This window comes from Oryctolagus cuniculus, chromosome 14 (genome assembly GCF_964237555.1).
Source record: "Oryctolagus cuniculus chromosome 14, mOryCun1.1, whole genome shotgun sequence".
Lineage (NCBI taxonomy): Eukaryota > Metazoa > Chordata > Mammalia > Lagomorpha > Leporidae > Oryctolagus > Oryctolagus cuniculus.
In genome coordinates, this window is record NC_091445.1 from 71,519,319 (window position 1) to 71,807,676 (window position 288,358).

The window sequence follows — 288,358 nt, forward strand, 5'->3', positions numbered from 1 at the left end:
ATGAATGTGGAGTATTTTACCCACTATAAAATTAACAAGTAAATATTGCCCTAAACACTCTATAAATACAAGTATAGGTCAGTTATGCCCTCACATAGTGGTACTAATGTATTAGGATAATTTGGTTGCAGGTAACAGAAACCCTAACTCAAACCAGCTCTTATGAAATAAAGCTTTTGAATAACAGTAAAGACTCAAGAGTAGTTTAATGTAGGAATTTAGCAATGACAGAAAACCGATGCTCCTTCCCTCTTTGTTCTTCCACTCTGTTAGATATTACAGAGTGAATCTTTGTGGTTCCCCAAAATTTGCACATTGAAACCTAATGTGATTGGATTTGGCAATAGGGCTAATGGGAGGTGCATAGGTAATGGATAGAGTCCCCTTAAAATGGATGGGATGGAGTGACCTTGTTAAAAAAAAAAAGCCCCAGAGAAATCCCTTGCCCTTTCTACCAGGTGAGGACGTAGCAAAAAGACAGCTATGTAAGAACAAGGAGGGGCCAGCTCCAAGGCGCAGTAGGTTAATCCTCTGCCTGTGGCACCAGCATCCCATATGGGCGCCAGTTCTAGTCCCGGCTGCTCCTCTTCCAATCCAACTCTCTGCTGTGGCCCAGGAGGGCAGTGGAGGATGGCGCAAGTCCTTGGGCCCCTGTACCCACATGGAAGACCAGGAAGAAGCACCTGGCTTCTGGCTTCAGATCAGTGCAGCTCCAACCATTGTGGCCATTTGGGGAGTGAACCAACAGAAGGAAGACCTTTCTCTCTGTCTCTCTCTCTCTCACTGTATGTAACTCTACCTCTCAAATAAATAAAAAAAATCTTAAAAAAAAAAAAAAAAAACACAGGAAGCAGGCCCCTACCAGACATCAAGCCTATTGTCTCCTTGATCTTGGGCTTCCTAGCTTCCCAAACTGTAAGAAATAAATTTCTATTTTGTGTAAAGAACCCAGGGGGTGGTATTCCAGTCCAGACTAATGCATCAGATCTGTTTTATTCTATGGGTTGAAATCCATGTCATTACAAGAAACTGCCAATTCCTTATATCTCTTGCTTCATCTGCTGCTTTCAGAGGAGGGCATTTTCCACTTGACCATCGAATGAAAAAGCCAAACTTCCTTCTGACTTGACTAGGATAAACTTCTGCCACTGCACCAATTACCGTGTCCAATCACTGGCATGGGGATAATCCATGGGGAGCATCCTACTCAAAAGCTGTGAGACTGAGAAACTCATGGCTTGGTCAAGAGTATGTGTTGAGAGGGGACCACTCAATCCTTAGGAGGCCACCAGAGTGTCTATTGCAAGTACTTTCATCTCAGTAGACTTTCCCATTAAGATACTACTAGAGGGCCAGGCATTTGTTCTTGAGGGGAAGACATTGGATAAGATGCCCACATCCTGTATCAGAGTGCCTAGGTTCAAGCCCAACCTCTGATTCCTACTGATGCAGAACCTAGGAGGCAGTGGTAACGGCTCAAGTAATTGAGTTCCACCTATGTGGGAAACTTGGATTGTATTCCCAGCTTTTGGTGGCCTAGTCCTGCCCACTGTGGACATCTTTCTCAGTCTGCCTTTCTGGCTCTCAAATCAATTAATGCAACAAAAGGGAAAAAATATTCCTAGAATGAAATCAGAAGAGCAGCTTTTGTTGACCTGACAAAACAAGTTTTTTTTTTTTTTTTTTTTACAGATTTATATATTAGAAAGTCAGAGTTACACACAGAGAGGAGAGGCAGAGAGAGAGAGAGAGAGAGAGAAAGAGAGAGAGAAAGGGAGGTCTTCCATCTGCTGGTTCACTCCCCAAATGGCCACGTCTGGAGCTGTGCCGATCCGAAGCCAGGAGCCAGGAGCCAGGAGCTTCTTCCAGGTTTTCCAAGTGGGTGCAGGGGCCCAAGGATTTGGGCCGTCTTCCACTGCTTTCCCAGGCCAGAGCAGAGAGCTGGATCAGAAATGGAGCAGCCAGGACTTGAACCGGTGCCTGTATGGGATGCTGGCACTGCAGGTGGCAGCTTTATCCACTTTGCCTCATCACCAGCGCCAAAACAAGAATTCTTGTAACTGAACAGTTTTGAATTTCACATATGCCTACATGCCCCAGTTCAATTTATTTTAAGTAATCTTTAGATTCCTTTAGTTTGGTATCCTGTTTGCTTATACATGTGTGTACTATGTTTAAGATATGTAGTATATGGGTATGTATGTATACATACACCCCTACTTATACACTCTCATACAAAATTGTTTAAAGAGTAAAGAGAATAGATGGGTACAGTAGCTGAAAATAAGCATTTATGTACATTTATAACATTTACATCAAAATAATAACTTACAGATATATTAGTATTTTAAGTGGGTGCTTAACCCACTGTGCCACAAAGCCCACCCCACCCCCCAAATACTACTCTAAAACAAGTACATAATTTTCCTTAAATAATTTAGGCTCTCAAGATACCAAGGTATATCCTGCATGTAATTCGCATAACAGGGTCTTCCATTGAAATTTAAAAGGCTCCTAAAGTTTCAGAATGGGCCTAACAGATGTACTTGCCCTCATGCCCTGTGGTCTACAACTGCAAACCAAATCTGAGAGCGTTACAGGATGTTACAGAGAGCAGGCACCTCCTGTGTTTGTGTTAGTTTCTGCTAGTTTCTGCATCTTTCTTGTGTGTCTGACTGCCGGAGACCAGCTCCAGCCAGTCCAGGGGCCCCAAGGTGTGACAGGTTTCAGTGCTCGAAGAAATGAGAGACACTCACAGCAAGGCTGATGGCAGGGCTCTGACTTTCGAGCACCAGACTTTATTTTTATATCATAAGCCACACAATGATTTTTTCTTCTTACAATGAAAAGCCTGTTGTCCATTTTTTCTAATTACAATTTTTTTTTATTTTCAAGGACATATTTAGAGCATGGGTAACAATCACAGACAAGTGCAAGATAACAGGCTGCCCACACAAGCCAAGGCCTCGAGTGCTGCTGAACTATGCAGAAATTGGCTACATAGGCTAGAATAGTACATTCCTAATCTAATCTTTACTAGAAGCCCCAAGTTCAAAGTAGACCCTTTTAAAAATGTATCCCCTTTGCAGTTCTTTCTGTAATTTTTTAATTTCTTTATTGCACTTATTTAAAGGTTCACTTAGCTCTATTCTACAGTTTTGACATCCTAACCATTGTAGTATTTGTAGCATATAGTGAATAAAAGCTTTATTTATATCTATCTTTATTCTAGTGGGAAGTATATACCAGAGAGCCTGTTGCATTTTAATTCTTTTCTACAAACAGCTCAACCTTGCATAAGGCATTAACCCTTTCTTCTACGCTAACATTCTGCTTGATTAAAATTCTACAAGGCAATGGACATTTTGGAGGTTATGAGACTAAGTGCTCTTCCGTAAAATTCGGAATACAGCAATCATTAGCAGGACCACCAGGAAGCTCCAGCTTGTAGTTCCCATCAAACCTAAAACCACCAAGAGGACCGCAGCTGTCCTTCTCATGCCTTGCTGAGACAGACCTTCTGCTGTGACCTTGTCAGCCAGCTGAAGTTGCCTTGGCCTCGTCATCTGACACATTTCCTGTTACTGTTTTTAAATGCTCCCTTAGCTACAGAGCTGATGTGCTTGTATCTGTAAGGGGTTTCATGTGAACCTGTAAATAATTAAAGATGCATTAGCTCCCTGGAGGGCCACCATGATTCCCTGAATGAGCCGATATGCATAGAGACCTAATAATACAATTTTCCTAAGAAGTAGCCTCACTTTGAGGTGGAAGTCACATCACTCAGCAATGAGTATTGTAATTACTCACAGCAGTTTGCCTGGTGCTATATAACATCCAATTTACAGAATTAACGGTAATGTAATTCAAAGAAAAATGGCTAGTTTTAAGGAATGAATGGTCACATCAACTGTTTGCCATGTCTTTGGGTTAGAGAGTCTGTATTAGAATTTTACAAGGTTTACATTCTTTAATTAATATTCTATTCAACTTGCTGTAACTTCCATTGAGCTTTTCTAAGGCAAAGTAAATCACAATTTCATGTTTGACTATAAGCCAAAAGCAAGCTGAAAGAAAACTGACACAAATTTTGAAGACCAATGTCTATCAAGGATCACTGTTCTAAGAGGGTAGAGACTAATGAGACAATAAAGACCTGATACAGACAAAAATGGAAGGAAATAACCAAGAAAACAACTTTTTTAAGAAAGAAGGGTTTAGCCCATTAGAAGAGTCAGACATTTGGTGACCTGGTACTGCTAATTTCAGGGCAGGAAAAAATCAAATAAGAATTGCTTAAACTATAAATGAGGCTTTAAATGTTTTCATAAAGAATTTGGAAGCTGAAGTACACTGTTTTTAGCATTGCATTAATATTTAATTTATATTCCAACCACTTAAAATTATACTTTATTGTTATATTAAATTATTTTATTATAAAAACAATAAATGTAATAACAGTAGATTTAAACAACTGATTGGGTTTTAAGTGAGAACTAAATATCTTCTTCTCCACTACCTGTAATTGCATTACTTGGAGGTAACTGCTAATTAAAATTTCTTATTCATCCTTATGTTTTGCATTTTTTAAAAGAACTATACTACACTAGCACACATACCCTTGAGCCTTGCTTTTATCACTTAATAATACGCCCAAGTACTCGTTTCTTTAAACCCTGGATCTTTGTCCCGTGCTGTCAGTGATTGCTTCATGCTTTGTTCACTTGATACTACTTGCCCTCTCTTATTGATGATTACTTTAGATTATTTCCAGTTTGCTCTTGAAGGTACTGCAATGGATATCCTTATACATGTATTATTTCAAATACCGCATAATGGTTATTCTAAGAATGGTACCCTGCTGATTTTGTTAAATACCACTAAATTGTGTCACCAAAAAAATTTCATCGTTGTACATACTTTCCAAAGGTATATAACTCTTCTGTGAACAACACTAAATTTTATCAAAAGATAAATTTTGACAATTTATTAATTTAAAATGACAGCTCAGTGTTATCAGATTTGAACTGCCAGTGGCATTGGGCATCTTTTCACATAATCTCTGGCATTCTGTTTCTCCTTCTTTGTTTATCTTCTCCTGTGTAATACTTGCTCTTATCTACTTTTCGGAAAATTGGATTCTTCATTGTCTTTTAAAATAATTTTTAAGTAAATAATCTTTTTATTTGCTTCAGAAGATTTTAATTTTCCTCAAATTGTGTGTCTTTTAACAATGATGATTAAATGTCTTGTTATTTTGGAATATTTTAAAAATATTTTGTACAAACCAATGTTTTTTCTTTGCCACTAACACTTGAAGGTTTGGAATCTTCTAGCCTCTCCACAGACCACCTACAGGAAAATATCCTCAGAAACACTTCACTTTTCCAGGACTTTGTCTTCGATCTTTACCTTTCTTTCTGTCTGGCTTCAGCACAAGTTCTCTCCTTTGCATTTTACCTTAGGGAAGCTAGTCTTTTCGACTAGAGACCCGCCCTCTGGGATTTCTGATACTTACACTGCATTATAAACAAAATCTCCATGTCTCAAAGAACCTTTCCTTAATCTATTCGCTTTAACTAATGAAAACTCAATTCTTCTCCCTGGAATTCTGCTCCCTGATATGGTGTCAAATGGAAACTCTTTATTTGAGAGCTTGAATTTCACTGTTAGTTTGAGTTTTACATTATAGTTTCCCTGTCAACATATGCAACGTGCATATGCAGGCTGGCCTTGTGGCATAGCAGGTAAATCAGTCCCCTGCGATGCCAGCATTCCATATAGGCACCTGTTCAACTTCCTGCTGCTCCACTTCCAAAACAGCTTCCTGCATGGCCTGGGAAAGCAGTGGAAGATGGCCTAAGTGCTTGGCATTTGCGTCCACATGGGAACCTGGGATGAAGCTTGCCCAGCCTTAGCCATTGCAGTCATTTGTAGGGTGAACCATCAGATGGAAGATCTCTCTATCTTTTCCTCCTTGTAACTCTGACTTTCAGAATAAATAAATTAAATCTTAAAAAAAAAAAAAAAACTAGTTGGATTTAAGTAGTTGGACTAAATTCTCTACTAAACCCTCTACAGCTCTTAAGTAGACATGATAGAATTTTCTAAAGGGACAGTTTTGGGAGTTTTTTTTTTTTTTTTTTTTTTTAAGAATGTCCTACAATTTCCTCACTCTTCTCCTCCCACAGATGTCTTGCTCTATTGCAGCAATCTGGCTTCTACTCTCCTTATTCTATTGAAACTGTTCTAGCAGAGGTTCCTAGTCATTTAATTAACAAAAGCAATAGACATTTAAACCACTGACAACATATTTCTTTAAAAAAGTGTCCTTTTCAGCATATGACTTTTCTCCTGAATTTCACCTTACTTCCTCATTATTCCACTTTTCTTTCTCTTCTTACCTTGCCAAAACTTAAATATGGTGCTTCCCAGTATCCCACCCTTGGCTCTCTTTAGTAATCTTTCGCTGAACATTATTCTATTTTGCAACCTCACCAATTCTCTTGGCTGTAGGTACAACCAGATGACTCCAGAAAGCTACCCTGTATTCCATCCTCCATGGAAAATCTGCACCCAGATATGCACACAGGCATCTCAATCTCAATTGTCTCTTACACTTACTCCCTAACTCCCTTCTAACTCTCTGAAACCACTCATTCTGGTTTTTCCTCTGCCTGCACTGCACAGCCAACTCAGTCACTCAAGTCAGATGCGGAACACATTCAGAACCTCTTCCTTTCTCTCCAATTGTATTTCCACTTGGTTAAAGAATTATTAGGTTCTTCATTTTTAACTTTTCTCTGACCCTTCATCTTTAGATATAGTAGCCAGAAATCACACACTACCTCATGGCAGAGATGGGAAATATTCCTCCTTTCTCCTGCTATCAATTAGCATATTGTTTGCCTCTTCATGTTGTGTGAGGCACTAGGGAAATCTTATCACTACATAATTTCTTTATATTCTCCCAACAATCCCATGAGATATGTGTACCGTTTGTTTTTCCTATGTTAAGGATGAGGAACAGGTTTAAAGAGCTTAATTTTTCTAAATCATAAAACAAAGCACAGGGCTGGCACCGTGGGCATAGCAGGTAAAGCTGCTGCCTGCAGTGCCAGCATCCCATATGGGTGAGGATTTGAGTCCTGGATTACTACACTTCTGATCCAGCTCTCTTGCTCTGGCCTGGGAAAGCAGTGGAAGATGGCCCAAGTTCTTGGGCCCCTGCACCCATGTGAGAGACCTGGAAGAAGCTCCTGGCTCTGGCTGCGGATCAGCCATAGTTCTGGCCATTGTGGCCATCTGGGGAGTAAACCAGCGGATGGACTCTCTCTCTGTCTCTGCCTCCACCTCTCTTTAACTCTGCCTTTCAAATAAATAAGATAAATTAAAAAAAAAAAAAAGTGGTGAGGACAGAATTCAAATCTAGTCAACCTGAATCTGAACTTGAGCATTTTTCTCACAGGTATGTCCTGTTGTGAGTTAACAGCATCTACAACCTTTTGCAACCTGTATTTGTTAAGGTCTCTCTCTCAAAAAATCTACTATAAGATAGGGAATGTGTTAAAACTTCTCTGCATTCCCCAGATAGCATAGGACCTGGAGCAAAGAAAATCATAGAAAACAATTACTAAAGAAATTGTTTTTTCTGTGATAGTTGGTATAACCATTTAAGTAAATGTGACTGATTAACAATTACAATAAGAAAGTCCAGAGAGATGGAAATTATAGGTTTTCCCTCAGGAAATTTATAACTTACTTGGAAAGGTAAATTATATATGCTTAGAAAGACGTAGGGGTATTTACAGGAGGGTGTATTAATAATGAGCCAAATCAAGTTTGCCCATGGACAATCAAATTAGTGATTTTATTTTGTCTGGCCAGCCAGTTAGATTTTTCCAAGATTTTGATTTATGCTTTAATTTTTAAAAAATATTAGATTGAGTTTCTAACTAGTTAAACCTCAGTTTGAACCCCATATTTAGAAACAAGTTATTACAGAGTGAACAATTAGGATTAATTTTATTCTATGCTACCGTGAAGCAGAAAAGACAGATTTTAAACTGTGCGCCTGAATTAATTTTAAATGATGGGGAATAGGCGGTGTGGCAGTATACTTGGCTTTGAAATAAGATTGTGATTCGATCTCAATATAGATAAACTATATATTCTAATATTTGGCCCTAGAAAAAAATCATGTATCACATTGTAATCGTGCCTTAGAACACAACTTTTTAGTCTTGTTCCCTGAATTGATATCTTTCTACTTCATTCCTTTGATGAAAGCAGACTCAAAAATGAATAGGAGTAAGCATACAGCCTAGCAGTTAAGATGCCTAGGACACTTGTCTCCCACATTATAGTGCCTGGCTTCAATTTCTACCTCTGCTCCTGTTTTCAGTTTTCTGCTAATGCATACCATGGGAGGCAGTGATGATGGTTCAAGTAATTGACTTCCTGCCATCGATGTGGGAGACCTGGATTGAATTATCAGCTTCTGCCCAGGCCCAGACAGTCCAGGCATTTGAGAAGTGAACAAGATCTTTCTGTCTATAACTCTTAAATAAATTTTAAAACAATTTTCAAGGGAAGGATAGTCAGCTGAAACTTTTCTTCAAATATCACTTTCCCTGGAGTGAGAAATTTAATCAAGGGATCTAACCATCCATGTTGAGGTCCTAATACTCAGTATCTCAGAATGTGACTGGGGGCCGGTGCTGTGGCGGAGTGGGTAAAGCTGCCACCTATAATGCCAGCATCCCATATGAGCACCAGTTTGAGTCCTGGCTGCTCCTCTTCCCATCCATGGCCTGGGAAAGCAGCGGAAGATAGCCCAAGTTCTTGGGCCCTTGCACCCACGTGGAAGACAGGGAAGAAGCTCCTGGCTTCAGATCAGGGCAGCTCTGATCATTGCAGCCAATTGGAGAGTGAACCAGTAGATGGAAGGTCTTTCTCTTTCTCTTTCTCTCTCCCTCTCTCTCTCCTCTCTGTGTGTAACTCTGCCTTTCAAATAAATAAATAAATTTTTTAAAAAAAGAATGTGACTGTATTTGGGACAGATTTTATAATACATCTTTATTGAAGAAGACAAGAGGCAGAGACAGAAACAGACATGACTCTCATCCACAGGTTCACTCTTCAAATACCTGCAACTGCCAGACCCTGGCTGGCACCAAAACTAGTAGTTGAAAACTCAATCCAGATCTCCCTTATAAGTAGTAGGAACCCAGTTAGTTCAGCCTTCAAGCTGCCTCCCAGGGCCTGCATTGCCAGGAAACTATAGTCAGAAGCTGTGCCCAGGTAATCCAACGTGAGATGATGGCATCTTAACTACCAGGCTAAACACATGCTTGTAGGGATAGAGATTTTAAAGAGTAATTCAGGTAAAATGAAGTCAATCTGGCTGGCGTCCTTACTAGGAGAGGAAATTTGTACACAGTCAAGCATGTGCACAAAGAAAAGACCACAAAAAGCTGAAAGGAGTAAGTAGATATTTATAAGTCAAGGAGAGAGCTCTCAGAATTAACTGACCTTATTGAAGCCTTGGTCTGACACTTGTCACCTACAGGAGAAAATTTCTGCTGTTTAAATCACCCAGTGTGTGGTAATTGTTATAGCAGCCCTAGCAATTGAATACAGGAAATATGTATACTTATTTAGATATATAGACATAAAGATACATAGATAAACTATCCTTTCCTGGTATTAGAGAAGAAGAAAAAAAAATGTCAGATTTAACTCCTTTCAGCTCTTTTTGAATTGTAGAAACCCTTCTTTCATAAATAGAAAAAGCAATAAAATTAACAAAGTAAATAGAATGCAAAATAATACTGTTACTTTTACTCTTTGTAATGTTTGCAAATAAAATTATTGAAGTATTGCTTTTTATTTACATTGAGATGTTGATGCTTGGAGCTTTTAATAACATGGAAAATCCATTCGTACTTCAGCCATTCAGAAACTATAGGTGAAATATCATAAAGAATCATTTTAAGATACGTTAACTGGGGAACAACATTTGATCTAGTGGTTAAGAAGCCAGTCATTTGGTAATGGCCTCACCTGGATTCAATACTCGCCTCTGACTCCTACCTCTGTCTTCCTGCTGTATCAGATCCTGGGAGATAGCAGATGTCTTAACCAACTGAGTTCCTGCCTCCATGTGGGAGACCTGCATTGAGTTCCCAGCTGCTGTTGAAGCATTTGGGGAACAAGTGGGGGAGAGGAACTCTGTTTCTGTCTCTAAAATATATATTTTTAAATACATAACTTGGTTAGAATAAGAGAAAACTATGTACTGCCCCCTCTGGGTGCAAAGTCAAGTATTGTACTAGGGCCAAGGCAGTGCAGGTTGCCAGAGGATCTGGTTCTAAGGACTGACATTTGGATTGGGATATAAAATGAGAGAGAGAACAAAGGATAACCCAAATTAGATAAAATAATGTAGGCAAACTAAGTAAGTGGCACATGGTTATTACTGGTGCTATCTTAGTTTTTTCATTTCAAAACTTTTCCGACTTCTTTGTAAACTTGAAATGATTTTCCAAAAACATTGTTTTAATTTAAAAAAAAAAAGGATACTCTGTGGTAATATTTTTTTTAAATGTTCAATTTCAACTGCTTGGAAAGCAGAGCCAGAGAGAGAAGGGATGGGGGAGGGAGAGAGAGACACGACCCGGCTGAATCCAGGAGCCTGGAACTCCCTGATGTGAGTGTCAGGGGCCCAACACTTGCACCGTCCTCTGGTACCTCCCAGGATGCATTAATTATCAGGAGGTTGGATTGGAAGCAAAGGTGCTAGAACTGTAGTGGGCACTCCAGGATCGGATGCAGCGATTTAACCCACTGCACCAGAGTGCCTGCCCCTCTGTGGTTAACATTTTCACACCCTTTTAGATTGCTCTTCAAAGCTCACTGAACACATGTGACTTTGTCCTTAATGGAGAAAGGCATTTGCTTCCTCTCCAAAGAAATCATTGCAACCTCACTACTCCAAGTGTGAGAACCTCTTTCAGTTCAATTATTGGTTTCTTTCCCCTACTTATGTGTATGCGTATAAGTATGACACCAGGCATCTCTTTTACTTATTTGAGTCCAGACATCATCTCTTCTGGAAATCATTGCATTCTCAATAACCATGAGGAGTTGGGCTAAGTCAACCTGGCTAACTATTGACTTCATGGCAGTTATTTGGTTGGCACATTTATTTGTAAAATATTTTATGCTTAGTTGGAGAACCTGCATACACAGCTAGGAGAATGTTCTTGGCAGTGTCTGGAAACTCAGATCTTTCTTCCTTCAGTGAACAAACAAATAAAAATATTCAGAAATGCAACTGTTTTGCTCATGTTTGTAGATGGCTTGTGAAGTAACCCACGAAAAGCAAATGATAAGGGGAAAAAGGGTTATTTCTTTTTTTTTTTCTATTTTATTTCTATTTGAGAGGTAGAGTTACAGACAGTGAAAAGGAAAGACAGAGAGAAAGGTCTTCCATCTTCTGGTTCACTCCCATTTGGCCCCAATGGCCGGAGCTGCACCAATCTGAAGCCAGGAGCCAGGCACTTCTTCCTGGTCTCCCATGTGGGTTCAGGGGCCCAAGGACTTGGGCCATCTTTTACGTCTTTCCCAGGCCATAGCAGAGAGATGGACTGGAAGTAGAGCAGCTGGGACTAGAACTGGCGCCCATATGGGATGCCAGCACCGCAGGCAGGGGATTAACCTACTGCACCACGGCGCCGGCCGCAAAAAGGGTTATTTCTTAAAAATCAATGCTGAGAGAGAGAGATGTAAGGAAAGGGTAAGAAAAGAATCATTATGTCTTATCTGTGTTAAAATCTATTTGTAAAGAATTCCTGACTTAGTAACGGTTAGGATGTAGTAAAATATTCTTTTCTTCAGATCATCTGACATCATCATAATAATTTACTACCTAAGAATAAAAATTACATTTCATGAAAAGACAGAATGACTCCAAGGACCTGAGCTCTCAAGATGTCTGTTAACGAATGTGGATCTGAAAAAAACAAGGAATAGAAAAAGATTTGGGCTTGGTGTTTGTAGAAATTTTAGGTCCTGCAGAAGCACTGTAGCCTATTTGTAAGAAAACCGGAATTGGAGTAACGTCAGGAAGAAGAGATAACTTCCAGTGGAGAGTGATAGCACATAAGACAGAAGATGGTTTGATCACTTGTGACTGCAGTGAAAGGCAGGCATGTGAGGTTTGATGGAACTTGTTTTTAAAGATTTATTTATTTTATTTGAAAGGCAGAGCTACAGAGAGAGGATGAGACAAAGAGTGGAGAGAGAGAGATTTTCTGATGGTACTTTTTGAATACACATTTTCCAAAAATAGTTAATTCCAGCAACCCTTGCTCCTTTCCAGCTGAGGAAATGGCAGATTTGTGGACAGATGTTTAGGCCTTTCTAGAGAAGAAAAGCTAGATACTGTCTTTTATTTATTTTTTTAAAACATTTATTTATTTTATTTGAAAGTCAGAGTTACACAGATAGAAGAGAAGCAGAGAGAGAGAGAGAGAGAGAGGTCTTCCATCGCTGGTTCACTCCCCAAGTAGCTGCAACGGCCAGAGGTGCAATGATCCAAAGCCAGGAGCCTGGAACTTCCTCCAAGTCTCCCACGTGGGTGCAGGGGCCCAAGGACTTGGGCCATCTTCTACTGCTTTCCCAGGCCATAGGAGAGAGCTGGATTGGAAATGGAGCATCTGGGATTTGAACTGGCGCCCATAGGGGATGCCAGCCACAGCACCAGACCCTTGATAGTGTCTTTTAAATCAAGTACAGGAAAATAATCTTGAGGGGATAAGGACCCCTCTAATTTATTTTTTATGACTGTCTATCTACATCTCTGTAATGTCAGTAGTTTATTTTTCTATTTTTCTCTCCTTCCCACCAAAGCCTTTCAAATATTTTCTAAACCACTTTGTACTCATTGCCTTTGTGGACAAATGTGAAAAGAGAAATAGAAGAAAAATGGTTTTTTGGTTTTGGTTTCTGAAGTTCTAAGCTTATAAGAATACAGAGAGGATTCAACTTAAGGTATTTAGAAGATTTTCCTCCCCATCTTATTCCAAGAACAAATTTTTAAAATCCAAAATCCTCTGTACTTAAAGTGGAAAAGAAGAGGAAGAAGAGGAAGATAACAAATGCAGAGAAATTTATCAGGGTGAGAAAGAGGGAGCCACGCCTAAAGAGCCACTCTGATAAGAAAGAGGAAATACCAGAAGCCAGAAGTCTTGCTGGGGACCCAGGAGAGCCGAGACTGCATCAGCACTCACAGCCTTCCCTTGCAAAAGTGAGTATATTGCCCAACCACAGGGGCGAGGCTCACTGAACTTCCCCTCTGTGACCTGTGCACACTTCCCTGAGCAGCAGGTAGCACTGTGCCTGACAGTCATTGATGACCCCTGTCATTGCCCAGAGGGGTAGAAAATGACATCCCCAAAAATGCTGCAGGAGAAAAAGGGTGTTGGAGAGGTTTACACAAAGAGAAATTCCCTGCTCTTGAACCTTAGCACAACATATCTCTATGTTTTATAGCTCCTTCCACTAACATCAGATAAACAATATCTAATGTCTCCCTAGAAATGAGTTTTTGCAGAAGTTCATTTTTAAAAAAAGTCCTTTTTTTAAAGTTGACAAAAGTAGTGTCAAAATAAAATGAGAATTTTACTTATTGTAGTGTAGCAATATTAATTTTCCAATGTTTGTTTTTGCTGTTCTGAAATTTCCAGCATGGGAAAATATGTAATCACTTTTTAAACCTACAATTTGAAAATCAAACTAACTTTTTATTTTAATGTAAACCAAAATGTTTTAAAATTCTGTCAGTAATCTATATCATTATTGAAAAATGTAAATACAGAAAAAAAGAAATAAAAACATCAATAACATGACCATCCAGAAATAATCACCTTTAAACTCTTGGTCTGATTTCCAGGTACATAATGGAACATAGTCATTCAGAATTCAAGAATCTGACTTTCTAAAAATTTGATTTTGGGCTCTTGCTTCATTTTACAAGACTTGGCTTAAATAAGCCAAAAATTGGGGATGACCATGAAAACATGAAGGCATCTTTGCATGTATAAATTTGGTGATTGTCATGGTAGGTTTTCTCTGCAAGAAAAACAGTTTTCTAGTTCATACCAACAATAATCTGGTGGACTGTATTATTTTTCTGAATTTATTTTACATTTGCTCTTTGTTTCATTCAGCAGTTGCCACCATGATGCTAATTAACAAACCATACTCAGTGGTTTAAAACAACAACCTTTCTCTGAAGGGAGGAGAGAACTTCCACTTTGACCATGGCCTTGTCTAAAAATTATCAGAGTCAGTGAACTCAGGGGGCTTCCATAGCCTTGGCAGCTCATGACAAGAGCCTAGGGTGATTACTGATGCCATAAACAAGAGTGTCAATTTGTTAAGTCAACAACAGGAGTCACTGTGCACTTACTCCTCATGTAGGATCTTTGTCCTTAGTGTGCTGTACATTGAGATTTAATGCTATAATTAGTACTCAAACAGTATTTTTCACTTTATGTTTCTGTGTGGGAGCAAACTGTTGAAATCTTTACTTAATGTATGCTAAACTGATCTTCTGTATATAAAGAGAAACGAAAAGTAATCTTGAGGTGAATGGAAGGGGAGAGGGAGTGGGAAAGGGGAGGGTTGCGGGTGGGAGGGACGTTATGGGGGGAAGCCATTGTAATCCATAAGCTGTACTTTGGAAATTTATATTAATTAAATAAAAGTTTAAAAAAAAAGAAAAAAAACCCAACAACCATAATTTATTCTGATTCATATGTCATTGCCTGATCTAGGTTGGGTAGGTTGATGTTGGTTCCAAGTTGCAAGCTGAATCCTGGTTTGCCCTATACGACTTTTATTCTTCCAGAAAGCAGCAGATTACCTACAACATATTTTTCTCATGGTAATGGCAGAAATGCCAGAGAGAAAGTCCAACCACACAAGCACATTGTAAGTCCCTGCTTGTTTGATACCTGCCAACAACCTATTGGTTAAAACAAGCCAATGGGTAAGGCCAAAGTTAAGGGATTGCAATCCTACAATGCATGAAGCCAAAGAGAGTGTTATATCCAACAACAGTTTAAAATGCACATTTCCCTCATGCAGATTCGTGAGAAAATTTTGAGTGATAATGTAGTCTACTCAAATAAGCTTCAATACGAATATTATATATCATTTTGTGTAGATTCTTGAATTATATATATTATATATAATTATATGTAGAATTACATATATACCTATATAAATACTACTAATGCAGTTGGGTTCTGATTTACAAAACCTTGGCCTGTGACAGTTTTTTTCACAGTTGATGCATATTCATAACACAGAAAAATAAAATTAGTCTTCAATGGGTTTATCCTTACCACGTTGCTCTGTAACTGCTTTTCTATGAGAGCAACTGGTGACAGCAATACTGATTCTAATTCCTGGTTCTACTACACATTTTCTTTGCAACCTATAAGCAGTTTAAACATAAAGCAATCAGTTTAAATACAAAGCATTCCCAAAGTATTTTGTCCAAAGACCAAAAGAGAAGAGAGTCAAAAGAACAGCAACTTGGACTCTGTGGGCTGCTTTTAGGGATCAGAAACTAAGGAAAGGGGAAGAAGACACTTTGACTACTATAATGTCAAGTAAGAAGTTTGAAAAAGCCTGTCCTTAGGCTTTTGTAGAAGTAAAACCATAAAGAAAACCACATGATTTTAAAAGAGTGAGCCAATGCAATTCTTCAACAAATATGTAAGAATACTGCTCCCATTTCAAGCTGGTAGAATACCTCCTGTTAAGAAGCATTATACTCTTTCATTCCACCCATCCTTTCTTTCTTTCCTAAACTTTAATATTTATATATTCATGGGTTTGAAAGCAATGTGAAAACACATTTAAGTCATACCTCTGGCATTAGGCAAGACCACACCTAAACTAACTACACTGAAGAGAAAAAATATGTCTAGGGTTGACAACCTTTTTGTTGGAAGCTTGCTAATGTCAACATATTAGGAGACTGGTATGCTAAGTGGCATGAAGAAATAGACTTGTACTGTATGAAATATATGAGCTATTGGTTTTGATTTAAAGTAGTGTTGCTATTGTTGCTACACCTGCTCCTGATGTGGTCAAACTCAGATTGGGACTGGCATCGTTCTAGGCTAAGCTTTAGGCTAAGAATGATTTGCTAAAACAGGCAATAACTTTCTTAGAACTATAAGCATTTACTGTAGGGTAACTGTTTATGCAACTTTCTGCCAAGTTTGCCATACAAAACCATTGTTGAAGGATGCTGGCCAGCAGATATTGAGCAACTCATGTCATGTGTTTTCCCTTTCTAAATCTTACAGTTGGATAAGAAATTCAGATATTTGTGCTTAACATACAAGTTCTTTCATGATTTGACTTACAAGTATCTTTACTTAATGATATTTAATATATATATATTTGAGAGAAAAAGTGTCATTATCTGCTGGTTCCCTTCACAAATGTCCACAATGGCCAAGGCTATGCTGGGGCTGAGGCTGCGAACCAGAATGCAGTCTCCCAGGTGGGTGGCTGAAACCCAACTAATGGAACCATCACTTCAGCTTCCCAGAATGTGTCAGCAGGAATCTGGAATCAGGAGTTGAAACCAGGCACCGCAATGTGGGAAGCATGTATCCATTAGGTTACAAGGCCACTGGCTCTGCATCCCTCTGCAGCCTCATCTGCAGTAACATCCCTGTCCCATTCATGCTTACATGTAGTGGCATTATAAATGTTCCAACAGTCGGCTCCTGGTAAAAAACAGAAATGTCTCCTTGTAGTGATTCCTGTTTCTGTGGTGTAAATATTCCCACCATGGCTGACTTCAAGCTACCACTGTGAAATCACTTAACATAGAGTTGGGAGAAAAGTGCTCAGTTGTTGCCACAAGCTTATGTGAGCCAATTCTGACACACAAGCCTTCCCACGGCACCAGTGTCCTTCGCTCTCTTCACTCCTACTCTTCCTTGCATACTCAGCATCACTGACACCTCCAATCCTCCCTCCCCAGCTCAGGCTCAGTTACATGCCTTTCATCTGTGTTTCTATTTTGCACCATGGCACAGAGAAAGGTTGCCAATAAAGAGCATAGGCTGCAACTATAATTACTGCACTGTGAGAAGGAAACCAGAAGAAATCCAAAGTATAAGGAACAAAATCATCCTTTTCTTGACAAGATTCACCACCCAAAGACATGAGTGACTACCCTGGATCCAGTCTAGAGAAATGCAGTGAAGTGAATTAGCAAATGGTTTTGTTAATCAGACTAGTAAGAGACTGCCTTCACCCTGTCCCACATGCTGACTCTGAACAGCTAAGTGGGTACTTGACCCAGTTCTAACTTCACAGCACTTCATCCGCTTAGCAACAATGTTTGCCTGAAAGGTAGATCTTTGATCCTTATTGGGCAACGAATTACATTATTTTTATTCTGGAATTAATATATAGAATCTGGGGGAAAAGAAGTTAGCCTTCCCCGACTGGGTTTACTACACTGGAATGTTACAGGTTTGAGGTTACTAGAGCACAAATTTTCCCATTATTTGAAAGCAAAAGAGAAATGTGAAACAGGAAAGAAAATGGGAAGAGAAAATTCTGATTGAGCTGAGTGCTCTAGTGCAAATCCCCAAGCCCCTTTTTCCTCTAGTTCTTGCTTCAGTCTGCTAGGCCACCCAAGTAGGATTTCCATTTACAGACGCCAGCAAAATGTGTCCAGTCTTTGCTGGTTTGAATGAAAGTTTTGTCATGCATCTGAATATTTCCCAAAAAATATAGTGACCCTGGATGAGACCTCAAGGAGACAGGACTGGACTGTGACTGCCAATAAAAAAATTTACTCCTTGGGGGAGGCACAATTATGTCATCTTTTCTCTCCTCCTCAAATCTGCCTGGATTCCCAGATAGCACCAAGCACATGAAGATTGCAAATCTCAATAAGATGCCCGTAGGCTGAGACTTACAACTTGCAAACACATTCAGGAAATATGACAAAGAACTACTGAATAAACTGTGGGGAAGTGAGGAAGTGAGAGACTGAATAAAAATGGCTCAATAATTACATCTTATTAAGTAATTTTGATATTTCTCTTTGCATGTGTTTATCTCACTTAATTCTCTTTTACATATAGCAAGAGATAGAGCCTTTGTTCTTCCCATTTTTCAAATGAGAAAATTGAGATTTTTGTCACAAGAAATTGTGCATCTTGCCAAAGTTCATGTCTAGTAGGTTGTGGATTCAGAAGTTGAGTCTAACTGTTTTACTCCAATAATCAGTCACCATAAGTCTTTCTTAAGATAAGTGTTAAAGTGTTTTACAATTGTATTGGCCGGTGCCGCTGCGGCGCCGGCACACAGGGTTCTAGTCCCGGTTGGGGCACCGGATTCTGTCCCGGTTGCTCCTCTTCCAGGCCAGCTCTCTGCTGTGGCCAGGGAGTGCAGTGGAGGATGGCCTGAGTACTTGGGCCCTGCACCCCATGGGAGACCAGGAGAAGCACCTGGCTCCTGCCTTCGGAGCAGCGCCATGCGCCAGCCGCAGTGCACCAGCCGGGGCGACCACTGGAGGGTGAACCAATGGCAAAGGAAGACCTTTCTCTCTGTCTCTCTCTCACTGTCTAACTCTGTCAAATTAAAAAAAAAATTAAAAAAATCGTATCATAAAGAAGAAAAATAAGCACTTTTACGTGAATTTAATATTACTGAAATTATAGAAACATAATTCTTGAGTAAAGCATTGCTCAAATCAAACTCACTCAAACACCGAGTCATCTAAAATGTTTTGAAAAAAAAAAACACATCAGGCATATCAAAAAGTCAAAAGTATTCAGAGAAATCTAACTTTATTCAGTCCATTTTCTCCCAAATTTACTTGGATCCAGGACCATTTTTTAGGGGAAATCTCATTATATAATATGAAACTAATATCTCATAGAACACTCTGGAAAGATTGCTTGTCTTTTGTAAAGAAACATGCAGTGTTTCAGGTTAGGATAAAATGAAATCAATCAATCAATAAATCATTTATTATATACTGTGTACTCCCAATGTACTCAGCATTGTTTCTAGGACCACTTAGGGGTAGTGGACACAAAGAATAGGTTACCAGTTCAATTTAAATCTCAAAGAATTTAAGATAACAGCAATAAAAATAATAGTTAAGACTTCACATCAACTCAATAAGTATCCATTGAACTATCATGTAGTATATTAAAATAGTCTCTCTGGTAAGCTCTGCAGCGCTTACTAACATGAATGTAAACAGTTTCTGCCTTCAAGGAACTTGTAGGCTAGAAATAGGAAGTTCAGGGAAGAGAGATTAGTGAGTTGGAAAAATCAGCAAAGATCTTTTGGATAAGGTAGTACTTGATCTGGAGTTAGCTTTAATTTTTTTAATAAATACTGATTTAAGAGTTTTATATGACTAAGGAATATCTATAATATAAAAGGGATTGCTATCTGGAATATATAAAGACCTCCTGCAAATAGATATGCATTTTTAAGATTTATTTTGAAAGCAGAGTTACAGAGAAAGAAGGAGACATGGAGAGAGATCTTTCATTTGCTGGTTCACTTCCCAGTAGCCACATGGCTGGGGCTGGACCAGGCCAAAGCCTGGAACTCCATCCAGTGCTCTCACATGGGTGGCAGAGGCCCAAATACCTGGATCATTTTCTGCTGCTTTTCCCAGGCCATTGGCAAGGAGCTAGATGGGAAACAGAGCAGGTAGAACTTGAATGGGCATTCACAGGGGATGCCCGCCTTGCAGGTGGAGGCTTAACTCACTTTGCCACAACACCAGCCCCACAGATATTTTTAAACAGAGCCACAGTATCCAGTATGGAAGGACACAGAATAGAAAAGAATGTGACGGGTAATCCCAAAGAGATTAGGCAAATTACCAATAAACACTTTAAAATGCTCCACCTCATTAATATCAAGGAAATAAAAATAAAAATGAGATGAAAACATTTCATCCTGCTGATTTAGACAAATGTAAAGATGGATGGTAGTTGAGAATTCCTTAGAGAATTAGGTATTCTCACAAACAATTGGTGCAGTATAAAATGACAAAACAATTTTGACAGCCATTTGTTTATATTTATCAAAGTTACTTTTAATTTAAGTTTTTATTTGAAAGGAAGCAGGGTGGGGGAAGGGAGGAAGGGAGGGAGAGAGAGAAATGACAGAGATCTTTTATCTGTTCGTCCACTCCTCAAATGCCTGTAACAGCCACGGCTAGACCATGTCAAATCCAAGAGTCCAGAATTCAATCCAGGTCTGCCACATGGGTGGCAGGGACCCAAGTACTTGAGCAATTACCTGATGCCCCTTGGAGTGCACTTTTGCAGGAAGCTAGGTATGCAATGGAGGAGCTAGGACAGGATGTCAGCCACTCTGATATGGGATGTAGGTGTTTCAAGCTGTTTCTTATCTGTTACACCAAATGACCATCAAATTTTTAAATTGCCAATTTCCTGTAATCCAATCAGACCATTTCTAAATATCTATCCCAAAGTAATGGCTGAAACTGTGCATAAAGATGTGCATTTATTGCACCACTTTTCAGGAATCAGAGAGCATTTTGAAAAAGTCACTGTGACAGCAGAGGGATGGTTAAAATATATTATGGCATATCCATAATTCTTTGCAATGACTAAAACAAAGGAGCTCGATCTCTTTGCACTGACGTAGAAAGTGCTCCAAAATGAGTTAAAAAATCAAATTACAGAACAACAGGTAATATGCAGTTTTATTTAAATTGGAAATTCTTGTGTGTGTGTGTATAGATACATGAATGGAAGAATGGATGAATTTCCAAATTACTTCTAATATTAGTGCTGGGGTGAAGAATGAAATTAGGAGTTAGGATGAGTGGGGATTTTCATGTTTTCAAGTTTATTTATTTTCATCTATTTGAAAGGCAGAGTGAGAGAGAGAGAGAGAGAGAGAGACAGACAGACAGACAGAGAATCTTCTATCCACTGATTCACTTACCAAATGCCAACAACAGCCAGAGCCAAGGCCAGACAGAAACCAGGAAGTCAGGCACCTGGAATTCCATACAGGTCTCCCATGTGGTGGTGTGGCTCTAAGAACTTGACCATCGCCTGTTGCCTTCCAGAATGGTAGTAGGAAGCTAGATTTGAAGCAGAGTAGCTGGGACTTGAAACAGCTCTCTGATACCACATGTGAACATCCCAAGCACTGGTTTAATCCTCTGTGCCACCATAACACCTGTTTCAAATCACTTACATATATTCATGCAGTACTTACCACCATTAAGCATAAAGAAAAGGAGAGATATTTCAAAATAAGGAATTAATATGAATGAGTACAAACTAAAAATGAGTTTGTTTTCATGGGATGAAGTATCTAATCTAAGTAGGGTGTAGGATGCTTCAAGGGTAGAAAGGAGACTTGAAGTTTGCTGAGAAAATACATGGGACTACATTAAAGCAAAAAATAGAAGAGTTCACACTGTTGGATTTTTTTGATTCAGAGGATTCACACTGTTGCTTTTTTTGATTCAGTGAGGTGCTAGACAGGGCCATAATCCTTCACCACCACTGTGCTGCCCTGTTTGACCTTAGCTTAGAGGATATGGTAGGGACCAAATTGGGACAAATGTCACATCCAGCTACCTAAAACTCACCTCTTTACTGTCAAGTTTCTTCAAGGTTGACTTTAGTTTGCTCACACTCATACTTCAATTGCTAGGCCTACCAGATGAGGTCAAAGAGAGAATTGCCCAATTCTACCCTACTAAGCAGCAGCCGGCGGGGCTTAGCAGGCATTTTAAAGTTCACAGATTTCTTTCTAGTACATAATGACAGCAAGAAGGGGTTATATAAATCTAATAATCAAAACAGAATTTCGATATAATCTTCCTTTCAATGGCTCCCCATTTCTCTCACCCCACTGTGCCCTTCTTCAATGATTCTGCCACGTGAGCAAGCTATTATAGGGCCTTCACTATGGCCCCATGAGTCTGCTGGGAAATCCCATAAGTGTTTGCTACTGAAAATCCCATGATGCATTTGGCAGGGGCACTCTTGTCTCTTTTGCTGACCTTGCTTCCCTTCATCTTTTCTTAATCCCCCTGGAATAGGAGAAGCCAGGCTTTTACTATGCTTAAGGCTTCACCAACAAACAGGCCATTGGGGTAAGGGAGTTGAGCGCAGGAAAAAAAATATGACTGCCACCAGCCGAGGCTATTTTGAGAGCCAGTAGGCCCCCAGCTTCCCTACAAATCCAATATAAGGTTTCTTGTTGGCTTCACTCCTGGCATGCAGCCCTTGGTGGGGCCAGGTTCCTTCCCATGGAGGCTTCTGCACATTTATCTTCCTTAAAGTTCAGTTCAGCAGCTGAAAGGTTTGGGGAGAGGAAAAAAGTTCATTGTAATCCATGTCCTGGGGTAGAGCAGTTAATGATCCCCTTTGCTCCTAAGTTATTTCTTTTGAAAAAGGTGATTAATAGTAACAGCTATGCTCATACATGGAGTATCTGTAAATATTAAATGAGTGGGTATAAGTAAAGCTTTCAGAGCAGGATCTGACAGTAAGTTCTGGATGGATGGGAGTTAATTAATATTCACATCACACTGTTGCACTTAAGGCTGCACGTCCATTACCTTATACTTCTGCAGTCAGAGCTTTCAGCATAGGCAAGTCATTTACAGTTTTCCTCTAATAAATTCTATCTGTTGGCGTGTGATCATTTTTCTAAACTATTTGACTAGACTCTGTCATCCAAGATATAGATGATTATCTTCAATTTACTATGCAATGCAACCTGAGTGCTTCCTTATTGTAAATGTTGAATTTCATTTATCTAACAAAGTTATGATAGGTCTATTACATTCTATGTACCTGAATGTGTATGTGTATTTTGTGTACATATGCTAACACCCTTTTATCTCAAAGCTGGGTATAGTTTTTAATCAACATATCCTTAAATAATAAGGAGCACACATCATGCAAATAAATAGGTGTCAAAGAGGTGGCGAGGTTAAGAGAGGTACTAGCTGTGGGTACAGTTTGAAAGAATCATTCCATAAACATCTAGCCTGGCACACTGATGTCTTGGTATACTTTTTACTGGAGAAACTTATCTTGCAGAAATGCAAACTAGATAAAGAAGTTAGTTTCTCATTTTTTATCTTACTCCTTAAAATGTAAAAATATTCAAATGTATCACACCTTAAGGGCATGAGGGGAGTGAGGTTAGCTTTGTTTAATAAAAACAGGTCAGCCTGTGAAACTTGAAAAAAAAAATCAAATACAGGGCAAATCACAGGAAGACCTATTGTGTGGCTCCAGTAGTAACGTAAGAGTCAATCCATACAAAAAACATGTTGGTAGCTTTTAAGCTATTTCAAATTATTGGTAGTAAGGGGTCTACTTTAAGAATGTAAGCCCTGTGGATAGACAACTATAAAACAAATTTTTGAGGGTTAATAGATTTTATGCCTTTTAGAGACCTTAGAGTATATGTTGGAAGAAGAACACACTTGTGATACTGAGTGGTGATATGGAAGAGAACAAAGTTTTTTTGGTAGCCAAGGAGGCTATCCAATACAGCATAGCCAGGAAGGACTTGAACCTGACAGAGGCTGGTCAGCACCCATTCCAGGAGAGGACTGGGCAGGAGGTGTTAGCCTATGTGACTCTAATGCGTCAGAAACAAGACCAGATCTTGATCATGCAGAGGGAGGTGTGTTTCCTTTATAACTCACAATGACTATAGCTGTACAAATCATTTCATAATATTTTCTTTTCTGCAAGAGGCAGGATCAAGAATCCATGATATATCATTGCCTTTGACTGGTGGAATCTTAAGAATCAGTCAGGGATGACAGCTATTCCTCCTCTCCTACACATCATGGTACCACTGTTAGAAGGAACTGAACAAGGGTTTGAGGCAGTTTGAAGGAAGCTCCTTGCAACTCCTTGAAACTGGCTGCGAGGAATGAGCATTCCTGCACGCAGTCAATACCCAGGGCCCCCTGGTGTATTCCAGGCACTGCACAAGGCACTGGACATGCAAGGCAAAGTGAGACACGGTCAACCAGAGGGAGCATTCTCAGTGGAAAGAAACGTGCCCCGTTGGAGGCCTCTCCATACTGCAGACGGTAACAGAGGTGGGGCCCCACATTAGGCTGGGGTGTCCTTAGGCAGAACAGCAAGTGACCATCAGAGCAATACCACGTTTCTGATTAAGATTGTAGGTGCATTCCCTTGACCAAACGGCAAGGGGGGGTGACTTTAAAAAAAAAAGCCAAACAGATGTCCATCTTTTGGTGAGCCGCTCCAGTTCCCTCTGCCAATTTGTTTTAAATGAATAGAAATACCTAGGAGCAAATAAGTGGGGAGTCTTTGGGAGTGTGCCCCAAAGGGGCTGAGCCACTTCTATCTGGAGAATAGAAAACCTCAGGCATTAACGAGAACTGGGAGGGTGCAAGTCTGGAGTAATTTCAAGGCTTTTTCCATCTTGCCTGCTGGGGCAACAAGGAGAGATTTGTTCGCCTTATTTATTTATTTTTTTAATTTCTAAAGATTTTTTTTTCCCTCTCAGCCACTCCGGTTTGGGTTTTCCATATGACTCATAATTCCTTCCGAAAGTGGAGTCGAATTCATAAAAGTGGTGGTGTGTGTGTGGGGGGGGGGGTGCGGAGGGAAGGCTGGGAGCCCCAGGGAGTCTTCACTACCTACACTGCCACTCAGCTCCCAGCGCTGAGGAGCGGAGGGCGGGGGTGTGGAAACGCAGCCTGCGCGGGATGGCGGATACTATTAAAGCCCCGGCTGCCCGCGGCCGGGCCGGCTGACGGGCGGCGGGCGCGGGAGGGTCTGCGGCGGGCGGGCGGGCGGGCGGCGCTGCAGCAGCCTGGGCACGGCCGCCGCCGCTGCCGCCGCCGCCCGCGGGCGCGAGTGTGCGCGGGTGTGGAAGGCCGGCGCGCGGGCCGCGAGGGGTGTGCGCGCGTGAGTCGGAGCGGGGCTCGCCCCTCGCCGGCGCCCGCCGCCCCGCCGGCGATCGCTCCCCGGCCGTTCCCGGCACCCTCGGCCCCCCAGGATCGTTGGTCCGGGCGCGGGGGAGGGAGAAAGTGAGACTCGGTGTCATCACCATCCATTGTCAGAAGGGGAGGAAATTGGAATCCAGCAGCGGCGAGCAGCAGCAGCTGGGCGGTCACATCTGGGAATGCAAAGCCGACCTCCCCCCCCACCTCCTCCTCCACCACCTCCTCCTCTCACACCCAGGAGCACTTCCGAAACCACTTCGCCTTCGGCCCCTGCCTCGGCCAGAGGTTTCATTTTTTTTTTTTTAAACTGAATATTTACGAAAGCTGGAAGCGTGCGAGGGGGGTGGGGTGGGGTGGAAATAGCGGCTGCTTCTTTTCCAGGGATTTCTTTAATGGGGATGTGTTCAAGGCAAGAGCGAATTCAGAAGGATATCGACGTCGTGATCCAGAAGTCCAGAGCCGAGAAGGACTGCCTGTTTGCAGGTGAGTTCTCGCCTTCCCACAGCCTCGGACCCGGCGCCGGCTTCCTCAGCCCGGCCGCCCGCCTGCCCGCGCGGCGCCCTTCGGTCAGCGACGCGTGTGAATGGGGTTGGGGGTGGCGGGTGGGTTGCACGTCCCCATTCCCCCGGTTCCTTCGGTTCGTTCGGCAGCAGGAAAGCGGGAGCCCGAAGGGGGAGGGGGCGCTGGCCTCTCCCCGTCCCCTCCCCCAGGTCTGGGGCAGCCACCGGCTTTGGAGGCGGATCCCCGGTGGCCCGAGCCTCCGAGGTTTAGGTGGCCCGGCTGTGTATGGTATTTCTGGCCCCTCGCCCCCGCCTCCCCACCACCCCGTAGGTGTCCGGAGCGTCCAAGCCAGCCTCCGGGCTCCAGCGGCAGCGGCCGAGCGGGCGGTCGGACTCGCCTGGTTTGCGCAATGGGCTGAGCGGCGGCTTCGGGAATGGAGCCTGCTGCGCCGTGCCGCGCTCCGCTGCTGCGCCGGCCGGCGAGGACCCCGGAGGGGCGGCGCTGGGCGGATCTTCGGTCTCTCCCTGTCGTCTCCCCGTCCGACTGGCGGCGCACTACCCCGGAAAGAGAAGAGACATTTCCAGGGTTACCTGAGGCACCCGGCGCCCCTTGCCTGGGGGTCGCCTTTCGTCCATCTTGCTCCCCTGGGCCGGGGCTCGGATTTTGCTTTCGCAGCCCGAGCCGCGCGGCGGGGGCCGCTTCCGACCGCCCCAGTCGGGAAATTCCCGCCGTTGCCATGGCACCCGGCACTTGTTGCAGGGGGCGGCCTCGCGCAGCACCCGGCCGGCCCGGGGGTGCAGCGCACCCCTAGGGCGCGCGGGGTAAGAGGGCGCATCACCGCTCTCCAGCCCGCGGCTCCCGCCGGGCCAGGCCTCCCCTGGAACTCACTGAACTGGGGCCCCCAAATCTCGGTCGGGATTGAAAAAAATCCACTCCACGGGTAGTTGTTAACAGGACTTTTCCGTTTCAGATTTCAGATACTCAGACTCCACCTTTACTTTCACCTACGTTGGCGGCCCCAAAAGGTATTTATTTATGTGTCTAGAGTTGCTTCATTTCCTGTCCTCACGCCTCTGTTTCCTTTGTTCTTCGCGTGTTCCCTGTGGGATATTGTATTTGCTTGCTCTTTTGGTTTAATTCTTGCTGCTGATGGAAGTGTTTCAGGGACCAGGCTACAGGCACTGAGCTGAACTCTTCGTGTTCCCATTCCCACTGTTCTGCCGCATGGATTGTTCTCCAGGCGTTTTGGGGTTGTTAGAGAGTCAAGAGGGTGTAAACACAATGCATAAAAGAAAAATGTCACAAAATAGTTGCCTCACGAGTGGGATTTTCCTGGTGAGTTGGTGCCGCTCGTTCCCGTGTTTTGTGAAGGTTGACATAAACATGCAGCCTGCCAATTCTCCAAACTGTTTTTTTATTTTTTATTTTCAACGAATGGTATTTTGGTTTTCACATTTATTTGTACGAAAGAACTTGGAGAGTTGTATGAAGCTGGAGTGGGTGACTTCTTCCCTTTGGAGGAGGCATGAGAGAGACACATCTTAATACCTAGTGGTAAACAGTGTGGAAACAAGCCCAAATCCGATTTTGTATTGAGAAAGTAGAATTAAGATGAAAGGTAGCAAGGTAGCCACTGATAGATGACTTGCTGTCTTCACTTGTTAGGATTTTCTGCTCTGTGTTCCTTAGGAACACAGTGTTAGGAAAGAGCGGTGGCCACAGTCAGGGATAACCTCGGTGGAATCCTCAGAACATACGATTTGGTATTTAATATTAATTAAATTTGGTATTTAATATTATTTGACCACATTACAAAACATCTCTTAGCTGATTCACACTTAGAAACATACATTTTGCAAAAGACACTTTCTTCTGTAAGTACTTTCAGAAAGCTTAGTGTTACTGTGAACCTTTAAAACAGTGTCTGTATTGCGTTGTACATCTTAAAACAGCTTTAGTTAAGACAGTTGTCAGATTTTGCTTATATACAGTATGCCTGAGCCCCAGCGTTAGTTTATCTATATATACCAATGGAAAATAGAACCAGAAGGTGCCAGACTAAAATATGTACTTTTTGGGAGGGAATTAAATTACAGTGTGCTCTGGTTTTGATGTTGAATGGCCCCATGAAGGCCCGCGTATAGAGGCTTAGGTACCCAAGGTACCTTGGGGGAGTAGGGCCTAGTGGAAGTTCTTTAGTTATTCGGAATGTGTCCTCAGAAGGTATTTCCTGGTTGTTAACGAAAGCCTGTGTTTGGGCTCACCTACCTTCTGCTTCCTGGTAGCTTACATGATCCTTTTCCCCATGTGTTCTGCCATCCATCTTGGGGCCCTCACCAGAGCCTGCATTACCACTTGAACTTTTAGCCTTCAAGGTGTAAGCTAACTAAAATTCTTTCCTTCACGAGTAGCTTGTCCTGGTTATTTTGTTTTAGTAGTGAAAAGTCAATATATAATATTTCTTAGTTTATGATCATGTTATCATCTTTGTAATTATGAGTAACAGTAAGTTAGAGTAAGTTAGAGGAGATTTGATTGAATTATTGCTGGAGATCCAGAGGGTGATAGTGTATGGCTGATATCTTTTGGAGTGATTTCAGTAGTTAAAATATGCTCGGTAGCCCGTTTAAACACCCCGTGCAGTTAGGTGAAGATTCACTGGTGTCCAGTTGTTGCTGTTCTTTCAGGGAGGTGTGTGGTCAGGAATGCACTGAGTGAGACTATTCAACAATCCAACTTGCTGAGTTTCCACAAAATGATGCTCTTTTTTAGGCCGTAGTTTGCTCGCTTACCTGTACTGCCGGGGGAGGAGGGGAGGCGGCGGTAAAACCATACACTTCTTGTCTGAGATCTATTAGATGCTGGAATTGATTCCTTGTTAGTAAGTTCTTTTTTTTTTAATATTTTTTAATATTTATTTATTTGTTATTTGAAAGGCATAGTTACAGAGAAGCAGATGCAGAGGCAGAGAGAAAGGTCTTCCATCTACTGGTTCACTCCCCAAATGGTTACAACGGCCATAGCTGGGCCAATCTGAAGCCAGGAGCTTCTTTCAGGTCTCCCATGGATGCAGGGGCCCAAGTACTTGGGCCATCTTCCACTGCTTTCCCAGGCTGTATCCGAGAGCTGGATCGGAAGTAGGGAAGCTGGGACTCGAACCAGCGCCCATATAGGATGCCGGCACTGCAGGTGGCGCCTTTACCTGCTACACCACAGCACTGGCCCCATGTTAGCATGCTCTTGATCAAGCATTAACAGTTAGAGGTGGAGAAGATATGAATGTCTCCAAGGAGCAAGGCTGTGGTGTTGGGGTGAATAGTTAATCACAGTAACATTGGTTTTCCCTGAAGGAACGAGTACCACGGTTGCTCTTAAGGTAAGAGGTGTTTCCTTTTCTGTGTAATCCTATTAAGAGGTGATATTTTCTTTAGTCCCTTGTTAGGATTTGTGTGTCTAATGTGGAACCGTCTGGCCAAAGACAAAGACAACTGGTAAAGCTTCTAGGATGATTGTTTCTCTTCTTTAAAGCTTATGCGACAGTACAAGAAACAAAAGGCTGTTTTAGTGTGGTAACCATAAATCATCTCTTTATGGTTTGTACTTAATGGCAGATAAGACATTTTTCTTTCCTAAAAATATAGAATACTTGTTTTTATTACTTACATTAGAAACCAATATTTATTATCTTTCTCATCATGACATTTCAGACATTTAAAATTAAAATGAATCCACCCTATTTGTTTAAGGATTCATTTTTTTATTTGAAAGGCAAAGTTACAGAGAGAGAGGGAGATAAGGAAGGCTTCCATTTGCTGGTTCACTCCCCAGATGGCTACGATGGCTGCAGCTGGGCCTATCCGAAGCTAGCAGCTTCTTCTTTGTCTCCCACTGAGTATCCCATGCGGGTGCAGGGATCCAAGGACTTGGGCCATCTCCTGCGGCTTTCCCAGGCCATAGCAGAGAGCTAGATCGGAAGTGGAGCAGCCAATACTCGAACCGGCACCCAGATGGGATGTCGGCACTGTAGGCGGCAAATGTATCTACTACGCCACAGCGCCAACCTCACCCACCCTATTTTGATTGCCAGTTTGTAATATTCAATTAGTTGTGTTCTTTTGAGTAAACGAGACCTTCACCACTGAAGGAAGTGAGAGTTGTGGAGAGAAAGTACATCATTATCTTGAATTGTGTTTGACTACCATTTTCATCTAAACCATTGAGAGTATATTTCAATAATAATTTTCAATTCAATTTGTAGATAAAACTTAACATTCCATTTCCTCTCTTGGCACTTTGCAAAAATGAGCTATGCATTGTTTTATGGACAAAAGTTGTTCTTACATTTGAATATTAAGAATGTTTTTACATGTACTGTTTTTAATGTTTATTTGGAGAAAAGGAAATGCCAAGAGGTGATTGTGTCAGGACTGGCCACTGGCCTAATAAATTGGTCTTTATTTGGTCATCAGAGGGACAGAGTGCCTGTTAGCATCTGCTAGGCTGTGTTGGTGGATTTTCCGTGAGGAATGATGGGGAGGAAATGGTCAGCTCCAAGACTGAGTTAATCTGATTTTGCCTGCTGGGACAGCTTCTGCAGTAAGACCCTCACCTTTGGATGTGCAGACTGAAGCTCACAGAGTTGAAGATATGCGGTCAGATTCACTGTGATAAATGATGGAGCTGTCGTGTAAATGCTGTTCTGTCGTGCTTCTGAGACCTGCACTCCTGCTTTCCCATTAGGGCTCCTGAGATTTTTGAGCATGCAGACACTTTGACAACCAAAAACTGCATGCATATTTACTTGAACGTTATAATTTTGATGTCTGTCGATCGGAAATCATGAAAAAGAAGGTTCTAATTATTAGGAATTTGATTATGAACAGCATCTACAAATGCTTAAAAACTTGTAGTATGTTTTTAGTAAGATCAGTTTGGTCTAGCAGTGATCCTTATACCACCGCTGTGTTCCAGACTCCTGAACAACTCCACAGCCATCAGTAGTTGAGAGCTCGTCATAGACTGCTACCCAGTGCTGCTTCCCAATTTCAGAAGTGTGACAAGAACTATAAACCAAAGGCCTCAAACTTATATTTTCTTCTCTACCTTTTGTCATGTGTATGACTTCCTGTCTCTTTCTTCTTTAGTGATTAGTAGTCAGCTGTCTTGTAACCCAAAAGATTTCAGGTTCTGATTCCTCGTCTGGCTTGCCCTTGGACTTGGTAGAAGAAACAGAAGGGAGGAGGTGGGTGGTGACAGCTACTGAGGCTGAGTCCCTGGGGCCAACAGATACCAAAGACAAGGTGGGGAGTGGAGGAGGCTCATGGGCTTGACGACTGGGAGTCCCTGAGTGTGAATTTCAGGCAAGAAAGTATTGTAAAAATAGAACTGAACTTTTAAAAGTGCATGAAGAATGGTTTGTCATGAAAAGAAATTAGAAAAGAGATATGCCAAAAAGAAGAAATAACAGCCACATGATTCCCAGTTTGCTGTTAATACATTAGAGTTTACTCTTAGAATTTTTATGTGTCCATATGCATACAGCATATTTGCATCCAAAGATTGTGTTATATGGTTTTGAAACCTCATTGTTTTATTGCCCAGGAATATAACATTAATGCCTTTTTAATAAAGGATATGAGAATAAATAAATGGTTTTAAAATTGGGAGTTTCCCAGTGAAGGAGTATGAGTGTGCATGGCAAGAATTCTAATATTTATATTAGAAATAATTATAAGATTAGAAATTTGGTATTTGGCAGAGTGTTTGGAGTTGACTGCCAGTGTGCACCCTGTATTGTATGAACACTGATGTGGTCATGGGTAGAGGAGTACTTATTGATGTGTATCTTCCTTATTTTAGGAGTTCCTGGCCAAATGATTGTTTTGGAGCAGCTGATGTAACACTAATAATAATAATACCCCAATGAGGGGTCATGAGGACATACTGTTTGCTCTTTCTACTTGGCCTTTCATTGTGCATGTTTTCTGGAACTCCTGTCTCCATCTTCTCCCCCATCTCATCCCTAGCCAGCCCTGACTGTTGAGATCTTTGCTCAGCTAAATTCTCCTTTGAGAAGGCATCCGCCCTTGTTTGTTTCTGCTAGGTGTTTCTGTAACTATGTTGTAGCATTATACAGATATTCCTTGACTTATGTTCTGGCAAGCCCATGGTAAGTTGAAAACATCAATTGAAAATGCACTTACTACACCTCTCCTTCCAAACAAAGCTTAGTAATGTAGTGTACTATAGAAGATGGGTTGTTTATCCTCCTGAGAGTGTGGCTGATTGGGAGCTGTGGCTCATGGCCACTGCCTCATCTGGTAAGTGTCCTACCTGTATCGCCAGCCTGGAAAAAGAGACATTCAAAATTCTAAGTATTGTTTCTGCTGAATGTGATTTGCTTTTGAACTGTTGTAAAGTCAAGAAATCATATATGGAACCATCCTAAGTTGGGAGCCATCTGTACTGTAAATGACTACTTACCTCTGGTTGTCTGTGAGCCTCTTGGAGAACTGTCTCTGACATATTCATTGCTGCTGTCCTGTCCCTTGCATCAATATGTAGATGTTTAATGAAGCTGAGAAAAAGAATGCTAAGCCATCCTCTGGCTTTTTATAGCCTCAGTGACCAGTTGTGGAGATATTCAAACACACACAGTGTATTGATATCACTTTCAGTGAAACTTTATAGGAAGCCAGAGTGATAGACAATGACAGGCAAGGTTGTAAGTCCTGTTCTCTGGGTCATGAGTTCAATGCTTTAGAAGGATGGACAGACAATGCAGTTGTTGAGGATATTAGGGAGTTATGAGGACTGTGGCGTACTGGGAGTGTTTGGGCTCTAGACGTAATTAACTCATTCGGAAAAAATAAGAAGCACTTTGATAAGTAGGCAAACTTCCTAGGAGCTCTAATCACTTTGGGTCCCCAAAGTGTAATTCCATAACTCAGGGGATGCCAGGGAGGGAGACAAATGGCTTGCTTGCAAAAAACCATTTGTTTTCTTTGGACTTCCTTAAAAAGAAGTGTCAGTGTGGGCAGGGGCAAAGAGTGGGGAAGGTGTAAAAGCAGTAGTATCATCTTAAACAGAGTTATCAGTTTTCACTGTGAAAGAAGCAGGAAGGTGCTCACTCTAGAAATCCTGTAATATGTGGTTGTTTTGAAACCATCAAGTATTCTTCATGGTGTCAGAATGAAAAGAGTGATCGTTTTTTAAGTAGAAAATTAACATGATCCTCTTGGCAGTGAGGGTTCACCATAATTTTACATCAGTTTTTACCCAAAATATTGATTTTTTTTTTAAAAAAGCGTGTTCCTTGGAGCCCTGGGAAGCCACTTCTGATGCTGGGGGAGCTGGGGAAGGGGTGAAGGAAGCTGAGTCAATGAGTGGGAACAGCTGCTCTTTTTCTCTTCTGTATGAAAATTGTTTTGATAATGGTTTCATTGTTAAATGAGTTTTAAAACCACTGACCTAAAGTAACCACTGGTTTAACCAGATACAACTTTATTGAAGCTTATGTATTAAAAAAAGTTTACATTCCATTTATTTCATGGACTAAGGCAATACTACTAATGAGGTTTCTTGAGCATAGTCCCTGGAATACTTTTGTTTGCCTTCTGTCATTTCTGTATTTGCAACAAACAGGCATTTTATCAGCTATTTTACATTTTATCACTAAAGGAACTGAGGCGTGGATAATTTAGACACCTTACAGTTGGTTAGAAAGAGGCAGCGGAAGGATCCATTTCAATGTAAGGCAGTGTTTGTGTAGGGTTTAAGGGGTGTTGGCTGACCTGATATGACTTGAATAACAGGGATTGTTTGAGGATGGAGAAGGATTGCTAATGGATGTGTGCCAGGGACAGTGCTGAAAATCTACTGCTTGGCAAAGGAACTGCCTGAGCCCCATGTTAAGTATAATAGTTGGAAAATTGTGTACATTGGCTGTGGAATCCTCGTGCAAATATTTGGCCAATCCGTTTAAATTCCCCATTATTTCTCTTTAGCAAGTGAAATTTCATCAGTCCTAAAAAAATATTTTGTAATTCTCTGCCAGATTTGCTTTTGCCTTAGTAGATAAAGCTTGTTTATGAGATTTGCCCCTGATTTAGTCAATTCATTTTAGTCAGTTTTAGTCAAGTTATTGATCTTCTTTTTGTCCATACTCTGAATCTTGGGTTTCTTTTAAAGTTGCATTTATTTTCATTCTGTAAATTTCTTTTTTTTTTTTAAAGATTTTATTTATTTATTTGAGAGGCAGAGTTACAGACAGTGAAAGGGAGAGACAGAGAGAAAGGTCTTTGCTCCATTGGTTCACTCCCCAAATGGCCGCAACGGCCAGAACTGTGCCTATCCGAAGCCAGGAGCTAGGAGCCTCTTCCTGGCCCCCCCTTGTGGGTGCAGGACTTGGACCATCTTCTACTGCTTTTCCAGGCCACAGCAGAGAACCGGGTTGGAAGAGGAGCAGCCAGGACTAGAACTGGCGCCCATGTGGGATGCCGGCGTCGCAGGCAAAGGATTAACCCACTGTGCCATGGTGCTGGCCCCATCATTCTGTAAATTTCTGAAATCTCACTTTCCATGTTCCCAAGGAAAGAATAGTAAGACATGTGTTTTTATTTTTTTTAATTAAAAAAAATTTTTTTTTGATAGGCAGAGTGGACAGTGAGAGAGACAGAGAGAAAGGTCTTCCTTTGCCGTTGGTTCACCCTCCAATGGCCGCCGTGGCTGGCACACAGTGGCCGGCACACCACGCTGATCCAAAGCCAGGAACCAGGTACTTCTGCTGGTCTCCCATGGGGTGCAGGGCCCAAGGACTTGGGCCATCCTCCACTGAACTCCCTGGCCACAGCAGAGAGCTGGCCTGGAAGAGGGGCAACTGAGACAGAATCCAGCACCCTGACCGGGACTAGAACCCGGTGTGCCGGCACCGCAAGGCGGAGGATTAGCCTGTTGAGCCACGGCGCCGGCCTGACATGTGTTTTTATTAATAAGTTACTTGTTATCTCAGTTTCATTGTGACATGATACAGTTTTCCCGTTCAGTTGTCTCACTTGAACGCTGCATATTTTCCCTCTTCACTTCAACCCAGCAATCCCTCATTTCCCTCTTGAAGAGAAACTTCTCTCCAATCTGCCTGGTCAGTAGTCTATTGCTGGAGCCAGATGTGGGGATCACATCTCAGGCTTCACATATCCCATCCTCCTTTTCTCCATCTCAGGTTCTCCACCCACCTCTACTTCGTAATCATTGCCAGCATCTGCATTCCTCCCCATGTCAACATTTAGTCCATGCCCTGTTGGCTTCGTTGTAGATTAATCACTTTAACCCAGTGTTTCTAAACAATTCATTATTGGCCTCTGGCTCATCTGGCTCATTTATGCTAATACTCTTTAGTTATGAATTTAATCATATTTATCTGTTCAGAAGCATCCAAATGAGACTTTTTCTCAATATCAACCTCAAATTGCAGTTCTTGGCTTTGAAGAGCCACCTTCCCTGCCCATTCATGTATGTTTCTCATTCTGTTTGCTTGCTGACCCCCCTCTCTCCATTTGCAACAGTTTGTATTAATTTGGCACACAGCTGTTCAAGGTTATTGATTGATAATATCTGCGTTGCATGGTACAGTTGGTTTGCATATCAAAATTATAGTTTTTATTATCATAAAGACCAGTGCATTTAATCTTATCTGTGCCCACAAATGACTGTTCTGTTCACTAGAATGTGTGATATATTTATGCACAAGAGCATGGAATGAGAACATGAGTAGAACAAAGTGAGGAATGAAATTTGAAGAGGATAGGATGGGAATGTAAATAGATTATCCCATCCATTACTGATTAACACCAATCATACTCCCCTTGAATGTCATTTATTTCCATATGAGTGATCCCCAGTTTGTGGCTGACACCTTCTTGGAATTAAATGGAGGGTGACATATCATTCAATATTAAATTTAAAAGGGAAACACCTGCTAAAACCTTCGTGCAGTCAGGTCATTTTTCCCTGTAGTGGAATTAGCAGAAAGCAAGCTGCTAGTTGACTTTCCTCAAAATAGGATTGTTTCTGAGCATTCTGAGTGTATATTGAACATGTTAAATGCGGTTGTTGTTATCTTCATCATTATTTTAATATATAAAAAAACTATATATTCTTATTATCCAAGAATCGCTTATTGAATATTTATTGTATATGAAATATATAACTCAAACAGACTAATATAACTACATTTGTGGTCTTCGCCCATCTGTGTAGAAACAAAAATATCATTAAGTACAAAGCTGCAAAAGAGTCAAATTTAAAAAATGGTCACACAGAAATAAATACAATGTTTTGATTAGAGACTAGAATATGGTAAATATTTTTTAATATTTCTTAAATGATTGGACAATAATGTTCCTATGTTATGTGGTAGTATTTCCCAGACTGTTAATGTGATGTTAGGTTTGTAGCCAAGTATGTCTGGGAAATGCTTAAACAGTTTTAATGGTTAGTGTTTTTTTAGGACCTTTATATAATAGTGTGCATTATGCATCTCCAAGAGGTGAATGAAGTAGTCAGGGTTTTTCAGACTGACTTGATTACAGATCTGGAACATCTCAAGAGACTTGTTTTGTGGAAAACACTTTGGCAAACTCTGAGTCTTACTCATGAAAAATAGTTTTTGGGTAAACAGCAGTGTAATAGAAATGGAAATAACTGATTCATATGCAGTGCTGAGAAATTTATTTTCAGCAATTTTTACAGAAGTTGCTTTATGACCATGAAGGCTTTGGTTAAAATGCACTTGGCATTCATGGCACTAACTTTCCTACGTTAGGATTTATTTCTCTGGTCCACTCACTCTCTCTTCAGTTGTGCTGGATCCATTTATGATAAGGGCTCTCAACTATTATTATTCATCAAAGTCCTGAAGTTCGAAGAGCCCTCTTCGGTTCATGATTGGAAGTCAGTCTCCTAAGGAAGTGTTAGCGATAGATAATGATTCTGTGTAGCAGAAGGACTCATTATGTCCTCTTAAATTCTGTCATTCTGCGGTAGAGCTTCTTAGTGAGCAGTCTGTGATGGAGTATGCTCTTGGAGAAGTTCACGATGAGGTGAAATCTGCAATTTATCTAATTTCATTTCTTTGATAAACTACATTTAAAAAAATCAATGAGGGTATCTGTTTGGAAAACCGTTGTCCCCCAAGTGATCAAATGAGAAATGTGGTGAATTCAGGCCTTAAAAACACTTCTCAGAATTTTTTAGTGTTAGGAAGTGCATTCCCTTTTTGTGCCAGTGGCATCACGTCAAGTCAGGCCAGTTTTGGGGACAGGTGATTAGAGAGTGAAACCCGAGTTTTGAAGCCCACGCCTGTGGACACAGGAAGAGACATGCATTTCACGTGATTTGTGTTAGTGGTAGGCATTTTCTTGTATGCATGCCTCACAGTCTTTGAGATTCAGGGGTCTACGGGACCCTCGCAGGTAGGAAGAACCCAGTAACTCTCGTTTTTTATTTGGCAGATCTTGTGTGCAATCTTGACGGAGTGAATTCTTTATTGTATGCACACATTGTCAGTCTTTATGTGTCCATGTCATTGATCTTCTTGAGAACAGAGTCTTAGATATTGACTGGGAGACCTAAGCTGAATGCTAAAATCTGTTCATGGATAAAAGCTGATGCAGTCATCATTTCTCATTAAAATGCACCACAGTTAGGGGAAAAAAGGCCCTCCAGCTGAAAAGCAGTCATTACTTTATTATCACCACAGAATTTGAAACGATTTCTGTAGTGAACGGTCAAATTTATTTTTAGTCAGCTAAGGAAAAAGTTTGAATAGGCCCCTGTAAGCCAAATTATTTCTTCTTTTTGGAGCAGTACATCCTTCTGGGAAAACCAGCCTCAGATGGTGATTTTCGTGAGTACCAATTAGGTGACTTCAATGAGATCGCATATTCTTACTTGAATTTGGCTTCAAAATGATGAGACGTGGGCCAAGAAAAAATTTAAATTTAATTTTTTGAAATCATACTAGTTTGATTTAATATGAGCTTCTTGTGTTGACTTTCTATGCCATTAATTTAAAATTTCCAGTACCCTCAAATCTGGGTGCCTGTTATGCACAGACTGCTTTCCAGCTGCAGGTAATTGGCAGGGAAAAATCTACTTATGACAGTAGTTTCACAGAGGATTTTTTTTAAACTGAGTAATGTTGTCATTTTCAGACTCTCGGGTGCATTTTGGGAAATGTTAATTGCAAATATACCTTTTAAATCTAACAGCAAGAGTTTTCTGACTTCTAGATAAGGATCCTGTTTTACAGAAAATTTAAATTTTTTCTGTTACACTAGCATATACATTTGAAGAAGACAAATATAAAACTGGATAGTTCCTGGTACCTTGGCACAAAACCATATGTAGCTAATTACATGAAAGTAAATCAGATTTGATACTGAAAATCTTTCATTTTCATTCTTACATTGATTATAAAACTTACTAAGCAATAAGTAATTATTTAGTATCACAAGACATGTTAATAACTTAAAAAATTCTATGTCTACTAATTTTCTAATCACCATAGAAATATAATACTTAATAATACTAGTGCACTGTTCACGCCAATTAAAAAATGATGCTATAAAAGATTTCTGTGTTTGAATACTGAGCCAAACATAAACCATGTTTGGAGTGTGTGTTTGCCTTCCTCTACACCTTCGTTCACATGCCTACAACACATCATGCAGTTGTGTACGCTTTCCATGCCAAATACTCAAAGGTAGCCTTATGAACTACATTTTTAGACATTAAAAATGTATTTCTCTCTGTACTTTCTCCTCTCTTTCTCTCTCTCTGCGTGCATTTATATATATATACACACACACACATGCACACATAAATGTCATATTTACTGTCTATAGGTAAATATAGGTATCTGCATGTAGATAGGTATATAGATACAGATAGGTAGATGCAGAAATTCAGATGGATATATGAAAGAGATGGTGAGACTGGAGATCTCAAAAATGGGAAATGTTAATTGCAAATATTAATGCAAATGTTAATAATTGGGTTATTCTGAAATAAAAGTTTTTTGTTTTACTTTGTTTTTGTTTGAGGAGGTCAGGGATAGGTAAATAAAAGATTTAAAAGATTTCCTCAGCAATTTTAAGATCATTTTACTGCTTTTGGAACCACCACAGACATATATAAATACATAATAAATATAAATTGGACTGACTTTGTGGATTTATTATAACTAAAACATTTTCAGGGTTCATGAAATTGTATTTTCCAAAAAAATGTAGTGAATGTTAGCTCAGTTTTAAGGCTTTTTCTTAAACATTCTTTATAACTCATAACATTACAGTATTGTGTAGCAGAATGAGTATACTGATTTTGATTTCTTCTACTCAACCAAATTACCTAATCTCTCTGAGTCTTGATTTTATCATCTGAAATAACAGTACTTTTGCAGGAATTTCAATATTGACATATATAGTATGCTAGGTGAGGGGGTTCCCAGGGCCACTCTCAGGCTCAGTGGTTCACATAGAAAGACTCATAGGACTCAGAACAAGCTATTACATTCAAAGCAAAGGATATGATCAAAGCCATCAGAGGACAAAGGTTCTTGGGGCAGAATTTGGGAGAAAGCAGGTACAGGCTTTCCAAGTGTCCTGTCAGTAGTTACATAGGTGCTCTCAGTGTTCCCAGGGACTTTGTGTGACAGCACATAAAGACATGGCTGGCCAGAGAAGCTCTCCTGAACTTTGGTTTCCAGGCTGTTTATTGACAGACAGGTGCATACAGCACCTTTGTGACTGGCCATACTTACTCAGACACCAGCCTTGCAGAGTGAAAAATATTCACTTTAGTAAATCACGCTTGTTAACATAAAATATCTAATCAAACTGGTGTCGGGTGGCCCAGGCGTACCAAACTACTCTTAGCAGCTGGAATATTCCAAGAGCACAGAGCTCATTTTCTAGTTGCTGGCAAGAGCCAGACCTAAAGGCAGTTCCTGGGAATGCACAGGGTTTGGACAACCAGGACCTGAGGAGTTAACCCTTTCCTGCACATTTGCTTGCAGTGTCCAGCCCAGGGCCAGAGACAGGAGGCAGTTCTGTTAACTTGATTTATAGCACCTACTGAATTCTAGTTCCTGGTGACTGTGGACAACATGAATAAGGGAAAAACATTGCTCTTTTGTAGGGCAACTGGTCTGATTGAAAAATACAATTTTCTCAATTTAAAATGATGATTTGTAAAAAGAGTATTGTCATCAAATAATAACTTCTACTAGAAATTTACACTAAATGCATGCAGAAGTGAAAAACAAAGTAGCAGTGCCGGATGTCCTTTCCTGTAATTGCATGCTACTTATTTTCAGGGCCATAAAGTCCAAGGCCAAACGTTAGAATCTCAGGATTCTCCAAACTAACTTTTGGCCTTTGGGATCACCACAGCATTCCATTGATAGTGCTCTCCCTCCCCATTTTCTGGGTTCCTGGTCTTCACCTGTAGCTATAGCTAGCTGTGCAATAGACTTTTTTTTTTTTTTTAATTTGAAAAATTCTGGATTTTGGCCCACATTTCTTATTTATTTAACCTTGTATGTTTTCAGTTTCTTTAACACAATTACATGTCACTGAAAATTAAAATTTCTCTTGGACGTCAGCTTAAACCTATTTTAGGGTTGCCACAGAGCCCTTTTCTTGGCAGGTGCCTCAGATTGTACCAGCCTCCCCTGTCTTTACAAAGCCTATTTGTTCTGCTACATTTGACAGTTTGTCCTGGCTCTTCTTGTATTGTCTGGCATGTATCAGTCTTCCCTATAGAGGGATGAAATTGTATTTCCGAGCTGCATCACAGCTTTCCTGAACAGACAAGTGGTGACTCCAGTGCAGAGAACACAGAGACAGCAGTTGCACAAGGCAAAGCATTCCATTGAGGGCTGAGTTCTCATTTCTGTTGACAATGGCAGGTAGCACCATAACTTCCTCCTGTCTACAGTGATTAGGAAGTTGATTTTACAGACTTAACATAGACAACATGAATTTTGTAATAAAAAACTCAATGCAGTTACTGAATGAATGAAACTGATACGGAATAGGCAAAGGATCTGTAAATACTTCCTAGTTCTTGCCTCTAAGTAATGATCAAGTGATTCCCAGTTAATTTCTCCTGGAATCTTATGCAGAAAAGGCATTAGAAGGAAAGGATGGTTGGAACCACTTCATCGGTATTGACAGCCTGAACTGCTGCAACATTTACATTTTAATTTTCTGTTTCACAGATTAATTTTAAGCAGTTTCATAACGAGAAAGCTGTTCAGAGTCTGTGGCAAAGGGAGCTGGGGACTGGAAAGCCGCTGTCAGGTTGGCCACTTCCGCCTCCTTCATGACTCCTTTCTGCTTAAGACCTTGCATGCTCGTTCCCTCCAAGCTCGCAGGTTTGTTTCTTTTCTCTTGGAGGCTCTTGGAAGGTGGGAAACAGGAAGGGCAGATGAGCATAGACATCATTTGTACATTTAGTGCTGCCTCATTCACTCTGTGCCTATGCCTGTGTTTTTAAAATATACAATACATGCACAGAAGCCTACAATGTTTGTAGAGCAATTATCACAGTTAAAGCCTGGAGGAAAGCAGTATTTTTAAAAGCAAGTACCAATAAGCAAATAAATAAGTTGATTCATCCTCCTCCCCCAGCTTGCTTTAGTGCACTCATTCTGTTTACCTAGTAAACAAAAACATTACAAGCTCATTAAGTATGTTTTACTTTACATAGTCTTCTACATGTCAATAACTTAGTGCCCCCTACTCGCCTTTAAAACAGATTTGTTTATTTGAAAATCTGAGTTATAAGAGAGAGAAAGATCTTCCATTCACTGGTTGGCTCCCCAGATGGCAGCAATACCCAGGGCTGAGCTAGGCTGAAGCCAGGATCCAGGGACTTTATCCAAGTCTCCCAAATGGGTGAGCCATCTTCTGCTGATTTTCCCAGGCCATTAGCAGGGAGTTGGATCGGAAGTGGTACAGCCAGGACTGAAACTGGCACCCATGTGGGGTGCTGATATCACAGGTAGTAGTTTTACCCACTATATCATAGTGCTAGCCCCTAGGCTCCTCCCTGTTTTTAAAACATTATTTAATGTATACAAACTTAACATATTTCATATATACAGATTTTGAAACATAGTGATACTTCTTACCCTACCCTCCCTCCTGCCCAGGCTTCCATCCTTCTTCCTCCTCCCTCTCTTATTCCCACTCTTAATTTTTACAAAGATCTATTTTCAGTTTACCTTATACTCGTAAGATTAATCCTGCACTCAGTAAAGAGTTCAACAAAGACATTGTATAAAGGCAAAGACATTGTTTCTCAGTAGTCGAGACTAGGACTGTAAACAAACATGGAATCTCAAAATGTCAATTTTACTTCTATATATTACATTTTAGGTACTCTATTAGTTACCACAGATCAGGGAAAACACAGTATTTGTCTTTCTGGGACAAAAAGCTTATTTTACTAAGTATGATGGTTTCCAGTTACATCAATTTTGTTGCAAAAGACAGGATTCAATTTTTTTTTTTTTTACTGCTGTGTAGTATTCTATAGTGGAAATATACCATAATTTCTTTATCCAGTCAATAGTTGTTGGACATCTTACTTGATTCCATCTTAGCCATTGAGAATTGAGCTGCAGTGAACATGGGGGTACAGATAACTCAGATGCTGTTTTCATTTTGTTTGGAGTGGCATTGCTGGGTTATATGGTAGATTTATTTTTAGATTTCTGAGTATCTCCATACTGTCTTCCACAGGGGCTGCACCAGTTTGCATTCCCACCAACAGTAGATTAGGGTATCTTTTTCCCCACATCCTTGACAGCAATTGTTTTTTGATTTCTGTGTGACAGCCATTCTAACTGGGGTGAGGTGAAGCCTCCTTGTGGTTTTGATTTGCATTTCCCTGTTGGCTAGATATCCTGAGTATTTTTTCATTTGTCTGTTGGCCATTTGAATTTCGTCTTTTGAAAAATGCCTATTCAAGGCCGGCGCCGTGGCTCAATAGGCTAATCCTCCGCCTGTGGCGCCGGCACACCGGGTTCTAGTTCCAGTTGGGGTGCCGGATTCTGTCCCGGTTGCCCCTCTTCCAGGCCAGCTCTCTGCTGTGGCCCGGGAGTGCAGTGGAGGATGGCCCAAGTGCTTGGGCCCTGCACCTGCATGGGAGACCAGGTGAAGCACCTGGCTTCTGGCTTCTGATCAGCACAGTGTGCCGGCCACAGCGGCCATTGGAGGGTGAACCAATGGTAAAGGAAGACTTTTCTGTCTGTCTCTCTCTCTCACTATCCACTCTGCCTGTCCAAAAAAAAAAAAAAAAAAAAAAGAAAAATGCCTATTTAAGCCCTTTGCCCATTTCTTAGCTGTACTGTTTGTTTTGTTGTTGAGTTTATTGAGCACTTTACAGATTCCGGATATTAATCCTTTATCAGTTACATAGTTTGGAAATATTTTCTCCCATTTTTTCAGTTGCCTCTTCACTTTGTTGATTGTTTCTTTTGCAGTGCAGAAGCTTTTCAACTTAATTTAATCCCATGTGTCAATTTTGGCTTGATTGCCTGTGCTTTTGGGTCTTTTCCAGGTAGGCTCCCAATTTTAAAGGATGGTGTATAAGTGATACTGGGAGCCATGTGGTATGAAGGGGAGGACAAGATTAGGAAATCAGATTTCTGTAAATAAGTAAAATCCAGTGTGTTTGGTGCAGACCCAGGTAGCCCTTATACTTTGTTAAGACCCAAAGGTATGCTTGATTTTCATATAGTCAGTGCCTTGCCATTAAAACAAGCAAAAATTCTATCTGATACTCTACCTGAGAGGGCCTCAGAATACCTTAAGCAAAATTTTTTTGAATACTTGTGAATTCAAAAGACAGATTTTTGTATCTTGCCAACTGTTTTGCATAGATCATGTACCATATACTAGACCGTAAGTGGATTTTAGTTTCATTTAAAAAGAATACATATCACCATGGATGGAAGAATTGTAAATATTTTGACCCAATTAGAAAATAATGCAGGGGCCGGTGCTGTGGCTTAATAGGTTAATCCTCCGCCTGTGGCACCGGCATCCCATATGGGTGCCGGTTCTAGTCCTGGCTGTTCCTCTTCCGTTCCAGCTCTCTTCTGTGGCCTGGGAAAGCAGTGGAGGATGGTCCAAGTGCTTGGGCCCCTGCACCTGCATGGGAGACTGGGAGGAAGCATCTGGCTCCTGGCTTTGGATCAGCACAGTTCCGGCTGTAACAGCCATTGTGTGTGTGTGGGGTGGTGGGTGAACCAACAGAAGGAAGACCTTTCTCTCTGTCTCTCTCACTGTCTATAACTCTATTTGTCAAATAAAAAAATAATGCATTTTCTCAAAAATTTTACAGGAGCTTAATGATCTTGAATTTCTTTTTCATTTTTAAAAACTCTAATCAGCTACAGTTGAGCAGTTGATCTTTGTTTCCTCAATATCTGTAAGCTTTTTATTTTGACTTGAAATTGAGGACATTTGGCTTTAGATCCATTTCATGAGTTCTGGAAGGTCTGGTGGTTCACTGATCTGTGAGGCAAATGTCATTTAATCATCCTTCATGTGGTTAGTGACTTAAAGTGAAAGAGCTTTTTGGGAGGCTGACAAGAAGGGGTGGTAAACCATCCTCTTAAATATCCACAGCAGCAGGTTTGTATGTGGTTCATTATGCTTTCAGCTGTGAACTGTTGAAGAGTTTCACATAAAATTCAATTGCAATTTCAACTAGTTAAGCATTTGATCCAAAATAAAATGCGTCTTCTCTTTGAAGTTAAAGAGGAGACTGAAGAGTCAGAGCAGGCTTGCTTTCAACCTGGAGCTCTTTAAGCTTCTATGAGTTGAAAAATTAAATGAAGAAGCAAGCCATTTAGTGTGATTAAGGGGAAACTATCTGGTGTCTTGGTGTAAGCTGGTTAAAGGACATTCCAGCTCCTAATGCTCCCCATTTCTCTTCTTTTGTCTCCTCACGCTCCCACCCCTACCTCATGTTCTTCTTTGCCAATTCGTTGCTTTTGTAATATGACGTGAACAGAAACCAGTTAACCAAGCATGTTAGAATCGTGCCAAACATATGGCTGGCGTTGAGGTGTGGTGGGTTAAGTTGACCTGAATGCCTGCTACACAGGCATGCCATCCACTTGGTTTCCAATCCAGCTCCCTGCTAATTCATCTGGGAAAGCAGCAGAGGATGGCCCAAGTAATTGGGCTCCTGCAACCCATGTAGGATACCTACATGGAGTTCCAGGTTCTTCCTGGCTTCCGTCTAGCCCAGCCCCCGCTGTTGTGGCCATTTGAGGAATGAACCAACTGATTGAATCTCTCTCTCTCTTTCACTGTATCTATATGTCTATGTCTCTCCCTGTCACTCTGCCTTTCAATTAAATAATAAATACATAGTCTTTAATAATAAAAATAATTGTGTTCAAAATGATACAGACTTTGTTAGAAGACCTGATGGAGTTTAAGGATATGGCTTCGTGACACGTTTTGTGATGATCTGAAACTTTTTTGTTTGTTTTGCTTTTTCTACGTTTAATTTGTAGGTATTATTTCATATTCTCTGACTTGGAGGTTTGATTACAAAACTGTAAATGTTGTACATGGCTACCATTTGTCAATGGCAGATGACAATGTGTAGATGGTTTGATTTTGCTCTTTGATCAAGACTATATCAGGGGCCGGCGCTGTGGCGCAACAAGTTAACGCCCTGACCTGAAGTGCCGGCATCCCATATGGGTGCTAGTTCTAGTCCCGGCTGCTCCTTTTCCAATCCAGCTCTCTGCCATGGCCTGGGTAAGCAGTCTGAGAAGGCCCAAGTCCTTGGGCCCCTGCACCCACGTGGGAGGCCTGGAAGAAGCTCCTAGCTCTTGGCTTCGGATCAGCGCAGCTCTGGCCGCTGAGGCCATCTTCTGTGGAGTGAACCAATGGATGGAAGACCTCTCTCTCTGTCTACCTCCCTCTGTAACTCTGTCTTTCAAATAAATCAAATAAATCTTAAAAAAAAAAAAAAAAGACTATGACATTGGAATTTGTCTTCCCAAGTATGGAATTACGTTTCCCTTTTCTTGAGTGGACAAACCCAGATCTCATCAGAGTGTAACTGACATGCACAATGGCAGGGTCGTGGTGGTGGGTGTCCAACCTTTAACACCACATTCTTTGCTTGTAAATTGTTCATTTCGTTTGAATGTTAATAAAAAGATTTTCTGCCGAGTATATGAAACTAACATTTTGTTAAGCTGAATTTTAATGAAATAATTTGGACCTTTTTATAGGCACTTAACATTTTCATTTCATGTGTTAATACTGATTGTACTTGCTGAGAGAATGAAATGGTATTCAGTCAGAAAACTGCCTTGTTACTACAGAAGGGTGGAAGTTTTGCATTTTAAATATCTGCTGTTTTAAGTTAAAAAAAAAAGTTGCCTATGTCCTACAGCACTGAGATCACTATATGTTGGCCTGTGTCCCTTTTTCATCTTTCCCGTATAAACTGAAGCCTAGAGGCCTTATACAGTTTTAAATTTTCAGAATTAGGTCACATCAATGTTGTGTCAGACTTCCGATTCACAAGTAGTGTCTTTATGAATAGTGAAGATAGTATATAGATTTATATCCTAATTGTTTATAGATTTATATTTAATTGTCCCAGGGTCCCAGGGGTGAACACATGGCAATAGCAGCATTTTCAATGGTTAATGAGCAGTTTTTCTGTGATCTCTTGTTAAAAGTGTGATGACCCTTTTTTTTTTTCCTTCCTGAACTAATATTGGAACATATGGTCTAATAAGTGTGAGTACATTTGGGGAGGGCGGGAGAGAAGGCTTCAAATCAGGACTGACCTGGAAAAGCTTTGGTGCCTGCGTTTGTGGATCAGGAAGGGGAAAGCCTGGCAAGGAACTTTAAAAGCAGTGGAATGGCAGAGGGTGTAGATCGGAAGCCAGAAGCAAAACTCCATCATGAAAAGATTGAGGAGCCTTCGTGCCATTAATGCAGCAGGGCTCAGATTGAAAGCCGTCCTCCTAGGATGTGATTTAAATTCCCTGATCCTGCTGGATTTTGAATGCTGTATTTATTTTGAGGAAGTTGTTTAACCCTTCTCACAGATTCCATCAATTTCAGAGTAATGTAAATACATTTCCCCTTTGGCTATTTTACAAGGACGTTGAGGATTAATTAAATTTAAAAGAAAATAGTGCAGTGAACTCCCAGGAGAGAGAGGGAGCTATTTATCATTTTTCTCATCATTCATTTCTTATTCATTCACTTTACAAATATTTGTTGAATACCGATTATAATGAAAACACTTTACCAGGTGCCCTAATTGGGAATACAAAGATGAATGATTAAAGTGACTTCTGCCCTCATTATATGTTCATATTTTATTTTTAAAATTCCCAGTATAATTTGAGTAATTGTATAGGGATATAATATTGTCAGCCTCAGCAATAGTTGAGTTGATCTTTGACTAAATCACTGACACATATTTTTCACTTTGTATATTCATTTTTCTTTTCTAAATTTATGGCTAGTTCCTTTTCCTCTGTAAGAACTACACAGCATAATTTCTTTTTTTAAAATCGTAATCAGTGCTAAATGAACTATTTTTTTAACCAAAATAATAGTAGAAAACTGAAATAATCTCCTTATGGATTACATGTCCCACTATAAATATCTGGTCTTATTTTAATTTTATTTATTTATCTCAAAGGCAGAGAAAGAGAGTTCTGTCATCTGCTAGTTCACTCCCCAAATGCCTGCTGTGCTTGGGACTGGTCTAAGGTAGAAGCTGGGAGCCATGAACTCAATCCAGGTCTTCCACCTGGGTGTCAGGAACCCAACTGTTTGAGCCATACCTGCTGCATCACTGGGTGTACATTAACAGGAAGTTAGAATACTTAGGAAAGCCAGCACCTGAACCCAGGTACTGTGTATGGGATTCAGGCATCCCATCTGGCCAAATACTTATGCTGGTCTTGTGAAGATCGTCATGTCATTTAACATCCCTGTTAGCCATCCCACTTGCTCCAGACTACCTAGCCACAAGCCCCATTTTCAGAAATGCAGATTTTGTGATACTCCTTCCTAATCATTCTCTTTGCATGCCATTTAACAGTATTCTTTGTAATTCATTAGAGAATGGGAATAAGTAAGCTAGGATTTCTGGTATGCCAGATCAGTGCCCCTGCACATGGAGAACTCCCCAGAGCTGTGTCTTGACTTTTGGTGTGTGTCAGGATCTTTTCATTAGCTAATGACAGAATACAACTCAGACTGGCTTAACTAAAAGGGAATTTTGTTGTCTTTCTTACTCTGGGTTCAGTGGAGAGTTGGCTCTCTGGGTTGAGTGGTTGAAGGCTTTGTGATACCTTCAAGGATTTGGTTTTCTTTTCAAAAGGTCCACTTGTGGTGGTCCTTTGGGGCAGCAGTTTAGATGCTACTTGGGATGCTCACATTGCCATATCAGAATGCCTGGATTTGAGTTCTGGTTCCACTTCTGATTCTAGCTTCCTGCGAATATGCACCCTGGGACGCAAGATGGCTCATCTGAAGGAGTTGGGTCCCTTCCACCCACATGGAAGACCTGGATGGGTAGAGTTCCTGCCTCCTGGCTTTAGCCTGGCATGATCCTAGATATTACAGGCATTGGGGGAGTGAAACCAGCTGTTGGGAGAGTTCTCTTTCCCCCTTTCTCTCCCCCCCCCCCACCTCCACTCCTCTCTCTCTCTTTCAAACAAATAAAATTTTCAAGACCAAAATTAGCTCTTGCCTTCTGTGTTAAAAAAAATTTAAAAAAAAAAAAAAAACAACCTTGTTTCCCATGGGATTGCAAGACAGCTGCATTCAACTCCAGTGGTTCTTCCTTTCCCATATCTGGTGGGAGCAGAGGGCGGTCTTTTTAGAAGCTGATTATTTTAGGCCTAAATTCTATGTCTCATCCCTGGAGTCAGGAGTCAGAGGGAAAATGACCTTTCCTCAAATTAGCTATTCCAAGGAAACTATGACATAGTAATGAATGGCAGGAACATTTCTACAAAAACATTTCTGAAGGGTAGATATTGGTGTCATAACCAAAGTCCATGGAGGGGGTGGGTGGGTTTCTGTTCTTATTTCGTAATTTGCTTTTCTTCTTAGCCTCAGAAAATCTAGGGAAAACTCAGACTTATTTTATGCAAATAAATATAGTGACTTTGTGAGAATAGTTCACTCTGGCACAGCATCAGTGACACACATAAAACATACTCTTTGATTTGAGTGTGCCCAGGGTATATACTTCTGTGACTCTTATCAGTATTTCTGCCATGAACCTTAAGGGTCTCCAGTGAGCAGGCACTGCATAGAAGATGCTTCAAAATAGACTGACTTTCATGTAATAATGTATCAGAGCATATCATGATGAATATCTTCATTCCACTGCATGTGATGGAGATAGTGATGTGCAAATATTTTTTGGATATTGAATTCATTTGGAACTTAAATGTGATTTTGGTGTAGGTTTCAAACACACATGAATGATATAAATTGTATATTGAAATAAGAATTGTCTTATCTATATAAAATTATGAAAATTCACAATTATTTATGTAATAACCTGAAAGTAATTGTAGGTTGACTCTTAAACTAGCATTTAAATTTTTTTTGTGAAAGAAAACCACTTAACTACATTGTATGATTGTATACATTTTATTGTTTTAATTATATAGCTTTGTCTATTAATAAAATTAAGAATGTTGTGATATTACTGGTTGAGCTGTGGCCTAAAGCACTCAGACAAGAAATTGATAGCTTAGGTGTACTTGATCTTGGACAAATACTGCCACCTAAAACTGCTTCCTTATTTGTTCTAGGGGATGATATGAGGTTTTAGAAGATGCTTAAATATGAATAATTTTTCTTGGTGAGTTCTCCTGGGTGTCTTAAACTGCTGTTTTGACCTTCTGGCTTTGTGAGGGAAGCAATTTCTTTAATTCATTGATTGCTTGAAGCATGATTTTCTAAGAACAGACTCTTTGAAGCTATAAGCTGGCTATTTACTTTTTTTCCCAGTCTGTCCACTCTTGTCAGTTGTCACAGCTTTTGATTTTCTTGGACATCACTGAAGTTTTCTACATTTTCCATGTATAGCTTAGGCTATGTTGCAATCACTAAGTAACTGAACTTTGAACTACTTAATTCCACCAAGGTTTATTTCCCTCTTACTGTCTGACTGGTGGGAGCCTCTGCTCTACATAATCACATGGGGATTCACATTGAGGAGCTTTTATCTTGTATGTGTGTTATCTGGAAACACTCTCTTTTCGGTCTGCATTTCTTTTTTTTTTTTGACAGGCAGAGTGGACAGTGAGAGAGAGACAGAGAGAAAGGTCTTCCTTTGCCGTTGGTTCACCCTCCAATGGCTGCCGCGGCTGGCGCGCTGCGGCCAGCGCACCGCGCTGATCCAATGGCAGGAGCCAGGTGCTTCTCCTGGTCTCCCATGGGGTGCAGGGCCCAAGCACCTCCCATAGGGTGCAGGATGCCCAAGCATCCTCCACTGCACTCCCTGGCCACAGCAGAGAGCTGGCCTGGAAGAGGGGCAACCGGGACAGAATCCGGCGCCCCAACCGGGACTAGAACCCAGTGTGCCGGCGCCACAAGGCGGAGGATTAGCCTAGTGAGCTGCGGCGCTGGCCTCGGTCTGCATTTCATGGAAAGGGAGAAACTCAAGAATTCTAAGTGGATCTTTCACTACTTGAGCCCATAAGAGACACAAATCACTTCCTCTCACATTTCATGGGCCCACATTAGTCCTTTGGACCTGCTCAGCTCTAAGGGTGGCAGTGAAGAGGAGCAAAAGGAAAATCCATTGAGCCCTACTACATCTGCTCTATTTTTTATATGACCCCTAAGATTTTGCAATTTCTGAATACCTGGTGAGGTGTTCACATCTTCACTCACTACCACACTTGTTGGAAAAGTCTCTTGGAATTCACTGTTGCAGATGCCTCTTAAATGAGGCATAGCTCCTACCATGTACCTGGGTTGCATGAGGTTTCTATTGAGGCTTCTTTGGGAACACTTTTCTTCCATCTTGAACCCACTTGTACTGGTATTTCTGGCAAAGGTCCCACTATTGATTCTTGGTTCATTCTATATTTAAAGCTCTCTGCTCATCCGTCTCTGTTCTCTCATTGCCTTTCTCTTCTACTTCTCTATGAACCCAAGGGGACAATGGAGGCTATTCTATCCTCTGTAATGTGGGAGAGAAACCCTTAGACACACTCTAGCTTACTGCTTGCAGCCTTTAGAGAATGAGCTGTCCTGAGGCCATCCTTCTTGCAATCTCTCAAGAGGACTACTCACATGTTCATACTCATTTGCACTGTGGATAGGAGGTAGGATCTATGAGTTATTAATGTATAAATAGCAATAAGATAAAGGACTCCCTACCTGATGGCTTCTGTTTCTTTCTGAAAGAAGGTAGAGGGATAAATTAAGAAGAAAAATGTGGAAGAGCCACTGTGAAGAAGTGTAGAGAGGGGAAGAGAGATCCCTAGTCCTGCTTTGTTTTCCATCCGGTGCAAAATCCTCTGTTTTACTTTTTCAAAGGTTTTATTTATATATTTCAAAAGCAGAGAGACAGGGATGGAGGGATGGATGGAAGGAGGGAGGGAGAGAGAGAGAGAGAGAAGGAGAAAGAGAGAGAGAGAATGAATCTTCCATCCACTGGTTTACTCCCCAAATGCCCACAGCTGTCAAGTCTGGGCCAGACTGAGGCCAGGCCATATGGCTGACCCATAAAGGTGGCAGAGACCTGAATACTTGGGCCATTGTCTGCTGCCTTTTTGATGTATTAGTAGGAAGCTGGATTGGAAGGCAGAATCAGGACGTGACCACAGGTACTTCAGGTACTTGATCAGAAATGGGTTGTGGGCATCCCAAGCTGTAACTAACTCTGCTGTACCACAATGTTTGCCCCCTCTGCCCTTTTATAGCTCCAGCTGGTTTGGTATGCCACTCTTTTCTTTTCTTTTGCTGGTCTTTATAGCACATCGAGTTATTCTCTCTTGATATTTGAGGACTTTGGCTGTGGTTGCAGTCTTTCAATTATGATCTAAATCTAGCAGCACATGGTCAACTTGAGGCTGCACATCAGTGACCTACATGATGTCCAAAGCCTCCTTCACTCATTGACTGTTGCAATGCTTGTATTTTCACATGCTCAAGAACTTGCCATCCTTCAACTGGCACATTTAACACGTATCTCTCACTCTCCGACAACAGTGTCCTTTCTTTCCAACTCACATTACTACTGCTTCATTGAGACTCTTGATTTCATGGCTCATTTACTCTTAAATAAAAATCGAGGGCACAGCTATAGGTGGATATATAGATAGATAGATAGGTAGAGAGACCATAGCCTTCTTCTCTGGTTCACTCCCCAGGTGCCCACAACAGCCAGGAATAGGCCGTGCTGAGGCTTGAAGTCGATAATTTGTTCTTGGTATTCCAAGTGGGTGGCAAGGCCCCAACTACATGAATCATCTCTGCTGCTTCCCAGGGGGCCGGCATTAGCCAGAAGCTAGAATCAGACGTCAGAGCTGGGCTTTTACAGGGACTCTGATGTGAGATGTGGGCATCTCAACTGCTATGACAAACGTCCATCCCCCAACCTCCATGCGTACGTTTTTAGTAAAAGATTTTATTATCTATTTATCTATTTATTTATTTTTGAGAGACAGAGTGACTGGGGAATGGGATGTGGGAGGCAGATGGGGAGAGGGTAGGAGAGACGGGTTCACTCCCCAAATGCTGGTTTGCTTCCCAAATGCCTACAACAGCCAGGGCTGGGCCAGTGTGAAGCCAAGAGCTAGGACCTTTATCCTGGTCTCATACATGGGTAGTAGGGGCTGGCTGAAGTTCTTGGGCTGTCTTCCTCTGCGTTCCTGGGAGCATTATCAGGGAGGTGGATTGGAAGCAGAACAGCCAGGACTCAAACGGGCACTCAATGGGATGCCAGCATCGTGGCTTAACCTACTGAATCACAACATTGGAATCCTATGTACTTTTCTATTAACTTCCTCCTAATTTTCCTCTTCCTTTTTAGCCATGTTCCATCATTTCAAAGACTCATTTGCCAATATCCTATTAACTTCCTTGCCCTTTTATCCGTTCATTGGACCCATCTAGCAAAACCACATTTAAAGATCTATCCACTTAATCCAGTCTTAGGCCAGGCTGATTAACATTTCTGGAAATAGGAAAGTGAGCAGTGACAATTAATATCCTGACCGTGTCATCTCAGCTCCAGATGCCACATGAATGGCCGAAAGAAAGGAAGTGAGAAACGAGCACACTCTGTTTCTGGGTCAGCCCACCCTCTTGTGTTACCCATAATAAGCTGCCCTCCACGTAAACATTCTCTGTGCCTCCACGACTTCCCTTCCCGGTGCTTCTCAAATTTCTTATTCCTCCATCTTCTTCCAGATGACATTACACCAAAATTCGCCTGAAAATCAGTCACCCAAAGGCAGCAACTCTCCTTCCTGTTTGCCAGATTCCTACAACCCTCATGTATAGATCATCCTTTCCTTGTTCAAATCTCACTGGAAAGGAGCTCCTGGCCAACGCCTGACACTACTCTTCTGCCTTCTGCCTCTTTGGCTCACTGTGTCACTAGCTCCTTTCTGTCTTTAAAAAAAGCCAACAAGCACATCAGTGAAAACTCAGCTCCCTAGTACTCTTGCTCCTGACTTTCCTAGCCGGCAAAGCCAGATTCTGACATAAGTGTTTGTGTTCCTCTCTTCACATCCTCAGGTTTTCTCTGCAGCCTAACAGCAGTCTGGCATTGCTTCCAGAACTCCACTGAAGCAGCTGTTACCTGACTTCTCATGGTTGAATGTTGCCTTTGGCAGGTTAATTACTCCTGCCTTTTGGAGATGCTCTCTCCTTTGGCTTCTTCAATGGACATCTGGTTTTCAGCTCACATCTCTCAGCCTGCCGTGCCCCCCACAGGACTTGACTTCCAATTGCAGTCTCTTAAGTAGCAATGTAGTTTAATGTTCTCTGCTGCTGCTGACCAGCGTTCCACACCCTGGAAAATCTTCGTGGAGCCCCTTGTGTTTATTTCCTAGATTGCAGCCCAGAGATCCCCCAAATTCTTCACTTTTTTTTTTTTTTTTTAGCTGCTGTTCTTCTGTAATCTTTGTGTCATCCCCAGATACTAGGCATCACATCTTGGATGTTTTAAGACTCTTCAGACTCACTATATCAAAAATGAAGCTACTGCTCACTCATGTTTACTTATGTAAAAACCCGGAGCAATCCAAGGTGCATTTCTTTCTCACACTCCCTGCGTACGGTCAGTAACCATGTTCTTACTGATTTTAATGTCTTCATATCTGTCAAATGACTGACACTGAATGGTGGCTGCTTCCCATTCTAAACTGTCTCTCCCTTGACTCCAGCCACTACTAGTGTTTTTTGTTTGTTTGTTTTTACTTTATTTTAAAGGCCTTTTCCAAACTAGTCTCTGTTCATCCACTTTTATGTCACTCGATTCCATTCAACCCATAGCAAATTTACGTTAGGTATCAGTCTGTTTATATTACTTCTTCCTCTTAAAGCCCTTCCTAGATGCTCCACTGATTGCAAGGTAAAATATAAATTCATCATATCATTAATAAGAAAAAGAGGGTAGATTGGTGCCTTGTCATATGGGGCACCCAAATGTTAGGAAAAGAGGCGCAGAACAGAGATAAGGCAGAGTACAAATCTGCAGGCAGACCAAGTTTATTCAGAAAAAAATAAATCTGCAGGTGTGGCTGACCAACTGCCAGCGTGCACAGACTGGACATGTGGCAGAGGGCCCTGACTCCAGGGGCTGGACCTTTTTATATTTTAGGTAGGCTAGAGGTGTGTGGGGCAGTAGGCAGAGATGCGCTTCTCCATACTGGTTCTTCAGATTTTGCCCACTGGCTTCCAAACCTGGGGGAGAATGCAGGGGTAGAGTGGGGGACAATACAGGATGTGAGACTGAACTGGTGTCTTGAAAGAAGGCAGGGGTGGGGCCGGTGCCGTGGTGCAGTAGGGTAATACACTGAAGCGGTGCCGGCATCCCATATGGGCAATGGTTCTAGTCCTGGCTGCTTCTCTTCCAATCCAGCTCTCTGCTGTGGCCTGGGAAAGCAGTAGAAGATAGCTCAAGGCCTTGGGCCCCTGCACCCACGTGGGAGACCTGGAAGAAGCTCGTTGCTCCTGGCTTCGGATTGGCATAGCTCTAGCTGTTGCAGCCACTGGGGAGTAAACCAATGGAAGGGAAACCTTTCGCTCTGTCTCTCCCTCTCACTGTCTGTAACTCATCTCAAATAAATAAGTAAATAAAATCTTAAAAAAAAGAAGGCAGGGGTAACAAGAACCTAAAATGGCTGAGGCTTTTGTCCTTGTTCCATCAACCCTGACTCTGAGTATAGATAAGGAGATGGGGCACTATTTTCTTTCTGGCTGCTTCCTGTTGATACGGGGCATTGAAACAGCATGGGATATCTAGACTCTGGATTTGATTGATTGAAGAAGAGCAGTCTTGCCGGCGCCGCGGCTCACTAGGCTAATCCTCCGCCTACCGGCGCCGGCACACCGGGTTCTAGTCCTGGTCGGGGCGCCGGATTCTGTCCCGGTTGCCCCTCTTCCAGGCCAGCCCTCTGCTGTGGCCAGGGAGTGCAGTGGAGGATGGCCCAGGTGCTTGGGCCCTGCACCCCATGGGAGACCAGGAAAAGCACCTGGCTCCTGGCTCCTGCCATCGGATCAGCGCGGTGCGCCGGCCGCAGCGCGCCAACCGCGGCGGCCATTGGAGGGTGAACCAACGGCAAAGGAAGACCTTTCTCTCTGTCTCTCTCTCTCACTGTCCACTCTGCCTGTCAAAAAATAAAAAAATAAAAAAAATAAAAAATAAAAAAAAAAAATAAAAAAAAAAAGAAGAGCAGTTTTGTGATGTTCCTGTGTGATGGTATGGGATATAGCGGTCATTCATTCCTGTACAGACTTTTGGGCCCTGCACCCACATGGGAGACCAGGAGAAGCACCTGGCTCCTGGCATCGGATCAGCGCGGTGCGCCGGCCGCAGTGCGCTGGCTGCGGTGGCCATTGGAGGGTGAACCAACGGCGAAGGAAGACCTTTCTCTCTGTCTCTCTCACTGTCCACTCTGCCTGTCAAAAAAAAAAAAAAATAAAAATAAAAATAAACTGTCTCCATTCAGGGTTTCATGTGCATGGCCATCTAGAATTTTATTGCCTGGAGCAAACAAATCAACCAGATTAAATACGCATGGTCTAAAATTAAGGCCAGAGTCATTATTTGAGGATCTAAGAAAGGTGCTGTCCAAACCAGGAGGGGGTTTTCCCATTGCCAGGCAAACAGAAACTGACAGGAGAGGCTTGATAATAATCATGTGGGCGTTAAGACTTGGCCAGGTAGATATGAGGTCCAGACCTAGCTATCTCTTCACATGTGGTACTGGATGAGACGTCAAAAGGGACATGTGAAACTCCTCAGGGAAGGTACCCTGTTGGCTTTGATTACCTAGCTGGTCCAGGAGGAGAGCTGGCTTGCACAGGTTAGTATTGAATAAGTGGCATGTCTAAAAGCAAGCCTACAGCTCTGCCTGGACTGTTACTGACCCTGGCTGTCCTCCCGATGATGGTGGTTACTTCGGAAGCTGGGCAGAGTGAAGGGCTTTTTCAGCTTGGGGCCAACTGGGTATGTGGTTCTGACCCAGGAGTCCTTCAACCTCTAGAGCAGTTCTGTTTCCAGTGGCCTGGTTCTTGGTAGAGCTGACATAGCTGATGGCTGCTTGTCCAATGCCCCGGCTGCTTGTATCAAAAAGAGTTGCCGTTTGGGGGGTGGCTTGGCCTTGTTGGGCTTCCTTGATGTCAGATCATCCTGTAAAGCAACCATTAATTGGCCTGCTGCCTATCTCTACATTGCTCCTGCTGCCTCACTCTTTATCCTGGTCTCTGTTAAAATAGAACACAGAGGAAGCCTTTAGGAATGTCAGCCAAGGGTGAGCTCAATTCCTTCCTTGCTTTTGGTGGCCTGAGATAGAAAACTGTGGTCACAGGCGTGTTACAATATTCTTCCTGAGAGATAAGATAGTGCCCACGAAGAAATCTATGTCCTTCTATGTAAGATCAAACATTAAGACCACGTTATCCAAACTGTCTTATATGAGGTTTAAAGATCAAACTGTACATCCTGATGGTGAGTCCTTCAGAATGGAACTAGTTTCCCATCTTGGAGAGAATAGAGGAGATATGAAGGAACAGGTTTCCCAGATTTCTTCATATCAAGGGAAAACTTAGTAAACAATTTTAGCTGTTAAATAACTTACAAAAACATTTACCAAAAGGTCCAATGCCTTCTATAAATTTTAAGAGTACATTAGTTGGAAATATTTCTTGACTATCTAACACAAGTGTAAGCCAATTAAAACAGCTGTTAATACATTTTGCATGTAGACTTACAGTAAGTATACACTGACAACACGTTACAGGAGAAAACAACAAAACAGTCTCACTTATTAGCAAAGAGATGTTGGCTGCCATCAGTCAAGGCAGGGGAAAGCTAGACGGCTAGGCATGGAGCGTTCTCTGGAGCAAAGTTGCTCAGGACTTACCACTGTTCTGGAGTTTTTCTTTGCTAGCCCTGACAAATATATGACTGGAGATGGCTGAAACAGTGGTTTTGTCTTCATGCAAGATGTGGCTCCATTATGTTAGGTTTTAGGACTTTAGTATTCGTAGGAGAAGAGGAGGTGGCTAGTTAAAGAAGACTTTATTTTAGGGAAGACAGAATGGGCGGGGTGGGTAAAGGGAGTGTAGGGGCTGAGCTCACCCGGACAGAGGGTGGAGGTGGAGGTGGGGGTGTCGGAGTCAGGCTTTCATTGCATTTGAACACCAGGCAGAATCCTTTCTGGAGCTGCTCACTGGGGGAGGTGCAGAGCACCACATGGACCCTGATAAGGTGGGTGGGAAAATGTGAGAAAGGCTCCTGCGTGAAGTTTAGCATTTCCCCTAAGTGCGGGAAACCAGCTGAACACCCCAGGCTCTACAAGGGGGGATGAACTGGCCCGACTGAACACCCTGGGCCCTAAAAGCAGGGATGAACCAGTCACGAGCATCGCCCCAGCACACTTGAGGCAACAGAGAACACTCTTACCAATCCGGCGGGTTGGGAATTAGGTCCAGTGTAGGCATGTAGCAATGAGATCTGGCAAAGGCTCTGGCTGTGAATTCATTGGGAAATTAGAAGGGCAAGCAGGAGGGAAAAAGTGTTCTGGAGAGGCGTCTCTCAGTGCTGTGCCAGTCAGAAGGGAAAGAGGAGATTGTAGGAAAGAGAAGGTAGCGGTGGGCAGAGGCAGAAAAAAAGGGGAAGAAGTTCAGAAAAGAGAAGAAAGTTTGGAGGAAGGGTGGGAGATCACAGCTCTTACCCTGAGACTGGGCCCTCTGCCCTCCTCACATGGGGCACCAAAATGTTATAAAAAGAGTGCAGATTTGGTCCCTCTTCACACAGGGCACCAAATGTAAATAAAAGGGGCACAGAACAGAGACAGAATACGAACTCACAGCCAGACCAAATTTATTCAGAGAAAATAAACTCTCAGAGGTCAACGAACTGCCATCATGCTCACAGATGGCAGAGGCTTATGTCTCCAGTGGCTTTGTGATCCAAATCCTTCTCAAGATTTATTCATTGATTAATGGGTTAATCTGAAAGGTAGAGCAAGGCTATACACACACACACACACACACACACACACACAGATTTCATCTGCTGGTTCACTCCCTAAAGGCTCATAATAGACCAGACTGAAGTCAGGAGACAGGGGCTCTATCCAGGTCTTCCACATGGAGTGCAGAGTCCCAAATACTTTTCCACCTTCCTCTGCCTTCCCAGGCATGTTAGCAGAAATGCTGGCTGGAAGTGGAGTAGCTGGGCCTGGAACCAGCATTCCAGCATGGGATGCTGGCATCCTAAGGGTTGGCTTAACCTGCTGTGCCACCATGCCAACCCTGAGCTCTCATCTGTTGACCTTCCTAGCCTTACCTCACCAGGTCTCACTACTTTATCTGTAAGTTTTGATCTCTATTGCTATTTTGCATAGTTACCCTGTTTTGTCTACTTAGATGTCACTTCCTTTCTGCCCTGATACCCTCAGTATGATTAAATATCACTCTGGATATTACTGTACCTCTAAGATTTAGTCATGGGGTGATGGCAATCCCTTGGCTAAATATCTCTATTTATGACTCTCTGTTTTGTATTCCTTTTTAATTTTAGGATTTATTTATGAAGAAATATATTTAGGGATTGCCATCACCTATGAATAATTCTATGTTAAGTAAAGAGTTTGACCAATGGTATTAAGTAGAAAAAGAAAATAATAAAAAAATAAGATAATAACCTGTTCTTTGACAGTCAAGATTTGGGAGGTAGAGTTACAGACAGAGAAAGGTCTTCCATTCACTGGTTCACTCCCCAAATAGCCAGAATGGCCAGAGCTGGATATACCTGAAACTAAGAGCCAGGAGCTTCTTCTGGGTTTCCCTCGAGGGTGCAGGGGCCCAAGCGTTTGGGCCATCTTCCACTGCTTTCCCAGGCACATTAACAGGGAGCTAGATTGGAAGTAGAGCAGCTGGGATTCAAACGGGTGCCCATATGGGATGCTGGAGCCCTAGGCAGAGGCTAAACTTGCTATACCACAGTGCTGGCCACTGCATTCCTTAAATGGCTTCGCTATTTCATCCAAAGTCGATTGTTGGAAACTGAATCTGTAATCCAACAGTGTTGTGCTTTCATTTTGAAAAGTCTCTTTTCCCCTTGACTTTACTAACATCACTCTCTGTGTTTCTTTCTTCTTCTCTAAATACTCCTCCTATTTCTACTTATTTATCTGTTTGTCCCTTAATCTGTTGCTCCTAGCCAGATACTAGCACCATGTTCTTGGAGTTGTCAGTCTCTACATCTGTGAGCCAAATTCCATTGTTCATGAGCAACCCTGTTTCAGATATTCTCTGAGAGCAACACAAAATAGGCTAAGAAAGCTCTACCCTTCTCCTCTCTGATCCTTTGGTCTCAATCATGCTGTCTGAAAATGCAGCTTGAGTTGTCCTACCTGGCCAGTCGTGGCCCTGTCTAAGAGGCACTAACTCTGTACCCTCTTAGCACCCTGTGCCTATTTGCCACAGCATTTAAAAAATTTTTTGTAATCATTGGATATCCTGCCTTAAATTCGTTGAAGCAGGCAATGTTGTTCTTATCTGTTTGTAAATGACTAGCTCAGGAAAAGAGCAACCCTCAACATTTTTCTTGTAAGGTTGTTGGACTCCTCCCTTTGGAATTTTTTGTATAAATTAAATATCAGAGTTCTCAACATGTTTATCTAGCCAAAATACCATAGGTAGCTTTTAAACCAAGTTACAAGTTGATAAAAGAAAGAAGTGTTCTAGATGCTTTTTTTGTGGCTTTAATTATTTAGTCCAACTCAGTGTAGATTTCCCTACTGATTTTTTAAATGTCCTGTCTCAAATAAAACTTGAATAAACATGAGAAGCAGCTAACATGGGACAGCTTTTCTCATTGTTTTTCCATTCATTTAGCACTACAGTTCAAAGCATGCTCAGGCATTGGATGAACTCCATTTAGCCAGTATTTTGAATCTAAGCCTTGCACTGAAGCCATTAGGAAATTAAATCTACCCAGGTGTTGTTGATTGTGCCACTTGTCATCTGAAGTCACGTCCCACCTCATGATAGAACACAATGACACTTATAGAACATATTCAGTCTAGACTAATATCATAGAATAAATCCAAGCTTTTTTGGTTTATTATATTCATTTCTGCCTTACCTGTGATTTTAGAGTTATCCATACTTGAAAAATCTTGACCATACAGAAGGATGTGAAGAAGGAGTAAAATTCCATTATAACAGTTGGATGTGTGATCTTTCAGTTTTTTTTCTGTTCACACACATACACATAAACCATGCACATACTTGTTGTTTGTCTCTCTCTCACTATCACACTTCTATTTTTTGTCTAAAGAAGGATTATCCTAAACCTCTAAATGATATTTTATAAGTAGTGCAATAAGTAATTGTCTACATGTTTATGTTTAAGTATGTATTTTTGAACTTTTTTATTTTTTGTTTCCAGTAAACTGTAATGAACAAGGTTCCTTGTATTTTATATTCATAATATACTCATAGAAGTAAAAACTCCAATTGTTTTTTTTTAAAGATTCATTTATTTGAAAGACAGAGTTACAGAGAAAGGTAGAGCCAGAGAGAGAGACAGAGAGGTCTTGCATCCTCTGGTTCACTCTTCAGTTGGCTGCAGCAGCCAGAGATGAGCTGATCCGAAGCCAGGAGGCAGGAGCTTCTTCCAGGTCTCCCACATGGGTGCAGGGGCCCAAGGAGTTGGGTCATCTTCTCCTGTTTTCCCAAGCCACAGCAGAAAGCTGGATTTGAAGTGGAGCAGCCAGGACCCGAACTGGCACCCATATGGGATGCCGGCGCTGCAGGCTGTGGCTTTAACCCACTGTGTCACAGCGCTAGCCCCAAGTTCCAAGTCTTGTGACACATGTTGTGAAATTGGCCTCATGGAAGTGACATTTGTTACATTTCTGCCACTACTCTCATGATTTAGCTAGTGGAGAGTATTGGAATGCCTGATTCTTGCCAATTCCATGTATACAGTGTTAAGACTCATTACACCTTTAACTTGCATTTTAAGTAATTTATTTAATTTGATTGTGTTTTCATGTGTAGTTTATTCCCTTGGATTTGATCAGAATCCCTTTAGGAGGTGTAATGGTTTGGTTTAGTTTGAATGCCCCCCAGTGACTCATACGTTCTCAGGTTGATACCATTGGGAGATGGTGAAGCCTTTAAGAGGTGGGGCCCATAGGAATTCCTTAGGTCATTGGGGGTGTGCTCTGCTATGGTAGTTATGGTGTGACTTCTTGAGTTCTCATGAGAGGGTTGTTATAAAAACTAGAGTTTGGGCCCAGTCTGTCTGCTTCGTGGCCCACTTATGTGATCTTTCCTACATGCTCCACCATTACCACCTGCCACCTGCAGTCCAAGACAGCGGGGCCTTCTGATCTTGGTCTTCAACTTCCAAAATTGTAAGCTAAATAAACCTTTTCTCCATCTAAAGTTAGTTGTCTTGGGTATTTCATTATAGTGACAGGAAACTGAATAATACCAGGGATCTCATAACCACATTTCTTATGGAGGGAACTCAGCCCTTCTTGCATATATTGGGTGCCATAGAGGCATTTCTTTAGGGTGATGTCAAGAGCCTCAGTTCTAATTATGAGCCTTTCTCTTGAGGCATTTCCCTTCTAGAAACTCTACATGGCTATGTAGAGTCTGTAAAGTAATCGGCTCCCAGGTATTGAAATGGAGTTGAGAGTATTACACTGTGGCCTTGACTGTAATACTGAATTGTCTTTACTCATGGAGGTTTAAATTACAGTGACCTTGTGACCTGATAAAGCACCCTCAGTGCTTAGAAAATGACCAAAGTACCAGCCTAGTGTAGGTTCATGCTTAGTCATTTAGTCTTCCTCAAATTATGAAGGAGGTTGTAAATAGTTGTTGGAGTCTGACCAGTTTAGCTAATTGAATAGGACACACTTCATAAAAGTAAATTAATAGGTTCTGTAATTTGCAATAAAAATCTTTAGTAATTATTTATATAGTATTTTCAATAAAAGAGCAAAACAGTTGTGTAAGCTAATCTTTTGTGATTTTTTAAAAAATTAATTTTGGCCGTCACCGCGGCTCACTAGGCTAATCCTCCGCCTTGCAGTGCCGGCATACCGGGTTCTAGTCCCGGTTGGGGCACCAGATTCTGTCCCGGTTGCCCCGCTTCCAGGCCAGCTCTCTACTGTGGCCAGGGAGTGCAGTGGAGGATGGCCCAAGTGCTTGGGCCCTGCACCCCATGGGAGACCAGGAGAAGCACCTGGCTGCTGCCATTGGATCAGCGCGGTGCGACGGCCGCGGCGTGCCAGCCGTGGGCGGCCATTGGAGAGTGAACCAACAGCAAAGGAAGACCTTTCTCTCTGTCTCTCTCTCTCACTGTCCACTCTGCTTGTCAAAAAATAAAAAAAAAATTAATTTTATCAGTTATTTCCTATAGTTCCTTTATAGTTTCATTTTTTCAGTTTTTTTGTGCCCTTCGTTCTATAATTAAATAATGGGTTATTTCTAAACTTCTTCCCTATATAATAAATTATTTTGATTTAAAAACACTCAGAAGATATGAAATTATTATTCACTGAATCTCTACAATTTGATTTACTTTTGAATATGCAAAAATAAAACCTTAGTGTACTTGAGCAATGTTTTTGTGAATTAGGGTTACCACGAGAACTATACATTTCAGATATTTTCACGTGAGTGAATTTAAAACTATTCTCTGCCATGGCATTATCTTGATATATTTCAATTGAGCTTACTGCTTACTTTTTAAACAAAAACATGATTTAGATGAAAGAAGTATATGCTGTATTGTTAGCCTTATGTAAACCTTATAAATTATATTGGTACACCAGCACTTCAAGAACATAATTTAATGTTTATGAACGAAAGAGTAAAGATTTTAACAAGGAAAAAGACACAGTTACATCTAATTAATTTCAAGTATATAATGGAGCCAAGGATCAAGGAGAATCAAATTATACCATAGCTCCTTCTGTGGTTTAATTTATCTTTTATTAGTTTATATTCACTGTTTTTAGACTATTTAGGCCACTTTATAGACGTAGCAAAAAATAAAATAATTGAAGCTCTATCTGAGTGAAAGTTAAGGTTAAACTTGAGTAACTGAAAACTTTTTAGATTTGAGATTGAATGCGTATCCAAGGTGCCATGTTTTATGGTATGCAGAAATATATATTACATTTCTTGAATGATCAGCCAATAATCTTCAGTTTATAAAACAGCCATAATTATCTTATCTATAAAGAGATTACATTCTGCTACCTACCAGCCCTGTCCCTCTCTCTGGCCATCCTTAAATGCCTTGCCCAATGTTTATTTCCCATTTACTCTGTAAGCTCTTACCACTCTAACTGTTCACCTACTTTATGTCTGCATTTTGAAAAGTCTTTTTTCCCTAGACTTCACTAACATCTTTCTCTTCTAATTCTGGTTTTCTTCCTCCCACCCCCCATCACTTCTCAAATTTTTTAGTGTCTCCATTTGTACTTCTTTACCTGCTTGTGCCTTCTGCTTTAATTGTAGCTTTTGGAACTTCTCATTCTCTTGCCAACTTAGCTGGCTGTCAGCTCCCTGTGATGATGTGACCTTCTTTACTCTGTTCCTTTGGATTTCTTTCTTTCCTTTTTTTTTTTTTTTTTTTTGACAGGCAGAGTTAGACAGTGAGAGAGAAAGAGACAGAAAGGTTTTCCTTCCATTGGTTCACCCCCTCAAATGGCCGCTACGGCTGGCGCGCTGTGCCGATCCAAAGCCAGGAGCCAGGTGCTCCCTCCTATGCAGGGCCCAAGCACTTCGACCATCCTCCACTGCCTTCCCAGGCCACAGCAGAGAGCTGGACTAGAAGAGGAGCAACCGGGACAGAACCTGCGCCCGAACTGGCACTAGAACCTGGGATACCGGTGCCGCAGGCGGAGGATTAGCCTAGTGAGCCACAGCACTAGCCATGGATTTAACTAGTCTTGCCTGGAGTGTCTTCTTTATGAGAGTGAGACCTAATGTTGCCACCTCAACTGTTTCTCAGTACTTCCTTCCTAATCAAAAATTACAGATTATTTTGGAAATGTATTGAATAGAATGCCAAAATGTTATCTGGAAATCCTGTCTCACTTGTATATTTCTAATCTTCATTTTTGCCAGTATTTTTTTAAAGATTTATTTATTTATTTGAAAGGCAGAGTTACAGAGAGGCAGAGGCAGAGGCAGAGAGAGAGAGAGAGGTAGAGAGGTAGAGAGAAAGAGGTGTCTTCTATCCACTGGTTTATTCCCCAAATGACCCCAATAACCGGCGCTGGGCTAGGAGCCAGGAGCTTCTTCCAGGTCTCTCATATGGGCCTGGGGACTTGGGCCATCTTCTACTGCTATCCTAGGCCATAGCAGAGAGCTGGATTGGAAGTGGAGTAGCTGGGACTCAAACCAGTGTCCTTATGGGATGCTGACACTGCAGGCAGCGGCTTTACCCACTGTGCCACAGCACCAGCCCCTTTTGACAGTATTTTAAAGAAGAAAATTCGTACTTATATCAAGATGTCAATAAAATAAAAAGGCTTATTCATTTCAACAAAAACTCCCAAGTTTATTGGTATAGTTTTTTTGATAAACTCTGTTGGTGTTGATAGTTATATTCAAAGCTGTGTGTGTATATATATGTATATATGTATATAAATATAGTAGATATAATTCTAAGGACATAATGATCAAAGGTATATTTTTAAAGTAATATTCTCGTTTGCTGTAAGTAAAACATTTTGGCATGTGGCTTATAAATTACCATAATATCCTCAGTTTTATAATGCAAATATCTACTGTGTTGGACTGATGTCACTAGTATCTTTTCCATGTTAGTATCCATTAGGTCACCATTGACATGTTAGGCAGGAAAGCTTTTTTTCTTTTTCTCTCTCTGTGATTCTGTTACACTTCCCTGTTGGGACAACTACTTTGAAACTGCAGTTTTACACATTTAGATGTGACTTTTGGATTATAGTTTAATTTCTTTCTCCGATTGTAAACTCCATGAGGGCTTTTGGTACCATGTATTTGGCTTACAGTACATGGTAGGTGCTCAAGAAATGTTTCTCAATCAAATACATGCAAACAAATGAGTGAATTGGCACTTCATGTTTAAATTGGAGGTTTATATTTAAATAAAAATCTCAGAGTAAAATTTGTAAAATACTTCCTAATTGATTGATTCATCTTCCATTCTAGCAGAAAGACAGATTCACCATGACCCTTGCACTTGAGTTGTCCATTTGGATCTAAAGTTTCCATTTTTGGTTTTAGGGTTTCTTGAGAATCCTAGAACATATTATTTTTGAAATGCCCTCAAATGAATTCCATCCAGTCAACTTCTTAATATCGCCTTATTGTTGTGTAGCATCTTTTCATTTGTTACCCTGATACACTGACCCATTGCCTTATATAAAGCCAGAAATGATACCTGAGCATTTTATGTGCAGCAGAATCTCAGTGGACATGGAATGATATATTTTTCCCCAAGAGCACAATGCAGAGCATGCAAAAGGCTAGGGACAGTTTCCACTCAAAGAATGATCAGTCTTTCATCCTGATAAAATACTCGATTTATCCCGTCTCTGAATGGAGTGAAAACCCATCAGAGGAATAAAATGGCAAACAAGTCTCAACAGGAGAGTATGGAGTCAGGGTTCCCTGAAAAGGTTCAGAAAAGAAAAATGGTTAGAAGACTATATGTTTTATATGATGCGCCAGCCAAGATGAGTTCTAGCTTCTAACTATAAATTAAACTTGGATCAAGTACATGTATTCAAGACATGTTTCCCTTCCCCTGGGTTAGAGTTAGGGCAGGATTTTATTAAGTTTTACAGACAGAAAGAAAAGTTTTCTTGAAAAATATTTTCACCTTGCCTCCTCTGAACTGTAGTGAAAGGTGTTTTCCACACCCCTTTGTTCAGGAAAGAGGACCAGGTGGTGGCAGTGATCTTGGGTGTCCTGCTGGAAGAGGGTAGGTTGGTAGCTGTTCCAGGAGTCATGATCCTGCTGGTTCCACTCCAGCTGGGTTGTGTCTGTCCTACTGCCTGCTGACCTAACTTGAATCCTAACACAGCCTGGTGCAAGTAGTGCTGAAGGATAGTCCATTTACAGATGGACTGAGAAATGCTGGAGCATGGGAAACTTTCGATTCTTCCCTTGCTTGATTCGTCACCTCAAAAACATGGGTCTTTGCCAGTTGGAATCTTCAGAAATTATCAAACATAGTATGAATAGATATTGAAGACTTTAGCATTTTCAAAGTGTCTCAACATAAATTTTCCATATATCCTCATTTCCATAGCTGCCTCTCCCTATTTAGCTTGAGCAGATCGGTGTTCAGTATATAGAGGTAGTGAGATCAAGGAAACACACATGTACCTGGCCATCCTTGTTAAGATTTTGTCACTTGCTTAGAACTCCCACATGCAGACATAAAGAGATTAAGCAAATTATTGACAACGCTAATGTCACCAATACGATGAAAATACAAGTGTGGTATGCATTCAGTGTCACACTTGAACGTCCTGGGAGTTCTCTGGGTATCTGTGGAGTTGCACACTCAGATTCATTCAAGTTGGGATGGGTCAGAAAGGGATGGGCTTATTTTAAATCAGCTCTAGATGAGCTTATGCATCTGGACTGTGGGTCAGATTTGGGTCAGTATCAAGTCACGGGGACATAGTTAGTATGGGTGCGGCTCTGGCCTCTCATTGGTCTGCTTTTGGCTGATACATTCTTGATAGGATAACATCACCAGTTGGATGAGTGAAAGTTCCATTAACACCCAGGACAGACAGCATGACTCATGGAACCTGCCTTTGTTGAAAATGAGCAAAATACACCAGACTGAATATATACTCATTTCTGAAAGTCCAGCCATAGGCGGTGAGGCTGTCAGACGTGTTCACTGGTTCAAGGTCAAGAAAAAAGTGGGGCTTAAGCCATTAAGGAATTTTAATGGTTTAGGGGTGAAAAAAGAGTACTTTCTGTCTGTAGCCCATATGCTGAAAAGGGAACTTTTTGTAGCTCTCTTTTTTAAATTCTCAGAGAATGACACTTCTAAGAGAAAATCAAGTTCCATCTAACAATTGATTTTTCTGTAGATAGCTTCATTCACAGTTGAGAGACAAGATAATAAGTTTGCACATAAAAACAGTTCTCATTGAATAGCCTGTGGTTTCCAAATGTAGATTTTTGTTTGATTTTTCTGTAATGCAATGAAATTGGAGACTTAATTTTATCAACTACCGGGAAATAACCGTTCTGCAATCTAAATTTACTAAGAAAAATGCTTTAAGGCAAGTATTTAAATTTATAAGGATTAGAATACATGTTTGATTTTTCTTGTATTATAACTCTATTTGCAGTCTTGACTATTGCTTATATTAATTACTGAATATTTGTGTCAAGGCCTCATTTCTCAAAATTATGTTTTCCCCCTTATGAATACAGTATCAAATATTAAATTAATGTATTAATGCTGGTTCAGCTGTTCCACAAATTTCCATGTCTTTTTTAACCTGGCAAAAGCCTTCTCTCAGGATAATCATTACACTTAATAATCCTCACTCTCCTACTTGAAGTAGTTACTAGATAATCCTCCAGCATCTCTCCAGATCAGTCTGAGTACTCATTAAAGCACTTTGTGATGCTATGTGAGTTTCTGAATTCCTGTAACTATGAGACAGTGGAAATTCCCCAGTTAATGCTAAGGAGAATTTTTTGTATTAGAATTTGTATTCAAGTCTTACATTGGTTTCATACTCGCTTCCAATTGTAAATATGCTTTCCACCATTTTTTTTACTGCCTACTGTAAATTCATATTATGCAATTTTAAGTTTGTAACTCAGTTAACTAATACAGATTGAAGATTGGATAGTGTATGTAATTGTCTCTACCTCCATTTGTTAAATTAGAAGAATGATAAAATAGAAAGTGTCATAATTATGTTTAATAATAGGAGGCTACTGTACTAATGACTATAAGAATCCAAAAGAGTGGAAGAGTTGAAGAGATATGTGGTGCAAAATTGCAGGATTTGGTGTTGGTTGGATATGGGAGATGCAGATCAAGGTGAGACATTAAAATAAAAGTCAAAGCATAGTGAATTTGATTACCAGGAAATAAAGCCTTTAATTCTTCTTGTACAAGAATATGCTTTTATGTGAATTTTCTTTATAGATATTTCTTTCCTTGGCAGAATTTTCACAAATGGCCTGAATATATGTGATATTCTAATTATGTAACTGCATTTACAGTTTGAATACCATTTTAGAAATGATGCTGGTTAGTAAGGGTTGTTTCTTTTCAACTCTGAAGAATTCTGGAGGTTGTTAAAGAGATAAAGTTAACTTGAAAAGCATATTTTAAAATGTGTTGATTTATGACTCCAAAATAAACTGTTTATTATTCTGCACCATTATAGCCCTGTCCTGGGGAGATCTCAGGACAATGTTGAGGTTTTGTTGTTATTATTGGTAAGTAGCATGATTGTACCCAGGCATTTAGAACTTTTTTATTTAGAACCTTTTATGTCATAATTTTATTTAAAAATAATTAGAGAATTTGACCTTGTTCTGACAGTTCTGATTCATGAAAATTATGGGCATAATTGTGTAGCTGTGATTTTTATCTTAGAAACATAAACTCATGCATTTCCCTTGTTTTGACAACTGACCTTTTTAATAAAACCACATGCAGTTTTTCTACATTTTGGGTCCATTTTGTAGAATACATAGTTTGGAACCTGATGAAAATGCATTCATCTTTAGTTGTACAGGTTTTACGTGTTCTTAAGTCAGTTCCTTTTTAAAGGATTTTCTTCCTTTAATTTCTAAAAGATGACATCTAACATTAATTAAATCTTACGTAAGTCAGTAAATTATGTTTTCTAAAAGGGAATATATTAAATGACACTTGATCATATTTTGGCAATCATTAGACCTATTTATCGTTTGACAGTAAATAACATGATCTGTGACCACTGATAAAGCATGAAAGTACAATAATGATTTGATTAGCTAAATGCAGTTCTGTTTCATTGGTGGCCACTAAGCAATACCACTGTTGGACTCGCATCTGCCTTGGAGAAATGAAAGTAATCTAAAAAGACGATTTTCAGGGCTTCTCATTTCATTATATGATTTTCTAATGCATTTTTATTTTTTAAACGATATTTGAAATTCATGTAAAGAAATCACTCTTGTCTCTGTGAAAAAGTTTATCAATCCAGAAATCCCAGTTGCTGCAACGTGGCTCTTGTTCTTCACTCAGTTTCTCTGTCTACTGTCTTCAACAAAAGTGGTAGGCATTGTGTCTTTAATTATTATAGCCTCAGACTTCTTTAATCTTCTTATTGAAGTAATTGGGGTACCATATAACACTAAGTGCAGAAACAAAGATTAGGTGTACAGAAGAGAAAACAGTAAGGGAAATATCTGTCTTCTATTCCTCTAATTGTCCCTCGAGTGCTTCCTCTCCACCAGGCCAGTAGTTATATAGTGACAAGGCTGACAGGGACCCTGCCTTTATGGAGTTTATCAACTAAATGGGGCTGGCAGATAGACAATTACACTAATAAATAAAGCAAATAATTAGAGATGACAGAGTGTTATAGAAGCAGATTGACAGGATGATATGATAATCACTAGGAAATGATGCATTTTAAAAATTGTATGTATTTATTTGTGAAGCATAGACAGAGAGTGAGCAATAGAAAAAGCTCCCATCTGCTGCTTCATTTTTCAGCTGATGTGGGGCTGGGGCCAAAGCCAGGAGCTGAGAAATATAGTCTAGGTCTCCCATGTGGGTGGCAGGAGCCCAATTAATTGAGCCTTCCAGGGATTGTGTTATCTGGAAGCTGGGGTCAGGAACTGGAACAAGTGTGGAACGTGGACATCTTAACCACAAGGCCAGATGCCTACTCATGGAAATGTTCTTTCTGATTAAGGAAATGATTTCTTTGTGTTCATGATTCTTTTCTATATGCATGGTGCGTTATGGCATTTGAACTTCCCAATCAGTTCCTTTCTTGTAGGTCTACTTGGGGGTTTGATTTGCCTCTCGTAAGGACTTCTTATATTATCACTGCCATAGCTTGCTCATGATTCCACAGATACTTATTGAATGTCTGTTGTATTTCCATCACTCTTCTCATTATAGAGAACAAAATTGTCAAATCTCCTGATTTCAGTGAACTCGTCATTTGTTTTCTACTTCTTTGATAAAATCCGGTTTCTACTCCTTTGATAAAGTCCATCCTCTGGAAGATGCCTGCAATTGGGATGTTGGAGTGATTCATCCTGAAAACTCCCATTTTAGGTTTGCACGGATTATGGAACTACTTGTGACAGATGTCTTAGTCTGTTTTTCTGTTACTATAACAAAATGCCCGACACCTGTTACTTTATGAAGAATAGAAATGTATTTGATGCAAGTTTCTGCAGACTGGAAAATCCAAGAGTACATTTCTCCCCATTGCCTAACATCTGGTCTACTTTTGGTGAGGGCCTTCTGACTGCAACATATGTGGTGGAGGGCATTGCCTGGTGAGACAGAGCGAGCCCTCCAGCTCAGGTCTCTTTCTCTTACTAAGACACTAAGAGCTCCACTCTCATGACATCATCCAGTCCCAATCACCTCCCCAAAGTCTAGTCTCTAGATTCTATTAATATGAATTTGGGGATTAATTTTCCAACATACGCTCACATTATCTCCATTTTCCTATTCATATTGGCCTTCAGCCTTTTTTGTTTGTTGGTCCTTTTAATTTTAAAATTTCTTTTGCTTTAGACTTTGAGCTTCCAAAGTGTTCTGGAAATTCAGGGATTGATGTTTCTTTTTATTTGGGTTACTGTTGAAATAAAATATTGTCATTTGGAAAAGTTTTCTAGAGAAGTCCAGAAATGGGTGCATTTCTGATGTATTGATTCTGTAAGCTTGTATTTATTGACTGTGCAGCAGGCCCTTTGCTGGACGCTAACCATGTAATGGCAAGTACACTCACCCATGTGTTTGGCTTCATTATGCAGTCAGACAGACAGTATTCAATGAAACACTGCCAGTCCTATTGTAGAAAATTGATACAATAACCATTAGCATGATCCTGGTTCTTAAGAAAACTATAATGGAACAAAGCTTATAAAATTGAGTTTAGTGAAGAAATTAAATTGAAGCAACATGAATGTTGTATTACTGCGTGTATTGTGGAAGTTCAAAGAAAGGAACCTTTATCGAGGACTTGGGATTTTAGAGATGAGTGTAATTCAGAAAAGCTTCAAGGAACATAGCAGTGGCCTGGCTCAAGTTTTTTGGACATTTGCATTTTGCAGACAGGCACACACACATGCAGCCACCCACAAACACACACACACTTGCCGGTGACATTTTCAGATTTTGAGCTTTAGCTTCTACAAACAATTCTGTTATTAGGTACTTAAACTTTGTAGGGAATATTTTCTTTTATCAATTATGTTAGGAATTAATTGAATTGAGATAGTATGAAAACACGACATAAACAGGAGCAATTCATGTTATGGGAACTTCTTACATAATCAATGTAATATGAGAGAATTCTTACTTATTAGTTATAAAAAACTGATTTTATTTTATCTTTTATAAGCAGAAGTCATTCATGTTTTTAGAAGTATTTACTTATTTGAAACGCAGAGTGACAGAAACAGGGGAAGAGAGAGAGAGAGTGAGCAAGCAAGAGTGAGAGAGCCTGGGAAAGAGTAAGATCTTCCATCTGTTGGTTCACTCCCCAAATGTCCACAACAGCTAAGGCTGGGCCAGGCCAAAACCAGGAGCCACTAACTCCATTCGGGTTTGCTATGTGGGTGGCAGGACTCAAATGCATGAGTCCTCATCTGCTGCTTCCCAGGCGCATTAACAAGGAGTTGGATCAGAAGTGGAGTAGCTGGAGCTTGAATGGGCAGTCCAGTACTGGGATGTGGGCCTCCCAAGGGGCGGCTTAACTTGCTGCACACAACACCCATTCCGAGAAATGATTTGAAAAGAAGCAACTTTCAAAAACCTTTTGGCAGAGATTTTGTTACCTTTGGCTTTTTATGTTAGATAATCCTTATGTTGCTAATTGCTCCAAGGGCTGCTTTGGCTTTTTACTTCTAACTGGAAGGTAGGAATGTTTTGGAAGTAATGTTTTTTGTTGCTGTTTCTATTCAAGTGTTTGTTCTGAGATGTGTGTAGAAGGCAAAAGTGTCCTGGATTCAGCATCTAAACTGAGAAATCTTTGTGTGAAACAGGTAAGGAATACAAACTTTAGAGAGAGACAAGATTTTTCCTAGGTCACTCAGCTTCCCTGGTCACACAGTGCCCAATATGATGTATAAAGCCACATTTTCCTACTCACATTAGGATTTTTTTTTTTTACTGTACGTGCCTGTTTGCTGGAGGAGAAAACAAATCTGAAAAAGGAACCATGCCCTCTTCTTCCCGCCTTTGAAAGCATCTGCTTATTGTTAAAAAAAAAAAAAAGAACCTCTGAATAAAGAGATTTCTTAAATAATCTTCCATTTTTGAAACTAATAGAAGATGGGAGTAAGTTCAAATTATGGTCTTGTTTCTTATATTGATAGACATGATGGAGGAGGAACTATAGACACAGCGAAATTAAACAGAAGGCTTAGTCTTGCTTTATTTGCAGTGGCAAAAGATTACTTGAGGAGGGAAATTAGGAAATGCCTAGTTGGCTTTATATTTAAGTTCAGGGAATATCTTCCCTGTGTTATGTATCTTTTCAGTTTCCCTGGCTTTTTTTAAAGATTTATTTCTTTATTTGAAAGTCAGAGTTACACAGAGAAGCAGAGGCAGAGAGAGAGTGGTCTTCCATCCACTGATTCACTCCCCAGTTGGCTGCAATGGCTGGAGCTGCGCTGATTCGAAGTCAAGAGCCAGGAGCTTCTTCTGGGTCTCCCACACGGGTTCAGGGGCCCAAGGACTTGGGCCATTTTCTACTGCTTTCCCGGGCCATAGCAGAGAGCTGAATTGGAAGAGGGGCAGCCGGGTCTCGAACCAGCGCCCATATGGGATGTTGGTATTGCAGGCGGCGGCTTTACCCCCTATGCCACAGCACCGGTCCCAAATTTCCCTGGATTTTATATTGAAGTTCAAATTCTGCTAACCACCCAAGCCTTATATTTGTAATTTCTTTTCACAGCCATTTGTAGGAACAGAGAAGCGTGATACCTTTCCTCACCCATCATAAAGGTCATAGCTGATGCTCCTACAACAAAAGACAGGTTAACAAGAGAAAAGCGTAACAGTTTTATTTAATCAAGTTTTATGTGACACAGGAGCCTTGGGAGATAGACTCTGGGAAAATTGTCTATTTTCTCTCTCTCTCTGTCTCTCCTTCTCCATCTGTGTAACTCTGACTTTCAAATAAATAAATAAATCTTAAAAAAAAAAAAACCCAGACAAGGCATATTTTGAAGATCATTTTGGGATTGTAGGTGGCTTTTCTATTTAGGGTCGTTTTTGTAAGAGGATTATTGAGTTCAGGGAGGAGCCTTTTTTTTTTTTTTTTAAAGATTTATTGTATTTATTTGAAAGAGTTACAGAGAGAGGTAGTGCCTCTTTGTTTATTTGAAAGAGTTACAGAGAGAGGTCTTCCATTCTGTTGGTTCACTCCCCAAATGACAACAACAGCCAGAGCTGAGCTGATCTGAAGCCAGGAACTTCTTCTGGGTTTTCCATGCAGGTGCATGAGCCCAAGAACTTGGGCCACCTTCTACTGCTTTCCCAGGCCATAACAGAGAGCTGGATCAGAAGAGGATCAACTGGGATTCGAACTGGCACCCTTATAGGATGCCAGCATTGCAGGCTGGGACTTTAACCCACTGCACCACAGCGCCAGCCCTGGGAAGAGCCCGTTCACAAATATGGCCAACCTTTTTTAAAAAATTATTATTTTCAGAGTCCAACACATCTGAGTCCAACACAGTTACCTTTGACATAATCTTTGGAATTAATGTGTTTTCCAGCATACATGCCTCTTTAGGGAGTTTGACTTTACTGATGGCATTGTCTTGAATCTGCCTGCACACATACTCCCAAGTTGTTGCGTCACAATTCTTAATTTGTTCTTGCTTCATGTTACTTAGAATTACTAAAAGTACTGAAATTTGAGAAAAAATCTAGATCAAACCATTTTGAGTTATTTGCTTTTTCTATGTTAAGTGAGAGTTCATGATAGAATATCCCCTGAAGTCAGAGGAAAAGGTCAGATTGGTCAGATTTGCAGATTTGCTGTCCATCAGTTAACTTCTAGGTCCTCCTCCTTTTGCTTGGGTGGCTGTCACCAGGTATGTGGTGACAAGCGAAATGTGGTGGGGTGGAAGCATTTCAGTGTTGTCTGTGGAATTATAACTCCTTAACACAGAACTGGAGATGTAGCTCCCTGACAAACAAGAATCCAGGGTAACTGCAATAAGTTTGCTGAGGTCTGTGGCTCAGTGCCTGCATAGCTCTTATAGGAAAGATTCTGTGAGGCTCTTCCCAGTGCCTCAGTTGCATAGCAGTCTCAGTATCCATTCCTCAAACATTAGTATTTCATATAGAGGCAAATTAGGGGAGAAAGTACTTACTGTATAAAGCAAGATTTAGGAAAAATATTTCATTAACAATTATACATTTACGGGGTGTGATGTGACATTTCTTTCTTTGTGCTCCTAGAAACATTTTAAAGTTTATTTAAAGGTTTAACAGTTTTTAACACTTTCACATAGTCACTTCATGTGCAGATATTATGTACATACACATATGTACCATTTTTTTTCTTGAAAACAGGGATCATAATAGCCCATGATGTGGAATTCACGACAATGATCATAAAGTGAGGGAAGATGGTCTGTTCTCATGTCGATTGTCTAATTCAGTGAAGACAATACTTACAACAATCTAAATACTGAATACTATGAAATTCACAGTTTTTAAATTCACTAATATATGAAAGTATGTTTTAGAATGATCAATTTTACTGTGATTGTTGTTAATCCGGGATGTAATATTTGGCATGTGTTTAACTTGCTTTCTGAAATCACCTTGGAGTGTTCCCTACATTTAGAAGTCGCCTGGCCTGTGTAGTACGCAGAGAGACTGCCAAGTCTGCTTAGCTTGGAGAGCCTGTCCTGCCGTAGCCTTTAAGACTGGAGGCATGTCAAAGACCTTATCACGGTGGCTGGGAGATCTAATATTTATTGACTTGTTGGGGCTGACTCTTCAGTGCAGTTATCCTAAGGATATCTGTATTTCCCGATCACGAGCCTGATAGTCAAAAAGCCCTGATCAGAAAATGATCATGATCAGAAAACGCTGCTTATTTTTCTGACATCTTTGAAAAAGTGTTTTGACCAAAATTACCTGGGTGAACACAACGGCTATTTACTTTGAATCTTCACTCTTTATGTTCTCACCTCTAAAGACCTGCAGGAAAAATTTCCATATTCCATTTCTGAATGCTACTCCTTTAATCTGCCCTTCCCCAAATAGTAGCCACCTCCAGACTTGGCTATTGAGCACTTGAAATGTGGCTGAGCTGAAATGTGCTATACAGGACACACTGGATTTCCAAGACTCAGTAGAATAAAAGAATGAAGTAGCTCAATAATTTTCATATTGGTCCTATATTGGCATGATAATATTTTGAGTATATTGAGCTAAATAAAATGTATTAAAATTTATTTTATCTATTTGTCTTTAGCATGACAAAAATCATAAATATGTCTTGCAAAATGTTTCTTTTGGACAGTGCTGCTCTAGCAGAGGAATGCATATGGAATGTTCAAAAATGGTTTTGGAAGCCTGGATTCACTGACTATTTGCAGACTTGCAAGATTACTTTAGAGTAGTGTAATGTGTAAATTTAGAACTACTTTATGATCAGTAATTTGTTTCTTATAAAGCTAATGAAAGTTTTAATATTGCATATGGGATTATCATATATTCATTCTTCAAATCTTAATTTTTCATACTTAAACATGAATTATGGGAGAATTTAACTGTCATCCATAGATAAATGGATCCTGATTATATATTCAGCATAGTTTGAGACTAAGGTAAACAATGGAAAATGAGTGAAAATTTTATTCTTAGAAAGTAGTACTTTAAAATTTTGGAAGTTGGACACGAATCATCCTATGCTGGGGTTTGCTTTCAGTATGTACAATGTTGTGATGAATATCTAGACACTGACATAAACTAACAGTTTTTCTGCTAGTGAGTTTTAGGAGCCCAACTTGATGGCAAGTGAGTAATCATGGCAGCCAGTTAGCTTACTGCCTTTTTTTTTTTTTTTTTACAGGCAGAGTGGTGGACAGTGAGAGAGAGAGAGAGAGAAAGGTCTTCCTTTGCCGTTGGTTCACCCTCCAATGGCTGCCGCGGCTGGCACGCTGTGCTGGCGCACCGCGCTGATCCGATGGCAGGAGCCAGGTACTTCTCCTGGTCTCCAATGTGGGTGCAGGGCCCAAGTACTTGGGCCATCCTCCACTGCACTCCCGAGCCATAGCAGAGAGCTGGCCTGGAAGAGGGGCAACCGGGACAGAATCCGGCGCCCCGACTGGGACTAGAACCCGGTGTGCCGGCGCCGCTAGGCAGAGGATTAGCCTAGTGAGCCACAGCGCCGGCCTCTTACTACCTTTTAATTTCCAGTCCTTAATGCATCACACAATAGAAAAAAGAAAAATTACTAATTTGATTAAGATGTCTGACTTTTAGTCAACTGTGCTTATTGTTATTTTTAAAATCAAAAGGCTGTGGTAAATGATATAATAATCGAAGACATAATTGTATCAGGCAGTTTATGAAAATAAAGTTTTTAAAAAGCAACTACTCTTTTACTTAGAAAAATAGTTCACTGATCACAACAGTTGCTGTAGCTCAGGCCGCGTGGCTCAGGAGAATGTAATTATAGAGCTGAAAGATGAGAACATGGTGATGCCTTTTGGTCAAATGTCTAGGGACTACTTTGTGATGCCTCGCTCAGTTTTGAAGGGTAAAAGGAAGTTGGGTTATTGACAAAAATTGATGCATTAAGAAATGGGGATTGAAGTATATTATTTCAAGGCACAAAACTGCAAGTCAGTTGAAACACTAATAATTTTTCTACAGATCTGATGAAAACAGTAAGGGTGGTAACATAAGAAGATGGAAATTATGTGGCGATAACCAGAGAGGAAGTAAAGATGAATAAGTTGACAAGGAATTGATGGGACTGAACTAGGACTTTTCATTATAAATTGCACATCCCATTTGATTTGTCTTCCCTTCTCTACTCTCCCTTCAACTCCCCTCCTCGCCCCTCTCCTCTCCTCTCTTTCCCTTCCCTTCCCTACCTGTTGGTTTACTCTCCAAATTCCTGCAATGGCTGGGGGCTAGGACAGGTCTCCCACATAGGTGGCAGGGACCCAGTGACTTGAGCTGTTGCTGTTGTCCCCAAGGGTCTGCATTAGCAGGAAGCTGGACTTGGGAACTGGAGATGAGACTTGAATCTAGAAACTCCAATGGAGAAGGCAGATGTCTAAACTGGTGCCTCAACTGCTAGGCCAAACATCTACCCCTGCCTGCATTTCCTCATATTTGTAATTTGGTCTAGGGCAATGTTATGTATAGAATACAAAAAAATACATAGGAACAAAATGAACATCTGTGATTTGATTGTTTTCAGTCCTTGTTTATACTTCTGTGGAATTTTGGTCTTTCTACTTATTACATGTTGAATCTTAAGGTTAGTGTTACATTAAGTCTGTGATTATAGAGTAGACTAAAATTATATTTTTACAAAAATTTAAGATAAGAAGAAAGGAGGGGGATGGAGAGAAGGAAACAGGGAGGAAAGGAATTATGATTCTTTTCTTAGAATTGTACCGTTGAAGTACATAAAATTCTTTACATTAATACAAACTAAAATAAAGTAAAAAATGTGGTTGATTTGCATCAGATTTAGTGGTGTGAATGCTAAATGTAAATTGCTAGGTTCCACCTTAGAATGACTGAATGACATTGTTTGGATGTGATACTAGAAATCTGTTTTAACTTAGCTTTCCAATGGACTCTTTTTTTTTTTTTTTTTTAAGATTTATTTATTTGAGAGGCAGAGAGAGAGAGAGAGAGAGAGAGAGAGGTCCTCCATCTACTGGTTCACTCCCTAAATGGCTGCAGTAGCTGGAACTGTGCCGATCTGAAGCCAGGAGGCAGGAGCTTCTTCTGGTGTAGGGGGTGCCCCTGGAAGACTTGGGCTGTCTTCCATAGCAGAGAGCTGGATCGAAGGAGGAGCTGCCGAGACTAGTACCATGCCCATATTGGATGCTGGCACTGCAGGAGGCTATTCCACAACACCAGCCCCCTCCGCCAAGTGAACTCTTGAGAACTGTAATGTGTGAGAGCATCTGTAAGGTTGTCAGGGTATAGTTCCTTAAATTTCCTTTGTACATAAATAATTACATGCAAAAACATTTCAGCACAAAGTAAAAGGAATGTGCACTATAACTTTATTGGGATTGGTGTAATGTATAACTGTAGCCAGCCTTGCACTGCATGATGGTAGGATTTACAGAGTACTTTTTAAAATTAATTGAATGTAATTGAAGGAGGTAGAGAGAGAGAGACAGACAGACACTCGACTCTTCTTGGTTGGTTCATTCCCCCAAATGCCAGCAACAACTTGGGCTGGGCCTGGCTGAAACCAGGAACCTGTAACTTAATCCAAGTCTCTCATTTAGGTGGCAAGGACCCAATCACTTGAAGCATCACATATTGCCTCCCAGAATGTGCATTAGCAAGAAGCTGGAATTGGAAATGTAGCCAGGACTCAACTTAAGTACTCTGATATGGATGCAGGCAACCCAACTGGCGTGTCAACTGCTGGGCCAAGTGCCCGTCCCACAAAATACTTCTTTGATAGTGCTTATTAGGACCAATCTCCCATATCAGTAGCAAGATACCTGCCATTTACTTCCCAAATCATTCACTAAGCAAATCTTCTTGGTATTTTGTAATTACAGCATTGTAGGGAGAACATAAAGATTTAACCTGATACAAAATGTTTTTTAATAGGATCATGGAATCTGCTGCGATCATTATCAGGGATGGCATCTTTGTCTCTTCCTGGTTTCCTGCTTTACAAAGAAATATGTACAGTGCTTTAGCTACGGTATTAAAATATCTTCCTTCCTTCCTTCCTTCCTTCCTTCCTTCCTTCCTTCCTTCCTTCCTTTCTTTTTTCTTTTTCTTTTTTTAGCAGATTGAGAGACAGGCAGATAGACAGACAGACATCTTTCAGGGGCCAGGAACTCCATGCATATCTGTGTCTTTCAGGTGGGTGACAAGGGCCCAATCAACTGAGACATCATCTGCTCTTTCCCCAAGTGTGCCTTAGCAGGAAGGTGGATCAGAGGTGTAGTAGCGGGACTCAAACCGGAACTCTGATAGGAGATGCAGACATCCCAAGTGGCAGCTTAACCTGTTGTGCCCCAGTGCCCACCCCACCTACAACATTTTGACTAAGTAACAGAAAACCTGGACTCAAACTGGCTTAATATGTGGGGCCTTTGTGATCTCAAATGACTGGAAGACAGAGCATCGGTTATCTGCAGTCAGCATGTAAATCAGGACTGAGTGTTGTCCTCAGGCAGCCTGGGCATCAGGCTTTGTCCTAAGGCTAACTTCCTTCTTGCCTTCCAGATGACTGCCATTCATAATTGGTACTGTGTTACATTCTTGTTCAGGCTCAACAGAAAGAGTAAAGAGAAATTGTTATCCAAGCCAAAAATTTGGCTCCATCCCTGCAATCTCATTGGGCCAGTTTGGAATAATGCTGGGGTCATTTTATTGTTGAGTCTTGAAAGAGGAAGAAATGGTGCTTGAGAAAAAAATTAGGAGTGTTTTTCCATGAAAAAGGCACATTAGGATTTTTTTTCCACGAAGAATACACAACACATGCATTATCTGGGGCTGGTTTTGTAGCAGACTGTGTTAAAGCACCACCTGGGACACTGGCATCCCGTGATGGAATGCTGGTTTGAGACCAGGTTGCTCCACTTACAATCTAGCTTCCTGCTAATGTGTCTGGGAAGGCAGTAGAAGATGGCTCAAGTACTTGGACACCTACCACTCATGTGGAAGACCCAAATGGAGTTCCAGGCTCCTGGTGTCCACCTGGAGCAGCCCTAGCTGTTGTGGTCATTTGGGGAGCGTGGCCACTTCTAGCTAATACAAGATCTCTTTCTCTTTCTGTCTCTCCCTCTCTTTTTGTCCCTCTGCCTTTCAAATAAATAAATCTTAAAAAAAAAAGACAAAATGAAAATGCAATAAAGATATATAATACTTGATGAGCATTTACTATATGTGGAACATCATTATGGAAGTTTTAATGTGCTAAATCCTCTAATACAGCAGTCTGCTAAATGAAGCACTGTTTTCCTGCTTTATGCATTTTAGAAAACTTTTGAACATACTTGCTCTATAACCAACGCTATCAGTTGCTACTATATAATTAGCATTCAGGGGCTCTGTGAGGTTGGTCATATTGGGGGACTGTGGTCTTTGAGATGAGGGTCATAGCACTTATGAATAAAGTTGTTATAATTCTTTATCTCACTGATGTTTAGAATAGCTTTTAGAAACTCCATATTAATTTTAAATTGAAATGGAGTAATTTCACTCAAACCATAGTGTGGTGGTTGGTAATCAATAATAATAGTAGAGATTGAATATTTCTTATCTGAAATGATTGGGACCTGTAGTGTTTCAGACTTTTGATTTTTTTTTCAGATTTCATAATATTTAAGTATACATAATGAGCTATCTTCTGGATGGAACCCAACTTTGAACATTAAATACACCTATGTTTTGTATACACTTATATACATAACCTGTAGGTAATTTTATACAATTTTTTTAATAATTTTGTACATGAAAGAAAGTTCCATGGTGTGGAATTTCCCACTTGTGGTATCATATTGGTGCTCAGAGAGTTTTGGATTTTTGTGCATTTGGATTTCAGATGTTTATTTAGATTTGGGATTCTCAGCTTGTAGTAATGTGGAGATAATAATGATAAAACAAACCTACTTTCCAGTTATAAAGTTCTTTAAATTAACTTGTATTTATAGTTTGAATCACTAAGGTGATTATTTAAAATTTCTTGAAGCCATGTTTTCATTTTTCCCCCATTTACACTCAGTTTATTGATATAATCAATCAATGTTTGTGTATCCTTTAAGTGTAACTCTATGAGTAGGAGTTATTTGAGGATAAATAAAAGCACCATCTTTACTTTTAGTAATTTTATGGTCTGGTTAAAGGACACACACACAAGTCTGTAGCAGTCATTGGGGGAAATAAATACTGAAATAGAGAAATGGAAACCAGCATTAAGAGGGAGTTCTGGTTGCTGGGAAAGGGGAAAAGTTTGGAAAAGTTTTCACGGGAGAAAGGTGTTGAAAGATGAAGTGGGAAAGTGTGATCTGGAAGGTTGGATAAAAGACTTCAGGAGGCACGGCGAGTATATGCAAAGCCACTGAAGACTGAATATCCTGCATCTTTGGGGTAATGTAAAATACTTTATAAGGCCCTGAAAAAACATTGAGAGGAAGGTGGTAGGAGGCAAATATTTTTTAAATGTTAAAATTTGTAAGATTTCCTGAATTTTAAGTCTTCAAGATGTGCTTATTTGAGTTTGAGCCAGAGACATAATTTTAACCTTCAATGTCTTGAATTCTGTTTTAGATTTAAAACTCTTACTAATTCTGGACCCCCAATGTTTAATAAAACAAATAAATTAAGGGTCGTTAGTCACCTTGCTGTCTTATCTTTACTGCATATACATGTAAGAACTCTTAAATAACACCAGATGTGTTTTAAAGTACTGGAGTATGCTATTTGAAGAAAAATCGTTGAATAATTTTATATTGAAATGAGGATCCAGTTTAAACACATATTTTGAGTACACCATACTAGAAACACACATCATCCATAAAGTATGGGTTATATCTGTTGGTAAACTGTTGGATGCTCTAATGAGATTTTTCATGGTAGTAGACTTAACATATTCCACTATTAACTAGATGGTTGTTTCAAGTATTGTTGTTTTGTAACTAAATTTCTTTGATAGAATTTAAGCATACAGAAATATAATTCATTGAACAATAATATTTTCATTTTTATGTTTAGTTTATATTTATTTTCACCTATTTGAGAGGGTCTCTCTCTCTCTCTCTCTCTCTCTCTCTCACACACACACACACACACATACACACACAAAGAAAGAGAGATTCCAGTCACTCCCCAAATGCCCATAATAGCCATGGCTGTGCCAGACTGAAGTCAGGAGCCTGGTACTCCATCTAGGTTTCCATGTAGGTGGCGTTGTCCCAAGCACTTGGGCCATGATCTGCTGCCTCTCAGGATGCATCTACAGGAAGCTGGATTGGAAGTGGAAGCAGTAGGACTCAGATCAGGCACTCCAATATGGGATGCCAGTGTTCCATGTCACAAACTTAACTACTGCATCATACGTCTACCCCTGGAGACTTTTGGTTTATAAAATTATGATTAATGTCAGAAACAAGCGTACTTAACAGTTTTAGTGGCTAGCATCAATATTTTAAGAATTCAGAATATTTTTTGAACTCAAGCGCTTCATGAGCTTGGGTAGTCACTTTCCTAATTTCAAAATAGGAATAATAATATGCTAAACATACACACACACACACACACATACACACACACACACTACACACAGTCTCTAACTTACATTTACAAATGCCACAGATTTTGGAAGTGTAGCCATAGTAAATTGAAATAGTAGTAATAATAAGAAAATGAGCAGCATCAGCGTTCATTTTGTTAAACACCTTGTTTTTAGGGTGCTTTTGCATAAATGAAACTTGATTTTTCTGAGCATTACCTAATTCAGAATCTAATAGTGCATTACAATGCTAGTACACCATGATTAATTTGTGCAGTTTTTGTATACTGGTGCACATATATCTTGCTTGTTAAATCCCTACTCAGGGACTTCATAATTTACACAAAAATCTATATAGCTATTTTTTATTGGGTGTATAAGTGTTAGATTTGTGTATATTTATGCAGCTCACTAAATATGTTCTTTGTAAACTGATGTAAAATCTTTTCACACACATTTATAAAAGCATTTATTGATTTGATAAATCAGTTGCTTGTCAGACATGCGTCAGCGTAAATTGTTGTTTGTATATAAGCATAATTCTTTAGACACTTAACATAAATATATAAACAATCAGTAGTTTATCTCCCAAAGGCTGCCTCTTGTAGGAAGGCGGTTTTTCTGGATATGTAGAAAGTATGATAGTTGTTCATTTGATGATTGTCCTAGAGTGGTTTTCCTTTCTGTAGATTGTTTTTGAATTTACTTTCATTTATTTGAAAGGCAGAGCAACAGAGAGAAAGAGGGTGAGAGAGAGAAAGATCTTTCCTTGGTTCATTCCCCAAATCCCAATGGCCTGTAGTAGCCAGGGTTGGTCCAGGCTGAAGCCATGTGGCAGGAACTCAAGTACGTGAGCCATCATTTGCTGTCTCCCAGGTGTACTAGCAAGAAGTTGTTTAGGAAGTGAAGGTGAGACTCAGTCTCAGGTACTCTGAAATGGGATGCAGGCATCACAAGTGATGGCTTGACCTGCTGTGCCTCGATGCCTGCCCTTCTGTAGACATTTCACACTTATTTTATTATTCCTTATTTCAAAGTAGCAATTAAATAGACTTGACAACCACCTAGGATCCTAGAACAGAGTATCTTTTCTCAAATATGGTAAGGCAAATTGTGATTGTTTGATTTAAATTCCTAAGTCATTAGAATATACATTTTAAAATCTGAATATAATTATTTAATGTTTTGAAGGTTTACCCTTGAAAAGAGAGCTCTGCCCTCCCCAGCACACACACGCACACACGCACACACACGCACACACAAAACAAACACAGGTAGAGAGAGAGAGGCCCAAGGGGGATACGCTTTGGTTCTTTCCGGTGAACTGTTGTACAGTAGAGAACATACTACTTGTCAAGTTTATCCTTTGAGAATTGACAATATTGACTGCTTCTTTTGGACATGAATGAATGCCTGTATCATCCTGCTTCTATTTGCTGTGATCTATTTTTATCTCTGGGGTGTGTTTTTTCTAAAGATGTGTATTTATCCAAGTAGAAAAACACCCAAGTATGGTCATAAAACCAAATAAACCAATGGTTATAAGAGGCTTATATTTACTGTGTTTCAAAATAGTATGCTTACATTACTCTTTACTTGCACCAATGTTAGACAATTTCTACTTAACTGAACTCCCATTGTATTAATGAGTATCTGTCCTTCAACTCACTAGCCAATGATCTCTCACCATCCTCATTTCACAACTTTGATTACCTCAATAGCGCAGTGAGTTACACTGTTTGTTATACCATATATATATGAAATATATATATATTTCCCTTACAACTTTCAATTTTTTCAGATTTAAAGATTGCTTATGTTTTTATTAGCTTTTATTTTATTATGTATCAATTCTTGTTTTTTTTTCCCAGTAATTTCTAGATGTGTCATAGCTTTCAACAGTTTTCCCAATTGGTCAGACACATTAAGTAAGTTGTAAGTGATGTGTCTGTCCCTCCTCCTCCCTACTGTAGAGGCTTCTCAGAGCTCTGTTTCTTCCTGGAGTCTGAACCATTTTCTCCGCAGCTCTGTTGTGCATTTTCCTACCTTCTAACAGCATTATATTGTGTCCTCTCTTATTTAGATCTTATATTTCCCATGTTTTGTTGAGACATACACTCTTTTTAGCTGCCAAAGAAAAGTTATTTTGAAGATCTTTTTTTTTTTTAGTTCTGGGAAAATATCATTAATTCATAGATTTTTGTAATTTTTGTTAGAACTCATTGTTCCTCATAATTTTAATGACCTCGCTCGATGATTGTCTGGGATCCAGTGAGGCTCAGTGATCCAGCGGCCTTGTGAACCTGATTTCTTTTTATGTAATTTATCTTTGTATGAGTGTCTCTCTAGAAATTTTCCTTATCCTGAAAAGTATCCCTTAAAGTCTGTGGCTTGGAATAAACTTTTACAAAAATTTATGTCCGTCAGGCTTGACATTTATAGCAAGTCCTTTTAGGGTGGATATGGCCATCCTTCTGGGACGTTGTGTCTTTAATATTTTGTTACCTCCTTCAACTCCATCTTTTGAGGGAGACTACCATTGCACTTTGTGTAATTATCCTGTACATTTTTTTATCGTTTTAACAAAGATCTTATCTATCTATTATAAGAGCTAGAGTTACAGAGAGAGGGAGAGACAGAAAAGTCTTCCATCCACTGGTTCACTCCTCAGATGGCTGCAACAGCCGGGGCTGCGCTGATCCAAAGCCAGGAGCCAGGAGCTTCTTCTGGGTCTCCCACATGGGTGCAGGGGTCCAAGCACTTGGTCATCTCCCACTGCCCTCCCAGGTCACAGCAGAGAACTGGATCAGAAGAGGAGCAGCTGGGACACGAATTGATACCCATATGGGATGCTGGTGCTGCAGGAGGAGGCTTAACCTACTATGCCACGGCACTGGCCCCAAGATTTCTTTATCTTTTAAAATTTCTCTTCAAATATTTTAATTTTCTGAGGTCTCTTTTCTAGTTCTTATATTGTTTTTCTTTTGGAAATGCTTTTCAGAGCATCTGTTGTTTTATTGTACTCAATAAATTCTGGTATTTCTATCTCTGTATCAATTTATTTTTCTACTTTCATATTTCTGTTTTCTCCATTTCTCTTTTTTGTTTGTTTTGATCTTTACATTCATGTTGGATCCTAACTGCCTGTTTGTGTTTAGAGTAAGGCAGTGAAAATAATGTATTGAGAGGATCATCATAGTGGGAGGCAGTAACTAGTAAAATTCTGTAGTGCAATAGCCATAAGATTTACAGTTAATCTATCTTCCTCCTCCCTCATTAATTGCTTGTGTCATTAAAGACTGCTAATTATGCAAAAACTATAAAAAGAAAAATCAAAATAGAAGAGACCATAAGATCAGAGCATCAAAACAGAGAGTTTTTGACCAAGAGTCAGAGATGGTTGGGTAGATTGTGTGTACCCATGGGGTGTGTGTGTGTGTGTGTGTTTGTATTAAAAAGTGAGTGCTAGCGAGCTGCCATGGCAGCACAGTGGGTGCAATGCGATACCGGCATCCCGTACCAGAGTCCTGTAATCCAGCTTCCTGCTAATGTGCCTGGGAAGGCAGTGCCACCCATGCGGCAGATCCTGCCAGAGTTCCTGGATCCTGGCTTTGAGCTGGCCCAGACCCGGCCATTGCAGCAATTTGGTGAGTGAACCGGTGGATGGAAGATCTTTCTGTGTGTCTCTTCCTCTCTGTATAACTCTGCCTTTCAAATAATCTTTTTCTAAAAGGATTTATTTATTTATTTATTTATTTTAAAGGCAGAGTTACAGAGAGAGAGGCAGGGGGAGAGATAGAGTTCCATATGCTGGTTCACTTGTCAGATGGCCACAATGGCTGGAGCTGGGCTGATCTGAAGTCAAGAGCCAGGAGCTTCTTCTGGATCTCCCACTTGTGTGCAGGGGCCCAAGCACGCGGGCCATCCTCCAATGCTTTTCCAGTTGCTTTAGCAGGGAGCTGGATCACAAGTGGAGCAGCCAGGACACCACACAAGTGGTGGCTTTACTCACTATGCCACAGCACTGGCCCTTCACATAATCTTAAAAAAAAATTAAGGAATCTGAAGCAGAATTAGAATATGTATATGGATGTTTGATTAATGACCCTTCAATTCAGTAGAGACAAGCGTTGTTCAGATTTTAGCCAGAAAAAAAAAAAAAAACAGACAAAGAGGGGCAATAGTATTAATAACTTTTCTCAGGCAAATTGTTAGGTTTTCGTTTGCTTACATCATTACACTCCTGAAATATCCCTTTCTCACTTATCTAAAGGTGATAAAAATGAGCACTTTCTATCAGCTCATTACTTACGCGTTCCTTTTCTGCTACTGTTACAAGGAGATCCACTTGTGTGTCTGAGTCATTCACAGGTAAATAGTGAATCTTCTGTACTTTGAAGGATCTTGTCATAGATCCTTCTTCTACTAATTTTTGCATATTTTTCAGATGATTTGACAGTTGTTTTTGCCTTAGAATTTTATCAACAACATTGTTAGAGAAATAATCACATACTTATTATTTATATACTTTGTATTTCTAAGGATCTTTATTACGAGAAGTTTCTGTTTTGTTTTTTAAGAAAATCTTTTTATTTAGAAGAGCTGTGGTACTGGGAGCTCACTGGGTTGATTTTCGTTGCAAGTCTGGTAGGAACCTTCCTTCCATTAGGAAGCTTTTTGGAGAAAGATAAGGAACAGCTTCACTGGTGTTTATACTCCTTCTGGTATAAATTTTCTTGGATTTCAGTCTCCTTTTTAAAAGTCTTACTATTCATATATAACATTTAGCAGTGTCTTTGGTATCGACTTTTGAAAAAGAACACAATTTTATTTCCATGTCTACAACTTACATATTTGGTTAAAAATGAATTGTATGTAATACATTTTTGTTTAAATGGCATATTGTGTAGTGTCAGTATAACTGTCTCTGTCTCGTCCTTCACGTCTGTCTACACACCTATATGTATATGCCCTTCAGGATATATATTTGAATGCTTTGCTGGCCTCAGCATATATTAATGTGTTTAACTACTTGTTGGGAAATGAATGTGTTGTGATTGGCCACCTGTAAAATTGCATCCTAACTCCGTGGTGTAAACACTGCTGTGTTATCATGGACCCTTCCTGTCTCATCCTACCTCCCCAGAGTTTGGTAAATTTGCTGATTGTGGCGCTGACTCTTCTGACACCTTCCCTGTTTCAAGCATTGTTGTTGACCAACTATTCATTCCTAGTTTTTTCCAGGCAAAGAGAAAAGCGCTTTGCTGCTCAGGGATGAAAGCTCACCAGCTTAAGCCATTCATGCGATTGTTTTCACTCTTGCTTACCTCACCCTGATTAATTCTGGTCTCACTGTGGGACACATATTAGCTTCTGGGATATGAAGAGTTTGCTGTGAGGCTTCTCAGACTGATTCCTGTGAACTTAAGAAGGAAAGACACAAGAAGTCTCTTTTGTTTTATACTTTCTTGTGTTTAAATAGGATATTAGTACGGCAGCACCCTTGTGGGCACTCAAGAAGTTAATCCAAAGAGGAAACCAATACACTAAGAGAGACAGAAAAAAGACAAAAGGAACTTGAGTCCCTGATAACATAGCGAAGCTGCTGAGTTTAACAGTCACAGGCCACTTCCCTGCCATACTCCAATGTACACTTCTATACTTTTATAAGAAAATCAGGGCACTTATTTCTTTTTAAAGATTTATTTATTTGACAGGCAGAGTGACAGAGACAGAGAGATCTTTCATCCACTGGTTCACTCTACACATACCTGCAACAGCAGAGGCTAGGCCAGGGCAAAGCCAGGAGCCTGGAACTCAGGGTGGGTCTCCCAAGAGGGTGGCGGGTACTCAACTATTGGAGCCATCATCAGATGCCTCCCAGCATACACGTTAGCAGGAAGCTGGTTTGGAGCTGAAACTCATTCCCAGCCACTCAGATACAGAGTGTCCCAGGCAACTTCTGCTCCTCGATACTTGTCCTGGGTTTCTTTTTAAAGTTAGTTCAGTTGGGGTTTTTGGCAGTGGGAGCCAGAAAGAAACATCATTGCTGAAATACATTAGCGCTTTCACTTTTTTCCACTTTCTATAGTGATTAATAACACTTGTTAGCCCCCTTTTTTTTGCTCTTAAGCCCAGAAATCATGAGCCAGGATTTGGCCTAGCATTAATGTGATGATACCATAACCTCCAGAAAACATCTCGGGACCTCATCACATCTTCCATCTGACAGATCTTTATGGTGCAACATGATTGTCTTATTTATCAGTTTAAAGAGGAATAAGTTTTATTAATCTTCAGGTTGTTCAAGATGATTTGAAATGGGAATGGCAGAAACTAAATTATGTGATATGCTAGATCATCAAAATAGGGTGTGCTGATGCATGTGGCTATTGATGACATTTTTAGACTGCTCCCAGAATTACATATTTGGAAATAGATAATTGACATCTTATTTAATAAAAACCTTAGGAAAGGGTCTTTTGTTTATCCATAGTACATGCATACTTTCTCGTGAACACCTGTAAAACAGCAAAATGAACTGTTCATGTTTTTCATGTTTTGATTACTGTTGATTGCAGAAACAAAATGAACATTTTAGAATCTCTTATGCTTCATATTGATATTATTTTATTAGGCAATATTTTCTTGTAGGAAATGTATGAAATAATAATGTTGTAAAGATTCTTGACCAAACAGCTTAGCAGGTTTGCATATTATTTTTTCACTCATTCAGTAAGCATGGACCAGACTATAGAAAAGTCCCAGTGAAGGCACTTACAGACCAGGGGATAGATAAGGAGGCATCCATATAATGTTCTAGCTGACACTGCAGCTAAGTACAGGGAGCTGTATAGGATGGGAACCAAGTACAAAAAGAAAAGATATTTGATATAAGGAATATTTAAGTAGGAAAGTGTGAGGAATATAACTTTTAAAAAATCATATTTCTAATATTGAGCTTGATTGTTATGGTTGGAAATTTTACTACTTTTTTTAAAAAAAATTTACTTATTTATTTGAAATGCAGAGTGACACAGAGGGAGAGACACACACAGAGAAAGGGACAGAGAGATCTTCCATCTGCTGATTCAGTCCCCAAATGGCCACAACAGCCAGAACTGGGTCACACTGAAGCCGTAAGTCTGGAATCCATACTGGTCTCACACATGGATGGCAAGCATGCAGATACTTGGGCCGTCATCCACTGCTTTCCCCAGACACAGGAACAATGAGCTGGATCAGAAGTGGAGCAGAACTGGAGCTGGAATTTCAGTATAGGATTCCAGCATCCAAGAGGCAGCATAACCTGCTACAACACAGTGCCGGCCCTTGGAGATGTTATTATTTATGTTGGTGACAGTGGATTAATGTAACAAGCTCAGTGAAGAGATACAGTTCCTACACTAAAATTTATTCAGTGTTTATCATGTTGGTTACAAGGGAGAAGGTGGGAGCCAGACTGCTTCATATTAACCCACTTGCTGAAAATACTTGCTGCAGGGTTTGATTCAAGCATATTAATGGTGCCACGCTCTCCTGGTCTGTAAAATGAGGGTGAGAGTCATCAGTGTGCCCTAAGTTTGCTGTGAGGTCTCAGTGAGTTAGTTCTCTAAAGGACTTGAAAAGTACTTGCTCCTATTGAGCATTGAGTAATCATTAGTTACTGCTTTTACTTGGATAACCACATTTGATCTTTCAGTAATCTGGTAAGGCTGAACAGTGGTCATCCTAGTCCACATCCTACTCCATATCCTAGTCCTGGAACCTGTGAATATGTGGCTGAAAGGCATCTGCCCGTGTGATTAAATGAAGACCTTGAGATGGGGAGATTATCCTGGATGCACACAGTGAGCCCGTGGGAACCATCAGGATCCTTCTCAGGGGCAGGAGAGTCCGAGCAGGAGATGTGATAAAGGAAACAGGGAGGAAGGCTCAGAGTTGAAGATGCTATGCTGCTGCCCACAAAGATGGAAGAGGAGCCACTGGCCATGGCGTGAGTACGGGTCTGGAGAGCTGGACATACAAAGAAATGGATTTTCACCTGGAGCCTCTGGGGAAATGTGACCCAGCTGACACTTTGATTTAGGCCTGGTCAAACCCATGTTGGAAGTTTTTTCTCCAGAACTGTAAGATAATAAATTTGTGTCATTTAAAGACACTCTTTGGGGCTGGCGCTGTGGCATAGCAGGTAAAGCCGCCACCTGCAGTGCCGACATCCCATATAGGTGGTGGTTCGAGTCCCAGCTGCTCTGCTTCTGACCCAGCTCTCTGCTATGGTCTGGGAAAGTAGTGGAGGATGCCCCAAGTCCTTAGCCCCTGCACCCTTGTGGGAGACCCGGAAGAAGATCTTGGATCCTGGCTTTGGATCAGCGCAGCTCTGACCATTGCGGCCAATTGGGGAGTGAACCAGCTGATGGAAGACCTCTCTCTCTTTCTGCCTTTCCTTCTCTCTCTGTGTAACTCTGCCTTCTTTTTTTAAGATTTATTTTGTTTATTTGAAAGTCAGAGTTACACAGAGAGAGGAGAGGCAGAGAGAGAGAGAGAGAGAGAGAGAGAGAGAGGTCTTCTATTCATTTGTTCACTCCCCAGATGGCTGTAATGGCTGGAGCTGTGCCGATCTGAAGCCAGGAGATAGGAGCTTCTTCCAGGTCTCCCACATGGGTGCAGGGGCCCAAGGACTTGGGGCATCCTCTTCTGCTTTCCCAGGCCATAGCAGAGAGCTGGATCAGAAGAGGAGTAGCCAGGACTAGAACTGGTGCCCATATGGGATGCCAGCGCTTCAGGCCAGGACTTTAACCTACTGCGCCATAGCACTGGCCCCATGCCTTTCAAATAAAGAAATAAATCTTAAAAAAAAAGACACTCTTCATAGTAGAAAACAACTCCAACTAGGTGTTATTCCCAATATACAAATGAGAAAGTGAACTGTAGGCAGCTAAGTTACTGCCAAGGTTATTGGAAACGCTGGGGCATCAGCAGGACTTATGGACTGAAAGGACATAAGGTAGAGGCACTTAACAGGCCCACGTGCCACCCCTTGACCAAGCCCTGACTTTCACCTCCCTGCTTCTTGCAGCTTACTGTGCTCACACAACCTGAGGTTCTTCAAGGCCTTATTGGAGGCAGATCTCTTCTCCTAGGCCACCACTAGCTTTTCCACTCTGTTAAGTCACTTAACACTTCTCTAGCCACTCTGTGTTCCCATAGTATTAATAACTCTCTTTTCCATTGGTTGCGCTTCCATCCTTCCTGTCATTGTCAATTTTTGCTTTGCTTTTTTCTTTGACTCTGCTTTTTAACAAGTGTGCATTAGGAAACAGCAGTGGGTCCGTCGACCACTTTCAACCCACAGGGCGTATGCGTTTTTGACCGCTGGCAGTGCTTCCTTTCACTCTGTTACTTTCAGAAAACTGTAAACAGTAGCATAAATTCAGCTCAGATGACCACAGCGGAAATGTCTAAGACAGGCTTCATGAAAGCACCCACAGTTCTTATTCCCTTCAGTAACCTTTCTGTACAGTCTCAAGGTGAAGCAGGAGGGGGGACTGCCCTTAGACACCCTACCAAAGTACACATAATGATTACCGTCATCTTTTGGATAAATTCCTATGAATTCACATATATTTTCATGAGCTTTCCAGTAATTTATTCCTCTTGTTATGAATTGCTTCTGCATGTTTGAGGAGAGAAAGGAAATTGCAATGAATGCATTTTGGGGAGTGTGTGTGTGTGTGTGCACGTGCTAGAGTTTGATGCTATTCATAGGGACTTTATAAACTTGTAATTACTGCAAGTAAAGATTAAAAAACTTGGTCATTTACTAAGGAATAGATTGAATGTGTCTAATCACAATTTTAAAAAATATTTTCAAACAATTATTTTTCAGGCTTCTCCATCACAAACAGTAGTAACAAAAGGAATAAATAATTATTGAGAAAGTAAAAAAAAAACTTGAGTGTTTAAATTCTGATGCACAGAATATTTACTTTTAGTGTATGTTAACAAATCCCAGTGCCTGTATGTGATGGGAAATTGTAAATGCTGGATCTTTACACACCTGTGCAGTTTCTCCCTCCTTCTCATTCTGTGCACATAGATAATTTGTGTTTTTTTTCTTCTGCTGTTGTATTCTGCCTTATTCATCCATCATGGGTGACTGTCCATTTTTGGGGGTGCTTGTTTTAAGGGTTCAGTTCTGAGCTGTTGAACTGTGACTCTGTTCCTTTTTAACTCCTGCTCACAAAAGGGCGTCTGAATATGTGAAGCTGATGTTGTAGCAAGAATCTCAAATTTATTGCACTTTTACCGAATTGATAAAATTTATTATGTTGTATCAAAATGAACAATTCTTTCCAAATTTCTTCTGCTTCAAGTTGATCCTATCGGACACCTGTGGGGCCTGGTTGATCCTTACATTGGAAGACAAAAGAAGCTACAAGGCAAAAGATCACTGCATGATGTGACACAGAGCTTTACAAGTGATTCAGTAATTATCTGCTATAGGGTAGCTCTGTTGATCAGAGAATAAAAATTCAACAAATCAAGTGTATGATTTGATTGGCTTTTGTTATAGATACTCACAAATTGGGTGGCTTCTTATCTGTGGAGCAGAATGGCACTCTGCCAAGCTGAGCAGAAAGAGTTGGCTTTTTAAGCAGAGAAAGGCTGAAGTAGGAATAAATTTGCTCATTTCAAAGTTACTTCCTTACAAGGTTAAAGCGAGGGGAACTTCATTATCCCACGGACTCAGGTAATTTAGATCCCTTTCTCTTGGTTGCTGTGCAATCTCCTGTTTCTTGGAAAACAGTTTGATTACACGGCACCTTGTGTGAGTGACTGTTCTGGTTTGATCTTGTCTTTGGGGATTAGTGCAGGAGCTCAGTCCAAAACAATGTTCTCTCATAAATTTTGCGTAACATGATGTAATGCCTCTGACAGTGCAGTGAATATCATTGTTTTACCTGTTAGCCAGAGGGTTTGAATAAATGATCTAATTAATGCCTAAGATTCTCAGCTTAAAGGAATGTGGTAAAATGCTTAGTTTCTTGCTACTAGTGACTGCAAGCTGTGTTTGAATGATCATACTGTATGTCCATTCTGTGTTTTAATTTTCTTCTGTTCATTAATTTAGTCAACAAATATTGATTACACATCTACTTTGTGTTAGCATCTGTCCTCAATGCAGTGTTGATAATAAGTGAACATGGCAAGGTGAGCAGGGGGTGGACCATGTAGGACATAGTAAATAATTTGGATTTTATTCTAACTACAAGGGAGGCCATTGGAGGTTTTTAAGTAGGAAAGGTATATAGTTTGTAATTATGTAATTGTGAGTAGATCATTCTGGCTTCTCTGCACACAGTGGCTACAGTCATGCATCACGTAACAATGGAGATATATTCTGAGAAATGCATTATTAGGTGATTTCATCACTGTGCAAACATCCTGGAGATAGTGTAGCCTACTACATGACTAGACAATTGGGTATAGCCTGTTGCTCCTGGGCTACAAACCTCTGGGACACATTTTTGTCCTTAATGCTTTAGGCAGTTTTAATACAATAGTAACCATTGTGCATCTAAACATAGAAAAGGTATGGTAAAAATACTGAGTGATAGGAATTTGCCAGCTCCATTATCTTATGGGACCACCCTTGTATATGTGGTCTATTGACTGAAATATTGCTAGGTATAGTGTCACTGTATCTGAAGAAACAAAGAGCAAGCTGACAGGGTGTAAGTTATTAAAACAGCCTGGGGCAAAGAGGATGGTGGCCTAGGTTGACTTAAAAAAGAGGAAATTCAGAGACTGGGTAGCTTCAGAAAGTTGTGTCACTAAGGTGGAATAGATAGATGCAGGGAGTGAGGACAGGAAAGGAATCGATCATGATTGAATTGTTTTCAGTAAAGAAGGAAAAGTCTGGGGAAGAACATATTTGAGAAATGATGGTAAGAAGTCAACAGGTCAAATAGAAAGTTAGATTTCTAGTCTTCTGAAGTTGAAACAGAGATCAAGGGAGGAAGAATTGATTTGGACTAAATTGGAATAGAGATGGCATTTAAAGACCGGGACTAGTGGGGTGACACAGATGATGGCATAGAAGAGAAAGGGTTCTGAATCCAAGCCCTGGACTGTTTCCATAATTTTGAAGTCAGTGAAGAAGATGTATTGATCAGTTGATGTAAGTAGGAACAGTAGGCACAGAAAAAAGGAGATATGGTTTCATGGAAGCCAAGAAAAGGAGTTTTAAAAAAGAGAACATCATTAACTGTCCAGTGCTACTAAGAATTCAGTTATTGATAGGGAGAGAGAAGTGATCATTGGATTTAGGATCATGGAGATTGGTTGGGTTAAAGGGAGAATGGGAATGAAAGAAGTGAAAATAGTGAGTATTATTCTCTGGCAAGAAATGCTTGTTGTAGAACGCAGTGATAGGATGGTAGTTAGAGAAAATAAGACTAGATTATACTATAGCTTATACTAGAGTGTGATTAAATGATAATACTATAGATTATACTACAGAATATGGAAATGATTCAAGAGATAGAGAGAATCTGATGATGATGAATAGCCTAGTTTCACAGCTGAAGCTGAGATATAAATTTTGGGTAAAATTTAGTGAATCTTGACATCTAACATTTTAAAAGTGATGTAGGTAAACTGATCTTTTAACTTCATTCTTTCAAAGAACTAAATTTATGTAATGACTTCTTGATAAAAATCAAAAACATTTTAATGAATAAGTAGAAAACTTTTAAAACAATAATGAGGCTGGCACCGTGGCTCAATAGGCTGATCCTCCACCTAGTGGCGCCGGCACACCGGGTTCTAGTCCCGGTCGGGGTGCTGGATTCTTTCCCAGTTGCGCCTCTTCCAGGCCAGCTCTTTGCTGTGGCCCAGGAAGGCAGTGGAGGATGGCCCAGGTCCTTGGGCCCTGCACCCCGTGGGAGACCAGGAGAAGCACCTGGCTCCTGCCATCGGATCAGCGCTGTGCGCCGGCTGCAGCGCGCCAGCCGTGGCGGCCATTGGAGGGTGAACCAACAGCAAAAGGAAGACCTTTCTCTCTGTCTCTTTCTCTCACTGTCCACTCTGCCTGTCAAAAAAAAAAAATAATAATAATGAAAACACACACAGTCTTTGTTCTTTGAAGATGCGCCAAGAGGAATTTGGACAGAGAATATTGTTGGTATTTTTGGCTCCTCCATTGTAGGCTTTAAGAAGAGTTTTCTTAAAAGTTGGGCTTTCCTTTTCTCTCAGAAGATTAGTAATATAAAAGGATAAAGAGGGGAATTATAAAAAGAAATATTTTAACAGCTTCCCCAGAGAAAGAATATCCCTTGGTACAAAACATGAAACACAGCTTCAGAAATGATTTTCATTTTGAAAAAGCAGAATCTGCTCCAGATGAGTTTTGTGCTAATAATTTGAGTTTTAGGAGACGTAACAGCACCTGTAGTGTCCTGTCAAGTATATAACTGTTATAAAGCTTGCAACTCTCAGCCAGAGGTTCTTGAAAATATCTGACGCGTTTCCACCCTCATTGGGAGTCCCACTGAGTGGAGTCTATCATTGTCATTAGTGGAGAACCCTGCAGAAGTATGGTGCTTAGGAAATCTTCCTTATGTTTATCACTCCAACAAAAGAGCTGCCTTCTATCCCTTGCTCACATGTGAAGAAATGTTTCACTGGTCACAGTTAAGGTCTAATGCAGGCAACAGTTTGCATTCAGTAGGAATCTAGGCCATATGAGGAGGGACGTTGTGCATTTTGGTCTTCTTATTTCCTTGGTGTGCATGCTGCACCTCTCAACTTCCTGCATCTTCACGTTGCAATTGGGCTCACAAAAAGTTCACAGTTGTGTTGGTTTCAATGAGAAGCTTTCCCTTCTCATGGAGGTCTTTCTGGGCTGATGTGATCACTGCTCGGGGACCCAGGCCTTTCCCCCTCAACCTCTTTCTAATGGTCCAAATGATTTTCTTGTTTCCCATAAGAAGGAAGAATGGAGGGAGCAGAAGGCAAAGGGCCATCTGCCGCATACCACCTAAAGATCCTAGAAGCTGTTGCAGGAAGCTTTTGCTTCTACTAAACTGATGAACACTTGATTCTGTCATAATTCCTTGGAGCAGAGAAATCTAGAAAATAACAGTCTTGATTCAGCACAGCCACATTCCAAGCTGAACATCAGATTTCTATGGAAAAATATGTAGTTAAATACTGAATTCTAAGAGCCAAAGCTGCCACTCCATCCAATCCCTGATGCCCCTGGGGTCTGCATTTCCATGACAAACACTGTGCTCTGGAGATGATCTTTCCTGTGTCCCTTCCTCACACCATACTAATGATTTGATGTGAAATCTCCAGGAATACGAAAATGGCGTCTCTTAGTCCAGACCACACTGTACTAGGATGCAAGGCTTGTTGAGTAGAAAGCAAGTTAGAGAAACACTGTCTTGGGAACCCACAGCCTGGAGTCCTTGGGCAGTGCACAGTTATACAGGTGAACATGACAGCCCTGTTTCCTTGCTCTAAAATGTTATCTTCTGTGTCCTCTGCTACTTGTAGGGGGAAGAGCAATTGAATGGTCTAATTAAAGAAACTCATCTTAGATTAAAGTAATTGATTTTTTTTTACCTTCCTTCAGGAGTATGTACGAAGTTTTTAAAATATTTATTTTATGTATTTAAAAGGCAGAGTTACAGAGAGAGAAGAAACAGAGAGACAGAGAGGTCTTCCATACAGTGGTTCACTCTCCCCACATGGCCAGAACTGCCAGGGCTGTGCCAGGGCAAAGCCAGGACCCAGGAGCTTCTTCCATGATTCCTGGGTGGGAGCAGGCACCCAAGCACTTGGGCCATCTTCTGCTTCTTTCCTAGGCACATAAGCAGGAGCTGGATTGGAAGTGGAACAGCTGGGACTCAAACCTATGCTCATATCGGATGGTGGCATTGCTGGTGGTGGCTTAAGCCCCTGTGTCACAAAGCCAGCCCGTATCAAATGTTTTTGAGTTGGATAAAACCTTTCCAGTCTTCTGACGCTCTTCTGCTTGAAACTTTGCAATGGCAGTATCCCTGCTGTCTCAGTACAGCTTTTGTTAGATGGTTGCACAGTGGATCCCTCCTCTGTTTTCAGAAACACACCATTTAGACACTAATGAATGCAGAAGATGCTCTTTTTTTCTTTTCTCTCTCCGTTTTTTAATTCCAGAGTTAAAATTAACATTTGTAATGTACCTGTTCCCGGTAAGTGATTTATTGAAACATAAAAATTGGCCAGCTATTTAAGCAGCATTAAACTGATTGTGGCTTCTGATGTTGCCTGTGTATTCTGTGATTTGTTCCAGCATACAGAACCCACCTAAGTTGAGAGAGAGAGAATTCAGATCAGTGACTATTCCCCTCCCACTTTTTTTTTAAATTCCAAAAGTCGATTACCTGTGACTTCGTAAATAACCAAATGTATTGTTCTTTGCCTTGTGTAGCCTATGGCTGATTCATTGAGATGGGTGGAATCTAGCTGCAGTCTATGGCCTGTACTAAAGAGGGAATGCAATCAGGAGTATTCTGTGGCTGAACATATCTGCTTCTCTTGTAGCTCTTTAGATGGTTTCTGAACTCAGTGCTGTCTTATTTTAGCAAGAAAGGATGAATGGATTTATAAAATATCTTTCTCATTAATTAAAAAAGTTATCAGTTGGTAAGAAATCATGCTTTTGTAAAATGCAATGATAAAAAATGGCTAAAATTGGATTCTGATTAAAAGATTGAGACAAAAGAAAGGCATGAGGAAGGAGGAAGGAAGGAAAGTGAGGGTGTGTTGGTTTTGTCTGTGATGGCCACGGCTGGGCAGGACTGAAGCTGGGAGCCAGAAATTCAATCCAGAACTCCCAAGTAGGTGCCAGGAACCCAGTTACTTGAGCCATCTCCATTGCATGGCAGGATGTGCATTGGCAGGAAATGAGTCAGGAGCCTAGAATAGAACCCAGGTACTCACATGGGCCTTGGGCATCTTAACCATTAGGGTAAATTCCTGCCTCTGTTTTCTTTTTTGTTTTTAGTTTGTTCTTGTGAAGTACACTCTGTTCTTCCTTGTGTATTTTATGTCACTTATGTGTCCATATTCCACTCTAAATTTTTTGATGCTTTGTAAGTGTATTAAGAAATATGACTAAGTAGATGAATCAAATTTTATTTTTCATGCCCAAGCTGTTTCCTTTTTCTGTGTGTCTAATTAAAATGTTACAGTTTTCTCAGTGAATGTTTCAGTGTAACATTTGAAGGATAAGGGAGGGCTGGAATGAACAGTTGTTTTTGAGAACATGTTTTGGGTTACTGAAATCTGGTTTGAAATTTACTTGTAGTTGTTTATCTCTGCTGCCACTAAAAGCCAAACTCATGTAGCTAAGGAAAAAATTTTCAAAGTAATTACATTTTACAGTCGACTAAATGCATTCCTAAAGGTAAAAGATCTTGTACAGATGTGTGCCTTGGGCACACTATTTCCCATTCTTTGGGCATGGTTGGATCAGATCATGCACTTGAGTTCCAAACAGTGGACTGTGGGTGGAAGTGATGCATGCCTTTTCTTGACCTGGCCCATGAAACTCTTCTTGATGTCCATGTACTGTTTCCTACAGATGACTGAGTATAGATCGCCCCCTCTTCTCTAGATGCTGTGATATGGATGGGAAATCAATCTCAATTGTGTCAAACTCTTGAAATCTAATATTATTAATGTCCACCTACCCGCCTTTTAAGAATCAGTACCAAAAAATATATGTTTCCCAGACCCCTTGGAATCATGGAATCCAGCTGCGTGCTCTGGAGGAAATGCTAATGGGATGTGGTGGACACATGGTGCTGTCTCTAGCAGTGAGGTTTTGTCAACATTTTCAAGCAGGGACACTCTATGTGCTTCAAATATGGGTTCTATGCACCTGGTAACATCCTAGCTGTTTCCTAACCCAGCAGTGTGATGGGAATTGTATATTCACCAGGAATGTCAATTCTGGATAAATTATAGATTCCTATGCTAGTTCTGTCTCTTTCTTACTGTGGAGTACCAGGGCAACCTATCAGCTTCTCTTTGCTTTCTTGTTCATTGATGTCTATAAAATAAGTTACAGGGTAGTGTGATTCATTGAATTTGTGATTCACCCTTCATGGATAGTACCTTTGCTGTTATTAATTTAGCAACACACTTATGTATGACATCATTGATCACCTGAGGCTCTTGGCATGAGATGTCTGGGCTGTGGAAGTCTTGAATCCACAGACCCCTGTCTGTCTTCAGACAAGGCCGTGAGCAGAGTGGAAGCTCTCCCCTCTCCTCAGAGAAGAGTACATCCTTCTTTGATGACCACTTCTTCCCATTGGGGTTAAACCACAAAGGTCCTTCATGGAGGGACATCTTTTTGCAGCAGTGTTCTGTCTTTCCATGTCTGCAATGCTCTCGTAGGCTTTTCAGCCAGACCAGATGCCTTATAGGCGGACTCTGAAGCCAGCAAATGTTATTTAACAGCAATTGCAATTCTATGAGTCTGCAGTATGGACTGCTTCCCATGTTGGAGCATTTTTCCTCTTCACCTCTATCTACATTATAATGAAACACTTAAAAAGCTTCTCTTACCATCCAGCTCAAGAGGATTTGAGATCCCATGGCAAGTTTTCAAACTGTATCCTTAGAAGTATGTAGCAACATGTGCAGAGCTATACAGCTGAACAGTCTCTTTGTAGGACCTGAGAGGATAAAAACAGACATGGCTTTTCATGAGCCTAATTATTCTGAAACCTGTGACTTGTATACATTGCGTTAGCTATAATTTTGACACCTTAGAGTTTACATTTGTACACAAAATGGGGTCCATTGTTTTACCCAGCCCACTGAGGGGGCTCCCAATTTTTTTTCTTCCTTGTCTCTTTATCCCTAAACCATTGTAAAGCCAAAACCCCATACCAAAATAAAAAGACAAACACTGCTTGGTCTGAGAAACACTATTCCAGACTGCCACGCCATTCCTGGGTTACTGAACCCCAAGTGGCTACAAATACCAGGTGTAACCAAAAAAAGACTGAAATGAAAAAATGGGGAGCCTGAGACAACTGCACGTAGACATAAAATAAGACTAAAGTAAAAAACCAGGAATCCAAGAAGACCACAACAAGTACGAAGAAAAGAAAATAACAGACTAAAATAAAGACATTAAAACAAAATAAAAAGTCACTCTGCCAACCAGGCATGCAGCATGTGACCAGCCATGGAAGCTACCATCTTGGGAGTGGGGTCTGTTGCCCATTGTCTGGAAAGGGTGGGAGTTCCCATGGGGGCTACCATCTTGGCAACCATGTGTTAGTAATGGAGACTGCCATATTAGGGTGGAAGTCCCCATGGGGGCTGCCACCTTGGCATACATGTTTTTAAAGGAGGCTACCATATTGGAGCAGAAGTCCCACGCTCTGTGGCAGTAAGTGGAACCTGGGCCATGTTTGGAGTCCTGCCTTCCTGATGCCATCATAATTAGTAGGCAATGGGACTTGTTCCCAATCAGAAATTAGTAATTGAAAAGTCATCTAGCGTGCCTGATTTGAAAATCAGAAACCTGAAGCAAAGCAATTGTAGGTAACCTTAAACCAGCCCTTGAAACTTAATTAAGTTATCCCTAAAAACACATTACAAACAACTTGGAAACTTCTATATATTGACAAACACTAGCAAACTGGCCCCACTTTCTCCCATCTTTCTGCCCAAATTCCATTAATGCTAACATCCTGTTTTGGTCTTTGCTCTGCCAAAGCTACCAACATCAGAAACTGAGAGAAGAGAGACTGGGAGACAGAAAAACTTTCAGGATTTAGAAACTGCAAGGTGGTGAGACAGAAACCATTTGAAATCCGCTTACCATGCTGCTGCCTTTGACACAAATATCAAGTCCTTTTGTGGTCACCAATATATTGTGGGCCTAAAAATTAATATCTCAGGCTCTTGCCTTTTACTTAGATTAGAATTTTAAACATAGGCTCAAACACGGCGTGCAACAGGGTAAAGTTGAGTTTATTTAGAAAGTGAGAAGAATACATAAGAACATGAGGGCATTATTAAGGAAAAGTGGGCCAAGAAGGGTACACAGGGACCAGTCATTTCCAAGGGTCCACCAGGAGAGAGAGAGCAAGCCAGAGAGCACGAGTGAACAAGTAAGAGTGCAGGGGAGGGGGTGCTTGGGCAAGAGAGAGAAGGCAGGCCCTGCACCCTCCAGGCCTCTTATTTACTTGCAAAAGGGGAGTGGTTTCATAGTCTGATTGACAGATGGGTGGATGTAGGTGGGATTACGGTTTAGGTAGGAGAGCTGGGTCTCCAGCTCATGAACCTAATCAAACTTCCTGAGCTGTCCCGTGTCGGTCTCCTAGCTGTTTCCTAGCCCTGCAGTGTGATGGAAGTTACACATTCACTAGGAATGTTTGGGGCAGTCCAGACTCAACAAGGAATTTCAGTTCACTTTAAATCATGAATATTCCTGCATCAGAAAATTAAATTCGGTAATTGTATTATTTTAACATAGCCAGATAACTGGAATTATCTGTAATGTAGTTTGGCAGCAGTGAACAGTTATCAGATGCCATTTGAAATAATTTACTGATTAAAGATGTGAGTTATTAATTTTTGCTCAGGCTTTTCACTTGAATGTTAAAGTATATTTGTGCCTCTGCAATATGGTAATGGTTTTACTTAACATGCAAATATTAGTAGTAAGTTAAAAATTCCTTTGCATTCCAAATCAACTTGTTAATGGATTTTTTAAAAATTACCATTTGATTCTTTGAAAGTCTGATATTTTAAAAAGCTTAGGAAGCAGTGGAAAGGTTCCACACTCTCCCAGTGTTTCATTTAGGAAATGCTCTGCAGGGTACAGATTGTTCCCTCTTGGCCTATGCATCAGTTACTTTCTCAAGTCTTCAGTGATGATGATGTCAGTGATGATGATGAAATGACACTAATTTCATTGAGTGTTTGGGAATGAAAGGCCAGAGGCAGTTCTTTTCTAATAGAAGTTGTTTTTTTTTTTTTTTCTTGGCTGATTCATATTTAATTTCATTTAGGTAGCCTTGAATCTGGATAAATAATAAGATTCCTGTGCTAGTTCTGTCCCTTCCATGCTATGGGGCATCAGGGCAACCTATCAGCTTCTCCTTGCTTTCTTGTTCATTGATGTCCATAAAATGAAAGTTCTAGGATAGTGATTCGTTGAATTTGTGATTTACCTTTGGTGGGCAGTACCTTTGCTGTTGGTGGTAATGATTCCTCAATTCAAGGGAATACATTTTTGAAGAAAGTATTAAGAAAGAAAACCCAAAGTGGAAACTTTACCAAATAAATTTATTTATATTCCTTACTAGATTGTAAAAATATCTTGTAGGAAGAAGCAGGTGTGTATGTGTGTGTGTGTGTGGCAGAGGGAGGTATGGAGAAGGTTAAAAATTTTTTAAATATAAATATTTGAAACATTGAAATATTTTCTACATTTTTAAAAACAACATTTTTGTTAAAGATTTTTTCTTTTCTCTTTTTGTCATTTAAAATATTTTTTATTTACTTATTTGAAAGAAAGGGTGAGAGAACTCTCCAGTTTGCTGGTTCACTGCCCAAATAGCTACAGTGGCTGGGAATGGGCCAGGTTGGAGCTGGAAGTACAAGCACCTAGTGTAGGTCTCCCACATGGGTGGCAGGGCTCCAAATTCTTGAATCCTCTTCTGGTATCTTGCAGGGTGCAGATTAGCAGGAATCTGGAAATGGGAATAGAGGTGGATCTGAAATCCAGGCATTGCAATGTGGAACACAGGTTTTCTAATCAGTATTTTGAACACCATGCCAAATTCCCACCCATGTTTCTCTTTTAAATTTTATTTATGTAGTTTTAAAAATGTTTTTATTGATTTTCATTCTGTTTGGAAAGCAGAGAGACAGAGACAGAGTTTTTCTGTCCACAGGTTTATGTCTCAAATGCCCATAGCAGCTGGGGCTGGGACAGGCAGAAGTCAGGAGCCTAGAACTCAGTACTGGTCTCCACCATGGGTGACAGTTATCCAATTTCCTAATATTACCTGCTACTTTTCAGAGTGCACATTAGCAGATAGCTGGAATCAGAAGCAGGTCCAGGATTTGAACCCAAGCTCTCCAGTATGGAATGCAGATATCTCAACTGGTGTTTTAACCACTAGGTCAAATGAGAGCCTCGCCCTTTAGAAACTTAACAATTTGAAATCTTCCAGAAGAAATTATTCTTTCTGGGCCAACCTTCATCTGTTCAATAACATGCTTAATAAGTATGCTTCAGGACCAACTGCAGAAATTCTTGAAAATATGATTGTCTATTCACATTACATGCCTTTCCTTTCTGCTTTTGGAATGAACAAACAAATACAGCTCAGTGAAATTATATTGTATGTGTGAAAATTGATTCTTTACTTTTACCTAGCTCATTAAGCATGCAAATTGCTAACTTTTTACCAGATGTCTTTAAAATAAATTACAGGTAATCAAATGTGTGGCTTTATTTCCTTTTAAATGACACTCTGTATGTGTCAGCAGAGCAGAGGAAAAAAAAATCAGCTTAGTTATTCGTTACTGAAAATGAAAGTTGATTGGTTCAGAAAAGGGTTTGCAGCTACATGAACTGGTGTGTAAATAAGCAAGAATCACAAGTTGTCAGAAACAGTTGTTCATGATAAGTCATTGAAGCATAAGATAATTCTTACTTTTTCTACCTATCTATCTACAATTTTGTTCTTTTGTTAATGGAAAATATTATATTTGTGTTAAATTTCTTTTGGTAAAATAAATAGAATCTTTAAAAATTTCTTTTAGTAAAAGCATTACATGTTACAATTTTGACTGTATTATGACACTTTACAGTATAATATTTTATTTCTTTTAATATTTTCATTATAATTGTTAAAGTGTTTTAAATTTTTTGACGTAGTTTAATATCAGCTAAAAAGCTTAATTATTTTTCATTAAGCATATTATAGAATGTGCATGTATTAGCTAGAGTTAATGCTGGTTAATATTTAAAGTAAAAAAAAACAAATGGTGAGTTATCTGTTTACATTTTTAATAAGATACATGTACACAAGTTCAAATGAAAATTTTATAGTTGAATTCTTACTGTTAACCTGGGAAAGTATTTCTCTAACATTGCTCCTTAACATGAGTTCTTGTTCAATCAGAGCATATCTGTGAAATTCACACCTAATTTTGGGTTCTGGCTGCCAAAGCAGCTGTTAGAAAAAAAATAGTGTGCTAAAAAACTTAAGTTTAAATGTCATTTACTAATTTGCTAGTTGTTTTTCCAATGACATGTTTTTCAGTGTTTATACAGTATACAACACTGCACTAACACAAGGGCCTTCAGTTCAGGTAAATTGCAGTAGTAGTAGCATATCTGCAGGTCTTAAGCCAGTTTTTATAGAATAAAATCAGTGTACTCTGTTGGTTTTTGTGTTTCAGAAATGGTACTGTTATGTTGGCAGTATCAGTTTGCAAGCAGTAATGTTTAAGGAGCATACAAAGTTAGTTTTTCTAATTCTATGTATTTTTGCAAGTGTTCCTTCAAATCACAGCTTAGAGAAGCAACCTTGGAGGTATTTTGGTGCCTCATTTCTAAAGCTGACATTTTGATTGCTTTATATTTGGTGATTCCACAGCTATGTCATGGGATCTACAAAATTGTTCTCCTCTCAACTTTTTTTGGTTTGTTTAATTCTCTTTTACTTAGTTGTGCATTGGACAGACTTGAAGTTGAAGCTTTGCTTTAATTCCACTAGCAGCACAGTGATCTCGGGATTGTCTCTCAGGTTGGGAGTCTGTTTCCTTGACTGTACAGTAATAGTGAACTTACGGTGTCTTATTAAATAACATGATTAAGAGCTTGGTGCCTAGACGTGTTCAGTAAGTCTGTGGAATGAAAGACACATGTGTAATCTGTTCCGTTGTTTATTTTCCTATTTGATGACTATTCTTGTATTGGTAGGAGTATGCAGATTTGATCTCAGACTTTGCTCAGCCACACTGATTAGCATCACTAACCACCGTAACACATATCATACATTGCCAATGATGTCTCATTAAAAACTCCCCTGGGAACAAAGCTGTATTGAACAAAGTTGGCTTGGGTGCAGGTATGATTGGGAAAGTGGTCCCGTCCCATGCAGGAAAACCCACAAGGGAGCTAACTGGCACACTGGTCTCATGTAGACTTTGCTGGCTTCTGAATATCTTCTGATGAGCAGAAGCACCAGGAATTGTGCCAACAAGTTATGTGCAGATGTGAAAGGTACTAGCCCTAGGCTGCAGGTCTTCTCTGTCTCATGCTGGAGACACTTCCTGAAGGGCAGAGGCCAGGCCCCTCTGTTGCCCAAAAGTGGGTGGTGGAAATACTGTGGAGGGAAATTGCATTTTAGAGTAATACAGCCCTCTGTTTTCCAATATTGTGTATTTCTGTGGAAATAACCAAAATAGCATGCCGATGGAACACTACCCTTTTTCTTAAGGATGGGATAATCCCACGCTGTGTGGTCAGGATGATATTCATAGTTAGTCTGAGATTTCTCAGGACTTCGGATGCTGTGAGACTAACACAGACAGTGATTCTGTAGCAATGTTCTGCGAGTGACGGCACACAGCTCTTATGGTATATTTTAGTAAGTATTTATTTCTCAGCTTCCTACCACTAGTAGGACTTCGGTATTTTCATGACCCACCCCTTCCCCCATTTACATGCATGTTTGAGACACTTCCTTGTACCAAGAGCTGCAGGCACATTTGGGCACATTGTGAGTCAGACCTAGCTCCTACGTGCCAAACACTCCTTCTGCTGTTGGAGTGTGCCCAGTGCCATGGCCTGCTGCTGCTTCCCATGAGGCCTTGGCTTCCTTTTGAGGAGACCGCCACTAATGATGCTCGGCTGTGTCTCTTTTCTGCTCCTCTTCCTTGTTCAGGTACTGGGTGGAATACTTTGATGGAGGACTTTTGGCCAGGGTATATAGGGACTGTAGTTTTCAAAAGTGTAATCCTTCAGGCAATCTTGTAAGCTTGTTTTCAGTTAATTTCAGTAAAATGTGCTAAGGTCCATTATAGTTTGCACCTTCCACTGTGTCAGGGGCTACAGATATACCAAGGAATAACATAAAAAAATAAGATATTCAGCATTTGACTTGGGACCATCAGTTTGAAAACTGAAAATTTCAAAGAATGAAGAGTGTACATTGGAGTTCCCTCAATCCTTTCCATTTGTTTTATTTATTTGAATGGCAGAGAAATAGAGCAAGAAAGAGAAACAGAGAGACAGGGACAGAGATAGACAAAGAAAGGTCTTCCATCTGCTGGTTCACTCCCCCAATCCCTGCAACAGCTGGTGTTGGCCCAGGACAAAGCCCAGAGCCTGAAACTCAGTCTGGGTCTCACATGTGGATGGTAGGGATCCAATGACTTGAACCATCACCTGCTGCCTCACAAAATGTATATTAGTAGGAAGCTGGGATTGGAAGTGGAGCCAGGACTGTACCCCAGGTATTCCTATACGGATGCAGGGTCTTGAGCAGTGTGTTGACCTCTGCACCAAGCTTCCTCTGCCCCCTCCCCCCAAGGCTTTTCTTTTACTCATCATCTGTTGATCCAGGCGACTTACTCTGTGCTGTGTGGCAAGACAATGTGCCCTTATTTTATGCTCTGTTTTATGGTAGTCTTTCTTTAAAGCATTTATCACAACTCTGGTTTCCACTTATTTGTGTGATATTTTTGTGTTTTTCCTCCTTAGACTAGAAACTTACTGAGTGTTGGCACAGAGTAGATCTTCAATAATCATGTTTTCCCCAATTATTGGAATAAGAGTTCATGCTATTAATGACTGATGAGAACCTAATTACTGAATTCATGTTCTTATTACTACTTTTCCAGTTGAATGTGAATGACATTTCTCTCAGGGTATCGTGTTTGTTATATAGCACCTATCATATTTGCTTTAGAAGTTTAATAGTGTTTTTAGTCATAAGGAAATGATAATCCATTTGAGTGATCTCCCGAAGGTTATGTTTGTGATTGTTGGCAAGTGTCAGGATGGTGCATACTTGGGAAAGAAGGTCTTGGCCTTGAAGGTGAGCAGACATAGACATAGCCAGGATTGATTTAATCCTGTGCCAGTCTCTAGGTAGAAGCAATTGATGGCATAAGTGTTTTCCTTTCTATTCTAATGAGTATTTCTTAGTGATTATCCCATTTCCTCCACTAAAAGAGAATATCCAGTGCAGAAGCTATGCTGTTCGTTGTAGTTTTAGGTGTCAGAATGGGTCTAGGTGATGAATTGATGCCATTGAAATCAGACTTAAATAATTAAACTTTGAACTTAACCTGTGAACCAGCTCTTAAGAATGATTCTATTGATCTTAACATTTTGAGTTCTGACAGAATTTTCAACATTATTTTCAAACTTTTGTGCAATCCTTTAAAATCTAGATGATTCTCATTCCTTTTTCCTGTATAAAATTCTGAGTACAGTTGAATTGGCAGCTATGTCAACTTCACTTTTTCAGTTTATCTAATATCTACTTACAAGGTGTCTGGTGTGTAACAAATCATCCCAGGCAGACGAATCAATTAATTCACAAGCTTTTATTGGGATTCCGCTCCCAGGCGGGGTTCCCCGGTCCCAACAGAGCGGGGGCAGGGAAAGTTGCGCATCAGAAGTTGGGAGCACTCCTTTTATAGATACAGGGCGTGGGGGTTAAAGGTTGAGGCAGGTCTGAGCCTCATAGGTTGACCTTTAGGCACCCGTGGGGGCCTTGACAAGGACTTTTCATCCCTGGAAGTGCAGGTAGGGACTCTCCATTCCCGGAAGTGTAGGCCTTCTCTCCTTGCAGATCCCAAAGCTACCATCCCGACCTTTTGATGATAGGAAAGGGGGCAATGATGAGTCTCTCTGGATACTTCCTGCTGATTGGGGACGATGAGGTACTCTTCGCTGACATGGGGCAATGTCTCAAGCAGCTGTCTCCTGGGTGGGGAGCCAAATATATCCCTCTAGCAGCATCTGGTTGACGACCTGGTTGTTGAAGGCCAGGGCTCACAAGCTGACTTCTGCTGAAGCCCAGGCTTACCACACTGAAAGCCAATGCAGTGGACTGGCCTGTTGGGTCTCCTTGAGGGCAGCTCACTGTACAGAACAGCCACTAATAGGCTGCCACCTATCTTTACATTGCTTCTGATGCCTAGCTTTCTTTTCCTCCTGGTTTTTGTTAAAGCAGACCAGAGGATGCAAGTCAAGGGGGTGCTCAAGTCCTATCTCTAATCTTTGTGGCCTAAACTAAAGTCTGTATTCACAGGCATGTTCTGTAGTAGTTTATGTTGAGGCAGACAATGCCCATGAGGGGAACTATGTCCTCACTTTAAAACTTTATCTCCCTTTGGTCTGAAAGGGAGGTCTTCCCTGTTTACTGTGCTAATGGTGAAGTAGATCTAGCTGTGAAATTATAATTTAAGCTTTCATTTTGGCTATTCTATTATTACAGAAAATGTTAGCTATCCCTTTTATAAGATCTAAAAATCAAATTTTTCATCTTGGAGAGTCCATCAGAATAGAATTGGTTTCCTCCCTCAAAAGGAATAGAGAAATGAGAGAACAAGTTGGACTTAGAACAGAGAAATGAGGGAGCAAGTCCTAGATTGCCTACTGACAATAGCAATATCAAATGAAAACTTAGCAAGCGATTTCAGCCATTAGATAACAACTTAAGAAAACATTTACCAGAAGGTCCAATGCCTTCTATAAACTTTAAGAATACATATATTTGGAAACATCTCTTAAGTATCTAACATGGTGTAGCTTGTTTAAACAGTAAACTTAAGCACAAACATATAAAATGTTTTTAGTTTCTTTCCACCAACAAGTTTAAAACATCTGATACAGAGATTCAGGTCACATGAATCAAATATAACTTTGATTAATTTTAGCTGTTTAAATTTATGGGCAATCATGAGAGTATTTTAGGCATGGAAAGCCAAGACACTCTGGCAAAAAAAAAAACAAAAACAAAAACAACAACAACAACAAAAAACCACAACAACTAAATGAAAGATCTTTGCGAGTGAGATCCCAGTAGAAAAAATGGGCCATCAAAGAAGGAAGTACCTTTCTCTGAAGGGAGGAAAGAACTTCCACTTTGACTATGACCTTGTCTAAATAAGATCGATGTCTGCAAACTCAAAAGGCTTCCATAGCCTTGGCAACTCATGACAAGAGCCTAGGGAGATTACTGATGCCATAAACAAGAGTGTCAATTTGTTCAGTCAACAACAGGAGTCACTGTGCACTTACTCCTCATGTAGGATCCCTGTCCTTAATGTGTTGTTCAATGTGAATTAATGCTATAACTAGTACTGAAACAGTATTTTACACTTTATGTTCTGTGTGGGTGCAAACTATTGAAATCTTTACTTAATATATACTAAATTGATCTTCTGTATATAAAGATAATTGAAAATGAGTCTTGATGTGAATGGAATGGGAGAGGGAGCAGGAGTTGGGAGGGTTGCAGGTGGGAGGGAAGTTATGGGGGGGGAGCCATAGTAATCCATAAACTGTACTTTGGAAATTTATATTTACTAAATAAAAGTTTATAAAATAAATTTATGGGCAATCTTTTATCTACAAGCCAATTAAAAGAGTTCTTAATAAATTTTCCCCTGTAGACATACAGTATGTATACACATATAACATAATAGAATAGCAGATTCAATAATAGCTTTTTAAACTCTTTAACTGTTTTTTAATTTACCAATTGATTCGAATTACTTTCTGCTGTTAGTAACCTCAGTTAACCATACTTTCAGTTGGTACCTATAATACATTATTGGCTTCATCTGTTTACAGAGCCATCCCAAAGTACTGAATACAATAGAAGTGGCTGGAAAAAGTCCATCGGAACCTATAGGAGGACAGCTAAACATAGAACCAACAACGTTTTAGTTTTATGAGCAGCATATATGATATATAAAACTGTGGATGACAAAAGACTTTAAGTTGCCACTTTTAAAATTATAAACTCATTAACCAACCAGAGGCACTTGCTTACTTCACACAGTATTTTTGAAAGCACCTGTAGGATTTTACAAAACATTTAACACTTTAGGCCTCTGGGGCTTTCTCTTGACACCGGTGGTTGGGCCACGTGGCTACCTGGCTTTCAGCAATGGTGCGGGGAGACAGAGGGAGAGGCAGGACTTAGCGGCAGGGCAGAAGAATGTGCATATTGGGGTGGGAGGTTCCTGGCTAGCTGTGGAGTCCCCAGGAACTCAGGAGGGTCCGAAAAGATGGGGGGAGAAGAGTTTGGCAGTAACACAGAAGAGGCGTCCTTAGGAGGTGGGGGCCCGATCTTGGCCAGCAAGACCTGGGCTGCGTATGAAGAAAAAATAAAAACCACTGTTCCACAGTGGAAGAGATAAGGACTGTAAACAATCATCAAATCACACTTTCAAAAGTGAGGTCCTCCACTCTCCTCAGTTCCTAAAAAATTACACAGTTTTTATTGGCACTCAAGTGAGACTTGGAATTAGTAATGGCTTTTCTTCTGATATGGAAATATTTCCCAAAGAGAAAGCAAAACTAGTATTTCAATTATATTTCTGTCAAGGGAATTAAATATTTTTGAATTAGTAGCTTTACCACCAAAGTTCAGAATGTTCCATAATTTTTGATATTTGATTTTGACATCACTCTTTTTTTAAGATTTATTTATTTGAAAAACAGACATTATATATATATATATATATATATGTACACACACACACACACACACACACACATATATATATATATATATATGAGAGAGAGAGAAGACTTTTCACCAGCTAGTTCACTCCTCAAATGGCTGCAATGACCTGAGCTGGGCTGAACTAAAGCCTGGAGCCAGGACTTTTTCTGGGTCTCCCATGTGGGTTCAGGGGTCCAAGGACTTGGGCCATCTGCTGCTGCTTTCCCACCCGCATTAGCAGGGGGCTGGATCAGAAGTGGAGCAGCTGGGATTCAAACCTTCACCCGTTTGTTTGGGATGCCGGCATCACAAGTGGCAGCTTTTCCTTCTATGCCACAGTGCCTGCCCCTTAAAATAAATTTTACATTAAAGGTTTCAGAGTTTTTCCACATCATTTTGTATTGGAAATACATGTGTGTTAACTTTGAAAAACATTTAATATTATGGTCAGCCAAATCACAGATCTTCACTTATGTAGAAAAGACCACATTAGCTCATAATTATTCAAAGTGAGAGTTAAACATTTTTTTTCACAAATTTGCTTTGATATATGACAGTTTTATGGTCCACTCCTCCACACATATTAACGTGCAGTGTTGAATATCACTACTCTTTTAGATTTTTTGCTTTCCTATTGCTTTGGCATCCATGGGCTAAGTAAAAATAGTTTTCAACAGAGTCATCTTGTTAGAAGAACTCTGCTCTGATAAGTAATCTATTTGCAAAATTGTGGTCAAATAAAGTTAGTTTTATTTCTTTTTATAAAAGTGGCTTGCTAAAGAAGATTAAACAATTGTTTCTTTACACTTGGCTGTTAAATGCACTTTGTTATTAGTTTTAACTGATTTCTGGCTTGGAGCTTGAACTGGTGTTTTGCCACCTATATATGTTAGTAAACATGCTCGAAAATTCAGTTAAATATTGGAAATGATAAAATATAAAGTAAGGCATCTGGACCAAAGAAGACCTAAGTTGTGGACCAGGTGCTGTGAACCATATGGCTAACTGATAGACCTTTCTTGGCCCTTACTTTCCTTGCCTGTAAAGTGAAAGGAACAGATCGATGGCCTGTTTTATAGCTATAATTCCATGGGTGTTATGGGAGTAAATTTTGTTCTCTGCAGCTCAGAAAGCTTACTCTTTTTGAATTATTTCTTTTCAGTTGGGTGTGAATATCTCCTTCAGGCATCTGTCATCCATCTCTTCCAGATTACCTGTCTCAAATGTTTTTCCTTCCCTTTCTTACCGGTGAATTTGTCCTCCTTCTTAACGCTGGTGACAGCCTCAGTATTATTCCTGACACTTACCAACTTTAAACATAAAAATGCTCATTGGTCTTAAAAGGAAAAAGTAGTATATATTAAGACTATGAAGTCTGGCCTTGGGACACTTCTTATCTTTTATTAAATATCCATTACTGGAACAGAATTTGTTTCAGAATGCAGAAAGAGAGGAGAAAGAAGCAAGATACATTTTAGAATGGAAGCATTGCCAAATAAACATTTAAAATACTTTCTGAATGTGAGCACTCAGAAAAATAAGTTAACTAAGACATTAAAAAGTATTTTTGCTTTTGGACTATGAATCAGGGCAAATAGGTGGTATATTTCCTTTTCCTAAATTGAGCCACATCTTTAAAAACATGAAATTTAAAGGCTTTAGTAGCATTTGGAGAACTTTAACCCAATTCTGTTGATGTGTTTTCATCAATTATTTTGTTAGTGTATATAATTTTATAAATGTCAAATGATTTTTATTTCTTGAAAACAGCTGGTGTAACAGACCTGCTGTGCTGATTATTAACCAGTACTTTGTTTTGGTGAAAACTGAGATATTTTTGTTATATTTTAGGTGATTTCTTTTGAGCAGACTGTATACTTATAGAATATGAAGAAGCTCCTTTGTTAGTGATGATCAAAGGTGAAGCATAAGAAGTTAAGAAACTATTGCATAAACAGGCTTATTAGTGAGAAGAACATGTAGGAAAGCAGCGTGTGTGGAGTTTGGCTCACATGAGCAGTCACTTTATTCTGTTGACCAGATGTTTGGAAGCATATAGAGCAAGAAAAATCAGATCTTGTTGCAGAGTAATCAGAAATTTCTTGCCATAGCAAAGCTCAGTGAAGAAAAATCACAAAAGGCCAAGTAACAGAAAACCTGGCTCTGCCAATGGTTCCACGTGGAACTGAATGGGTATCTCTAAGTCTGCTTCTTCATCTGTAAAGTGAGGGGGTATGGGTAATCTGTGACTTTTATTTCAACCTAAAACTCTGAAATCAAGATCATAATGCATATGTCTGCCACCACTCAAGCCATTTCCCTAACCTTTTATCCTTTGGGCTTCAGAGAGTGAAATCAAAACAAGTCTCTCCTTTTGAATTTCCTTTTTCAGTTGAGTTTTTCTTTTGCTCTTCTCTCCAAAAGAATGCATATGTTGTTCTGTTAAATTTGAGTCACATAAATTCCTAGCAGTGTGCATTTGTTTGTGCAGACCTGGCTTGTGTAACTCTGGGAAGTCTGGAAGAGTTCTTCAGTTTATTTGTATGCTAAATAAGAAAAACGTGCTTGTTGTGCCTGGAGTAAAGAGTTACCAGAGAGCTTTTCACAATTTTCTTTGTAAAAATAGTGTCATCCTAATCTTTGTAGGATAGGAAATGTTTGTGATCTGCTTCAGATACTTCTAGCTTTTCTCTTTCCTCCTCTCCACCTCTCCTCCTCTCCTCCTCTCCTCCTCTCCTCTCCTCTCCTCACCTCTCCTCTCCCCTTCCCTCCCTTCCCTCCCTTCCCTCCCTTCCCTCTCCCTCCTCTGTTTTCCTTCCTTCCTTCCTTCCTTCCTTCCTTCCTTCCTTCCTTCCTTCCTTCCTTCCTTCCTTCCTTCCTTCCTTCCTTCCTTCCTTCCTTCCTTCCTTCTTCCTCCCTCTCTCCCTCCCTCCCTCCCTCTCTCTATTTCTTTTTCTTTCTTTCTCTTTCTTTCTTTCTTTCTTTCTTTCTTTCTTTCTTTCTTTCTTTCTTTCTTTCTTTCTTTCTTTCTTTCTTTCTTTCTTTCTTTCTTTCTTTCTTTCTTTCTTTCTTTCTTTCTTTCAATTTAGTCATTAGGGAAGCATAAAGCATAGAACTCAATAGTTATTTATAAATTTCTTACTATACTCAGTTATGCATTCACTTAATTACAGAACTTGGCCTCATGAATCATTCTTTTGGATATTAAATCTTGAACTATATGGATCAGATACAATTTGTTATCCAGTATTTCTAATCCAAAAAGCTCTGAAAAATGAAGCAAAATTATTTTGAAAATTTGGCCCAAACATATTTAGTGGCAATCTGATTGAACTGATGTGAGGTTATTTATAAACACTCTGAACCTTACTTACTGTTTGCTCTAAACCATATAATGGGAACACTCAAGCATCTCTCTGCAGAAAATTGTTTTTTTTTTTTTTTAACAGTTTTTTTAAACAAGGCTTCTCACTGGGGATTTATGTAAAGTATGCACTGTATTCTGTTTCTTATATATGAAAAACTTTAAATTTCAAAACACATCTGGCCACCAGGATTTCAGATCAGAAATTTATGATAGGGGCTGGTGCTATGGCGTAGCGGGTAAAGCCACCGCCTGCAGTGTTGGTATCCCATATGGGTGCTGGTTCGAAACCCAGCTGCTCCACTTCTGATTCAGCTCTCTGCTATGGCCTGGGAAAGCAGTAGAAGATGGCCCAAATTCTTGGGCCCCTGCACCCAGGGGTACAAGGCTCCTGGCTCCTGGCTTCTGATCGGCAAAGCTCTGGCCATTGGGGCCAACTGGGGCGTGAAGCAGAGGATGGAAGACCTCTCTCTCTCTCTGCCTCTCCTTCTTTCTCTGTGTAACTCTGCCTTTCAAATAAATAAATAAATAAATATTTAAAAAAAGAAATTTATGATGGTGATGTGAGAGATTCACATAACAGTTTTTATCATCATTAATTTTCCCAAAAGATTAATGAATGAACATAAAAGCATGGATTTCTTGGTATTGCTGATAGTGGAAATTCAACACAATAAATAATAGTTTGGTGGTTAATCCTAAGAAAGGTTGAATCTAAATTTGGAAAATTTACGTACAAAAAGTAAGGGAGAGAACCTTAAAAAAATAGAACATGTGGGAGAACGTATCTGCAGAGTTGATGAAGACTACTTGTGATTTTTCTGTTTAAGTTGTAAAGACGAACACTGTTCAGATTTACTAAAAACAATTAAAAGAAATTCTGAATACAAATAGTAGATGTGTAGAACAATATTAACATAAAACACTAATTAAGTCACTGCTTTGGAGGAAGCACACCTTATTTCATGGAGTGATTTGACTTTGAAGACAGAATAGTAAAAGTTGTATTTTAATGACAAATGCAAATGACATACAATAGCTTTGACTCAGCAGATTATATATATATGTGTGTATATAAAACTACAGAAAATGAAACTGAGTAGATTTACAAAACGTGCTTTTTAAATTTCTGATCAATGGTCGCAGAACTGTTTCAAATTGGGAGAAACTCGTTCCTGACGTAACAGATGATGGCTGTTGGACTCTGATGGACAACCTGACTTTAAAAAAAGAACTGAAGATTCAAATTCTATACACCTGAACTTTTTACGAAATACTTATCTTTCCCTTAAAAAATAATTTTTACATTTTAAAATTCTTGAGGAAGCAGTTTAAGATCTTACGTGATTTCCCTGGTTGATGCTCTTTAACTTAATATTCTTATTATATAAGAAGGCATTTTTTGGAAAGATTATATTAAGCTCTAGATAGCAGTATTTCAGTCTAGATTTCAATTAAACTGTGCTCAGGGACAGAAATAGTGGTTGTTGAATAATGTAGAAAATGGCTCATCAATTATTGACTCGTAGCCTCACAATTTGTTGTATCTAAAAGGGCAATTTGTCAATATCTACAGTTGAATCCGATGTCCTGATTACCGAAGTCTCTCTCTTAGCATGCAAGGCTTTACTTCAATAGTCAGTATAATTATCCCTCTACCAAGTCATATTCCCAGCAGCTTCCAGCAGATCAGGTTTCCACACAGGCTTGTTTTCTCAAATCTGTAATACTCACCAGTTTTGTGTGCTCTGAAATGCCACACACCCTGATCCAGCAGCCTTCCTTGAGTGGCCTGATCTGTGTGCAGCACTTGCTCACTTATCCTCACATTCTGAATAGTAACTCGTACATATCACTAAAGAGGATGAGTTTGAAGCATGTGTTTGTTCTGCAGAGTACTTTGGAATTCAATCAGAAAGAGTTTCTGTTTTAATACTTTTTTTTTTTTTTTTGACAGGCAGAGTGGACAGTGAGAGAGACAGAGAGAAAGGTCTTCCTTTTTGGCATTGTTTCACCCTCCAATGGCCGCCGCGGCCGGCACACCGCGCTCATCTGATGGCAGGAGCCAGGTACTTACCCTGGTCTCCCATGCGGGTGCAGGGCCCAAGGACTTGGGCCATCCTCCACTGCACTCCCGGGCCACAGCAGAGAGCTGGCCTGGAAGAGGGGCAACCGGGACAGAATCTGGCGCCCTGACCGGGACTAGAACCCGGTGTGCCGGCACCGCAAGGCGGAGGATTAGCCTAGTGAGCCGCGGCACCGGCCTTGCTTTAATACTATTAAATGTAAACATTTTGAAAAAAAATTTTATAAAGGCTTTCAAGCTTGAACTTCTCCCGTTTCATGTCCACCTTTTTTAATTGGTGCATGTGAAACTTGTAATGTTTTATCAAGGATCTCTTTTGAGGGTAAGGATGGGGACTAGGAAAACTCAGGAAATTTTGCCTCTTTCCTTCCTTTTGTGGCTCACCGGCACTCTTCAGGAAAAGAAAGGAGACAAGGGAGAAGGAAAGGCTTATGCCGTGGTACAAGAGTAGAGTGACCATTTCTTCATTTAAGGCTGTCAGTGGAGGATTAAAACATACACAGTCCTTCGTGATAATGGTTTCGGTATGGAGGTGAATGATTTGCTCAAAACCACATAATCATTTCAAACAAATGAGTGTGTCAGTAATGCACTTACTGTTTGGGTCTCCTTTTCCATTTCATGGCCTTATTTATTTATTTATTTTTTGACAGGCAGAGTTAGACAGTGAGAGAGAGACAGACAGACAGAAAGGTCTTCCTTCTGTTGGTTCACCCCCCAAATGGCCGCTACGGCCGGCACGCTGAGCCAATCCGAATCCAGGAGCCAGGTGCTTCCTCCTGGTCTCCCATGTGGGGGCAGGGCCCAAGCACTTGGGCTATCCTCCACTGCCTTCCCGAGCCACAGCAGAGAAATGGACTGGAAGAGGAGCAACCAGGACAGAACCGGCTCCCTAACCAGGACTAGAACCTGGAGCACCGGCGCCGCAGGCAGAGGATTAGCCTAGTGAGCCGCAGAGCCCGCCCATTCCATGGCCTTATAATTTTCATCCAAATTGCAAATATTCCCAGGATGAGTAACATATATCTTCTACCTCAGATTAAACAGATAAATCCTACTTTCTGTTTTTCTCTGCATTCTACACCCTGAGAAAACTCATTGACTTATGTGGAGCTATGGTTATATAGACGTGACTTTCCATAGGTGTTGGAGTTTTCTCATTTTCTTCAGTGAATTCATTGTGCCAAAATCCAGGATGCCAAGTATTGGATTTACTCTTTAAATATACATTGCATGGAAGGAGAAACTAGACAGCACATTATTTATGCCCACCCTAAGATTCAAACCTGAACAAACAATATTAAAATACACAGATTCAAGTGCTAGACAGTACTGTATTCTAGGGCCTCAATATCATTTAGTGTCACTATAATGTATTGTTGTAATAGAAATTCATCATGGACAAGAGGGTGCATAGTGACTGAAAGAACATTCCTATAAACCGGATTGATGGTTGTTTCTCTCCTGAGGTAGTACTAGAATAGGATCTCAGTACTCATTTGTCTGGCTCCTGGGTAGCTACCTGAACAGAATATGTATTGCACTGTAATTTATTTTACACCTATTTGCTTGGCCTACAAGTATTGGCATTTCAAAACTTTGGAGGACTCTTTGCAGGTTTTTTTCTCTCAATTTTATACTCATGGTTGCAAATATCAAGTGTAATATTTTTATGATTTGGGGCAAGCTGAATTATAGATGAATGCACTTGAACCCTCTGCACGTAATGTATAAGCAGACAATGTGACTCCTTTGTTCTCTTCACATTATACAGCACAGCAAAAATTCCATTACAATGACTTGTTTCATGCAGATGCATCACAGGTCAAACTGTGTCCCTTAAAATATTGTGGATGTCAAAATCTGCTCCTGTGCCTGAAAGACAAGTTTTACTCATCTCTCTTAAAATCAGACTTACAGACAGATATAAGTTAATTGGATTTAGGTGGTTTATCTTTGATAAGACTTAAAATACTTTTTGTTCTGCCATAATTTGAGCATTCAATGCACATGGCAAGGGAGCTATACATATATTTGAATGTTTGTCTACTTGAAAGGCAGAAAGAGAGAGAGAGAGAGAGGGAGAGAGAGAGAGATCTTCCTTCCATTGGGTCACTCCCCAAATGGTTGGCCAGGCTGAAGCCAGCAGTCAGCAACTCCATCCAGTCTCCCACACAGGTGGCAGGGGTCTAACCACTTGAGCTGTTATCTGCCACCTCCCAGGACACACTAGCAGGAAGCTTTGTAGGAAGCAGAGTAGCCAAGACTGGAACTGATGCTCTTCGGTGGGATACAGTCTGCTGTACCACAGTGCCGGTCTCTATACCTCTGTCTTGAACACCTTTTAGGATGCAAATTGAATATGTAGTGAGCATCTGGGACATGATAGTGGTGTGACACGTAAAGAAATTAGATCTAGTGGGGGAAAGAAGCTTTTACCTGATATTCATCCCAATACAATTGTGGAAACCTTGAGCAGCTTTACTGTAGGCTCTATGAAAGTGTATGGTGAGAGGTCTTAACTTTGTGTGGGTCAGATGGGACAATGTGGGGTGGAAGCTGGGAGGGAGGGCTTGAGAGAGTTAAAATATAAACTAATACTTTAAGGATGAGTAGGTTCGAACCAGGAGGTGTTGGGGAGTTTTCACACATATTTGTGAATATATTTTCACTTGAACTATGGAATGTATTTTTTTAATTAAATCTAGCAGTTTTCCCTTTTGTTTGTCATCAGTTACTATTAAAAGAGTTTATTCAAGACAAAAATAGACAAAAGCAAACACTGTCAGCAATAATAGCAATCAATGAACTTTTTCCGCTAAAAGTATAGCCCCAGCGCTGGCACTGTGGTGTGGAAGGTTAAGCCTCCGCCTGCAGTATCAGCATCCCTTACAGGCTCTGGTTTGAGTCCTGGCTTCTCCACTTCTTGTTTAACTCCCTGCTGGTGGCCTGGAAAATCAGCAAAAGATGGCCAAAGTGCTTGGACCCCTGTACCCACATGGGAGACTTGGAAGAAACTCCTGGCTCCTGGCTTTGGCTTGGCTCAGCCCTGGCCATTGCGGCCATTTGGGGAGTGAATCAGCAGATGGAAGATCTCTCTCTCTCTCTCTCTCTCTCTCTCTCTCTCTTTCCTCTCTCTCTTTCCTTCTCTCTGGTGTATCTCTGCCTTTCAAATAAATAAATACATCTTTTTTTAAAAAAAGTAAAAGCTTAGTCCCTCTTTCTATGAAAGCCCCATGTCGTTATAAGTCTGTACAGAGAGTGGGCTTGTGATGCATTGAAATATGTGATTTAAAACACTTTTCTGTGCATATATGTACATTAATCTATATATTTTAAAACCAGGAATTGTGTTATAGCCTCATTAAATTAGTTTTAAATCCCTTTTAATGGCCTCAGCTTCTTAGTATTGGACACTGTTGAAGTTGTATTGATGCTGTTTAAGTAGTATTGATGCTGGTCAAGTTGGCTTGACCAGTTTAGCATCTAGGTTAGTCTGAAATAAGCATACAATTATGCATTTCAGAGCATCTTTGATTGTGTTTGCCTGCTAATGATGGTCCAAATGAGAACTGGAGGCATAGACATTTAATTCACTGAGATTAGCAGACAGAATTTGTTTATAATGCCAAGAACAGGAACCATTTGCATTAATATCAGTCCTCTACGATTTATGCTTTGCAGTACCCATTTAAAAATACCCAAGATCTTCTTTGCTTATTTTTAAATTTTTAAACTTTCCCTTAGAGTCTCCCCCTCTGATCATAAGCAATTTTCAAAGGTAATTCTTCATCTAATAACAAAGCTGCAGTGACAGTATTAATTAGCTAGATGGGTCTCCTGGAGTTTACAAATCTAGAACCAGGAACTGTTAAGCATCTATTCAGCAAGGAGATAAAATTAACTTGTCTCGATATTTTCATGTGCAATCCTGGATTGGACTTTTAAAAGCCTTCTTTAAGGCTAGAAAGACAAAAGCAAAAAACTTTCTTCAGAGTATTTCACATTTCATAATCAGATCAATTTCCGTTTAGTTGAGGCTTCCAGGATCCATATGATTCTTGTCCTGCCAGAAAGCCACCTTCTGGGAACCAACTGTTTAGATCTAGGCCAATTTTCTTGGGAGAGTTGGTTGGGAGTAGTGGGTCCACATAAAAAGTCATTCCTTATTCCTCAATAGTTGCTTACCATTCTGATTAAATGCAAATATTTTCCAAATATGATTCTCTATCCAGAGATAACTTAAATTACAGTATTTGATGAAGAAAGAAAGTATTCTGGTAAAGTAGGTCATATGAATGTAACTTTATGGCCAGGATGAAGTAGGGACATTCAGGAGTTTCTGAATTCTGAATGTGTCATTGAGAATCAGGTGCTATTTTAAAGGGTTTCTTTTTTGTTTTTGTTTTTGAAAGAAATCAACTGCTAATTTATTAATTATATTGAATAGTAAGACAGTGCATTTAAACATAGGCAGTTAAATAGACCAACCATGGAGATGGAAAGTTAATGAGGAAATACTAAATTTAAGCTCTGTGCGGTAGACCTATCAGACGTATATAGAGCATTCCATTCACTAGCTGCAGAACGCACCTTCTCAGCTGCACATGGAACATTCTGCAGGACAGATTATATGTTAGAACACAAAACAAGTCAACACATTTAAGAAGGGTGAAATCATATCAGCTGTCTTTCTGACTGCAGTGTTACAAAAGTAGAACTTGATAATATGGGGAACTTGAGAAAATTTACAAATGTATGGAAGTCAAATAATATACTTCTGAACAACCAGTAGATCAGTGGAGAAATTGAAGGAAAATTTAAAAATGTATTGAGATAAATGAAAATGTTAACACACTAAAATTTGTGGAATGTAGCCAAAACAATTGTTAACATGGAAGTTTGTAACAATAAGTTCCCACATTAAAAAAAAAAAGAAAAGTCTCAAGCAACCTAACCTTGCACTAGAAGGAACTAGAAAACAAAAACAAACTAAGCCCAAAGTTACCAGGAGGAAAGAAGTAAGGAAGATCAGAGAAGAAATGGATGAAATAGATATTGCAAAAACAATAGAAAAGATCAAAGAAAGAGTTTTAAAAATTCTTATCACTCAGTCATTTAGGAGGCAAATAGAGACCTCTCATCCACTGGTTCACTCCCTGAATTCCTGCAATAGTTCAGGCTGGGATATGCCAAAGTATGGATCCAAGAATTCCATCCAGTTTCCTATGAGGATGACTAAGACCCAACTATTTGAGCCATCACCTGTTGCCTCCCAGTGTGTGAATTAGCAGAAGCCTGGAATCATGAGCAGAGCTGGGACTGGAACCCAGGCCCTCTGATTCGAGATCCAAGCATCCATAATGATTTTTTTTAACATTTATTTTATTTATTTGAAAGAGTTACAGAGAGAGGTAGAGACAGAGAGGTCTTCCATCCACTAGTTCACTCCCTAGATGGCTGCAACAACCGGAGCTGCGCTGATTGGAAGCCAGGAGCCAGAAGCTTCTTCCGGGTCTCCCACGTGGGTGCGGGGGTCCAAGGACTTGGGCTGTCTTCTGTTGCTTTCGCAGGCCATAGCAGTGAACTGGATGGGAAGAGGAGCAGCCAGGACTAGAACCGGCGCCCATATGGGATGCTGGTGCTTCAGGCCATGGCTTTAACCTGCTGTGCCACAGCGCTGGTCCCCATCATGATGTTTTTTTTTTTTTTTTTTTTTTTTTTTTTTTTTTTTTTTACAGGCAGAGTGGACAGTGAGAGAGAGAGACAGAGAGAAAGGTCTTCCTTTGCCGTTGGTTCACCCTCCAATGGCCGCCGCTGCAGCCGGCGCACCGCGCTGATCCGTTGGCAGGAGCCAGGATCCAGGTGCTTTTCCTGGTCTCCCATGGGGTGCAGGGCCCAAGCACCTGGGCCATCCTCCACTGCACTCCCTGGCCATAGCAGAGAGCTGGCCTGGAAGAGGGGCAACCGGGACAGAATCCGGCGCCCCAACCGGGACTAGAACCCGGTGTGCCGGCGCCGCAAGGTGGAGGATTAGCCTATTGAGCCACGGCGCCGGCCCCCATCATGATGTTTTAATCACTAGGCCAAATGTCTCCATCAGAGTTTGTTTTCTAAAAAGATAAATCAACAAATCTTTAGCTAGACTAACTAAAAACAGCGGGAGAAAAGATTCAAATGTTTCCACAAGCAGTCTCCACAAAATTCAGTTCAATATAACTTTAAAAAAAACCACTTCCTTATATGTCCATTAGAAAATCTGCAGAATATTAAAACACCATCAATTATAACTAAACAAATAGCCACTATGGAGCGTCCTTCACCTCTAACTCATTCTTACATAATTTTTGTTTCTTTGGATCCTGGGTCAACAGTCTGCTTTCTAGAAGCTTCCAAAGCAAAAAATCTACATACTAGTGTTCAGTTTTGATTTGTATTCAAAATGGGCACTATAGTTGTAACATTTTTGTTAACCTTTTACCTTTCTTTGGTAAAGCCAGTATACATGGCTGTCTTAGCTATTTGTAACTTTGAAGCTTTTATTTGTGTATTTACTACTTTAAGGATAGCATTTGCTAATTATTTACTAATCGGTGAACTCCATGGCCAAAATATATCATTTAAGCACAGTGCTGTTGTTTTCAAATAATTATACTTCCCACTTTAATCTTTTAAGAACAAAACATTTTTCAAAAACTTAATGAATAGTGCAGAAGGCTAATTGATTTTGGTAAGCACTTGGAAATACTGTTCTAGAATTTGAAAATATTACCACTTCCCTAAATTTTGTTGTGTTCCCAAAAGACTGTAGTCCAAAAAGAAAGAAGAAAAACAGTAGATAAGACTATTATTTCCCAATGCTAATTTTACACCTATTGCCGATTTAAACAAAAATAATGAGTCACTGCAAAAATTGCATATATCCAGTATGGAAAAAAATGTTTGATTAGGGACACACGTTTGGCCTAAGTGGTTAAGACATTTGTGTGACATATCAGTGTGCCTTGGTTTGATACCTGGCTCTAGCTCCTGACTTAAGCTTCCCTCTAATGTGATCCTGGGAGGCAGTGATGATGGCTCAAGTAATTGGGTTTCTCCCACTCACCTGCATTGATCCCTGTGGCTCATAGCCCAACCCACAGCTGAACAATTGATAGCATTTGGAGAGTGAACTGGTTTATAGAATTCTAGTTTTGGCAATTCTGCTTTTTAAACTCATTCAGTTAATGTATGACTATGAAGAAAGACGAAATGTCTGTGTATATCAGTATTGCTGCAAGTACATTTTTGCAAAAATGCTGCGGCTGGCGCACTGTGCTGATCCGAAGCTAGGAGCCAGGTGCTTCTCCTGGTCTCCCATGCGGGTGCAGGGCCCAAGGATTGGGCCATCCTCCACTGCACTCCCGGGCCACAGCAGAGAGCTGGACTGGAAGAGGGACAACCAGGACAGAATCCGGCACCCCGACTGGGACTAGAACCTGGGGTGCCGGTGCCGCAGGCGGAGGATTAGCCTAGTGAGCTGAGGCGCCGGCCTGGATTTCTTATATTAACAGAAAATCCCAGAAGAGGTGTGGGTTTATGGACTATTTATAGTAGGTGCATGGGTCTTGATAAAAGGGTAGTCTAGGAGAGAAGCACTATATGAGAATAAAAGTGATAATTGGTGGGAGAAGGAAATATTGGAATGCCTTGAGCAAGTAACCTTACAATGTCATCTATATTAATGTGTAAACAAAACATTATGATGATATTAGAAAGTTGTAAATGCTTGAAAAAATACCTTATCAGGAAAAAAGCAAGGGAGTCTGATGCATGGGTTCTGGCCTTACTGAGCAGAGTTGTTAAAAATTGGTTTGAGGACTTCTCTATATGGTGCCATTGTCCTTTCCAGCAGCACTCAAAAGCCCAGGTGTAGGAGGTGAGAACACAAAACATGACTTACCCTACGGTGTTGGGCTTGTAGGATCAGGTAAGTTGTCTGTAGGGGAAAGACAGGAGCTCTTCAGTTACAGAGTTGGAGCTGCCGTGGAGAGCCCAGTTAAGTATCTATAGTCATAAAGCAGAAAATGAAGCCTGGAGGGACTGATAAAAGATAAAATGAGTGAATGCATGGTTTGAGGAAGCCAAAGTGGAGAAATACAGAAGAGTTGGAAAGGGATAAAATTGTGGCTAGAAAGTCAGATGCGGAGTTTGAGCTTTTAGAAGGGGAGCATTTGCAAGTCAGGGTTCAAGATGTATTCTTGGATTCGAGGAGGTCAGGGTTGGTGAAGTGTGGCCATGGGACCATGGACAGCTTAACATTGTCCATATAGATGGGAGTAAAGGGAGGATTTTTAGTAAAAAGAATGTCCTAAAATCCCTAGTCCTGGATAAATGATATAAAGAGTGTGGATAATAGTGGTGACTGAGGGTGCTGCAGCTGGGTGAGCAGGACAGTTAGAAAATGGTTTTGGAAGATGAGAATGATGACAAATATGAAGGTCTGTGTCTTGGAAATTGGATGGCATCGAAATAGCAAATGTGCACCTTCAGTGTCTTTCAAATCACTTTCTAGCTTTGAAATATTAGAATAGGTTCCGGAGGTGCATAGTGGGGCAGTTGCTCTTTCACCCTGTAACACTGAGGAGTTGGAAGACAGAATTCTGAGTGCTGCAATGAGTTTTCTTGCAGTCTATCTGAAGGTGAAATATGGAATGTTCTATTCTCAAGTTTCAGCTGCTGACTTGTAGTGGAACAAAGAAAATTGAGCCACAGTATTTGTTACTTCCTGCATTTCTTTCTTTTATGTAAATTCTGAAAGTCTAATAAGAGATGTAAAGATGTGCAGTTTATTGGAGAAACTGTTTTAGACTTTAGAGGGTAGAGTGAAACAAGGCATTCCATGATAAAATACTTTGAAAACCTTTGGATGTGGTTGGAAGAGTGCGAACTGGGGATCCAGGGGTTTTTTGTTACAGATGGCAGACATCACAGCATTTTGGGTCTCACACAATACAGAAAAACTGAAAGGTCTTCTAAGGCTCTTACTTTCAAATCACAGGTTCCATCTGCATTGCGTTAAAACTACCATCTTTCTTGAGCTCCCTACTATTCCTAAAGAATTTTCTTCTAGCCCTGTACTTGCAAATTAAGACTAAATTGTACCTATTCTTGGCTCTTTGCAGACATTTTAAGAGGAAAGGGATGATGGTGGAGCAAATACTGAGTTTAAGTACAGGAATGGCCTTATGAATAATTTCAATTATGGAAGTAAATAAATACTTAAGGAAAATAAGTGATTAGATGAATACTGAACACCTGATGGCTACCCCAGGCACTCCTTCAGGATCTGTTAGCTATCAAGATGCGACTTCTGTTGGGCCAGATGCTTTCAGAAGAATAAGAAGAGATGAAAATAACCATTTTGTGTAGAAGTTGTTAATGTACAAGAAATGTAAATTCTAGTGTCAAACTTGTGATTTTAAGAACTGTGCACCATGCTGCACATATAGGGCATCTCAAACACAGAATGACTTGGCTTGAGTTTCTCTTGAAAACCACCTAGATGTGATGATATTTTAACGTATTCTAAAACTCTGAAGGCCTTTTCCCCCATATAGGAATTCTGAGCTTGCTGTTGGTTTTTCTTCTCATGTTTACCCTACTTACTCTCCCTTTTTGACAGTATTTTTTGACTGCTTTTATAATATTAGGTACAGCAGTGCTAACCATACTCTTAAATCCATCTAAGCTTTGCCTCTTTGCAATTTTTTTGGCACTGCCTATTAGGTCCTTTAGCTTAATCATCCATGTCTGCTTGTACTAGATTATTTCCTTTAGACCCCTGTAAGCCACAAAGTGAAACTGATTAGGATTTTACAGTCCTGGTGATTTTCCTTCTGGTATACTATCAAGAAAGCACCGTAGCCCAAGGAGCTGATGAATCATTTTGCAGGGCTTTTGTTTTCTATTTTGTACTTAAAAAATTAGGTATAGCCACGAGCAAGGGAATGTCTCCTAATATCTTGAAGACAATGCGATCATAAAGTAAAATCACCAGTGTCAGCTTTGGTCTCTGATAAATATAATACATCGTGTTTGTTTTTAGCAATTCGAGTTCCCCAGAGAACATTCATTCATGTAAAATTTCACTTCTGTAAATTTTAATTGCTCATACTGGAAGCTGACTAAAATTACTCAGCACCTGCTGCTGTGTGTCTGGCATTGTCCTGGGGGCCTTACACCTGTTAAGCCATTAAATCATCACAGCAGGTTCTTATGGTGGAAGTATGGATTTTCCCATATTACTGAAATAAGATTGAAGCTGAGCATGGCTAAGTGCCTTTTCCTATGCCACCCAGCTAGTAATCCTCAAAACTGGAATTTGAGTCCTGTTTGACTCTAACCAGAGCAGGCTGCCTATCTGGAGGTAGACAAGGGAATGAATTAAGGCTTTGTTTTGGAGTTAGACATTGATTTGGATGAAAAATGAAGCTAGCTGCCATTGGTTGAGATGGTAGGCTGTTGGGAATTAATTCAGCTTAGTACTGAGCACAATTTCTGGCATGCTGCCAGGCTTCTGTCACATAGTATTGCCAGAGCAGAAGGAGTACCTTGATCATCAGCAATTTCATTTCTTCATAGTACATCCCCCATGTATAATGGGGTGAATCATGGGAAAACAGATTCATATGGGGTCATATTAGATATTTTCCCTAGTTTGTTTGAGGCACCCCTGGCATGGAGAGTTGATCTTATTCTTGGCATTTGTTTTCAGAACCATGAATCCCAAAGCTGGACACTTGGCTGCGGTCCAATATCTGCCATTTGTTCCTGCCTTTGTGTTCCCTTTGCATACCTTCCACTTCTATTTGCTCATATTTTACTACTGCAATAGCTTCTTAACCTGATTGTTCTTTGGTTAAATCTATCCTTAATATTGCCTATTTTTCAAAATACTAATTCTGCCTCAGAGTACTGTTTTGCTTCATGTTCTGTGATTCCATTTACATAACATTTATCAAATGGCAAAATTATAGAGATGTAGAACTTATTAGTTAATGTCTGGGATTAGAGATGTTTGAGTGAAGGGAGACAGATGTGACTCTGAAAAGGGTAGCATGAGGAAGTCTTTGAGTGAGTGAATAGCATTGTATCTTGATTTGCATAGTGGGTAGGTGATGCACATGTGATTAACTGGCATAGAGCTATACATAAATTGTCTCATTAAACCCATTCTTGTTTGGTATTGTACCAAAGACTATAATATACAAGCATTGGGGAAAATGGGATAGGAGAGACAGGAGACTACAGTCTCTGCGATTTCATACAATTCTATATTATTTAAATATTTAGAAAGAAAAAGAAAAATATGATTGTACTTTCAAATGTTCATGTTCCTTTGTTTATTATATTCATTATATTTCATATTCTCTTCTATGTTTTGGGCTAATCTTCCACAGTTATCGCTTCTGTTTTTTTTTCTACTTAAACCTAACTGGGTGTTAAGACAGTATTTGACTTATACTAGGTTACCAAATATGATTCTTGAATTAATAATTAAACCATTAAATATGCTTTACAAGAGAAAACACTTAAATACTTGGTCTCATTACTAATCATCCTTCTTTGCAATTCACCTGTTTACCCAAAATTTCTTCAAAATGGCTAATCTCTTTCCAAGAACCAGGTAGCATGCCAGAATTTGGTAGTCTCGGGAACTTGGACTTGCCTGGGAGGAATACATTGTGGCCACAGTTGCAAAGTCTTAAGTCTAGTCACAGATTCTGAAAGGTAGTGACTTTCTGGGGGGTAGTGGGAGGGGGGAGGACACAAAACCTTGGTGTCATAAAGGCAAAATGAGCTAGCAAACCCAGAGTTTGAGCTTGGTGAACCATATCCATCCACCCATTCAGCGGTCTTGAGACTTGTGTTACAACTCAGCATATGATGTATCTTGACATTCTGTTCTGTGAAAATCAATTACCAATTTCAGATCTTCTGTGTCTTGATTTTTTGGGGGAGGAGTCTGGTTCTGTTGGTTACTTAAACTGTGATTGTTGCAGTATTTATTTCTCCCTGTAATGCTGCTAGATTTTCTACATATATTTGGACGCTCTGTTATTAGATGCCTACACAATTATGATGGCCATGCATTCTTCCTGAGGACCTGATCCACTCATCATTCTGAATCATCCCTTTATATCTTTGTCCTGAGGCATCCTATGCTTGCTGTTTGCATGGTGTATCCACTACTTTCTTTTTTAATTTTTTAAAAATATTTTATTTATTTATTTGAGAGGTAGAGCCACAGACAGTGAGAGGGAGACACAGAGAAAAAGGTCCTCAATCCTCTGGTTCACTCACCAAATAGTCCCAAAGGCTAGAACTGAGCCGATCAGGAACCAGGGCCTCTTCCGGGTCTCTGCGGGTGCAGGAGATCCAGGGCTTGTGGTATCTTTCATTGCCTTCACAGGCCACAGCAGAGAACTGGATCGGAAGAGGAGCAGCCAGGACTAGAACCAGCACTCAAATGGGATGTCTGCACAGCAGGCAGAGAATTAACCTACTACGCCATAGCCCTGGCCCCAGTCCTTTACTTTGAATATATCTGCGTTGCTTTATTGAATGTGGAGCTCTTAAAGAGGTCCAGCGTAGAGTTGGATATTGCTTTTTAATCCATTCTGGTCATCTTTTCCTTTTATTCAGTGTGTAGTCCACTAACATTCAATACCATTATTTATATGGTTGAATGCAGGATCCATTTACTTTTTTGTTTGCTGGTTATTCTTTCTGTTTTTTATTCTTACATTCCTCCTTTACTGCCTTCTTTTGGGTTAATTCTTGCAAAATGATTTTTCAAATTCCATTTTAATTTATCTGTTGGCTTTTTAAGCTATTTGTGGGTGTATGTGTTGAAGTTGCTTTAGGGATTACCATACTATGAATACCCTTAATTTTTCTTGGTTATTGTTTAATGTTAAAATATGCAATTAAGTGTGGTCATTTTTTTACCCTTCCTGTTATTATTGGGAGTTGGTATAATACATATTGGGACAATACAGTTGTCAAGTCCTATTTACATATGTTCTAACTCCCATGATATGAAGTGTTATGTTTTACCTTAATCATATGTATTTTTAAAATATCAAGAGAAATGTTGTTTACAATTTCTGTTGATCTTTTTTCCATTTAAAGAGGTGACTTTTCTAATTGTCTTATCTGAAAATTTCTTTATTCCATCTCCATTAAATTTTGCAAAGAAAGGTTTTTATTTTGAAAGCCAGAGAGATGGGAGAGAAAGAGAGTCAGAAATATATCTTTCATCCACTGGTTCACTCCCCAAATGCCTGTAACAGCCTTAGCTGGGCCAAGGCAAAGCTGGAAGGTGGAAATCCAATAAGGTCTGTCATGTGGGTGGCTGGGACCCAAGTACTTGAGCTGCCCAAGTACTTGCCTCCCAGGGTGTATATAAGTAGATAATTGGAATCTGGGGTGGAGCAGAGACTCAAACCCATGCAATGGGATATGAGATGCTAGGGTCCCAAGTGGTGCCAACTCGCAAGCAAGTTCTTCATTGTTCATTGGTGGGTGACAACTCCATGCATGGATTCAAATAGCTAATATTGAATGTGTTCTGTTTGTCATGAACTAAAATAGTAGCTGTTCTACAAATAGAAAAATAGACCTTAACCTCAAGAGACCTGCAATCTGGTTGATAGAAAAGTGAACAAATTAGTATGATAAACTCCTGTATGTCGTATGAGATAAGCACACAGAGGCAATGGAGTTAAAATTCAATTTGAAAAGTGATTTTTGAAGCAACTCAGTCCTACTGAGAATAGAAAGGTTTTTTATTTATTTTTTTGTAAATGGTGATGAAAGATTGGTAATGAAGAAAAAATAATACGAAAAAAATTATAAAAGGTCATATTCATTTTTTAAATTCTTGTAAGAAAGCATTTTTGCAATATCATATTGTGGGGAAGCAATATTAAACAAATGTTTAGGGGCTGGAGTTGTAGTAGGAGTTAAGCAGCTGCCTGTAATGCTGACACCCCATATTGGAGTGCCAGTTTGAGTCCTGGCTACTCCCTTTCCAATCCAGCTCCCTGCTAATGTGCCTGAGAGAGCAACAGTACTTGGGCTCCTGTTTTCCACATGGGAGACCAGGATGGAGTTCCAGGCTCCTAGCTTCAGTCTGGATGGCCCCGGCCATTGCAGCCCATTTGGCTGTTGAACCAACAGATGGAAGATTTCTCTCTGTCTCTCTTTCTTTCTCTCTCTCTCCTCTCTTGCCCTCCCCCTTTCTCTCTGTCACTCTACATTTCAAAAATCTAAAAGTTTTAAAAAGAAATATTTCTAAAATAAATAAATTTAAATTCTTGAGTGTCACTGGTTTTTTGGTAAGAAAAGATGATTTGATAAAACCTGAGAAAGCCAAACAAATGATTCTAAATTAGTAGATATTAGACCTTGCTGAGATAAAAAAGCCCTGTGTATATACTAAAGAAATTTCAATTTTGGAAGAAAGATTTCACGAACATTCTAGAAATACACATTTAGATGCATTGAAAAATGTATCTTTAAAAGCTTTTTCTTATGTCAGTTATCAAAGATGTTTTTAATCCACCTGAGATATCATATATTTATACACATATCTGTGCAAATGAATGGGAAAATGAGAGGTGCTTTTTTTTTTTTCAGAAAATTTACCTACCTTGGCAGTAACTTGAACCTTTTCTTTTTCTCCTGTCTTTAACAGTGTATCTTACTCAGTTCACGTGTCTGAAGATTACCCAGGTACGCTTTTATTCTTTTTCATTTTATTGTGGATATTCATGGTTATTTTTCTTGTAGAAATGTAAAGTTTTATATGGGTGAAACATTAGCACATGAAGTCTTAAAAATATAAAAGAATTCTGTTGACTGCCTATGAAACCCGTGTCCTTTATGAGATGCAGACCAGAGTCAAAAAAGTATCCCAGTGAGTAGCTATTTGAGTGGCCCATATGATTGCTTTAGCCTGAAAGTTTTACATCATGACAACAAAGATAAAGAATCTCTAAACCCAGTTGTTAGTTTTGAAACATCATCTGCCTTTCATAAATCATAGTTAGCATTTACTTGTTTCAGTAATTTCTTTAAGTTTTATCAGTATATATACATAATTTAGAAACATAATTAGTTCATAGTTTGGTTTAGAGTTACTGTACATTTCTTTAGTATTTAAATGTTTTCTGTAGCAATTTGCATTAATCATTTAATCCTTTTACAAGTTTAACTATCACATTTTAAAGTAATTTCTTAAATCATAAACCTCCTCACAGTTATTTTGCTGTAGTTTCTATGTATTGTAAGCATAGAGTCCTAAAAACAATTGTACAATGATTCATTGAGATTCGTTATTAAGGGTATGCCTATTTTTAAATTAGTAATATAGAAAGTATTCTAGGTAAATTTCACCAGAAAAAAACAAGACAAGAAATCTTCATAAGAAAAGTATTTTTTTTTTAAGATGGCTCTGCAGTCAGTTCTCTCTCTACTAAGGTATACTGTGTTTTTGATGCGGTGTGTTTGCTAAGTATGCTGGAAAAATAGAAACCTCACTGTTAAGTGCAAATATTTCAGTTATTTTGCACAGGGCTTTAAATCAAGGTGATAGAAATAATTCCACTCATCAAAGCCTATCCTTAGAACAAAAGTGAATTTTTCAAAAGTGTGGGATATGTTGTAGTAGAAGATGCCTTTAGTAAGCCAAGTGGCTCAAATGTTTAGCACCCTCTTGTGGCCTACAAATTTTACTCATGCTCCCCCTCCTTCCTACCTGTCCCCCAGCTTTATTGGAGCCCCTTTTGGAAGTACTGAAAATTTCAAAGAGAGCATTGGTGTTTCATTTGTGCTGTTTTTATTGAATTCCCTTCTTGGGCAGATTTTTAGTGAATTTCCAGTGTGATGTCAAAAAAGTGGGGAAGAGTTAGTATGTATCTGTTTGATCAAAGTAGGTTCAGTTATGCTGCAATAAAACATAAGGATGGGAGAGAGAGATGTGTGTCTTCTGGCTGAAATACTAGGGCAGAATTTTGAGTTGGTTGACGTAAGCAGTACACCATAGTACACTGTACAGAGCACAGTTTACGAAGTGTTTCCATGTACGTAATTTCAGTTGATTCTAAATGCCAGTTGGATGATAGGCAAAAATGGTAAATATGACATTCATACTTTAAGAAATGTGCTGAGAGGTATTAAATAAAATTTCTCAAGGGGACATGTTCTTTGTTGGTAAAATGGATTATAATTCAGTTCTTTGCTTCTGGGGAAGTAGTATTAGTTTTTTGATGGAGCTTTCTTCAAAGTGAACATTCATAGTCATATTTCCCATTATTAAATTTTAATCCACATTTATTTGTGCTAAGATGTGTCAGTCAACATGCTGACTTTTCCCATGGACAATATTTACATAAAAATTAATATATTTGTTCCTCCTTTCCAGTACCCCTTGTGGTCCCTGCCTCCCCCCTGCACTGGCTAGAACGTCTGGAGCAATTTTTAATAATAGGCGTGAAAGTTGAAAGCTTTGTCCCCTTTTTGAAGATCAGCTTGCTTCCAGTTGTTTTCCTTAAAGAAAGTGGTATTCTTCTCATTTACCAAGTTATTTCTTAAATGGATGAGTAGTAAATCTTTATCAAATTCTTGCTTGGCATGGATTGAGTCATCATATATATTTTCTTCTATAAATGTAAGGTGGCATTTTATTAGTAAATATCTTAATGTTGACATATAAAATTATGTGCATTTTGACAGTACTTTGTTCTGAAAGACTTCACCATTGCCAACAGAATTAAAATTGTTCTTTGTGCCCTCTATTCAGCTTGTGAGCAAATCTTCATAGGAATGGTTCTGGGGCAGTTGTCATATTTTCCCAGCAAGATAATGATCTCTTTCTGTTCCTTAGCCATTTTAAAAAATACTTTCTTCTTTCAAGTCACAATGTTGAGGCTATGTTCAAACACGTAGTAAAAATGTCTTATAGTATTTATTCTATAATTGTAGAAAATCTTCCGTGTCTCTGTGGTTATTTCTCCTTTTTCATGTCTTTTGTTTATATTTGTTCTTGCTTCCCCCCCGCCCCCGCAATTTGGTTTGTCTTTCAAAAAGATTGACTATTTTAAAAATTCTTTCAAGTATTTCTAAATGCAATAATCTCTGTTACCTTTATGAATTCCTTTTGATAATACTCTTTTGGCTTATTTTCCACTTTTTCTAGATCACGTGGTTCAATTATTAGCTCATCCTGTAAGCTTGAAAACACAGGATTTTCTTTGCCTTAGTGTGTCAGCATTATCCTGTGAAGTCAGGATTATGTCGCCCTGGCTTATGACCCTAGGAGGAGATTTGTCATTTTATAATTTTGATATACTAATTAGCCTGGGTCATCTGTTGGCACTTATTTCATAGTTCTTGTGAAACTTTGAAGTGTAAAGAGTTTTTATTGAATTAGGCTTAACAAAACGAGAAGTAAATAAAATGATAATATGCTTACTTTGAAATAAAGAAATGAAGCAGCCTTCTGGTTTACCTGTACTTCTTTGTTGATTTTATGCTGAAGATAGTTGTTTGCCTTAAGATCAAAGATTAGAGAATAGGTGCATATATTACAAGTCATAGTTTGGCTCTGGTCTAACAAAACAATGGAAGTCTTTAATTCTCAATGTTCCCAACATTAATTAGGAGTGAGTTCTTTCATCTCTTCTACATTTCCCACTAGAATCTAGAGGAGTGAGGGGATAGTTTCTAGATTCCCTGATATCTGTTAATATAATTATTATTTATACTCAAAATTTCTCTTGAGCTACAGTCATGAAGAATGGAATGACTTGACTTAATGACACTAAAAGCAATGGTTTAGGAGATGCTTTTATGTATCTCTTCTCATCGCCTTTTGCTGTCCATGGGAGTTCTTACAATGTCTTCATCCTCTGGTAGGGAAGTGAGGAGAGAATACGCATAGCATTGATGTTTTTAACAAAGATCTTCAGGTCCTCTACAAAACATATTTGTTAAAGAAGCCAACTGTCCCCAGAGGTTAGAAGGAAAAAAGCATTGGCAGCTCTGGAGTCAAGTGGGAGAATTCCAGTGAAGGAACTTGAGTTTGAAACATCCTTATTCTGTCACTGACTCATTCTCTTACCTTAAGTGCATTTGTTAATGAAGATGATGTTATTGCAGATATCAAAATAGTAGTAGGAAAATTCAGAATTGATTAAACAAACAAAACAGGAAAGAAAATAGAATGAATTCAAGGGACTCTTGTGTAACATCATCACAAACCTCCTGATTGCTAAGTCCCAAACCTCTTCATTTAATAAGTAGAACTGTGGCTTAGGTTAAAAGAGATCAACCAATGGTTGGCATCAACATCTAGATCTTGTTTAAAAAATAAAATATTTAATTGTCAAAGATTGAATATACTTAGTGCATATAACATGATGGCTTGATATTTGTATATACTATGTAATGATGACTACTGTTAGTGAACACACTCATCATCACGCATTAGATACTCAGAGCTTGTTTATCTTATCACTGAATGTTTTTATGCTTTGACCAATATTTTCCCCTTTTTCCTCAACACCCAGATGCTGGCAACCATGGTTCTACTCTGTTTCTATTAGTTCATTATTTTTAGATTCTACATAAATGTGAGATCATGCAGGATTTCTCTTTTTGTGTCTGGTTTATTTCACTTGGCATAATGTCCTCCAGGCTTATACTTGTTGTTGCAAATGGCAGTATTTCCTTTTCCTAATGGTAGAATGGAATATTCCATTGTACACAGGTATCACAATTTCATTATCCAGTGAAGCATTAGTAGACAATTAGGTTGTTTCCACATGTTGGCTATTGTGAATAATGTCACACTGAGCATGAGGATATAGCTACTTCTTTGAGAGACTGATTTCACTTTATTTAGAAAACAAAAAAAGGGGGATTGCCAAACTGTATAATTTATAATTTCCCAGATTAATGCACCTGGGAAAGCAGTGGAAAATGGCCCAGTGGCCCAATGGCTTGGGCCCCTTCACCCACATGGGAGACCTGGAGGGAGGCTCTAAGCTTCTGGCTTCAGCCATCTGGGGAATGAATCAATGGATGGAAGATCTCTCTTCCTCTGTCTCTCCCCCTCTCTCTGTAAATATGCCTTTCAAATAAGTAAATAAATCTTTTAAAAATACAAGCTAGTAGAAACTTTTTAGTAAATGGTATTTTCAGGCATAATCTCATCCTTCAGTATTACAAAACACATCCCTACCACCTATATTCTCTTGAATCTGATCTTACTACCTTCCTGGTAGAAAGTCCCTTAAATTGAGTTACTCAATGTGTTTTTTCTTAAATGTGATGTCTTAATTTACTTGCTTCTTGAGGCTGTAGCAAAATCTCCATCCTGCCTTCACGGTGGGGATATTGTGCAATTCAGCATCAGCTTGTTGGGCTTTCCTAGATGTGGAAATGGTTATCAGCTTTTACTTTTGCTCTAATTCTCCCTTTTAAAAACTCTTTTTATTCTTTTCTTTGCTTCAAGGAAGAAATTTGCAAAGAAAAAAACATAGTATTTAAGTAGCAAATAATTACAAATTGATAAGGCTTTAGTGAGGGTTTAAGAAAATAAGATCTGGCTCTAATGGAAAGACTTTGATACCCAGCGTATGAGATTGCTGACAGAAGAGACTCCAGATTAAGTGGTCAAAGGCTCCCCTAATATACTAAAACACCAGTTCAAATGAATTTATATTCCATTTGTTTCTTAATCTGTTGTCCTACTTGGTGAACATGAAAATACGTCTTCCTTGATGGTATTTGAAAACCAAATATGGCAGAGTTATTTTGTTTCTCAAATCAAATCTATACTCACCCCCATCACCTTCCTGAGTAACTATTAAAGTCATATATATATATATATATAGAGAGAGAGAGAGAGAGAGAATGTCTTGCAGCTAAGCTGTGCAAAATATAACTATCATTTTCTCGTACTTATAGTCTTATAACAGTACAGATGTTTCTTAGAAAACAAAATAATGATATATGTATCTATCAATTAAAAATCATGTTCTGACTGTACTGACACAATATTATGAAAACTTGGCTCAAAAAGATCTTTTAATGCATATTCATCTAATCATCTGAACACTAATTGCCCTTAGCTGAAATTGATCCTTGCATCTATTATTTGTTGGTGATGTTTTGTACTATTTAGTAGGTCATTGATGGGCTCATTATAGAACCATAATTAATGAATTAATGGAGTGTTTGTTAAGTAGTGGTTTCACAGATGCCCTGCAATCATCAATTTACAAAGTAAAATAAACACCTGGTGTCATATTACCCTGAAGATCCATATTTAGCAGAAAAAAAAGCTAAACTTAGAAAAATGCTAATTTTTTCACCAGTGGAGACACAGTGAATAAGAAACTTAAGGATTTTGTGGATGAATTTAATGTTCTTTGCACTCGTACATGTTGATAAGATTAATTTGTTGAACAGTGATAATTGTGAGAATTTATATAAATTTTAAAATACATATGAGAGCTATACGTAGTGTATGATTTAAACAAAATCTTCAGGACAGATGTTTCGATTACTTGATACTGAATATTTTCTTATGGCATCAAGCATTCCTCTTTAGCTTTCTCATTCCGTTCACTAACCCACTTCCTGCAGGTGCTGAAGTGAGAAAGACCATGTTTGGCTAGTGGAAACATCCAGTTGCATCCAGATGATTCCCTGCCACATTAGAAATGTACTTGGACAGCTTCTATCCAAAGTCTGTATTTCTTGAGGAGATGCAAAAATCTTTGAAGAGGCCTTTACACTTCACATATAAATTCACTTCATAATTTTTTCTGAATTTAATCAGAATAGCTGTGTGTGCTTTATGGAATCAGTGTGATGTGGATATAACTGAATTATTATGTCCATAAAGGATTGTGTATTTTTAGGTTACTGTGTTTTTTAACTATCTATGCTTCTTTGTAGATAATACATATGTGTCAAGTTCAGAAAATGATGAAGATGTGCTAGTTACTACAGAGCCAATTCCAGTAATTTTTCATAGAATAGCAACAGGTAACAGCAATACGATATTTTTCTTTATTTTCTTAAATTCTGGGTTACTTTATCTTGATTCTAGGTAGCTCTGTCTTTCTGTTTCTTTTCAATGCAGTGGCTCTTTTTTTATCTTTAGCATTACAAATCTGAATCTCTTTATAAACTTTCATCCGTTTGTTTTATATTTTCTTAAATGTATGTTTACAGCATTTCACAGACATCTTGTTTAAATATATTATGCTGATATTGTTGTTGTGTAAATGTTTCCCTCTATAGTGACACTACTAAACAAACTGAATATTTAAAAACCACATTTATGGCAATGAAGATGCTGTGAACTGTATAATGAGAGCTAAAAGAATCTGTTTACCAGTACTTTATTTTGAACATACTTTTATGGATAAGGAAAAATCAGGGTATCTTGCATGTGATATAACTCTCCAATATCATAATTTGAAAATAACCCTTAACTCTTTTACAAAGAAAAAGGAATAACCTAAGAAGTATTTTCATACAGAAACTCTTAAATGTGAGTATATGGCTACCAAAAAACTCAAATAATTTTTAATTATGACTTTTTTTTTTAGAATTAAGGAAAACAAATGACATTAACTGTTGCTTATCCATAAAATCCAAATTACAAAAGGAAAATGGGGAGGTATGTAAATTGCATTGTTTATTTTTCAAAATTATATATATATATTTTAAATTTACCAGCTATGTGTAATTACTGTCATCATTGTTATCTGGAATAATATTGTGAATGAAACTCAAGCTCATGGCTTGGGGACTTTTTGTGTAATAAGGGGAATGGCTCAAAATTAGCCCTAAGAAGTTCTCTTACAAATAATAAAAAGGAATAGAGAGGTTTAAATCTAAGTAAAATGCATACAAAATTTTAAGTATTCTCTACTCTTTCATCAAATAACGTAGTTGATGAGGAACACTTATGTAATGTACTGTAACTATATATGAGTACATAATTTAAAATTGGGTTCATAAAAATTGATCTCTTTAACCAAAATGTAACCAAGGATGGGTATAGTCTTATTACTATTGGCCAATGTTAAATAACAAACTCATTCCTTTTCCCTCCTTTAAAAATTTTAGCTTGAATATACAAATAAATACAGAACATTAAACATTAAAACATAACAAGCATAAAACATTAGAAGTGCAAATTCTTTACCTTCAAGCAAATACATTTGATACGACTTTCCCTTCCAGTTAATGTTGTATCATTCATTCTTCTCATCTCTGTCTACACTGAGAATCACTGATTTACGAAAACTTAGAATGTCGTGAAACCTAGATTCCCAACTCAAGGTTTTATTTTTATTTTCCTGAACAACATGAAATTTAAGAATGATTATGAAACATTAATGAATGGAATCTTGTGTGTAAGAGAAGCTGCCTTTCTCCTACCCATGTTAATAGAACCAGTCACAGGAATACCACCATGGATTTCTATGCTTGTTCTTGAGACACATCCAGTTGATGAGAAACTCAGAGTTAAAAACATGAAATCAAATAATAGCCATTTGGAATCTGAATCCTAAAATAATTTGTGGCACAGTCATTGTGCAGCAGGCTAATGGTTGCCTCCTGGTTTGACTATATCCCAAAACAGACTTATAATTTGAGCCCTTGCTGCTTTAATCCTTTCTTTTTAAAGATTTATTTATTTATTTGAAAATCGGAGTTACACAGAGAAGAGAGGCAGAGAGAGAGAGAGAGAAAGGTTTTCCATCCACTGGTTCACTCCCCAATTGGCTGCAACGGCCAGAACTGCACTGATCCGAAGCCAGGAGCCAGGAGCTTCTTTGGGTCTCCCACGCAGGTGCAGGGGCCCAAGGAGTTGGGCCATCTTGTACTGCTTTCCCAGGCCATAGCAGAGAGCTGGATCGGAAGTGGAGCAGCCGGGGTCTCTAACCAGCACTCATGTGGGATGCCGGTGCTTCAGGCCAGGGCGTTAACCCACTGTGCCACAGCTTTACTTCCAATCTAGCTTCCTGCTGATACTCTTGGGAAGGTAGGGGATGATAGTTCAAATGCTTGAGCTCTTGTCACCTACATAGGAGACCCAGCCCCAGCTACAGGAGCCATCTAGGGAGTGCACTAGCAAATGGAAGATGCGCGCGCTCTCTCTCTCTCTCACTCTGCTTTTCAAATGAATAAATAATCTTTGAGGATAAAAGATAAAACAGTTTCTCTTTACTGAAAGTTACCTTCATAATATGATTCATACTTATTTTCATAATTCAGTTTCTATATTATGCATTCAGTTTCTTTTCTTTCATACCATTGTTTAGAGTTGGCAGTGAAAGCGAGAACATTCTGGTATAAATAATGTTGAGGAACTTTTTAATAAAAATTGAATCAGTATGACTTTGCCAAGTGTTTTATCAGAGTAAACCTGAAAGTGTAATAGGTTATATGCAAGTTTTTAATATCCATCAAACATTAAAGCACATAACAAAGATGTACTTTACAAAGAGCTGAATGGACCTAGAAAACTATTTGTCTTCTGTCACCTTTTTTTGGGGGTTGTACTAAGCCAAGAATGTTCTATATATAAAATCCACGTAATATGCATAAGACCTGCCTATTTTGGCATTTTCTGCTTTATTTTCAAATAGGAGCAAATTAGTTTGACCACTAAAATGATCTTACTGTAATATTTTTAAGGAGTCTCGACAGAATAGTACAGTCGAAGAAGACTCTGAAGGCGATAATGATTCTGAAGAATTTTATTATGGAGGACAGGTAAGTTAAGCTGGTCTTCCAAATACCCAGTCTCAAAGTTATCCTAGCCATAGCTGTGAAAGTTCTGGTCAGAAACCTGTGCCTGAGAGTTAAGAGACCTTTGTATTATTCAGAAATCTTAACTAACTAGAAAGATGGTCTACTTTTTGTTTTTTATTTCCTACATGTTTTCAGAAATTAAAGTTAACCTTTGCAAATATTTTACCTATAATCATCCATTTATATTCATCACTGAGATTTTATAAACAGCATTTGATTATGCTTTTAACTTTCACATTTCTTAAGCACAGCATGCTCAATCAATATTGTGAAATGTTGACACTTCTAGCAAAAGCATCAGTTGTCAGTTTTAGATTGACAGTGGTTAACCTCGGTATTGGACATCATCATGCTTTATTTGTATTCACTGTGTTGAAAAATTGTTATGGAAGAATGCCATCATTTAAATGTATGAAAGTAGCCTGGCCACATTTATAAAAGAACACATCAGGTTTTTTTTTTTTCCAAGAATAATGTAACAAATTGATACTGAGCTGTTGGATATGGCTATATAATAAGTTAGTTTGTTTATATAAACTCCTTAGTCAAATTGCTTTGTAACTTGGATACTGTATGGAAGGGTAATATGTTAAAAGGGAAGTAAAGCCAAAGTTGTTACATAAATGAATGCAAGTAAATATGTTCATTCAGAATAAGAAGACAGTGGTTGTGTCTGTCAGGATTAAGCAAGGCTACCACTAGAGATAGGGACGTAATAAAACCAGAATCTTTTCTCCCAGTAACAACTTTGTAGCAATGGGATGGTTTTCCTAACAGAATGATTCTTTAACCAATATAGCACTTTAACGTTATGTAAAATACTTCTTCCAGTTTGATATTTGTTCATACAATGAATTTTTAAGGAAGGGAAGCAAATAGTTTCTGATAGTCTTACATGTTCATTTTACAAGTTTTTCAGATGATCTGCAACTTCACCCATTTTTAGCATTTTATATCAAAATAGTGTTGTTTCAATTATTCTAGCCAGATGTGAATATCAGAACTTTAGTGAGTATACTCCTGAATTATCTGGGGTGTTTCACGAAGCTGTAAATGTCCACGGCAGAACACACAGGGTGAACCATCCAAAAGTCTGTATTGGTCCTTTTGAGTCTGTGTACCCCCCATTCACCTCTTACCCCTCCCTCTTCATCAGGTGAACTATGATGGGGAATTGCACAAGCATCCACAGCTGGAGGCAGATTTGTCAGCAGTGAGGGAGATATATGGGCCACATGCAGTTTCTCTCAGGTAAATCAGTACCTTAGGTGAATAAAGATTAAAATTACTAGGTAAGTCATTGAGATTTTCTGCTAGAATAATTGAAAGGAGATTTTTTTTTTTGAATCCATCACATTTGAAACTGAGAGAGGTTCTGTTGTGTTTCTACTTAAAAACTAGCATTTTTTTTGGAGGGTGTAAAGTACATATGATTTAAGATAACATTAATTGCATTAAAGAAATTATTTTGGAGCTTTGCTTTGAATACCAATATTAATTAGTTTCAAAATTAATTCCTATAATATGTTTGGTGAGCTGGTCCCATACTGTTAATGTAAATGAAGGCTGTATCCCTGAAAAATAAAAGTAAATAATGCATATCCATGGTGTCCAAATCACATTGTGATTGGATTCCTAAAAAAAATAAAATAAAATCTAGGTTTGCTCAGTTTCTTTGAATGATAATGTTATTTCATTCTGCAGCTACCTAATGTATTACTTGGTGATAAATTTGTAGACTATTTTTTAATTACTTTGAATTATTCAGAAGAATGCACCATCCTTATTTGCCTTTTATTCTGTCCTTATTGTAAGATAAAAACCTTTTCTGCCACCATACTAGCTTCTAGGAGTCAGTTTGGGTTACTTCAGATCCCTGTTCCTTGCTTGCAGCATAATTGTTTTTTAAGTCTCCTTGGAAATCCAGACCCTACCCACCCCAGTCTAACCTCAGTTCAACCTCTATCCACTCAAACCACTCCTATGCCAATTTTTTTTTCTCTTCTGGCATTTGTACAAGCAGTCTCTCTCTCTCTCTTTCTCTCTCTCTCTCTCTCTCTCTGTCTCTGAAAGAGGGAAGGGAAGAGAGAGACAAGACAGAGCCACCTTCCATCTGCTGGTTTACTCTCCCCAAATGGTCGTAGTGGCTGGGGCTGTGCCATGCCGAAGCCAGAAGTCTGGAGTCTCCTCCAGGTCTCCCATGTGTAGGAGCTGAAGTGCTTGGGCCATCTGCTGCCCTCCCAGGAACATTAACAGGGAGCTGGATCTAAAGTGGAGCAGCTGGGGCTTGAGTCGGCAACCATGTGGAATGCCCGTTTCGCAGTTCTCTATTTTTGAGGATAACTTTCCTCCAAATTCCATGTCTCCATTCAAGCCCTGGTCCAAAGCTTAACTTCTGTTTTAGCCTTCTTTAAATCTTAAATGCAGATTAGTTATTAGTTTTTCCTACTTTTTTTCCTTTTGTTTTAGCTTTTACTCATTCTTTTCAGCTCGTTGGCAGCGTGAGGCACGCATGAAATGCAGACTTGAGGATTCTTGATTATTTCAGTGGCAACATCTCCGACAAAAGATGTTCATATTACCTATCACATCTCCAATGCATATATCCATATTCTGGAAGAGCAGATACTTGTAACACAGCTATAATTTATAATAGCCAAATATTTCAATTGCAGAAACAGAAACTCGCTAGCACCCATGGCCTAAGAAAGCTGGAATTGTGTACTGAGACCCTCTCTCCCACCAATGGTGGTATATGGGGCTGCAGTTGAGTGAGTGGGATTAAATTTGGCATAGCAAATCTTTGCAAACTTGAAAGTATGCAAATTAGCTGTGATAACTTCAGAGTTGATGTCTGTCATAGTGCCTCACTAGGTTATATTGGTATTCAGTAAGTATTCATGGAATGAATGTATGAAGAAGGCAATAGGGGCTCTAAACAAATAGTCAAAATAATGACTAATTTTTTTAATAGTAATTGAACTGCTTTCTTAAGCAAAATAAGCTCTCAAAAGACAGTAGAACATAATTAACAATAATAATACAACACAGAATTTGGCCTTTTTTCATTTGAAATACAAACATACTTTTGGTTAGAGGATAAATGTAGCACACGTTGAATGCTTCTGTAGTTAAAGATTTTTTTCTAAATCATAATTTCTGTTACACAGGCCTCAGTTATACTGTCATATGAGTATGGAGTATTCTTTGTTTCTTCATGAAGCATTCATCAAACACCAGTGATGACCTGTATCAGTATTTTTTTCAAAATTATTGATAATTATTAACTGTTGAAATTAAACATATATTTGGAATTTTGGTCAGATGAAATGCCTGAAGTCACGAATGGATTGGGTCATTTTCCCTTGCCTACTTTGCTTTTAAGAGTTTAGATCCAGTCTAAACCTTAATGCAAGCCACGTTCTTTTCCTGCTGTCAATTTTCTCTAGCTGTGGAGGACATTTCCAGAAGAGATAACCTCCCAGAAGTTTCATAGTATAAAGGTGAATCATGGCAAAACTAGTGTGATTTACTTAAGTCAGAATGAATTTACCATCTAATCTCAAATGCTGAGACTTAGACTCATGGGAAAAGGGATAGTTAGGCATAAGGTCCTGCAGTCATCTTCCTTATGAAGTTCTAAGTCTATTGAAAACAGGCTGTTCTAATTAGCTGTTCTTTTGCTTAATTGAAGCTTATAAGAACTTAATGGAGTTTGAAGAGCAAAAGTACCTCAGTATGCACAATAAGCTATTTGGTGTCAATTTTTTTTATGTGACATCTAATGAGAAAGGCAGCTAACCACATCTCAGATCTCTCTGAGATGGAAATAACTGAATAACTAAGGTTGCCTAGATTGAAGCACAGCCCTCCTAAAGTAGGCAGAAGGAAGATACAGAGAAAGTGACTGATGACAGAGTTGCCACTTAAGTAGATATCGACAGCTCTATCTGGCCGTCCCATCCAAAAGCAAGATGCTGACAGTGTCTGAACCAGGCATGTAAACATTAATGAGGATGTGAGTAATACGGTCTCTCTGGAGCAGAAACTTTGCAATCGGTTTGAATATGTCTCATTTTGAATCATGCAGCAAAAATGCATTATGTATTTTCATTGTAAATACACTGTCACACTCATGTATACATAAAAATAATATTGATCAGTGTCACCTGAAAATAATGTGAGGGTAATAGTTTTAGAAATGTAGGTAGGTACAGCTCAGGAAATTCTTACTCTTTGGGGAAAGAAATGACTCTGAGAGTTTCCTTCCTTGCGAAATTGAAAGCTTCCATTCCTTACAAAGTATCCTTTGCTTTATGGTCCTGCCATCCTTCATCTGAGAGACTGTGACCATATGAGTAGCCTAGCCTTTTTATTGTGAGTAATGCCTCATGGAGGCTGGAAGCTCCCAAGGTTGCTGCCCTGCATTTCAATCACGTTTTGTCAGTAGCCGAGTGCAAGAGGGCCTTTTCCAGTTGCTGTTTGGAGACTTAGATCTTTCTGAGGATTTTTGATGGTTTGAGGAACCTACCATACATCAGCATGCATGCTGTTATCATTTCTGTTGATTTCTGAATTCCCATGTTCAAGAATGAAAAGCACTGATTACAGATCCTCTGATTGTCCTGCTCAGATCCTGTGGTAGGGTTGTATTTCTGTTTGCTTTCATGGGAAGCATGGAGCTGTAATTATTTTGACCACTGAAATGTGAACATAAGCACCAATGTGTGGGTTCCTATGTCTCCTCATTTGTCACCCTGGACCCCTTAGTTATGATAATAAGCTGCGGCCCTCACTCTTCAATTTTGTATTAACCCTGTAGTGTGAGTGAGGTATGAATCTTTTTTTGTGTTAAAGTACTGAGGTTTCTGATGATGTTTGTTGTTTCATCCTAACTCCGCCTACACAGAAGTGTGTCATTTGTTGAAATGAGATCTTGAATCGGATCTTGATAATATCCCTTCCGGCATATTCGTCTCCAACCTCTGCCTCTGAGCCAAGGAATAAAACACTGTGTCCCTGAGAATCAGGAAGGCGATGTCAGGAGGCTCATAAGGGAAAGAAACCAAGGGGGTGGTATTTTCAGAAACACTGGAGCATAATCTAGACGCAAGCTGCAGACAACATCCTAGAGACTCGTCTCTGCTCCCAAAGCCTGTGTTTCCTTCAAGAATTTTTAAGGTGACTGCAGAGTTGTTAGCAACTGTTTATAGTGTATAGTTCATGCACTCTTTTTTTATACAGGCATCTTTTCTTATCCAGATCTAATTTTTTTAATTTCTTCTCAGTCTTGTTGTCCGTTAGAGAGTTTTATAGCTACTTTGGATACAGTCTTGTGAATGCTTGAATCTTGCCAAGATTTTTTTTCTCTGATTACTTAGTTTGCATATTTCTTGGCCCATTCACAAGCATCTCCCCCACACATTGAGTAGGCCTGCAGAGATAGACAGGCAAGCTGTGGAGTTTCAGATGTCATGGGGAGATGTATGTTTCTTTACAAAATGTCTTTCTTTTTGAAAATATAGCTGCCCATTATGTTGCAGGCAGAAATGACTAAATAGCAGCAGAGGTTTATGTCCTAAGAACCTGATTTTTTGTGTATATGTAAATATGTATTTACCTAAAATTTCTTTGACAGTTGCAGAAAGGCTAGAAATCTCAAACCTATTTTAGAACCACATGATCACTGCTGCTTTTGATCACATTGTATTATAAGATATTACAGCAGCAAAATGAATAAGCTTAAAGTGTGCAGAGAAAAGAGAACCAACATCTAATATACTGTGAATATGTATGTATGTGTCTCATTAATAAGCATGTTATCTTGATTTGTTCAGTTAAGAATAAGAGAATGAATTACTGAGAATTGTAACAGCGTGTATCCTCAAAAGCACATGGTTTTTGAAAAACCAGCATTTTATAATGTGTTCTTAAATAAACCTGGCCACAGTAAATATCCAAAAGCAAATGATGAGATTTCAGGATTCGTAGATTCAAAGACTTGTGCTCCCAGAATTGAAAGTATCACTAGATTTGGAGCATTTCTATTCAGACCCTCATTTCCAGAGGGAAACAATTGTATCAAATCAATATGTGTATTGTTTCCTTTGTCTTAAAAAAAAAATTCAAGTTCAATTGGATGTGATGTTTTCACAGGGAATAAATATAGGCAGTGCTCCAAATTATTTTTAGTTATTAGAAACTCAGTACTTTATTCAGAGTTCAATAATATATCTAGTTTCAAAATTCAAGTCGCATTCATATTTCAGGCATTCAACTTGGTTCTTCATTTGCTATTCATGAGAGCCCGGGCTACTGAAAGTTATTCAGATAGAGAAGCAATCCTGATGACTGGGTCGCTGCATCTGGACAAACTGTAATCATGCTTTGTAATCTGTCAGTGGGAAACATGAAATTACTGGCATTATATAAAAAGGGCATCTCAATGGAAGTGGCTTTGCATATACACTGCATCATTTGTGAATTCTTTGAAGTGTGGCATAAAAATGAAAAAAGTAACTATTTACAGATCTACACCTGCAGAATCTAGTTAATTACAAAGCTTTAGGGCCTCTGCCTCTTTAAAATTTGGTGTTCATGCTCTGCAGTGGCAAGGAAGAGTGCTAGTAGTTCTTATTTCATTTTTGATCGAAGGAAATTTACGTTGCTAGAAACTGAAATGATAGCAACTTTTGACCAAAATTGTTTAAGAAATCAAACGTAGAATATTTTAAAATTCACATTTGAAAAGATTTTTAAAAGCAGGCCTGGTACAGTCTGCTTAGACCTTTATGGTGAATTCTGTTAAGGTGGTCTGGAAAACTAGTTATAGAGAAAACACTCGTGGGCAGGGTTCTCAACGGTTCTTGTTACCTCTGATTCCTTCTGTGTCTGTAAGCATGTCATAATGTTGCCAATGTCAATAAATTCAAGCAAAAGTTATTCTCAGAAATGAAATTGGCAAAGGTGGGAGAAAAGAAAAATGCCTGGGATATGGGAAATGGTTGCTGTGATAACCTGGCTCGGGTAGTTATGGTTGCGACACTTTAAAACAGTAATCAAACAATACTTATCAAGAATCCCAAATATAGTCATACTATATTTAACCAGGAACTCTAGAAATGATTCTATGTGAGGATATATGCATATAGATTTTTTTTTATTTAGAGGACTCTGTGTCCATATTTATAGTGTAAAAACCTAAAGAGCAACCAAATGTTTTATTATACAATTGTCTTTATAAAAATGCCACCATTTAAATTTATGATTTAGAAGAATATTTCATAATATTGAAAAATATGGATCAGAGTAAAAGTAAAGGAACAGGACAAAAAATCTTTATATACTATAAATCCTGTGTATACACAAGACATTGGAAAGGAATATAAGCAAAAACAATTGTTTCTGCATTGTAGCATTACAGGATTTTTTGGTGTATTTTTCTGTTGCTTATGTTTTATTAATAAACCTGTATTTATAATTCAAATAAGTAGGTATTTTTTAAAGATTTATTTATTTATTTGAAAGTCAGAGTTACATAGAGAGAGGAGACAGAGAGAGAGAGAAGGAGATCTTCCATCAGCTGGTTCACTCCCGCAACGGCCAGACCTGTGCTGATCTGAAGCCAGGAGCCAGGAGCTTCTTCCAGGTCTCCCATGAGGGTGCAGAAGCCTAAGCGCTTGGACCATCTTCTACTGCTTTCCCAGGCCATAGCAGAGAGCAGGATTGGAAATGGAGCAGCCAGGACTATGGGATGCCAGCACTGCAGGTGGTGGCTTTACCCTCTACACCACAGCCCCAGCCTTGGTATTTGGCTTTAGAACATATGTAACCTTTTTAATAAATTGAGTTTTGTGCACACAATTTATAGTTAATATGTAAATACTTATTACTTTTTCTATTATTTTCTTGTTCCTATTTTGTTTTAAAAAGTTTTTATGTTTTTAAGTAACTAATATGTTTGTGACATTTCTCCCAGAATGTTAAATATTTTCATATAAACTTTTAAAGCAGTGGGTAAGATTTCCTTTTTATTTTATCATATCAACATAGGATGGTTCAGTTGAACATTCCTTTATCACTTGATATTCATTTTGTTTCCAATTTCTGCTCTTACACAATCAACCTAGATGAAAGCTTGCAACCATTTTTTATTTTCTTAGATTAACTCCTGTAGGTGGATGGCTGTAATAAAGGCCTTTTCACCTCCCTGGAAATTTTCTTGAATATAATTCATCATCCCTTCTCATCACTGCATTGAGTGGACTTTCTTTGTACATACCTAACAATAGATATTTGATCTATTATGTTTATGGATCATTTGCCAATGTTTGGACCATGAAATTATGAACACTCGATTGTGAGGCCTGTTTTGTACAGGAGCTACAAATAGTTTTTGCTTTTTCAAAAGGTTGCAAAAAAGAAAGAAACCCATCCATAGCAAAAAAGAATATTCACCAGAGACTGTATGTGGCCTGAGAATTCTAAAATATTTACTAGCTTGAACTTCACAGGAAAAGTTTGCTGTACCCTGAACTAGAGGCATAGAATTGGTTCATTTGCTTGGTCCTTATTTGTGCCATATCTTCTGGATAATTTCATTTCTATCTTTGCTTGCCATCTTATCTTTTATCAGGAACAGATGCTGTGGTGCTTTGATGATTTTTATGAATCAGTCCCTGTGTAAACAGGCTTTACCTCTTTTGTCTTTAACCTTTCAAACTATTACCATGAAAAAGCACAATGTTATAAAGAATAAAAATGCACCCAATGTTTTGAGATACATATATATATATATATATATATATATATAAAGCAGAGATGGGAGAAAGTACACAGTCTGAATTATTATATTCCAATATGCTGCTCAGTCATTAAAATTTTCTTCTCTGAACCTTAAAAAATGTCATAATTGTGTATTATATTTGTTTACTTGGTGAGGTTGTGAAGAAGTGATGATTCTCATATACTGTTGGTAGGAATGTAACTTCATACAGACATTATAGAAAATAATTCAGAGATTCCTCAAAAAACTAGAAGTTGCACTACTGTTTGATCCTGCAGTCTCTCTACTGGGTGCATATCCCAAGGAAATCAGTTTAGTATGTCAAGGGGAAGTTGGCACTCACATATTTATTGCAGTGCTATTTACAATAGTCAAGACAGGAAATCAGTGTAGATGTCCTTTGACAGATGAATAGATAAAGAAAATGTGGTATAGATACACGGTGGACTATTAGCATAAAAAAGAGTGATATGCTGTAATTTACAACAGCATGGATATAACTAGAGGACATTGTGGTGAGTGAAATGAATCAGGAACAGAAAGGAAAACACCACATGTTCTTATTATGGAAGCTAAAGTTGATCTCAAGGAAGCAGATAATATTACAGTGCTTACCAAAATTTGGGAAGGGAATGTGTGTTTGTGTGTGTGTGTGTTGCCCAGGGGTGGAGTAGGGGGATGAAGAGAGAATTGTTAATGGGGATAAGGGTGGGGTTGGAGAGGAGGAAGAGCTTTTAATATTCCGTAGCACAGTCGGATAACCATGGTTGAAAATAATAATCAAGTATTTCAAAATAGCCAATAGGATTTTGGAAGTTCTTAGCACAAAGAAATGATATGTATCTGAGGCGATAAATATGTCAGTTACAGTGATCTTATCATTATACATTGTATATATGTATTGATATGCAACACTGTACTTGACAACCCTGTACGATTACTGTGCATAGGTACAAATATATATTAAGGGGCATTGTTGTGGTACAGTAGGTTAAGCCACTCCTTACAGTGCTGAGATCCTGTATTGTGTCCCTGTTTGACTCCTTCCACTCTACTTCTGCTCCTGCTTTCTGCTCTTGTACCTGTGAAGGCAGCACAAGATGGCTTTAGTTTTGGCGGCTTTGGCCTGATCCAGACCTGGCTGTTGCAGCCATTTTGGGAGTGAATCAGCAGATAGAAACTCTCTCTCCATCTTTCCCTCTTTCTCTGTCACTCTGTCTTTGAAATAAATAAATCTTTTAAAATATGTCTTTAAAAAAGACAGTTTCATTGAGTAATTATTATGTGCCAGATACCATACTTGACAGAGTTGTGAAGTTGGACTTGGGTGCAATGCCCGACTTTCCCACTGACTTCTTATCTTCCATTTGGCAACCCCAAATCTCGAGTTCCTCATCCTCAAAATGAGTACAATAATATTAACCACCTCTCTGGGATCTGAAGAATTCCTAGTAAGATCTTCCATTAACATTTGAACTGATTTCCAATAACAGTGATGGTTTCCCAAATATTGAACCCACCTAGTGCTTATATCAATAGCTAGAATGCCTGTGCTACAGAGTGATGACGGGTAAGTTACTTTGTTGCTCTGGACTTCAGTTTATGTATGTGTAAAGTGGAGATAGCAGTATTACCTAGAATGTTTTATATTAAATGACCACATGTATGTAAAACTGTTAGAACAATTGCTGGAATATAAGTGCTCAATAAATATTGCCCATTAACTTTTATAATTTCATTTATTTCTGTGGTTCTGTATGTCACTATGTACAGCATTCATGATTTCAGAATTTTCCAAGAATGTCAGAAATAGAGTTGTGTGTATAGGGAGATAGTAAAGCTTTTATAGTCTGTCATTAATTTTAAAAATATGTTACCTGTATTGTGTTAATGTTGGTCTTCACAGTGCCTTCATGTGGAGCATAGTATGGTTTTTTGTTTTCAGATGTGTCGGACTTCAGACCTGCCTATTAAAACAGTGAAATTTAAGAGGTAGAACTCCTGGGTCAGTTTCAGAACCACTGATGTGGAACGTGGAGAGAAAATCCGTGGACACGTTGTTGTCTGCCCCTACATTCCTTTGCAACGTCAGATGCTCCTTTCTTGCTCTTAGACGCAGCTTCACATTCTCAAAGTGTAATCAAACAGAGCACGCACATGGCAGCTTTAATTTGCTACCAATAATTGGTAATATTTGAAACCTTGAACCAACTGACTCTTTTTTTTATTATTTAATAAATGTGAATTTACAAAGTGCAATTTTTGTATTGTTGTGGCTCCCCCCCCACCTCCCTCCCTCCCGTGGCCCTCCCCTCTCCCACTCCCTCTCCCATCCCGCCCTTCATCGAGTTTCATTTTCAATTACCTTCATATACAGAAGATCAACTTAGTATACGCTAAGCAAGGATTTCAACAGGCTGCCCTCACACAACCTCACAAGGTATAGGGTATTGTTTGACTAGTAGTGTTGTTTTTAAGTTTCATAGTAAACCACATTAAGGACAGAGATCCTACGTGGGGAGCCTGTACCCAGAACCAACTGACTCTTGAGTTTGTGTGTATGTAAAGATAAAAGGCTGTCTATATAGCATAAATAGGTCACAGAAAACAACAGGTTGAATTAGTTATGTCTGCATTCAGCTCTGAACTACCTGTGGAAGTCAGGAATCAGAATTAGTGGTTTAATTTTAATTTTAATTAAATTTAATTAATTTCATTTTAATAAAAATGACCTAGCACATATTCTTTTTTAAGGAAAATTTAAAACTTAAATGTTAATTTTTGCTTTCAGGGAATATGGAGCCATTGATGATGTAGATATTGATCTGCATATTGATGTCAGCTTTCTTGATGTGAGTATCAATTTGTTTAATTCGATACATTTAAAGTACGTTTATTTTTATTACAGGTAGAAATTCAATTTTTGGTTGTTTTACCAACAGATACATGTTGATTTTGTTGAACTGATATATTGAACAGATTCTATGGTTAAAAAGGCAGAGATTACATATTTTTTTTCTTTTATCTTTGTTCTTTAGAAGTACTAATGGGTGCTTATATAGTACTTACATAGTTTTCATTTTTATTTTCATACATAAAACCATACAATTACTTTAGCCTTCTCTTCACACAATGGTGGGTTTTGAGCTGATTCATAGGCCTTCATGTTATACTTTATGCATTTCTTCAACATAAGTTTTAAAATTTTTTACTCTTAAAAATGACTAAATCATCTTTTAAACATATTTGTGCAGGAGGAGATTGCTGTGGCTTGGGAGGTAATTCGAACAGAGCCCATAATTGTCCGACTACACTGTTCACTTACACAGTATTTAAATGGCCCAGGTGAGTTTTACTTCTCTGTTTTTTGAAGATTAATTAGCTGTGCATTGTGCCTTAAGCAAAATGAGTGCTCATTTGTAATTCTGAACATAAGTGCTACATATTTTAATCATGATATTTTCACTTAAATCTTAAGAAAGATGATTTATTACTGATATAACCTAGGGAAATGGAAGCATGGAACATTTGGTTATGTAGGTTTTTGGAAATTAACAAGTTTCTGTGAAGCAAACACAATAAAACCCAAATGACTGGTTTGCATATAGTAGAAACTCAGCAGGTATAATTTGGATTGACTTTGATAAATTATTTCTCTGGCTTTGAGAGTTAATTTTAATCTTTATTTATCTGATTACTGATGAATTTAGCCTAACTCAATGTAGCATACTTTTGTTTTGGACAACAGGGATCATAATAATATTTTTTGTTTTCTGAAACCTTAGAGAATGACATATCCCAACTGATAGCTTTTTACAACAAAGGATCCTATTACATGTTTTGCTAAAACAAACTGAGTTAAGATGTTTTCCCCTGCCTTCTAAGGTGTGTATACACACATGTGCACACAGGCACACACACAATTTTCTCTACTCACTGTTCCTGTTGTCTGCTGATGCACTGCAGAACACCCGAAAGCTTAGTGACTCCCAATAACGTATTACTGTTTGAGGGGCTTAACTGGTTAGTTCTTGTTTGAAGTCTCTCCCGACTTTGTAGTCAGGTGCTCAGTGGGCTGGGCTCATAGAAAGGCCTCAATACATTGGATGCACGAGATGCTGGACTTTAAAATGGCTGATGCAGGTGTCATCTGAATGATAAGCTGAGGATAACTTAACAACAGTACCCTCCTTACGCATGGCTTCTCCCTTTGGTTTGGGCTTCTTGTAGTATGGTTATCAGTATTCAGAAGTGTTTCAAGAGATAAGATGCTGAAACTACTGAGAAAAGGCACAGTGAATCTTCTGTTGCATTCTATGATTAAAGCAGTCAGAGCGCCCGCCCAGAATCAAGGGGCAGGGACACAAACAGCAGCTCTCAAAGCTTGCCATACGTGTGCTACCATGGTGTCTGCAGGGTTTCTTGAATCATGTCACAGATCATATATCTACTTTATTTCACATAGATACTTGTTTATTCAAATTTATGAACTACAGGAAAATCACTTTGAAAGTAAACCACTTTTTTCTGTTATTTATATAATGCATTTTATTTAAGTGATCAATGTTAATATCAGATGGTAACTGATGTTATTTACTGTTAGACAATAAGTAGATATTAGATATTTTCATTCTTATTATTTGAAATATCATGAAGAAAAAATATAGTTATATAGAGAAAACTATTTTGATGGTGTTTGTTTTCTGTGTACATGCAATTTATTTTCATAAAGTTGGCACTGAGTTACGTAAACAGGTGTGTACCCCTTTCTGTTCTGTCATGAGACTGCCCTCAAAACTTTAAATAATCTTAAAGGAATATTCTAACCTGTAGATGTATGTGTTTTTACTATTTCCCCGCAGAGTCTGTCATTGGGCTAACTTCTTTCTTGGTTTAGTCATTTGAAATGTACTCACTGATTTTATTCTGACGATGATGAAAAGAAAAAGAACCCCTTACTCTGTGAATTTTTAACTTTTTTTTTTTTTTAATATTCAGGGTTAGGAATATAATTGGTCAGTTAATCTCTACTCACTCAAACCTATCTGTTTGACATGATAATACAGCATGCCTTTATTTAATCTTACTACTGATACTTTCGTTTTTGATATAATCTTGAACTTTCGGTGCAGACTTTCCTTTACAATAACTCTCTAAGGTCTTTTTTTGTATGCTTGCTTGGTTTTATAAATCTTTTAACCATCATTTAAACTCATGTTTGATGATTTTACTGTTCAGTTCTACTTCATTTTTTAATGAAAATTTTAAAATTTTATTTGAGAGACGGATTGGCCAGGGGTTGCGGGAGGAGAAAGAGTCTTCCTTCTCATTGATTTACCAACACCCACAATAGCCAGGAATGGACCAGGCTGGCCCTTTGTTCCTTTACTGCCAACCTTGGAGAAAACTGCCCTGAAGTAGACCCCCTGCCTCTTGGTTCATTTGCCTCCTTATTTGGGGTGTGTTGGTGGTGGTTGGCCTTGGTCTACCTATTCTTTCACAGAAGGACTAGTTGTTTGTGGCCCCTTAAGATTGTTTCCACCTGCTCTATTTGTAGCAAAATTTGCTGGAAGTTTCTCACAAAAAAATGACGTCTTTCTGAGGGTCTGGTCCTTTTGCTGATTTCCTCCTGTTTCTATAATGCACTAACTGGTTGTGATGCACATTGCTGTGTTGCTAGTAGTTTCTGCAAAGTTTTTATTTTTTTCTCCTTTTTGGAAATTTGAAGGAAAAAACAGGATTTATAGTACTGTGTAATATATGACTAGAGCTAGAAATAAAGGAGCATATATCACTTGTGATTCCAGAAGAAATAATTAGGTTGTTATCCTAGTTTTTAATTTTAATTATTGCAAGCAAATAAAAAGGTGAGAAAATATTTCTAAAAGAGTGTTTTGCGATGTGTTTTTGAAGGTCTCAAAATTTATAGTAAAATGAACTTGCAAAAAACGTCTAATCCAGAATTTAGACTGACCTACTTAACTGCTCTTTCTGAAAAGCATTTATTCCTGTCTTTTGGAAATGTCTTAGAGATCTTCAACCATTTCATGGAAAATGTGTACTACAAAAACAAAATGCACATGGAGTCTAATTTTTCTGCTCCAAAATAAACATATTTTTAAATTCTCCTTTCCTTGAACTTTTTGACACTTCCTTCTATGAATAACAGCTTATTTGAACAACAATTTTTGGCTAAGGCTCTTGTGACTATATCCACGACTGAACAAGAATTACAAAAATTGGACAAATACCTCCTTATTCACTTTGAAATTACGGATAAGGATGATTTTCATTGTGTGTGGGGAAACATACTTTAAACAAAATCATGATATAATTTGTTTGGTTCTTATAGTAATATATATATTTTCCAGAATTTCTGATATGTAATTCTAGTTTCTGATCTCAAGGACAAGGCAGTTTTTTGTTAAAAAGACGAACAACTAACATTATTTTAAAATGTTTCTCTGAAAATCGTCTATTGATATCTTTACACTTAGATGGTCTGAGTGTTAGAATAATTTATGCCCACCTTGTACAGCCCTCACTTGTCAACTCAAACTTTATCAATGGAGGAAAAAATAAGTAACATTCACCCTTCTGAGAACATGAAAATATTATTACTATGTTCTGTCAAGTTCTTCCTCATCTTTGTCTCCCTCCCCATGAACTATGCAGAATTTGATTATGTTTGAGGCAAAATTGTGAATATATCTGTTTAGAGTAGACATTTCTATATTTATTTTGCCTATAAAAGAGTGTTTATTTGTGTTGTATAGATTTATATATTAGTACAGTTTGTTCCTCTCCTCTCTCAGAGATACTAGCTTTGGTTACCAATTTTAGCTGAGTTTATTCCTAAATGCTTGTTTGCTCAATTAAACTTTTTATCTAATTTCTAACTCATTATTACTGATCATCTGGAAGCTATTAATTTTTAAAAACATGGCTAAAATTAAAGTGTTTTTAGATACAAAGAAAACTGCAAATACAGCACAAAGTTCACATATACGTCAGTTTTTCTGATTGTTAATATTGACATGAATATATTAAGTATAATTAATTGCATTAATTTCAAAAGCAATTTGTGATTTTTCACTTGAATTTTGGAACCTTTTTCAAAGTAGCATTTTGTTAGATCCTTTGAAATAGATGCTTCTTTAGATTTTATGCTAATAATTGAGTCAATATTTATAATTTATATTTTCCATGGAAATATATCATTTGGATAAATATTGACACAGTTTCTAGTCATTCATGCCATGATTAAGTTTTTTAAGTTAAATTCTAAGAACAATTGTTTATTTTGAATAAACATTTGCGTTTCTTTTATCTCTTCTCTCTGTCTCTCTATTCTTAGTTTCGATCTAGTAGATTTCGGATTTTTTTGCCTTTTTTCCCCACCAGATTCTTTTCATTTGTATGCCACCCTCTTCCCAATCACTTTTTCTTTCTGCCTGTGAAGAGATAATGTCTTATGTCTTGTTAGACACAGTATTGTATATTCCTATTTTATCATCTTTTCCTTTAAAAAGTAATTCCACTGAGTGTTCCAAGTGTTAGAATTTATTTATTTTTATTTATTTTTTTAGCCACTCTTCTATTTCAGTTGCCCTGGACTTGAGACAGGTGGGATCAGGGATGTCTGTTCTGTTCTTCGCTCTCTGTATGAAGATCAGGGTATTCCTCAAGAAGGGACTGATTGTTGCCATGTACTAACAACACATTTTCTTGATCAGAGGATTAGTAAGGGTCAGCATGGGGGTACTGCTTTGATGTAAAGTGTGGGACATGTGTGGTCTGAGAATGTCCTACCTTAAAGACAGTGCTTGCTGTAATCAGCTGTCAGTGTGATTGACACTTTCTGTGTAACGTTTCCCTTGTTTCCATCCTCTTTGACCTAATTCTAATACCATTCCTGCAATTCTCCCTCTCCTTTCTGTACTTTTAATTTCCCCTTTTTCTTTGCCTGAAGATTCCTACTGGTAGACAATATTTTTCTTACCTTGAGAAATGCCCTGTTGACCTTGAATCCCCGCTTCCCTTAACTGTTAAGTTTTCACTAGAATTGTCTATTAGCTTCCTTCATTTTCTTTCCTCTTTCTCGCATTGAATTCACTTAAGGTTTAGTCCCATCACTTCACAAGCTGCTCTTGTCAATGTTACCAGAGATTTGCTAAGTGACCCTGTTGCCAATTTTGAGTCTCTATCTTGACTGACTTATGAACATTTGGTAACAGTTTGCCTCCTCCTTGAAAAAAAAAATGTGAATTTGTCCTCAGATCAGTGGAACTCTGAAACCTTTCGTCCTCCTGGCCATCCCTCTTCAGCCTTCTCACTGAATGCTCATATGCACAGGTACCTAATCCGCAGACTTTCCTTTTCATCCAGCTTTGTGCCTTTAAGTGCATATACCCTCCGGCTATTCCACATGACTTCCTTTAGTATGTTCCTTTGACCTGGACATTTAGCCGCTGGCTTTCTCTATCCAGATGACTAGTCTTCTCCACCTCTCCAAACCTGCTCCTCCTGCAACATTTCACATATCAGGGAGTAGTAAATTGCACCTTTTAGTTATTTGCATCGAAATTCTTGCATTCACACTTGATTATTCTTTCTTGTACCTCATGCCCAATCGATCAGCTCTCTTAGAAAATGGAAGCTGAGAAAATGTTCATGAACATGGCTGACCCAAACCACTATACCTCTTGACTCAAACTGCAATTAGTTTTTGACTGATCTTCCCGTTTCTCCCTTGGACCAAGAGATCTTACACAGCCTGTTCCGTGGTATTTCTCTGCCCTCATCTGCTAACATGATACCTTGTTCGTTCCTCTCCTGAAGCTGGTATCCAGCTGTTCCTAGACTATTTAATCATGTTTCCTCTTCAGAGACATTGCCTTTGGTGTTTCCTGTGACTGGGAGCCTTGTCTTTCTGCCCATTCTTTTCCAACTTTAAAAACTGTGCCCACACTCCCCACGGTCTCAGTTCCCTTTCTCCTCCCTCCTGAGAGTCTTTAGTGCCATTTAACATTGGGCTTGTTTTTCACCTGTCTCCTCCACTGCATGGTAGGCTGCCTGGGAGCAGGGATATTCGTGTATGTCCATGTTTTTACATAGTATATACTCTTTAAGCCAGTGAATAATAAATGTTGTGTGACATTTTTGAATGAAGTTACTGATTTCACAGTGATTATAGTTATTGGTTTAAAGAAACATGTATATCTGGCAAAAATGTACTCCCCATGAGAGGGTAGATGCAGCAAAGTAAGCGTCCTATGCATCACCCTACCTATTGTATTATTATATTAAAATGTTTTATATTAAAATGTATGGGCATACAACACATGTCTCTTCCTCTTACAAATAGTGCATTAACTGTCCTACACATGGCTGTTCAAGTTGTTGCTTATGTTGGAATTCCTCATCATGAGAATGATATATAACATGTAAAATATCTGCATGACTATATAGTGACCAGTGCCTTCATAGATGTAGTTAGCGATGTCTGGGGCTCCGTGTGTGTGCCTGCACATGTTGGTACTGCTAACCCATTCTTTTCAGGGCATGTGGTTGAGTTTCAAGTTGATATTTAACTGTGATTTTTCTCCTTCCCAGTGCCCACCGTTGATGTCTTTCAGATCTCCACAAAAGAGCGGTTTGGATTGGGACATCAACTGAAAAAGTAAGTTGATTAAAAGTGAAAAAAAAAAAAAAAAGAAATTCCTGTTCAAGAGAACTGAGTTCTCATTTTGCTTATTTATTTTTCATTTTTATTCTGTGAGAGCATTGCAAAGCGGAGCCTCGGGGGAGGAAATGACACTAACCGCAGCATCACCGTTTAGGCGGAAGAGCTGGCCCCTTGTCCTGCCATCCCACACCTACTCTTCGAAGGCTGGCTGTGTCTTTGATGTGGCCCACAGAGAAAGGAGGGAGAATAAGATGGGAGTATTTCTTGCCCTTGCCCCAGACTTTAGTGGGTCCCCTTGGGTTGACCCTCCTCAATTCAAGTTTACTGCGCTGTTCCAGCCTGGAGCCTGTGACTTTGTCCCTTAACAGGTTCTGTTGGTGGTTCTCACTGTGTGTTTACTGGGGCCTAGGGATGGTAACAGTGTGCCAGCTGCGGGCTTGGGCTACTGTACTGTACTTCCCATTCCTACTTTAATGTTCATTTTGTAAGTAAATCTTCTGTTCTTTGTTTGGTCCTCCATGACTTCAGTGACTCAGTACTGGAGCTCTAATAGATATACTGGGTTCTTCAAAAATAAAGTATGTATGTAATTAATTTGAACATACATAATTTTTACGAATAATTTATTGGAAGAAAAGGAAGTTTCTTGCAGGGATTCCAATAGCTGTAGGGAAGGGATCAATAGTTAAAATCCTACCTTTTGGAAGGATAGGGTGTGCTGTAATCACAAACTTCCGATTCTGGGTTCTGCACATTCATGAAGAGAGTATGCCAGAGGAAAGTCCTCCCTCATATCCTGCATACAGAGCTAGAGTGAGATTCACTTCTGCTTGTTTTTGATCCTTAGGCTCAAACATGTCAACCTCATGTTGGCAGACATTCATGCACTCATTCAGCTGTCTCTGCAGTGGCTCAAAAGCTGGAAGGGCACCTTGAGTATGAATGTGCAAACTAATCTTACTCTGAAGGATGGGTCATAGTGTGACCACAAAATTCCACGTCCAAGTTCCTCATGATCACATAACACAGAGTTTCCTGGGGTGTGGTCCCCCTCGTGCAAAACAAATGTCGCACAGTGTCCGTTGTTCCATCTGCCTGCACCATTTGCAGGCCTGTCTTCTCAGCATCAGCCAGTGAGGTCTTTAATCTAGATGTTTTTCTCTCCGACTCTTGGTCCTCTTCCATGATGGGGGTGGGTTTTAGGATCCTCAGGTGGTGGGTGCCCCACCACTACCATGAACCGTGGTGGGTGCCCCATACTATGAACCATGTGGGTGAAACAGGAAGGAAGGCAGATGCATTTTTAATATGTTATAATTAGTACCTGTGGAACCACATTTATGCAATCACTAGGACTCTGGCACACTTTGGTAGTTTTAAGAGAGCCGAGAGAGAAATAAATGATAATGGGTTTTGAGTTGCAGAAAGGGGTGAAGGAAGCCCTTGCATAGCGCCTCATAAAATCTCCCCGAGGTTTACTGATCATTTTCTCGTTGTTCAACTCTAATTTGCTTTTCTGTTCTGATTTTTAAGCCTATTTAATACAAAAACTGTTTTTTTTTTAAATAAATAAAGAAAACACTGATAGATTCAGAAGCAGCAGCAGTGGGAAGAAATTGCATCTGAGAGACAGAATGCTGATAAATTGCAGATACAAGAATTCCCTTTCAAGTCTTTTTAAAGTCAGATGATCACTGTTGTGATTTGAGGCATGGACCTTAGGGGCCGGTTGGCCCATTTGGTGTGAATCCAGAGGACTTGTGGTTTTCCCTGAAGAAAATAATCATGCTGCCCACGCATTCGCCTCTGGCCACCTTCCACACAGAGCAATGAGGCTTTCTCTGCAGACAGAATCTAGATTGGCCTTGACCTTACATAAAAGGGCATAAGATTATCCTCCATCAAATTGACTTTGACTTAGTTATTTTTAATGAATTTTAAGTTCTTAAATCAACAGAGAATATTATATATATATATATTTAAATTGGTCAACATGGTGTTTAGAAAATATTTACACTGTGTGATGGCTAAATCCAGCTAATTAGCAAATGCATTTCTATGGTGAAAGCACTTAACATTCATTCTCTTTGCATTTTTCAAGAATTGACTTTTAAACCATAGGCACATACCTCAATTAGCCACGGTCAGAATATAAGCCATAAATCCTGTATTTGTCAAATGATAAACTTTAGGAAATTGCACTTATGGAGAATTCCTGAGGAATTGTTTTTCCTTCTGAATCTGCAAGTTTAGCTTAAATTTAAATTTATAAAGAGACCATAAGATGATTTTATACTTGAAGACATGGCAGAGAGTTTCAAAATGATGTGGTCCTCGTTATCACTTTTATTTCAATGAATTTTAATTTAGTGTCATATCTTGGCCTTTATGGAGCTGTATTCTGATAGAAAACACTTTGAAACGATCCATCTCATTTAGTAAATAGGAAACTCACTGAGATCAATTTACCTGATGTAGGAAGCCTCATGTATGATGTCTAGGATTGTACATGTCACAGAACCCTAGAACTGTTTCAAGCTATTATGACTTTAACTTGAGGGAGAAATGGTCAGTGTGAGTTGTGCATGGCCCATATTTGAAAGGATAGAACATTCTTATGAATCTCCAATGTTGGGTTGAGTTTCAATATGTATAAATATAAAATTAGATAATGAGCCCTTAATGTTTAGAACTGTGTATCTCTAAAACTAAATTCAGTTTTCAATGTATACTTAGCACATTATATTATTCCATGTTATCTGGTGAGGACTCACAGGAGAGATTTTCTTGATTCCCTATTCTAGAACGAGGCATGCTTTCCCAGTGCAGCTGGCTATATATTTTTTACTTTGGGTTTTATTCCCTGCATTGAGATCGTATCTTACACACCTGGGGATGATCATGGAGCCTGCCTGTATGTTTGGGTGCCACCTCACCTTGTCACATTTTGATTGCTGTAGTTTTTCCTCTCACCGATTTCCTCCATTGTTTTTATATTATTCTACTTTATATTCTTTTGTAAGACACTTAAGAATTTGTTTTTAAGTTGGCTGGGCTTGATCAAAATAAGACGATAATTATAAAAGCACAGATATACAGGAATAAATAACTTTCTACCCTTTGTGGCTTTTGAATATATCATAGAGGCTCAGAAAAAAATTATGTATATAACTGCAATCCTGAGAAATTCAGAAAAGTTGTGTGCTGTGTTTGTTGTTTAAATACCTAGAATATTTTACATTTTACTAATAATTCTATTCAAATTATTAATGTTTCTAAAAATTTACCTGCTTTATGGATAAATTTTAGCTATGTAGAATGTTCATTAATGGAGACTAGAATTTATGATTTTTGATAAATTTTAGTCTTATATCTGTTTAAATTGCCTGAACTATAAATAACTGAGTTTGGCTGTGGTCCTTAAGTTCCCTTTTAGTCTAAGATTATATTATATATATATATATTAAAATATCTAATCTCATCCCCAACAGTAATTCCTGAAAAGAAACTAAAATATAACCAGGTTCTTTTCCAAGAAACACCCAGTAAGTTAGGAATGCAAATTGAGAATCTAGGCTCTGTGTTACTGCCTAAGTTTGTTTTTAGCAAATAAGAGACACTCATTAAACTTGTTCTGTGTACCTTTGTCCCGGTGTGTTTGGAGCAGCAAGACAGCCATTTAAAAACAGCAAATGCTTATGCAGTGCTGACTGTGTCAGGCACTAGTCTCTAAGTTCTCTACGTTTAGTAGATCCAGAAACCATTATCAAGTGCAGGTACTGTTACTGTCACATTCTTAGATAATGAAACCAAATCCCAGAGAGATTAAACAACTTGAGAAAGAAAGCAGCAAGAGCAGCTGTTTGGCACAACAGTTAAGACACTGCAAGGGCCTCCCACATCTCATACCTGAGTGACTGGATTTAAGTCCCAGCTTTGTTTCTGGTTATAGCTACCTGCTAATGCACACCCTAGGAGTCGCAGACAGTACTTAAGTACTTAGGTCCCTTCCACATATATGAGAGATGCAGACTGAATTCTTGGCTCCTGGCTTCAGCCTGGCCCAGCCCTGACTTTTGTGGGCAATTGAGGGCTGAACCTGCAGATTGAAGATCTCTGTTTTTCAAATAAAATGAAAATGAAAAAAATAATTTGATGGAAAAGGGCAGAGCTAGAATTTGCCCCCATTTTGACATTTTTGACCCATATGGTGATTTGCCTCTTACAGGAACCAAGATGTCTCCTTGCCTTATATAACACCTGGCATGCATGTTTGCCATTATTATGAATATGGTGAAAATGTGAAGTCAGTAAAAGAGCCTGAATGAAAAAAATATCATATTTTCTCATGGCCGATCTAAAATCAATTCAGTTATCAGTTTTGTATAGAATATCTGTCTTTCAGAGGATGAACATATTACAGTAGAAATTAACTTTGTATGACTTTATGCTGTTTGTATTGATCAAACTTGAGTTGTGTCTCAAGGTGGAAAAATACTACATATTTCTTGTTTTAATTGTGTGAGTTTGACATAAAATTGGATATCATTTTTTATCTACAGAGTTCCACTTTTTTAAAACCAAATTCACTGAGCAACTTGAGTGGAAATCAAAACACCCAGAATTCAAATTAGTACTATTACTTCAGTTAAATGAATGATATTTACTGGGGATGTTTCACCACCACAGTCTGAATGTAATAGCAGTTGCTCTGTTGCATAGTTCTCTTGAAATCAGCAGGGAGACAACCATGATACCATACATATGTGCTTACTTTTCTCTATTTAAACTGCCATGAAACCTTTTTTCACATAGCTGCCTGTGACATCATCTGTTCTTCACTTGATGTCAGTGTATGGTTTACGTCAAACGCGTTTTGTCTTCTTTTATCATCAGCCATTGGCAGTTGAAGCAATCCTTCTTGGTGCCAGCATAAACACAGCAAGCAGAAACTCAGAGAGGGGTCCTAAGGTGAAATCTGTTGGTGGCTGTCAGGAGCAGGTGACCACTGAACCAGATGTGTTCACATGGCTATTTCACATGACCACTGGCGTTCAACACAGCATTAAATCTCCCATAGCAGACAGTTCACTCATTTTCATCTCAGAACAACTAGGAAGATGGATATCTTTTAGTTGCTAAATTGACACATGCTAATGTAATTTAAAATTGGGAATTTTTTTGGCCATTTTAACCTGTTAATATTTTTTTTTACCCAATTTGCTTGTCAAGATAAGGCAAGCATATGTTGGCTTCTTTAGTGCATAGAAACAGCAACATTTCATAGGAAGAAGAGTCCTTATCTACTTAGTACAAAGGGTGGTGTCAGTGGAGATCTCAGATTAGGTGTGGGGAAAAATTATGATTTTACATTACTGCGTCATTTAAATCCTGCTGAAATCTTTGGAGGAAAAAACCTCCAGACCTGAAAGGTAAAACAAATCTTTTTGTCCTGAGTTCTAAGGCAATGTGAATTTGGAATCAGGATGTCAGTCATTGCATTTTTACCCCCCTTTCCTCACCACTTCTACTGATTAATGGACTAAAATAATTCTATGTGAGATTGTTTCTTCCACTGAACTCAAGGAAGCTGTAGAACAATGGTTAGGTTTGTAAACCCAATTGGTATGCTTTCTGGCAGTTTGTGTCAGTTTAAGATTTGAACGATATTGAAGGTTTAGTAATTGGCCTTTTGCTAAGAGTCACATTTGTCTCTCTTGAACAACCAATGTTGTACATACATCAACCCCCACTTGATAATATGTGTATTGCAGCCTTGTCTGTCACTGTTATCCAGGCTATTCTGAGCACATTCCATTTCCTTGGTGTATTTATAAAATGTGTGCAATGCTAGCTACCTTCCAGAGGTGTCCAGAGAATTAAAGGGGGAAAAAGTGTGTACATGTGATTTTACTCCCTGGCATATTGCAATTGGTAAGCAAATGTTGGTGCTACGTTCTTGTTTCAAATGCAGTCTGTGTCAGAAAGAAATGGAAGAACATGAATAGCAAGCCATGCTTAGTGATTTTTGAAAGAAAATCAAAATGTTTAACTTCATTTATTGCACATCTGTTATTTAATTATAAAATGTCATGTCTACGTTAATACTTCTGTTAAGAGGCCCTCCTCTGCTGTCACTTAGAAGTTGGGAAACAGAGAAAGTATCCCTGCCTGTCACAGTGCTATGGCAAAGTCTTTACTTAAAGCATTGGTGAAGTGGTCTTGACATGGAAAACACTGAAGTTAGGAATAAACGAAATTCCTGCTTTATAGTAGTAACTAAAAATGTCTAAGAATTCTCCAGATTTTAAAACAAGCACGGTGAAAGGTGAATGGACTGTACTTTTAAAGATAAAATTTGCTTACCATGTAATTCTACATAGAGCCAGTTTTGCGTGGTGTATTTTTACATGAAATTGCATTTTTATTTACTTGATTTATTCAAAAGGCAGAGAGACATAATTTACAGATCTTGCAGTTTTATTTTTTGCTTTTTTCATGAAGTGAAGTGAAATTGGCTTTACTTGCATCTTAATAAAAAACATTGTAATTGGTAGTGAACAATTTTGTCTTCAGTTGTATTGCAGCACCAACAAAGTAATTCGGTTTTTTCTTTTTTTGCTGTCCTTATAATTCTCTTTATGTTCTATTTTTATATCATCTGTTCTTCCATTAGGATTATTAATAATATCATAATAACCTTATAATTTAATTATTTTAGTGATTACTAATCATTACCATTTAATGTGATATAATTGGTTAAAGGACTGGTAATTTGATTGCTAACATGATGTTTTCCTACATATGAAAAATTGTGATTCCATATTAGCATCTCATGATGATATGAACTTATTTTTCTTTGGTAAATGCATTCTATACATAATACATGCAGAATTATTGATTTAAATTACCTTGGAACTGGGATAACAGAATTACCTTTGGATTGACAGAATTATGCAGACATTTGTTACACAACAGTGGAAACAGAGCAAAGAAAAATCCAATTGCCTGCACAACAAAAAGTTATCAGAGAAGAAAGTGAAGTCTCCCCTGCATTTATTTTCTACCTTGCGCAGGTTGGTAACAGAAAACTTCATCATTGTCTCACTAAATGCTAAGCCTGTAATAGTCCATCACTATTCAATTTTGAGCATTCTTTTCTGTGGTCTCAGCACCTGTTTATTTTCTTTATGACTTCAAACAAAAGATGTAAGTTACAGGCATCCCCTCAAAAACACAGATATTCATTTCTGTGTTTGCAGTTTTAATATCTTTTTGGAGTTTCTGCTACACTATTGGTTCCATGTAAGACTCTGGGATGAGGAACCAAAAAAAAAATCTTAGAAATATTTTTTCCACTCAGGAAAAATGCAGTTCAAATCCTGTGTCACCCTGCACCTACCTTTGCTTTCGCTTTTGACCGGGTAGGCTACCTTGAAATGAAGTGGTAAAATATGTGTGGCAAAGTTGAGTCAAGTTTGAGCATGACAGTGCCCTCCGTGCTCTGTTGGTCACTATCTGTCCTGTAGTAACTGTTGTTCAATTTTGAAGGTCGCCAAGTTACCCTCCCCCTGGTTGTGGTAAAAGCAAATCCAAGCTGAAATCTGAGCAAGACGGAATCTCCAAAACGCATAAGCTGTTGAGGAGGACTTGTTCCAGCACAGTCAAGACTGACGACGTGTGTACCACAAAGTCACACAGGACCTTTGGTCGCTCCCTGTCCAGCGACCCCAGAGCTGAGCAGGCGATAACGATTAAATCGCACAAACTCTTGAACCGTCCTTGCTCTGCAGCTGTTAAGCCGGAGGACTGCCTCACCCTCAAGTCGCATAAACTGTTGACTCCATCTTGTTCCGGAGACCCGCGATGTGAGCACAATACCAACTTGAAGCCCCACAAACTGTTAAGCAGGTCTTACTCCAGTAATCTCAGAATGGAAGAATTATATGGGCTGAAAAATCACAAATTGCTCAGCAAGTCTTATTCCAGTGCCCCCAAGTCATCCAAAACGGAGCTTTTCAAGGAACCTAATGCAGAGAGCAGGAGGCTCTCTCTCACCTCAGGGCTTATTGGTATCTTAACACCATCTTCATCTTCATCTTCCCAGCCTGCTGTGCGTAAATATTTTCTCCTTGGGTTCTTAAATGTTAGCTAAGTTTTTGTGTCAGAAAGATCTGTGGAGGAAAGAAGTAAGATTTTTTTTTTTTTTGGTGGTGGTGGTTATTTTTAAACCTGTTTTACATTTGAGGAAACTGTTTTGCATACCAGAGATTTGCGACTGGCACCAAAATGTGAGTTTTAATTCTGACCCAATAAATGTGGTGATTGATTTGCAGTCCTGTCCAAATTCCTGTCATAGTAATGAATGCTACTAAAAATGGAAGGAAGTCACAGTCTTTTTCCTTTTATGTGAACATACAACAATGATGTTTTATTGAATAAATGTGTCTAATCTCTGGTTTTTCTCACATGGGTAGTGGAAAACATGTTTGTCTTATAACTCAGAGTAACCTCCTTCTAGTTAAATGTGAGAGAAGAACTTTGATCATGAGTCTCTTTAGTGGTGGAGAGAAGCAATCTTTACATGTGTATCCCAGAGCTTCATCTGAAGTTGTTCTTAAAGTCTGCTGTATACTGAAGTCACTTTTCACTGGAGCTGGTTAGAGGGGATATGGGTCCAGGAGGGCAGTGTATTAATATCTTAAATCCTAGGCTGATGTTTGTTGGGGATCAGTCTTAAACAAAATTTACCTCTAAAGTGACTGGCATTACTGCTGGTTTCAAATGCAGAAATAGGCATCTTTTATGTAAATTATACAATCAAAAGGATTGATAAAAATTTGGTTTACTTAATATGTATGTGTGTATGTTAGCAATGCTTACTTACCTCTAACCCTATACCAGACACGCCCATCAGTATGTGAAATTGGAAAAAATAAGAAAAAAATAGGTCATGTTTTCAGAAAGTTACACTAGTCTTATACACTTACAGATTTATTTCTAAAATTAAGTTGTAGCTTATACCACAAGATTGATAATTTTATGTGAACATCCTAAATTCAGCCCATTTCTATCCAGTGATAAACTTAAAGCACATGGAGAAAACAGTGTTGAAAATTTTTATCATGGTGGTGTCACCCAAGAAAGATAATTTCAGATATCTTGTAAAAGAAAATGTCATCATGTCCTTCCACATGCCCAAGCATAACCTGTGGTGTAGTACTGTGCCACTCCCTGTAGCTGTCTCAAAGTTCCCATGAGGAATACTTCTGTATCTGGTTGTGAAATAAATTCAAATTGTCTAATGAAGAGGTGTGGGCATTTGCAGCTGAATAATTGAGGAAATGAATTTTTGTGATCATATAAAGATGCCAGTCATTTTTAACTGGAAGATCAGAAAAATAAAGGATGTTATTTGTTTAGTTTAGGCAGAGGTTACAACAGTAATGACAGAAAGGTTACCATAATCAAAGATATTCTTAAATCTTGATATAATTAGTGACAATTCATATTTCATAGCTTTGTAGAAAGATCACTTAGATATTCACCGTTCGAAAAAGATTATAATTTGTATGTTTTCTCAATTAAGATATCGTTCTGTTCTTTCACCTTACTTTTTTAGCCAAACGGTGCAAAATGCATTCCAGTGCGAGACCGCGGCTTTCTAGTGCAGGTATGAGCAAGACTGCATCCATGGCAGAAATATTTCAGTCCTTTCTGGGTTTTCAAATCATGTGTGAACTTGACGTAATTATTTCTCTTTATTGTTCTGTTCAGACAATTGAGTTTGCTGAGCAGCGGATCCCCGTGTTGAATGAATACTGTGTGGTTTGTGATGAGCCACATGTGTTTCAAAATGGCCCCATGCTTAGGGTAAGTTCTTATTGGTGGGATGTCAGTGTCAATTTTGAATATAAATGGAAAAGGTTAAAATATAAATTTGTGAAGAAGTGCAGTTTAAAATTAGTAGTCTCTATTGAACAAATTCTTGAACATATCAAGTGGGACAATTGTGGCAAAATGAATTAGTGTTACTTCTGAAAGAGTCTGAAAAAGTGAATAGTTTGATGTTTTTTACTGTAATTCTTGGATTTGTCTAATCTGACATCTCTCTATTCATTTATACCTGTGTCATCCTGGAGCATCTTAAATGGTAGGGTTTTGAAGAAATGCTATTTACAAAGATAAAGGTGCTTAAATAATTTTTCTTCAAAACTCCACCACTTAAGATGCTTAATATAGAGATGACAGTGTAGTCTGCCAGTTAAAAGCAGTGCCCAGCAGCATAGGAAGAATCAGAGTAAAGATTTCCAAAATGCCAACTTGCTGACATATGCAGCACATTACCCAGGGAGTAGGCAAAAAGTAAAAAGGAATATATGTGCGTATATTACTTTTGGGAAGAATTACTAAATTTCTGATTTTTCTTGCAGTTTTTAATGGGTACGATTCACATAACATATACATCACTATTTAAAGTGTATAATTCAGTGGCTTTTAATATATTCACAGTGTTGTACATCCATCTTCACTTTGTAATTCCAGAACATTTTCAGTACCCTGGAAAGAAATCCCATAACTGTTAAGTCACTTCCAATTTCTCCCTCCCCTTATTCCATGACAGTTGTTTATCTGTTTCCTGTCTCCATGGATTTTCTGATAACTAGACATTGGATGTAAATGAATTCATACAGTATATGGTTTTGTGTTTCTGGCTCATTTAACTTAGAAAATGTTTTTATAGTTCATCATTGTGGCATTTGTCAATATTTTCAATATTGTCAATATTTTATTCCTTTTTATGATGGAGTAGTATTGCATTTTATGGAATTGCTGAGACATATTAGCTCTGTTTAACTTCCTAAGGAATGACCTAACTGTTTGAATAATCTGTGCTATTTTACATTCCCACCAACACTGTCTGACAGCTTTAATTTTCCACAACTTCTTACTCTCTTTTTTTTTTTAAATCTTAATTATATAGCCATCTTAATATGTATAAGGTGGTATCTCATTGTAGTTTGGATAGGCATTTTACTAATGCTTTCAATATGATTTTGTAGTTTTCAGTATCCAAGTCTTGGACTTTCTTGGACAGATTTATTTTTAACTATTTTATCATTTTTGATGCCATCAAAAGTGGAATTTTTTATTTTTGGATTGTTCTTTTGCCTAGTGTATGGGAATATAAGTGATACACATCAGTCTTGTATCCTGCAGCTTTATTCGCTTACTTATACTCTAATAAAATATTTTCAGATTCTTTAAGATTATGACATCTGCAAACAGAAAGTTTTACTCTTTCCTTTCCAATCAAGATGCCTACTTTTTCCTAGTGGACTGGCTAGCATCTCTAATATGTGGTTGATTAGAAATGGAAAGAGCAAAAATCCTCATCTTGTTTTAGTCTTTTCACTGTTGGTTGTGGATCTTTCATAGACGCCATTAATTAGGCTAAGAAAAATTCCCTTCTGGTATAAGTTTGTGAATTACTTTTTAAATCATGAAAGCATTTTTGTTTGTTCTTCCTTTGTCTGTGTTTCTTGACACCTGAACATATTTTCTTTTATTCTAATAATATGGTCTTATTACATTGATTTTTCATATGTTGAATTTGTATTCCTGGGTCAAATCCTAATTGATCATATGATGTAATTAATTATTAGATGCTGCTGGATTCAGTTCATAGCTTTATTTGTCAGGTATACTGATGTGTAGCATACTTTGCTTTTGATGTCTTTGTCAATATCTGAGAGAGATTGTATCAATTTCCTTAGACATTTGGTAGACTTCTGTAGTGAAACTACTAAGGTCTAGAGTTTTCTGTTTTAGAAGTTGTTTTTCTGTTTATGAATAAGATGTTTTATTTCATTCAGTATAAACTAAACAGTTTGAATTGCTCTGTTTATGCTTTGTAGTCCATTATGTCTCAGTTGTCAAATTCACATCATTAGATTTATTTTTAGTATTCTTTTTATTATCCTTTTGAAATCTTCATAGTTTCAATGACAATGTTTGCTTCATTCCTAATGTTGAAAATTTGTATTATCATTTTTTTTCTTTAAGGTACAGGCTTGTTGGTTTTATCAATCTTTCCACAGACCAACAGGCTCTTTGCTTCAGTGGTTTTTCTCTGTTTTTTTTTTTTTTTTCAATTTCATTATTTAAAGTGGGGGTATTAAAATCTTGAATTATTAATGTTGAATTGTCTGTTGCGACATATAATTTTTTCACTAATTAGTGCACTTTGGGGGGCCTGTTGTGGGGAACATACATGTTTATAAATGTTATATCTTCTTAATGTTTTGATCCTTTTGTCATACTCTTTACCTTTAATAACAATTTTTGTCTTCTGGTCTCTTTGGTCTGATATTAATATAAACACTGCATCTCTTTATTGGTTACTAATTGCATAGACTGTCTTTTTTCCATGATTTTATTTTTAACCTATTTTTGTCTTTAAAACTAGAGTGAATCATTTGTTGATAGCAAATTGTTGCATTCTATTCTTAAATCCATTTTGCTAATCTATTTATTTAAATGAAATTACTAAGTAAAGCTTGGTGTCATTTGATTTATATATATATATGCACACACAAACACACACACACATATACTTGTTTCTCTGTTGTTTCCATTTACTGCCTTCTTTTGTGGATTAAATACGTATTTTCTAATATTTTCATTCCTATGTTATAATCTGTTAATCTGCTTTGTCAGTGGTTGCCATGGGGATTAAAATTAACATCTTAATGTTTTAAAATTCACTTTGGATTAATTCCAGCTTGATTTTAATAAACAGAAAAAGCTTGCTCCTACATGGCTTCAGTCGCCCTCGCTTAGGCTGTTATGTATAAAATTGCAAACTATATGTTCATATGTGATATGCTCATCAACGTAGGTTTAAAATTATGGCTTTCTTCAGTTTTCTTTTAAACCAAAGGGGGTAAACATAAAAGTTAAGTGTATTAAATATATATTAAACATTTTAAAGTACATTTAAATGGAGTCTTTTGTATTTGCATATTACAGTTTCTTGTACACATGCTCTTCATTTGTTTGCATGGTCTCTCTAGTGTCTTTTCAGTCCCAACCTGAAGAACACTGTTTGTTGTTTCCTATAGGAAATCTTTGCTTGTGGTGAACTCTTTCTGTTTTCCTCTGAGACTATTTTAATTTGTCTTTTATTGTTTGAATAATAGCTGTGCTGTACAGTAAAATTCTTGGTTGAAAGAGGTTGTTTTTGTTTAAATTCCTCTTATCCCTAGAACTCTGAAGATGTTACCCCACTGCCTTCTGGTGTTCATTATTTATGATGAAAAATAAGCTGTCTTAGTGAGGATCCCTTGTCTGTGATGAATTGTCTCTCTCTGATTTTGGGCATTTTGTTTAGGATATGTATGTGTCATTAAGCTTATTGTATTTGGAGTTCATTGAATTTCTTGGAAGTTCAGATTAATATTTTTTCATGAATTTAGAGTGTTGTATTTATTTAGATATTCTTCCTACACATTTTTTCCTCTTTTTACCTGGAATTTCCATTATCTATATTTTATATACTTGATGTTGTTCCACAAATTGTTTAAGCTTTGTTCATTTTTACTCATACCTTAATTTTGTTGGTTCTTAGGTTAAATAATCTTGGTTGACCTATCTTAAAGTTCAAAGGTCTCTGACCCTTTTTTCTGCTTACTTAAACTGGCTCTTATAGCACTTTTAGTGAATTTTTTATTTTTAGTTATTGTATTCTTCAACTCTAGAATTTCTGCTTGGTTCATTTTTATGAATTCTATCTGTTCTTACTCTTTTGTTATTTCTTTAGCTATCTAAAAATAATTTCATTTAACTTTGTGAACATTTTTGGAAATAGGTGATTAGAAGTCCTTGTCTAGTAAATACAATATTTGTGCTTTCTCTGAGATCCTTTCTATTGATTTATTTTATCATATGGATGGACCTTACTTTCTTATCTCTTTGCATGCTTCATATTTAGTTGCTGAAAAATAGACCTTTTAAATATAATAATGTGGCACCATGGAATAGACTTTGGTCCTTCTTAGTATTTATTTTCGTTGTTATATATTGTAGTTTGTCGTATGATATTCCAAACTGTTTCTATTATCTCTCTGTTTATCATACTTGGACACTTAGATTTTCTTCAGTTAATAGTCAGCTAATTGTTTAAACTAAGTGTTTTGTGTGCATGTTGGAGCAGGCCTTCAGTACTCAGCCAGTCAGTTTACAGTTCTTCCATACTCTTACTTCCTGCTCATACAGAGCCTTATGGTAATACAAAGCTGACTTTTAAGACTCTTTAAAGTATTTCTTGAGTACAGTGTTGTGGGAAAGCATGTGGTCTTCCAGACTAACAAGAACGTGTGTGCATTTTTCATAGTCCTATGGACAACTCATTCTCCAGCCTTTCTTTCTAAGTTTTTGGTTTAGTATTTTTTTTTTCATTTCGATTGTTACCTGTTGCTTCCCAGAGCAATAACTAAAACATTTGCTGTAAATGCTTTCAGTCTCCACCCTTGTACTGAATTTAGTTCTTGGTAAGTGCCAAGTCATGCAGAAATAAGGAAGTGTTCTGAGCTTGCCATTCAGAGAGCTGTTAGATAGATCCAGAAACAGAGTTCTTTGCAAAGGAGTTCCATTCTACTTCCTCCAGTATCAGGAATATATCTTATTATCCTCAAGGCTGCCATTGAAATGGGCAATGGGAGACAGGATTAGAGTAAGTTTAAACATACACATTTTGTAGCTCTTACAAGACTCAGCCATTTTCATTGAGTAAGTATCTTGAGTTGCTGTAAGCTTTCAGTTAGTTTTCAGGCCATTTTTTCTAGTTTATTTAAAAAGATTTTTAGAGAGCGGTGAAAATTTGGGTTCCTTACCCAGCCATTTTTGCTGATATCAGTATCTTTAAAGTCACTAGAGTTTAGGGTTTGAATTTGAGAAACAAAAATGTAGATAAATAGTAAGATAATGATTGAGCTAGTATCTGCTGCAGTTTACAAGGTAAAGGTGATTTTAACTTGCTGTGTACCAACCGCTGTGTGCAGATATTTTGCATATTGTGTCCTTAGTTGATTTGTATGGAACTCTTAAGGCTTAGATGTTTTTGCTCCTGTGGTGCAAATAAGAAGGATTAAGATTCACAGAGGTTAAGCAATTTGTTCAGCATCACCCAGATAGCCTGGAGAGAAGCTGGGCTTTGAACATAATTCTTTATGACTTCAAAACTTTGCATCATGAATGATTATTTAAGGCTTAATAAGTAGAAGACAGTATGCTACATGTTGTGTTACACTCTTAGAGACAATTTTCTCTTAATCTTTGGGAATATATGCCTGAAAAGATAAAGCATAACAAGTCCAGAAAGTGATGATCTATTAGAATTTTGTTCACATTTCAAGAAATTTTTTAAAACTTGTTTAGTAGCTATTTTATGAACACAGTTGTCAAGTTTATGTTTGTTTCACTTTTAGCAAAACAAATGTGAAGCAAGAATTTATTCTTGGTAATCTATGGTATTTTGTGTCAGTCAACTTTTCTCTCAGAAATATAACACTATTCTGAAAATCCTATTAATTAAAAAAGCAGTTCTTGTTAAATAATTGTGCAGTTTTGTTGTTCCCATTTGACACATGAAATGTTTGCTTATAATGAGAATAATCTTTAGATCATCTCAGCCTACCACACTTAGGAGCTACATTGTAACTGTCAGTGTGCATCAGTTGATCTTGATCTGTTGCTTGATCCGTGGCAATACCATCTCCTTTGCAGAAGATAATAGTAATGATATTAATAGCAAACCCTTGTTGAGTATTTTTAAGTGATTTTATGTTCAGAATGCTTAAAATGCAATATCAGATTTAATAGTCTGAAAGGTAGGTCTTAGTATCTCTGCAAATGAGGAGAGTAATGATTTAGTGTTACTTTGCTGTAAGTAATAGGAATGGAACTTTTACATTGGCATCACGGCACCAGGGTAGGACATTTTCCTGTTAGCTCATGTACTTGAATTAATAACATTTATGTCCTGGAAATTTTCTGCACATATTGAAGGGCGCTCAGTCTTTATAGTTCAATGGCTGATAGTTTGTTCCTATAGGAAGTGGTAGAGATATCATAGTGTCTATTAATATGAGAGGATTTCAGAAAGGTAGTGAAAAATGGAATGAAAAGATAAGTTTATTTTGGTGGAAAACAAATTTTGAAGTCTATGCATGTTTTTTCACAATATATATTTTCCATGAGCTTTAAGAAGACTCTGGGTTTGCATGGATTTCAAATAATTTTTGTTACAAAATAAATTTATCTTTTTTTGAAGAAAAGATTTATTTATTTGAAAGACAGAGTTACAGAGAGAGGGGAACAGACACAGAGACAGAGAACTTCCATCTGCTTGCTGGTCACTCCCCAGCTGGCAGCAACAGCCAGAGCTGGGCTGATCCAAAGCCAGGAGCCAGGAACTTCTTGTAGGTCTCCCATGTGGGTGCCGGAGCCCAAGCACTTGGGCCATCTTCCACTGCTTTCCCAGGTGCATTAGCAGGGAGGTAGATCAGAAGTGGAGCAGCTGGGATTCAAACCTTGCCCTCATATGGGATGCTGGCACTGCAGGTGGCTGCTTTACCCACTAGGCCACAATGCCAGCCCTTAAAATTCATCTTTTAATTTCACATCCTTCAAACTTTTTAAAGTTTTTTCATATGGTTGTATCCAACTCCAAATTTTGACTTTATCTGTATCTGTATCAACAGTTTGCTTTTTCTAGAAATAGAAGTTCTTTTGTGAGCAAGAGAGAAAACATTTTCTTAATAAATATAATTTAGCTAGTTATCAGATGGTCTAACATTACTGTGATTTATAGTGTTATATAAGGAAATCTGAAAATGTACTCTGGTTTCTTAAATAGTAAGATAAGAGATACATGAAATCTGATAAAGAACATAAAGCCAAAGAAACTTTATGCTCAAACAAAAAGAGATAAACAGAAATGTCTCTTGATTGCCTTAAATAGATGTTTTACTTAAGTCGGGCTTACCCACTTTTTCTGTGTCTCTGCTGTATTTGTATTGCAATATGTTCAGCTGTAAATTTAAGACTACTATGTTAAAATTCACGGTCAGTGTATATTTTCTTATAGGGTATTAACTGACAAGCTGACACATTGACCACTTATCTAGCTAATATGACACATTACAACTGTAATAAATCCCATAGATATAAAGAGTACAGTTATTATCCAGTTAGTGATTAGATAGGTTAGAATATAATTGAATTTGTATAAAAATCTGTATCTAATGTATTAACACATTTTTTAGCACTTCCTCTTTCCACATCCAGTCTTTCTTACATTTTTTCCTCTTTACTTCAAGCCTGATTATTTTTTAAATCACATAGACCCACTTTAACCTCCGTTCTCCAAAGTCTTAAAATCTGTAGTGACCACTTGTATTACTCTATCATTCTACTGAGTGGCCTGGGTTAACACGCCACACTTCTGGCAACACAAGGAACTAAACTACTTATTTAGAAACACGGCGATCTCCCATTTTCCCCTTCTGCATATAAATGTCACTCCTGGGTTTGAGTCTCGACAAAGGACACTTTGTATCTGCATGTCACTGGTATTACCACCAGGAGAATGGTTCAGAATCCTGGATTTTCATCTTGGTATTGTAGTTTGGAGTGTTAACAGAAAACCAAACCGAAAACAAATGAATGGTTCTCTGTCTTTTGGAATCAGCTTGAATGTTGCTGCAGCAAACGATTCTTAATGTTGATTGTATCTTCACAGTGTGATTCTGGAAAACAAGAAAACAAGGAATCAGTGCCAGAAATGACAGTTCTATCAGCCTCTAAATTCTTAGTGCTCATGTCTTTTTGTTAAACGTTAAGCTTAAATACCCCAGTCTTGGGTCAGTGCAATTGTTTGTCTTCTTTGAACTGAAAACCTATGTTGCTATATTCAGCTAGTGAAAACCATATGGCTCTCTAGGTTGATGTCCCAGTGTTAGACCTCTGTCATTGATACTTGGTGGTCATTCTGCATGTCTGATACCCATAGACATTCCCATTTCCCACATTAGCGTATTAGGATCTCATTTTCCTCTCCTATTGTGTCAAAATGTCTTGGATTGCTTGCCCCTGAGTGGTTGGATCAGTCGTGAGATTCCGCTCCACTGGTTCTCAGACGTGTTTGCGAATGTCTATCATCCACTTGAACGAAATGTCTAATTCTTTTTTTTTTTTTTTTTTTTTTTTGACAGGCAGAGTGGACAGTGAGAGAGAGAGACAGAGAGAAAGGTCTTCCTTTGCCGTTGGTTCACCCTCCAATGGCCGCCGCGGCCGGCGCACTGCGGCCAGCGCACTGCGCTGATCCGATGGCGGGAGCCAGGAGCCAGGTGCTTTTCCTGGTCTCCCATGGGGTGCAGGGCCCAAGCACCTGGGCCATCCTCCACTGCACTCCCTGGCCACAGCAGAGAGCTGGCCTGGAAGAGGGGCAACCGGGACAGAATCCGGCACCCCGACCGGGACTAGAACCCGGTGTGCCGGCGCCGCTAGGCGGAGGATTAGCCTAGTGAGCCACGGCGCCGGCCGAAATGTCTAATTCTAATGACAGAATCTCTATTGGAAATCCTGGGAATCTATATATATTTTTCTAAATAATTTACTTATTCATTCATTTTATTTGAAAGGTAGAGAAAAACAGAGAGAGAGCACTTTCCCAGACATGGGTTCACTAGCAAGATCTGGGCGTAGGCCAGACCAAAGCCAGAGGCTGGGAACCCAGTCTGGGACTTCCACAAGTGTCAGGGACCGAACTGCTTCAGCCATCAGCTGCCGCCTCTCAGGATGCACATTTAGGAAGAAGCTGGAAGGAGGAGTAGAGCCAAGATGCAAACCCAGGAAATCCAATTTGGGATGTATGTGATCCAAGTGGTGTCTTAACCACTACACAAAGTGCACACCCTTATCCAGCCTTGCTGTGTCCCTTAGACAAATGTTCTCGAGGTTCCTATTTTCTGAATGAAACCAGTAACCTTCAGTTATAATTTGGTCATAGCTAAAAAGCATTCCTGTGAAAATTGATGAGAAACTAGGGATGTGCCATTTTATCTTCCAAGCAGAGAGGTCTTTTTGCATTTAGGTCTGACCTTCATTTTTGAAAAGGAGATGAAAATATGTCCCAGTAACACCTCTCCCCTCCCTCGAATCATGGAAGCTCAGATTTCAGGTTCTGAAATACAAGTGAAACTACAGTGTGAATTATGCAAAACACTTCTAGTTCAAAAACATGTGGGCTTTTTGTTTGTTTTGCATCTAAACTGAGTTGAATTTGACTTCAATGCTCAAACATCTTTTGTTGCATGAGACAAATAGCGATCTCTGTGTTCAGGCCTAGTTAGGTATGTTCCACCTTGTGACTGTGGATCTGCTATGATCCCTGTGGAAACTGTGTCTCTTAGTGGATGGTACACCTTGCCCCACCCTGTGTCTCTCCACCACTGAAAGATTCCAAAGAGTTTACTATTAAACTGGAAATACAGAGAATTAAAGGCTTGTAGGTTTTGTAGTTCTAGATGCTAATGCTAAAATGATTCTTAAATTATTAATACCAGTTTTTAAATCAAGAACTTACATTTACACTGCTTATTTCATTTTGGACAGGATGGATTATAGCAGTAAATTGAATTTTGATAAAATATGGATATGAGAATAAAAGTACCAATTCAAATTTGCTTCAAGTCAAAATATTTTTATTAAATACGTATCTTAGTAGGCACACTGAATGAAAGCTGCCATAGGCATGTCTTCTCTGAGTTATCTTATATGTTAATATTTATCATTTAAACAGTTCCCTGTAACTGGAATGAGCTCATTTTATATATTGGGCTTCTGTGAATATTTTGCTTGAAAAAAAAGCCAGAAATATTTGAAAACCAGTCACCTACACCATGCTTATCTCTCTACATAAACACATTAGCTAGATTGTCTAGAATGTATCACTTATATTTTTAGTAGAGGGTACTTTAAAAACAATGAAAACACACATTTTCTAAATTACACTGAAGTTCTAAAATATTCTTGAGAGATTGAAAATAGTTTTCAAAACATGTTTTTTGTGTGCACATTTCAATTGCTTTGATTCAAATAAATTAAAAATACATTCATCTTAGGGACACATACAAAAGTTCCCCATGCTTTTAAAAGGTGCATAGTAAATAATGCAGACATTATGGATATGTTGATAATAAAGGGATTTGCCTTGGTATTACAGTCTAAATTGTGAAACTAATTTGCCTCAAGGCTATTTAATCATAATAATATAAAGAATACATAGTATTTTATAAATTTAATATTTACTATAAACTAAAAAATGAACTGATACATAATATAAAAGTTGATTTTATATATATATATAGGCATACATACTTCGTATTAAAGCGTGTCTGAAAAACACATGATGACACTCCTCTGGTAATAGCAACAAATGACTATGTACTATTTTGGTAGCATTTTCTGTGTAAGTAGCATAATAATAACAGAATTTGTCAGGAAGGGAGTTGGGTGGGAATCTGTTTAAGGTGGGAGAAGGCTAGTCAACAGTGTAAGTACTTATGTTGTTTGGGAATAGTAATCGCCTTTCTGTTCCTTGAATAGGATGGAAGTCTTAGCTGAGCAGAAATGCCTCATCTTGAGAAGTTTAGTGCGCCACCTTGTGTTGGCATTTTGAACTTCTTTTGAATAACTGTAAAAAATAATTTACAAATACATGTCTTAAAATTAAATTCATTTATATCTTGGATATCCCTTGAACTTTGTGGTAAAAATGAGCAAAAAATATACCATTATTGTTTAAAACTTTTACTAGCATTTACTTAGAATTGTATTTGTATGATATGTGAACTAATTATAGCATTATACATCTGTAGTTGCTATGTTAGAAAAAAAGGGAGGGGAAGAAAAATCACTTTACAAGAATGCGATGTGTGCTTTTACATCTAATTTTCAGTATGACAACAGAAAAACCCAGTTTTTTGTTTTGTTTTGTTTTCATTTCCAAAGAGCAAGTTTCCTAGCCTACCTACCTTCTGCCTGATTTCCTGCTTCACTGTGTTGTGATAACAGGAAGTTCCTGGAAATCAGCCTGCCACATTTTAAGTATAGATAGAAGGATTACTTCCAAGCCAGAAACACGCATATGAGAATACAGTAACCACAAGAACTCGTGGTCATAGTGTCAGCATTAAAATGCTCGTTTATTATTTAAAATAACGTAAGTGGCAAGTCCCTGGGATTTGGAATTTCAGAGGTTTGACTAAGAATGGGTCTGAGAGGGAGACGAAGCAGAAATTTAGAGAAAAGCGTTATTACACAAGCCCTGGGATTTTGCTTGTTGTGCAAGATGGAGAAGAGGGCAGTCTGGGTGAAACTGATAGAAAACATTTGGAACAAAGTCAGAGTGGCACAGGAACAGCTGGGGTCTGTGACAGTGTGCAGAGAGAGATCTGTAAGAATACTTCATGTCTATCATGTTTTCCCCTTACGTCTTTGGAATTGTTTATTAAAATGATTTAAATTAAATTTTTAGTGTAGTGAGGTATTTCAGTTCATTTTATTTCCCTTTACAACCATAATTTAGTACTGATATGTGGTTTCTGTTGTCATATTCCCTGGAGATAGATAGATAGATAGATGATAGATAAATAGATAAATGGTAGGTATATAGAAAGATAGATAGATAAACACAAAGTAAATATAGCTGATGTGTGAGGTTCAAATAAAACTAATCGTTACTCATGTCCTTCAGTGAGCCTTATCCTATTATTCAACTTTGGGGTTGATGTATTTTAGTCATAAAACAGTGATGGTTATTTGACAAGGGTATTATTAAAAAACAAAATAGCTTCTGTGTGTCACTGTTTACTTCCTCAGGGAACTCTGGGTAACTGGCTCATGAATAAATTCCTAGGGCCCTTTGAGGTTTCCAGGGTTTATCTTCTGCCTGGATTCTTGTTTGTATACGGTCTCATTATATTTGGACACCACCGCGGCCCTTGGCACGGTTGTAAACATGCAGCAGTGTTTGCTGTTCTTGTTTCAGGCCCTATCATGTTCTGTGCCTCAGAAAGTGAACAAAAGAAGCAGTCCAGTGTCTGAGAGGGAAATTGAGGCTAGCACGCAGATAATACACAAACATGGAAGGTTAAGAATGAGTTAAATACTCATACCGTAGTGGAGACTGAACAGTCTGTTCTGTGTATATCCAGCAGTGTGTAGAGCTTGAGGGTGGGTGCAGAACTTTCTCCAGTTAATTTCCTCCTCCAGTCCTGATGTTTCTGAAATGGCATCAAACTGCACTTTTAAGACCAACAAAGGAAATACACCAATTGATTCTTTTTCTAGAATTCTCTTTGGGGGAAAATCAGCCAGCAACATTGTGATCAGTGAGACTTTCTCGCCATCAATCCACACATACGGGCTCATTCTGAACATAAACTAGATGTCCAAAATGGGGCTGTGGCCTGCCAGGAGACCAGGTTGCCCTCTGGGAGCAGTGGCACTAACAAATGCCTTTTGTCTGCTGTGCGCAGGTTCCACGGATCGCATCGTGTTAGGCTTCATCAGCTACCTAATGCAGTGCACCGTGGGAGATAAGATAAATCAGAGAGTTGACACTATATTAGATTTGAAAGATGAGCACTCTTCCCAAGTAATTGCAGAGTGTATATTTCAGTGCTGTTGACTTCAGGAGGTTATTGAAGTCAAAAGTCTTTGCAACAAAACCAATCTTTCAAGAACTGGGTAGCGAGTAAGCAGAGTCATGCTTATTTTTTCCCAGACACAGTTTTCCTGGGAAAAAGTGGAATTCTCCTTTGAGTATTGGTTTTATTTAACGTTTGTGTTTAATATTAATTTTTCTTAAATCGCCAGCTTGGGTCTTTGTTTTTTGTAACTATGCATCTCATGGTCAGATTTGTATTAAATAAGTGAGATTTTCCTACTCAAGAATATTTTCCATCTACTGATAAGTGGTATTGCATGCAAGTGCCTAAACTAAGTGAAATGGATAATTCCTTATCATATTTGTGACTATTTTGCTAATTAACCTTTACTCATTGTTACCTAGATTTAGGGATTTGCTTTTTTATTAAAGAAAGTAGAATATTTTGTATTTTTCTTGCAAAAAAATTTCTAAAACTTTGCATTTGCTATTTATTATGTGTAATGTCATAAATTTAATTTAGGAATTAAGAAATGGGAAAAAAGTCTGTAATAATGCCCCACCCCACCCCCGCCTTGTTTTGTAGCCTACCGTGTGTGAACGAGAGCTGTGTGTATTTGCTTTTCAAACCCTGGGAGTAATGAATGAAGCTGCTGATGAAATAGCAACTGGAGCTCAGGTAGTAACACAGGACACTGATTATTTCTTACTTGATTTGAAAATTTTGTTCCAGTGCAGTAGTTACCTTCATTCTGTTATTCTTCAGGGAAAAGTTTTGATAGCTTCTTGTTAAAGGCAAACTAACATTTGATATTTTCTTAGGTATAAACTAAATTTTCTCTCTTCATCTAGAGTGTGCTTTGTTATTTCACAATTTCCAAAGGGAGAAATTAAGCCGCCTTTCTGTTGTATGAAAAATAATTGTAATTCTTTCTTTATAGTGAAGTTGAGGTATTGAAACCCTTGTACATGCATTATGTAAAACTTCTTTGTAAAGTTATACTGCCATAAAATGGGAGGCAATTTAGTTTTTTTAAATATAGGCAAAAAGATAATGGGCAGATGATATAAAAAGAGAACATTCAGTTTTACAGCAGTGTTGTTTATGAGATGATAGGAAGAAAACATAAAAACAAAGAGATAACTCGAAAGTGTTGGAGCATTCCATGTTTCTAGGAAATAACAAGTAAATTTTAGAGGCCAACATTGTGGCGCAGTGGGTTAAGGTGCTGTGTGCGATGATGGCATCCCACATGGTTGCCAGTTTGAGTCCCAGCTGTTCCACTTCCAATCCAGCACTATGCTAATGTAGCTAGGGAAGCAGCAAAAGATGGCCCATGTGCTTGGGCTCCTGTTACCCACGTGGGAGACCGGGTGAAGTTTCATGCTCCTGGCATCATCCCGACTGTTGTCAACATTTGGGGAGTGAACAAACAGATGGAAGATCAATCTCTCTCCCTCTCTCTCTCTCTCTCTCTCTGTCTCCCTCACCCCACCCCCATAACTCTGACTTTAAAATAAACAGATCTTTTAAAAAAACTAAATTATAAAAATGCCAAGATATTGTATGTTACAATTTGAGCAAATTTTCTTTTTTTCACTTAGTAACCTGATAAAATTACTAATTCATAAAAAAAAATCAGAAAAAAGCATTTAAAAATTAATGATAGTGTGACAGGCTGGATCAACCATATACAAAAACAATATATAAAATTATAATATTGTAATAAAGCGCAGTATTGCCAAGGAATAGGATGTTAAAAATGACAGATTATTCCCCTAATGGATTGTGTCACAGATAAATTTAATATATACTATAGGAGGTATCACACCCTCACTTACTACAGAATTATTTAGTAAATGAGGTGGAAACAAATGCCCTAAACATGTGGAGTGGGACAGGGGAAATAATTAGTTTAGTTATTTGCACTGTGTACAAAAGCAAGTTCAAAGTGACTTAAAGAGCAGTTTTACAAAATAATGTTCAAAGTAGAAGAGAATGAAATTGACCATGCACAAAAAGCATTCAGCTATTAGCAATCATAAAGAGAAATCTCATCAGATTTGAGTTCATACAGACTTTACATATTTTACCTGGAAAAATAATGAACCTTAAGAGTGAAGTATGAAAAAGCTACTTTTACTACAAACATAATTGCATAAAAGCTCAAAAAACTTGAAAGCATGAAGATCACAACAGATTAAGGGATAAAACCAATGCAGGTTTTGTAAAGAAACACAAGAAAATATTTAGTTGTGATAAAAGTCAATTGGAAGGAATGACCAGTCTCTCATTTACAAAATTCATAAAAATGAGTGGGAAAAATGGTCATGTAACAGATGTAGCATCATTCTTTCAAGAAGTATAGCCTACTATAAGGCAGGTATTGTACTTGATGAAGTACAACAGTTAATTAATACTCATGTATGAGGCTTCAAGAATTTACATGTCCCTTAATCCAGTTACCAGACCATATGATTCATTTACTTGATGAAATATGAAGGGACATATATATATATTTTAAAGATTTGTTTTATTTATTTAAAAGGTAGGGTTAGAGAGTGAAATAGAGAGAGAGGGAGGTCTTCCATCTGCTGGTTCACTCCCCAAATGGCCACAACAGCTGAGGTATGCCAGGCCAACTCCAGGATCCAGGAGCTTCTTCAGGGTCTCCCACATGGATGCAAGGGCCTAAGGACTTGGACCATCTTCTGCTGCTTTTCCCAGCTTCATTAACAGGGCGCTGGGTTGGAAGTGGAGCAGATGTGTCTCAAACCAGAGTGCCAGAGAGAATGAAAGAGAAAAAGGAGAGAGAGACAGAGACAGAGAGATATCTCTCATCCCCTGGTTCACTCCACAAATGCTAACGACAGCTGGGGTTGGACCATGCTCAAGCTGAGAGCGGGGAACCCAGTCTCTGTGACCCCAGTGAGTGAGTGGGCGAGATCTAAGTACTTGTGCCATCCTCTGCTGCCTCCTTGGGTGCTCTTCACTAGGAAGCTGAATCGGAAACAATTACTCCGGTATAGGGTGCAGGCATCCTAAGCAGCAGCATAACTATTTGTGCCACAGTGCTCTCCCCAAAGGCAATATTTTTGAAGTAATGAATTTTAAATGAAAAATAAAAGGCAGCTAGATATTGCCCCTACATCCAACATGCACAAATTTGCATATTAGAGGCTCTGAAAAACACCCAAAACTAAGAAAATAATCTGTACTTAAGAGGATTTCTCAAAAGCATCTAATGTGGAGCATTTTCTTTTCTTTTCCCTTTTTTTTCTGTTTTTTAGTGAAAATTCTTCTTGTCCATTGGAAGTGATGTTGCTTAAAAAAAGAAGTTGTACACCAGGGTTGTGCATGTGTGTCTGAATATACATACATGTCTGTTACCTATCTATGTGTGTGTGTGCATATATGCCCTTATTAAAAATCATTCAAGTAATACACTTAAAATCTGTGCATTTATCCAAATGTAAATTTTCCCATAAATAAAACAATTAAAGCGTAGAAATAGTAAAGTATTCAAAAGGAAATTAACATAGTGCTAACAGTAGGCTAGGTTGATAGAATAATAGGTAGCTTCCCATGGCAAACCTCTTGGTAAAAGCTGAAGAATAGTAACTACCTTATGTGTATATTTCAAGGTGGTAGATCTACTAGTATCCATGTGTAGGTCTGCGTTGGAATCTCCTAGAAAAGTTGTCATTTTTGAGCCATATCCTTCTGTGGTGGATCCAAATGATCCTCAGATGTTGGCCTTCAATCCCAGGGTAAGTAGTCACCCCACACACCAGTCAAAGGTTTCCTTTCACAGTGATGGCAATTTTAGCCTCATTGGTCTTCCTCTTTCTATCTGAATCTCTGTGTCATCAAACACACCCATGATTATTTTAACTTCATTGTATATTTTGGGGGATTTTAACTTCTAATTTTAAGAATCATGGGTAAAGGGACATGTTTTTCTTTTGCTTTTGTATTTTTGCCCCAACCCTGTCCTCTTCTCCTTTGTCAGCTATCTGAAGCTAGTCAAAGTTGAATTCATATTATTAGGGGCTGGCATTTCCTAAGAACACAATTTTATAAATATTTATGGAGATTAGAGAGAATCCTTTTGAACTAACAAAATTTTTAAATTACAAGACAGCTCAATTTACCTTAGTTTCTATGCTAGTCATCCTGAGCTTATTTTCTAGCAATAGGTATATATAATTTCCTTGTAAGAACTTTCCTTCATTAAGTTGCAGTAAGGCACCTGTTTGTGCTGAAAAATCAATTGTCAGTGGAGTGCATGTTGTCATTTGTACATTGTCATACCCTTTTGGTGACAATATTCTAATCAAAAGAAAATTAAAGCAATTGTGAGATTTGAAGTAGATTTTTTTACTTTCAGAGAATTCTGTGATTTTTATTCACTATGGCCAATGTCTTAGTTGTGAAGGCCTGAATCATGAACTTTGTGTATTTCTAGATCTTTCTCCCACAAGCTGAACATGATTTTATGTACTTGTATAAGGGTTGGAATCGTTTTCTTTTTTCGTCTCTCTTACTCAGGATCTAAATATTACATCATTGAGCCATCTTTATTACAGTCTTTGCCTTCATGTACATAAAATAGTCATTTCTTTCAAATTGACCCTAATGGAAAATTCATGAACAGAAATAATGTTTCTCTAGTGCTGCAGATTTACAAAGACTGTAAGTGAGTATTGTTTTGTGTCTTGTTTTTTCATTAAACAGAAGAAGAATTATGATCGAGTAATGAAAGCACTGGATAGCATAACTTCCATCAGAGAAATGACACAAGTAAGTATGTCAACCTTGTGAATTTGTACAGTTCGTTTTGCTTGAATAAAGTCATATTTTAAAGCCCAGAATAATAGCCATGTAGTGAAATGCAGATTTTTCCATTATGTAAGGTGTAAATAAAATCATTAAAAGACTGTGCTGTATTAGGATGTTTTAATTAAATTACACCAGTACGTTGGCATGCCAGTAGCATCCCTTTGGAAGGGTAATTGCGTATTTAGAATGCTAGTACTTTGCTCTCAAACTGGAGCAGGAGCGGAGCCTTTGAATGCAGGTACATATTTTAAGGCAGAGGCTAAATCTGGTACCATCTTCCTGGCACATCAGTTTTAACTAATAGTAGTAATTTCAAGATCTTATTTTTATATTCAAATTTTAAAAAATTCTATAAAATGCAAATTTTGTATCAATATTTGCGATATAACCCAGACTCTCAAAACCATTTTGGAAGATGCCAGACTCCCAGACAGTACCAGTTTATGTTTTTGGTCACTAATGGGGCTTTGATGGAAAAGTTGGATGAACAAGGATCAGAGTTTGTTAGAAAATCTAACACATTCCTGTGCTGAAGTCCAGTACCTGGAAAAACACATAATATTGAATCACTGAGGCTTTCCACTGCCAAAGGTGTGGAAAGAGGTTTAAAACTCGTCATTATAGGGAGAAATTAATAGTTCACACCTTCCATGTGGTGATTTCAAGGCTTACACTGCCCCAGAGACCCTTGAGGTGTGACAGTGAGTGCTACACTCAGTTACTTATTTTCTCCATCAAAAGAATAGAAGATTTTCCTGTCCCAGGGCCCACTGAGCTGTGCTCCTCCCTCCCTACACCCCCAGAATCACCTCAGCTCCCCTATGTGAAGAGAGTATTCAAAAAGTACATGTATTTGCCTCTAGTTTAGATTCTTGACTCTTTTGGTCTTTATTCATATAGTCAAGTACATATTCATTCATTCAGCAAATAAAATGTGTCAGGCGATGGTCAGCAAAATATTCTTTAATTCACAGATGATATGATTTACTTAAAAATAACCTTCCCTTCTGCTTGTGGTTTTTCCATGCCTGAATGCTTTCTATGTTATGGAAATTCTTTTTTTAAACAAGCATTTCTTATTTGTATAAGGAATGAAAACAATAAAATGTTTCTCAATATGGAAGGAAAAAATTAAGAACTTACACAGAGTTAAATAAACCTTTATAGTCATCAAAAAGACTTTGGAGAAGGGTATTTATACTATACCCTAGACCCAGATCATTCTGGAATTTAAAAATAGCTGTAAACCTTGAGTCTGGATTCGGCTCCATGCCAAAAATTGCTTCCTTTATTCTGGGTCATGTGTAAGCTATTTTAATAGGAGGACACGTAGACGACTGAGAGTCAGCGTAGGACGGTAGAAGCCAAAGTTGTGTAACTTGCTTGTCAGTGCTATGGCCTGTGACCTTGGACAAGCTGTTTAATGGCCTCAGTGTCTTTACTGACAAGGTGGAAATAGTAACACTACACCCTCTTTCCATGTGTGCCTCTTGAGGATGCTGTCAGGTTTTATTGCATCAAATTCTTTAAACCCTTCCAAATAAATGTAAGATGGCACAGTCCTATTTTCCAGAATGTACTACCTTAAAGTTAGCCCTGACAGAGAGAGTGCCATTTGTTCTATGAAATACTTAATTGTCTGAGTAAATTCCATTAAATGCTTTAATAGAAGGAAACACATAAATTATGTCCAGTTTTCCTGTGTACAGTTCTACACCTAAGTCTCCTAAGATATGCGCATGAGTTGTAGCTGTCACAAAGTTTGTGTTCATGTTTGTTAAAAATTAAAAATGGTCATTGCCAAACATTCCAGGACAGTTGTCAAAGGTATTTAGAGTACTGCAGTGGAGGAGAGAGACCGCAGCATAAACTATGCTCAACTCCAACTAAGACAGAGGGTCTGAAGTTTATAAAGTTGGACAAGGGAACCAAGGAGGGCCATGGGAAACGGAAAAAGGAGTCAGAGAGAAGGGACAAGGGCAGTTATGTGGAGATGGACACTTAGAGAAGGGGGTAAGTGCCGAATTACTGGAAGTGGCTTGGCAGGGCAGGTTGGCACGATGCATATTTTGTGGCTTGGCAGCATTGCGTTTTCTTGAGCAGAGTCTCATCTGGGGATGTGGGCATGTGCTTGTCCAGGACAGGGGGTTTACTCTAGTGACATGACCTGGTGTGAATGGAAACCGGGCTAAAACCTGGTCAGGTCTCTCAATATAATGTTTGGGCAAGTCCTTTGTACCTCATGGAGATTCACAGTTCCTGTCACTCTGGGGGCCACCATTCCAGGGAGCTGTTGTTCTTCTCATCTCAAGACCAGAAAGGTGCAGTTAAACCTAGATCAGGCACATCTTTCAGTATATTTTTCCTTTTGTAGAGGAAGAAAAAGGAATTTATCAAGGCATATAATGATTGCTTATTTTTTCCAGGCACCTTATTTGGAAATCAAGAAGCAGATGGATAAACAGGACCCCCTTGCGCATCCCCTACTGCAATGGTATAAAACTCGAGTTTTCCTCTTAATGAAAACAGCATCTCTTTCCATGGCCTGCTTTAAAGAGAGAGAGAAAAAAATAGAGGCCTATTTTACAAACCCTGCAATGCTACAGTTCTACAAGACTGTGAGACCTGGTGATTTTACAATCCGGGAGTCCTTAATGACTCTCCCTTTAATTAAAACTCATACATCATAAGGGGAAGACAATGCTGTCATCTGCACTACTAGGGATGTACAATGCATTTGACAGCAGTTTGTTCACAGTTTTCAAGGATGTGATTAACTAGAGTACATGCTGAAGACATTTTGGTTCATTTCATTTTCTAATTCAGTGAGGACCAAGTGATAAAAACTCGCTGTTTTATCCCTTATCATTGAAAACCTTCCTAAAATAGGTTTTGTATATTTTGTTCCCTAAGTGTGGGCAGTATAAATTTGATTGCTCTGCAGAATTTTCACTGTTTCCAAGTGGACCTGGTGAGGGATACAGCAGCAGTCCATCTTGGATTCAAAAACAAGAGTTAGACTATGGTGAGGAGAGGTGGCTTAGTAATACCTTGCTGGGATGCCTACATCAAATATTTTGCTCATGTCTCATTTGCAAAGCGACAACAATAGCATCTACTTAGCAAAGCTTAGAGGAGTTGTATATACTTTTCTCTTTAAAATCACTTTGAAAACTCAAAGACTATGGAATGTATCAGTGTTATCAGACAGGAATGCAAACATAAGGATTTGAAGAGATTGGTCTGGATGAGCCTTACTTCATGTTACAATGAGGAAATTTCTAAAAAATATGTAGAAATGAACAGAGAAAAAATAATCTGGCTTTCTCAAGATTCTGGTAACTTTTACTTAGTAAAAATTTTATGACACATTTAATTTAGTCGAAGACCATGACATCGAATTCTATTCTTTCATATCTGTTAATGGTCTATCATTGCTCTGTCATTAACATTTTGACAAATTAAGTAAAAAAATAAAACTTGATCTACATTTTAATATTTTCTTGTCATATGAAAAAAGAAGGCAGAAATGTAAAATATCTCACTGTTTTCTTTTTCCCCTGGGTCAGTCTGCTTGTTAACTTCCAGTTGCTAATGATCGTTTCTTCCAGCTTGTTATTCACTACTCTGTCAGGGAGAAGAAAATCTACAAATGTTGTTGGGTTTTTCCCACTTAATATTTTGAGAGTCTAAAGCATAAAGGAGCCGGCGCCGTGGCTCAAATGGCTAATCCTCTGCCTGCGGCGCCGGCACACGGGGTTCTAGTCCCGGTCGGGGCGCTGGATTCTGTTCCGGTTGCCCCTCTTCCAGGCCAGCTCTCTGCTAAGGCCCAGGAGTGCAGTGGAGGATGGCCCAAGTGCTTGGGCCCTGCACCCGCATGGGAGACCAGGAGAAGCACCTGGCTCCTGGCTTCGGATCAGCGCAGTGTGCCGGTTGCAGTGCAGTGGCCGCAGCGACCATTGGAGGGTGAACCAACGGCAAAAAGGAAGACCTTTCTCTCTGTCTCTCTCTCACTGTCCACTCTGCCTGTCAAAAAATTAAAAAAATAAATGAAGCATCAAGGAATGTATTCTTTCGGATACCCAAATTTATGTTGAATTTTATACATAAGCCATTGTTTATATCAGCACAAAGAGATCCTCAAATAAAGAAAAACCATCTTATAAGAACTCAGTTTACAAAGTTCTTATAAATATTATTTGTTTATGTTTTTATTTATTTACTTTTGAAAGAGTGACACAGAGGGATACAGAGAGAGAGAGAGAGAGATCATCCATCCATTGGTTTATTTCACAACTGCCCACAACAGCCAGGGCTGGGCCAGGTTGAAGCCAATAGCCAAAAACTCCACCCAAGTTTCCCACATGGATGGCAGGGTCCTGGGTACTTGGGCCAATATCTACTGACTTCCTGGGCACATTAGCAGAGGCCTGGTTAGAAGCTGAGTAGCCAGGACTCCAACCAGGCACTCTGATATGGGCTATAGGCAACTCAAGCAGTAGCTTGACCTGCTGCACCTCAACACCTGCCCTAAGAACTCATTCTTAATTTAAGCAAGGTAGAGAGGAGCAAAAACAGCAGATGTGTACATCAGTTTCTGATGTTTGTGGTTAGGTTATCATTACTTGAAAGTACATCCAGGAATGTTCATTGTAGTAGTTGAGGTTGTGCTTGTTAGAAACTGTATCTTAGGTTTTAAGGAACCACTACTAAATGTGTTTTTTCTGATTAAAATGTTACTGTTTTTGTTTTATAAGCTGCTTAAATTGTTTCAAAACACAAGCAAAAAATTATATAATTAAAAATAATTGCTACTAAATTTAGTTTATGGAATAGCAAAGATAAGTTTTCATCATTTGCCAAGTAAGAAGAGAAAATTCAAATATATTTGACATATATTTTTGACTGATGGATTATTTTAATTTCAGGGTTATTTCAAGTAATAGGTCCCATATCGTGAAACTTCCAGTTAACAGGGTAAGTTGTTTTCTTCCCAGATGCATATGGAAACGGGAGGGTTACTTGTTATTTGGAAGAACTCGCTGACCCCTGTGCTTTTTAGAAAGCCTCCTCCAAGAGCTGAAATAGATCCAGTTTTAATCTAATGCTTCTGTTTGAAATTGTCACTTGTGTACTAGCTCCAAGCCTTTCAAAGATGTCAAATTCAAATTCAGGCTGTTGTGCTGACCTTTAAAGTAAATAAAAACATCAATATGAGAAAATTTAGTCATTACACAAGTGATAGAAAAAATTATGTAGAGGTTGATCAGAAGGAAGTTAATGGGCTTTTCAGTTACCAGATTCAGCACTGGCACCTTTCCCTTTTTTTTTATATCTGAAAAAATATTGTCTCATGATACACTTATCTGCCTAGTAATCTTAAAGAATAGGAAAGCTAATGGACTCAGATTTTGGCTTTAATCATGTCCTAACAGTATCTAAAATCCATCTTTCTGTCTATAAATCTCTAAGGGTGAGATTCTTATGTATAATACAATTCTGTACTGTATTCCTCTATAAGTATATTCCCAGGTAAAAGATAAACAATCAGGAAATTTTGTCAAGCTGTTAATCCAAAAAATTCCTTTGTAATTTATTTCCATGACAAAAGAGGGAAATTATATTTGAATATTGTCAATTTCTAGTGTTATAAATACATGCAAATATAGCATAATGATAATGTTTACCATTTTAAAACCTCACTAACTTCTCTGCTTAGCAAACTCCAGTTTCCTCAGTTAAATGGCTAGTGTATACTTAAGGAATTCAGTAATAAAAATCTTAAAAAGCAGGAACATACTTTTTAAACCAGTAAAATTTGAAATTGTCATCAGCCCAATTGTATGTTACATTTGACATTCTTTCGTTGTTTTGTTTTGTTTTGTTTTGTTTTCAAATGACAGCAATTGAAGTTCATGCACACTCCACATCAATTTCTTCTCCTTAGCAGTCCACCAGCCAAAGAATCCAATTTCAGAGCTGCTAAAAAACTCTTTGGAAGCACCTTTGCATTTCAGTGAGTATGGCTTAGTGTTCCTGGGGACATGTTCCACGCAGTGTTCCAGAAATGTGTGGGAAGGAAATGTTCTCTTTGGGTAGTTGGCCATTAGTGTTGACTAGCCCACTATTGGTCACTTGGCGTGGAAACAGAATTTGCAGACGGCATCATGGTTTACTACCCTTTGACAACATGACATTGACTTGCTGGTTCTGCTTGTTCCTACCTCTCCTTTTTTTCAGTGGGTCACACATTGAAAACTGGCACTCCATACTGAGGAATGGTCTGGTGGTTGCTTCTAATACACGACTGCAGGTGAATTTTCTCAGTGCTTTAACAAGAGCTGGTTATTCTTCAATACTGAGGTGCAGTAAACAAACCTGGTGTTACACTTTCACCTGCAAAGGCAGAAGCATGTGAGCTTCAAAATATTCAGCAGGATTTCCTAGAGACCTAAATATTTTTCTAGAAAATAAATCAGGCAGAATTGTTCTACAGCTATGCCCAGAAATTATCTGTACACCATGAAAAACAGAAAGTTGAGTTCTCTATAAGTACACAATAAAAAAAATCACACTTTGAACTTAAATAGGAAAACATTAGCATGCACAAGGTAATATCTTTGAAGGCCTTCTGTTAGTCCAAAATGCATTTCTGGGGTACTGTGCCTCAATATGAATGCTTTTAGAAAAGATTATGTAGGAATTTTCAAAGCAGAGGTTAAGTACCAAAAAAGCCATCCCATTCCTGCTTTTCAACTCCATTGCAGTTCTTGCTGTGGGAAGGTTGTTAGGGGTCTGTTCCTCGTCTTTGTTTATGCCCTTCTCTTGTGTATCCCACTTCATGCACACAGCTGAATTTTTATCTGACAGCATAAGGAAATCCGAATATATGCAGCTCAGTCACCTGTGCTGGACGTCACAACACAGTGGCCTTAGAGAGGACAGAGTTAAATGCAAATTCCATTAATGTAGTAATCCATTAGTGTTCAGTCCATACAAATAGGACGTAGGGGCCTAGAACGTGAAGATGGTAAGAAAAAATTACACTGGTTCTGAGTAGTTTCTTAGACTGGTTAGAGATGTTAACAAAACTCCTTGTAGCTTAGTGCTATATACTAAAAATCTGAGAAAGACACTGTTTACATACTAGCATCTGGATTCTAAACAAAATGCCTCATTGTGTATTTCAGCAAGTTTTGATTTTAGAATTTTAGATTCACTAAGTTAAAAACAACTAGGATACTTTCTAATAAGTGACTCTCTTTGTCTCTGGTAATGTGGAAAACATTTATCAAGAATCCTTTTTCTTCTAGCTATCATTTTTCACATATCAACTCATTGTGAATTTTAAGTACAAGGATATTAGTACCATTTTCAATGTAGGCCTTGGAAGAGGAACACTATCATTTTTCTAAGACTTAATGTTCCAACGTGAAATTAATTGCCTTCTGTTGTAAAATATTAACACTTAAACCATTGACTGACCTCTCTCTCCCTGTGTCTTCCCATTTTAGCTCCACGGTGCAATGTATGGAAGTGGAATCTATCTTAGTCCAATGTCAAGCATATCATTTGGTTACTCAGGTAATCCTGTATTTCATTTCCAACTTCAAATTTATTAGGCCTTTGTTCTTTTTTATTGTTACATACTCTAGGCACAATGTTCTATCAAGTGACTGGAGTTTATTAGATCTATTTGTATTAAATTCATTTGATTCATGTCAGAGGCAAAAGCAAAGCTCAGATGTCTGAATGATTTTATAATACTTCTCCTGTTATGTGAGATGAAATATGTTTTGTTAACTAAAAATTAATTTATTTCACTATGTCTACATTTATGGCCTCCACAAATAGGCACTAAGAATATAGTACATGCCAAGCATTATGTATGGCAATCGAAAAGAATACATACACAATGATTTCAACTTATGTAATTCCATGTCATGTCAGCTTCTTATCTTTGGATTCTTATTCACTCCATTAAAAAATGTTGAGCTTGTTTGTTTCTTCGAAATAGAAGAAAATTCCTAAGTCATCCAACTTATTGACAACTGCTTGTTAATATTTTGGTGAGGTGGTGGGAAAAATATTTTGGAGTAAATTGAAAGCATGTCCTGAGGGTGACCTTGGTAAGGTCAGAATGATAAGGGTTATCACCAAGTAGATAAGTAATAAGCATTGGGTGGTGGAATTTGTGATAATTTATTCTTGCATTTTTAAATTTTTGTATGTTTTGCAATGATCATTGTGATTTATCTAACAGTTAACCTGTTCTAAGTATGAGTATTTATGCTCATTGTAAAGCAATTCAGTCTTAAACACAGAATTTCAAGAGTAGAAAATGAAAAGTTTCCATAATTTCCTTGGGTTTAGTGTATTTTCCTTTATACTTTATTTTTTAAAGATTATTTATTTGAAAGTCAGGGTCACAGAGAGAGAGAGAGAGAGAGAGAGAGGCAAAGAGAGAGGTCTTCCATCTGCTGGTTCACTTCCCAAATGGCTACAATGGCCAGGGCTGGGCCAGGCTGAAGCTAAGAGCCAGGAACTTTATCCGGGTCTCCCACAAGGGGCGCAGGCGCTCAAGCACTTGGGCCATCTGCTGCTTCTTTCCCAGGTCATTATCAGGGAGCTGCATTCGAAGTGGAGCAGTCAGGTCTTGAACTGGCACCTATATGGGATGCTGGCATGGCAGTTGGCGGCTTTCCCCACTTCACATCGGTCCCAGCCCATCCTTTACACGTTTGAATGCTTTAATATTTATAAACCTACATATGTCATTTGTTTTGCATAAGTGCTCATGTGTGTATGTGTGTGTGTCTGAGTGTATGCATGTGGTTATATATATATGATAACATTATACAATTTCAGGGGATACTGTGTACATGGTGCCCAAATGATAAGTCTTACATCCTCATGTATAAAACAGAACACTTTGAAACATCTAATGATAGGTGAACCTCAAGCATACCTACCAGTCTTAAATTGTTTGGCAGTGTTCATGCTCTTTCAACCATAGCTAGTTGTTTTTCAGTGATGGGAGAGTAAAATTGGCATGTTGCCAAAAGAAAATAATAATGATGACAGAACTGCATTAAAATGCTGATGGAGAGTGACTTTTTTAAAAATTAAAAGTTTAATAGTTTACAAAGAAGAAAAGCTAGATAGAAAATACATAATGAGAAATTATAAGAGCATATATCCTGATGATAATTGAATTGCTGCCGTGTAACCAATCACCTCAACCTTAAGAAGAAACAACAACTCTGGTATGCACATAGATCCTTTGGGTGTGGAATCTGAGATAGGAGCTGAGTAGGTGGTTCTTTTGCCCCTCAAAGTGCCCATGCAGAGAAACTAGGTTGGCAGCAGGGCTGCACTAGCAAGTGCTAGATATCCTAATTCATAGGCAAGGTCACTTGGTGGAAATGAACTAATCACTCCAGGCCCCTGTGTGTGCCCTGTCCAATGTGCTGAACCCAGGATTGTTGGATTTCTTACCTGAATCTTTCCAGTGCGCTAAGAGCATCAGATGGATTTGGTATGACAATTTTTGACCCAGATTCAGAAGTCACATGATGCCATCTCCTGCAAGGATCACTGGTCAAAACAGACATGAGTCTTTCCATATTGAATAATTAGAGAGTTAAAAAACTTCATCTCCTAATGAAATAGAGACAGGTCACATTATTGCAGTGCATATGGGTTGAAAAATATAGTTGCCATGATTTTTGAAAATACCAGTAGTCCAAAATATCAGTAGAAAATAAATACCAAAAAGTGCAAAGATAAGAAATAAAATAAAATAGTACAAGGGCCAGTGCCATGGCTCACTTGGTTAATCCTCCGCCTGTAGCACTGGCATCCCATAAGGGTGCCAGGTTCTAGTCCCCGTTGCTCCTCTTCCTGTCCAGCTCTCCTCTGTGGAGGATGACCCAAGTGCTTGGGCCCCTGCACCCGTGTGGGAGACCAGGAAGAAGCGCCTGGCTCCTGGCTTCAGATTGGCGTAGCTCCAGCCGTAGCGGCCATTTGGGGAGGGGGGTGAACCAATGGAAGGAAGACCTTTCTCTCTCTCTCTCACTGTCTATAACACTACCTGTCAAATAAAAAAAATAACATAGTACAAAGGAGAAAACAATTAAAATCAGACTATAAGTCTTACAAAAATGGCACAAAATAAATTATTAAAAAGTCACTTTAAATAGATCCTCAGTGTGGATAAGGAGAAAAATGCACAAATCATCAAGTACTGTGATTTTCTTCCTCTTCTACTGGTTGTGTAGACTCTTAGATGGACTCATAGAAAGGATTGTGGGGAGTTACAAACTGTGTGAATGGATGTAAAATTTTGTGTTTGTGCATTTATATGAGAGAGAGTCCATAGCTTTCATTGCATTCTTTTTTTTAACTTTTATTTAATGAATATAAATTTCCAAAGTACAGAATATGGATTACAATGGCTTCCCCCCCATAACGTCCCTCCCACCCGCAACCCTCCCCTTTCCCACTCCCTCTCCCCTTCCATTCACATCTAGATTCATTTTCATTTCTCTTTATATACAGAAGATCAGTTTAGCGTACATTAAGTAAAAATTTCAAGTTTGCTCCCACACAGAAACATAAAGTGAAAAATACTGTTTGAGTACTAGTTATAGCATTAAATCTCAATGTACAGCACACTAAGGACAAAGATCCTACATGAGGAGTAAGTGCACAGTGACTCCTGTTGTTGACTTAACAAATTGACACTCTTGTTTTATGGCCTCAGTAATCACCCTAGGCTCTTGTCATGAGCTGCCAAGGCTATGGAAGCCCCCTGAGTTCACCGACTCTGATCATGTTTAGACAAGGCCATGGTCAAAGTGGAAGTTCTCTCCTCCCTTCAGAGAAAGGTACCTCCTTCTTTGATGACCCGTTCTTTCCATTGGGATCTCACTCGTGGAGATCTTTCATTTAGGTTTTTTTTTTTTTTTTTCCCCAGAGTGTCTTGGCTTTCCATGCCTGAAATACTCTCATGGGCATTTCAGCCAGATCGGAATGCCTTTAGGGCTGATTCTGAGGCCAGAGTGCTGTTAGGACATTTGCCATTCTATGAGTCTGCTGAGTATCTCACTTCCCATGTTGGATCATTCTCTCCCTTTTTGATTCTATCAGCTAGTATTTGCAGACACTATTCTTGTTTATGTGATCCCTTTGGTTCTTAGTCCTATCATTACGATCAATTGTGAACAGAAATTATCACTTGGACTAGTGAGATGGCATTGGTACATGCCACCTCGATGGGATTGAATTCGAATCCCCTGGTATGTTTCTAACTCCACCGTTTGAGGCAAGTCAGCTTGAGCATGTCCCGAATTGCACATCTTCCCTCTCTTCTTCCCACTCTTATATTTAACAGCGATCACTTTTCAGTTAAGTTTCAGCACTTAAGAGGAATTGTGTATTGATTACAGTATTCAACCAAAAGTATTAAGTAGAACAAACAAAAAAATACTAAGAGGGATAACATATTAAGCTGCTCATCAACAGTCAGGGTGAGGGCTGATCAAGTCACTGTTTCTCATAGTGTTCATTTCACTTTAACAGGTTTCCTTTTTGGTGCTTAGTTAGTTGTCACCTATCAAGGAGAACAAGTGGTATTTGTCCCTTTGGGATTGGCTTATTTCACTCAACATGATGTTTTACAAATTCCTAACAGGGATCACTTTTCAGTTAAAATTTAAACACCTAAGAATAATTGTTTGTTAATTACAGAGTTCAACCAATGGTACTAGAACAAAAACAAAATACTAAAATGGATAAAGTATTACATTGTACATCAACCATCAGGACAAGAGCTGATCAAGTCACTGTTTCTCACGGTGTCCATTTCACTTCAACAAGTTTCCCCTTTGGTGCTCAGTTAGTTGTCGCCAATCAGGGAGAACATGTGATATTTGTCCCTTTGGGACTGGCTTAATTCACTCAGCATGATGTTTTCCAAATACCTCCATCTTGTTGCAAATGACTGGGTTTCGTTGTTTTTGACTGCTGTATAGTATTCAATAGAGTACATGTCCCATAATTTCTTTATCCAGTCTGCTGTTGATGGGCATTTGGGTTGGTTCCAGGTCTTAGCTATTGTGAATTGAGCTGCAATAAACAACCCAAATGCCCCTTGAATTCTTAAAGGGCTGGCTTTGGATCTGAAGAAATTGTGAGAAGTCACGGCCACAGACAGAAATAGCTTCTGATTTTGAGGCTGAAAATGTAAGGGTTGGAAAGCAGAGAAGCCGCCCTACATATGATACCCTTTGCCTCCCTCCCCCACAGGCTGCAAGTTGGAAATCCCTGGCCTGTTGCTCAGCCTGACTCCACTCACCTCTGTACCTTTCCAACAGTGCTTGCCTTGTAAGGAGTTAGATAACCCTTCCTTGCACATTGATAAACAGGCGTATTCCCTCCTTCCCCTTACCCTTCTGTCAACCAGTTGGTAAGAATGAAAGTTAGGTTCCAAAAGCCTTGTAAAGCCAAGTTTTAAGAATAATTTTTCTAGTTATATTAATTTTATGCAAAAAGATTCCTATCCCTAGTTTCATCACAAAGAAAATTAAAGTGAGATTTCAACTTCCTAACCCACTTAGGTCTTCCGAAGCCTGCTGAGCTCCCACTGTAGGTAAAGAAGGCAGGAGAGATGCTCCTTTGGGAGTCCACTGTGATCCAGTACCGTCAAACCTTTTACTAAAGTCGAACTTCCTTCTGTAGAATGGATTGTACTTTAAGTTGCACCATACACCCTGGTCCCTAAATTGTTGTTTTGCTGATGTTGTCAGGGATGAACAAGAAGCAGAAGGTGTCAGCCAAGGATGAGCCAGCTTCAAGCAGTAAAAGCAGCAGCGCATCACAGGTATTGTAGCAGTTCAAATGACTGTGTCGAATTAGTGAACTGTGGTCTCATTAGCCAGCGGGACTTTGATAAACTCTCAGGCTGTTAAACTCTGCAATAAATTTTTAAGTGGCCATTACTAATAAAGGAATAAAACTCACCCCAAATTGCATCTCTAAAATAATTATTAAACTGATATTTCTTGATCTCATACTGTAATACTAGAGACTCTTATTGGCATTGGGTACAGCAGAAAAAAAAACAAATATTGCAGTTCTTTTGGATCATAGATTCTGTGGAGGGGATATGGGCAAATTAAATATTTTTTAGGTATATTTCTAGATGATGGCAAATATTATGGAAAAATAAATCAGGGAAAAGGGATGTTTAATGCTGTAGGGTGGATGAGGGTACTGGGATGATTGTGGTTAGGAAAGGATCCTCTGAGAAGGGGATCTTGACTCAAGACCTCTGGATGGTGAACGCTTGCACCATGTGCTCGACTTGCCGGGAGAAAAGCGGATCCAGGTAGAGAGAAGAGTGAGCAGACATCTCATGTTTCAGAGAAAACGAGCATATTCCAGGCAAATCAGAAATCAATCTGATAAATAATGTGACTTTTAAAAATATATAAATTTAATAACTAACAACACAAATTAAAGATTTACTCCAGATTTACTTTGTGAGGTGTTTCTGAAACCCTGTAGCTTAGTAAATAATGCTATAAAAGTGGGTTGATTTTGGATAGTTAGATAGTCTGGAATAATTGATTTTAATTTTTGAAAACGTCGTGCCCATTTAATTTTGTTTACATTGAAATGAAGAGATCAGTCTTCCAATAATAATAATAATAACTTTGAATTTTAATTCTATGATGTAAGACTGTGAGCTATAATTTAGCATTTTTAGTTCACTTGAGAGTAATTCAAATAATCATTATGTACAGAAATTGATACTGCAGAAAACTTGATGTTAAGAGAGTGCAAGAATATTGATTGCTAGTTTTGTTAGGCTTTTTTTCTTGAACCATCATAGAGGCTTCTTTTTTAATGATAAGCAATTTTTTCACTAGAATTACTGCCCCACTTTGACTCTAACTTTTAAATTCTTTTGGAATTTAGTCACAGAAAAAAGGACAGCAGTCCCAGTTCTTGCAAAGCCGTAACTTAAAGTGCATAGCCTTATGTGAAGGTAAGTTGAAAGCTTTGCAAACCTCATAGTGTTTCCTCTCCATCTTGTCTGCATTTAAGAATCTGCATATTCCTATAGAGCACTTGTGGTAGAATCATGAAAACATTTTTCCTTCTTCCCATCTTGAACGGCACAAATGGAAAACAAGCATAATAAAGATCACGAAGTTTAAAACCAGTTCACCAAATTGGTATTTTGTGTTTTATTCCTGGCAGATAGTTCAGAACATTAAATTACATCTTTCTGATCAGCTAGTGCTTACCTCTTTTGTTAAGGTGCTATCTTCTTCTAAATGTAGTATTTGGATATTGAAATATTTGAAAGAGAACCAAACAGTAAGAAGGTACTTCAATAGATATCTTTTCTTTTTCCAAAGATGTTACCCTCCATTCTGAACTTAGGACAGAAAAATTGATAGGTGATTTGCCTGATCATGCACACTTTGTTCTTGCCTTAAAATTTGATTTTGGCTAAAAATTCATTTTTTGATTCTTCTGTTATAAGAAGTTTCAATAGCCAATGTCAAACATTTTTTAAACTTCCAACACTTGACAGTTATGTAGGATGCTAAATTGCTGTCCTCAAGTTAGGATCTATTTGCTCTTGATAATACTCAAGTGATTTCCTAACTAATACTATTCCTTCCAGTTGTTATTCAGGCAAAAAAGTGGTCCATGACTTTTCATGGCTTTTATTCATGATTTTCTGGATAGCTAATAAGGTTAAATGTTTTTCATATGTTCATTTGTGCATTTTGTAGATTTAGCTTTCAAGAGAAGGGGTACAATTGCTTGGAAAGGACTGGGATTTCTTTTCATTGTTTTTTTAATTTTATCTTGACTTATACAGTGATCACCTCACCTGACCTGCACAAGCATGGAGAGATATGGGTTGTCCCAAATACTGATCATGTCTGCACACGATTCTTTTTTGTGTAAGTATAAATGCTCAAATTTGTATATCACTGTCTTCTCCACAAATGAGTTAGTGGTGACCACATTATTTTTTGATCACTTCTGCTGCTTTTCCCAGGCCATCAGCAGGGAGCTGGATCCGAAGTGGAGCAGTCAGGACACAAACCAGCACCCATGAGGGATGCTAGCATTTATTGCAGGCGGTGGCTTTACCTGCTACTCCACAATGCCAGCCCCTGAACACTGTTTTTCTAACGATATACATTTAATGTGCTATCAGTTTCAGCAATGAGTAAAATTTATAGAACCCCACTTTTGATCATGCACCTTGAATCCTGACTCAGTAGTAACCAATAAGTTGACTTTAGCCAAGGTGTATAATTTCTCTCTAAGTATCAGTCAGAATACAACAGGAAACAAATGGCCATGAAAATATAATAATTTATATCATCTCCCACTAGATTATATGCAAGGATATGGTTTTAAGGGAACCACAGGTCTAGTGTGGTAACTTGGTTCTGGTAGCATCTGGGCTGTTCTGTGTCCTCTGGTCCCATGGGATAAAAGAGGAAGCAGTCCAGCTGGGATTCCTCATTGGCAAAATGCTCCCAGATGCCAGAGGGCAAGGAAGCAAACTGACAAGCTGAAGCAGGTCAGCCTCCTCGGGCAGAGTGAAGGCAGAGAGGGAAGAGAATCTGGACGCTCCCAGGGAAGCTGTTTGCACATCCTGTTCACAGTCCTGCATGAGGATTAATTTAGCACAATGTAGTGCTGAAGGAATCATTAAATATCCCCCCCCCCTTTTTTTTTACCGTCTTATCTTCTATTAACTGTTAAAAAGCTTGGCCTTCCAAAGGGAAACCTCTAATTGCAAAGTTATTTCATTGAATGACCTTGAGATCTTGATGGAAAAGTAACTCCAAAGTATTTTCCTTAGCCTGTCATCTAATCAGTGAATCTTGGCAAAATTCAAATGTTGTGAACTAAGTATACAGCCTGAGATAGTTAAGTAAATGATTCCACTTCTCATGTTATTTCACTTGAAATTTCACGTTATATGTAAAATGCACCTGTGGTGATATACACCTGTATTGCAGACCAGGGATAGTTACTAGAGAAAAGGATGTCTGTATTATGAAAAACTGATTTTCTGTTCTTTTAAAGTTTTTTGTTTTTGTTTTGTGTTATACAGAAAATTCTCCTACAAGAAAAGAGTTGATGAAAAACTACATGAAAAAATAAGAGAAAATACTTTCATTATACTCAGATTTTTCCCAAATAATACAAAGGAAAAATTGTATTAAGATAATAATTTCCATTGCTTTATACACACAAATGAGGTTTCTTCTTTTTTCTCTGCACCCTCAGGAGAGCCGAGATTCATTAAGGAAAACTGATCAAATTCAAAACACATCAAAGGAGAGAAACTATTCACTGATTAATGTACACTCAAATTACAGCCATGAGTTTTTTGCTGTATAAGAGATAGAATCACAGAATTCTCCTTGTGTGCCTCCCTAATGAGTGGTAGCATCTAGGTAGGGAATACATTGATGAGAATGAAGTGAGTGATCAGACAAAAATTCAATTTCTGTTTTTATTTTAACTTTAACTTTCTTAAGATTACATCATCCCTGTTGTTAGAGGCTTTGCCTGATGACTAGGATATGAATTAATATGGTTTTCTTTTTTATCCATATTAAAAATTAAAATAACTTCCATACTAGTCTGATTTCCAGCGTTGAGATAATAACAGTTATTTAGCATCCTAATTACATTCTTTCCAACAAGTAAACACACAGAATAAGAGAAAAATTAAGGATACAATTTTAGGAAGTAGACTGGTTTCTCAGAATAAATTGAAAGCAAGAAATTTTTATTTTTTAGCACTTAAAATATTTTAAATTTATTTTCATTTTATTTGAAAGGAAGAGAGACAAAGAGAGGGAGAGGAGAGAGAGAGAGAGAGAGGGATTTTGATTGATTCAATCCACTGATTCACTCTCCAGGTCTGGGCTGGGCCAAAGCCCACTGAGTTTCAGAGACTAAAGCAAGTACCCCAGTGGAAAGAAGCGGTCATCAAAGAAGGATGTATTTTTCTCTGAAGGGAGGCGAGATCTTCCACTTTGCTTATGGCCTTTTCTAAACATTAAAGGAGTTTGTGGATTCAAAAGGCTTCCATAGCCTAGGCAGCTCCTATCAAGAACCTCGAGTGATCGTTGACGTCATACATAAGAGTGTTAATTTTTTGCGAATTGTTGAACTCTTCACTTAGTATAGAGTTGGTCTTCTGTGTATGAAGTTAATTGAAAATAGATCTTAGTAGATACTAGAACTGGGAATCGGAGAGGGAGGAGGAAGAGGGGTGGAAGTGTGGATGACAGGGTGGGTACTTGTGGGACGAATCACTATATTCCTAAGGTTGTACTTATGAAATGCATGAAGTCTATATTTCTCAAATAAAGGTTTCTTGGGGGAAAAAAGGAGGAAGGATTTGTAGGATCAGAACTATATAATAATCATTAAAGAGATAAATCTTTAATCATGATTTGATGAAAGATAAACAATATTCAATTGGTTTCATCATCAGAAAACAACTAATTTTTAAAGTTAGAGGGTAGAATAATGCAGGCCCTTCCCAGTGAAGGCATTTCAATGTGACATTAGAATAAGATCTAATAGGATCAGAGAACTTTGCTTTATTCCCAGGCTATAATAAATCAAATTCCAACCCAAATCTTAACAGTCTTCACCACCTGCTTACTGCCTATAAGATAAAGGCCCAGCGGCTGTGAACTGACTTCTCAGCCCTGGGCTCTTTTGTCAGTATCACTCCCTTAGGAGGTCAGGGTGATCCAGTTCCCAGCCTCGTGGCCCACCATTCATTTCTCACCTCAGGATGTTACCATTCACAACCTGAATTGGACACTGTGATTTTCACACACTTAGCTTTTTTATGGGTTCTGTCTTTCATTCCTACCCCTCATACCTACCTGTCTAATTCCGTTCCTCTTTGAACACATACTTTCCCTGCACCCAGAAGCTTCCCTTGACCTCACTGTGCTTCTCCATGGTTGATTGCAATGCCCTGCACCTGTTTTTATCGTTGGGTTACTCCATGTGCTTGCATGGTCTTCTCCATTGCTCTATATACTTCTTTTTTTTTATTTTTTTATTTATTTTATTTTTTTGACAGGCAGAGTGGACAGTGAGAGAGACAGAGACAGAGAGAAAGGTCTTCCTTTTGCCGTTGGTTCACCCTCCAATGGCCACCGCGGCCGGCGCACCGCGCTGATCCGATGGCAGGAGCCAGGTGGTGCAGGGCCCAAGCACTTGGGCCATCCTCCACTGCACTCCCTGGCCACAGCAGAGAGCTGGCCTGGAAGAGGGGCAACCGGGACAGAATCCGGCGTCCCAACCGGGACTAGAACCCAGTGTGCCGGTGCCGCTAGGCGGAGGATTAGCCTGTTGAGCCGCGGCGCCGGCCTCTGGATACTTCTGGCAGTCACTGACCATAGGACTTGTTTGGCTTTGTATCCCAAGCACAGTGCTTGGCAGGTGAGTCAGAATAAAGGAAATGTTCACATTATGAATACTTGATGAGTATTTCTGCTCAGACACATTCTAATACCTTAAAGTCTGCACATAAGAGTGGAGCCCATAATCCTCCACCTTGCGGCGCCGGCACACCGGGTTCTAGTCCCGGTCCGGGCGCTGGATTCTGTCCCGGTTGCCTCTCTTCCAGGCCAGCTCTCTGCTGTGGCCAGGGAGTGCAGTGGAGGATGGCCTAAGTACTTGGGCCCTGCACCCGCATGGGAGACCAGGATAAGTACCTGGCTCCTGCCATCAGATCAGCGCGGTGCGCTGGTCACAGCGCGCTGGCCGCAGCGACCATTGGAGGGTGAACCAACGGCAAAGGAAGACCTTTCTCTCTGTCTCTCTCTCTCTCTCACTGTCCACTCTGCCTGTCAAAAAAAAAAAAAAAAAAAAGTGGAGCCCATTGTTGTAGTCCCTTCGCTGGTTTCTCAACTTTTCCAATCTGTACAGTAGTTTTGTATGTTGAAGAGACTTGAACTTCAGCTGTGGCCTTTGGTTTCTGTTTGTTTGCTCATGATAGTCCTAAGTCCACACATTTATCTTCCCACAGTTTTCTGCCATTAACACCTTTATTCCATAAGTATATCATTCTCTGCCCCAGAGTATATATCAGAGTTTTCTAGTGTTCTTCATCACTCTCAACCTATTTTGTGTGATGCAGATTCATTACCAGTATTTTATTAGTGATCCCTCTTGAAGATTCAGAAATTGAACATAATCAAGAAAAGCTAAAACTGCCCATACTGTCCACATTTGGCATTAATTGTACTTAATCTTTTGGTGTATAGCCTACCTTTTCATGAATATAAAGTTTTAAAGCCATACTATTTATACTGCATTAATTTTCCTGAAGTGGTATTTTGGTGGTTTATTGCCCATTTGGGCTGATAGTTACACATGGTACTCTACAACATAGAGCCCGTGCTTTTTAGGGTAGTAATGTAGAATAGAAAAAGACAAGGGAAGAAGACTTGCCTATTTTGTTTTTTAAGATTTATTTATTTATTTGAAGACAGAGTCACAGAGACAGAAGGAGAGACAGAGAGATCATCTATCGGCTGCTTCATTCTCCAGGTGATCACAATGGCTAGGGTTGGGCCAGGCTGAATTCAGGAGCCAGAGGTTTCATCTGGGTCTCCCAAATGGGTGCAGGGCCCAAGCACTTGGGCCATCTTCTGCTGCTTTCCCCAGGCTATTATCAGGGAGCTGGATCAGAAGTGGAACAGCTAGGACGTGAAGTGGTATCCATATGGGATGCCGGCATCGCAGATGATGGCCCCAGCCACTCCATCACAATGCTGGCCCCAGCTTAGACCTGTTCTGCCCTACTTCATTTACCAGTACAGTCTGCTGTTCAAGTGAAACATGTGCAGGCTGTTGCTGAAAACAACCTGGAATCCTATTCCTGATGCTTGTACCTTTGCTCAGGCAAGGCAGATGATCGGCTTTCTCACCAGCAAGGCCTTTAGTTTGTTCTCCAGGGCTAATCCATACACTTCCCTCCCGTCCCAGTCAGAAATGGCATCTGTCTTTGCTCAGGACTTTACTCGCCCTGCCTTTATTCCTCTCAGGCTGCTGTGTCCTACAGTTATTTGTATGATGCTGTCTTCTCTTTCTGTCTGTGTATGAGATTCTCAAATAATGGCTTGTACAGAACGACTTCATATATATTGAATGAAAGCAATGACAAAACACCGAATGGTCCAAGTTAATGAGGAAATTAGACATGCACCCTGAAGTAGACAGTGTACTTACAGCATTGGCTGTCTTACAGGAACTTTGGATAAGAGGTGTATTTCATCAGTTCACAATAAATTTCTCTTCTATATTGCTGGTGATGCCATATTTTGGGGATTCCAGAATTAGGTGAGACAGAAGCAAATTTACATGTGCCAATGTTAAAACTCTTGTAGAAGATGCTATATCTATTTGAGAATAAAGGTTGTCACTGCCTTGAAAATCTTTATCATGCAAATTTCTAACATATCTAAGAGACTTTGAAGACCGCTGAATTCATTCGTCTTATTTTTTCCTTAAGTATTTTAAAACAGATTGATTTAGTTTTCATTAAAGTCTTAGTCATCTTTTTTACTCCTAGGAATATATTATTTTTGTCTCCTTTCAGATATTTTCACTTTTCCTTCTACTAAAATCCCCAATCAAATGTATCATTTTCATCTCCCTGTTGAAATTGTTTCTTTTATTTCCTTTTTTGTTGTTGCTTTCTGGACATAAATTAGCTTTACTGTTACCTTAGCGACCTAGTGTTTGAAATCCTGAGAAGTGGCTGCAAAATATTCTGTATAACCCATTACAACAAATATTCCAATGCCATCAGCAACTCATCACTCTGAACCTTGCTAGTTGGGCAAATAGTGGTTTGGTTTTTTATTATTATATATGCTTCATAGCTAAAAGCACTTGAATTCCTTTGACCAATTTTGTCCTTCAACCCAGAACTGTTGGGCTTTCTTGTGTGTCATAGACAACGGGAAAATACACATTTTTCTTTAGGAATTTCTGACTTCTGAGTTCTCGGTCTCTGGTACTCACGCTTTCATTCTCACTTCTGCTCTCTCTGCCTACCCTGTGCTTTTTCCGTCTCAAATTACTATAGTTATTTCAACGAATGTGCATCTCTTCTCTGTTAATTTGTAATCTTGTTAAGTGTCTCTGAACATGTAATGCTTGAGGAGAAGGAACCTTTCCACTTAGTTGAAAGTAGGGGCCAATGTTGTGGCAGAGAGGATAAGCGGATGCCTGTGACGATGGCATCCTATATGTGCACTGTTAGTGTCCTAGCTACACTACTTCTGATTCACTCCCTACTAATGTACCTGGGAAAGCAGTGAACAATGGCCCAACTGCTTGGGCCTCGGCCTCTGTGCCCATGTGGGAGACCTGGAAGAAGTTCCTGGTTCCTAGTTTTGGCCCAGTCCAGCCCCAGCCATTGCAGCCATTTGGGGAGTAAACCAGCAAATGGTAGATTCTCTCTCTTTCTGTCTCTCCCTCTCTCCTTGTGACTGCCTTTCAAGTAAATAAATCAATCTCTTGGAAAGGAGAGGAGAGGAGAGGAGAGGAGAGGAGAGGAGAGGAGAGGAGAGGAGAGGGAAAGGGAAGGGAGGGGAGGAGAGGGGAGGGGAGAAGTGTGTTGTGGCTGTGAGAGGATAATATGACATGATTAGAGAAGAAGTTTGAGTGTGGATTATGGAATAGCTGGTAACATTGAATTTTGTTCAATAAGTAAGGTAGAGGTCAATTAAAAAAAATTTTTTTTTGACAGGCAGAGTCAGACAGTGAGAGACAGAGAGAAAGGTCTTCCTTTTTCCATTGGTTCACCCCCCAAGTGGCTGCCACGGCCAGCGTGTTGTGGCCAGCACGCTGCGCCGATCCGAAGCCAGGAGCCAGGTGCTTCCTCCTGGTCTTCCATGCGGGTACAGTGCCCAAGCACCTGGGCCATCCCCCACTGCACTCCCAGGCCACAGCAGAAAGCTGGACTGGAAGAGGAGCAACCTGGACAGAATTCGGCGCCCCAACCGGGACTAGAACCTGGTGTCCCAACCGGGACTAGAACCCATGTGTGCCGGAGCCACAGGCGGAGGATTAACCTAGTGAGCCGTGGTGCCAGCCAGAGGTCATTTTTTTTAATATAACCTTATCAAGGTCATGAACAGTTCCCATAACAGGAAAGACAGAGAGATCAGTTATGTTGTTCCAGTAGTCTAGTTTTTCCATTAGTGGTAGTTTTACTCACCACAAAGATAAATGTTTGACATTGTGACTTTGGAAAAAAGATAATACTTTCCAACTGTAGTGACATCAGAATTCCCTATTCTAATATCATAAAACTGCTAGTTTGGGCAACCTAAATCAATTTCAAAAACCGATAGTTGGGTCTGGTGCTGTGGTGCAGCGGGTTAATGCCCTGGCCTGAAGCGCAGGCATCCCATATGGGTGCTGGTTCGAGTCCCAGCTGCTCCTCTTTCAATCCAGCTCTCTTGTATGGCCTGGAATAGCAGTAGAAGATGGCCCAAGTCCTTGGGCCCCTGCACCCACGTGGGAGGCTTGGAGCCTGGCTCCTGGCTTCAGATCGGCACAACTCCAGCCATTGCAGCCATCTGGGGAGTGAACCAGCGGATGGAAGACCTCACTCTCTGTCTCTACCTCTCTCTCTAACTCTTTCAAATAAATAAAATAAATCTTTAAAATAAATAAATAAGAAACTAATAGTTATATGTAGCCTGCAGCTTAAAAATCACTCATTAATATGAAAGGGAATGAAAGACTGAACAAAGGCAATGATAACAAGAAGAGACACAACTTGGAAATAATCAAGAAAATGGAAGCAAGAGAACTTGATAATGACTAACTAGACTTAGGCACAAGGACGTACCAAGAATGATGACATGGGGCCAGCCCTGTGGCATAGCAGGTAAAGCCACTGCCTGCAATGCCAGAATTCCATATGGGCACTGGTTCGAGTCCTGGCTGCTCCACTTCCAATCCAGGTCTCTGCTCTGGCCTGGGAAAGCAGTGGAAGATGGTCTAAGTTCTTGGGCCCCTGCACCCATGTGGGAGACCCAGAGGAAGTTCCTGGCTCATGGCTTTGGATTGGTGCAGCAATGGCCTTTGTGGCCATTTGGGGAGAGAACCAGCAGATGGAAGACCTCTCTCTCTCTCTCTTTCTCTCTCTCTCTCTCTCTCTCTTTCACTCTGCCTCTCTGTAACTCTGCCCTTCAAATAAATAAATAAAAACAAAGAGAATGATGACATACGTGTGTAGTTAGTTAGAAGGGGGTATTAGTTAAAGTAAAATAAGGATAGAGGAAAAAGGAGCCTCCCTAGTGTCAGAAATTGAGCTTTTACCAAACCATAACTGTGATGTCTCGTGGATATTTATAGTTATAGAAAGATGTAAGCATTGGGGATACTGTTCTAGGAATGTGAACTTTCTTTTTAGCATAGAGCGATAGTTAAAATTTGGGGAGGTTGAGAGAACTGTGTTTCCTTTCAGAGTACGTGGATTTGATATGCATCTCTGGCTCCTGACTCTAGATTCCTGTTCATGTAGACCCTGAGGGGCAGCAGTGATGGCTCAAGGGACTGAGAGCTTTATGAGAGACCCAAATTGAGTTCCTGACTCTTGGGTTTGGCTTGGCCCAGCCCTAGCTATTGCAGACATTTTAACCAGCAGGGGTGAACCATCAAATGGTAACTCTTTCTACTTGACTTTTCCCTCTTTAAATAAAACTTGAGAGAATCTGAAATAAGTGAGAGTACATATCAGAAAAAGAGAGAAAAATGAGAAGTGAATCGTGTAAATCCATCATTGAAATGAGACCAAGGAAAAGAATGCAGTGAAAAATACTAATAATTGATAATCAAAGAGCTAACTAGGAAATGAAGAAATAATATGAGACGTCTCTATAAAGCTCATGGAAAATATGTATTATGAAAAATTGCCTGGATTTCAAAAAATTGCACTAAAATTAACTTTTAATTTCATTTTTCATAAACCGTTTTTTAAAAAGATTTATTTTATTTATTTGGAAGACAGAGTTACAGAGACAGAGCAGGAGAGACACAGAGAGAGATCTTTTATCCACTGGTTCACTCCCCAAATGTCCACAACAGCCGGGGTTGGGCCAAGCTGAAGCCCAGAATCTAGGTGCTGCTTTTTTTTTTTTTTTTAAGATTTTATTTATTTTATTTGAGAGGTAGAGTTTCAGATAGTGAGAGGGAGAGGCAGAGAGAAAGGTCTTCCATCTGTTGGTTCACTCTCCAAATGGCCTCAACGGCCAGAACTGCGCCGATCCGAAGTCAGGAGCCAAACGCTTCTTCCTGGTCTCCCATGCGGGTGTAGAGGCCCAAGGACTTGAGCCATCTTCTACTGCTCTCCCAGGCCATTGCAGAGAGCTGGATTGGAAGTGGAGCAGCCCTGTCTTGAACCGGCACCCATATGGAATGCCAGCGCCACAGGCGGAGGATTAAGCTACTGCACCACGGCGCCGGCCAAGGTGCTTCTTCTGTATCTCCCACATGGATGCAGGGGCCAAAGCACTTGGACCATCCCTCACTGCTTGCCAAGACACATTAGCAGAGAGCTGGATTGGAAGTGGAGCTTGAACCAGCCCCTGTATGGGCTGCCAGCCCTGCAGGCAGTGGTTTAACCCATTATGGCACAGTGCCGGTCCTTCCACAAGCTTGTAAAAGTACCTTCTACAGCTTTGAGAAAAACAGCAGTCAGTTGTATTATATACTGCAAGCCTAGGAGATAAAGTCTCCTGAATTCATCAACTAGGAAGCTGTGACACCTTTGTCAGTATTATTTTTTTTTTTCTGTAGAATAGTAGGGTCTGAAAAAATGCTGCAGTAGGTTGAGGCTAAGATGAGAAGTTACAGTATGCTGAAGACAAGTCTTGGTCAAACATCAGGTTTGAATTATGCATGCCTTACCAACATTGTGTAAACCTGTATTTAATGTGATAGGTGTGTTGAATGTAGCAAAAATAAAATAATGGAGATAAATAAAACACAAATTGGGAAATGTGGAATGAAGTTACATGTTAAGAATTATGTCTCAGATTGGAAAGCCATAAAAAGCATCAACCGCTTTCAGACCTGAACTTCTCACCCCCATCTCCTAGCAGGTGGTTTTGTCTACTTCATTCTCCTTGCCAATCTCCTCTACTTTTCCATGATCTAAAACCCAGAAGAAGCTTAATCTGTTTGTCTCAGTCAAACACTTTCATCTCCCTAGGACTGCACCTTCCAGCCAGGTTCCCTCTTCTACCTCTATTCAAAAACAGAGATGGCGTATTAGCTTTTCTGGTGCAGTACCTAGCAAGACATATAGAAGCCAGACTAACATATTTTATGCACTCAATAAGCTATACCTTTAAACAATTTGCCACCAATGCCTGATTAGATTTGAACAATTTAAATCATATTATGTTATGTTAAATATTTCCTGGTTCTTAACAAGGTACTTGCTGTTGAATTGCCTGAGAAAATACATGGAATTGGGCTGTGTATCGCATAGTCTGTTCTTTTGCTTCCAGTAGTGCCTCACCAAGATATGCCAAGTCTATCTAACATAGCAAACTTTTATGATGAGAGTTAACCAAATTGATAGGCAACCCTGAGTCATTTTGTTAGGAGTGTAGACTTGGTACAGATGGAATTATCACTTGGCATTTAAACAGTAGATTATATAAGGAGCTGAGTTGTCACTACTGTATGTCGTCACTTTCATTGTCCTGTATTGTGCTATTTCAGGCAAGTTTAAATGTGGTGAGGAAAAGACAGTGGCGTGCATTAATCTTTGAGACAATGTGCTTACACCCCTGGTTATCTATTTTGAAGTAATTACCACTTCTCTAAAGCTTCTGTCTTGAAGCCATTTTTATAAAGTAAAATTAATTCATCGCCTATTCCACTCTGAATATTATCATGAAAGTTTGAAAAATTCATCCTTGCAAAATTCTTACTGCCGAATAAATTTAGTTGAGGAAATGAATTATCATCTAAAATGTAATTATTTCTTTCTAAAGAACTTAGTAATTGCTGTCCTTTATTATTATATTTTTATTTCTACTGCACAGCTAAATTCTGCAGGCTTGCATTCTTTTGTGATGTAGGAACATAAATGAGAATGCATTACAGTCAAACTCAGTAGAGCAGGGAACCTGTGATAAAGAAAAACATGCAACACTGATTTTAACTGAGTAATAGTTAGAAGGTGAGCGTGGCAGTGAGGCAGTGGTAAAGAATGAAGTGAGTGGCACCAAGCAGAAAAGAAATGACTGAAGTAGGAGAGTGCAGTTGAGAAGTCCAGAAGCTATGGAAGTTCCTTCACAATATGCTTCGTAACTACTGCTGTGGGTAGTGCTTGCAAGGCCAAGACACGGGTGCTTCCTTTAACTCAGGCAATGCTTTATGTAAGCGGAGATAAATACTTTAAGACAGAGGGAAGGGGGGAATTAAGATATAACGCAGAATGAAAGGCTGGCCTGTGTTTAGTAATGAGGTACATTATTAAATGCCACTGAAAAGTAACTGGCTCCTTTGCTTTGAATTCTCTGGGCTGTGTTTTTGGTATCCAATAGTATTTCTCACCCATTTTAATGCGGTCATCATTTTGAATTATGTTTCTGTGTTTTGTATTTTAGCTATGAAGACGGCCAGGTGGGAGATGCAAATATTAACACACAAGAAGGAGGCATTCATAAAGAGATCCTCCGAGTAATTGGTAATCAAACTGCTACTGGTTAAAGGACCACCATTTAATTAACATGATTTGAAAGCCTTCCTCGGGTTCAAAGCTGGATTTTGAACTGAAGAAGATGATAAAATAATTTATTGTTATTATAAACAAAATTAACCCTTTGAATACTGATTTTTTTTCTTAGTATTTCTAAGTATCTCATTAAATACCCAAAATGGTTTAAAGTTTATCAATTGTAGGGTTATGGAATCTAGTAATAAAATTACAACAGCACTTAAACTAAAGTTTGGGTTGCTACACAATAAACAGATTGAAAAAACAGTTTTGTGCTGATATTTTTATATTAAATTCTATAATTGGCCATTTGGTATTATATACTGACATTTTAGGGTACCAATATAGAATTGAGAAAATTTTATAATAGTGATGTTGCGATTGGATGTGCGCACATTCTGCTGCACTATAGAATTAGTGGTATGAACCTGTCAATGTGTGGGGAGGGATGTTCCCTATTCTCCTATTTTTCCATGTACAAAAACCATTAGGTCTTAGAAGTAGTGCTTTCCCCAAAAGGATGTAACACACTCCAGAATGTGTGAGTGCACATAAATGTATGTATATTCACACATAGGGATTTTGACAACAGAGATAGCACAACTTTGCCATTCTGTCATCATGCAGTGGAAAGAAGATAATGTTTAGTAGGCAGCACATCTGGACATTAACCAAGATATGAGACAAATTTACCACCATTCATTCACTGAAGATAATTTCAGATAATTTTTCTGTTTGTTTAAAGAAATGTCCCATTGGTTAATAGATAACCCTTTTAAAATGTTACCTAAAAGTCATAATTTGGGGAACATTGGTGCCCCTGGTAGACTGAACGTATATTAAGGTGATCATATGTTTAAGAGAAAACCATTAAGAACTGAAACAAACAATATATATTTTTGATTTCCTGCAGTGGAACATTTAAAAATTGTTTATACGACACCAGCATTTTTATATTTATTTATCTAATACCTCTGCTTATTTTTTCCATATTGAGAAAGAGGACAAACTTTGAAGCTTCTTTATATTAAAATAATTTTTAACCTAAGTTTTTAGAGAACAGTAAGAGCAGCTCTGAGCATGTCTCATCAAAGTCATTTCAATTTCTTGAGTCCTAGAGTTCTTACTCATTTTAAGTTTTAATTGACAGTATTTGTTTTCCTACATGATGTCTTTGGAATAAGGCCATTTATGAAAGCAGTTTAATTAATGAGTCTGCCACTCTATTCAGACTCTGAATTGAGGCTCATATCTGATTTTAATTTATATAGGAAGAAAAAGTAAAAATGTGTAGTCATTTACAAGTATAATGTGATAACTTCAGTGTTTATTCCCTTTGTCTGGCTTAAAAGGGGAGAAAAAGGTCATACTCATTGTTAAGGGTTGCAGCTTAGGAAGTATTTACCAATGGTTTGTTTTTCTTACATTGTAAATAATTGATATGCTACTATCTCTGCAAAAGTGGGCTTGGAGTGGTTGGGATATTATTCATTATGATAGTATCTATTAAAACGTTGATCTATTCTGACTTGTGCCTCTGAACTCAGGGCCAGATTGAGGGATAATATTAGCATGGTACAGACAGTTTAATGTTGTATGAGCAGTTATTTGAAGAGTTGGTGTAGGACAAGAGAACCACTTCCTTCTTCCTGCTAAGACTTCCCACATGTCCAAAATGATTTTACCCATGTTGTAAAGACGTTAAGCAACAGTTATTTTTCACATTAATTCTTTGGCACACCCAGTACACGACATAAAGTTGAAGTCCAGGATTTGGGAGTGGGAGTACTTAGAACCCTACCTATTTGGCCACTGGGACCACTGAGGCACCTCTGAAAACTGTGGAGAGCCTCCAAGCACGCTTTAAAAACTGCTGTCCAAATCCTTTATGGTTGTATTTAACAGTTCCTTGATCTATAAGAAATATAGTATCAGAATCTGAAATAGAAGAGTAACTTAATAGGACTTGACAGAGACAATTTACGGGAGGAAACTGACATAATAAAAAATGGTGCCAACTTGAAAGAATAAGAATAAAATGCCTCGTAGACAAAAGTAGATTCATCTATCCAAGGATGGAAAGTAGTTGATCTTTCCATGACTACTAAATATTAACAACAATTGGCATCTTTGGCAATGTAAAATGTCTCCTAATGATAATCTAATTGACTTGTATTACAATGACAGATTTTCTCTGCAAAAATTGTGCCAGAACCTTTGTAAGCAAACATTCTAAGGAGAACCAAACTTTCAATTGAATTTTAAAACACTGGGAATACTTCTAGTGTACTGATGAAGACGCTTATTTTTATTTCTAAAGAATATGATGTCATAAATGTCACTGATAAATGACTACCATGCTTCCAAAATCCACACAGGTCTTTAAAATTTAAAAGCATAGACACTATTTTAATCTTGCATTGATTCAATCAGCCCATTAAAAAATTTGCTAATTGCTTATTTTATGATTCCAAACATTTGCTATTGTATTGTATTTCATTTGAAATCTGTCCACTGATGCTTTGTAATATTTATGTTAATAATGTAGCCATTGCTACTAGATATTAACCCACTGAGCAATGACAGTCACTTAGTTTCAATGTTGAAGTAGGGGAAGAAGAACTTTATTAGTTCTTCTTGCTCCTCCTGTGTTACTGGTTTTGTAAACATTTCACTATAAATGATTTGTCTTTTTTTCATTGAACAACAACAAAAAAAATAAAACATTTGAGAAGAAAAAATATTAATACACAAATATCTAATGTTGTAGAAACCTTCAGGTAAGGCACTTTTATTGCCTTAGGCTTAATTATGTTGGAATAAATTTTATTTTATTGTTTAACAAATCTCACTCAAATTTTGGAATTGGAGGTGATTTTCCAATTTAAAATTTAATCTTAAAACTGTAACATCCTTACAGCTCTTTCAGATGCTGTGTTGTATAAGAAACCCACCCAAACTATTGTTAATACTCTAAATGTTTCTCACTGAAGAAATTAAGAATTTGGAGATTAAATTCATCAGTTTTTCTCCCCCTTAATATGTAAGTCTGCTCATATATAAGTTAATATCACTGAAGGAAATTAAACAGTTCTTTATATGGTAAAAATGTATGGAAAACCACAACTTATCTTAGGGCATGATGTTTCAGGAAGCTGTAAGGAAAAACTCAGTATCCTTGTTAAAGAGTCTTGATAACTTCATTGGAAAGTGATTTAATATTTCTTAAAGGGCCATTCAACCTTAGTACCATCTAAGTAAATGCAAATTCCGTGTTGCTGTTTGAAGTGCATTTTAAAAGCATTATGTTGTTCTAGTGTCCTGCTGAATTCTTCATTCTAACACTACCTCAAGACAAATTCTGGACTGTTAAGGTAGATTGGGGTTCCAATGTAAGGAATAAATAAAAGTGTACAAATAGAAGTCATCAAGTAATTCAACAGTTAAAAACGTGTTGGACATAAATACTGTCAGTTGCTCCTTTACAATACTTTAACGTGGATATTTCAGACACTAGTGATAAATGACATAGTTAAAACACAATGAGTGACTTGAAAAGCTTTCAAGTTGAAAATTTAGCTTGTTCATTTTAAGATTAGTTTTCTAAATAGGCCAATTTTATGTCCATTCACAAGTTAAAACTTCCCACTCTAAAGCATTAAACATTAAAAAACCCAATTGCTCTCCCAGAATGGCAGCCTGAATACTCAAGTGTTTTGTTGGCATTTTAAATGCCTGCTACATTTTTGTTGGATTATATATAGTTTTGATGTATATTATTACCCAGTAAATTTTTCCTGGGGATTTTGTACACATTATGAAACATTAGGAGAAACTTTTGTAGGTTAAAAGTATTTCAAGTAGTTTTTAGACAAAACATATCCATGAGTGTGAAAAGCTGTGTTGAAGAATAGATTACATTACACATTTACCAGCAAGTCAGTAAAAAATAGTGCTTATTTACATAGTCAACATAATTTAATGTTCTAAAAATAATTTCCTCAATCTGCCCAATATTTAATGTATCATTTGAGATTTTAAAAAATGCAGCCACTCCTTTATGTAAACATTGAGATATGCCTATGTTTCTTTAACTATATAGCCTTCTTTACAAGAAATTTCTTGACTTTTGTGCACAAAATAGTATTGCAACCTGCTATATAGCCTTTGGTGCCTTAGAGTTATTATAAATATTTAACAATATGTACATAATGTAAATACTGCCAAGAGAGATCACTAAGGCCAAATATTTTCTCTACTCACTTTTTATCGCACTTGCTTTCTATTGCTACTTAAGCCTCTTTTATCCAGCTTTGTAATAGTTCTACCATTGTAGCCAATGTAAATGTTTACTTTCAATAAATCTGAATTTGTTCAACAAGTATGGTATATGTGGGCACTATTTTGAAAACTTGATTAGGCTTTAGATACCGTTTTTGATGAATCTTGCTTCTGGGGGCTACATATTGAAGGTTATTACCAAACTAAAAATGATATTGCCTCTTTCCACTAAAAATACTTTTAAACTAAAAGGGAAAAAAGGAAACAGCTTTTTTCAATATTCTCCATATAGTTGCAATCGAATTAATTGGTTGCATGCGTGCCATTTTATTTCAAATTCTGCCAAGAAGTTTAGGATTGAAATAACTGACTTTGTATAGTTTGTACCTATGCTCTATTTATAACACGTGGGCATAATATCAAAAGGAGCATTTCAAATGAACCATCCTGAATTTTCTAAGTATTTCTGACTTGATTAGTAAGTGGAAAAGAATTTTTAAAATACATCTCATTAACCAAACAGGACATTACTAAGTATGGTTCACTATTAATAGTAAATTTTTATGAAGTTTATATTCTCATAATGAATTTTTTTTACTCCTGGCAACTGTATAGCTGAGCGACTTGAGAAAGCAGACTTCAGTTTATTAGAGCTGATTTCAGTAACTAGAAACACATAGGTGTCCAGTATGTTTGTTTACACAGTAGGTCTGAATAGTATTAGACTTTTTGTTGCCCCAAAGGAACCTTCAGTCTAACTGTGAAATCTTTAGTCTAATTGCGAAAAGAAAGCAAACAGTTGGAAATAAGGCCGAGGATGCTGAATGGAAAAGACAAATCCAGGCAACACTTGGGGAAGGAACAAATCATCTACATTACAGCAATGGCAGGAATGCCTTGGAAGATCTGTGGCATTAGCAGGACTCTCAATATCCAGTAGACTGTCGACCTTCTGAGGACTTTAAAACAACAATGAAAAGAAAATTGTCGTGTCTATGGAAATCAACTTAAAGATGTAATGAAATTGAATAAACTTTAAAAAAAAAACTTTCTGTTGTTTCTGCACTCATTGAAATGAAAAATGCCTTCCCAATGATATTCTGAGCCCTGAAGTTAGTCCTAATGAGTAGTGTGTTCTTAATTTCCAGTTACGTATTCAGAAGACACTATTCACAATTCTAACATGAAATGCAAAAACCTCTACATCTTATACTGTCCATCAAGATGCATAATAGACTCTTAAGCATTTCTAAGTATTTGAAATCAAAATACTTTTGATATATTGTAGATAATTTTTGTATTAGAAATCACTGATTTTTCATTCAGATTTTTGATGATGTCTTTTCTAGTTCATGATTCAATCTCACTGACTGACCTCTGACACTGACCTGCCTTATCCTCATAAAATTTAGCTGACCTTTTCCAGCTCCATCACCCTTTTAATAATCACTGGTTAGTTTGATAAAATCAAGTTTGTTTTTAAATAGTTACATAGGCTGCTTTACAGGATGCTGGAGTTAAACAAGACTGACAATTTATGGAATATTTATTTGGCCTATATTTCTGTTCCCACCTTCCGGGTCTCTCTTTTTCATTATTTCAAAAAGCAATGACTTACAACTTATATCTAAGAAGACGGACATTTTCAAAATTGCCAAGTACATATATTTGTAGTTTAAAACTCATTTATTCTTGAATTTCAGATTCAGAGAAATTTTTTTAGATGGCATTTATTCTACATAGTACTCTATAATATAGAAAATCTTTATCAGTTATTGTCGCTCCCCCATTCGCGGAGGAACGACACTGGACCCTGCGCTGTTCTTTTGTCTGCTCGGCCCTTCCCAGGTTAGCTGCCGTTCCCTCACTCGCGGAGGAACGACTCCGTCCCGGGTTAGCTGCCAGCCCCTCCACCTCCGTGGAGGGGCGGCACCCCCTGCTGCTTTCCCCGCTTCCGTGGAGGAGCAGCACACCGCCGGCCGGCTCTCTCGGGGGCTGCTCAGATGTTATCCGGATGTTCCCCTTAGATGTTCCTGGTGCATGCCATCTCTCGCCTCCTTTATAGTCCTCTTCCACCAATCCCAACTCTGCTGCCCACATGCTGAGCACGCTGCTCTCCTCCAATCAGGAGCAGGATCAGCTCCTGCAGCTTATCAAACTGATGAGGCAGCTGCGTAGAGGTTGTTTGGTCTCTCTCTCTCAGCGCCATATTGTGGGCGAGCAGATGCATAGAATAAGTCTTAATTCCAGTAACTTAGTCTAGTCTCAGTTGCTCCCCACAAGTTATCTTGCATTTCTTTCAAAATAAATCTATGAAATATATTAGGTGTCTTATGTCCTATAGATGAAAAATTAAATAGCTGGCTCAAGACATTGCCATCTTCCAAATCTGTCATGGCTGCAAGTTTCATCTCTAAAGTCCTTCTAATAAACCAGGGTTTTTAGTGCTAATATCCCAGGTCAAGAAGAGAGCAAAGACACAGTAGAGAGAAGAGTCATGAGGAGCTAGATCTGACTGTCCTCGAGCTCTATCAAAGAAACCTGAAATACTGTCGCATAGGCTGACTGTGATTTTATTCTACAGAGCTTGGAAGGAAAGATTTGTGCTTTTGATGTAATTGGCCGTGGAAAAATCATTGTCAGCCCTTGAGTGACACCATGAAAGTGGGATTTGGAAACATGCTGGCAACTGCATGCAGAGAGACAGGTGGGAAACAAGAAGAAATGTTAAAAAATCTGTTGTAATTGTGGCAGGAATGAAGACCTGAAGAAGAGGAACTGAGAAAAGAACAGATAGAAGAGACAATGAGGAAGAGTTGGGAAAAAGCAGTAAGTTAGGAAGCAAGATTCTTGATTAATAGGTTAAGGAATAACATTATTGAGGATAATTTTCCACTTGACCTTCTGTTAGCAATAATTAAGATTTTCCTATGCTGTTTACTATTCAGGGAAGATCTGACTGAAGACACATGACCTGGCAATCCTGTCTCTGTTAAATCTGAGTACATTTTTAGCCAGTGATAGGGACATAGAAGGAATACTCTGAATTTAATGGCAATTTGTTTGAGAATGAATGTCTCCTCCTCTTTTAAAATCCAAGATTACCAAAAGCAATTCTGTACATCTTATATCTGTTTAAAATGATATATCATTGCCAGGATATACCAGATTTTCAAATTGTGTGTGTGTGTGTGTGTGTGTGTGTGTCTACCATGTAGTATAACCTGAGGGACTCACCTTCAGGGGTGGTAGGTGCACTTCATCTGGGAGACACAATCCTTTGTGAGTAGCTTCAACTCTCACCTGTAGTCCCTGTGACTACTAACTGTGCAGCTGTTTCCCCCATTTCTCCCCTGAGCTTCAAAATCATATACCACCAAACTTTTTTTAAAAAAAGATTTATTTATTTATTTGAAAGGCAGAGTTACAGAGAGGCAGAGAGAGAGAGGTCTTCCATCTGCTGCTTCACTCCCCAGATGGCCACAATGGCTGGACCTGGCCAACCTGAAGCCAGGATCCAGGAGCTTCCTCCAGGTCTATAATGTGGGTGCAAGGGCCCAAGCACTTGAGCCATCTTCTACTGCTTTCCAGGCCATAGCAGAGTTAATACCACCAAACTTAATCTGAATATGTGAATGGTCACACAGTATCCATCTGTTTCCCCAAGTCAGAAGGCAAGTCATCCCACTCCTTCCTCCTCTCCCTCAATCTACCATGCAATCCTTGTCCATATCTACTGTGTGTCTTCAGTGATCATGATCACTTGTGACTTCCTGTACGTTTTATGTTATATCATATACCCCAAGCAGCACTCCTTGACTGAGCCCCATGCCCTCCACCAGAAACCGATTCATCTAGCACAGGCAAATACAGAATTAATGATTGGTAAAATACCAAATACCACTTTATGGTAGTGAAGAGACATTACCTAGAATCTCATATTATTCAGATGCAGCTACAAAAGGGTTAACTCAGCACACACAGTGCCTCCCTCCAGTACTGTGGTCCTGATAAATAAACTACTATATATTTAAAAAATTGTTTTTAATTTATTTAAGAAGTATAGTTACAGACAGAGACAGAGGAAGAGGTCTTCCATCCGTTGGTCCACTCCCCAGATGCCCACTATGGCCAGAGATGGGCCGATTCAAAGCCAGGAGCCAGGAGCTTCTTCCGGGTCCCCCATGTGGTACAGGGGTCCAAGGACTTGGGCCATCTTCTACTGCTTTCACAGGCCATAGTAGAGAGCTAGCTCGGAAGAGGACCAGCCAGGATATAAACTGGCGCCCATATGGAATTCTGGCACTGCAGGTGGAGGCTTAGCCCAGGGCACTACAATGCCGGCCCTCCAGCTATTATATATTTTTGTCCCACCCCTTCCCTGATTTGCCACCCTTTCATAATGCTGAAGCTAAAGAGGTCTTTCTAAAATGTAAATCTGATTTTGTAATGTCTTTGCTTAAAATTCTTCAGTGTATCCTGGTGTCTGATTCAATAAAAACTTTTCACCAAGCTTCTCACACAGGGTCTTCATGGTCTGAACCTTTTCTCTCTTCAGTCTTGTTTTTCACCACTGTGATCCGTAAACTCAGCCCTGGAATCACACTGAGTTACTAGCAGTTTTCAGCACAGTCCATTGTTTCTTGCCTCCTCTCACATGTCTTTTCTGTCCACCCCGCACTTCATCTTCAACTTCTAATTCTCTTGGCTCCTCAATCTATTTTCACTTCTTCCAAAACCTTCCTTGTATTCCTAGTCTGTACTAGACAGTCCTTCTAAATATTCTCAGAGTATCTGACAGTACCTCATCTATCTCTCTAGCAAACAGTGTTGAAAAGGTTTATTGATTTGTGTGCTTCTTTCCCCCAGCTACTCCTACTTCCTCCAGACACAGATTATTTCTAATACTTAATAAATGTTTGCAATGTAGGAGACACACACATACCAATGCACAACATTATAAATATCTCATAAATACGACCTTCAAATCAATGTCACTAAAATTGAAAATCTTTAGGATATGTCTTCTACTTAGCACATACTGTGTTCATTAATCTAAGTAAATTTCCATCAAGGGGGCAAATATAACAAGCCAAAACCTTTGTCACCACCACCACCATCATCCTAAGTTCCAACTCCATCTCTGCGGGAAAAGATAAGGATGACTAGATGCTGCTAATGTCTACTCTCTCTCACTTTCAAAGTAAATATTTTCATCTTTAGGTAAAGCAGTACCTGGATAAGAAGGTCATTTTGAGGACCCACCAAAAAAATAAAACCAGTACTTTCAAATTTATAATTTAATGCCAGTAATTTGCATAGCCAAAGGACCATTGCTTTGCTAAATAATTACTTTAAATAATGAGCTTCCCTAGCACATTTAAGAGTTCATTTACAGATCATTAAATACTTGACACACAAGAAAGAGCTGCTTTAAGCTATAGTACAAATATTACCAATAAAAATAAATCAATGATGGAATTAAGCACATCTATAAATATATGTCAATGGGAAAATAAGGCTCCTTGCAAAGGAGTTGCATTCTTCTAACATAGTATAAATCGTAACAAACCTGAATTTTATTGCACATACCACTCGATGACATCTAACTTAATTTTTGCAGCTGTGTAATGGGGAACATTTCTATTCTTTATGCATTTCCTGGTTGACTTTAAGGATACATATTTCATAATAGTTGTGGGCTTACAGCATAGTCAATTTTCTGGTTCTAATATACAGCAGCCCTGAAGTGGTATAGCTTTCTGCAGTTCATTATTTGGGATCTCTCTTTGAGTTGCAGCCTGTTGCACATCTACCCATAATTCAAGGTCAAGTTCATGTACCCTCAAGTATATGAATACTTCCTGGGTCATTCGGCCATAAAAAATGTCTCTCTGCTCCAAATTCCTGCAACACTTTGCAGTTATCTTGGAGCACAGACTTAGGGTTGATGCTATGTCTATATCTTTTTGTTAAAACAAAAATGCCTTCCTGAGCAGTGTATTCTGCCACCATCAATAACATCTCTGTAATATGATACTTAATATCATAAATTTAATGTGTTAAGTATTCAGTGTCTAATTTTAAAAAACTTTGTAATTAAATACCATATTAGATTTCTGTTAGTATTATTAAAGAAAGTGACTGCATTAGTCCTGCCACTTTGAATTGAAGAAGACCACAGTCTCTCTATCTTCTTCAATACTTTCTCCACTTCCACCCAGGATAATTTGAGGGGAGCAACAAAGCAGAGTTACCATTGAGCTCCCTACTGCAAAAATGAATAATGGGTTCACAACTTTGCATCATCTCTGTGGGAGTCTCCTTAATTTGTCAAGCATGAAATAAAACTGTACATTGAACATGAATAGTAAACATTGAATATTGACATTCAGAAAGCATCTGACAAATACAGTTATTTTAATATGCAGAATTTTAAAAATATATAAGCAAACATTTCACAAGCATACTGATTTTGAGATTACTGTCTGATGTCTGTTTATAGGATCAGGTGTGCTATTTCAGCTTGAATAATTCTGAGAATGAGGGTTTAGAAGAGTGCCCCAGCATATTTTCCCATCCTATCAAAGTAGCAGCGCTGATTTCTTACTGGTCACCATGTTTCTGTTCAAGGCATCACCATTCCTAAAGTCACCAGGTTGAGTACCATTTCTCTTGCCCACTATATTCACTCAGTCACCAAGAACTGTCAAGATTTGTCCAAAATTATCTGTGATTCATCTGATCTACCACAGAATGTGTCAGCTCTAATCATTTTCAGTTATCCATCACAACACCCTTTTAATCCATGAGATATACCAGATTCTGAAAGTGTTCTCTAGAAGCTAATCTATTTGAAAGACTTATTTGTTTTATTTGAAAGACAAAATTACAAAGAGGAAGAGACAAAGAGGAAACACATCAATTTACTATTTCACTCCCCAAATGGTCATAACAGCCAGGTTTGGACCAAGCCAAATCCAGGAGCCAGGAACTCCATCCAAGTCTCCTGTTTGGTTGCAGGAGTCCAGGCACATAGGCCATCTTCAACTGCTTCCCAAGGCATATTAATAGGAGCTGGATCAGAAGTGGAGCAGTCAGGTCTTGAACCAGTGTTCATATGGGATGCCAGTATTGCAGGCAGCAGCTTAACCCACTGTGCCACAGCACCAGCCCCTAAAAGCTCATCTTTCACCTTCAAGATGTGGCTCTTGCCTTAAAAGATTCTACAGTTTACAAGACAGTACATATAAGAGGCAGTTGCAGTTTAGTATATTTTATGATATCTGGGAGTTTGTGGGAGGAAATCTGTCACTCAGCCTTGAAGACCATGTAAAGTACAACCCTTATGACAAGCTCTTGTGGTTTCCTTTAATATACGGGCCTACTATGTATCAGAGCATAGCATTTAAGCCCTCGATGAAAAACCTAAGCAGTTCTCCATCTTTATGAAAAAAATGCATTCCTTTCATTTTCAGCCAAATCAGGGTCCCCATTTATTCCTAAATCTATCAAACCTTTGGATCTCTTCATTCTATACCTTTCCTCCTTTTGTTTCCCCTTGATTCAAATCATTCAACCCATTCCCACTGTCACATATGCTTGTTTTCTTTCCTTGAAATCTAAAAGGAAGTCCTACCTTCTCTCTGCAGCCCTCTGACAGATGCAGTCTTTTTCTTCTGCACAATCTGATAGCCATTAATGAACATTTCTTGGAAGACTCATGGCATTCTGCCCCAGGTAACAACAGCACCGGCCTTGTCTTGTTTCTTACACTGGACTGGAAGGGAGACAAGGTCAAAAGCAACAACCAGCACTTGAGGAAGCACAAGGAGGCCTCTTAGTTAATCTGAGAGCCCCATGACACCAAGGAGAGTACTATTTATTAGAAATATTTATTTCTCAGACCCCTACCTAGAAGCCCCAGTGTGAACCTTGACTGTCCCATACTTACTTCTCATGTAACTGTTTATAAATAATACCTAGCTTTTGGGTTTTTTAGAAAACTTTTATTTAATAAATATAAATTTCGAAAGTACAACTTTTGGATTGTAGAATCAACCCTTAAGGCATTTGGATATAGCTAAAAAGCCCATGAGAGTATCTCAGACATGGAAAGCTGAGACACTGTGGCAAAAAATGATCTAAATGAAAGATCTCTGTGAGTGAGATCCCAGTGGAAAGAACAGGTCATCAAAGAAGGAGGTACCTTTCTCTGAAGGGAGGAGAGAACTTCCACTTTAATTATGGCCTTGTCTAAATAAGGTCGGATTCGATGAACTCAAGAGGCTTCCATAGCCGTGGCAGCTCATGACAACAGCCTCGGGTGATTACTGACGTCATAAATAAGACTGTCAATTGTTAAAGCAACAACAAGAGTCACTGTCCATATCTGCAGGCCCACACTATACTCCACCTCCTTCATAAACTCATCTCAGATCACCTTCTACATTGTTCAGAGGTGTACTGTGAGAGTTTTTTTTTTTCCTACTTAATATTTTGTAAATGATTGAATGAAAAGAAATATCATTTATCCTTTAGATTTATGCAAAGTTCAACATACACCAAGTACTCAGTAAATAATTATTGAATAGGCAAACTCACTTGACCAGTTAGTTGAGTGTTAAGAGAATGAGGAAATAATGTTTGAGGAAGACTGGACATGTAGTCAAATTTTACCTGTATTCATTTAATTTAGTCACTCCTACTTCTCTGGAAGTGTGCAACTGTTAGCAAGTAGAGGGTTCTGTTCATTTTATTCCACTTAGGAAACACACTTGCCTTGTCCTTGACTCATTCTCCATTCACTTTGAATTTACCTTTCTTATCTGCTTATTTCCTTTGTCTTCTCCATTCTCTACTCTTAAATTCCAATTACCCTGAAGTACAAACTCAGGATGGACAGTGAGAGAATGGGGGGACAGCCGAGAGGCCAAAGGCTGTGTGTAGTACCAATTTTCCCCCAATGAAGTTAGGGTCTCTTTACTAGGATATGGTCATCAACTAGAGGTATTTCACTGTATCTGAAAATGGCTTTCTATGTTTATTTATTTGTTTATTTGAAAGAGTCACAGATAGAAGAATTCACAGAGACAGAGAGAGATCTTCCATCTACTGGTGCACTCTCCAGATGGCTGCCATGACCAGAATTGGGAGTCAGGAGCTTCATCTGGGCCAGGGACCCAAGCGCTTTGGCCATCTTCCTGCTTTTCTCAGCTGTTTGCTGGGAGCTGGATCAGAAATGGAATAGCTGGGACATGAACTAGCACCCACATGAGATGCTGGTATTGCAAATGATAGCTTTAGTAGGTCCCTGAATATAGCTTTTTTTTTTTTTTTAAGATTTATTTATTTATTTGAAAGGCAGAGTTACAGAGAGGTAGAGGCAGAGGCAGAGAAAGAGAGATCTTCCATCCTTGATGCTGGTTCACTCCCCAAATGGCTGCAACAGCCAGAGCTGGGCCATTCCAGGAGCCAGGAGCCTCTTCCAGGTCTCCCACATGGGTGCAGGGGCCCAAGGACTTGGGCCATCTTCTACTACTTTCCCAGGCCATAGCAGACAGCTGGATTGGAAGCAGAGCATCTGGGACTTGAACTGATGCCCATATGAGATACCAGCATTGCAGGTGGCAGCTTTACCTACTATACCACAGTGCCAGCCCCTGAATAAAGCTTTAAAAAGGAGAGATTGGGCATTTGCACTAGTGATTAAGACACCTGCTTCCCATGTAAAAGGGCCTGGATTTGAGACCAGCCCTCCAGCTTTTGACTCCAGTTTCCTGCTAATACAGTCCCTGGGAGGCAGTGATGATGGCTCAAGTAATCAGTTCCCTATCACCCATGTATAAGACCTGGACTGGGTTCCTGGCTCCTATCTTTGACACTCTTCTCCTCTGGTCAGTTGTTGTAGACCAATGAATAGAAGATCTCTCTCTCTCTCGCTCGCTATCTCTCCCTCTTACCTTCCCCTCTCCCTCCCTCCCTCCCTCCCTCCCTCCCTCCCCTTCTCTAAAAATATTCAAAATTAAAATAGATACATATGTATGTATTATGGCCTAGATAAATACGTGGTGGATATAAAAGTGATGATGCCTCAATCCTTAATCTTTAGTGGTGTGTAGTCTCTGCAATGCTTATTAATAAAAATGATGAAGATGATAATGATGAGGTACATGATACAAGGCATTGTTCTCACTATTCCATATACTTTACATTTTTAATACTTAAAATAACCCTAGAGATTGATACCACTATTCTCCCCATTTGATGTATTAGAAGATAAAGACAGAAAGGCATAGGGATTTGCCCAAGGTCATACATTCAGTGAACGGTGGAACTAGCCCCAGCCAACTCAAGCTCACACTCTTCACTGCTCTGTGATTTCATCTCCCTCACCCTCTGCTCAGCACAGTTCCAGCACTGAGTCATGATGTCAAAACATTTTCTGAAATGAATCACTTTGTATGCAGCATTCATGAAAGCTCCTCATCTGTGCTTTTGGAACTAATTTTGGCATTAATTATGGCCCAGGAAAAGACCTTGGTCATTTCTTATAGGAAGCAGAGGAACAGCTGGTAATAGAAATGCTACTCACAACCCTTAGACAGTTTTTCCAACGAATTCAGCAGAATCTTGGAAATGCCTGCTACAGAACAGCTTGAGATCAATTTCAATGCCTATCCCGTGCCCATGCTGCAGAAGGTAAGTCCTTTTCTCTGCTCAAAGAACTTCGAGTGCAGCACCTGCAGGAAACGCTGTTGAGAGAGGCTATGTTCAGGAAAAGACGACAGAATGAAAGCTAGAACTTGTCATAACAATTCACATTACTTGGAATACAGTAAAACTAGTACGCCTCAGGGCTGTGAAGCCTGGGAGTAATGGCAGATTTCTGAAGTCTAAAGCAAAACACCACAGAATATGCAATGTTTACATAGAACTCTGATACCTAAGAGTGAAGCAGTAGCTGTACTATGTTTATCTGTTATCAAGCAGTAAAGCTACCCTCCAAAGTGTTTTCTCTTGAAGCAGTATGTCAATGTTTTTTTTAAAGATTTATTTATTTGCTTGAAAGTCAGAGTTACATACATACACAGAGAGAGAAAGAGAGAGTGAGAGAGAGGAGAGTGAGAATCTTCCATCTGTTGGTTCACTTCTCAGATGACCACAACATCCAGGGCTGGGCCATGCTGAAACCAGGAGCCAGGACTTCATCCAAGTCTCCCACATGGGTGGCAAGGGCCCAAACACTTGGGCCTCCTTACATTGCTCTTCCCAGGTCACCATCATGGAGTTGGATTGGAAGTGGAGCAGCCAAGACAGGAATGGCACACACATGGGAAGCCAGCATCACAGGCGATGTTATCCTCCATGCCACAATGCCAGCCCCAGTATGTCAAAGTTGTAGAGGGAACTATTAGATCATAAAGATTATTTCGTATGTTTTGTTCATTTCATTAGTTGAAGCAATCAGAATGTATTTACTAGTAAAGCAATCAGAACATATGTACAGTCGCCATACATATAAGGAGTTAGAAATACAGAGTTGAAAAAGAATGAAATGTTCGTACTATTTATGAGGGCAGAGGAATTTTTTCTAACTTACTCACCATTGTTCATTCTTGAGTGTTTTTGCCTTCAGACTCATTCTGTAGTCCTCTGAGGGCTGTGCCACACTGCTGGGAAAGCTGAACCTACAGATTGTATTTCTCATGCTTCTTTATTTACTGGCCTCCTAAAGGAGATTGAAGAGCAAGTGAAAGAAGCCAGGGCATTTCTACTTCAATTTGTTCTCCAGTGGTGTCACTAGTAAAAGCTCTTTCTCTTCACTGACTATAGCCAGTTGTTGGGGGAAGTTCACCATGGCTGCAGTCCTGGAAGGGTAACCCCAACCCTGGGTTCTTGTACCAACAACACTTTCAGCTTTTCCTGTCTTGGAATTATAGTGGCTTCTTGATATTATTTACTTCTGAGCTGCTTCTCCATGCTCTCTATGAGTTCTAAACTGTTCCACCATTTGAATTTTCAGTCTTTTGTATTATATTCTCTCTATTGTAAATGTTAAAATGTATTTTATTTTAGATCCTGTTTCCCTAGAACACAAGACCATATATTTGTGAACCTACCACATATCTGAATTAATAAATGAGTTGATGGCTGGACAGAAATGTATGGATAATTATAATATATACAAGCTTACTAGGATTGATAAAATGGATAGGCACTATAGGAGCACAGGGGAGTTTTGAGAGTTTATGGATATATTTGAAGGAGAAATTTTCAGGTTCACCATAAGTAATGTGCTGTGCAAGTACCAGAACCCACATGAATAGAGAGAAGGAGACAAGAAAGAGAAAGATAAGAGTGCTTGGGGGTGTGCTTTGTATTTCTTCATGAGTAGGATAGAACACTACTGTCTGGATAGTGTATCAATTAAATTAATAGATAATCAGGTTTAGACTACAAAAGGCCTCATGTCCAAGCCAAAGAGTTTGGATTTATCCTGCAGAACTACTGAAAAATTGCAAGCAAGGAAGTTACACGATATCCGTGATATGCCCATCCAAAAGGAATACAAGCATTTTATGATCACTTAATGTCCACCTTTTCAGTTGTTGCTTTTGTCACAATAAACATCTTACTGAAACATTTTATCTTAAAATGGTTTTCAGTGCCAATGGATGTTTCAATTTGAAGAGCCCTTTGTGAATAGTAATTAGTTAATACCCTTAGGTTTTAAGCTGCTATATTAAAGTAAACATGAACCACCTTATGTTTTGTTTTTAACCACTGATACGTCATCTTATGTCAAAGGTGTGCTTCTTCACCTGCTGCCAGATGGCTACACTGTGACAGTTGTTTAAAACTCACAAGAATGTCATCTACAGCCTAGAATTATGCAGAAATTGGGAAAACGACACTGCAGGGTTATGAAAGAGCAATGTTTTTTTGCAACCGTGTTAATTTGGATTCTACATTATAGCCCCATTTGCTTGGAGGACTCCTGAGCCTGTACCAGTGCATATGGAAGAATCAAAGCAAATAATGATGACTTGGATCTATGAAGTGTAGAATTCTATGTTACCACTTGCCATGAAAAGCCTCTCCTAAGTATTTTATTGCTTGTTCACCCCCTTGAACTTTATATATGATTGGCTTAGATGCTCAATTCAGTGCCTTGTTGAAATCCAAAGCGTGACTCAAAATTTTTGTAGTTTGCACATATGAAAGGATCACCGTTACCTCCTGGATTCCAAGCATATGCTGTTTCTGTGCTATGCATGGTTATCTCCAGTTCTTCACTTTGAACATGAACACTGAGACAAGTACAGCACTGCAGCACAAATGACTCTGTGTCAACATCAGCAAGTTCTTAAGTCTTTTCTGCCATCTGTCGCTGGGATTTTTTTCAGCTGGCTCTTTACTGTGTTCCCATGTTCCAACTTCCTCACTAGATTACTCAACAAGGAATTTAAATGACAAATTTTCCAACTTCCTAAAAGAATGCCTCTTTATTCTAGCTTACCTATCAAGTCCCATCTTAATTCATACAAGGAAGAAGCTTTTTGGAGAAGTTAAACCAGCTTAAGTGATCAACATAAGTGATCTTATTATTGAGGATGTTGCTATGGTTTAAACATTGTTAGGTCCGAGACCCCTTGAGAATCTGGTGAAGATGTTGGGCTATTGCCTCAAAGGAATCCACACGAGAAACAAAAGTGTGCGTACAATATTGGGAGGTTCAAGCACAGACCAGCTACATGAGGTCTGTGGACCAATTTTGGGTAGAAAACACACTGCTATTCCAGAAGTTGTGCCCACCATCACTTTGGTCTCACTGGGCTGCTCCACTACCTGGGAATGCCTGTTTAGAAACACTTCTATGAAATCAAGTGTAATTCTGATGGTGGCAAGTTATGTTACAGTTTTCTTTTAGATGAGAATGCCATGGTTTCTCCTGAATATCTGAATGATATTGTCAATAGATATCTAAGGATTCTGGGTTCAGATTTTCTCTCTCTCTCTCTCTCTCTCTCTTTTTTTTGCACTTAAAAATATTGCCCATTTCATAATTTTTGTTTAGAAATCTGCTGCTGTTAGGATAGTTTTTTCCCCTCAAGGAAGAGGTCATTTCTCTTTAATTGCCTTCAAGTTGCTTTTCCTCCTTCCTTTTCAGTAGTTCAACAATGATGTGTACTGATCCTTTGTGTTTATGCTGCTTGGATTTGCTCCACTTCTTGGATCTGTAGGTTTAAGTTTGTGCCAAATTTTGAGATATTTCCAAGCCATTATTTCATTGAGTACTTTTAAAAGTCCTGCTCTCCTCCTCCTCTCTTCAGACTCCAATGACATGAATGTGAGATCTTTTGTTCATGGGTCTTGAAGCATTCTTTGTTATTTTAGTCTATTGTCTCCAAACTGTTAATACTGAGTTCTTTTTATTGTTCAGTTTCAGTTCACTAATTCTTTCCTTTGTTCCCTGCCTTCTGCTGTTAAGACTTTTGTTTCATTTACTGCATTTTTCATCTGAGTCTTTGTATCTCCTGCTTCTCTGCTGAGATGTTCTATTTCTTTGACAGACTTCCCATTGTTTTCATTTATATTTATAATTAATGCATTATTTTATGATTCTACTTTATTTTAAATTTACATCACTGACATTTCTATTTTCTTTATTTTTATTTTATTTAAAAGGCAAAGAGACAAACAGACAGAGACTTTCTGTCCTCTGGTTCACTCCCCAAATGCCTACAATTTTGGGGAATGGGCTACATTCATGCCAGGAGCCAGAAACTCCAGTCAGGTCCCCCATGTAAATGGCAGGGAACCAACAAATTAAGCCTTTACCAGTTGCCTTCCCAGGGTGTACATTAGCATGAAACTGGATTGGAAACAAAGCTGAAATTCAAACCAGGCACTCCAATAGGGGCAGCAGACATCCCAAGTGTCATCTTAACCTCTGTGCCAAATTCCTGCCCTGATTTCTGCTTTCAAATCTTTATCAGAGAATTCTAACAGTTCTATCATCCAAATGTTACATCTCTTGTCTTTTTTCATTGTTTGAGATCCTCCTTGTTCTTATATAAGAAATAATTTTTAATTGAAATCTAGACAACTTGGGTGATCAGTATAATATTCTGGATTCATTTAAAGCTTCCATTTTAGCTAGAGGTTGTTTGACATCTCTTTGGCTAGGGAAGCAAAGGGATTACCTCATTACTGCCAGATTTGGGTAGAAGTCCAGGTTCCCTACTGGGCCTCCACTGATGTCTTAGCTACTCTTGGATGAGAGGGGAGTTCTGGCTCCCACTAGGTCTTCTGCAACACCTCCCTGGCTGTGAGTGGTAGGAGTTCCTTGTTACTGCTCCCCACATAACTAAAATCACAGAGCAGGGCTGGCCTTACCACCACTAGACAATGAGGGAGCCTAATGCTAGGTGACTTCTGAACCACTCAGCAGGGACTGCCAGGGACACTGAGTTATTGCTGGATGGGAATGGAAGCCTATGCTCTCCTGTAGGCCTTTGTGGGGCAATGCCTGGCTAGACTTGCATGATTGTTATCTAAAGCTTCTCTTTCTTGCTAGGCTGCTCCTCTGACTGCAGAGAAGAGACTTTTGTTTGGGCTTCATTTGTCTTTTTGTACTGACATTTCCAGATTGCCAGCTTCTTTAGCTCTAAGGCTAGGTTTTCTGAAGCAAAAAAAAAAAAAAAAAAGTAAACCCAGGGTACTCACTATTTTGTCACTTATGTCCTTAGGTCTTTTGCCCATCTGCTAACTTCTATCCATTTTTCAGTCTCTTTATGTCTGTTTTCTATATAATGTGCAGGAATTTTAGTTGTATTTAATGGACAAGTAGAGAAAACATATCTATTCCATCTTCTAGAAACTAGAAGTCCACCTATTTCCCAGTTGTATGAAATTCCTTCATATATGTTCTGTTTAAGATCTTTACATATTTAACTATTGAATTATCATTGCTATTTTTATTTTATTGCCTATTTGTAGCTTAAGAATTATTCACATAGGTAGATGTTATGGCACAGTGGGTGAAGTCCCACTTGGAATAAAACCATATCCCAAACTGGAGTGCCTAGTTCAGAATTCTATCTCTTCTTCCAATCTAGCTCCCTGATAAGGAGTGCTCTTGGGAGGCAGCAGGTGATGACTGAGGTAGTGGGATTTCTTTCACCCACATGGGAGACCTAGATGGAGTTCATGACTCATGGCTTCAGCCTGGCCCAGCATTGGCTGTTGAGGGTATTTGTGGAGTGAAGCAAGCATTGGAAGATCTCTCTCTCCTTCTTTCTCTGTCATTCTGCCTTTCATATATATATATATATATATTAGATATAGATATAATAGATAATTTTTAAAGATTAATTAATGATATCATATTGATTACAAATACTTTACCACATGTCCAATGGACTTTAATTTTATTTGTAATGTGAATATATAGAAGTTACAACATTTATGCAATCAAATCCTTTGTGATTTTTCTCTTACATAAAGCTCAAAAGGTCTCTCTCTATCCAAATACCAGATAAACATTTGTTCACATTTCCCTTTAGGTTGTTAAAATGACAATCTTTTTCTTTTCATTCTTTTATTCATTTAAAATCAATTTTGATTTATAATGTTAGGAAAGAAATGTTTTGAAGAATGATTTTAGGGGAAGAATTCTTGATTGTGTTAAAGATTTGAAAATGTTCCCAGCTACCCTCAATCCAGTGCAAATTCTTGATGCAATAACTGGAGACTGCGCTATTTACTTCCTATAAAGACTAACAGCACCAGTTCTTCCTAACAATGCATCTGCATTTCCTTTAATCGCTGTTGCTGTTGAAGGGGGTGGGGACCTTGCTTGAGCTGTCAGGAATGTGCTTCAGCTACACAGGAAAATGTCCGGACTGAAAAGCCTGTGTGGATGATGAAGGATGCTTTGAGCTGGACTGTCAGGCTATTGGTTAGGGCACCATGCCAAGCCTCCTATTATTCAGCATGCCATTCAAAGATTAGCAACAGAAATTAATTCTGGTGAAATACTAATGAAGGGATTTACTGTAAGCATCTTGATTCAAATTTAAGTGAGATTTGAAAGACAATCAAGGCTCCTTACATTTCCCTCACAATCGTTAGTCTTTGTTAGGGATCCTGAGGCTGGACCAAAGTCATTTCTTGCCCCTTGTATGAAGGCCAAGCCACTCTGACCATCACTCAGGTACAAGTGGGTCAGTGTGGGGCTGACTTGTTGAGATGCTAGGAAGGGATTCCATGCAACAGACACACAACTAAAAATAAATTCCTATGGCTCTCCTCCATTGCCTTTAAAAAAAGATTTATTTATTTGTTTGAAAGTCAGAACTACACAGAGAGAGGAGAGGCAGAGAGAGAGAGAGAGATCTTCCATCTGCTGGTTCACTCCCCAGTTGGCTGTACCAGCTGGAGCTGTGCTGATCCAAAGCCAGGTACCAGGAGCTTCTTCCGGGTCTTCCACGCAGGTGTGGAGGCCCAAGGACTTGGGCCATCTTCTGCTGTTTTCTCAGGCCATAGCAGAGAGCTGAATTGGAAGTGGAGCAGCTGGGACTCGAACTGGCATCTGCAAGGTGTCCGGCTCATAACAAATCTTCCCAGGCAGACGAATCAATTAATTCACAGGCTTTTATTGGGGTCTGCTCCCGGGCAAGGTTCCCCGGTCCCAACAAAGCAACAGAATGGGGGCTGGGGAAGTCGCACATCAGAGATTGGGAGAGCTCCTTTTATAGATTCAGGGCATGGGAGTTAAAGGTTGAGGCGGGTCTGATCCTCATTGGTTGACCTTTAGGCACCCGCAGGGACCTTGACAAGGACTTTTCTTCCCCAGAAGTACAGGTAGGAACTTGCCATTCCCAGAAGTGTAGGCCTTTCCTCCATGCGGATCCCAAAGCTACCAGCACCCACATGGGATGCCGGCACTGCAGGTGGACTCTCTACCCACTGTGCCACAGCACCAGCCCCCATTGCCTTTTTATAACCTGAACTTCTAAGTTTCCATCAGAAGCACAGACTGAATAAACAATAATTCTTATCTGTTTAATATGTCAGGTAAAGGAGAGAATACAGAACTTTCAGTCAACTAGGAAAAAGGAGTCACAAAAGAGAGTCCTACTGCTGAAGTGGGATATAAAGCTATGACTATTACATGAGACTGTTATAGACTTTCTAGAATACTGGAGAATATTTCTGAGGTACACTAAACTTAAAAACAAAGATGCAAAAACAGTGTGCTCACCACATTGGCAAATAAATAAAAATTGTTATGGTAATAGAAGATGTCTAATGGTTTCTTTTTTTTTTCTGTCCCTTGTATAATGTTTCATATTATGAAGATATCCTAAAGTCATATTTTTATTGTTTTTATTAATTAATGAAGGTGAATTATAGAAAATAGAGAGAGTTACCTTGGTGTCCTGGAGTTGATTCCAGACCTAGTGACTTTAGCGTTCACATGGCCTAGCCCTACAGCAATGAAATATTTTTTCCTTGAAGTGTGTCTCATCATTGCTTGCGTTTTTATTGCTGCACAATCCGATGGTAGATTAAAAGCAAATCCAATGTTACAGTGCTTTATAAATTTTAGTCTTATTTCGTAAGCAATGCCCGGATGGAGGTAAGCTCAAGACTGAAAAGAGCTTTGACTACTTCCCAAAGCAGCCCCTCTGCTGCTCTCTGAACTATGAGACGGGTGTATGAAACCAATGAACCCAGATGGTACCACAGAGGAGGGCTCTTTCCTTGGGGTGTGCTTCTCACAGAGGTGCTTTGCCCAGAAAGTCAGGTGACATAATTTCTTTAGAGAATACTAGATCCTTCAACCATGCCAAAAACTTGTTGGGAAAAAAAATTCAAGAAGCATTTTGCACTCCAGGGGCAGACCTTGGTGCAGATGGAAGGCAGATCTATGGCCATGTGTATAACTTGAGGGCAAGTGAGTTTCATGCTTCACAGTAGAACCAGCACAGCCCAAGTATTTTCTGCAATCTGGGATCAGAAACCTATACAAATACAAAGGTCTCCAAAAAGTTTATGGAAAATGTATATTAGGAGCAAACTATGCATCTTTTCAATTCCATTTTTCCTTTTTGAAGGTCCTTCATGATTCATGACAAAAAAAACCTTCCTAAGTAATGTTTTAAAAACAAAGAACACACACACACACACACACACACACACCCATCTCAGGGTGAGTGGTGATGTAAAAGCATATTTGATAAACAAACAGAGAAGTCCTCTGGAGCCAGAGGAAAGTTAAATAATCTATAAAAAGAGCACAGAAAGGAAAAACGAAAGAGAATACATTTGGTACTAGGTCTCAGTCATGCCCTTATGTCTCTTGACAGAGAACATTGATCAATTCTCTCTGAAAACAAGTAAACTCAGACTTTTCTAGTAGCTTTGTGAAAAATCCTTATGTGTGGTGGAGAGAATCTTAACATGAGAACCATATATTTATTTTGTATTTATCAAGAAAATACTCTGGCTTTTTTTACAACTCTTGGTTAAGAATTCCTATCTTTTAAAAGATTTATTTACTTGTGAAGCAGAGTGATAGAGAGAGAGAGGGAGAGACAGAAAAAAATGTCTTCCATCCACTGGTTCCCTCCCCAAATGGCTACCAACAGTGGTGGGTGGGCCAGGCTGAAGTCAGGAGCCATCGCGGCAGGAGTCTGAGTATTGGGCCATCATCTACTGCCTTCCCAGATGCATTAGTAGGAAGCTGGATTGGAAGTGGAACAGCCAGGACTGGACCCAGCACTCTGACACAGGTGTTGGCACTGGAATCACTGGAATTAGGCAGAAGCTTAACCATCTGTGCCACAATGCCAGCCCCTTGGTTAAGGATTCTAATAAAGTTCTATTAAAAATTTGTGCCATATTGCTGTAAAATTCTCCCATTGAGGAAATGATGCCCAGATAATACCAGATGACCCTTCAAGAAGAAAGGAAAGACGTCATATTCCCATGGGCTATCTTCGTGGTTCTTGCTGTATTGCCACTGTCATCACACATCGTAGGTCAGATAAGACTGCTCATAGACTTGCCTAAGGCCACATGGCTGGAGCAACTGAGCTATGACTTAGAGCACAAGTTCTCTGCTTTCCTGACCTCTTTAACTTATTTATACTCACATTTTCAGTTACTTTAATGCCACTTAGAAAGTCCTCTCTGATACCATTTCTTCAATATATCCTCGAGGGGCATAGTCCTCTGATATTGGTCCATGGGCACCAATAACAGAACCTAGCAAATTCTCACTTCTGTGTTCTGTCAGCTTCCACTGAGGTCATTTTAACTCTGTAGCTGGTCTTTCCTTTTCATGTTCCCTGATGGGTAATTTACATGGTGAACCAGTTCCTCCTATTAAAAATACATGCACATTTTTTCCACTAAAAACTACACTATGTATATTTAGTTTAGAAAAATGAAAAGGGTAATATAAATTTTCCAGACCAGTATTTCTCTAGGAAACATTTACCTACCTATTTTTTTCTACTTGCCTCACTATTTTTCCATATTACAATAATCCTTAAATGCCAGCATTATTCTGGTATGTGTCACTATTCACCTGACACTTTCTTCTTGTTGAGATATTCTATTTGCATGCAATTGCATAATGCTACTGTTGATGTCTCTATCAGATTTTAAAATCTTAATGTTATATCTGTCACAATAGCAATCAAATCATAAACATAAATACTGGAGTATTGAAGTCTCAAAAATAATCAAAGAGCTACATCTCTCATAATCTTTCACTTTTAACAGTCATTTTTCTATTGATTGGATTTACAAAGAGAAGCAAGAGAAATGATTGCATTTAAAGTTGTTGTCTGTGTTGTTTCTTTACCACTACATTTTTCCTTCCTTTATTTTTACTTCTGTTATCAACTTTTTCTCTTAAAAATTGTTAATTGTAGTGCTTTGAAATGTGTTATTTGCAGTACATTGAAGAGACAAAGTTGACAAACATGTTTTGCTTCATAAAGATAGATTTTTCTTAGCTATATTTACATAAGTTGAGTTTCATTTTTTGACTTATTTATTTTATTTGAAAGCAGAGTTACAGAGAGAAAGAAGGAGTGACACAGAGAGAGAGGTCTTCCATCCACTGGCTTACTCCCAAAACTGCCACAATGGCCAAAGCTGGGCCAAACTGAAGCCAGGAGCCAGGAGTCAAGCGTTTCTTTCAGGTCCCCCATATAGCTGCAGGGACCCAAGTACTTAGGCCATCTCCCACTGCTTCCCCAGGTGCAGTAGTAGGGAGCTGGATTGCAAGTAGAGCAACCAGGACTCAAACAAGTGCCCCTATGGGATGCTGGCATGACAGCCAGTGGCTTTACCCACTGTGCCACAGTGCTGGCCTCTGTGAGTTGTTGTTGTTGTTGGGTTTTTTTTTTTTTTTTTTTTTTTTTTTTTTTTTTTTTTTTTTTTACAGGCAGAGTGGACAGTGAGAGAGAGACAGAGAGAAAGGTCTTCCTTTTGCCGTTGGTTCACCCTCCAATGGCCGCCACGGCTGGCACACTGCGGCTGGCGCACTGCGCTGATCCAATGGCAGGAGCCAGGTGCTTCTCCTGGTCTCCCATGGGGTGCAGGGCCCAAGCACTTGGGCCATCCTCCACTGCACTCTCTGGCCACAGCAGAGAGCTGGTCTGGAAGAGGGGCAACCGGGACAGAATTCGGTGCCCCGACCGGGACTAGAACCCGGTGTGCTGGCGCCGCAAGGCGGAGGATTAGCCTAGTGAGCCGCGGCGCCGGCGAGTTGTATTTCTAATATAGCACTATTCCTTTTATCATTCTCTTGGCCATTTGCTCAGGAAAAAAATTTGAAACTTCAAATTCAAAATGCATTATGTCTGTTCTCTTGAACCAAGTAAGTCTTTGGAAAACATTCTTCCACAAAACGTAAAGCTGCCTAAGGCCAAACTCAGGAAGGCTTAAGCATAGGTCCAGCTTTCTTGAGCTGAATTGTCCGTAGCCTGAGCTCCTACAAGGATTCTCAAGTTCTGTTGATGGCACATGACTTTGTAGAGATTTGAGAACTTCAATGTAGTGAGTATACAGAAGAAACATTAAGATAATGGTGAAAGTGGATGGACTGAGCATGCAACCTACTTTTGAAAGGAAAGACAACAGTGGTAGAAGGCTTACCATTTAATCTAGAATGTTCCTTCTCAAAGACTTGCAGGCTGCTCTAAAGATGATTCTTAAATTCTGTATGCCAGTATTAGAACACATAAAATGATTGTGTAACAAATTACCAAGACCCTGGAGGAACTTAAGTTATTCCATAAGTAATACAGGTTGCTTATGATATTGTATTTAGCAATCACTTGTTGGAACCCAAGAAAACTTGCCTGTTTTGCACTGCTGATTCTTCTTCATGTGCTAACAGTCTTCTTTGTTTGCAGATATAGTGGTGGCAATAAACTTTTACCTGATTTATGATATTTTTAATTGAAATTCTGCTCATATCTACCCTTCACTTTTCCAGTCTAAAATTAAATGGGTCAGCTATAATGCTGCCCTTCCCAGCACCAACCAACTGGCCACCTTGGGTTTGTTTTAGGCTTCAATTCCATCTTCTCATCAGTTCCAAGAAGAGAGTTTACTGTGGGAAACGTGGAGTTAGAGGCCTACTTTGTCATCCGTATGCAGTTTGACTTGATTTCCATGAGGCTATTCCTGTTTTTCTACACCAGTAATCCTCATGGTTTGGCACAGGACTTTTCTGGGTCCCAGAGAACATTTTGGAGAATATACGAGGCCAAAATTATTTACATAATATTATTGAGAAGTTATTTTTATTTTGTCATCTCATGCTCTTGTAAGCCTAACATGGAATTTCCCAGAGGTTACACAATGTGTGATAGTGCAACATAAGCAGACATGAAAATCCAGCTATGTGCTCTTTAGCCAAGCAATGAAGAGATTTTCAAATAGATAAAAAAACGATACTCTTCTTACCTCTCTGTCTTTATTAAAGATTCACCCATTTATTTGAATGTGAGAGTTACAGGGAGAGAGAGGGAGAAGCAGAGAGAGGGAGAGAAAGAGAGATCTTCCATCTGCTGGTTCATTCCCCAGATAGCCACACCAGCCAGGGCTGGACCAGGCCAAAGCCAGGGTCCAAGAGCTTCTTCCAGGTCTCATACATGCATGATAGAGGCCCAAGCACTTGGGCCATCCTTTCCTGCTTTTCCCAGGCCATTAGCAGGGAGCTATATCTGAAGTGGAGCATCTGGGACACAAACTGGCACCCAAATGGGGCTGTAGACATCATAGGCAGTGGCTGTACCTACTACGCCACAATGCCAGCCCCACTTTTAATTCTCTTTTGTTTGGAAAACTTAGATGTTTTTCTTAAAAATACATTATAAATGTTAATATAAATAAAAATGTCATCATCTATTGACATGACTTTTAAATGAATTAATAAATATGTAAAAACTTTTCTCAGTTCTGTCCATTTAGGTAAATATTAACAGATAAAAGTAGCATGAGCTAAAAGTCTTTTTGTGTCCTCAATAATTTTGATTAGGTTAAAGCAAAAGTTTGAGAACTGTTGCCCTGAATTTCCCCTACCGTCATCCAATCCCTTTTCCTACATAATGTGTTTTATCTTTGGGTGGCTGCGTCTTATTTCCAAGGCAAACATTAAATCTACCTTCTCTAGCTTGTCCACAAACTCCATCTCTTCTCAAGCTCCCAGGCTCCCTGAGGAAGCATACCCACAGGGTTTTACCCTCTTATTGTACTCAGGGGAAATAAAAATGTGGAAGATAAAGAAGGAAAAAAGCGTAGTCTAATAGAAAAAGCTCTAGATGTAGGTTCTGGTCCTTCCACCAGGAAAGTGATTTAATATCCTTTGTCTGTTCAGTGAGAGAGGATACAAGTTATTTTCAAACTGTATTCCCCAGAGATTTATGGTTCTGAAGCTGTGACAATGCTTTCAAAAGGTTAGTGAAGAGGTTGGATGGGTAGGCTTTTTTCTCCTCTGTTTCAGCTAACCAGAGCCAATTCTAGATCCTCTTATGTATCAGAGTTCAGGGTAAGACATCATTTGATGAAAGGGATTGTGCACAGAGAAGTTTGGAAACCACTGGCCCAGTTGATTCTGAGAGCCCTTCCAGTCACAAGTTGACAGAAGAGCAGTTATTCCTTTGAGAAAGTGTGTCTGTTTCTTCTAAGGCAATGCAGTTTTGATTTCTGATCCAAACCTTGTGAGTTAAGGAGGGGTTGCAAATGAATTTGAGATGGAAGCTGGGTTCACATCCTAACAGAAGAGGGTATGGGGGGGCTTTTCCTGACCTTTACTCATGATATGTGTTTGTTCAATATTTAAAGACAACCCTCCTACCAGAATCTGACTCTAATACTTGAATATAGCCTCTTTAATGAAGTCCCTAACTCCTGGGTTTACCTTGATCTGGTAGGACATGACTGAGTAACAAAGTCAGGAACTTGTCAGAGGAGATTTCTGTCCTTCGCTGGAGTTTATGGAACATTTGTTTTGCTATTGAGATGTGAAAAATAATTTTTTTGGAAGGAGAACTTCAAGATCTAAAAAACAATTGAAATGAAGTGAACTTTTGTAGATGAGTCAGAGCAATTAAATATTGCAATGAAGTGGCATTTTTAAATTTTTATCTTGGGGTTGGCGTGATGGTGAAGTGGGTTACACCATTGTCTGTACATCCCATTTGGGTGCTGGTTCAATTCCCTGCTGCTCCACTTCTGGTCCAGCTCTCTGCTAATGCACCTGGGAAAGCAGCATAAAATGGGCCAACTGCTTGGGTCCCTTCACCCAAATGGGATGCCCTGAAGAAACTCCTGGCCTCTGGCTTTGCCTGTCCCAGCTCTGGCCATTGTGGCCATTTGTGGAGTGAATCAGCACATGGAAGACCTCTCTCTCTCTCTCTCTCTCTCTCTCTCTCTGTGTGTGTGTGTGTGTGTGTGTGTCTCCCTCTCTCTTTAAATCTGCCTTTCAGATAAAATAAATAAAAATCTTTTAAAAAATTTTGTTTCACAGAGTCTTTCTTATATACTGTCTCAGCTGTCTTTCCCTCATTTCAATAAAATATGTAGACAAGATACTCTCTCCTTTTGACAACTTAAAACATTGAGGAATGGAGAAGTGGAATAAGCTGTGTGAATTCACTAGCAATAAACATGGCAGCTACAATGCAAGAATTTTGATTCTTATTCTGTGTTCTGTTTCACAGTCAGAAGAATCGGTTTCTTTCTAACCCTTAGAAGTATCCCAGGAAAATATTTTCAAAACACAAAATATTTCCTGTAGAAACAGTTATCTTGTTTCATTTCTGGCTCATTTTCCACCTTCCAGACCAAGAATCCAGCTTCCTCCACTTTTTGTGTGAATAAGCATCTTAACTATTCTATATTAAATCAGTTTCAAGGAAGCTTTAATTACCAGTTTTCCTGAAAGAGGGGCCATGATTTTTTTTTTTTCAGTTTTAAATGTGTAGAAAATGCTTGATCCTACAGGAACATATTCTCAATGGAAGAAGGCAAAACAAGGTGTTCTAGGCTTATCTGAGTTCTAGATTAAATACTATTTGAATTCAATTTCTCTGAATTCAGAAAATTCTTTTGACTCATATCCCATGAGATCCTTTTAAAGACAATAGTCGCTGTCTGTAAACAAATCACAAAGTTTAAGAATCTTTAATGAAAAATTGTTTATAATGATTTTAAAACATTTTCCTTATCCATCAGAGCTGTGTCACTTTAAAGATGTGTGTTTTCCTACAAAGCTCTCTGTATATTTATGACATATCTTTATTGTCTGATTTCTCTCTCACACAAGGAGTGCTCAATTTTTCACTTGGATTATGAAAGAAAAGAAAACTTGAAAGATAAACTGCATTATGCAGTTCGGATTTGACACTATTTACTGTTCCACAGAAACTATGAATGGGTTAGTCATTTCCTGCAATTATTAATGACCTTAATGTGATCCCTTGATGAAAGTCATGCTATGCCAGTTGGTTAATATCAGGTTCTTTTGGGAGTTTTTCTTTTTGGTTTCTTTGGACCAGTTCTAAAGTGAACTCAATTAGTTAATTTATGCTTGCTATTCCAGCTCTAAGTTACATATAACCCATTTTTGTGTGCTTATCTGGGAACAATCTATTATTGAGATAGTTTGGAGTAGACCTAATGTACTAATCTTAGTCATCAGAAATATGCCCTACTTAGAGAAAATTTCCATTCATTTTTTTAAATGCACTGACCACTTTGAAGCCATCAATATCTGAAAACAACAGAGAGTTGTTTAAGTTCTATCCTTTAAGAATTTATCATAAGCCATAAGATAATCTGACATACCCTTGTTCATCTAACTTATTTGCCTGAAGTAAATTTCAGTATAAACTCTTAGATGATTAAATGAAATTCACCCAACCACTTTCTTACATAGTTTCAAGATCTATAAGAGAACTAATGGTTATATTTTGGGAAGAAAAAATATGGCCTTAATCGCTTATTTCACACACACACACACACAAAAACAAAGTAAAACCACTTCATTTTATAAATGTTTATAAGCATCTAGATTTGAAATGAATATGAGTTAATGCTTCTATATTACAGTCTCATCTTAATTTCTCATTTTAATTTCTGTTTTCACTTCTTCCCTTTCACACAATTTCCACCTTCCTTTGTCCAATTTTCTGCTATATGGAATGTCCAACATTTCTTTGAGTAACTGCAAAACTTTTTGGAACAAGGCCTTGCTTCCTTCTTTCCATATTTCTCTTGATACCTTATAATTTTAAGGAAATGTGTTCTAGAGCATGAGAAGACAGAGTGTATCCAATGGAATATCCTATCACCTGAAAGTCATGTTAACCCTGTGGGGAGGAAAAAAGCAAGCAAAGTATTTCTTTTTTCCTGTGTTCTTGGTGGAATCCTTCTAGCATGGTCTGGCATCTTCTCCATATAAACACTCAAGTATTATATTCAGGATGTGGCAAGGATGGCATTACCGCAGGAAATTGGAGGAGCTTTTCCACTTATGCTAGGATGAATGAACACTCTTCATTTCGAGAGGACAATGTGGATGCTACATTCTGTTTCTTTTATTTAAGAATGGAGTTAACCCAAGGGGGTGGAATATTAATGATCAGGAATTTGAGACTTGGTGGTCTTCTAGCTACCTGCAACACAGCAATTTATAGACTTCTATATTTGAAAAGAAAGATTAACACCTAACTAGAGAAAAAAGACAAATTGGAAATAGCCATCTGCTACATTTGGTGTTACAGTAGGGCTTTCAAAATATATATTTTGAAATGTATGATTTCAAGAATATGATTTCAAAAAGTTTATAGAAAATGAAAATAAAGGCAAGTTTATTTTGGTGAAAAATATTTTTGAAATCCATGGATTTTTTTCATAATATACACTTTCTATGAACTTTTTGAAGGCCCATCACATCTATATATAAGTGTATATTCTAGGGAGTGTTTATAAATATGTGTATATATGTATATATATATATATATATGGGGGGGATTGGTGTGTGTGTGTGAGAGAGAGAGAGAGGGAGAAAGAGATATTTCTTCTAAGGAGTTAGCTCAGATGATCATTAGGGCTGAAAAGTCCAAAATGTGCAGGGAGGTTGCTGCAAGGCTAGAGAACTACAGAACAACTGATGCTGCCATCGTCAGTCCAAGGTTTATCCGAGACAGAATTGCTACTTCCTTTAAAGGACTTCAGTCTTTTCTCTTAAGACCTTCAGCTGATTGGATGATACTCTATTTTGAACAAAGTTTATTCATTTAAATGTTAATCACATCACATCCAAAAACACCTTCATAACAATATCTAGACTGGTGTTTGAGTAAATAAGTGGACACCGCAGTCTAGCCAAGTTAATACATAAAATCCCAAGTGGATTTTAGAATACACTGGTGGTATGTGAGAGCATCACTATGTCCGAGGGCACAGCTCATGTTCTTGATGAGTTAGCCACTCCCAGGCATCTGATGAAAATAGTGATGTCAGCCAATCTCTCCTACAGTAGCCACATTAACATGGAAATGATCAATCAGCACCATAACAATCTCTTCAAACAATACCATCTACTTGATGTATGCAAGAGATGGATACACATTGTAAATGTTCACCTTCCTAAAGGCACAGAGCCATGAACACAGTCCCATGCATTGGTTTAGCTTTTTGAATCCACCAAATATCACTGAAGGCATGATTTCTTACCATCATCAATTTAAAGCAGTGGGTTCACGTTTTGGTGATGAGGGGGCTCCTGGACCCTTTCTTCAATTGAAATGTTTGGAGGCAAACAGCAAAATGCAGCAACAGCAGCGCTCCAGCTCAAGTGCATTCCTATCACTGGCTCTTACCCTCACCCCTATCATGTTAAAACACCATACTGCTGTAAGCAAAGGCTTTGCTTTTTTGTAGTTCACATACTGGCAATATCAAATTTTCATAATCAAGCCATGGAAAAAAACAAAATTTTCTCTGGTTACTTGAATTTGTTATTGCAAAGCCCCTTTTCTGTAAACCAGCATTTCACTTTTTCAGCCATTGTGTGCAGCCTTGTTGGTCCTAATTTGTTTTTCTATCAGTCACTAAACCCAAATACATACCTTCTTAGGTCACAACATACTGTAATAGTGAATAAGCCCCTTATTTAAAAGCAAAGCTATGAACTAAATGATCTCTGAGACTTTTTTCCTCTGACCTACAGGGAGGCATAGTTCTCATGAAACCTGATAAGAAGACAAAATAACCACGGGAAGCTCACAAAACAGAATTACTGAATGGAGATGGAAGTTTGTGTTGATAATGAGTCAAAATTTGTATTCAACACTATCTTTTTGAGAAAAAAAGTTAATCTGAAAGGCAGAGAGAGAGAGAGAGAGAAAGGAAGAGAGAAGATATAGACAGAGAGACACACACAAAGAACTCTGATCTTCATGTTCAATCCCTGAATGCCCATAATGGCCAGGAATGGGGTCAAAGCTGGGAGCCTTGAGCCAGGAACTCAATCCAGATCTCCCAAGTGGGTTCCAGGAACCTGGTTACTTGAGCTGTCACCCCTGCCTCTTGGAAGAAGGTGGAGTTAGGAGCCCAAGCCAGAAAGAAGCCCAGGTACTCTGATGTGGAATGCATGCATGTTAACCTCAGTAGCTTCTCTTTGGTTGAGAGGAGTACTTTTAGGAAGCTTCAGGAAGACTTTGGCATAGAGCATGAGTATGAAAGTGCTTTGTTTTTCCAGTCCAACTCAATTTCAGCATTTGCGACACCATGGTGCTTGCCTTTGAAGAGAACTTTTCATTGTAGTTAGAAAAAATGTAATCAAATATAAAAAGGGTCATTTGTAATTAAAGAAAAACAATACTAACTGACTGTAGCTAAGAGTTGTTAAACACTTCCTCTGTTTCAGGCACTGTTCAAAGCATTTCTCAGCTAAAAAAACAGAAGCATGAAAAGTTTCGTAATTTAAAATTATAGTACTAATAACGGAAAAGATAGGATTGACACCCAGGCTGTCTGGTTACAAGCTCCATTCTTACTCCAAAGGCTGTACTCCATCAGGATGTACTCCACACTCAAGTACTTTGGATGGAGTAAGCTTCATCCAGAAGTTGGTCAGAAAAGCCTTGTGGAAAAAGCAATTCTTAGTCATGGGGGGACCAAGGAGCTGTGAGAGGGCACGGGGAGATAAGAAGCATTACAGAGAAGAGCAGCAAACATCCTTGAGATAAAAGATGTGACAAAGTTCAAGGAAAAGAATTCTGGGAATGAGAGTAAGGAGCTGGAATGAAACAGGCAGGGACAGGCAGTTAATGGAGGGCTAAAGGCTGAGTCCAAGTTTGGACTTCAATCCAACAGGACTAATGGAACCCCCTGGAGGCTTCTGAGTGTGGAGAGTTTACAGGGAAAATGACTTTGGAGAAATAAATGATCTGGGTAATTTGGTGCCACAGAGTAAGGGGAAGCTGACTGGAAGATAGACCTGGACTGTGCCTGCCCTAAAAGTGTCTGCCCTAAAAGCTATTTGCTCCGAGAACACAGGTTCAGGTTTACATAAAATTTCTTTCAGTCCGGTAAGGAGGTGTTTCCCACATAATTTGCCAAGACAACCCAGGGCACCTCCGGGAGCTCACTGGGGCACAGCAGAATATTTTGTTTTCAAGGGGGACAAGGCAAAACTTAAGGTTCTGATGAACGCACCAGCCTCCAAAACTTTTTTTCATGTCCCTCCTTCCGCTCTCTGTGTTCTCAGCAAAACAATTTCAATATTTTCTGGAAAACATTAACAGAATCAGGTTATTTCCTTGCTAAACCCCTCAGTAACTTTGCATTTCACTTTATGTGAAAGGAAATCTAGGGGCTGGCGCTGTGGCACAGTGGGTTAGTCCTTCACCTGTGGGGCCAGCATCCTAAATGGGTGTTGATTCTAGTCCCGGCTGCTCCATTTCCCATCCAGCTCTCTGCTATGGCTTGGGAAAGCAGTAAAAGATGGCCCATGTGCTTGGGCCCCTGCACAGCTTTCCAGGGAGTCCTGGAGGAAGATTGGCCCAGCTCCAGCCATTTTGGCCATTTTAGGAGTGAACCAGCGGATGGAAGACCTCTCTCTCTCTGCCTCTTCCTCTCACTGTCTGTTAACTTCACCTGTCAAATAAATAATAAAATCTTAAAAAAAAGAAAATCTAGGCCAGTTATTAGGACAAATCAACACAATTTGTTTTCTTCTACTTCTCTGGCCTCCTGTGTACATCATGCCCTCAGATCATGTGTGCCAGCATACAACACTGGCGTCTTTCCATTTCCCAGGCGTGCCCAGCTCTTCAGCAACTTCAGGCTTTTCACACTTCTGCCTGCAAGCTACCAGCGATCAGCACCAACATATCCAACCCCTTTCATCTGGCAGGTACCAACTTAACAAAACTTTCCCTGACCACCATAAGTAGACCCCTCAAGCCATCTTAACCAGAAATACCCTCATAGAAATACTCACAGTTTTTATTTAGAGCTATTCATTTGCTTCTTTATTGCCTGATTGGCTCCATGAGACTGAACAGTTCTAGCATTGGTTTCATCAGTGTATACCTTAGTATCTAAAAGTGTATCTGGTGTTCAATAAACACTTGATAATGATTATGGATTAATGAAAAACGGAAGGAGTAAATGGGAGGAGGCCCTCTACTCTCTCCACCTATCAGGTATGTGGGCTGAGATGTGGGGATCCTCAATGGACTCTGAACCACTCTATTAACCTTTCCTTCTTGCCCCACCATCTTGTCCTTGACCCCAGAATCACCTGTAGAACAGAATTTTAAATGACCCAATAAGCCTATAAACTGGAGATAAATTTAAGTACACAAACAAGGAAACAGTTGTCCCCTTTTCCTTAATTGCCTAAATGTCCCAACCTTGTGAAAGCAAATAAATTAATATTTCAAACTGCTTTCTTCAGATTGCATTTTGATTATTTCATCCTAACAGCTTGATTATTTTGATACTTTTAAAACAACTTGAATATTTACCATATACAAGTTGACTTCAAGAAGTTCATGGGGAAATGGAACTAAACATTAAGTTTATTTTAGTGCAAAACACTTTGAAATCCATAAAGTTTTTTCATCGTACCCATATCCATGAACTTTTTGATCTACCTTCATATAATGGAGTTCCTGAGCAGCTATATCTTTTGTGCTGAAAATTCTATTCTTGTTTTTTGTTTTTTTTTTTTTTTTGATAGAAGTGGCAGCAATGATGTTCATATGAATGACACAGGAGCAAGAATATGGGAGCATCTGTTCCATACAGTGTGGAGGATGTTGCAAAGAAATATTTCAATTTTCTGAAAATAAATCTCATCTCCAACCTTCTACTCTAATAAAATTGCCATTATCACCAAAATCCTGGGGGAAGAACCTCCATTTTTGATGCCTGCCAATGATAAGAAATTCATGCAGAGAGACAATGTAACAGAAAGGAATTTTGAAAGAACATGCATTTGTACTGCATGGTTTCAAAGTGTTTTAATTGTTCTTAGTCTTAATGAAGTATGTGCATATACTATAATTAATCTAATTTTTTCAAGTACATAAATATATATATTTTTAATACTAGGGGTCAAACTCTTAATAAATACCAAAAACAAAATGAAAACACTTAAGATCTGGTTCTTTTCCAGCAGGAGTTTACACTCTGCCTGGGGAGATTAGCCCTGGACATATATGCATGGCAATACTATGATGTCATTTGGAATGGAATTTATATGCATAGAACCCCTCATAGGTGGAATAGGAATGAGTGTGGGGCAAGAAAGGCTTTCTTGTAATACTTTCAGGTAGTGAAAATGCCATGGAAAATACGGGATGCTTATTCATCCTTGAAGGCTAGATTTCTTTTTAAGTAGAAATTTTAAAAAATTCTTCTATGCAGAAGGAATGAACCAATAACAGCTATTCTCAGAAAGAATTGCCAACGGATGAAGAGCAGCAGCAGATGTCAGAGATCTCAACCGATAGTCTGTGCTGAAGGATGGCCCAAATTGTTGGCAATTATGGGATCTGTCATTTACTTCAAGCATCAGGGTACACTCATAGAAATGATACCCTGGTGGCCAGACCCTCCTGGCTTTCCACCACTGCTTAGCAAAACAACAGCAAGTCCTTCCTATCCTTCTGCACAGAATGAAATGGAAGTAGGCAGATAAATGCATTGTTCAGAACTTCCCCAATGTGCAAGATTCAATAGGATAGATACTGGCTCTTTCTGTTGACTCTTGCTAATACACTATTGGCCTGCTCCAGGTTGCTTTGTGACAACTAAAGTCCCAAGAAGAGAATTTCCAGAGCAAACAACTAGAGTTTCAGTGACATAGTTTCTACCAAGTGTTTGCCTTAATAGCATTTACCCAGAAGAATCTTGGATCCTTATCTCTCGGTGGGAGCTTCCACTTATCCTCTTAGAAGATTGTTCCGATTAGGAAAAACTGTTTCAGTGGAAGAGATAAATTCAGATGAGGCTGGCAACAGAACCTAAGACTGCTGACTGTAGCTTTTACTTTAGGTATGACATAATTTTGTTTTCTGTTTTATTTAATATATTTTAGCTTTAGTACAAAAGTGGGGGTTTAGTATTTTCTAAAGATCATTCAAAATTCAAAATAGTCTCTCCACAAAATAAAGAATGGGAAATAGATTGTGTTTATGCCCTTCACTGTTCAGTTGGGAGATTCAATTTAATCTAAAAATGCAATTAAAATGTAAGTGCTTTGTGCCCAGTTTAAGTCAATAGGCAATAGATGTTACTATGCATAAGGTACCATAAAAATAGCTGTGGAGGATTTGAGAAATTTAACGCAAGGTCTCTGCCATCACTGGGAAGAGGAGATATAATCACAGGAAACACAAAGTATATAAGGCAATATGTAAGCACCAACTTAAGGGATTCAGCAATTTAAATTTAAAGACTGAAAGCCTCATTTTAATTGCAAATTACATAATTGCATTTTCATGTTTTACAATAAGCGAGATGAGTTTCTCTCCAAATTGTGCTTCTCTTGGAGAGGCTACTTGGCCTGAGTAAGTCCATGCGGAAAGCCAGAGCTGGCACCTCTGGCAAGAGCATCATTTTGCCAGAGCTTCACAGCCCCACAGGCACCTTTTGGGTCTGGGGTGCAAGGTGATGAAAAAGATTCAATCAAATAAAATCTTGGAAAATGCAGTTACTATGGATGACTACGTTTTGAAATAAAGAGGACTTTATTTCTGTTTCTAGGACTATGAAAGCCAGTCATTATGTTTTTTTTTTTCCAGTAAATAAGCAAGAGAATTAATTTGTGAGTGATTATACACTGATGTTTAAAATTACACTTGGATATTTCGAGTGTTTATATATGAGGATGAGCTATCATTCAAATGGATGGGATTTTTTTGGTTACTTAATTAATTTGTTTCAAAGGCAGAGTTACAGAGAAAGAGAAGGAAAGACAGAGAGAGAGATTGTCCATCTGCTGGTTCACTCCCCAGATGGCTGCAACATCTGGGTCTTGACCATGCAGAAGCCAGGAGCCAGGAACTTCTTCTGGGTCTCCCACATAGGTGCAGAGGCCCAAGGACTTAGGACATCTTCTGTTGTTTTCCCAGGTGCATTAGCAGGGAGCTGGGCCAGAAGCGGAGCAGCCAGGACTCTAACCAGCACTCATATGGGATGTTGGCCCTGCAGGCGGCAGGTGAGCTGTTAATCCACAATGACTCAGCACTGAAAAGAAGTAATTTAGCTGTTGTTGACAATCTGATTTGTGTTTGCTGAAGTGTTCCAGAAGCCCCTTGTATGAGACCCTTCCTGAAGCTCTTATTAGCAGTGGAAGTATGTACAGTTTAAAGATAAAAATTTTAGGGTAAATGTTGTATAATGGAAAAGGTGTGGCTAAAGGATCATTTGTACTACCTGATATATAGTCGCTATTGTCTTTGGGTATCTTTGAGAAGCAAGTAAGCTAAACCATGCACGCTAGTTTGTGTGCAAATTATTATTTTTATTTTTTTATATATTGGGAGGCTAATTTATGCATTAAATTGCAAGCTTGAACCCAATTTGAGCTCACACTTGGGATTCAGAAATGTTCAAGAATTTTTGACAGATTGGTAAAATAGGTGACATATATTCATTCACACTTGTTGATTCCAGGAGAGAGTATGTGTATAAAAAAAGAGGAAGTGGGAGACCAGGAAAGGCTTCAGGTCTGACTTTGCTATGGGCCCCATGGTGGACCCATTTGGATCTCTGCTCAGTCCATTGAGCCTTCTCACTTTGAATTTTACCCTCATTGCATACAGGCTGATGTCCTATATTTGTACCACATAACTGTTTGGGGCCTGAAGCGGACCTTCTATTCAAGATGGGTCATTCTGATTTGCTTTCCTGAGAGTCTGAAATTGAAGAAATTGCAGGGCAGTCACGAAGTCTCTCCTTGGGACTGAATCATTAAATTGTTAATTTGTAGACACAGGGCTATTGTCTGCCTGGTAAAATGAAAGCAGAGGAAGAAAGAAGAGTGAAATAGGTTCACCAGAAACCTAAGCTCCCAGCCTGTGCTGCTGTTGGTGCTGGGGACAAAAGCTAACCTACAGAAGAGAGAAGCAGTCTTACACTCAGGGTAGACGCACCATTGGCATAGACAACAATACTCTAGTGGAGGCCACATGGAATACCAGCAGTGCTCAAGAACACATGGACGTGATGTTGAGGATCAGATTAGTAGATGCCGAAAGAATAGTGCTGATTGACTAACCAAAGATATCACCTAAAGGCCTCAAGACGCAACTGTAAGATGTACATCTATGAGATTAGGAGAGTATGAGCCACTAACTTTGGGGTAACTAGCATTACAAGGCTCCCTTTAGTACCCATGATTGGTTAGGGTTAAGGAAACTTGCAACCACATGAGAGCAAAAGTCTATGTTTTCTGAGAAATTCCTCTGTAAATAGTATCCAAAGACAAAAGCACAGTGATAGCTTTCTATTTTGATGCACTTGTATTTTGTAATAGATCTCATTCACTGGCCAGCTAGCCTTTACTAAATCAGTTACCTTCTCATTTGTAAAATAAGGTACTTGGACAAAATGGCTCATGTGGCTTCTGGGTCTGAAACTTGTATTTCTATGAAGCTATAAACAGCTCATGTTCGTTCCCCTCGCTCTTCAAAAACATTCTCACAAAAACTCTTTTATGGTAAGCAATTATATTTTGAGTCCTGAAGTGATATTAGCAATTGGATATGTATGTGTGTGTGTATATATATACATATATATATATATACCCTTTATAATAAGTATTGACCAAACAAATAGATTTATTGGGCAGTTTATTATGTGTTTGGATGATGCCATAACTATATAGAGGAGGACAATCTAATACTTTTCCTCAAAAAATATTTTGTAGTAACTAATTGGCTTGTGCTTTGCTTTCCTTCTGCTTAGAATTTATTGTCTGTCTGCATTTTATTATAAAGCAACATTTGTCACAATCTTTCTTATAAGATGAAGTCCTAAGGAACAATTTTACTAAGAGTAGATATCAAAAGGGTAGGGTTTTTTTTTTTTTTTTCTGTGGATTAAAAAAAATAGCATACTGAAATGAATCTTTCCTCTGATGTATAAAATCTGAAATCTATTATAAACATGCCTCTGGTTCATGTCAGTGACTCAGCACTGAAAAGAAGTAATTTAGCTGTTGTTGACAATCTGATTTGTGTTTGCTGAAGTGTTCCAGAAGCCCCTTGTATGAGACCCTTCCTGAAGCTCTTACCAGCAGTGGAAGTGTTCCAACAGAAGACTGCCAGTGGAAAGGCTGGTGAGAGCGGTGGAAGAAAGGATAATAAATACATCCAAATCTTTGATAGTCTGAGGAACATTGTGCCCTTCATAAATCCTAGCTTGGCAGAGAAATCAAAAGAAAAAAATATGGAGACACACAGGTGCAGAACAAAAGATTTCCACTGGAGAAACAAAACAAGTAGGAAATGGTGCAAAGACTAGCCTACCTACATGATGGTGTCAAATTAGTCTTAGGGAAAACTTGAATCAGTTAAGGTGTATTTAAGACTGTCTCCACTGTGCTCCAATACTAGAAGACTTCTTTTCCAAGATATTTTTATGTGTTAAAACACCATCTTCAATTCATGAATTGCAAAGTTACAGCTTCTACCATAGGACTAGGGTTCATCAATGCTTTTGAATTTCTCTTTTGCTAAACTCTCAGTGTTCATGTATCCTGCAGAAATATAAATATCCTATAGAAAAACTGGAGTTTGAGAAGTAGTTGGTTGCTGGCATTGTGGCATAATGTGTTAAGCTGCTGCCTGCAATGCTGGCAATCCTTATGAGTACTGGCTCAAGTCCCAGCTGCTCCACTTCCCATCTAGCTCCTTGTTTGTGTGCCTGGGAAACAGAAGATGACCCAAGTACTTGTTCCACAGACGCCCATGTTGGAAACCTGGATGAAGCTCTTGGCTCCTGGATTCAGCCTGGCTGTTGCAGCCCTTTAGGGAATGAACCAAGAGAAGGAAGATCTCTCTCTCTCTTTCTTTCTCTCTCTTTTTCCCCTCACCCCTCCCCTTTACATCTGTTTTTTTTTTTCAAATAAATAATTTAAAAAGAGAAGAAAGTACATTAGGTTGGAAAGCTAATGAAGAGGAGAAGACAGAGAGGAAAAAGAAAGGGGAAAAAAGGAAAATTTAGAATTCCCGAATGGTATCAGAAACACTGCGGGACCCATTCCTAAATGTGATTTAATTTTTAAGAGACTATGTTGAGTGCTGTGAATCATGTGGAATGAATGTCCTTCCTTTGAGAAAGGAATGGAGGTTTTAAAGCCGGGTATTCTGTATCAAGGGACACAATATATATATATACATATATATATATATATATATGGCCATGGGTATAGCAGTCTGGGAGGTATGTGTTTGAGTCTGCTGCTGTACTTGCTGGTTGTTCTAAGAACCAGTTTCCTACTAACCAAGCACCAAAAAGGAAACCTGTTGAAGTGAAATAGACACTCTGAGAAACAGTGACTTGATCAGCCCTTGCCCTGACTGTTGATGTACAGTTTAATACTTTATCCCTTTTAGTATTTTTTTTGTTCCAGTTAATACTATTGGTTGAACTCTGTAATTAACACACAATTATTCTTAGGTGTTTAAATTTAACTGAAAAGTGATCCCTATTAAATATGAGTGGGAATAAGAGAGGGAGGAGATGTACAATTTGGGACATGCTCAATCGGACTTGCCCCAATTGGTGGAGTTAGAATTGTGACAGGGGATTCCAGTACAATCCCATCAAGGTTGCATGTACCAATGCCATCTCACTAGTCCAAGTGATCAATTTCAGTTCACAATTGATCAAACTGATAGGTCTAAGAGTCAAAGGGATCACACAAACAAGACCAGTGTCTGCTAATACTAAGTGATATAATCAAAAAGGGAGAGAATGATCTAACATGCGAAGTGGGATACACAGCAGACTCATAGAATGGCAGATGTCCTAAACAGCACTCTGGCCTCAGAATCAGCCCTTAAGGCATTCAGATCTGGCTGAAGAGCCCTTGAGAGTATTTTAGGCATGGAAAGCCAAGACACTCTGGAAAAAAAAAAAAAAACCTAAATGAAAGATCTCTGCGAGTGAGATCCCAGTGGAAAGAATGGGGCCATCAAAGAAGGAGGTACCTTTCTCTGAAGGGAGGAGAGAACTTCCACTTTGACTATGACCTTGTCTGAATAAGATTAAAGTCGGTGAACTCAAAAGGCTTCCATAGCCTTGACAACTCATGACTAGAGCCTAGGGAGATTACTGATGCCATAAACAAGAGTGTCAAATTGTTAAGTCAACAACAGGAGTCACTGTGTACTTACTCCTCAGTTGGGATCTCTGTCCTTAATGTGTTGTCCAATGTGAATTAATGCTATAACTAGTACTGAAACAGTATTTTACACTTTGTGTTTCTGTGTGGGTGCAAACTGATGAAATCTTTACTTAATATATACTAAATCGATCTTCTGTATATAAAGATAATTGAAAATGAATCTTGATGTGAATGGAATGGGAGAGGGAGCAGGAGATGGGAGGGGTGCGAGTGGGAGGGAAGTTATTGGGGGGAGGGAAGCCATTGTAATCCATAAACTGTACTTTGGAAATTTATATTTACTAAATAAAAGTTTAAAAAAAAAGAACCAGTTTCCTTCTCTACCAAGAGATCAGATCTCAGTGGTTGCAGTACAATGTGATAATGTTTAAGTTTCATATATAGTTCCTCCCAGAGTAAACATTCTATACCCGTTATATCATTTAAGCCTTGTAGCTAACTTTTTGGAAAGATACTGTTATGTCCATTTTACAGGTAAGGTATATTATGAGCTGAAAACTTAAATCTCTTTCCAAAAGTCACAGCTGGTCGATGTCAGCAAATCCGTTTTAGGACTCTGATCCTTCAGCACTTTTGCTCTTCTGGGATTTTGACAAGAGAAGTCAGAGCTAAAGCAAGCAGAAAGAAAATGACACGCCACTCCTTGCTTCATCATCCAACTCAGGCCAAGTTTCTTTGTGATACTAGAAGTTGCATTTCAATATGGTTTCTCTTTGTAGTGGCCCTTACCTGATGCTTTCCTCTTCTTCCAGCTCCCTTCAAAATGGTCTGTGCACTTGTCCCTGGGTGGACACTGTCTACCATGGCAAATGTGAAGTGGACACTTGTGTTACAATGTTGTTCCACAATAATGATTATGGGGTAGCTTTTCCACCTTATCTCAGGCTATGGCAATGGATTCCAAATAGATTCAGAAATTCTTGACTTTTGCATCCTCCTAATATCTTCATTCTCTACCCACTATATTTTGCATTCTCTTAATATTCCTCATTCTCTACACGTTGAGTTATTCACCAAGAGGATGACTCTTTGACATCGTATTTGCTACTGCTCCTGTCAGCTGGCCTCCCAGGGCCTTGGGAAGCAGCATATCATTGTGAGGATTACCCCCACATCGCCAGTACTGTACCCAGATATAATAGTACTTTCAGCATCAGTAGGGTTTGTGTTGGCAGATCTCATTTTCTTAGAACAGGTATGTCACTCACAGGCCTACCCACATAATTAATCTTAAAAGACAGCAGACAGCTTGCCACTTCTCTAGTTAAAAACCTCCTGGAGCTCTCACTGCCTGGTTAAGGTCATCTGAAAGATGAGAGGCCTTGCAATTCTGGTTGTTGATAAGTCATAGAGAACCTTTAGAATCAACATTTGCCAGCTTGGCCATCCCCAGCTGTGCACACGCAAGTCCTCAATGCTCTGTTTTTATGACTCATGTCTTTAGGTACTTCCTTGAGAGGCTGCCTGAGAGTCTAACAGATCATCCAAGGCTTTTGATCTATTTCTGTCACCAGTCTGCCTCTCCTGCCCTGAAAAGCTGAAGCCAGTGAAACCTATGCTTCCAATAGTCACCACATCCCTTCTTGATCCTCCCCCATTTCCCTTGCTTCTCTTGCTGCTGATTAGCCCAGGTGACCACCACACACATTGATTCCCCTTTTTCCAGGAACCTTAGTAACAATAGTAACATAACAGGCTGCTGTCCAAAGCCCTCAACAGTTTGACCCCAATCTACTGCAGCCATATTTCCTTCCTCTTCCTATGGGAAATTGGTACTTAGGCCAAAAGTTGTTTCTGAGCTTAAGACATCCTCTCTGCTTAGAATGATCTCTGCACTCACCTCCTCTAAGTCCTTCCCATCTTGCAAGGTTTAATCAAACCTTCACCTACTCCAAGAGCCTTCCCTTACTACCTCATTGAGACTCAGTTGCTTTGGTTTCTCTCAATAGCAGTAACTTATTTTTTGTATTCTACTTAGATATTGAAATACTGTCATAGCTGACTTTTAAAGCCAAGGCTTCAGCCTTGCTACAGACTTCCTACCATTTAGGTACGATTTTTATTGGTTGCATTTCTCTAAAAGTCTAAACATTAAATGCATATTACTTGGGGCATAAGACTGGAGGAGAGACAAAAAGCATAACCTTGTTTTATCTTTTAACTTAATTCATTATTAGACCTTGAGGTGATGAAATGAGGGACTACATATGAATAGAATCTATTTTCTTATTGTTGGCGACACTCTTCTCACAACTACTTCAAGGGGCTGTTGCCATGGCGCAGTAGGTTAATCCTCTGCCTGTGGTGTCGGGCATCCCATATGGGTGCCTGCTCTAGTTCCAGCTATTCCTCTTCTGATTCAGCTCTCTGCTATGGCCTGGGAAAGCAGTGGAAGATTGCACAAGGCTTGCGTCCCTGCACACACGTGAGAGATCTTGAAGAAGCTTCTGGCTCCTGGCTCCTGGTTCCTGGTTTTGGATTGGCTCAGCTGCAGCCTTTGCGGCCATCTAGGAAGTTAATCAGCAGATGGAAGACCTCTATCTCTGTCTTTCCCTCTCACTGTCTGTAACGCTACCTCTCAAATAAATAAATAAAATCTTAAAAAAAGAACACCCATGCGGGTGGGAGAGATGTTATGGGGGGAAGCCATTGTAATCCATAAGCCATACTTTGGAAATTTATATTCATTAAATAAAAGTTAAAAAAAAAAAACCATCCAACTTCTTCAAAACATTATTGAAAACCCTAAGTAAAGAGAATGGAACGTAAGCATAAGGCAAAAGGAATTCCAGCGATGATGACTGTGTTTCTGCTTCTTGTTTTTGTTTTATTTGAAAAGACAGAGAGAATTTTCCATCTGCTGATGCAAATACCTGAAACGGCCAATGCTGGAGAACCTGGGAAACTTAATCCAGGTCTACCACGTGGGTGGCAGGAACCTAAGTACTTGAGTCACCACTGCTAGCAAGAAGCTGGAATTGAGATGCAGGGATCCTAAGCATCAGATTCACCCCATTATCAAATGCCTGACCCTTGCTTCCGCTTTAAATGCTAGAAGACAAGCCCAGGTACTAGATTATTTAGCTAAATATTTTCACAGACAAGCTTAGGATGTATAGAATTGACATTTCCCTCCCCTTGAAACTAGGGGACTCCGTGACCACTTTGACCAACTGAATGCAGAAGAAGCTCCACTGTACCACCATCTAGGCCAATGCTTTGAGAAACTGCCAGGTTTCCCTTTCAGCCTTTTGCAATGTTCATACCTGGAATTGGACCACCTAAGTAGAAAGAAGCCCAGGCAGTTGTACGGAGAGACCACACAGAGAGGAACCAAGAGCCCTGGCTGAGTGCCCAGGGCAATTCCCAACTGTCAATCAGCACATACTTGCTGCCCTGGACATAGACCATTGGTGAGTAGACCCTCCAACGCTGCTCAAGCCAGTCTGTCTGAGGCTGCAGGCAGCAAGAATGAGTGGTCCCCACAGAATCCTGCCCAAATTAGATCAATATTTTTTACAAAGATGAATATGAGTGGCTTATTAGGTAATTGTAGACAACCAAAGCGTAGCTAAAATTTGCTCCTATCTTTTTGGTTGAAATCAAAATTGTTTGACTTGATTTGAGAAACTTCACAGTTTTATGTTGCACACAAAAAATGTAGATGTTCTCATACCCAATGTTTTTGCCAAAAAAAAAGTACAAACAACACCAAAAGCATCAGGCCAACTTCTCAGTGAAATTATACAATAATATAGCTTTCATTTCTCATACATATTCTGCAAGCTGGAATGGAGCACAAATGCCTTTAAATGACTTTGCCCCATCTTTTCAGGACAGGACATAACATGAGGAGCCAGTAGAAATGGGACCTGGGTAACTGAGTTCTTCTATTGGAGAGGATATTTGGATATTAGCAATATTCAACCCCTTCAGGTCCTGATAAGAAATGGAAGAATTTAGTGGAATGCTGTGTTTACCAAATAGTGAGCATCAATTATTATGTCAGGCATCATACTGAGCTTTAGGGTGACAAAGAAGATATTGTCCCTGTTTAATGGAGCTTACATTGAGTAGAAGGGATAAACTGATGTAAACCCCCACATACCAAATAACTATCATAACAATTTTGCTAAGTGCCATAGAGAGGAAATATAGAATATATTAGAGGATTGATCAGCAGAATCTAATCTTGGCAGTAAAAGACATTCTCCTTAATGAATGGCACGGACTGTGATTTACAGGGTAAGAATTAATGAGGTGGAACTTTGCTTCAGCAGTTAAGTTGCTGCTTGATAAGGTACCTAGCCAGAGCAGAATGACCCAAGTCAGGAGTGATGGGAGTGAAGTTGCATGGGCTCTCAGTAACTGGAGCATTCAGGTCTTTAAAAATCAAAGCACAGCAAACCAAACCAAACCAAACCAAACCAAAACAAAACAAGATTTATTTATTCATTCAAAAGGCAGAGAGAAGAGAGAGAGAGAGAGAGAGGAGAGAGAGAGAGAGAGAGAGTCAGAATCTTGCATCCCCTGGTTCACTCTCCAAATGGCTGCAATGACTGGGACTGGAACAGACAAAAGCCAATAGCCTGGAACTCCATTAGGGGCTCCCATGTGGGTGTCAGGGACCCAAGTACTCATCTGCAGTGAGTTGGATTGGAAGTGAAGCAACTGGAACTCAAATCGGTGCTCCCATGGAATGCTGGCAACCCAGGTGGCAGCTTAACCTGCTGCACCACAACGCAGACCATGAGCAGGTCGTTTAAGACATGATAATTATTGTCAATTTTAATCCTAAAAGTGAGGCAATACGTATGACTGGTTTTAAGATGTGAAATGATCACATTGGTGTTTGTAAACAATAAATCATAAGAAGAAAGTTCCGAGCGTGATGTCAAAAGTGAACTAGATAGATCCCTCAACAATGGCGTGTTGAATCTGAAAGGAAATCAGGGCAATGTGGATTCTGGACTGCCCCTGTCTAAGATGTCTGCCCTGAACTGACCTGCTCTTTCCAGAGACTCTACATTCACAGTCAGGAGACTCCCCCCGAGGCAGCCAGCTGCTTCAGCTTCCTCGGGGTCTCTCTGGCACTCATGATGGGGAGAAGAGTGAGACAATGGGGCAGGTGTGGAGAATGGATTATGATTCGCCCCTTTCCTATCCACTGAAGCTGGGCACATTGCAGATACTCTGTTGCCCACCAATAAAGAAATAGAACTGATTATTCCATAGATGGCATTTTCTTTTTCAGTATCAAACTAATCAACGTCCTGCTGTGGAAGCAAGAGATGCTAAATTGCTGAACTGGCTGCTTTTCCGATGAGATAAAACTGAGCACCTGCACTTAGGGCCATAAATAACTGAAGGTTATTTTCCCTGGGGACTGAGTTGTTGGTCCTAATGTTCCCTCCAAATGCTAACTTAGTGATTACACTGTGTCTGACTAAAATAACATTGTAATTTCAGGAGTAAAGCTTTGGTTTGGCCAGAGCAAAAAAAGTATTTTAAGGAGCACAAGTTTATACTTGAACTCCGACTTTTGGCTAAACAACCCCAAGTGAACAAAATCCAAGAAAAAAAAATAACTTCCTATCATTGTTATTGATAAAATTAGTGTAGATCCTTACTTACTGTAATCTTATTCATAACCAAATAAGCAACATTGAATAATGGCTGTTCATCTAAAACTATATTAACAATCAGTTAATATAAAACTTGAGTGCTTTTTAAAAATTAACCTGGCTTAACTTAAGCCTAATTTTTTTAGAATGTATTTATTTGAAGGCAAAATAATACACAGAGGGAATGATAAGAGATACAGAAATGTTTTATTCATTCACTCACTCCCCAAATGTGAGCAATACCTAAGGCTATGTCAAACTGAAGCCAGGAGTAGGGATTCTATTTGGGCCACCATGTGGGCATCAGGGACCCAAGTCCTGGAGCCATCACTCATTGCTTCCCAACAGTACTAGCAGCAAGCTGGATCAGAAGTGGAATAGGCAGGACTTTCAAATTGGCACTCCGGTGTGGGATGCAGACACCCCAGATGGTGGGTTAACCTACTGTGCCCCAAAACATTATTATTATTATCTGTAAATCTGCTTTCCCATTTTTGTCTCTCTCTCCATATAAACTCCCAACACATGTACAAAACTCCTATTTATTTCAGTAGCATGACTTCATTAATGGTATTTCTGTCTACGCAGTGCTCTTTTAATTCCAGTTCCAAACCTTGAACTTACGTTAATATCTTGCTATAAACCCACATCCTCTATGAAGCTTATCAGATGTGTTAAATCCACATAGAGAGTGAAGGAAAACATGTCTGCCATCTGAATAAAGGAGTAAGAATAAAACAAGCCAATTACTGTTAACAAACTCAGGGGCATCACACTGATCTGAAGCTGCAGAGGGTGTGAGCCCTGGGGAAGACCACAGAGGCATAGTTTGGAAGTTTGTCTGAAGTGCAGAGGGGGACTGTGCAGTACAGCTGGTGACTCTTCCCTAGCCCCAGAAGGATACTAAGGATTCCACAGAGAAACTGAGAGAGGCAGCAGACCTACGAACACCTGGCACATGGGAAACAAGGAACAGGCAACACTCCACAATGAATTAAATTAAGTTTTACGAAATGAAATAAAACTGTTCAGCAACTGCATCCTTCAGTTTTAAGAATATTGTGAAACAGTAACATGTCCCAGACAGCAGACCAGGAGAGTCTTCTCAGGAGAAATCAAATAATAGCAAAGGAGGGGAAGATGGTGGATTCTGAGAATTGGTAGAATTCTTTAACAAGATATCCAGATTTTTACCCAAGTTTTCTGTAGTGAGGTCTACCAGATACAAAGTCCTGCCCAAGCACATAGGGATCGCAATCAGCATTTGACTAATTTTAGAGAAGTCCCTCCTTGAAAGACTACAACCATTCTAGAGAAGGAAAGGAATACCTCAATAACACTGCTCATAAAAGGAAAGGAACCAGTAAAAAACATACAAACCATGATAGTCTTTATTTTTAGACTGTAAGTGGTCTAAAATCAATTTCTATCCATCTACTCTTTAATTATGGCTGCTTATGAGAAGAATTTGTCTTCTATTGAATAATTGTCTGTGGAGTTCCCCATATATTGTAGAGATTATGCATATCATATACCTTGTTTACAAATATTTTCTCTTATTCTATAGATTTCCTTTTCATCTTGTTGACTGGTTCTTTTGCGGTGTGGAGAATTTTTAGTTTCTTGTGGTCTCATTTATTTTGTTGTCACCCATATTTTTGGTGTCATAGTCACAAAATCATTGCCAATACCTATGATTCTAGGACAATGCTGTAACAGTTTCACAGTTTTAGATTTAATGTTTAAGTAAAAAATAAACATAAAGAGAATTACCATATGCTACCAGAGGCTCATTTCTGGGCATTCATTGAAAAGAAGAGAAATAATGGTCTCACAATTATATTATCACTCTTTTGTTAAAAGATTTATTTATTTATTACTTGAAAGTCAGAGTTAAACACACAGAGAGAGAGAGAGAGAGAGAGAGAGAGAGAGAGAGAGAGAGAGAAACAACCGATGGGTCACTCCCCAATTGGCCACAACGGCCGGAGCTGCACCGACCCAAAGCTGGGAGCCAGGAGCTTCCTCCAGGTCTCCCACGCAGGTGCAGGGGCCCAAGGACTTGGGCCATCTTCTACTGCCTTCCCAGGCCACAGCAGAGAGCTGGATGGGAAGTGGAGCAGCTGGGACATGAACCAGCACCCATATGGGAAGCCGCGCTTCAGGCCAGAGCATTAACCCGCTTTGCCACAGCAGTCTTACCTTTATTGCAGCACTATTCATAATAAGCAAGATGTGAAAACAATATAAATGATCATTAACAGATGAATGGATAAAGAAAATGTGGGATGTATACTCAATGAAATACTGTTTAGACTTAAAATAGAAAAAAATCCTGATACATGTAACAATGTGGATTAACCATTAAAACATGACACACAGTGAAACAAGATAGTCACAGAAACACAAGTAAAAGGGGCCTGTGTTGTAACCTCTATTTGTAACACTGGCATGCCCCCATATCAGAGCACAAGTTTGGGGTTTTGCTGCTCTGCTTCTATGCACCTCCCTGCTAATGTGCCTGGGAAAGCAGTGAAAGACGGCCCAAGTATTTGAGCCACTGCCACCCATGTGGGAGACCAGGATGGAGTTCCTGACTCCTGACATCAGCCTGGAACAGCCCTGACTGCTGCAGCAGTTTAGGGAGTGAATCAGCAGGTGGAAGATCTCTCTCTTTGTCTTTCCCTCTCTTTGCTACTCCGTTTTTCGAATAAATAAGTAAAATTTTTTTAGAAAAGAAAGACAAACAGTACATTATTTAAAATAGTGAGGCTTGGGTGTTGTGGTGCAGTAGGTTAGTCCACTGCTGTGACACTGGCATCTCATATCAGAGGGCCAACTGGAGTCCCAGCTACTCTACTTCTGATCCAGCTCCCTGCTAATGTGCCTGCCAAACAGTGGAAGATGGCCTAGGTGTTTGGGCCCCTGCCACCACGTAGGAGACCTAGATGGAGTTCCTGGCTCCCAGCTTCTGTCTGGTCCAGCCCTGGCTATTGTGAAATGAACCAGCAGAGAGAAGATCTCTCTCTCTCTCTCTCTCCCTCTCTCTCTGCCTTTCAAAGAAATACTTTAAAAAAATTAGTCAAATTAATGGGATTGAGGAGTGAAATGGAAGTCGCCAGAGCTTAGGTTAGGAACTGAGAAGTTCCTAACCAACAGGTATGATTTTTTTAATCAAGAAATACCACATAAACTCTATGAATCTACTGTTGAGCACTGTACCAATAGTCTATAAGAATGTAAAGTACATATAAATATTGAAGATGGTAAATCTAATGTTAAGAGTTCTTACCATAGTAAGAGAAAATACAAATAAAATAAATATTTACTGTAACAAAATAAGGAAATAAACCAAAATGAGAGAAATGCAGATCTAAGAAGCATGGAGTAGTCTCACAGCATAACAACTCCTGCAGGACGGTTGGACAGCCAGACTGAATTAATAAGGAGGTTATCTAGGAAGATCTTAAGTTAAAACACCAGTATGCATCTGTGTACATTTTTAAAAGTTAAAACGCATACAATTGCAAACAGTTTCTATTTCTATTGCTCTATAAACTAGGCTAAGCCTACCTATTTCATCATGAGCACATCTACATAAAATGCAGCAAATGGCAAACTCTCACATCACCACCACCACCATCATCATCATTATCATTAAAAGAAGGTGGTGATGTTCTGCACCAGTTCAGTTTTATTTTACAAATATGAATTGTTTTTCTCAATTCAATATGGAGGTTTTGTTTGTTGGCTTTCCCTAACAGGCTTCTTATGTATTCATTCCACGAATATAAGCTACATTTAGTGCTGTGACATGTCCCCAGTGAATCATCCCTTGACTAAGGTCCTGTTTCAGATCCTCCTCCTGTTGTTAGTGTCCACAGACTTCCCCATCTGCTAATATCTTCCCTCTGTGACTTCTCCAATGCTGTGAAAGTGTCCAGAATGCCAATATCCTAGTCACATGTCTTGGAGAAGCACTGATTGTGCCCATCTAAATCCTCTTTCATTCCACCAAATGTACAAATTCCTTCCCAAATTGACAGCACTACTTAAATTTTCATCATATCAAGAAATTCCTTCTGTCATTCTGCTCAAAACTCTTGGAGAAGCAGAGTTGTAAGAATGATTAGAAATGTTGTCAGTAGAAATTATATCAGTTTCCCTTTTTTTCAGTGCAAAAACAAATGATGCAAGGCATTGTGAATTTGGCTGACTTCATTAAGAGTTGATGTGGACAGACCTGATTAGCTTAAAAACCGTCCTTGTCTCTTTCTTAATCTTTTGCTGAGCTTGTCATGTTAGTCAATCAGATAAATTAAGCCACGGGCTGCAGCATCAATTTAAATTCATTTTGACACACTTATTTTAGGGATTTCTTTAATTTTTTTAAAAAAAATCAAAGATACTATGTTTAAATTTTACAGTTCAGTTTATGTAATCATTTATTCCTGTGTGAATAAGGTAGGTATTTATAAGCTCTCTCTGTGTGGGGGACTTAAACTGGTGCTCATATGGGATTCCGGCACTGCAGGCAGTGCCTTTACCTGCTATGCCACAGCACCGGCCCCACAGTTCTTTATTAATGCTATGTTAGGTTTCAGTGTATATAGTAACTTAGTTTTGCAGCCCTTGTCTATTATTTAGGAGTGCTATTACATAGAGAGGGTTTTCAATAGGTGATTATTATGAGCCTTTCATGGACATTTTCTAATTTTCTCAATTCTTCTATTATCTACATGAGTTTAAATATTTCATTTATTTATTTATTTGAATAGCACAGCTACAGAGAGACAGAGAGTGAGGGATCTACTAGTTCACTCTCCAAATGCCTGCAACAGTTGATGCTGGGCCAGGCTGAAACTATGACTAGAAACTCCATCCTGGTCTTCCATATGAGTAGAAGGGAACCAAGAAATTGAGACATCATCCATCTACTGCTTCCCAGGGTATACATTAGTAGGAAGCTGGATTGGAAGCAAAGATGGGACTTGATCCCATGCACACTGATGGACGATGAGGGTGTCCTAAGCAGTTGCTGAACTCCCTGTGCCTAGACCTGTCCCCCACATGAGTTTAGTACTAGTATCAGAAATGTGTTGAGCAGCAAACTGAGGTGTAGTGAGGCTGGATAATTGTTTAGGGTGACAGCAAATAACAGATTTTTAAACCTATTCCATCAAACTCCAAAGTCATCCCGTTACTCATGATGTTGGCCTGCTAATATCTCTTTATAAAGGTTTTGTTTCAAGTGTCTCTACTTTCTAGTCACTCTGTATTACCTACTGAATGTTTCTGCATCCCACAGCCTCAAAGTCATGTTAGAATCCTACCTCTCTCTTCTGAAAGTGTTAGGTGTGTATAGGGAGTCTTTGGAAGGTGATGAAGAATAGAGTTCTGTGAGGACAGAACTCTTAGGAGTGGGATTATTGACCTGTAAGACTCCCTCTAGACAGCTTGCTTCTCTGAGCTGTCCATCGTGGGGGAGCACCATGAGGATTTTATGGTTTGAAACAGAGAAGAGGACACCCACCAGAACCTGACCATGCCGGCACTCTCCTCACAGATGTACACGCTCTTGTTTATAAGACACCTCGTCTGTGATAATTTGTTATAGGGACCTGACCTAACACACTCAGTCCATAAATTGTTAGCAAATTCTTTTATTTTTCCTTCTGAGCAAGATTCCCATCATTGCCAAAAATAGTCACTCTGCCATTTACACACAAATGAAAGCGGTAGAAATGGAAAAAAAGATATTTCTTTTCCATTATGTGATTCCAAGACTTTGTGAAACAAGCAGAAAATTAAAACAAAAGACTCTCTTGCCATTGTCTGTTGTTTCATCATGGACAACATGAAGTTACTTTCTCAGTTGCAAACACAGCTAATGACAAATTATAGATAAGCAAGTTTTTAGGAGGCAAAGATCACTTCCCGTCTTAAACCATCAACATATTTCCCAAAGTAGCAATATACTATCTCATAAATATATTTCACAAGGATATTATCTCATAGCCAGTTGACAAAATTCATTAAAATTCAAGTGAAAAAGGTAAAAACTAAATCCCATTATGTAATCCTTGTGTTAGGAGTTGCTTCATGTTCCCCCAAAATGATATGTTGAAGTCTTGACCTTTAGTCTCTCAAAATGTGGCCTTATTTGTAGATTTTTTTGCAGATGTAATCCAGCTAAAATGAGGTCATTAGAGATTAGGGTAGACTCTAATCCAGTATGAATGGAAGCCTTATAAAAAGGGGAATTTGGTCACAGACATATAGGAAAAAGTGACGTGAGGAGACACAGGAAGATGTTCATCTCCAAGCCCAAGAGTGAGAACTGGCAGAGAGCCTTCCCCCACAGTGCTCAGAATCAGCACATGGATGTCAGCTTTCTAGACTCCAGAACCATGAGACAGGGGTCTCTGTTGTTAATATCACCTAGTTTGTGGAACTTCATTACTGCAGCCAGAGTAGACCATGCACCATGTTTTAAAAGCCACATCAAAGTGTGTCAAGAAATTTAAGACACATAATCTATCTTTTTCTGGCTCCATCCAGTTTTAGAAAATGCAGATTCCTCAATTACTGGCAAATAGATATCAGCCCTGTGTACTTTGTAGCATTCCCATTTCTTTTCTTCTTATATTCTCATTGTCCATCTGACATACTCCCCTGAAAGTCCCTGTTTTGTGAATCGTGCTCCTGGGTTCTCTCATTTCACGGTAGAGACGGAGACGAGGACTGTCAAAAGGGATACTAGGACAGGCCACTAAAGGACAGATGAGCAAGACTTGGACGAGGTCCAGAGCAGGTCATGCAGAGACTATAGTACGGCTTGGAGGTAAAGAATACCTTATCCTCAGGGCATATTTCCCTTAGTGATTTTGGAGTGTGTGGGTGGCTGGCATTAGACTCCGAGGTCCTAACCTTCAAGTCGCAATTGCAGCTACAAAATTAATAATTAAAATGGGTCAGCACTGTGGGGCAGTGGGTTAAAGCCCTGGTCTGCAGCACTGGCATCACATATGGGTGCTAGTTCGAGTTCAGCTGCTCCACTTGATCCAGCTCCCTGCTAATGCACCTGGGAAAGCACCAGAGGATGGCCCAAGTCCTTGAGCCCCAGCACCCACGTGGGAGACCCGGAAGAACCACCTGGCTCCCAGCTTTGGATTGCCTTAGCTCTGGCCTTTGTGGCCATTTGGGAGTAAAGTAGTGGATGGAAGACCTCTCTCTGTCTCTACCTCTCTCTGTAACTCTTTCAAATAAATAAAATACATCTTTAAAACAAATACATAAATAAATAAATAAGCAAAATTAATAATTAAATTTGAAAAACTTAGTCTGCATATTGACATAAAAATCTTGCATTTAATATATATTCATTGTTGGAATATACCTAGGCATAATTCAGTATTTAATAGATTTTAAAAAGTTAAAGCACTTACTTATATGTTTATTCAGAAAATATTTATTGAAGGCATACTTATATTCCAGGTATTTAAATTATTTGTAAAAAATCATGACTGTAGAAGTTTTCTGTTTTGTATGAGCTTTTGAGCAAGGCTTGTAATCATCTGAGTCTTGTTTTCTCCATTTGTACGGAAAAGGAATTTTACTAGGTTATCTGTAAAGGTCTTTCTAGTTTTTACCTTCTATGACTTTTATGATTCAATTAATTTTGTATTTGAAGAAGTTTTTGTTTCCAGGGTTTGATGTCTTTAACTTGCACAGAATCCATTATTTTGAATAAAAAGTCCCAATGTGTGGCTGGTTCTTTGATCTGCCCTAAGGCTGCTCACAGACTTCAAGCTGTTAAAGTTTTTGGGTCATAGACTAAATTCGGAAAATGGCAAGATTTTAAGTAGCTACTACTTTAAGATTTAGTGCCATACTTTCTATTACCCCAAAATAGTCCTTCTTAACATTTACCTTCCACCTCTGAATATGTTATAAACAGTCCACTTACCCTTTCAAAATTAACAGCTATCGTGAGTACATTAAAAGGGCACCCTTGTGAAGTTTGTTTTATGTTTCTTTCCATTAAAATGTATTATTTTCAACATCTTGCTGTTTTACTTCTTCTCCCTGGTGTTGAACACAATTACCACAATATTCTTATGACTCTGCTTTAGAGCTCTCCTCTAGCTGAAAGCCATACTCTATTGTTAACTCCACGAGGTCCAATAACGTTTTCCCAAACATGTTGTGACTGTCACCACTGGAGAGCAATGCTTTTAGGGGAAAATGTGGAATTGGTATGAAGCACATTCCTTTCTTTTCTGCTTTCCTAATTTCGGATAATTATGAGTTGAAGTTTATTAGCTAATTGTATACATGCTGTGGTATTCAAGTACTTTCATTTAAATGTTTGACAGCAACTAGAGTTTTTTTTTTTCCATATACGTATTTTTCTTCAGATTTAGGAACAGAAACTGTACTCTAATTGTGGTGCTCAGAATCCCAGTGTGGCTCTAACTAGAATATAATCAGTTGTATATATTAGGGAGTTATTCCATTCACCTTCAGAGGTTATATTATTTTTTTCCTACTAGGATACAATCCAATGGGTGCCACACTGTCCACAAAACAATAGATATTGGGGGACAGTACTGTGGCTCACTTGGTTAATCCTCTGCCTGTGGCACCGGTATCCCATATGGGTGCCAGGTTCTAGTCCTGGTTGCTCCTCTTCCAGTCCAGCTCTCTGCTGTGGCCCAGGAGGGCAGTGGAGGATGGTCCAAGTGCTTGGGCCCTACATTCGCATGGGAGACCAGGAGGAAGCACCTGACTCCTGACTTTGGATTGGTGCAGCGCTGGCTATAGCGGCCACTTGAGGAGAAGGAAGGAAGACCTCTCTCTCTCTCTCTCTCTCTCTCTCTCTTTCTCTTTCTCACTATCTATAACTCTACCTGTCAAATAAAAAACAATAGGCTTTGGTCTGTAACACAGAGAAAAATGTCAGGGAGAGGGATTGGAACCACTTGAATCATATAAATGTGGGTTCAGGTTCAGTATTGTGGTGATAGTTTAACATTTCTACTTCCATTCCTTTCCAGGGTTTCAAAAACAACATTATTTTAGTTAACATTAATTTGTGGTGACATTCCTGGAAAGCCCTTAGTTTCATTTGAATTGATTTATAGGTAATTTTATAAAATAACTTGTATAAATTGGAATTGGTTTCACTTTACCTTCAACAAAGCTTGATAGCATACTGTGTTTTGGGCTCACAGTGCCATTTTGCTTAAAGGTTCTTACGGAAAGATCTCTTTGGTAGAGAAGAAAGTTCTGCAGGCTAGTTGGAAGCATGTTCAACCATTCTCCAAACTGCCCAACCTCTAGACCTCCCAGTGCTCTGATTGGGAATTCTTGTGCCCTCAAGAAAATATTCTGGGAGCTGAGACAAACCAGACCCTCAAAGAAGTCCAGGGGTCCTGAGCAAGGTGAGGTGAGAGAAAGTAGTGATTTAAAGCATGCAAGTTACCTTATGATTCTCCCACTTTTTAATAGCAGGTTCATTGAGTTATGGTGACACATGATAAACTACACATATTTGAGGCTGACAATTTGATCAAGATTGCATCATTCATTATTCCCAAAAGATTTCTCATGCCTGTCTGGAAATCTCCCTCACATTTCCACAATTGTCCCATTCCCAAGGAACCACCAATCTCTTTTCTTCCGTGACTCGTGGACTTTTCTAGAATTTTATATCAATGGGATTTAGGACACATTATCACAAAATACGGCACCCTAGCATTTTGAGAAAACAACCAAATCAAGATGATCACTCTCCCCTTTCCTTTGCCCTTTCCCCTTGAGGCATGCCATAAAACCTAGCTAGCCTTCTCCTGAAATAAGTCCTAAAATTTTTATTACAGAGGTAACCTTCCTAAATCCTATGCCTGGAGTAAAGAAACATCATTAACCTTGAGGGCCAAGAAGAATCTGAACAAACAGGCCTTGCTAAGCTCCCCCTAGTTTATGATCATTACACCATACCTATTTTGTCAAATCATACTTCTGCCTGAGTATCCACACTTCAAACCTAAGCATAAAAATTCACAGGTTTCTCATTTCTTGGCTTCTTCATGATTGTCACCTAAAACTCACATTAAATATTTGGCTATGGTGATTAGTATTTCAATAAATATTTGGAGTGCTGATGTTTCTTTAACCTACTGATTTTATTGCCTTTGGATATATACCCAGTAAAGGTATTGATGGAACATATGGTAGTTCTATTTTTGCTTTTTTTTAGGAAATTCCATACTGTTTTCCACAATGGCTATAGTACCAACAATGTATGAGACTTTATCTGAATCCTTTCTAGCATTCATAATGTTTTGTCTTTTAAAAAAAAAAAAACATTTATTTATTTATTTGAAAGAGTTACAGAGAGAGAGAGAAAGACAGAGAGAAAGAGGGAGATCTGTTACCTGCTTGGTTTACTCCCTAGATGGCTGCAATGGCCAGGGCTGGGCCAGTCTGAAGTCAGAAGTCAAGAGCTCCTTCCAGGTCTGTCACATGGATGGCAGGGGTCAAAGCTCTTGGGTCATCTTATGTAGCATATCATGTTATTTTTATCACTACAGCTTTGTAACATGTCTTGAAACCAGATAACATGAACAAACCAGCTTTGTTCTGTTTGTTCATTGGCTAGTTGGTATTTGGTGGTTCCGTATGAATTTTGGGATTACTGTGTCTATTTCTATGAAAACTTCCATTAATATTTTGATGGGAATTGCAATGAATCTGCAGATTGCTTTGGGTAATACGGACATTTTAACAACATTAATTTTCTAACCCATTAAAAAACAGTATCTTCATTTTTTCACCCTCAATATCCCTCATCAGTAGTTTTCATTGTAGAGTTTTTCACCTCCCCAGTTAAATTTATCCCTCAGTATTTTATTTAATTTAAATAGCTATTTAGGTAGGATTATTTCTTCAATTTATTTTTTAGTCCATTCATTATTTGTATATAGACGAGTAATTTTGCTGAATTCATTTATCAATTCTAACAGTACTTTGGTGGTGTGGTTAGGTTTTTCTACATATAGCAGCATGTCATTTGCGAATGTGAATGCCTTTTATTTCTTTCTATTGCCTAATTCCTCTGACTAGGACTTCCAGTACTAAGTTGAGTAAAAATGGTGAAAGGGGGCATCCTTAACTTGTTCCAGTTCTTAGAAAAACAACTTTCAACTTTTCTTCAGTATGTTAGCTCTTTGTTTATTACATACAGCCTTAATTGCATTATAGTATTCCTTCTGTGCCTAATTTGTTGATAATTTTTTATGAAGAGATATTGAATTTTATGGAATTATTTTTGGGAATATTGATGTGATGTGTCATTCTGTGTTGATGTGATATATATATTCCTCCTACTCAACTGTAACCTTACCTATGTATGTGTTGCTGTTGGAGTTAGCTTGCTAATATTTTGTTGAAAATTTTTGCATTTATATTCATCAGAGATATTCATCTTTTATTTTCATCTTCTTTTCCTGTATCCTTGTTCTTTTTGGGGGCTTAGGGTAATGACTTTATCTATTTGATTCCTCTTTATTTTACCTAGTTTGTCTAGCTGAAGAATTGTCAATTTCATTTATCTTTTAAAATCAATTGATGGATGACTGCATAAAGAAAATGTGGTATGAATGTGCAAAGGAATATTATTGAATCACAAAACTGAATTCCTATAATTTGTGGCAACATGGGTGGAACTGAAAGACATATGTTAAGTGAAATAAGTCACACATAAGAAGACAAATACCACATGTTGTCACTTACATATAGAAGCAAAAAAAGTTGATCTCATAGAGGTAGAGAATAGAATAGTGATTAACCGAGACTGGGAAAGGTGATGGTGTTCATATGGAAGGAAAATGGTTAATGAGAACAGGGTGCAGTTGAGTAGGAGGACTAACTTGTAAAGTTCCACAGCATGGTACATTAACTATAGTTGATAGCAATTAATCACAAAATAAGTAGTAGAGAGGATTTTGAATGTTTCCAACACAAAGTTACAATACATGTTTTACATGAGAGTTATACCAATTCTCCTGATGCATTTATTGAAACATCACACCATATTGCATAATATGTTCAATTATTATGTCAATTAAACTTTTTAAAAATATAACACTTGCATTAAATAAATGTGTGTTTTTTAATCTTGTTAATCTGTATTTTGTTAGAGGGACTGCAACCATGTAATTTGAGATGGGAGAAGAACAAATATATTATACACTGTAAGTGGACTCATACAGTGTGTATTATTTTTGTTGGTCTTTTTATTCACTCAGAATAATTAGTTTGAGTTTTACTCATGGTAATGTGTACATTAATAGCTACTACTACTTTAACTGTTGAGTCATATTCAATTGGATGGATATATTATGATTTGTTCATTTATTTACCTATGAGTGGCCACTAGAATGAATATCTCAATCCTACAATCCCAAGGACATGAATTCTGACTATAACTTAAATGAGCTTGGAGTTGCTACTGAGTCTTAGAAGATGTTGTATGGGTCAAGACCTTGACTTTAGTCTGGTCAAATTCTGAGCAAGGAACTCTGTTAACTGGTCCTTATGTTCTAATTTCCATTCACGGTGGAAACTGTGAGATAATGAGATTGTGCTGAGGGGAGGCAAGAATGGGAGAAAATCAGCCAATGGACATAAAGTTATAGCTAAATGGGTGAAATAAGTTCTGGTGTTCCATTGCATGGAACTTGTTACACAGCAGAGCTCAAGAAATGCTCCTCTGAGAAAATGACATAGGAAGTAGTTCCCTAAGATGGTAGTAAGACAGGAGGAATAGCCTGATGAAATAGCTGGTAGTTGAAAGGAACATGGAACATTCAAGGCATGGAAGGACTGCAATTGACTAGAGTGCAGTTATTCAGAAGGGGAATGAATTGAGATGAGGCTAGAGAGGTTGTTAGGCCTGCAAATCTTGGATCATTATGTTAGAACACTGAAATGCCAGGAAGGGTATTTGTATGTTGCAGGTTGAAAAGGGTAAAATGAGTGACATAAACAGATTTGCCTTATTGGAAGGATTATTGTGGTTGCGATTTGGAGGATGGGCTTGGAGAGGGCAATAGTGACGGTTGAAATGCACTGTAGTAGTCCTGGAGTGAGACTTCAGTAGTATAGATTTGGGTAGAGGCAGTGGAAACTAGAAGTGAACAAGTATGAGAAATACTTAAGAGGCTTGGAGAAAAACAATCATGTGGTGACATCAGGTGGAGAGTGGAATGCAGGAATTCCAAGCTAAAGAGGTAGGTTTGTAGTGGAGAAAGACAATGACCTAGAGAAGGTAACTGAAGCTGTGGACATGTGTGAAATAATTTAAGGTATCAGATACTTCAAAACTTATGGTTCACAAGATAATCCTACAGAAGAGACTTAATAACCAGATAAAGGCTAATCCATAAAAGTGAGTCAAGGAACCCAAAAGAAGAATATTTTAAAAAGAAGGAAATTGGGAGCTGGCACTGTGGCATAACGGGTAAAGCTGCTGCCTTCAGTGCCGGTATCCCATATGGGCGCTGGTTTGAGTCCCAGCTGCTCCACTTCTGAACCATTTGTCTGCTATGACCTGGGAAAGCAGTAGTAGATGCCCCAAGTCCTTGAGCCCCTACACCCATGTAGGAGACCGGAAGAAGCTCCTGGCTCCTGCCTTGGGTTTGGCACAGCTGCAGCTATTGCGGCTAATTGGGAAGTGAACCAGAAGATGGAAGACCTCTCTTTCTCTCTCTACCTCCCCTTCTCTCTCTGTTTAACTCGGACTTTCAAGTAAATAAATAAATCTTTTAAAAAAAGGAGGAAATTGTACATGGTCAAAATAAATGCTGAAAAGTCAACTGAGGTTTGAAGATTTCTGTTTTATTAGAAAGCTCCTAGAAAGAAATGTTTTGGGAGGCTAATAAAGGGCGGTGAGGACATGGAAATGCAGTACAGACAGCATTTCGAAAGTTCATAGCAAAAGAGGATACAGAGACTCCAGCTTGAGGAAAAAATGAGTCAATAAATTTTGTTTTTACTCATTTATTTAAAAATAGATAAGATTTAAATACCAAAGAAAAGGTACAGTGGAGTGAATCATCAATTAATTCCTTATCCATCTGCTTTTTTTTAACTTAGTGCAACTATTTGTCCTATGCAAAACGAGAAAATTGTATTTAACAGTATAGTCTTCTAAAACACCAGAACTATTCTTTTTCTTTTACTTAATCTTTTTAGTATCCTGACTTAAATTTGAATTACAAAGAGCTCCAAAGACAGGCAGCCTATTTTATTTTTTTTTGCAATAAATAAGCAAATAGAGAGACTCATTCGTGTTTGCTGTAATAAGTTCTATGGAAAGGGTTAATCAATTAACAAGGCAGTCATCTTTAATAGCAGCCTCTTTCTTATGAATATTGTCTAAGCATTTGTGATAATTTGTGATAATTATCGGTCTCTAACATAAAGGGTTGCTGTCCCCAGGAGCTCGAAGTGTGATGAGTGAACAGATGAATAAAAGCACTGGGAGATTTTTGGAATCCTAATGGGAAGAGAAACTGGAGGAGAATTTCTATTTCCTGTAGTATCATCAAATCTCACTTTTAGAAATAAATCCTTATCCTAAAATTGTATGCAATTTTTTTCTCTGGTGCATACAAGAGAGCCAAGAAATGCCATAACAGCAGCTATTAGAATCAGTCTGTATCCATACTATAAAGCACATTTTCAAGAAAACCACAGCAGACATGTGTTGGTTGATCAGTAAACTTTATGCATGAAGTAAGTCTTGGCAGTCAGTCTTGTCCTCCCCAGCTTCTATTTTCCTCCAGAAATTCCTATTACCACTCAGGCTGCAGCCAAGACTCTGCTGTATGCTCTACCCTCAGGGTATAGTTCATACTGTAAAACTCTGAGTCATTGCGCATTTGGAGATTCAAAACAAACTTGTGACATGTATAGCAGAACTCATAGCTTTGAAATAAATGAATCCGAATATTTTGAGTACCGAAGTTAGAAGTTTGCATCCTACAGGAGAAGAGATAAAGGGACATCATTGTTCCAAGACTTCTCTAGGAAGCTATCTGACTGCTACCTATCAAGCAGTACTCTTGCCAAAACTAATAAGCCATATTAGATTCTAGATAATTCAATGACTATTCAGCAATGCATTCACTGAGGATTGGTTGTGCTGGAAAAGTCTTCTTGTAGCTACTCTACAAAGTTGTATCACCATCAGCATTTAGCACATAATCTATTGATCGTGGCATAATGTATTGATTAGCAGGCACACCCTAGTAACCACCACTCTATTTTCTGTTTCTATTAAATTTCCTATTATGAACATGTCATATAAGTAGCATCATATAATATGTGGTCTTTTGTAGCTGGAGTTTTTTACACAGTTCATCAATGCTTTAGCATGTATCAGTACTTCATTTCCTTCCATGGTTGAATCATTTTCTGTTACATAACCATCCCATCAGTTGATAGATCTTTGACTCATTTCTACTTTTTGGCTATTATGAAAATTGTTGTTATGAACTTTTGTGCACATGTTTTTGTGTGGACAGATGCTTTCATTTCTTTTAGGTAAGCACCTCTATAATACATGACAATTTTAGTAGCTACCACTGAGGGCTATAGACCTCTATAGATACAGTGGCTAAAAACATTTCATTCTTCCAACTTCTGCTCTCACATATGATTTGTACTTGATGTATTACTCAGAGTTCTCAAGAGAAACAATAGGATGCACATTCAGAAAGAGATTTATTATGAAGAATTAACTCATACAATATGAAGGCTGGGAATTATCATGATCTTCTCTCTGTACATTGGAGTCTCAGGGAAGTCTGTAGTGTAATTCCAGTCCAAGTTCAAAAATCTGAGATACAAGGGAGCCAGTGATATAAATTCTAGTCTAAGGGCAAGGGAAGACCTATGTCACATGTCAAGCAGGCAGACAGGAAGAAAGAGGATCAAATTTCTCCTTCATTGGATATTTTGTTCTATTCAGGCTCTTAGTGGATTCAATAATTTTGGGTCTTAATTTTCAACACTCCTGTTGTTTTGCTTGGAGCAAGCTATTTAACCGTGTAAATCTCTGCTTTATCATTTCTAATGTAAAATAAGTAAAATTAAAAACAATACTTACCTTTCAGCACTGTTGTTAAATTAAGTAAGATAATACTTGTACAGATTGGGTGCACAGCCTCACTTGTGGTAAGAGTCCAAGATATAGAAGTTGGATCTGGCACTGTGGCGTAGTGAGCTAAGCCTTTGCCTGTGGTGCCAGTATCTCTTCTGGGCTCCAGTTTGTATCTCAGCTGCTCCTCTTTCAATCCATCTCCCTACTGTGGCCTGAGAAAGCAGTGGAAGCTGGCTCAAGTGCTTGGACCCCTGTACCCTTGTGGGAGACCTGAAGGAAGCTCCTGGCTCCTAGCTTCAGGTTGGCCCAGTTCCAGCCATTCCAGCCATTTGGGGAGTGAACCAGCAGATGGAAGACCTTTCTCTCTGTCTGTAAATCTATCTGTCTAATAAATAAATACATCTTACAAAAAAAAGAAGTTATTCTTACCTTGAGTCTTGTCAGAAGTGATAAAGTTATTTTGAACAAGGAAAGTAAGATTTACTTGCATATTGTCTCTGAACTTAGAACGTAATTGGCAAGAGAAGGTTCGACCATTAACCCTGACATTGCCAGTCCCTACCCTTACCAAAATATGTTATATTTTATTAGATGAGAATCTAAGTACATGGAGCAAATATTAGGAGAGAGAGCAGAATGGGGCTATCATTGCTGGGTAAAATGATTACGTGGAACTGATCACTTGTAACTACTTGCTTGTTAAGTGAAATTATCAATCCTGAAGGGCAACTTGATTTTTGAAAACCAGTGCCAATTATCTTAAGATGTTTTTTGGAATTCTGCCATATATGTAATTAATAACATTAGTGGATATTTCATTTGACAAGTGACAAAATTAGGTCTTTCTGACACCTGATGTCCCCAAACTGTCATAGCAATAGGATTTTCTGGTTTGGTTTAAAGGTGCATTGCCAAATCATACCTTCTGTGGTTGTTGAAGTAATAAGCATTCTGAACAGATTCTTCTGGCAATTACTTGCTCAATGAAATTTTTAAGCATGGAAATTTTGATGAATTGTGTTTATGTAGAACAAAGACAATTTTTGATCATTTGATGCTGCTAGGTAACATCGTTCATGGTTCATTGTCTCCTTATTTTGAGAAGTACTGGATTTAATATATCTATTGCTTAATTATTTGACTTACTTTGTTTCTGAAGTCTGCAAAACACTTTATTTTTGGCTTATTTTGTCTGAAGACTAGTTTTCAGGTAAAGTAGCATAACATCTTGAGAATAGAATAGACTTTGTGATGGTTAGCTTTGGAGAAGAAAGTTGAACGCAAAGATGGGGATGGTTACAGGTGTTGAGGAGAGCAAATTTTAGTTGTTCCTGTGTATGATTTTGTATTGCTCTTCTTGGTTTTTAAATAATGACCTGGTATTAACTTTGTACTTGAAACAATGTATGTGTCTCAAGAAACTAATCGGTTGCCTCTTGCACATTCTTCCCTTTCCATTTTAAAATGCATTTTTCCCTTTTCTAGGTCATCACTCTTCCAAGTTTTGCATATAAAGCACAGTAAAAATAAATATACCTCTCTGACTAGACTATAGAATGTTTCTGTTATTTTCCTGCTGAAAATGATTGTAAAATGAAAACACTAGAATTCTGAGATTAAGTAAAATTCTGTAATAACACTAAATTCTTGTGATAGAAACTCAGTATCACCCATTAATCAGAGTTATGTGTGTCCCATTTATGTATCATCTCCAAACAAACTTATTTTAGTGGGGGGAGTGGGTTTGCTTTGGTAGTGTTTAGAGTAAGATAACTGTAGAATGCATGCTTCAGCAATGGAATGAATTGCAGATTCATGTTTTTTATAGGGAATGACAAATCCAATCAGTGATTATTTTACATATATACAATAAGATAATATATAAATGTCCTAAGGTACTCACGGTGCTGAATAAAGAAAACTTTGAATTAAGGAAGAAAATACCTGATTACTTATTTTATTAGTTTAATCTTACTTTTGTGTTATATGCCTTTAAATCATCTGCTGTAAAAATATATCTGATATATCATTATGCTAAATGGAAGACTAGAAATGGTGAATTGGGTGTTGCTAAAGGAATGAGGTATTACATCAGGTAGAAATATCATTTAGATGATGGCTCTGAACCCTCTGATTTTTTAATGTGATTTTCAGTACAAATTTTTTAACTTTATAATATTTTATTGAATAATAATTCTAAGTGTATCATTGATTAGAAAAAAGACATTATCATTCTAATTTTGGAAACAAACTAAGTAGGGAGGAAACCTACTTGAAATCATTTAAAAAGAACTAATTTTAAGAAATAATAGTTATTATTTAAAAAAACACAATTGAAAAAGTATTTTTGAAAGGTTTTAAAATATTTACTTAATAATTCAACAAATGACTATTTAGTACAAAACAATGCATAGGTATTTTAAAATATTCATTCATTCACTCAAAAATAGTTACTCAGTATCTAATCTATTTGAGGTTATATTCTAAATTCTGGGAATAGAGCAGTGAATGCATTCTGGGGGCAGCCATTGTGGCAAACAAACTAAGCCACCATATGGGACACCTGCATCTCATATCAGAATGCCTGGGGTCAAGTTCTACCTCTTCGCTGATCCAGCATCTCGCTAATGCACACCCTGGAAGGCAGCAGGTGATAGCTCAAGTATTTTTGTCCCTGCCATCCATGTGAGAAACCTGAATGGATATCCTGTCTCCCGACTTCAGCTTTCTCTAGCCCCAAGTCTTGCTGGCATTTGGTGACTGAATCAGCAGATGGAACATCTCTCTATGTCTATCTGTCTGTCTGTTCCTCTGTTGCTTTGCCTTTAAGACATAAAAAATACATTTCTTTTTTTTAACTTTTATTTAATGAATATAAATTTCCAAAGTACGACTTATGGATTACAATGGCTTCCTCCCCATACCGTCCCTCCCACCCACAACCCTCCCCTTTCCCACTCCCTCTCCCCTTCCATTCACATCAAGATTCATTTTCGATTATCTTAATATACAGAAGATCAGCTTAGTATACATTAAGTAAGGATTTCAACAGTTTGCTCCCACACAGAAACATAAAGTAAAAAATAATAGATGATTTTTTTAAATGATGATGAAATCAGATCAGACCTATTGTCATGTTTAATCCCAGTGAGAGTCAAGTTGGGAATTGATAATTTCAATTTCTTTTTTTTTTTTTTTTTTTTTTACAGAAGATCAGTTTAGTATGCATTAAGTAAAGATTTCAACAGTTTGCACCCCCGTAGAAACACAAAGTGAAATATATTGTTTGAGTACTCGTTATAGCATTAAATCTCAATGTACAGCACATTAAGGACAGAGATTCTACATGAGGAGTAAGTGCACAGTGACTCCTGTTGTTGACTTTACCAATTGACACTCCTGTCTATGGCATCAGTAATCTCCCTATGCTCCAGTCATGTGTTTCCAAGGCTATGGAAGCCCTCTGAGTTCTCCGACTCTTATCTTGTTTAGACAAGGTCAAAAAATACATTTCTTTTTACATCTAACATGCAAACATCATTTTAATTGACAGGTTAGGGATACAATGGACAGCTTCACAGGACAGAGACACAGCAGAAGAGTGCACAGTGCTGCAGACAGGTTAATACTCCTTGCCCTCATTCTCTGCCTCAACACTGTCTGCTCCAACCTCTTCATAATCGTTCTCCAGGGCAGCCATGTCCTCACCAGCTTGAGAAAACTCTCCCTCCTTCATGTCCTCACCCACATTCCAGTGAACAAAGGCACACTTGGCATACATCAGGTTGAACTTGTGGTCCATATGAGCCCAGGTGTTGGCTATGGCTGTGGTGTTGGTGTTGCTCAGCATGCACACAGCCCGCTGTACCTTGGCCAGGTCTCTGCCTGGCACCATAATGGGAGACTGGTAATTAATGCCAACCTTGAAGCCAATGGGGCACCAATCCAAGAACTGGATGCTGTGCTTGGTCTTGATGGTGGCGATAGAAGCACTGGCATCTCTGTGAACCACGTTGCCATGATACAACAGGCAGCAAGCCATGTATTTACCATGACAAGGGTCACATTTCACCATCTGGTTGGCTGGTTCAAAACAAGCATTGGTGATCTCTGCTACAGAAAGCTGTTCATGGTAGGCTTTCTCAGTAGAGTTGATAGGAGCATATGTGGCCAGAGGGAAGTGCATGTGGAGAACAGGGCATCAGGTTGGTCTGAAATTCTGTCAGATCAACATTCAGGACTCCATAAAACCTTAGAGAAGCCATGATGGATGTTGCAATCTGGCTAACAAGCGGTTCAGGTTAGTGTAGTGTAGTGATGTATCGCGATTTCTACAACAGATGTCATAGATGGTCTCATTGCTTACCATGAAGGCACAATCAGAGTGCTCCAGGGTGGTATGGGTGGTGAGGATGGAGCTGTAGGTCTCTACCACAGCTGTGGAAACCTGGGGGACTGGGTAGATGGTGATCTACAGCTTGGAATTCTTGCAATAATTGACAGAGAGGCAATCCATCAGCATGGAGATGAACTCACAACCAGTGTCCCCACCAAAGCTGTGGAAAAGCAAGAAGCCCTGCAGGCCCACACATTGATCAGCCAGCTTGTGAATCTGGTCCAAGATGTGGTCAATGATCTTGCTAATGGTGTAGTGCTTGTGGGCATAGTTATTGGCAGCATCTTCCTTGCCTATTATGAGCTGCTTGGTATGGAAGAGCTGGCAGTAGTGCCAGCGGGACTGTGGGCTCCATGTCTACAAACAGTGCCATGGGCACATGCTTGACAGTGTGGATCTCATTGAAGAAGGTGTTGAAGGAATCATCTCCTCCTACAATGGTCTTGTCACTTGGCAACTGGCCATTGGGCTGGATGCCACGTTCCAGGCAGTAGAGCTCCCAGCAGGCATTGCTGATCTGGACACCAGCCTGGCCGATGTGGATGGAGATGCAGTCATGCATGACAGGTCCTTGTGGGGACACATGGTACTGTAGGAGGTGAGGAGACAGCAACAAGAGCTCACACTGACAAACCAGCAAAGAGTCTGGGGGAGAAGTACTGCCCAAAATCCAATTTTGACCACCATTAAAAAGGTACTTTAAGTTCTTGAGAAAATGGAATTGAAAAATAAAGATTTTTTTTTGTGGAAAATAATTTTAAATCTTTGCAGATTTTTCACAGGGTTCATAAATGACATTGACTTTGACCATGGTGCTGATGTGGTAAACACCAAAAATATTTTGAAAGTGGGGTCAGCTTCAATATTTATGTGGAGTCAAGGACATGTAAATATTTTGATATTCTATGCACAGAGAATAAAAGAAAAGAGAAAAAATGACTCCAAGATCTAGACTGATTATCTTGGGGTATTTGCTACTGAAGATTCCCCTTTGCAGCCCTACCCCAAGGAGCCCTGGTAAGTTTAGTAATTCAGTTTTGCATGTGTCAAATTTTTGATGCATTTGGACATTTTTATGTGCAGATATAAGGATATATGGTGATATAGTTGAACATCATTTGTATATATGTGATCATTAATGCCATCAAAGAGAATAAGATATTTGAAGGAATTGGTCTAAATGAGAAAGAGAAGACCTCCAAGAACTGAACCTTGTTCCAACACTTAGAGCTTCTGGAAATAATGAAGAACCCAGCAAAAAAGACTGAGAAGAAGTTGAAGTCTAGGCAGGAACCCAGGTGCATATCATGTCTCGGAAACCAAGAAAAGGTATTTTGAGAAGTCAAGAGTAGCTAATCATGCCAAATAATACTAAATCAAGCAACATGAGAGTTTAGACATAATCACTAGATTTAGCAAAATGCAGAGTTCTTTTAAGTGGCCTTCATAAAATCAGTTTTATTGGTGTGGTGGGTATAAAACTTTGAGTTGGTGCAAAAGAGAATGTTATAGACAGGGAGAAAAATTGCAGGCATTGTGCTTAAACAAGTCTTACAAGGAATTTTATTATAAAGGGAGGGAGAGAAAGGATGGTATCTGGAGTTAGAAACAAAGCTAAGATTTAAAATACAACCATAAAACACTAGCAATATCATCTAAAAGTATTATTTTGAACACCTTATTACACTATTTTGATTACATTCTCTCCTACAATTCATATTACAACTGATAATTTTTAAAAAGTAGTCCTGCGAAGAGGTCACAGTCTGATATATAAAAATCAGTGGGCAGTTACTGATGAGATTTTGCACTTAAGAGGCTCACTTGAGCAGTGAGCATGATTTCTACAGCTGTGCAATGAACTCAAAGAAATAACACTGATTGTGATGAACTGATAGCCTCCAGGAAGGCTCAAGTGATTTTCTCCTACTTTTTAAGAAAATCAACTAGAAACAGTATTGGAAGAAGTCTTTACCCATGTGAGGTAGCAATAGACTGCAAAATCATAATGTGATTTTGACTTAAGTTTGACTTTGTGGGGGTGGGGGTGGGGGTAGTGCCCCCAGGGGAAAAATTTTTTCTAGGAAGAGCTAGACAAAGGGGCATGTGTGTTACAAATCCTTACTCTTTGTAAAGAAGCATTCTGCAAGGGAAGGGCATCAAAAAATGCAACTATTTTATACAATGACTTAAGGACTTACAGCTATATACTTTGGGTACAAATGTACATTCCAACAAGAAATGTTGAAATCCTAACCCCCAAGTACCTCAGATAGTAACCTTATTTGTGAAGATCACTGTAGACGTAATTCTTTAAGATGTGGTTACCCTGCAGTGGGGTGAATCCCTAACCCAATGTGACTAGTGTCTTCATTAGAGGAAAAGAGAGACGCAGATTACAATGGAGGAAGAGACTGAATTGTTGTACATGAAAACCAAAGAACACAAAGAAATGCCAGCAACATCAGAGATTAAGGGAAAGGCAAGGACAGATTCTCCTCTACAAGTTTCAGGGGAAACATGGCCCTGGTGGCACTTTTATTAATGACTTCTAGCCTCCAGACATTTGATAGGATAGAGTGTTTTTGTTTGAAGCCACTCAATTTGTGGTACTTTGCTATCATCCCTAGAATATAAATACACTATCTTGCACCAAATATAGCAAAATACAACTTTAAAATCTTGCCTGGGGTTCCCATTACATTCTGGAAAAAAATGTAGCAACAAGGAAGTCAAGGATGAGTGACCATATAAATTGAAAAATCCCATAGACACACTATATTGTTAAGTACACTTATTAAGCATTAACTATGTAGCATATCATCTACATTATTCCAAATCTCCAAATTAGCCTATATGCAGTATATGTATCACATCTTCTATTTCATGGATGAGGAAAATGATGTCTTGTCGCTCCCCGTCTTTGTGGAGGAACGACACAGGACCCTGCGCTGTTCTTTCGTCTGCTCGGCCCTCCCCGGGTTTGCTGCTGGTTCTTTCCGGGTTGGCTGCTGTCCCTTCCCGGGTTGGCTGCTGGTCCTTCCCGGGTTGGCTACCGTTCCTTCCACCTCCGTGGAAGGGCGGTTCCTCCTGCCACATTCCCCACTTCCGCGGGGGAGCGGCACACCGCCGGCCGGCTCTCTCGGGGGCTGCACAGGTGTTCCCCTTAGACGTTCCTGGTGCATGCCGTCTCTCTCCTCCTTTATAGTCCTCTTCCACCAATCCCAACTCTGCTACCCACATGCCGAGTATGCTGCTCTCCTCCAATCAGGAGCAGGTCCCACAGTTTATTGGTTGAACTGGAGGCAGCTGTGTAGAAGCTGTTTCCCTTCTCAGCGCCATATTGTGGGAAAGCAGATGCATAGAATAAGTCTTAATTCCAGTAACTTAGTCTAGTCCGAGTTGCTCCCCACAATGTCTAAAGGAGTAAATTAGTAAGTGAGATAGACTGGTCAGAGCTGAGCCATTTAGCCTGTTGTATGACTCATTTCCATTAAGCTACAAGAGAGAATAATCCATGGACCAGTTATTAAAGATGAAATATTTATCACAGATGTGAAGGAATGCTCCTTGAATTCTTTCAATACATTTTTTTGCTGCCAATAAAAGGGATGTTTGTGATTTCCTAACACTTTACTTTTAATACATTGGAACTTTGCTTCATGTTTTATATACAAGGAAATTTAACAAAATTTTAGAAATGACATTAACAAGTAATATACACTTCTGAAGATGGTAGCTGAGTAAGATGTTCTGGTGACCTTCTTCTAACATAAACAACATTTTGGGCCGGCGCCGCGGCTCACTAGGCTAATCCTCCGCCTAGCGGCGCCAGCACACCAGGTTCTAGTCCTGGTCGGGGCGCCGGATTCTGTCCCGGTTGTCCCTCTTCCAGTCCAGCTCTCTTCTGTGGCCCAGGAGTGCAGTGGAGGATGGCCCAAGTGCTTGGGCCCTGCACCCCATGGGAGACCAGGAGAAGCACCTGGCTCCTGGCTTCGGATCAGCACGATGTGCTGGCTGCAGCGGCCATTGGAGGGTGAACCAACGGCAAAAAGGAAGACCTTTCTCTCTCTCTCTCTCACTATCCATTCTGCCTGTCAAAAAAAAAATAAAAATAAAAAATAAATAAAAAAAAAAAACAGCATTTTGAATTACTGCTTATCCACTAAGTCACCTTCACAAGAGCAATGGACGTGAGATGAAAGAAAAACAACGCCTGATTTTAGAATGTTAGTAAGAAGGCACATTGAAGAAAGCAGGAAGGAAATAATTTTCCATATTGCCAATTCCAAGTAGCACCGTATAGAGAGACACTTTCTGCTTGGGAAAGGGAGAAGTAATTAAGTCCATTCTGTAGACCTAAATCTCAATGCATGATAAAATTCAGAGTTGGTACAGACACTTGGAATAATGGCTATGACAACTACTTCACATGTTGGGGTACTTGGGTTCAATTTTTGTCTCTACTCCCAATCCCACTTTCTTGTTCATTCATCTCCTAGAATTCAGCAGGCAATGGTTCAAGTAGTTAAGACCCTGCTATCCATAGTGGGAGATATTTATTGAATTTTCAGGTCCTGATTTTGGCCTGTCCCAATCTTGGCCCTTGTGAGCATTTTGGGAGGGAGCCAACAGATGAGATCTTTCTCTTTGGCTGTCCGTATGTCTGTGCATCTCAGTCTCTCTTCTTAAATTAAAAAAAAAAAAAAATCAGAGTTGGACAGGGTCCTCAATCATGAATCCCAGGTCCATACCTGCAGAGCATTTGGACCATCCGCAGTCAGTTAATCCCTGCTATTTCTCCATCAATCTCCATCAGAAAACACAGCAAGACTCTAGACACTGTGGAGTAGGTCAGGAGAGTTTAGAATCTTGCCCAAGAGTTGAGACCTAAAAACCACCTACCCCAAAACCAGTTCTAAACCAGTTCTTGAAGATGGAGCATTTAGACTTTTCTTGGCAACAGGTTAAACCTGTGCCCCAGTAGAATGGATTCAATTTGGGCTCATGGACACCCATGAGACTTTACAGGGCTTGGCCCAGTCTGAGTGGCTAAGGGGCTTCTTTTATTTTCTTCCTCCAGCCTTAGGCAGACAACAAAGTAGAATAAGTTCCTTGAGACTCAGAGCTAGGCTGATAAAACCCAACACTGAAAATATGCTAATGGTCTCTGTCCCCAAGTCGATGACCGCAAATAGGGCATTTGGACCTGTTTCTGTGCCAAGTGGAACTCTGTGTCCCCAACTTGTTGCA

The 288,358-nt window shown here is 39.0% G+C and overlaps 1 protein-coding gene and 1 pseudogene across 5 annotated transcripts; one reads left to right on the top strand and one right to left on the bottom strand.

Annotated features, from left to right (window-relative positions):
• The first annotated feature begins 25,193 nt into the window (after positions 1 to 25,193).
• PARP8 (poly(ADP-ribose) polymerase family member 8) lies at positions 25,194 to 218,535 on the top strand. Of its 5 annotated transcripts, none has more exons than XM_070056702.1 (28): positions 25,194 to 25,366; positions 25,463 to 25,564; positions 26,553 to 26,607; positions 49,491 to 49,540; positions 132,110 to 132,147; positions 138,382 to 138,471; positions 139,041 to 139,111; positions 141,142 to 141,219; positions 142,415 to 142,509; positions 152,835 to 152,895; positions 153,298 to 153,388; positions 159,659 to 159,725; positions 166,682 to 166,807; positions 167,283 to 167,844; positions 169,354 to 169,404; positions 169,509 to 169,604; positions 183,053 to 183,145; positions 186,112 to 186,237; positions 187,205 to 187,270; positions 189,736 to 189,803; positions 192,238 to 192,286; positions 193,213 to 193,325; positions 193,550 to 193,622; positions 194,824 to 194,893; positions 200,119 to 200,192; positions 201,293 to 201,362; positions 202,212 to 202,296; positions 214,045 to 214,421. In XM_070056702.1, the coding sequence occupies exons 4-28, from the start codon at positions 49,524 to 49,526 to the stop codon at positions 214,145 to 214,147; spliced, it is 2,433 nt and encodes an 810-aa protein (XP_069912803.1). In that variant the 5' UTR covers positions 25,194 to 25,366; positions 25,463 to 25,564; positions 26,553 to 26,607; positions 49,491 to 49,523; the 3' UTR covers positions 214,148 to 214,421. The 5 variants fall into 5 exon arrangements, with proteins under 5 accessions (XP_069912803.1, XP_051709443.1, XP_051709444.1 ...); XM_051853483.2 differs by lacking the exon at positions 49,491 to 49,540 and adding an exon at positions 40,866 to 41,021 and having other exon boundaries at positions 25,235 to 25,366; XM_051853484.2 differs by lacking the exons at positions 49,491 to 49,540; positions 186,112 to 186,237 and adding an exon at positions 40,866 to 41,021 and having other exon boundaries at positions 25,235 to 25,366; positions 214,045 to 218,535.
• Positions 218,536 to 282,331: 63,796 nt separating this feature from the next.
• LOC100343569 (tubulin alpha chain-like) lies at positions 282,332 to 283,667 on the bottom strand (annotated as a pseudogene).
• Positions 283,668 to 288,358: the final 4,691 nt, after the last annotated feature.

Bases quoted from the DNA above. Each gene is read 5' to 3' on its own strand.
- PARP8 (XM_051853483.2), top strand. From the start codon at position 25,261: ATGCAAAGCCGACCTCCCCCCCCACCTCCTCCTCCACCACCTCCTCCT. The intron at 153,389-159,658 runs GTGAGTTTTACT...TCTCCTTCCCAG, and splicing joins ACAGTATTTAAATGGCCCAG to TGCCCACCGTTGATGTCTTT. The intron at 202,297-214,044 runs GTAAGTATAAAT...TTTGTATTTTAG, and splicing joins TGCACACGATTCTTTTTTGT to CTATGAAGACGGCCAGGTGG.